At 38.6% G+C, this 288,358-nt stretch overlaps 1 protein-coding gene across 2 annotated transcripts; it reads right to left on the bottom strand.

Moving 5' to 3' along the window:
- Positions 1–90,081: 90,081 nt before the first annotated feature.
- On the bottom strand, positions 90,082–203,682 carry LOC149238498 (putative UDP-N-acetylglucosamine--peptide N-acetylglucosaminyltransferase SEC). 2 transcript variants are annotated; one of them, XM_089373051.1, is made up of 28 exons: positions 203,004–203,682; positions 175,493–175,638; positions 175,039–175,137; positions 174,763–174,813; positions 166,452–166,568; positions 166,306–166,362; positions 98,389–98,508; positions 96,240–96,302; positions 96,059–96,137; positions 95,608–95,717; positions 95,279–95,332; positions 94,988–95,055; positions 94,715–94,817; positions 94,375–94,577; positions 94,183–94,279; positions 93,596–93,667; positions 93,416–93,492; positions 92,978–93,094; positions 92,757–92,841; positions 92,479–92,646; positions 92,238–92,348; positions 92,036–92,122; positions 91,823–91,950; positions 91,412–91,494; positions 91,172–91,277; positions 90,895–91,041; positions 90,653–90,773; positions 90,082–90,540 (listed from the first exon to the last, which is right to left on the bottom strand). In XM_089373051.1, exons 1-28 carry the CDS (start codon positions 203,215–203,217, stop codon positions 90,427–90,429), a joined length of 2,997 nt encoding a protein of 998 aa, XP_089229177.1. In that variant the 5' UTR covers positions 203,218–203,682; the 3' UTR covers positions 90,082–90,426. The 2 variants fall into 2 exon arrangements, with proteins under 2 accessions (XP_089229177.1, XP_089229178.1); XM_089373052.1 differs by having other exon boundaries at positions 175,493–175,635.
- Between the last annotated feature and the right edge of the window lie 84,676 nt (positions 203,683–288,358).

Here is a 288,358-nt window from a genome sequence, read left to right as displayed (position 1 = left end):
ATTTGGCACATTTTGACCAGTCTTGGGGGATTTGATTTTTTATAGGGAAAATAAACTCCAAATTGAAACATTCTAGTTTTTTTGAAAATTAGACTCAAATACCTTTCCAACGAGCTATCCTGCGCCCAATTTGGACACCGGGAAGGCTTCCAAAACGCATCTGAAAGTCGCGCTACGCGTAGGGCTTAGGTGCGCTACGCGTTCAACGCGTAGCGCGCCGCGCGCTACCCTGAAGATGGGCAAGTCCATTCCTAAAAAACTCAGCATTTTTGGATTTTTCATGACAAATTACACTTGCTCAGCAATTACCAAGACATTTCATCAGGTTTTGAGCCCTTAGAAGGTCAAAAAACATGCAAAAAATGACTTTCTGCCACTTTTTGGACACACAGGGAGCAGTCTTGGGAGATTGCAATTTTGGAGGGGCAAATGGACACCAAATTGAGAAATTCCACTTGGGCTGGAAAGTAGACATCCAGACCTTTCCAAAAAGCCTACTTTTTCCTAATTGGGATGCCAGGAAGTGCCTCAAAAGTTGGCTCAAAGCGCGCTACGCGTTGAGGATTGGGGCGCTACGCATCAGGGAAGTTTGCCAGATTTGCACCTTCAGCTCAGGAATTCGCCCAGCTTTGACCAGTTTTGACTTGTGATGGGATTTTTCACCCTCATTGATGTAATTGATGTAATTTCATGTTGAAATGACACTTATTTACCTATTCTAGAAGATTCATTCATAAAATAGCAAACATTTAATGAATGAATTGGTTTCCTAGCTTATAGAGGCAAGTTGTTTTGACTTCCTAGATTTTAGTGCTCAGTTTAGAATTGGTTGAAACAGCTCCTAGGATGATGAGCTCGACCCCTAGAGGTAAGGAAAGGTGTTATCTTGCCTATATTATGTATTTTCTTAATCATTTTCATGGTTGGACTCTTGAGGGATAAGCTTAGACTGTTTTATACTTTGTATCTCTGCAATTTTGGCAAAGGAAAGACCAGGGTTTTGCAGCACTATTTGGGATTCCTGTGGTTATTTGTGTTGATGGTGTGTTTCTCTCATGTACTTGTAAGTTTGTTATGTGCATCATTTTCCTACTTTTCTCTTCTGAAAATTAAGTAAATGAAGTGTTAAGGTAGAATTCATGGTTTCTATGCTCTGCCTTTAAGTTTGCTTAATATCAATGTTTTCATCTGTTTAAGGAGAACTCTCAATGGTTTCTTGCTCTCCTTGACTCCTCACCAGTCATATCTATTCATTCAATTATTTCAAAGGCATCAAGACAATCTCCTACCTTGCCCCAAAAAGACCTCTGCAAAAACTGTGTCTCATCCCCACACCCAAAATTGTCGTGCTCAATTTTCCAACAAAACCCTAAAAATTTAAAATCAAACTTTCCCTATCAGTTTACTAGCCTAAAATTAGTGTTCTTTATTGGTCATCTCAGCCCTTTGAAGACCTTTTGCCGAGATAGATCTGGAGAGAGCCCTCTCCTGTCCCCGTAGGGCTAGCTACGAGGCTAAGTGGTTTGATGTTGCCTTGAGTTTTTGCCTTTTTCAGCTTGAGGTCAAATTCAAGCACTAACAGATTGCATAGTGGATTCAACCACCAGATACTGGTTAAGCCTCTTGGCTACCTAATTCACCTCCACCCATTGATTGTTCCATTTAGGCTTTAATCGAATTAGGGTAATATCAATCATCGAGCAAGAATTCAATTTGTATGGAAAATAGTCAGATAGTGTATCTCGCTCCGCCCGCAAACCCCATAAATTTGCATCCGCTAATGAGAATTTTAAGTCCCCACCCAAAGTAGGTGGGAATATAGCAGAAGGGAGATCCAAAACAAAGAGTCTTAGAAATCAACATGGCCATGATAAGGTCCATATATATTAAAAAAAGGTGAACACTGGATCCAAATCTGATGAGTAACCCACCATCCCTAGGCCTGATTAGATACTCTAAATATTTTGGAATCAGACCTTCTGACCATCCCACCCCAGAGAAAGGCCCCCTGAATGTCCTCACACATCACCATCAATAAATTGTCAGGAGGGAAATAAGGGCTTGAGTAGGTGAACGACATCATGCCCCGATCCCAAAGTTTCTTGAAGAAAAATAACAGCAGGCTAGTCCAAAGAGATAAGCTACTTAATCGCCAGTTTTTTAGGCACACTGTGAACCCACGACAATTTAGAGAAACAATTTTCATAAGGGAACCCCTTGAAGGCCTTCATTTCTCTAAGTTCCCCATATAATGATGATTGGAAACCTTCCTCCACTTCAATGCAAGCCTTTTCCTTTTCCAAGGAAATATGAGATTTTCGCCCACACCCTTTAGTAGAAGACCTCAACAAGGAGATGACACTCAGAAAAATGGGAGGACCCTTCGAACCCAAAATCACCAGTTTGGATCAAATTTTATGTAAAATTTCACCCTCACCCTGTTGATTTTTTGTAGCTTGGGAGGTAGTCCAAGCCTTGAGGATCAAGGGTTTGGAGGTTGGAGCGCCACAAAAACATTTGTGGGCATGAAATCCAAGTCTGTGAGATTTGCACCCAAGATGGTGGGTGTGAATCTATGATGATTTTTGGAAATTTGATGATTTGAGGTGATAGAGGATCCTAAGGGTAACCGGGAGCATCGAAAATCACTCAAATCCGAGGTCTAGAACTTGAGATATTTTTTTTTAGTGAAGTTGTGGGTCAATGTGGCACCAAATGGAGATCAAATTTACATTTTTGAAGTGTCACAAGTTATGTCCTAACACCACATGATATTTTATATATATGAGTGACGTTTGAGGTCATTCCTGCACATCCCAAGTGCATTCAAAATCAATATTGGCTCTAAAATCGACAGCGAAGGAAACAACAAGGATGGAAGGATGGAAGCTCGAGTTCTTGGGAGGATACCTTTGTTTTCAGGTGAGAGTTTATTTGTGAGAAAGACAGCAGCCCTGAGGAACCTTGTTTGAAGGCAAGGAGATGGTTTAGGATAGTTTAACCCTTTAATGGACTGTGAGTTTCCTTGATAGTGTAGCTGCAAATCAGAGGTAAGGATTGGGGTTTGTTTTGTAGTGTTTTGTTGCGCAATGGTATTCTGTTATTGGGTCATAGGGAGGGCTGCTACAATAGTAGCTTGGAGGCACATAAAGGAGGGCCAAGAGGCCTAGTTTAGGTCTCCCATATCAACGGAAGCCAACCAGATGAGGCCACAATCAAAATATAGGGTACAACCTTGTATTTAAGAACCGTTTCCCTTGTTGTAGCTAAATGTGGATTGCAGTGGGTGAGTTTCTCTAGCCCTAAAATGATTCGTGGAGGAGGATTGAAGGAGCAGTAAATGAAGCGACTTAGTGGAACAAGGAGGTACAAAAATTTGATAATTGGTTTATGGTTGTTAGTGTGCCCTAATCAATGCTCCAGGTTTTGTAAATCCCAAGGACAAGAGAACAACAGCAGGGAGTTGCAGATGGCCTCTTGGCAATGATTAAATGATAGGTGGATGGGTGTCCTAGGAGAATACAATTTGATGGAGTCTATTGGCAGCGAAGAGGAGGGTTTCCTAGGTGTGAAGATTCCCTCGCCAAAGGTAGATGCTATAGCGAGTATTGGTCACTCGTGGACTATTGGAGGGCAGCATAAGATTGGGCCAAGTATATACATTAGATTGTGAATTTACAGACTGTTGGATGACAATGTGATAGTGTCCAAGTTAGAGCCTAGTGTGCAACATATTTGTGGAATTATATGGTTACTAGAGTGGCACAAGAAGAGCTCAAGGGTATGATCAAACAGGAGCAGATTGAGAATCCCTAGACTTGTGTGTGGAGAATGACTTTAACAACAGATGATTGGTAGTCCTCCCAACTCATGTTCATTGTGGGAGATGGACATATAGTAGTGATAGGTTGCATCCCTTCATGCCCTATGTTGGTCTTCATTGGAGAAACGCAGGAAGACCATAGTAGGTTGAAGTCCCTGAGTAGTTGAGGAGCATTAGTGGGAAGATTGATAGTTTTTGACAAACAGAGTTGTGAACAACTTGACAAGAGTCTCGATGTGTTGTTCCCTTGATGGGCTAAGGCATAATGAGTAAGTAGATTGATAACCGAGATTCAGTGACCAGATGGACTTGGAGAATAGATAGAAGTAGGAGCTACAGATCGAGAGACGAAGGACTAGGCAAGTACAAGGTATGACCGAGAAGAGCTGAGAGATCTCACTACATTAGCCATATGGTTAGCCTATCTTGTATGGGAAGATTGGTTTTCGATGGACTGACACCAAACCCTAGTTTTATGTCTTGTATCAGTGGATGTATGAGTGCCATTATACGTAGTACGGGAGCCCTAGACTGTTGTATTATATGTTGATTAATATAACAAAGTTGGGTTGAAAATTATAAAAAGTTGTCTATATTTTGTGCACTAGTAGATTTACTGTTGTTTATATTCTGTTGTGCAAAAGTATTTTCATTCTGATCTTTGGTTTGGTAGTGTTAGTGATTTAAGATTCCATCCCATACAGCAATATTGTGGAAGAAAAACACACCTAACTCCCCAAAGCTACCCAATAGGACAAAGGCACATGAAGAGGAGTATCCTAGAGACCCAAAGGGCATAGTACAGGGGTCACTTTTTAAAGGTGGCATGATAGTAGAGATAGATTTTGTTTCAAATACCAAAACCAAATAGAAATGAGGATCGAGCTTATAGAATGCAAACAAGATCTAATGTGTAGATTTTGTAAAGAGAGGGGATTTGAATTAGCAAAGTCTGAAGAGACCATCTAAGGAGGTTCATCCAGAGCTACAACCAGTCATGGAGAAGCCATTGGTACAAGTTCTAAATTTGGTACTAGCACCAAACTAGGGATATCTGAAACATTTGTTACTAAATCCTGAGCCCAACCACTGCCCATAGAAGGATCAGTTTACATAACCCCCAATCATGTCTCCTACTTGCTCTCCTTTTTAGTAGATAAACCCTCATTCAATAAACCTATGAACAATAAATCACATGAGTCCACTAGGTGACCAATATTTGACACCTCCAACAATGAAAAGGTAAACCCTCATTGTACAAATCCTGAAGTTGAGGGACACCTTTACCGATGTCCATATTAGCATGTATCCTTTTGCGCACGTCCAGACAAACCAAGACCTGAGCAACAAATTTGTCCCACGTCGTCATAAAAGAGTAATCAACTTCTAGAAAACGCCCCAGAGAATTTCCCAGATTAGTGAAGCTTTGAGAATTTCACATGTTTGAGGGTAGACCTAGGAAGCATACCCACACCAAAACCTCATCCATCCTTTCCTTACGAGCATCAAAGAGAGGCATCCAAAATTTAAAAATCACCGACGTAGAATCGATGGATTATACCTTATTTACAACCCTACTCACATCCTCCTTTGAATTAAAGTACAATTGTAACCATCCCATTGATAGAATAAAAAGTTTTGAGGACCTCAAAGACCATAGGCGATTATATGCATCTGTTGTGCCAATTCATGATGATGCCCAAACCAAATTTCCACCTCTGAGCACGACCTATAAAAGAAAACTCAACTAGGATCACAACATCAACCATTTCCACATCATCCCCCACACATATACTGTATGGAACATGCTTTAGATCCCCTTTCATGGCCCAAAGCTTCTTCTTGACAGTGGGTGGCACACTAACAACCCCATCTACCTAAATCTTAGCACCAGAAAATTCGTGTGTAGAAGCATATGGACTAGAACTAGCAGAAGAATCCACAATAGGAGCATATTGATTTATGAAGGTATGAGGCATGAAACCCCCCCCCCCCCCCCCCCCCCCCGAATGTGCGATCAATTGGAGTATTTAATGCACCCGACACAATACCCTCAACATGACCGAAGTTTTTCACCCATTCGGGTATAAATAAAGTGGATGAGCTACCACTTGAACCTAGATATATGAAACTACCACCATTGAAACCCCCAAGAATCAGCCTAGACAGATCAAGAAAACCCTCACTTGAAAAATAGGGAAAGGGTTATGAGATGCCACCAACCATCTTGGGAAGAGGAAAATTTTTTGTGGTAGTAAAAACAACACACATTGTAACAAACATAATGAATGAAAAAGTGGCAACTATCTAGACAACCCCAAAAACAATGTGTTAAGGGATCCAAGATAACCCAAACACAGGGTTCAAACCCCAAAACCAAAACCCCAAAATTTTGATTGATGGATCACTTAATGGGGCTCACTGAGTCAAAATCCACAAATTCCACATAAGCCATAAGGCCCCCTATCTCCCTTTACAAAGCCACGACAAACTCTAGAAACAAAAAATAAGAGACCCAAAAAGATCGCAAGCCCAAAAAAACCCCAGGTAAAGCACCCCAGGGAAAACCTGACAATCATGGGAAACAAACCCTGAAAATGTGTATATTTTTACTTGTAGATTCAACAACTTATGTGATATGATAAAACATAAGACAAGAATCTACTCTACTCATCAGCGGAAACAAAAATTGATTGATGAAAATACTAAATAGAAAAGGAAGAATTTCAATCGCACATAACACAATATTTTTATGGGGAAAGCAAATGCTCAAAACCTCGACTATCTATATTTCATTAACCATAAGATCTGAGAAGAAAATACAATGCTTGTTCAACCCGAATAGGCAAGCCTTGGATGAATACAATATTCTCTGCTCAACCTACACAAGTATTTTCTATCCTCTTCTTGAATGACTGCCTTTGGCCAATACTTAGCCAAATTCCTAGCCTTCCAAGCCCCTACTTCCTTGCGCAATTCTTGAGAGAATTAGCCCACATTTAATTGGGAAAATCCCTCATCACAACTATGTAATCCATCATAGGCCTTCTACTGATGGCATGCACCATCTATACAACTGGGAAAATTATACAACCGATAGTACACTATCCCTGAACTCTAATTGCAACTGGGTCTTCATCTAAACTGACATGCATGAGTTATTTATGAGTGAATCTTCAGTTAAATGGTGGAGAAGTGAAGTTGCTCCCCACTACTAGACCTCCTACTAGTTCATCCAACTGTTTGAACTAGTTTAAATGACTATAACTCAGTTAGACTGAGTTAATTAATTACAACTCTAAAGAACTCAACCTGGACCCCTAAAATTTAGGAATCACTCTACATGACTCTAGATAGACTTCCAACTTGAATTTACTAAGCCAACTAAGTCAACTTAACTTAGTTAACTATTACAAGTTTCTACGAGAATAGAATTTAAATTTAATTCCTAATTTAATTCAAGGACAAATTAAATTAGAATGTCTAGATGCTATTTTTAAAATTTCTTGTTGCTATTTTCAACACTCCCTCTCAACAAGAAAGGAATTCAACTCTATCCCGATCCGGTACCTTTGGAATGGTATACATGCAACTCTTATCACTGTTAATGTTGTTGCTACTGCAACATATACAACCAAAAAACATCCAAATTGAATTAGTATGATGCATCTGTGTCACCAGAGTCTCTGACTGCTACTAGATACTACATTATCTACTGAAAACTATACGCCTGTACTGACTCTACACTGCTGCCAACTCTACTTTACGCTCCCCAGTATCTGACTGCTACTAGTCTCTGCCTCTATCACTCTGACATCTTACTGCATCAATTGCCACTGATCCATCTTGCTACTGTGTATTGTGGGCTCTTGTAGCAAGGTAATGATCCATGAGACAAAACATCTCAATGGAACCTACCCAAATTTCTGCACTCTTGAGACTATTACCTCAAATCGCCCCACCTCTCACCTAGAGGTATGGATGCATGTGCTCCCTCTACCCACTTGGCTCAAAATTCCCCCCTACTAGAGGTCTCTTCTTGAGTGGATGTCTCCACTCGGTCTCCTCTGTACTTCTCCAATTGTGGTTGCTCCACAACTTTCTAAGGTTGCATGTTGAGAGGTAATTCATGCTCCCTCTCAACCACCAAGTCTCTAACCTTTGCCTTGCTTCTCAAAGCTTTGCATGCATTTTGTACCTCAATTTCATACAAGTTCTTGACTCACACACCGATCCGTTTCACCTGTTCTATGGTGACATGTCTAAGGAAAACTTTTTCTTTGCTAAAAATCACATCGTAGCCACGGTCTTCCAATACCGCGACGAAAACAAGATTCTTCTTTAGTCTTGGAACATACATCACATATTTGATTCTAAGAGGGGAGCCAAACACCCTCTGAAAGGTAAATTTACCGATGTCGGTTGCGCTATACCTCCCATCATCTCCAAACTCTATGTTCTTCTTGAGGTCTTTCTCCTCCAAGTCACTAAAGAGATCTATATTCCCTGCCATATGGAACGAGGCACCATTGTCAAGATACGACATGATTCACATTACAGTGTTGTCCATGCATTCAATGAGAGTGAAATCAAGTTCAAATTTTGAATCTAGGCTTCACCTACTGCTGCTAATGCAGGCTCCTTATTGCTTGCTTTCTTCTGTGGGAAATTCATGGCATAGTGTTCGTACTCATGACAATGATAACACTTGATGTTTGGAAAGTCCTTTTTCTTTCCTCCCTCCTCACCTTGGGAATTCTTTCCCTTGGATTTATTTTCTTTTCTGACTAATGCAAATTTGTCTTCCACTTCTTTGGATGAGGTCCCATCTCTGTTGTTTCGCCGAAACTCTTCTTGTACCAAGTTGGGCCTCAACCACTCCCACTATTGTAGCTTCTCCCTCCCATTAACTGAGTCTTGGTAACTGTGCCAGATCTTGGGAAGTCCTAGAAATGCTAGGCTCACCAAATCATATTCGACAACAGTAATCCCAACACTTCCAAGCTCATCTCAACATTGAGTGAACTTGGTCAAGTACTTTGGAATAGAGTCTCCCTTCTCCATCTTGGTCTTTCTGAGTTTGTCCTTTAGTGCCAACTTCTTGTGGTCACTTCTATTTTGAAACAGGTCCTTCAATGCCTTCCACATTGCAAATGGAGCTTCCTTACCATGGAGATTCGAGACAATATGATGTCAAACTCCTTCTAGGATAATCCTTCTCGCTTTTGCTACACACTTTATCCATTCAGCCAGATATTATGTACCTATTTGAAATGATGCTCCTTGGTATCCCAAAGTGAAACCATGCTTGTCCAAAGAATAATTTTATTGCTTCTTTCCCACTGATGGTATTTTTACAGGGCATTAGGTTCACACATCTTAATGAACTTGTTAACTACCATGAACAGGTAGTTATGTCCCTTCCTGTTTTTTCGTAAACCTCCCACAAATTCCATGGAAATAATTTTCCAAGGACGAGTGTGTACAAGTAAGGGATGGTATGGACCATGTTTCCTTTTACTAGGCTTACTAGTTTAACAAAGCATGCATCCCCTTATGAAACTAGCTATCTTCTCTTGCATCTTGGGCCAATACACTATCTTTGCAAGTTGGCACAAAAATTCCTTGCAACCTTAAATGTGTGAGCCTCTATGATAAATTGCAACTACTCACCTTTAGAAACATGTAACTTATCATTTTCTAGGTAAATCCTCTCTATGGACAGAGATGATCCCTCTAGCCCAATGAGTGGGTCTAGAAATAAACGAGACAATCTATAAGACACTTTCCTAAATTACAATCAAAATGAGAGAAGAGGAAGGATACCTACCTCATTCTGATGCTATAATGCACTCCTTTGTTTAAGATCTTGATAACTTGATCCTCAGTCTCAGTCCTTACTTCTCACAACATTTGAATACCTACACAAGAGGCCAAAGACACAACAAAGCATAAAAGTGCAACAAGCATAATCGAATGTAATCCACTTGACAGATCAAGGAGCATTGAGATAAATGAAGCATTAGCACAAGAATTTATGGAAAGTGAACTGACAATTGTATATATTAATAAACAAAAGAGGAAGCATACAACCAAAGACTTGATTTTAGTAAGTCCCCCTTGAGTGAATGTCCAAGTCCAAGCTCAATCTCTCCAAGCACTCCTTCTCCAAGCCAAAGTGAATAGAATGTAAGCACTATCTCAACATAAGGGTGTAAATAATTAGAGACCAACCATTTGAGAATGGAAGAGGATGAATATATAGGTAGAGAGAGGGAGTTAGAATGTCACCAAAGATAGGGGAAGGTCTTCATCTCAAGGAGGAAGTTCATAGGGATAAGATCAAAGGATAATATTGGGATAATTCGACCACATCCACGATGAACAACATCCAACTCGTTGTTCTGGAAGCCTCTAGATCATGAAGGTTCTTGTCCTCTTTGGGAAAACTTTCCTTTTAGGGATCGACGTGATTATCCAAGTAAAAACTACACTGGAAGCGCGAGGCTAATATGGTGTAACCTGCCATCAGAACGAGTAGGCAGTTTCAAGGTTGCTCTGACCCCGAAATTAGGGTTTTGAACTCATTTCCTCAGGGAAGGCCCAAGGCATATTTCATTAGTTCTTCAGGGAGGATCTGGATTGCATATTAGGATGGGTACACTGCACAGTTGTCAAGTTTTGGGGACTCCAAGGTATGTCATAGGGAAGTGAAGGAGGTGTGACAAAATACTATGTAACACTAACCCAACCTTTAGAGTAATTTGTCTTGGAGATGGTAGTCAATGGTGTTGTCACCATCCCACACATGAATCTAGCTCTACAATTAATGAAACATCTCCTTAAAGTCCTCATCCTTTGAATATGCCTCTTTGTATTAATCATGGGTGAATGGATCCATATACTTAAGGAGTACATTTCGGTCCAATGGTGAGATACCCAACGTTATGTCCATCTTTCTAAATTGTGTGGTGTACTCTTGTACACTCTACCCCTTCTTTTGTGTGAAGTAGACTAGTAGTGCCACTAGATTCATTGATCCTCTACATACTCGATAAGATAAAATTGTGACATTATGATTGTTTTAAAGTCATACCACTTAGTCAATGGGGGATTTCCCTTCAACCTAAAGGTCTTTGTGTGGTTTCCCCAACAAGTTGGGATGACCCTCTAATTTCAGTCGCGCAAATGAAATATTTTATTCTTCCTCTATATGTTGAACACTAAAATAAATTTCTAATTGTTGCAACTAGTGATTTTGCTTCAGAAGAATTGATATCACTTTGGTACAAATTGATATTCACCTTCACTTCCATTTTGAGCAAGGACTATGAATGGTTCAAGGAACTCAAACTGGTTTGATTTTATTTTACTTCTTTCTTTGACTGTGTCTCTATTTCTTCCTGATATCCTGATCTCCCCTCTTATTGGACCTCTATGTTAGAACCCTCATCCTACCCAAATAAAAAAATCTTATTGGTCAGGTCTTCCATGAGGAGGTTCACATTATGGATTATATCTGCAACTTGTGCTTTAAGTTGTGGAAGCCTCTCCTCTGCGGGATGAAGATGGTTATTCATAAATTTATTGGTCATGACTAGGGTTTTATGACTTTTGGATTAGATGATCTATATCCCCTACAAATCTCCACAATATAACCTAAGAAACCTGCTATGATACCAATATAAACTATAAAATTCCATGGATGTTCCATTAGGTAGTTCGTCACAACAAATCTAATAAGATTATACTTCAAAATCCAAAATCTACACTATGAGTGTTTATTTCTCTTTAGATTTATGAATTTGTAAATTACTATTTATTGTGTATGCACGCAAATTTTAATTACTTAAAATAGAGTATAAAAAAATAAAAATAAAACTCATGAATGAAAATTGGCATAACATATAACAAGGCAAACCCTTTTGGGAGAAAATTGAGCTGGAAGGTGAGGCAATTATGCTCTCTTTCTCTGAATAGAAAATGACTACAAGTAAAAAGAGTTAAGGTTTGTGGCCCATGAGCTGATATATTGCACAAATTATCTCTATGCGCTCTCTCCCTCTCCCTCTCGGACACTCTACTCATCTATAGAAAAAAAAATGCACTTGAAAAAATGGAGCCTCTTTTTCTCCTAGTGGTGCATTTATGACATAGCTTGATATTTTACTTGTGGTTAGGTTTGACTCCTTAAATGCTTAACTAGAGTTACAAAATTGACTCTTGTAGAGACCTGACTTCATAATGATCACATGGCTAACCCATTTCCCATGAGTAATGGGGGCTGACATGGCATCCTATTGAATTATGTTGGTCAAAACTAGAAGGTCAAATTCTGAGTGGCATAACTTTTGCATACAAACTCCAATTAAAGTGATTCTTACTCTGTTGGAAAGGTATATGTGTTCAGAATAGCGAAAAATTGTGTTGCACTAGTTTTTTTTTTTACCACCCTCCCCCAAATGTGTTTGAATTCCTCAAACTTATCTCTAAGGTTTTAGAGTCAAATTTTCCAAACTGGGTCCCACCCGTAAAAATGGTCCCATGAGTTGACTCCTTCACTTTTTCCACTTTAAAAGCATAGAGATGGATGAAAACAATATAATAATCCAATACATATCAAAAAATATAATGGCACAATTGAGTGAATGTGGCATATATCCAAAATAAATTTCAAACAAAGACTTACCAGTAGAAGTGTGGACTACTTCGTTATAAGTGTGCTATATATATAACAAATTTTCATCCTAGGTATTTGGATGTTTTTTATTGTAACCCTTCAAAACTTGTACCAAAGTCCTATTGTCTACTTATATCTTCCCATATATTTGTAGATGGAATGTTGTATACCTTTTTAACTTCATGTCCATCTTCTCCCACAATGTAGTCCAAAATGATTGTTATCCCATAGTGCACCTAAACCTGTTCATTTTCTTCTTGTCAACCGATGGTATTTTTATAGGGCATCATAACACACATATTTCTAAACCTATCAACTACCATGAATAGGTAATCATGTCCATATCTGGTTTTTGGTAAACCTCCCACAAAGTCCATGGAAATGATTTCCCAAGGACTAGTGGGTATAGGTAAGGGGTGATATAGACCCTTTTTCATGTTTCTAGGATTGCCGGTACAACAAATTATGCATCCTCTTATGAAGCTAGATACCTTCTCTTGCTTATTGGGCCAATACACATACCTATGCAAGTTGGCCTCTATCTTCCCTACACCAAAGTGCTCTGCACTCCTTGAGGTGTTACCTTGTCTAATCAAGCCTATAGAGTAACCCATCCTAAATATGGTATTCAATAGTGTTGTTTCCATCGTGCACATGAATCTGGCTCTACAATTACTGAAACACCTATTTGAAGTCCTCTTCCTCTTAATATGCCTCTTTGTATGTGTCATGGGTGAAGGATTCCATGTGTGTCATGTTGAAAATGGTTTTTATTGATGTTAAAGGCTATCTAAATGAAATAGAAAGTTACATAGTCAAATGAAATATTTTGAGACCTTTCCAATAGTGTATGGCATACCTTCTCGAAAAGAAAAAGAAATTGGATTTTTGATGCCCCATTTAGATATCCTATATTTGAATGAACTTTTACTCCATTTATCTAGCTCAAATGGGAACAAAATATATATGGCTGGAAAGCATATTTTGATACCTCTGCAATGATATATGGATCTCCATCTAACTTCTTGTGGTTGAGGAGAAATGATTTTTTGAATATTCAGTATACATTATGCCAGTTGCACAAGTCAACCCACCCAATGTACAAGTTGACCTAGCTAGTGGAAAAGTCAGCATATTCTAGACCCCAAATGCATTATAAATAGGCATGATAAGGAGCATTTCTATCTACTTGCTCAAGCCAATTGAGGTTTATCTAAGCAAGTGAAGTATAATTTCTGAGGTTCATACATTATGAACCAAGTGAAGTGAAGTTGAGTTGGAGAGGGCTTCTATAAGTGTTTTTGGCACTCTTTGGTAAGGTTTTTGGTCTTGGTTATAAGGTTAGTTGTAGAGTCGTTCTAGAGGCTGAGTTTCAACCCTATTGAAGGTGATTTTCAGCCCTATTGTAGGTTAGTTTTAGCCCTATTGAAGGCACAAATTCAGTCTTGTTGAGAGTTTCAGGTTTGTTTTGGGAACCAAATTTTGGTGTTTGAAGGCCAAGTATTGGAGTTTTGAAGTCTGAATTTAGCTCTACTTTGAGGTCCAAGTTTTGGTGCATTGAAGGTCGAGTTCATGTCGGTTTGAAGGATGGTTTCTGGTGTTTCCAAGTTTGAGTTCAAGTTTGGTTTGTGGGTGAAGTTACAATCCTAGTATAGACCAAGTTCTTGTCTAATTTTTGAGGTGGTTGAGTTCTGTTGGACAACTGTTGCGGGGATCTTTGGAGATAAAGTCTAGTTGGATAAGGCTATGTTAAGGGAGTTGTTAGTTGAAGTAGTTGTGATTTTTATGGTGATAATAGGACCAATACCTATTGTGTACAAAGGTGCAATAAGAATAGGGCTATCATGGACAATTTTTGTGGTAGGTCTATAGGATGCATAAGAAATAAATCTACAATGCCAAATGCAAGCTGCGAAGTGGGCATACTTTCTCTTTGAACATATAATAAGCCTAAAAAATGACAATTGAACAATGAAAAACAATAGTTGAGGAATTTGAAGTGCTATATGGGAAACCCTCTTTTTGATCAAATATAGAGAACTGGCATGTAGGAGATTAATTATAAGAGCCTAGTCAAGAAGCCTAGTCAAAGAGCAGAATTTAAGGTGTACAGGTCAAGTGGTTGTGATCAAGATTGAATGCACAAACCTAATGGTTTCATATTTATATGATAACTCATTGAAAAAAAAATTGAGGACCAAAAGTTATTGGTGACGGATCCAAGAAACAACTTGAAGACGTAGGTTGGTTCCTATAGTTTGTTGAGTTGATTCTCAACTGGGGGGGATTGATGTTTCCTATAGGTTGGTGCCTACATCTGATGAGTTGGTACTCAACTAGGGGAATGGAATCTCTTGTAGGTCGGTGCCTACAAAATTTGTAAGTCGCTACTTACTTTGTACAAGGAATTTTACAAAATATTTACAAAGAAAAAAATATATATATATATGTGTGTGTGTGTGTGTGTGTGTGTGTGTGTGTGTGTGTGTATGTGTGTGTGTATGTTTCTTTTGTAAATATCTATGTTTCATTATTTATGTGCATCAAATGTTTTAAAAGATAAAAATAGTTAAAAATAATTAAATACTAATCCAATCCCCCTCTCAATATATCCAACCATTAGTATTAGAGCAGATTCCTTTAGACACAATCTAACAGCTGGAAGGTAGACCTCACAAACATAGATGGTAAAGTAAAAAAGGCGTGAATCCAAACCCATGAAAGAACTCTCCTTCATAGTCATGAATAAAAACATTTTAAATAAGATGAAGACAATTATAAGAGACAATAATATCTATAAGAAGGTTACAACATTGATTTTGAAGTATAATTTGCGGATGCTCATGAACAAATAGTGAGGCTCAAAAAAGAAAATATAAGGATTAAAGAGAAGTTTCAAATCCTTGAAGAGAAGAGTCATAACATTGGTGAAACAAAAGTTTTTCTCATAATATATCAAGAAAAGGAAGTATAAAAGAGATAAGATATTTTTTCAAGTCAGTTGAAGGAAAAGGTCAAGAATTATGAGAAGCTAGAAGTTGAAGTTGACAAAAATTTGGAAGGAAAGGTAATTTTTTTAAAGAAGTCATCTCCCTAAAAATTCAACTAGAAGAAGCGAATAACAAGAGAAGTGATGAAAAGTTAGCTGAAGGAAAAAGAAGATAATTGTGAGAAGCTTGAAGCATACATTGTTTCATTAAGGGATGAAGTAAACACACTTAATAAGAACTTGAAAAGTTCTCAAATGTTGGATGATATTCTCAACAATCAAAGATCACCATATGACAAAAAAGAGTCTTGGTTATGTGGGTGAGATTTCATACAAAGAGGATGAAAGCCTTAAGTCACCAAAATATGAAGTTGAAGAAAATATTGAAGGTCATGCTAATATTTTTCAAAGCCTCAATCGCAGTGGAAGCAATTAAAGCAATCATGATGAGTTTGGAAGAGCTAGCACACCTAGAATCTATGTTGATACCCTCTAGGGATCCCTACACAATATAAACAATAATGAAATAAGAGACAAGTATAAACAAAGAGTTGAATCTTCTCCAAAGGAGAAAAACTTCAGAAGAGATGGTTCATAAAGGCAATCTTTCTCAACCAGGTATCAAACTATATTTATTGGTTACTATTTTGCATGTAAAAAAATTGGACATAAAACAATGGATATTAGAGCCCATGTTAGGGATGGTTTTTTAGGCCCTTATCAAATCTCTAGAATCAAAATTATAATAAATCAAATGAAAGTTCCTAATGGCTATAGAAATATAAATCAAAATTCATTCCTCCCCTATACAAGTACAATACAAAAGGCTAAAAATGCCACAATTTTGGGTATATAACACGTGACTGCAAAAGAAACATGAGATGGTTTCCTAAAAAAACCAAAGAAGAATACATTTCTACCAATAATAAATAAAAATACACCAAGGTTTGGAGAAGAAAACAAGAAGAGCCAAAGATAGATTTAAATTCTCAAGGCACAAGTCTAAATTGTTGGTGAAAGCTTCTTCAAGTACATGCAAGGTTGAATGCTATGAGGCAGTTGAAGAAAGGTAAGTTTGGATAGTTTTAAATGGTTGAAGGTTAATGGAGTTCACCTATAGGGTTGGAAAATCAAATCACGTGACTCGTTTTGGTTTCTATTTTGAAACTGATGGTTGTAGAGATCTACTTCTTGTGGCTCCACTCAGCTTGGCTATTTGTCCAATGTCAGTACTACAAGATCCTTATTTAGGACTAGAACATGGAAAGCCATTTGAAGAAGGAGATGTTGATGATAAATATTTGGATATGCTACCCTCTACATTTGGAACTCCACTTTGGTTTACAAAATATGAGTTTTCACAACTCAAGGGTATTGCACTCTACCATGCAACAAAGCTACAACTAAAAATTCAAAAGAAATAACAATGAGGTAACATTCAATTAGAAAAGAAGGAAGTTACAACCATTGAGTTTGGAAATCCGATGTGCACATGTAAGTGAAGGTATTGTGTTATATAAATAGGGTTATGTGACTTGTACAAGAGGCAATGACTTGGGTGAATCTTATTGTTGCAACTCTAAAGAAGATGAATTTGTTAGTTCTATTAGTGAATTATATGCAATATAAGGTCCTGTTGTCAAGCAGAGAAGCTCAATACAATTCCCACAACAATGACAATGAAGTAGTGGGTGTGAAACACAACAATGAAGAATTATAACAAAAGGTTAGCTACTTGAAAGAACCCTCAAGTGTAATTCATTGCAAAGATAATTTCCAATATTGTTAATTGTGAAATTTATTTAGACAAATTTTCTATTCAAACACTCCATGATGCCTTTTACAGGAAATTTGGACTTTAAACTTTTGTTAAAGAGAATTAGAGGCTCAAGAATCATATTTTGATAGGATTGAATGACCCTCATTGTTGAAACATAATCTTTGGGATTAGGAAAATCCATGTAAATATTGTAAATAGGAAAATAAAGAGAATTGGAAGACAAAGAGACATTGGGAGATGAAACCCATTAGTATCCCTCTCCATAGATATATTCATGTTCCATCTTAATGTAAAATACAATTCATATTCGTGAAGTTACCTCCTGGCATAACATGGTATCAGAGCCAACCTCTAATTTTAGTTTTTTCTGCCCTATAACTCCTATTTTCTCCGCCATTCTCTACTACATACTGTCCTTCTATCCCAAATTTCTATGTGTTTGGACAAAACATTGAATTATCTCCGTGCTACATCCGCTCTCTTTGCCCTGAGTGTGTTATATATTTTTTGAAGTTTGTGTGGGTTGAGCTCTGGTGTGGTACCATGGAGTGTTCGGTCAGCTCTACAACACCATCGATCTACTCCATTTGTTTTGAGGTAATCTACATGCAAAACAAAGTGTTATACCCGATCTTATCCCCTCGACTCTAAGTGAAGCTTATGCCAATCCTCTATGATGTATTACAGCTAGAATTTCTTCCTTTACGTGAGTCAATTGTGGTAATATTCCAAGTGCTTTGGTAGAGAGGATCAAGTCACTTGACAACCACCCGAATTGAGATCTTTGAGTTGATTCATTTTCATAAAGGAGTCTGGTAGCATCCTCAAGTTCATAATGAAGTGAGTGCGATGATAAACGATGGTGCCTCCATGCAAGAATGAAGCACAACGGAACATGGTGCAACGTAACTATGGTGTAGCCTTGGTTCAGTCTTGTGGTCTTGTTGACCAGTGAGTGCGTTGTTTATTCTTGTGTTGACTGTGGAGAAAAATGTGATTTCATATTCAGAATTGGTTGCTGGGTTGGTAAATTCAATATTGCATTGAATAATTTTGTTGAAGGTTGAGGTATGTACATTGAGGCCGTATGACCATGTGTTCAATTTTATTGAGACATATTTAATACTCCATATGTATGGTATGAGTTGTGCGCATATTAAATGCCTATTTGAAAGTGGATTGGCCCTTTATACATACATTATTTTTTAAATAAGGCATATATGGTATGGCTCAAGAATTTTACAAAAGAATTATTTTTAAATAAGTATATGTTGTTGGTTAAGCTTCATATAATGAAATTACATATATTATCTATGGAAGGTATATGTTGGAAGTATATTGAGAGCCTATGTTGGCTTGTTGGGGCCTGACCGAGGTTCAGAGGTAATTTAGCCAAACAAATCCTGATACTACTAGCCCTTTCGAGAATAGTCCGTGGAGCGCAGACTGAGGTCTCACCCAAAGTAGTATGGGAGGGTGCTAGAACCAGGTTTCCGCACCCTGGAGATGTCTGATGAGTTCAAGTGGTTCGTGGTTCGACCTTGCGTGCACGTCACTATGTGCACTTACCCGTACCTCGTAGCTTGTGATGTTGCCTTCGCACAGCCCTACTCGGGGGCCGAACATTGTTATTACCCAAGTCCTTACTAGTATTCCACTGTTAGTTGATTAACTTAGCTTACTTGCATGTGTAAAGTATACTTAGCAACATAAATCATTCATACAAGTGCGCCCAGTAAATAAACAATATACTTGCAATTGATATCAAACATGTAATAACTCAAGAACAGATACACGGAATTTGGATAAAACTTCTTTTATTATTCTCTTCTCTGGTTATAGACTCAACTCCGCCCTGCACACTTAGTTGCAAGGGTCCGCACACTCAGCTGCGGACAACTAGGCCTCTGCACACTTAGCTGTAGAGCCTTTTCCTACTCTACGACTCAAAACACACTTCGCACTTTGACTTAATCTCTAATACCTTTTATGCCCATTCTCCATTAGATGTTTTTACAACTTGGAGCCTCGCTCGGTTGAAATTACATTCAAAACTTAGGGCGAACAACGCTATGACTCTAACATATATTTTGTGCCTGCAATTCGTGGAGCTTTACAACAATATCAACTCAAAACTTAGGCTTTAAGACCCAAAACATGTCGTGGGGGGATTCCATGCCCAACAAGCCCCAAACACAAACATCGTGACTTGCCCCCGAGTCACTCGGTCAACACAGCGATCTTGGCATGGAGTCCCTCCAACTGTTCTCGAACAGTACTGATGTCTATAGCACACTGGGCTGCTGTTTGTTGAACCTGCTGCATCCGTTCTTCTGAGACCTCTATGTCCAGCGTGCTTCCCTACATTTGCACGTGCATCCCCTGTATGTGAGTGAGTTTTCCTTCGACATTCATCGCGATTGTGAAGGCCTCGTCAATCCAGGGCTGAACACGTGCTTTGAGAACTGCTTCCTTATGTTGCGTTGCGTCCACTTGCTCCTTCAGCGCCTTAGCTTGTTGCATCCTCGCAGGCCATTGAGTGAGGACTACTGTCTATGCAGTTCCTCAGACATTGTCGTATTGCTGCTGAATTTCTCACGCTTCTGTCTCCAGGTGCTGGATATTGGGGTCCTCCTGCAAAGTCATGAGGACCTCAAGTGTTTGTTCCAACATGCCGGTACAGTCTCACACTGCACCTCCAATTTCTTCCAACCCTGTTGTGATAGCACTAGCGCACTGTTCTCTGACTTCCGGGGGAGTGGAAGGTTTCACCTTCAATCGCAGCTCAGAGATCTGAAGATTCAACTCCAGCTGAACATTTATCGTTTCTTCTCTGCCCTCACAGACTCGGTTACCAAGCTTTGGATCCGCACCTCTACCAGTAGATCTGTTGGGATGGCTAGCTCTAGGACACACCTGTAAGCGTCGTCTACCACCTGCTCCAACCATTGATTCTGTGACACCAATTCATTGTGCTGAAAGTTGAGTTGTTCTATGTTTATCTTCTGCTCGCTAAGATTTGGATCGTGTGGCTCTCCCTGGCGCACAACTCTGTCATTATCACGTCCTGTAGCTGATACAATGTTTCTCACAGAAGGGCAGCCAAATTAAGGCCAAGGCCTTTCAACATGCTAATCAAAAATCTATAAGTCACATTTGCTGCGACTAGGGCCCTTTCTGGCAACACTACCATGTTTTCCATCTGTGTGTGCAACATCTGCTCCGCTGCTGAGGATCCTGCTACGAGGTGGGTCAATAGGGTACCCACCTGAGGGGGTCGCACCTGTAACTCCTGCAGTTGCACTCTATGGGCCCCCAACACAGTCTGATGCTCCTGCATAAAATCTTGAAGCACTTCATTTGTGACATCGTGGACTGTCTATCCAATGTCATGGAGATCACCTTCAGTTAAGGTGATCGAGTCAATGGCCAACTTTCAGGCCTTGAACTTCTTCCTTGGTCCTGCTCGTTCTGTGATGTGTGGCCACTTTAACTGTGTGGACGTGGTCCCTGGGTCCACGCTCCCTTTTGTTGTTTCTGTTTCCTCTGCCTCCTACCCTTGCAAGGACGTTGCTTGGCCTTCATCTACCTTCGTGGTTGTTGCCTCTACCGCATGTGCTGATGTTGCTGCTTCTGCGGATTTATTCTGCTTAATGAATTTTTGTGCCACTTCGCGCGCTTCCTTTTCCTTCACTGAGATTGTTTCCTGCCACCTGTGATGTTGTTGCTGCTTCTGCAGCTTTCTTTTTCTCGGCGGCTTTCTATGTCACTTCACGCGCTGCCTTTTCCTTAGTTGTTGTTGTTTCATGCCGCCATTTCTCAGCCAATTGTGTGACGCGCAGCTTGGCATCATCATTTTTCTTCTGTACTGCCACCTTCTCCAATTCTGCTAGATCTGTGGCGCGCCATTCTGGAGGCCATGTCTCCAAGAAAATGAAGATAGTGTTGTCAGTGGCTATAAAAGGGAGCTTTGTCCACTGCTTCGTTGTATCCTTGCGTGCCCTGATGTATACATTATGCATGTCAGCTTTGAAATCTACAAAACTCTGTAGACTGTTGTACACCGTAGCTGATAGGTGCGGCCTCTAATTGATCCACATCCGGATGCTCATCTCAATGATCACCCAGAAAATTTTGGTATCGCGAATCCGTTTTGCGTCCTTTGTGGCCCAGAGCGAGGCGTACTTTGTGGCATTTGGTGATTCTTTGTCAATGTTGGGGAATTGACTGTCCTCCGACAGTTCCCCTGCCATGAGCATTATGGATAACAACAACCACACGTAATGAAACATTTTACCCTGCTCCTGGGCTTCACAATAGTTCAGCAAAAATTTCTTGCAGAGGAATTCAACCCAGTTGAACTAAACCCCCTTCGTGCACTACTTGGCCAGTGCAACTACTGGCGTCGGTACCTCATCAATGCGGCACTTCCTCATAACTTTTTCGGCCAGGAGTTGGGTTGCTACGCATACCCCTTTCTCCTTGATGTTGGAGATGGCGTAGCCCCTTTTCTTTTTCTCCATCTTGTATTTTGTCTTCATGGCTTCTACAAGGGCAAAATCACTGCCCTTTCCTTCGGCTAAGGTTGTGGGGTCCTTTCCTTTGCATGGGAGCCCATAAATATGGTGAATGAGGTCTGTCGTGATGGGGATAGGCTCCTCCAGCCATAGATACCCATCATGCACCAGGCAGAGTAGCTACCTGATGACGAAAATGGTGATTGGTGCGCAGTAGAAATGCAGTATCCATAGCAAGTGCAGCAACCTGGCATTTTCCACACCGCGCAGCCACTTTCGCGGCTCTAATGTTATCACTGCCCCCTCAGTGTTCTGCTTCATTAGGTTCCCAGTCTCTAGGTATGGGAACTTCTCATGGTCAACGAGGTCCCAGTCTTCAAATTTCATGGTTGGCACACGGCCTAGGTGCATACCCTCAAACACAATGCCATCTGGGAGAAGCGGGGTTTGGATTGAACTCTTCGTTTCATCTAGGTCCCTCGGCACTTTGGTTTTCCCTTTCTGTGGAGGCACATACATAGGTAGTTTTGCTGCAGAGCGTATAGGTTGAATATATTCCTCCATATCTACGTCTTCTTTTGTTGTGATGATAAGGCCCTGTAAATCTTCTTCTTCCTCATCTGTGTCGACCATGACAACTTTTCCTTTATCGGCCATTGATAACTTTCTGCGTAGTGGGTTCCTCGGGGACACGTGTACGGGGGCCATTGCTTGTTTATCTTTCTTAGGCCTCAGCATTCGCGGTGATTTGGGGATTTCTGCCACAACCCCGGCACCTTCTGGAACATCCTCCACCATTGGGGTCTACGCAGCTTCGCCAACAGTTACCTCTTCGCTTCCCAAACCATCCTTAGTTGTTGTCATAATATCTAGGTTATATTTTGTCGCTCGCGACCTTAGGGGCTCAATTATTGTTCGGCTCTCAATACTTAGTGCTCTGCTCAAGAACTCAATTCTCAAATGACCAAGTGTTGTTCGCTGGCCAGCCCTTTGTGTTTTATAGTGCCTTTTGAATTTGAATTCGACGGTTCCCCCCAATTTCAGGCCATCAATGCTTTCTTAGCGACAGATTTTCCCAAATCTTGCCCATAAATTGCGTCTTAAATGCCCGCCGCATGCTCCATTTGGCCCAAAATCGAGCATCCCATCGTGAATAGTGACTCCAATGGTCACTTTCCGGCCAATCCGCAGGGTAGAATATCCCTCCGTCTGTGGTCGTAGACCCTGTGATGCTCTGCTTCTGCGTGCATCCCCAATATCGAGCAGCTTCCAAGCATAATAGTTTATAGTATTGTGCTTCCTTTCAACTACTTGGAGCGCTAAGACTGTCCTTCCTGTAGCTAGTCAAGTGGTCGCACCATCCATGTGGGGCTCCATCCCGTCCTCCACCATGGTTCATGGAGAATCCCCACCTTCAAAGTTGTGGTCGGCCTCGCGCACCTTACTAGTTGCAACGCGCTACCCTAGTCACTACATTTGGCGATATGCGGTCCAAGCCAAGGCAGTAGACTAACTAATTCATGGTGATAGTGCTCAAACTTGTTGGTATGATCGTTCACACCTTGCCTTACCATCCTATATTCTTCGACGAAAAATGCTTCCTTTATCTCGTTCTCCAGTTTCTTGATCAAAGTGCTTTTCTCCCTTAGCCGTACCCAGTCTTTTTCAAATTTGTGAAGTTTAAGGTTTCCCAGTCGGATTTCTTCCTCGATTCTTATGTGTTCTGTTTCTCGTGGTTGTGTGATTACTTCGCTCCAGGCTTCACAGACCGTCGTATCCACGGGTGCTATTATGCGCGTACTAGGCTTGGTATGCTCCATAGGGATCATAGCCCCTGCTTCATACTTCAACTTCGGAAGTGCTTGCGCGGTCAAGGTTTTACACATGGTCCTATAAGCCCATAGAATCACTGGTAGGCACAGGTCCCAGTCAATGCGTCTCACATGGTGGACCGTGTTCAGCACTTCGCACACCTTGAAAAGGCTTCCCCATGTATAATATTCGGCGCGCTTAGTCTTATCATACTCGTCAATCACCCCCTCATCTTGTCCGCTTCTGCTTGTTGTTCTTGTTTCCTATCGTGAGGACGGTGTGCATTCGTGCAGGTTGTGTACCATACGCCTGTACCCATTTGGAGAGGTGGGCGCGCAGGCTGTTTCGTCCATCATACCCGGCTTCCATCCGTAGTTGAGGCTTTCCAAACCATATAAGCATCATCGTTTTGCATTCGCGCCAATTTTTAAAACTTCTTTGATGCGCACCCCACCATCTTGCGGGCGTAGCGTGCAGTGCCCATTTCAGAGTGTCAAAACGTTGTTGTTCTGGCACTTCTCTTTCAAATTTGTTTAAGAATTCATCCACCGCTGTCAACCCGTCATACATAGGCAGATCCCTTACCTCATTTGTCATGCAGCGCAATGATCTTACCATCATGTTGCAATTAAGTGTGGTTACCTCGTGTAACCGGTTTTGCCATCGTTCTATTTCCTCATCCAAATCTGATGTACAGGAGCTTTCGCGCTCCCACGAAATCCTGCCATCCACTTAGGATTAACCCAATCTTGTTCCTGAGTGGTTATCTTGTAGACACAGTCTAGATCATCATCGCTTTCGTCGTCACGCACTAGCTCTATGTAGCGAGATCCTTGCGCGGGGTCTAAATGTACCACTATGCACAGTGACTTTTTCTCAAAAATCATTTTGCGCTTCTTCAAATTTATCACCCTGTTCATATCAGTGGCCCAATCTATTCCCAGTAACACAGGATATGGATTGTTGTCATCGACAATCTCTATCAATTTGAAATTTGCAAGTGTGTTAGCACCTTCAATGTCTAATGTTATTCCCTGCAATATTCCCATCGATAGGATATTTTGCAAGTTCGCCATTCGCAATTTAATAGGGGACAATTGCAACACGGGCCTACCCATGCGCTCCCATGTCTGCTTTGGCAGTACGTTCGCATCCGATCCTAAATCCAGAATCACTTGATCCATTTCATATTCCCTGATTTTCACAGTCAATCTCATCTCCCTTCATGTTCGTATTGTGTGCTTCCCGAGCTTCTGGACTACGCACAGTTCTCCTGACCCAGCGCACCTAGTGATGAGTTCCTGCAATTCTTTCATAGCGTTGCTTTCACACAACAGCTTCATGCATGTCTCCAAAAAGGTAGTAAGCATTGACGAGTCCATCTCCGGTTCTAGTTGATCCTTACTACCTGAAGTGGAGGCCTCTGTGAAGCTCTTCTTAGCTTCCATGAATGTCTCCTTCACGTGCTCCAAATAAAATTTAGGTTCTTGCGAACCCCCGCACTTTCTTCAGGTTGCTTGCCCTTGTCATCTCCTATTGTGATACCACTTCTGAGCACGATGTTTACGTTCGGGTCCTCTTCGCGCGGCTCAGACCTCATCATTTGTAGGTTCTGATTTAGGGGAGGCTGGAGTATTCCTTTATCATGCAACCTCGCTATCAGTGTGCGGCAGTCCTCCGTCTCATGATCAAACTGGGTACAATATAAACAGGATGATCTCTTCGAATTTTTACAATCACAGGCATAATGCCTTGGCCCTCCGCAATTGTAACAAATCAGCTGTCTACAACCCCTTCCTGGTCCCATTCCACCTCAACCTCATCCGCGCCCCTGAAATCAGTGCGCACCATCCTTGTATTTTGATCAAGGGTTCGTATTTCATTCTGAACTCTGTAGACAGGAGTATGATCCATCATCAATTCATAACTTCTATAGGTGTGTTCATCATGGGCTACTAACCTGCAGAAATTACACAACAACTGTTGGGACGTCTACATATACTTTTGTAATAGGTGACAATTATCTATAGTGTGCTTCCCTCCTATCTGACAAATCATGCACCATAATGCAGGCTCCGCGTTCGTCCCTGCTTGTTCCTCTAGTCTCAATGGCATTCGCCCTCCTACCACTAGGTAGTTCATGAAGACTGGAAAATGGTCCTTGCCATGCCCCTGGCCTTTGCACTTTATGCACCATACCTCCTCGCGCGCTTCTGGGCGAGTTGTCATGTCCTGTTTGAAACTCTGCATTTCCAAACAAACAATTTTGAGTTGCGCATGGATTTGTTGGATTCCCAGGCCAGGATCTTTTATTAGGGTCTCGTGCAGTCTCATTGCAATCTCCAAAGCTTCATCCTAGGTGGATAACTTATGTTGCGACAACGCCGTCCTTAGATGCAGTGTTAGTGACGCCACAAACCATGCACGTTGTTTCCCATCTGTCAAGGTCATGTTGGCTTCTTGAATCAAGCTCTTCAGTCTCTGATCCAGTTCCCAGGGGGTCTCGCCTGGAAGCATCGTGATTTCCTTAAACCTGATAATCGACTGTGTCTCTGATTTTGGCCTGCTAAATTCCCTCTTCAGCACAGCTTGGATATCTGTGATCCCCACATTTGGATGGTCATTAGAATGCTTAATGTGCCATGTCAGTGCATGATCCTGCAACACACTTACCAGCGTTACCTTCTTTATATTGTCATCCACGACTCCTTGTGCTTCCCATACAGCCTTTACCACGAACCAAAATTGGTCTGAATCTTCGTTCCCTACTCCTTTGAACACCGCAATTTTATCGCACTCGCCATATTGAACTGTGGTGGTGGCAGAGGTGGTGTGGGCGGAGATGGGGGTGAAGATGGTGAGACTAGCGGTGGTGTAGGTGGAGGTGGTTTGCGCGGAATTCGCTGCCTTATTAGACTGATCGCACTTCTTAGTGAAAATTTTGTGATCTCTTCCTCGCTTTCTTGGCAAGGCGAAATCAAAGGTTTATTCTCTATCTCTGCGCTACCTTCGTTTCTATAGATCCTCCCACTTCGCATAGCCCCAAACATCAATTTATTCGCATAACCCACTTTTCACACAGTAGCATTTTAATCCAAGCGTTCAAAGATTTAATGTACTTACCTCGCGGTCCTTTAAGGAAGTGTTGTTCCACCTCGCTGTAGCTAACTGTCGTGTCCACCGTGAACTTGGTGATAAACCCTCCTATAATTCAATCGAGCCAATGGTCCACAGCGCATGCAATCTTATCTTTTGATTCTTCTAGTCTGCGCACCAATTCTGGAGCCCACACAATCGGTTTGTCGAGCCTACACCTTCCCTGACTGTCTGCTAGCTTCGCGACCCACCCATACAACTCAGAGGGGAATGATGCAAATAAAATTTCATGGATTTCTGTATATATGTAGTGCTCTAATCAATATTCCTTCAATACTCGCAGATTCCTATTTTCCTGCACCGCGAACCCGTGAATTTTTCTGTCCAGCCACCCTTCAATTTCTTTCTTTGTCGGATTCCAATGACATGACATCAAACATCCCTTATGCAAATCCTGGTCCCGACAACGGAACCATTTGTTGGCTTGTTGGGGCTTGACCTAGGTTCAGAGGTGATTTAGCCAAACAAATCATGGTACTACTGTCCCTTTCGGCAACAGTTCGCGGAGCACGGGCTGAGGTCTCACCTGAAGTAGTATGGGAGGGTGCTAGAACCAGGTTTCTGCACCCTAGAGATGTCTGATGAGTTCAAGTGGTTCGCGGTTTGACCCTGCGCGCACATCACTACACGCACTTACCCGTACCTCGCAGCCAGTGATGCTTCCTTCGTGCAACCCTACTCGGGGGCCGAACATTGTTATTCCTTAAGTCCTTACTAGTATTCCATCGTTAGTTGATTAACTTAGCTTACTTGCATGTGTAAAGTATACTTAGCAACATAAATCATTCATACAAGTGCGCACAGTAAATAAACAGTATATTTGCAATTGATATCAAACATGTAATAACTCAAGAACAGATAAACAGAATTTGGATAAAACTTCTTTTATTATTCTCTTCCCCAGTTACAGACTCAACTCTATCCTGCACACTCAGTTGTAGGGGTCCACGCACTCAGTTGCAAAGCCTCTTCCTACTGTACGACTAAAGACACACTTCGCACTTCGACTTAATCTCTAAGACCTTTTATGCCCATTCTCCATTAGATGTCTTTACAACTTAGTGCCTCGCTCTATTTATACAATTCCATGGTCCGTGGACCATGGGTAGGCCGACATTACATTAAAAACTTAGGGTGGATAGCTCTATTAATCTAACATATATTTCACTCCCGCAATTCACAAATCTTTACAACAATATCAACTCAAAACTCGGGCTTTGAGCCCCAAAACATGTCACGGGGGGATTCCATGCCCAACAGCCTACACTCTTAGTTGAATTTTTTTCTAAAGAAAACCAATTATTTTACAAAGGCTTGCAATTACCGTAATTATTTTGGGCACAAATCAATTTTTATGACACATTCACTAATTTCCATTGTGGGAGTGGTTCTCTCTGGCAAAGAGAACTATCCTGAGTGGTCCCGAAAGATAAAACACACCCTCATTTTTAATAAGTTGTGGAAAGGGGTTTGTGAAGGAGAAGGAGACAATGCTCCTGAAAAGCTCACTTCAAATAAGGAGCTTGTCATTTGGGAAAATAAGAAAAACAAGGCATATGCCTTGATTGCAATGTCAGTAAATGAAGAGGTGAGTCGACATATTTCGCCATTTTCAAATGCCTTTGAAGCTTTAAATAAATTGAAGGAATTGTATGAATCACACTCTGAACTTGAAGTTGTTCAATTGATGATTAACTTGTTCAGTCTTGAGTTGAAAAATGATGACCCTCTTGCTTTAGCATCAGAAGTAAGATCCATTATGCATGATATAAAATCCACTGGTGTTGAGATAGATATTCCTCTCATAGCTTATGTCAAGGCACTATATCCCACCTATTCACATTATCTTGAGTCATTTCAAGCAAGTGGAAACCTTAAGGAGATTACCTTTGATTCCATTGAGAATAAGTTTTCTGAGAGAGATAAGGATTTTGGGAAGAAGACAACTCCTCAGTCTACTAAAGAAGTTGTATGCCTTGCAAAAAAAGAGAATAATCTTGCACAAGATTCTCTAGAGGAAGAGGTGCTCGAAGAAGAAGAGGAAGGAGGAATTTTATTGGTAGGGGGGCAAACAGTTCCAAGGAGAAAAGTCTGATCTTCATTGCATACGATGCAATAGAGATGGAAATAATGCTTCCACTTGTAAGTTTCCTTGGGACCGAATTGAGCAGTGAAGAAATGACGGGAAAGGTAAAAAAACTAACAAAGGGAACAGTAGGGCACCCGAGTCTGCTCATTATGTTGTATCACATTGTAGCATTGGAGTAACTGAATACTTGTTCAATGTTTCACTTTCTTCATAGAAATATGATTGGTTTCTTAATATAGGAGCAACTTTGCACATGAATTTCATGAGATACTTCTTTGAATAATTCACTAACAATGTTGATGTAGTAGTATACTTTGAAGACAAGTCAAAACTCAAGCCATTAGGGCTTGGCACCATCACGCTCAAACTGCCTAGTCTTCTAGACTTTCTTCTGCATGATGTTCGACATCTCCTAAAGTTGAGGAGAAACTTGTTGTATTTGGTCCACATCCGCTAGCAAGGACACTCCATTCATATATTTGATGGAAAGGTTGAGATATAAAAAGGATTAGAGCACTCACTTGTCATGATGAGGATAGAAAAAGAAAGACTTATGAAGATGCAAGGAACCTCTGCTCATGCACAAAATTTTTCATACAAATCTCACTATGATGAAGGTACATTTCCATCAAGTCTTTATGGCATGCTCTATTTGGACACTTGAACTATGAAAACCTTCGTTGTTTGAAGAAAAATGGTGTTACTAGCTTACTTGCAATTCCTAGGAAACATAAGTAATGTGATTCTTGTATTCTAGGAAGCACAACAGTCCATAGAAAACTTAAACTCATTCATTCTGATTTATGTGGCCCAATGCCCTTTCCTTCTTCAAATGGTAATAAATATATGATGACATTTATTGATGAATACAACAGAATGTGTTGGGTTTATTTATTGAAGAACAAATCTGATGTTTTGAAACATTCAAGAAGTTTCATGCATGGATTGAAAATGATGCACAATCTCATATTAACTCTATTTGCACCAAAAATGGAAAAAAATACACTTCAAATGAATTTGAAAAATATCTTCGCCAGCATGGGATCAAACATCAAACAACCGTGCCTTATAATCCCCAACAGAATGGAGTAGCTGAAAGAATGAACAAGACAATATTAAATATGGTATGTTCCATGATGTTTTTCAAGAATGTTAAGCTGATGTTTTGGGCTAATGTAGTTCTATGTGCTACGTGTATAAAGAATAGGTGACCATCTAATTCTATCAAAAAAATGAATTCTGATGAAATGTGGTATGGCCACATTCCTTCGGTGACACATCTCAGGGTTTTTGGTTCCACCTGTTATGCCTTGATACCCAAGGAATAGAGAGAAACACTTGGTGCAAGGAGTCACAAATGTATCTTTTTGTGGTACTCAAATACCTCCATAGCATATTGTATATATGATGAAGTAAACAAGAATTTAATAATATCTAGAGATGTGATTTTTCTTGAATCCTCCAAGATTGAAAATGTTGTTGAGCGACAACTTGATTGCTTGGATAGATTTGGACATGCAAAGTATTTTCAAGAATTATTATAATGTGATTCCACGTCTTGAAGAGGGGATTCCTATACTAGATCAATCTGTGGAATCTTCTCTTGAAGCACTCTCTCCCCCGCATGAAGCTCCAACCACTGATGACACTTTGAGTGATGTGATTGATAAAATTGGGAGACGCAATCTTGATTTAGCCCCAAATCAGTCAACTGAGCAGTCTAAGCCATCTCAGAAAGGTCCTCCAAAATGGTTGAAAAATACACTTGAAAGTGTTCATCTTGATGAGGTTGGAAAGACACGAACAAGAAGCTCAACCAGACAAAATGGAGGTGATGTAGACAATCTTCATTCATCGGTTGATATGGATGTTTCTTATGATTGTGAACTTAATTTGTCTACAGATTACGAACCAACTTCCTTCAAAGAATTTATTTCTCATGATGAATGGAAAGAAGAGATGCAGAAAGAATATGATGCCTTGATAAATAATGACATCTGGAAGATGGTCGATCCTCCATTGGGAACCAAACCAATAGGTTGCAAGTGGGTCTTCAAGAACAAGTACAAAGCAGATGGCTCACTTGACAAGCATAAAGCCAAGCTTGTGGAAAAATGTTTTGCAGAGAAGGAAGGGGTTGAATATGAGGATACTTTTTCCCCCACAAAAAATGGGCTACCATCCAAACACTCTTTGCCTTGGAAGCACAAAGTGGTTGGAAATTCCATCAAATGGATGTAAAAACTGATTTTTTGAATGGATATTTGAAAGAGAATGTTTTTATGTCCCAACTAGAAGGATTTGTTGTGAAGGGTTAGGAATATAAAGTATGCAAGTTTGTAAAATCATTTTATGGCCTCAAGTAAGAATTATGAGCCTAGTACGAGAAGTTAATTGAGCATCTTCTGAAGCTCAAGTTCAACATTATGATCTTGATGTTGCAACTTTGTTTGTGAAGAAAGTTGGAAAACAATTGTACATCTTGTGGTGTATGTAGATGATCTTCTAATGACAACGAACAAAGAGAGCTACATTGCATCCACAAAGAAGGAATTGAGGAAAGGTTTTGAAATGACAGGTTTGGGCTATGTTCACTACTATCTTGGTATTGAAGTAACTCAAAATCGGAAGTTCATATTCCTCTCCCATAAGAAGTACATTGGATATATTGAACAAGTTTGGCATGACTGAGTGCAATCCTTTAACTACTACAATGGAACGGAACTTAAAGCTCACATCCACTGAAGGAAAATAATTTGAGGATGCAACAAAGTATAGATAGTTTGTAGGAAGTCTCAACTACATGACTATTACTAGACCATACATTTCATTTATTGTTGGAATCCTCTCCACCTTTATGCAAAATACTTGTGAGGGTCATTGGCCTGTTGCAAAAAGAGTTCTAAATTACTTCAAGGGAACTCCAGACTTTGGACTTAATTATACACAGGTGGGTGACTTCAGTTTCATTGGATACTCTGATTCAGACTTCGATGGAGATAAATAAACTGGGGTATCTAATTTAGGTTATGTTATGAGCCTTGGCTCAGGAGCTGTCTCCTAGATGTCACGTAAACAATCAGTTCAAGCAAATTCCACATCTGAGGAAAAATATGTGGCAGCATATGAAATAACAAAGGAAATTGTGTGGCTCAGGAAAATTCTGGAATATTTGTAGGAGAAACAAGTGCATTCAACTCATCTCTTGATTGAAAACACTTTTGCAATAAATTTGTCCAAGAACCCAAAGTTCCATGATCGAGCGTATCACTTCAATACAAAATACCATCTGATTCGACATCATGTTGAGGCCAAGACAATCCACCTATGCCATTGTACCACAAATGAGAAAACCGCAAACATCTTCACCAAAGCGCTTGGAAGAGAAAAGTTTGAAAGACTCAGAATGATGCTTGGACTCACCAACATCCCTTCAGATTAAGGAGGGAATGTTGACACCTAATCTTTGGGATTGGGAAAATCCATGTAAATATTGTAAATAAGAAAATAAGGAGACATTGGAAGACAAAGAGACATTGGGAGATGAAACCCAATAGTCTCCCTCTCCATATATATATTCATGTTCCATCTTAATGAAAAATATAATTCAAATTCGTGGAGTTACCTCCTGTCCTGACACTCATGATGTTGTATTTTAGGATATAAAGCATAGTATTGACATTCTATAAAAATACTTCGACATTGAGAGCAGGCATATTTTTGAGCAATCTATGAAGTCAGTTGCAACCATACAAACTATCAAGACTATAGTGGCATCTGGTAATATTTTTAAATAATTTGGGAGAAACCAGTCTCATGGGAAGATTGATTCAATTACCCCTTTCATGGAAGTAAAGAAAATAACAAATGGATTTAATAATCAATTCGTGGATCATGGGATGCGAGCATGAAAGATATCTTGTAGATGAAAATTAGAATTATATAGACTATGATGGAGATGATGTTGATATGAAGTATAGAATAAGGGTTCTATATAAATATGTTGAGGATTGAATTGAGGATAGCAACCAAAATGATGATAATATGCTACTACCAATTACGATTAATCCATTTTGATCCTCTTGACTATGATATGGAAGAAGATCAAGTTAATAAACTTATAAGAAAAATCAAGTTTTGTCTACTAGTCCATAAAGGAATATCTCAAAAATAAGACTCCCCTTTGTGAGCCTCATTCATATACATGTACATTAGATGAACCCAAAGAATGAGCTAGAAGAAATAAACTTAGAATGTTTTTCCATATATACTCACATATTATTTTGTCACTATGGTGTACATGACCAACCTATTTAGGTATTTTTAATCATTGGAGGGGGTCATCTAGTCTAGTTGGAAGTTAGAGAAGAATCACTAGTGCAAATGAAACATTTGGAAATCGAATTTGACATATCTTTCCTTTACTTAGATCTTGTTAGTGATAAACCTGATTGGAGTGAATATGTAGTTGTTGGACTATAGAAAGACTATAGTATTAGGATTTACTCACTTCCAAAGTTAAAAATTCTTATAAGGTTCCACTTTGTATAAAATGTTCCACCTCGGTCTATTTTTCTTTCTAGATTTGAAGGGTTTCCATACGTGTTATGTGGTGGAGTTAGGCCTCTCCAGCTTTGAAGACACTCTAAAGATACATATAATGGTAGAATAGATGGAGCACACATGTATTATATATATAATGTTCTGAGGTATGGAGCAAGAATTCCATATTTGAATATGGTTGAAAATTATTGATATGGAGATGAAGGTTGGAGAAAAAACTCAAAGGGAGCACCCTTTTCTATTGATGTCAAAGGGGGAGAGAATGCAGACAAGGGGAGCAACTAACAAGAAGTATGGAGAGGATGCAAATAAAGGGGAGTAGATGTCAAAAGAAGCATATATGAAAGCATTTCCATCAATAACAAAGGGGAATATTGTTAAAAATTATTGTTATTGATGTCAAAGGTTTTCCAAATGAAATAGAAAGTTACTTAGTCAAATAGCATGTTAGCACTCAAATTTGGCCTCAGGCTGAAGAAGGCGAAACTCAAGGTAACATCAAACCACTTAGCCTCATAGCTAGCCCTACGAGGACAGGAGAGGGCTCTCTCCGGTCTATCTCAGCAAAAAGTCTTCAAAGGGTCTGAGATGACTTTAAAAGAAACTGATTTTAGGCTAGTAAATTGATAAAAAGGGGTTTTTAGTAAAATGATGGGGTTTTTCTGGGCTGCATGGGGCAAAAGAATAGCTTGAACAGAGAAATGTAATCAAAAACACAGATTATCCCCTGAGGCAAGGTAGGCAAGAAAGTTTAACATCAAATTGAGATTAAATGGAATGGCAAGACTGCTGAGGAGCTGACAAGGGAATAGAAGATGAATCCTTGTCAAACAGAAGAAAACATTAAATATGAAAAAACTTAAAGGCAGAGCATATAAATTATGAATTCTACCTTAACACTTCATTTGTTCAAATGGAAATGATCATGAAATGACATGAACACATAACAGGCTACATATGAGACGTAGGAAAAGACAAATGTTAAATTTCATACCACAGGAATCTCAAAAGCCACAGCTGTGTATTTTCATTAAAATCTCTGTCAATCAGCTGCACAATGAAACTCTCTGTTCTCCACCAGCTCTCAGAACTCTCCCCTCTCTTTTTTGTACAAATGATTTTTTCATACATTAAATAAACTATACTAGGGGAAAAACAAATCGACCCCAAAACAGGGGCGTTGTTTCACCTGCAGTTACAAAAATAGAGATAGAGTCATTTCTTTATTCTAAAACAGGAGATCGTTCCCCTTAAAATCCTCTGATGGCTAATTAAGAGATAAATGCTGCAGCGCAGATCCCTTTGAATCATTAACTGAAGTCTTGAAATAGGAATCGAATCCTATGTCTTCTGTTGTTTTGGCTCCGTTTGAATAGCGCTCGTTTGTATGCCTTGATTCGGATAGAATACACAAAGCGTTCATTGGAGCAGTCTTGAAGCAACGTTATGGTACATGGAGCAGCAAATATAGCAGCCTCATATCTCCCAGCATCTTGTTCAGAGATTTTTTCAGAAGCACAATAGCAAGACCATTTCCAAAGTCGGCGCTGATAGCCAAGCCCACTTTCAAGTTCAATTGCTTGTAATGTTCTGTTCTTCCCCATTTTACGCAACGCCTCAATGGAAGGACAAGCATCAAAACCACTATTACCACACAAAGTGGCAGTTCTCCATGCCTGGCCAGCAGAGCGACAAAGATCACATGCTTCTTTCAACCTTCCTGCTCTAAGTAATACCCAGACATCCTCCAGGAGAGCTTGCTCTTGTTTCTGATCTTCTGGATGAATACGAGCTTGTTCCCGTGTTGGCGCATCAAAATCCAAATGGTGGACAAGCATTGAACTCCCAGACCTTTTCTTAATAGCCGCTGTGTTTGATGCCAGACACCTGACTTGTGAAGATAAGAACCAGTATACCATCCTTTTACCTTCTTGTCAAAATCAACTGCCTTAGATGCAAGATCTTCCAGCCACTGAACAATCCGAAGGCATAGCTGTGCCGTGTGATCTGTCATGACGAAGTCACAGGCCACTTGTTGCGAAGTTGATGGAGACACAAAAATATCCCCCAGGTTGTCTTCAGTATCTTTACCAAACAAATACCAAACAAGTGACCATGTCGCAGCTTCATCTAGTAACATCTGAGCCTTTTGTCTCATGAATTTATCTTCTATAACTCGATGCCTCCCAGTGGCTTCTTCCCTAAGTAGCTCAGAAACCTCTCGGCAAGTATTCTCAAACTGCAGGAAATGATATGAAGCTTTGCAAAGAAGAGTCGAGGATTGATGCAAAGCGTGCAAACGTTGTTTCTCCACTGTCTGAGATTTCATCTGCTTGAACAGCTGAGAAAATGATGAAATTATTTAATGTGTTCTCAATTTCCCTTCCGAGTTCCTTGCGTATTCCATCCTCTAGCAGTTGCCTAGGATCCAACTCAATAACCCCAATGAATGTTTTTGACATCGCTAGTATTCCCTGTGAGAAAACAGCTAATTTATGTGTCGCCTTTACTAATGTATATCGCTCATCCAACTGAGCAAAGTCACGAAAACTAGCTTTTTCAATACGACTCGGCAAGTCGTGTAACCTGTGGGTTTTCTTTGCAACAATATCATTGAGAATTTTGAAATTATCTCCAGTACTGTACGCACATAAGCTACAAGTTCTGATGAGTAATATTCAGAAACAGAAAACAGATCTGCACTGTTGCTTTGTGATATCCGTAGCAGTGGTATATCTAACATAGAACGTAATTTAAGAAACAAGCACTGTAGCTTTAATACTGTCAAAGGATCTTCTTCAGAATTTCAGAATCCTCTGTCATAACTGCAACTCACAGAAGTTTGAATCTTTGTCTAGGATAACAACCACCATTTTGGACCTCTTGCATAGGATAGAGTTCGGATCAATGCCACAGAAGAGTAGTCACATATTTCGGAATTTTTCCACAAGTACATGATTCAGTCTTTGATCTTCTTACTTAGATCACATATCACATAATTCATTTTTATGTTACAGACATGAATTATAGATTTCGGTCTACACCTCACGGTATGAATCACATAGAATTTTGTTTTCCTTGATCATCTGTCTCAGGCTCCCCATGATTGAAGCTCATCATCTGTTTTGCCATCACATTGAAAGTGAACTTCTTGGCTTCGAGCTGTGCAGAGAAGGGGCGCTGCTCCATCTTCTCCCATGACTCGAGTGTTAGAAGTGAGTGTTTCTCAATATCACCCAACAATTGGCTCATAATGTTGCCAATGCTTATGAAATTTACAGCTAATATTCGCATGCATTTATGCATTTTGTCTGACCAGAACGAGCATCTACCATTTTCCCAGAGGTGATTGTGGTTGGCAGAGAGTCTTCCATATTAGCTGCAATAGGAGGCAACAATTCGGACCCTTGTCCCAACAATTGCCTTGACATCTCCGCCATATGGAAAGAACAATGATCGCTTGAGAAATCATTTGAAGCATATTAAAAGGCCAATCTAGGATGTTTAAGTACTCATAGCTACTGAAACACTAGAAACAGTCGGCCAACAGAGTTGAGGATTTATGAACAGACAGCAACTTCTGTAGTATAAAACTGATTTGGCCTACCATCCCTTGAAGAAAGTTAGCATATAGAGAAAATTGAATCCGCGTTTCTTCGTTTGACCACCGCGTTTCCTTTCGATCAGCTATGTGACATGTGTGATAATCCTTGAAGATTGTGTGACTCTAACCACCAGTCTTCCGTCTCAATTATGAAGTGAAAAACTATGCAAATTGCTGAATTGCATAGCATCCTCACATAAGTGATATGCATGCTGGACATGGCCACAAATCTCCTTCTGTAGTTCTGCCTCTAATCATGCCCTCAATCTCCTAATAATTACACAGGTGTGCTGCACAATTCTAGTTCTATTCCAATTCTTACCCATACACCCATTTCAAACTCTGCAATCACTTCAAAGTTCAACTTCAATTTCTACCAGAAGTATTGCCTGCAAGTGCAAGCTGCGTAGCATGCTTGTGGTTGGTTCATGTAAATATTTCCTTGTGCCAACAGTTTTAAGTACCCACATGTATACATGCCACTTTCATGCATCTGTAAGCCCTTTATGTAAATGCCAACTTTTTGTTTCGTTTGAATGCAGAGATAGGAGCTGATATGCAAAGATAGGAGCTGATGAAACTGCTGCCATTTGAAGAGCTGGAGAATTTGATACATATTCTAAAAAACACATTTAATGATTTCTTCTTCAAAACAGGGTTTTGAAGAAGAATCAATCTCACATTTGACATACAAGACGGAGTCTAACATCAGCTCCACTTGGGATGGCAGCTGTCGCTTTTTGGAGGTGCCAAGAACCGCAGAACTTTGGTAGAGCAGACAGTGCCTCCATCCATTGGGCAACGGAGTCCATTATTTCAACAAATCAACACAACTGAAGACTCAACTTATTAACTGGAAACTGACTGAATTGATTGAAAGACTAATTCGGCAAACTTCAAACTAAACTGTAATGAAACTGGAACAAAATGTTGCCTTTTGGCTGCTTATTTATTTACAAAAGCTACCCTACTTTGCTGCAAAAATAGATCAGGTAATACTAAAATGCCAGATCAACCATTCAAGTAAACCTGAAAATGATGCCGCTTGAGAATGCTTCCACCAGGACAGAGATGTTATTGTTGGCAGCTCTTCATGCACGTAATGAGCCTGGTCACGTACAAGACAGCCTGATCTATCAATCAAACTGAAAAATGTGTCCATGTATGTTGCCATTGGATCGCGGAAGCCGGACTCTATTGGCTACCCCAACTCTGCAATACATACCTCCAGCTGCACACTGTCAATGTAAACATCTGTAGGAAATTCTATGATTTCTTGTTTCAATGGAGGAAGGATTTCCAAGAACTTTTTAGGGTCTTAGAAATCATATGACTGGATCTGCTCATCTAAATATTGAATATCCTTTTCGATTCTTTCAACAACTAACTCACAAAATCTAGTTTTGAAACAAGGGAACTTTGGAGATTTCAACAAATGAAGCAAGGCACTAAACAAATATGTTAGCGCTTGAATTTGGCCTCAGGCTGAAAAAGACAAAATCCAAGGCAACATCAAACCACTTAGCCTCGTAGCTAGCCCTACGGGGCAGGAGAGGGCTCTCTCCGGGTCTATCTCGGCAAAAGGTCTTCAAAGGGCGGAGATGACCAATAAAGAACACTGATTTTAGGCTAGTAAACTGATAGGGAAAGTTTGATTTTAAATTTTTTAGAGTTTTGTTGGAAAACTGAGCACAGCAATTTTGGGTGCGGGGATGAGACACAGTTTTTACAGAGGTCTTTTTGGGGCAAGGTAGGAGATTGTCTTGATGCCTTTGATTTAAGTGAATGGATAGGAATGACCGGTGAGGAGCTAAAGAGAGCAAGAAACCCTCGAGAGTTCTCTTTAGACAGAGGAAAACATAGATATTAAGCAAACTTAAAGGCAGAGCATATAAATTATGAATTCTACCTTAACACTTCATTTACTTAATGTGCATAAAAGAGAAGTAGGAAAATGATACACATAACACACTTACAAGTACATGAGAGAAGCACACCATCAACACAAAACACCACAGGAATCCCAAATAGTGCTGCAAAACCCTGGTCTTTGCTTTGCCAAAATTGCAGAGATACAAAGAGTAATACAGTCTAAGCTTATCCCTCAAGAATCCAACCATGAAAATAACTAAGAAAGTACATAATATAGGCAAGCTAACACACTTCCTTGCCTCTAGGGATCGATCTCATCATTCTAGGAGCTGTTTCAACCAATTCTAAACTGAGCACTACAATCTAGGCAATCAAAACAACTTGCCTGTATAAGCTAGGAAACCAATTCATTCATTAGTTATTTGCCATTTGATGAATGAATCTTATAGAATAGGTAAAAATTTTCATGTCAATCATGAAATTACATCAAATACATCAAGGGGGATGAAAAATCCAACCAAAAATTCAAAACTAGTCACTGTTGCGTTTTCCTGTGCTGAAGATGCAAAACTGGCCAATTTCCCCAACGCGTATCGCGCCTTTCAGGCCACTTTTGAGGCACTTCCCGGCATCAAAATGAGGCACACGTGGGCTTGCTGGAAAGTTCTGGATGTCTACTCTCCAGAACAAGTGGAATTTCTCAATTTGGTGGTCATTTTCCCCTCCAAAATTGCAATCTCCCAAGACTGCTTCCTGTGTGTCCAAAAAGTGGCAGAAGGTCATTTTTTGCTTGTTTTTTGACCTTTTGGGGGCTCAAATCTCCATGAAACTTCTTGGCAGTGGCTGAGAAAGTGTATTTTGCCATGATAAATCCAAAAATGCTGAGTTTTCCTGAAATGGACCTCCCCAACTTAAGGGTAGCGCACGGCGCGCTACGCGTTGAGGGCAAAAACCTGTGTTTGGCACAAAAAAGTCAAAATTGACCAAAATTGCTCAAAATTTCTTGAAATTTGAGCTGGAAGTGTGTCATTGAGCACCATGCTCCCTCAAGGTGGCTTTAGCCAAAATTTGAAGCGGATCGGACCGTTTCCTCCGTTTTAGTGCCTTGGCCAAGCGTGCTTTAAGTACCTTCATTTTTGCTTTGCATACATGCATGCGGGCCCAATAATGGTTCTTCATGTGGCGGAGCATGTCTTTGTCCCTGTTTTCCTTTGCTATCAACCTCTCTAAATGTCTGTTCACCTGAATGAGCAAAGAGCTTTGCTCCTTGGGTGACAAATCACCGGGTCTCTTGCGAGCCAAGTTCCGGTCTTCTCGGATCCTCCGCAACTCATCAAGAGAGTGTTCATCCTCTAATTGCTTGTTGCGCTGCTCTAAATAAGTAATTGTCCAATTTTCCATCTCCAACTTTTGCTGCAACAAGTCATTTTCAGCCCTTATTTGTTGGATGATCTCCTTTGACTCTAGGCTAGGAGAAATGATATCAAGGTCAACAACATCTATGCCTGCAACACCTGATGGCCCCTCATCAATCTTGGGCTGCTTGCCTCTCTCTTGTACCTGTGCTGCTGTCGAAAGCGAGGCTCCTTCCACCTGATGTGGAGATAATACTCGCCGTGCAGATGCAAATAAGACCCTGTGGCCTCTCTGATATGTAACATATGTTGGAGGAGTGCTGACATGTTCTGGCTCAGGAATATCAAACTGCTGTGAAGGCCCTCCCTCATCACAGACAACCTCGGGAGGTGGCTGTGGCACCATGAAGAAATCACAAGAAATGAAATCCTACCAAGCAATACCCTGCTGTGCCAACTGATGCATCACTATGATCTCGATCAGTGCATAATGATATATACTTTTGAGCTGATGTGCGGGATTCTTCCTTTGCACTACGGGCACCATCTTCTCTATATTTCGGCACATGAAAAATGGAATGTTCATAATTCGTACCCGGGTGAAATGAATCAACAAACGGATATGGTACGAATATAAACGTGAAAATCTGCCCTCACAAGTGAAATAGCGCATAATGAGCCTCATCAAGGGTGCATACTCATCCCTTAGGAATCTGAAAGGAAAAATAGCAGTAAGGTGCCTCATGCATCCAGGTTTGATGTATGGTTGATAATGAAATTTGTCTAGCAGCTTGCGCTTGGTCCATTCTTCCCCAACATTTGGTATCCCGGTGGCTTGAGCAATCATTTCAGGTGATAAGGTGAAATCTACTCCTGCAAGGTTAACATGGCCATTGTGCAAATGTAGGACAAACAAGCGGACCAGCTCTCTATGGTGTTGAATTTGTGAGATCCTCTCACAATATCCAAAGCATGATTGATATCGAAAACATGACATTGCAAGTGGACAAGCTTGCAAATGAGCCAATGAAGTGGGCTCCTCTCTAACATGCCGACCACCCTTACCACCCTTATGATGCCTCCTTGGCACTTCTACCTCTGGTGTTGAACCACTGTCATAGCTCTGCTCATAATCTGATTCGGTTTCTGACATGGTTATGAAGGCAAGATGACTGAAATATATTGCTGACTTGGCACCCAATTAACTGCTTTTTGACTTTTTCAAATGCTGTCACCAAGGGGACATAAATACAAGGGAATTGTTAGGGATAGGGGAACATGTGGGAATTAGGGAGAATAAACACAAAGAAGGAATTTAGGGAAAACAAACATGGGAAATTACCAAATTATGGGATTTTAAAGAGAAGTAGGGTTTTAGGAATTAAATATGCTTTTAGGAATTTTAAAGAGGAGAATGATGAAATTTCAAGGGAAAATTTGAGGGAGAAAAGTGATGAAAATGAGGGAAAAAGGAATTTACAAAGGGCAACCTTGGACAGCAAGAGAAATTCAAAACCCTAGTGCCATTGAAACTTTAAATTTTCCATAACAAGAGAGGGTTTTGATTTATCATTTACATAGCATTTGAACACATTAATTCTATTTTTCATTGTGCAAAACCAAATTTAGGCATAGAGGAGAAGCCTACCTGCACTTTGCCTGAGAGAAAAGTCGTTTTGATGACTTGCTGGCAGTTTTTTGAGTTGAATCCCCAACGCGTAGCGCGCCCTACCCAACACGTAGCGCGCCTCTGACGCGTAGCGCACTTGTAAATTAACACTGGAAAAGTCTGCCTGACGCGTAGCGCGCCCCTGACGTGTAGCGCACTTCTCCTGACGCGTAGCGCGCCCCTGAAACTGCTCGACTTGCTCAAGAACTCCTAACATCGCCTTTGCAAGGTTACACTTAGCTTGTGAGAGGCAAATGAGTTTGCAAATGAGGAGTGACCTGCTTTTATAGGCTTCCTTTTAATTTTTACTTGCCCAAAACCCACTTTGTAATGTTTTGAGTGTTGACACTTTTTGAATTAATTGGCTCTGACCTTTGATTTCATTTCTTTGAAAAATTGGTTGAAATGATGATTTCTTCTGAAAATTTTTGCAGGGATAGCTTCTATGATGCTTTGGCAAAGGAGACCAAGGCTGAACTTCGACATTTGAAGAATTTGAAATTTTGAGAATTTCTACCAAAATGAGATAATGACCTTTGTTTTCAAAAACAGAGTTTTTGGGAACAAAGTGAAAATTTAGCTGTACAATGATGAGAAATGTTTAATGAAGGACATCCCTCTGGCCTGCTGGTCCTTTATGACCTCTCAAGACAAAAATGGACTCAACCCTAGACCTAAGACCTTAAAACTTAAAGCAAGATGAATGACCCTTTGAGGACTTTATTTACTTGAACAAACCTGAACCAGCAGTGCCAAACAAGAGGGGAATAACGACACAAACTCCCTCCACCAGGATTATGGCATGCCTAACGGAATGCAACATGATCACACTGATGGGACACCTAATCATGAAATGCAAAGAGCTTTGATCTCTGGTGGAGGGCTACTAGACCGACTCTAACATTGGCTCCAATGGGGATGGTAGCTCCTTGGAGGTGCCAAGAACCGCAAACCTCTGGGAGAGCAGACCAGTGCTTTCAACCATTGGGCGATGGAGTCATTATTTACTCATTTGACACGAATTCTGACAGCTTTAATAACTGCAGATTTGACTGAAAATTGGACACAACTTTGACCCAAACTAACTCAATTGTGGACAGAAAATGGACTGATAAAAACACCTTGACAAACCTCAAACCAACCAATCTCCATCTTCAGAATTATAGCCTTCACCGCGGGCCCCAGACTGAGGATGAAAGATCAGCACACACATGCGATAAAACAGAAGTAAAACGGTATATACAATGATGGTGACAAGAACAGAAAGTGCTCAGACATGGTACCTCTTCAGCAGCCGACCATTGATCGACCCTCCGGGATAATCATCTTCGTTCATTTCCTTGAGAAGAAAAGCATTTTGGCCACGATATGCTGCGATCTTATAGGGACCCTTCCATAAATTATCAAATTTGTCGTGCTTCCCTTTGTCTTCATTCCGAGCATCCCACTTCAAAACCACATCATCTATTTGGAAGTCATCTGATTTTGCTTTCCGGTCATAAATCTTCTTTATGCGCTCTTGCAATTTGAGAGTATTGTGAAGAACCTCCTCCCATGTCTGTTGTAAATGAATCATTTGATTAATCCGCCTTTGCATTGGGTCTTCCTCACTATCAGCTTCTTGAAGCAACTTGACTACCGGAATAGCAAGCGAAGTAGGAAACACTGCATCTATCCCGTACACCAACTCAAAAGGAGACATGCCAATTGACTTTTTATGACTTACCCTATCAGCCCACAGTGCATTCACTAACTTTTTATGCCAGCTCTTCTTATTGATTTCCAGCAACTTTTTAATGATATTTACCAAGGACTTATTTGAAGATTCTGCCAACCCATTTCCTTGCGGATGGTAGGCGGTAGAATGCCCCAAGCTGATATTATACTTGTAGCAAAAATCAACCATTCTCTTTGATTTAAATGTTGCTGCATTATCTGTAATTAACTTACTTGGACAGCCAAAACGTGACAGTATATTATTTTCAAGGAAAGAAATAATTACCGCATCTGTGGCCTGCCGGGTGGGAATGGCTTCAATCCATTTTGTGAAGTAATCTGTAGCTGTCAATATCCATCTATGTTGTCCTGACGATGCCGGATGAATCTCACCGATAAAATCCAAGCCCCACTGCTGAAATGGTGCGCTGACTTCAATTGGTTTGAGAGGCAATGGCTGCAATTTCTGTTTCCCTTGAAAAATTTGGCACTCATGACAACTCTTAACAGCTTTATATACATCTGAAAACAATGAAGGCCAATAAAAACCTGCTCTTAGGATCTTATTTGCTATAGTCTTCCAAAACAAATGACCCCCACAGTCACCTTTATGAAAATCTTCCACCACTGTTTTGGCTTCCTCCTCAACCAAACAATTCAGCAATATTCCACCGGGGTCTTTCCAATATAGTGCAGATTTAAGGATGCAAAACTTGGCTGCTTTCAACTTCAATGTTCTACTTTTATTTCGAGGCATCCCGGGAGGTGAAGACAAATTTTGAAGTACATATACAATATCAGCATACCAAGGAGAAGAAATAAAGATGTCAGATACCTGTTGTACTGAATTCTCCTCATCTTCATCGGACATGGCAGCTATCAAATTGATGTCTAGGACATGTAGATTTGTTTCAGCCATCAATTTGGCAATACCTTGCCCTTTGATCAACTTAGTGGGTTTAATTTCCACATCATACTCTAATAATGCAACAATCCACTTTCCCCGCCTTCCTTCCGGTTCTGTCTATACCAACACATCCTTTACTGCCGCGTTAGGAACATAAGCTATAATGTGGGAATGCAATACATACACACGGAAATCCTTCAAGGCCTTCACAAGTGCAAGTGCTTGTTTTTCAATGATGTTATACTTTAATGCTCCATCTCTAATAATACGGCTGAAAAAAGCAATGGGCTTCTCAACTCCATCTCTTTTTTGCATTAATACAGCTGCCAATGTGTGCTCAGAAGCAAATGAAAACAAAATAAAATCTTGTGTGTAATCCGGACTGATTAGAGTAGGGGCTGAAGATAAAACCAACTTTACCAAATTGAAAGATTTTACCGCCTCTTCGGTCCACTTTAGCTGGCTGTCCTTTTTCAGCATGTTTGTGATTTCTCTAAGATGCTCAACAAGATTTGGAATGAAGCGACGCAGGAAATTCAGCTTACCATTAAAGGGTTGTATTTCTTTTTTGTTCCGGGGCTGCTCAAGTTGCTGAATAGCTTCAACACGTGCAGGATCTATACAGATACCATCTTTGGAAATGATGTGACCCAAGAGCTTGCCTTCACTCATGGCGAAAAGACTCTTCTTTGGATTCAGTGAAATACCATATTTTCTTCACTTTTGAAAAACAATTTGCAAGTGATATAAATGTTCTTCATCAGATTTTGAAAATACAGTCAAATCATCAAGGTAAACAACTAAAAATACATCTTTCTCATTGGCAAAGGCCATGTCCATCGCACGCTGAAAAGTGGCACTTGCATTTTTCAAACCAAATGGCATTTTTGCATAATGAAATGTACCCCATGGAGTAGTGAATGCGGTTTTATCACGATCATCCTCATGCACCAAAATCTGATTGTACCCAGAATAGCCATCGAGTAGCGACATCCTTGATGCTCCAACTACTCGCTGCAATATATGATCCATTTTGGGCAGCGGATAATTGTCCTTTAAAGACACCTTATTCAAATTTCTGAAGTCAATGCATAAACGGATCTCACCAGTCTTCTTTCTTACGGGTACCAAATTTGATATCCAATCGGAAAATCTGATAGGTACTATGATTCCAGACTTGTACAACCTATTCACTTCTTTTTCTATCAATGGCAGCGATTTAGGATTGATTCTCCTCAACTTTTGGCGGAAAGGCTTTTGATTTGGCTTTATAGGAATAGTATGTTGAATGATATTAGTATCATATGTTTTCAGATCTGAATAATCCCATGCAAAGACATTAGAAAATGAAGACAACAATCTGACATACTCCTTCTTTACCTTTGGTGACAATGACTTAGATAACTTTACCATCTTAGGATTCTCAGCTGCTCCAATGTTTACCTCCTCAACACCTTCTTCGGTTGGTCTCAATGTCGGCTTGCGGGCCACATCATCTTGATCAAACAGCTCTTCCAAAGGAATCAATCCTTTAGGAATAAAATTATCCTTAAGTTGCAGCACATCCATTTGATTTACCTCATCTGGTTCAGTATCTATGGAAATGTCTTTAAACTCACCTTCAATCTGCAGAAAATATTTGATTTCTTCATCATCCTGGAAGACTTGCCAACATCGTTGATTATCCGGAACTGTGGGGCGGTGTTTCACATAAATCTCAAATTTGTTGCTGGAATTCATTGGAATTTTTAAGTTACTTGCTGCCTTGGCCAATGCATCAGCAACACCATTTTGTATGCGGGGCACACATGTCAAAGTATGTTCAGAAAATAATTTCAAAATATCTAGGACAGCATTTCGATATGCTCTCATGCGAGGATGCTTGGCCTGAAACTCACCTTTAACTTGCTTTATCACCAACTCGGAGTCGCCATAGACTGCAATCTTCTTTGCTTTCAGCTTGCGAAGAATTTTAAGGCCAGCAATAAGAGCTTCATATTCTGCCTCATTGTTTGAACAATCAAATGCTAGTTTATAAGAGCACACTCTCACCTTGCTTGGGACTTTGTCTCGGGCAGAAAAGGGACTTCGAATCCACACACCAATACCAGCACCATCGCTGCCCACAGCGCCATCGAAATCCATGGTCCAAAGACCATCTTCATCTTCCTCCAACTGCTGAAACTGTTTCCTCTATTTTTTCTGTTTGCTGCCCCTTAGCTTCATCTGTTTGCCTCATGGCAGCTGGCTTTTCTTCTCTTTCCTTTTGTAAAATTTCTCTAAAATTTTCAGTAATTTCTGGTATATCTTCTGCCTAAACTAACTGACTATCTACCTCATTAAAATTATCAGCAAACAAAACAAACGACTCCAAATCTGTATGTACATAATTTACAAGATGATTTATTGGCTTTTCTTTGCTAGTTATCATGTATTTCATCTTTTGCTCCCGATATAACTTTCTCATTTGACCGAAGACTGGAATTGTAGCATAAGAAAAGTCTAGCTGAAGTGTACCTTTCAACTTAGCTCCCCAAGATCTTGAAAGCAACATACCAAAACACGCGGAGGAATATCCTCCACAACCACATCCATCAAAACATTCTTAGCTGGAATTTGATCTATGCTTACCACCAAGTCCTTGATCAATCCAATACACTTTACCCGGCTAGAATCAAATGAATACAAATCATGATATTTTCTTGTGATGTCCAATCCCAGCCTTTCCATGATTGCTTTCGGCATCAAATTGTGCGAAGCACCCGAGTCAAACATAGCATTATGTAAAATATACTCGTGCAACCTCAAACTGATATAGAAGGGAGGAACATCATTTTCAGGAGACTCACCATTCAAAGCAGGCCCAAAAATTAATTTGGGCTGATCATCTTCTACATTTACCGTGTCAAGCATTGGATCAATATTCAGAATTTTGGAAATTTGACCTCGGTAGGTGGTCTTTTTCATGATTTCAGTCAATGGAATAGACACTTTCAGCTTTGAAATTTCATTCTCCAAACTAAATGCTGAAACTTTTTCACCTTCTTTGGCCATAACTTCTCTTCTTTCAACTTTATCCTTCATTATTCTTGGTGGCTGATTTACCTTATCCCCTGAAGATGATTGACTTGCTGGGGGATCAATTATATCTTTTCCTTTTGTCTGTGGGGAAGCTTAATCATTTTTTGCTGAAGTATCTTTCTTTTTCTGAATGGGATTTATGGGAACAGCTCGATTTCTTAATTGTCTCTGCTGAGCGGACAAAGCATTGAGATATCCTCTTTGGTACTCCTCCGATTCTCCCTCAAGTGCTGCATCATTCGATAGGATATAATTCTCATCTTGATGTATGATGGAATTTCTCACAAATTCTTCTTCTTCTGTAATATAGGTAGGCAGATCATCAGGAGTGAAAAAGTGATTTTCCTCTCCTATAGTATCACCTTCATCCTCGGATTCTTGGCTAACAAAATTCTGCTGAAGCGGAGGTTTTACTTGCTGCTGAACTGATGTTTCTTGTGCCCTTGTTTCACGTTGCTTGATTCTGTATTGTGGCTGCTGTGGACCTCGGAAATTAGGATTACGGATCTGTGGTTCTGGCTTGCTGAGATGAGTATTTTCAAGCAACCTTTCTACCTTGCGAAGGAGCTGATCTGATGTAGAAGCTTCTTCTTTGATTGTCACTCGCTTTTTGGCTTTCATCCTCGCTCTCTTATCATTCAAATTCGCTTCAACACTAATAGCGATTTTCTGCATATCCTCCAAGGTAGGCGGATCTCTATCTCGTAATGAATAAGCCATCTCCGGATCAAAGCCATCCGGGAATTTAAGAAGTGCTGATTTTCTAGATGGTCTTAAATCATCTGGAATAGCATTATAAACTGTGTTAAATCTGATAATATAATCTTGGACAGACTCACCATGATTACGTTTGAGATTGTTGTACTCAGCATTGATCTGAAGTGGATCCTTTCTGATTTCCCATCGATCTAGAAACTGCTTCTGAAGTTCTTCCAATGTGGGTATGCTTCTAGCTGTCAAACCTCTGAACCATTTTCTTACTTCTCCATCGAATGTTTGTACAAACAAACGCATAGTTACATATTCTTCATCTATCTCATATAGATCAAAGAAAGTTGTCATCTTATCAATATGCTGCTGAGCAAAAACACCTTGAGGAGTGCCATCAAACATGGGAATTTTACTCTGATAATCAGCTGGCATATCATGCAGATTTTGAGGAAGAGCAAGTGGGGCAAACCAGGTAGCCATTGCTTTAGGTAGATTGGGTCTAGGAGTAGCAGGTGGAGTAGGTGTAGTTGTAGTATGAGGGGTATAGGGAGGTGTAGGCAGAGGAGAAGCGATATGTGACAAGGAAGGAGAATTGACTGTTGATTCAGGATGTGTGACTATAGGGGATATAGAAATAAAAGGAGGATTGGTCTGTTCGTGCGGAACTGAAGCCGTGATAGTAGATCCAATATTGCTAGATATAGTTTCGAGGAAATCAGCAAGATTAGTGACTTGGATATCTGTCTGAAGGTGTCTTAGGATGAAATTTTCAACCAATTTATTATGTCTCTCGATTTCAAGGGTAGCGGCAAAATCAGGGTTGGGAACTAGAGAACCAAGTGCACTTTCAAATTTGGTTTTGAACAAGGACAACTCAAAACTCTCGTCAAAATCAATGTCTTCAAGATACTCAAAAACAGCTGGACATGAATGAGATTTGAATATGTGTTTAGAATCTGAAGCCAGTTTGGATATCGAGGAACAAATACCCAATCAGCCTGTGAAAACTCTCAACTAATCATCCAAAAGTTCAGAGTTTACAAATGAACTGGGGTAAAATGAAATCGAAGTGGTCGTATTCACAAGCTCACGGAGATTGACTGAAGCAGCGTTTATCTACTTCCTCTTATGCAAAGCAAAGGCGTTTCGAAGGCTACTTGGCATAACTTCATGCTCCGTCTAAGACTTATGAAACAAACACATCAATCCACAAACAAGTTTGTTCTCCCCAGTATGGTCACCAATATGTTAGCGCTTGAATTTGGCCTCAGGCTGAAAAAGACAAAATCCAAGGCAACATCAAACCACTTAGCCTCGTAGCTAGCCCTACGGGGCAAGAGAGGGCTCTCTCCGGGTCTATCTCAGCAAAAGCTCTTCAGAGGGCGGAGATGACCAATAAAGAACACTGATTTTAGGCTAGTAAACTGATAGGGAAAGTTTGATTTTAAATTTTTTAGAGTTTTGTTGGAAAACTGTGCACAGCAATTTTGGGTGCGGGGATGAGACACAGTTTTTGCAGAGGTATTTTTGGGGCAAGGTAGGAGATTGTCTTGATGCCTTTGATTTAAGTGAATGGATAGGAATGACCGGTGAGGAGCTAAAGAGAGCAAGAAACCCTCGAGAGTTCTCTTTAGACAGAGGAAAACATAGATATTAAGCAAACTTAAAGGCAGAGCATATAAATTATGAATTCTACCTTAACACTTCATTTACTTAATGTGCAGAAAAGAGAAGTAGCAAAATGATACACATAACACACTTACAAGTACATGAGAGAAGCACACCATCAACACAAAACACCACAGGAATCCCAAATAGTGCTGCAAAACCCTGGTCTTCCTTTTGCCAAAATTGCAGAGATACAAAGAGTAATACAGTCTAAGCTTATCCCTCAAGAGTCCAACCATGAAAATAACTAAGAAAGTACATAATATAGGCAATCTAACACACTTCCTTGCCTCTAGGGGTCGAGCTCATCATTCTAGGAGCTGTTTCAACCAATTCTAAACTGAGCACTACAATCTAGGCAATCAAAACAACTTGCCTCTATAAGCTAGGAAACCAATTCATTCATTAATTATTTGCCATTTGATGAATGAATCTTATAAAATAGGTAAAAAGTGTCATGTCAATCATGAAATTACATCAAATACATCAAGGGGGATGGAAAATCCAACCAAAAAGTCAAAACCAGTCACTGCTGCGTTTTCCTGTGCTGAAGATGCAAAACTGGCCAATTTCCCCAACGCGTAGCACGTCTTTCAGGCCACTTTTGAGGCACTTCTCGGCATCAAAATGAGGCACAAGTGGGCTTTCTGGAAATTTCGGGATGTCTACCCTCCATCCCAAGTGGAATTTCTCAATTTGGTGGTCATTTGCCCCTCCAAAATTGCAATCTCCCAAGACTGCTTCCTGTGTGTCCAAAAAGTGGCAGAAGGTCATTTTTTGCTTGTTTTTTGACCTTTTGAGGGCTCAAATCTCCATGAAACTTCTTGGAAGTGGCTGAGAAAGTGTATTTTGCCATGAAAAATCCAAAAATGCTGAGTTTTCCTGAAATGGACCTCCCCAACTTAAGGGTAGCGCACGGCACGCTACTCGTTGAGGGCAAAAACCTGTGTTTGGCACAAAAAAGTCAAAATTGACCAAAATTGCTCAAAATTTCCTGAAATTTGAGCTGGAAGTGTGTCATTGAGCACCATGCTCCCTCAAGGTGGCTTCAGTCAAAATTTGAAGCGGATCGGACCGTTTCCTCCGTTTTAGTGCCTTGGCCAAGCGTGCTTTAAGTACCTTCATTTTTGCTTTGCATACATGCATGCGAGCCCGATAATGGTTCTTCATGTGGCGGAGCATGTCTTTGTCCCTGTTTTCCTTTGCTATCAACCTCTCTAAATGTGTGTTCACCTGAATGAGCATAGAGCTTTGCTCCTTAGGTGTCAAATCACCGAGTCTCTTGCGAGCCAAGTTCCGGTCTTCTCGGATCCTCCGCAACTCATCAAGAGAGTGTTCATCCTCTAATTGCTTGTTGCGCTGCTCTAAATAAGTAATTGTCCAATTTTCCATCTCCAACTTTTGCTGCAACAAGTCAATTTCAGCCATTAGTTGCTGGATGATCTCCTTTGACTCTAGGCTAGGAGAAATGATATCAAGGTCAACAACATCTATGCCTGGAACACCTGATGGCCCCTCATCAATCTTGGGTTGCTTGCCTCTCTCTTGTACCTGTGCTGCTGTCGAAAGCGAGGCCCCTTCCACCTGATGTGGAGATAACACTCGCTGTGCTGATGAAGAAGGCGAGACCCCTTCCACCTGATGTGGAGATAATACTCGTCGTGCAGATGCAAATAAGACCCTGTGGCCTCTCTGATATGTAACATATGTTGGAGGAGTGCTGACATGTTTTGGCTCAGGAATATCAAACTGTTGTGAAGGCCCTCCCTCATCACGGACAACCTCGGGAGGTGGCTGTGGCACCATGAAGAAATCACGAGAAATGAAATCCTCCCAAGCAATACCCTGTTGTGCCAACTGATGCATCACTATGATCTCGATCAGTGCATAATGATATATACTTTTGAGCTGCTGTGCGGGATTCTTCCTTTGCACTACGGGCACCATCTTCTCTATATTTCGGCACATGAAAAATGGAATGTTCATCATTCGTACCCGGGTGAAATGCATCAACAAACGGATATGGTATGAATATAAACGTGAAAATCTGCCCTCACAAGTGAAATAGCGCATAATGAGCCTCATCAAGGGTGCATACTCATCCCTTAGGAATCTGAAAGGAAAAACAGCAGTAAGGTGCCTCGTGCATCTAGGTTTGATGTATGGTTGATAATGAAATTTCTCTAGCAGCTTGCGCTTGGTCCATTCTTCCCCAACATTTGGTATCCCGGTGGCTTGAGCAATCATTTCAGGTGATAAGGTGAAATCTACTCCTGCAAGGTTAACATGGCCATTGTGTAAATGTAGGACAAACAAGCGGACCAGCTTTGTATGGTGTTGAATTTGTGAGATCCTCTCACAATATCCAAATCATGATTGATATCGAAAACATGACATTGCAAGTGGACAAGCTTGCAAATGAGCCAATGAAGTGGGCTCCTCTCCAACATGCCGACCACCCTTACCACCCTTATGATGCCTCCTTGTCACTTCTACCTCTGGTGTTGAACCACTGTCATAGCTCTGCTCATAATCTGATTCGGTTTCTGACATGGTTATGAAGGCAAGATGACTGAATATATTGTTGACTTGGCACCCAATTAACTGCTTTTTGACTTTTTCAAATGTTGTCACCAAGGGGACATAAATACAAGGGAATTGTTAGGGATAGGAGAACATGTGGGAATTAGGGAGAATAAACACAAAGAAGGAATTTAGGGAAAACAAACATGGGAAATTACCAAATTATGGGATTTTAAAGAGAAGTAGGGTTTTAGGAATTAAATATGCTTTTAGGAATTTTAAAGAGGAGAATGATGAAATTTCAAGGGAAAATTTGAGGGAGAAAAGTGATGAAAATGACGGAAAAAGGAATTTACAAAGGGAAACCTTGGACAGCAAGAGAAATTCAAAACCCTAGTGCCATTGAAACTTTAAATTTTCCATAACAAGAGAGGGTTTTGATTTATCATTTACATAGCGTTTGAACACATTAATTCTATTTTTCATTGTGCAAAACCAAATTTAGGCATAGAGGAGAAGCCTACCTGCACTTTGCCTGAGAGAAAAGTCGTTTTGATGACTTGCTGGCAGTTTTTTGAGCTGAATCCCCAACGTGTAGCGCGCCCTGCCCAACGCGTAGCGTGCCTCTGACGCGTAGCGCACTTGTAAATTAACACTAGAAAAGTCTGCCTGACGCGTAGCGCGCCTCTCTTGACGCATAGCACGCCCCTGAAACTGCTCGACTTTCTCAAGAACTCCTAAAATCACCTTTGCAAGGTTACACTTAGCTTGTGAGAGGAAAATGAGTTTGCAAATGAGGAGTGACATGCTTTTATAGGCTTCCTTTTAATTTTTACTTGCCCAAAACCCACTTTGTAATGTTTTGAGTGTTGACACTTTTTGAATTAATTGGCTCTGACCTTTGATTTCATTTCTTTGAAAAATTGGTTGAAATGATGATTTCTTCTGAAAAATTTTTCAGGGATAGCTTCTAGGATGCTTTGGCAAAGGAGACCAAGGCTGCACTTCGACATTTGAAGAATTTGAAATTTTGAGAATTTTTACAAAAATGAGATAATGACCTTTGTTTTCAAAAACAAAGTTTTTGGGAACAAAGTGAAAATTTAGCTGTACAATGATGAGAAATGTTTAATGAAGGACATTCCTCTGGCCTTCTGGTCCTTTATGACCTCTCAAGACAAAAATGGACTCAACCCTAGATCTAAGACCTTAAAACTTAAAGCAAGATGAATGACCCTTTGAGGACTTTATTTACTTGAACAAACCTGAACCAGCAGTGCCAAACAAGAGGGGAATAACGACACAAACTCCCTCCACCAGGATTATGGCATGCCTAACGGAATGCAACATGATCACACTGATGGGACACCTAATCATGAAATGCAAAGAGCTTTGATCTCTAGAGGAGGGCTACTAGACCGACTCTAACATAGCACATTTCGAGACCTTTCCAACAATATATGGCACACCGTCTAGAAATATTTCTTTTTGATTTTCGATGCCCCATTTATATACCCTATCTTTGAATGCATTTTTACTCCAATTATCTAGCTCAAATTTGAGCATACTAGATATGGTTGGAAATATTATTTTGAGACCTTTCCAATGGTACATGGAAACCCCTCCAACTATTCATGGTTGAGGAGAAATAATTTTTTGAATATTCATTATACATTCTGTCAATTGCACAATTCATCCCAACCAGGGGAAAATTCAGCCCAATATATGCCCAAAATGCACAATAAATAGGCTTAAGAAGGATAATTTCTTGCTACCCTCTCAATCCAATTCAGGTATGTCTAAGAAAGCAAAGGAGAAATTATGAGGTTCATACCTCTTGAACCAAGTGAAGTGAAGCCAATTTAGAGAGGTTATCTATGGGAAGGTTTTTTGGCACATTTTTGGAAATGTTTTGGCGTTCTTTGGGAAGGTTTTTTCTCGTGGTTAGAAGGAAAATTGCAAAGTTGTTCTATATGCCGAGTTTTAGCCTTGTTGAAGGAAATTTTTATCCTTATTGAATGTCGAACTTTAGTCCTATTGATGATGATTTTTAGTCTACTATGGGGGTCAAACAATGGTGTTTCAAGGCTGAGTTTAGGTCTAGTTTGAAGGTTGAATTGAATTCTAGTTTGAGTGCCAAGTTTCAGTGCGTTGAAGGTTGAGTTCAGGCCTAATTTGAAAGTTGATATCATGTCTAGTTTGAGGTCCAAGTTCTGGTGCATTGAAGGCCAAGTTTAGGCCTGGTTTGAAGGTTGAATCCAGGTCTCGTTTGAGGGCCAAGTTTTGGCGCATTGAAGGCCAAGTTTAGGTTTGGTTTGAAGGATGATTTTTTATGTTTTAAAGGTTATGTTCAAGTCTGACTTGTAGGTGAAGTTGCAATCTTGTTACAAGCCAAGTTCTGGTCTAATTTTTGAGGTGGTTGAGTTTTGTTGGAGAACTATCATGGGGAGATTTGGAGGTCGTCTCTAGTTGACTAAGGCAGTGTTAAGGGAAATGTTAGTTGAATTAGTTGTTATGTTAAGGTGATAATAAGACCAATCCCTATTGTGGATATAGGTGCAGTAAGAACATGGCTATCGTGGACAATTTTTATGGTAGGCTTGTGGGATACATAACAAAAAAATATATAGTGTTGAGTCTAAGTTGCTAGGTGGGAAAGCCTTCTCTTTTAACATATAATAAGAATAAGTAGTGACGGTTGTGTTATCACTTAGAACTATAAACATATGTATATAATCCTTTGTCCAAGTTAATTGTCAAAAAGTTGGTGTCAAATGGTTTTTGTCCTATGTGTCTTACTTAGGGTTGAAGTTTTAAAGGTGTTTGATGTAAATCATTCTCTAATCCTATCGGTCATCCTCCATCATGATTGTTAAAGCCATGTCTTGTCTTACCTATGTCACCGATCCTTTCCGTAATTTCGCAGCGCAGTCTCATTGGTCAGTTCTGCAGCGTAATCATTGTTTAGCCATTTCGTAGCGCGTCAGCATCAAGCCGTTTCGCAGCGCATTTTGCCAATTCATAACTAACTGCGCTACGAAATCGCAGATTCGTGCGTTTTGTAGCATATATTCCTCAAAGGGTCAAGTCTGTTGATGATTCATCACTTCTGTCCGTTCATGTCAGTGGACGTACTTCCCAAACACTCATTAACCATCACTCCACCAATAGATTTTTAGGCATGCACATAAATATTATTCAAATGGTTTTACCGTGCAAAGATTTTTTATGATGATCATAGATGATGCATAAATGACCAACCTGTGTGATGAGATATTTGATTTTGCAAGCGAGCCCGAGTTTTTCAAGTGAGCCTGTTTTCAAGCGAGCCTGCGTTAAAAAAAATTGAATTACCATTTGAGTTGAAGTTGTTGGCCATTCTCTGTGTGAAAATTTCAAAAGCGAGATGGAGGAGAAAGAGCATAGGTCTGGAAAATGTCAGAGAACAGAGCCTGAAGGTTTGGACCTTGCATTAAGAGATGAGGGCGTGAAGAAAGCCTTCAAGGATGCCGGCTGTTGGAATTTCTGTAAGAAGCTGCAGGGTGGCCATGCTCAGGTAACAAAGGATTTTGCCTTAAACTTCACGGGTTTGAATTCTAAAATAGCTATGTTAGAAGTTCAAGTGTCTCCAGAGGTAATTGCTACTGTAACTGAGATTCCAAGAGGGGGACAAGAGTGGTTTAAGAACTTTAAATTTGATATGAACCCCTGCAAAGAGTTTTTAAAAGAGGCATATGTGAATGAAGATCTAACAAAAGTTGTGCCTAGGAACTATGTTAAGGAGCACTATGCCCTTCTACTCACCTGTATTCAAAAGTACTTAACCTGTGAAGGAAGATATAATAAGGTCTACTCCTATCACTTTAAGTTGCTGTTGCATTTTACAGGTAAAGCATCTATAGATATTCCATTTTACTTGTTTCGCAGTCTCAGCAAAATGTGTGACAAAGTGCAATTAAGGAAGGATGATTGTGAAACATCATTATTTCACCATGGTTTGGTTAAACTGTTAGTGCTAGATGGTCTTCAGAAAATTGGTAGAGACTGGAACTCTTTCATCTTCATGGCTGGTTTCCAGAGTAAAACAGGTCTTACTCCACAGCCGGTTAGAGAAAAAGAAGAATCAGTTGAGGAACCCACGATAGCTGAGCTTCGAAAGGAGGCAAAGGATAAAAAGAAGGCCAAGTCACAGTTGAGAAAATCAGTGAAGCCCTTGGTTATTAAAGAGCAACCTCAACCATCATCAAAATAAGAAGCTAAGCATAAGAAAGATGCACCTGGACCAAGTGGATCTGAAACAGTGTCAAGAGTTAGGACAAGGAGTCAAATAAGCAAAGAAAAAGGCAAAGCATTAGCTGTTGAGGAAAGCCCAATATCTAAGGCCAGCTTGAGTGATTTGCTTGAGGCCATTGAGTTTGAGCAGGTTGAACCGGTGCATGTTGAACCAATGCACATTGATTTGACTCAATCATCACCAGAAAGCACTAAAAAATCTAAAGCTTCAAAAAGACTGAGGTTTGATGAACCAGGTGAGGAATTTATTTTCAAACCAAGAAGACCTGTTACAAGAAAACAAGTAAGGGAAGCTGAGAAACTGCCTAGAACAGAGGTAGCAGAAGAATTGTCCAGAACAGAGGAGGCAGAGAGAATTAAGCAAAAAGGCAAGAATAGAACAGTCATTATTTCCCAAGGAGGTAATATTATAGCCATAAAGAACCAGTTGGAGGCAGCAAAAAATGAAATTGCTAAGGTGACAAATGCCACTAGGGAGTTTGCAGTCAGGTATGCAAATTATCGAAGAGCTGTGTTAAAAGGAAGTAAAAACCCAGTAGGTCAGGTGGATTCAGTAGCTGATGTTTATACATGGACAGTTCCAGCTCTCAAACAAGCTAAATTCATCAGAAAAATAAACATGAATCTAAGAGCTGAAAACAAAGCCCTGAGGAGGGAGGTTGCAGACTTAAAAGCACAGCTAGGTCAATTAGCTGCTCATTGATGGTGAGAAAGGTCTTGTTCTAAGTTTTGTAAAATTTTGCTTAGTTTCATTATTTTGAGGACATATAGATCTCTGCCACATGTAAAGAAGGTTTAAAAATTTAAAGGTCCGAGCAGTGAAAATCTCAAGGAAAAGATAAATTGTTTAAACAGTTTCACAGTTTCGTAGCGCGCTACGAAACTGCAAAACTACTGTAGGTGTTGTTTTTAATACAGGCAAACAGTTCGATGGAATAATCAGAAATTTTCAAAGGAAACATCTGAGGGACATTTAGGAGACCGAATGAAGATAGCATAGCCATTCAAATGATGACAGGTGTACCTTTGTAAAAGTGTAATGTTTTGGTTCAAGTTCAAGTTTTGCTTGTAAAGGCACTTTATTATCGGTCATTAGGGTTTGGAAGAAGCTGCATACGGGGAGTTTTGGCTTGCACACCTGTTCATCAACGAAGCTTCCAGCACATTTGGAAATATGGTGATGCTCATCATTTTTGGGATATTAAAGAGCTGGAGACATGCTGCTACATTTTCGAAGAGGTAGTGGAAGACTGGAACCGGAAAAACAGGGGTTTTATCCTAATATTATTGAACCATCAACGCATCCAGCATCCAAAGCTAGCCTGGAACATTGAATCTTCTTCTCAGCTATCTCGGCCAAACTGAAAGGAGACAGGTGTCAAGGAGCAAGAAAGAATCATTCTACGAGGAGGATAGAATTAGAGTTTTAGTTTAATTAGGACTCTTTAAAATTCCAGTTTAGCACTTATTGTATTTAATGAGTCAGTTAAATAGCAGATAGGGGTAATTAGTAGCAGTCATCGAGCTCCCCTCATGCTGGAGGAGGAAGCTCAAAGTAGTTAAAGATATGTTTCTATATATAGATGAAACTTTGATGTAATGGGGGTTGGATATTTGAGAAAACAGAGTTTATTTTGGCTTGTGTAAAAACTTATTTTCAGTAATACAAATGACTGCTTTTCTTCTCAGGATTCACACAGTGTTTCAAATGCTCAAGATATATGTGGTTTTGTTTTATCCTTTATGTTTTACAACTGTATAGATACACAATCACTCAGAATTCACTTTGTTGCTCTGATTTCCTATGTGTATTTGTAAGTTGAGGTTTCTATGAGAGGTATTTTGAGTGTTTAAACATTACATGCCCTAACTTCTATGAATGAGTAGTTTTATAGTTTGCTGAAATGATGATTAACTCCATGAGCCCAATGGAAGTCTTTGTAATGTATGTCCAGCCAACATATGTGTTAAATTTACTTTGCAAGAGTTAGCCATCTCATCAATATTTAAAATCAATAACCCTTTGAGAGAGCCCTCTCAGGCTAAGGAGGCTAAGCCTTAGTCAAAAGTCTGGTTTGAAATAGTTACACAGAGTCTAACTGATCAGCAGCCTTTCAGTGCTTGATTTTGTGATAACAGGTTGAATAGTGAACAACAAGAGTTGAGGAAGTTGAAGTTCCAGACAAGTATTTTATTAAATTCGGAGAACCAACATGTAGGAGATCAAGTCTAAAGAGCCACGTCAAAAATACTAGTTGAAGAGAAGAAATTTAAGGTGTACAGGTCAAGTGGTTGTGATCAAGGTTGAAATTGCGAGAGAGAGCATTGCATAGTTATATAACAACTCACTAAAGAATTTTTTGAGGACCATAAGTTATTTATGATAGATCCAAGGAACAACTTGAAGACATTGGTTGGTGCCTCCTGTTTAGTGCCTCCTCTTTACTGACTTGTTTCTCAATTGGGGGCGATTGGTGTCTCCTATAGGTTGGTGCCTATATTTTTTGAGTTGGTCCTCAACTATGGGAATTAAATCTCCTATAGGTTGATGCCTACAAAATTTGTATGTTGTTGCTTACTTTGTACAAGGAAGTTTACAAAATATTTATAAAGAAAAAATGAGTTAGTTTTTCAATTGTGCTAAAAGATAAAAATAGTTTAAAAAATAATGAAATATTGATTCACTCCCCCTCTAAATATTTCCAACACATCAGAGTTCCCAAAGTTGTAATCTTTGATGTGGGTGGCCTTAAAATCATTTTGACCAATTTTTTTCTACTGATCACTAAATGAAACTAATGTAGAAACTCCATCCACTTGTAATGCCTAATTTGTTGTAGCTTACTTTAGGCTCGCAAGTACTATAATTGATGGTGATCTGTGTGGATTATTGTCTCCTTGGCCATTAAATAGTGTTTACACCTCTTCATTTCTTGCACCCGGGCATAGAAATCCTTGTCGTAGGTAGGTCTTTTCGTAATTGACCCATGAAGTAATTCAAAATGGTAACATATTAGGAATTCCTCCCTGCATAAGGACCGCTCCCATAACATACCCACTCACATTTTTCTGCACTTCGAAGGGTTGTTGCAAGTTCGGTAATGCTAGAACTGATGCTTGACTAATATATATTTTTTTAGCTCCTCAGATTCCCTCTACTAACCCTTTCCGCACTGGAAACTCATGCCACTTGTTGTTATGGCGTGGAGTGGTGTTGCTATCGTTGAAAATGTGGCTATGAATTCCCTCAAGTACTTTGTCACCCCAATGAGACTCCTAACCTTAGAAAAAAAAATTAGTAGGTAACGACCATTTCATGATGGCCTCCATTTTGGTAGGATCTATCTTCAACTCTCCTCCACCTATCATATACCCTAGATACACCAAATATTTTTGTGCAAACTTACACTTCTTGAAATTCATGAGAATCTGATGTTTCTTTAATGTCTCCAACACTTGCGTTGAATGTAAGATGTGCTCCTCCCTAGTAGCACTATATACCAATTTATCATCCAAATAGACGATAACAAATGAATCTATAAAAGGGCATTGTATATCATTCATTAACCTCATAAATTTATTTGGTGCATTGCATAGGCCATATGACATGACTAACCACTCATATAAACCTTGCCTGATTTTGAATGTGGTCTTCAAGGTATCTTCTTCTTTGACTTGAACCTACTAATGTCCATACTTTAAGTCAAAGTTGGTGAAGTATTTTGCTTGATGTAACTAATCTAACAAATCATCTATTCTGGGCAAGGGTAATTATTTTGAGCTTAATTTTGTTCAACGTCCTATAATCTATACACATTCACTTAGTCCCATCATTATTTGTCTCAATGATGATGGGTGACCCACATGGTGATGTATTTGATTGAATGATGCCATGTTCTAGTAGCGTTGCAACTATTTCTTCACCTCACTTGCTTCTATAACAAAATACCTATACAACCTAATGTTTAGCAATGGAGAGTCTAGAAATAGATGGATCTCATTCTCCACTTTCCTCTTGGGTGGTATCCCTTTAGGCTCTTATACCACATCCCTATGTTCTTGTAGTAATAGTTCTTCCAGTTGTTGTTTTTGTTTATTAGCACACCCCTTCAGGGATGTTGTTCTTCTCACTGACTCTACTATAAACTATTTTCTCTTAAAAACAATAAAACATACGTATTGTTATAACTAGTCAGTTTCTTGACTTAATTGGAACTTACCAGCGAAATTTTGGACTTGCTTTTATGTGCATTGATGGTGAAGACTTTCCATCTTTGATGAGATAGTACTAGTTGTATATATGCATGAAGATTTCATCTTGCATGTGGATGTAGGGAATTCCAAAAACCACTTCACATACATCAAGGGGAACTAAATCTAGTTTTACTTTATCAATAAAATCGACATTGATAAAAAAATCTAATTTTGCATTATTTTGTTACCTTTATCTTTACATCTTTATTTACCCATCCCAATGGATATGGGATTGGATGATCACGAACTTCCAATACCAATTTTTGACCAGCTCTGCTACAACGGGATTCACCTGTGATCCTAAGTCAAATTGAGTATCAATCTTTTTCTTCTTGACCTACATCTTTATGTGGAAGAGTTTAGTCATTTCCTTCTCTTCTTATTGTTGAAGGCTACTTAGATTCACCTCCTTCTACGCTGATGTACAAAAAATATTCTCATCCACATTTAAGTTTCTTTCAACCTGGTTTCTCAAATTAGTGGCCATGAGATTCTTCTTTTTTTCATCTTTCTTTTTGTTCTTCAGGTTAAGCTCTAGATACAACTTCCAACACTTATTCTCTATATGATTGTCAATGTTACAATGGTTGCAGTGGTTGCTTGGATATTTTCACTGGTATGTTGTGGATTTCATCCTTTTATCCCCCCCCTTCCTTAAAAGTCTTCCAATGCTCCTTCTATTTCAATCCACCTGTTTCCCCTTTCTTCTAGCCATGTTCTCCAGAAACTGTGCTTGTACACAAGCCTCATCCACCAATTTGTGCTTGAACAACATCACTTGCTTCTACAGATGACTGCGTTGACCTCCCATATACTTGAGGAGTACATCTAGGTTATTTGGGGAGATACCCAACATTATTGCCATCTTTCTAAATTTTGTGGTGTATTCTTGTACACTCTATCCCTGCTTCTGCCTGAAGTAATGCCACTGGATCCACTAGTCCTCTACATACCTGAAAGGGTAAATTTATGACTTTATGAGGGTTTTAAAGTCTTCCCACTTAGTAATTTTTGGATCTCCCTCTAACCTCAAGGTCTCTATGTGGATTTCCCACTAGGTCAGGGCATGACCCTCTAATTTCAGTTGTACAACTAAAATATTTTGTTCTTTCTCTATATGATGAACGCTAAAATAAAATTATAATTACTACAACCAATGATTTATCTTCAGATCATCAATATCACCTTGATACTACTTCATATCGACCTTTTCTTCCATTTTGAACATGGACTGTGAATGGTTCATGACACTCGAACTCGGTTAATGTTTTTTGGGTTCTTTCTTCAACTCCTTCTATGTTCCTTCCTAATATCATGATCTCCCCTCTAGTTAGAACTTTATGTTAGAACCCCCATCCTATCTGAATATCTCTATCTTATTAGTTAGGGCCCACCATGGGGAGGTTCATGTTATGATTTATATCAACAACTTATTCTTCCAGCCGTGAAAATATCTCCTCCACAGGATCAAGAGGGTTATGCTCAGATTCATTGGCCATGACAGGGGTTTTATGATTTTTGTATTAGCTAATATATATCCCCTGAAAAATATCCACAATATACCTAAATAAACCCAATTTGATACCAATTATATCTATAAACCACAATGGATATTCGACTAGACAATTCATCATAATAGATCTGATAAAATTATACTTCAAAATATGAAATATACACTGTGAGGGTTTATTTATCCTTAGCTTTTTGAATTTATAAATTACTTTTTATTTCTTATGAAAGAAAACTATAATTATGCAACAAATAAAGTACAAAAAAAAAAACTCACAAACCACAATTGACACAAGATATAGCCTAGGAAACCTTTTTGGGAGAAACCCTGGTTGGAAGGTGAGGCTACTTTTCTCTCTTTCTGTGAATAGAAAATGGTTGCAACTACAAATAAGTAAGCTTTGTGGCCTGTGGGATACTACAATGCACAAATCCTCTCTATGTGCTCTCTCCTTGTCCTTCTCGGCTAATATGCTCATATATAGAACAAAATGCACTTGAAAAGAATGGAACCCCTTTTCCTCATAGTGGCCAAGTTATAACACAACCTGATAGCCTACATAGTTATAACATTGACTTTTATAGAGTCCTCTTCATTATGATTATGTGGATATCCCATTTTCCATGTGTAATGGAGGTTAATATGGCATCATCTTAAATTATGGTGGTCAAAATAGGAAGGTCAACTTCTGAGTGGCCTAACTTTTGCATACATACATCGATTGAGGCGATTTTTGCAATGTTGGAAAGATATCTATGTGCTAAATAAGAAAAAAATTACCACATCAAAGCAACAAAATTTTACCTCCTAAAAATGTCGTTTAATGCCTCAAACTTCTCTCGGAAGATTCTAAACCTCAGTTTGCCAAACTGGGTCCTACTAGTAAAAATGGTATTGAGTTGATTCCTCCACCTTTTCCACTCTAAAAGCATCAAAATAGATGAAAAAAATATAATGATCCAATCCGAATAAAAAATAATCAATATATTTTTATATTGAAAAATCTTAATTTTAAAATAAATTAAAATTAATTAACAAATTTTATCTTTAAAAAATTAATTTCACATTCATCAATAACAACTAGATTGTGAATCCAAATCCAAAAAATTGATTGGAATTTATTATTTATTAGATTCTCATCCATTTTATTGATAGATTGATATGACAAGGACATGCTTTCAAATATTTCTCATCGGATGTATGTTCAAAATGAATTTTCTTATTCCAATGTTTCAAGTGTTCTTTTGTAAGTTTCACAACAATGAGGCTACATCATGGTCATGTCCAAGAATAACACTCGAATAGGGAAGAAAAATGAACTAGTGACTTAACTTCTAGGAGTGCCTTAACAAGGCACCCGATCACCGCCTATCCAAGACCCTGTTGACCAAGGTTTCAAGTTTTATTTTTATTTTTATTAAATATTTTTTTATTTTATTTAACAGGAATTGGTTTTTGGGAAAAATATAATTTATAAAAATAAATATAATTTAATTATTTTTTTATCAAGTAAAAGATTTATTTATTTTTAATTTTTGTATCCAAAGGAATCAACAACTGGATTGATCTCATACTCGCGTGATATGGGGTCGATTCCAACTGCTACCACTATAACCTATAGGTGCATATGTATGCCCCTTATGCAGGCACATGTGAATTAGGGGAATTTGAATCTTGAACCTCCTAACACATAATGCTTCATTTTCAAGGCCATTTCCAATTATGCTGCTCCCAAGGGATTTTAATAAATTATTTATTTTAAATTTTGATTCATCAAATTATTTGATAAATAGTTTTTTTAATTGTTTTCACAAAAGGGTTGGATGTGGTGATTAAAATCGATGAGCTTTGCATTGTTGGGTAAGGTTCAATTCCTGTGAGGGCCTAACCCTGAAGCCACAGGGTCACCTTGAGGTAGTGATCGAACATGTGGTTGAACCCAGAGAAACTATATCAAAAATGGTTTCATGACCCGCGCATACATAAGTAGATCAAATCCCACCCCATGTCCTTCATAATATACCCTATTGGGGGTGGATGAAAATGAAGAAATGGCTAGCATTGAGGAGCAACTTTGCAATAAACCAAATCATGCACCTCCAGTCAATCTAACCATTCCAAAAACTATTGATAATCTCATGTCTATAGCTTTTAATCCTATCACTCCCATACTGGGTTGTAGAATGCGCCTCTAGGTGCAATTAATTAAGGCTAGTTTTTTGTTTTGTTATCAAAAATTTTAAAGTATAAACATTTTAATCATTTAATCACCTTTTGAGGTTTATGATGAACTTAGACTATTTTTTTTACATGTTCTCTCTGTCTCTCTATCTCTCTCTCACATCACTCACACAAACAACACACACACAAACATTTTTCATGAAACAAAGCACCCCGCCCTTCAACCCGTAATGCAAGGGTAAGATATTCTTTAGGGTTCAATGTCATTATAATAATATGCTCAATATGAGTTCATCGTGTAACTTGGGCAAATTGAATTTGGGTAGGGAGAATAACAACCATTCCTCCCAACCACCCAACAAAAATCCAATTCAGAGAAATGTAAATTTTAGCTGTCAAAATTCTTAAAGGGTCCTTTCTCACAAAACAAGAAAGTCTAATTCATTAATTTGATGTTTATCTTGGCCATCACTTTAAAAATAAATTATTATTATGATGCATATAAAGTTATTTTTCTTTTTCTTTTATATATTTTTTATTAATTTATTTTTTGGCATGTTTCCATAACTACCTCTCCTTCATACTACACTCATTTTAGAGCATGTAGCTACTTCATAGTCATTATAATATTTTAGCTCTTTTATCACTTATTTGAAATGGTTTCTCTAATGACTATTAGTTCTTCAATTCTTCTTGTAGATGTTTAAATAACTACCATAATACCTTTAAAATTATTTTATTTAATATTTATAAATGATCCCCCATGTTCAATGAGAATTTTCAACGAGCCATAGGATGATGTGAGAGGGAACAAGTGGCCAAATCCACTTTCAAGTGGAAGTGAAAGGTGAAGGTGATTATGGCAAGAGGCTTGAGGTCTCATCAAACTTCATATATTTGTGTGGAACTTGGTTTACAACATAGGTTGTATGGCCCTTACCAACAACCAGTAGCCCAGTAATTAATATTTTTGATAGCGCCATCATGGGGGATGGCACCCTAGATACAACGTCATTTTAAGCTTAGTGATAGCAAGAGAGTTGGGGATATATTCATCATTATGAGGCTTTTCTCATTCATTAGGAATGGTCTATATGAAAATTTTCTTTAACAATGGAGGGATGGAAAGTTTCCAAGCAACGCTAGGCTCCATGTAGGTAACCTCTCCCATTTCTTTGGTTTCCTTCACTAGTTATTCCTTGTTTTTATAGGGGCATATACAATTTGGCACAATATTTATAAGCAGTGTCGGGGAACCCCTCTATCATTGTTACAATGGATGATTTCTAGTTATATATAATGCTTTGTTTATGGAATAACATAAACTTGATTATTTTTTAGAATTTTGGCTTCAGTTGGGAAGAATATTTTCTTCTTTGGGAAGGGCTTACCAGACTACTATTCTCCTTAGGGAAGTGAAGTGAGAGTCTTTAGTTTTTATAAGTGACCTTCATTGTGAGCTTACTATTCTATGCTTCATCCTAGTGAAAGTTTATTGCCTAGAGTGTCCTAAATTCTCCCCCATCTATCCTAGGTTTTCCCCCATCCATGCTGACTGAGCTCACTTTGTGTTTACTAATGGTGGCAAGGGCACCCAAACATAAGTCTGTGAGCTAGATCAACCTTGTCCTCTTCTCGTAGTATGAGGATATATTCATTTTGATTTAAATTATATTGTGGATTAGTTGACACCATGCTTTCTTGCATTGGATAGGAGATGACATGGTCAGAGCAGCTCTACTGCCAATTAAGGTGGTGGAGTGGGATGTGGCTCGTGGCATTGCACCAACCCTAGAATTCTATGCGTAAAATGCAGTGGATGAAGTTGTGGGTGGGTACCACTCCTATACCTCACTAGCTTTCCAATTAACTGAAGTTAAGGAGGAGTTGAGACTAAGGTGTAGGAATCTGCCAGATGTGGGCATGCTAGTTGAAATTGAGGATTGGGTGCTAGAAACTAGTTGCACTCATACTCGGTAGACTCGATACCTCCGTGCAACTGAAATTTATTAGAAAATGAAGATGGTTATGTGAAAGGTTATGTAAGAAAAAGGTGCAAGTTAACAAAACACTCTGGTCTATCTTGAGGATATTTAGAGGAAACTAAAAACAATTGACCAAAAACTCAATATCTTGGTCGAGCACATGGCTAACATTGTGTTTACAAAGATCAAGATGGAAGATGGACATCTAGAGACTCTTTGGGTGGATTCAACTAGTAATTAACTTTGTTCATGCATGACTTGATATATCTATTTGTTACTTATGCAATCTTTGGTTACATTGTCACTATTCATCTTATGTTTATATATGACATAGTAGAAGTAGGCTATCAGGGGACTGCCCCATTTTGTAATGTAACTATGTTTTGGATAAGTAGACATGGTATCTATTTGTCAAAATAATTTTTTTGTGTTATTGCTCTCATTTCCCTAGTAAAAATTTATTAACAACAACATGATAAATTAGAGAGGTAAATTTGATTTTATGAATTAATAAAAAAACCTAAAAAATAAATTAAAAATATAATAATAATAATAATTAATTAATTTTTACGAGCGGCGCCGAAGATGAACCCTACAACCGTCGTTGCCTCAGTGCCCTCAGCCGCCGCCTGGCCTCGGCTCTCTACCGATGAAAGGGAAGTTCGAATCCAGAACAGAAGGCCGGAGTATTCCTTAACACCTGATAAGCAGGCATTGAGCGAAGAATCGAAGCCGAAGCCGAACCCTAGCTGTGAAGCTGCTGCCGTCGTCGCCTCCTTATCCTCGGCCGCCGCTTGGCCTCTGCGCGGCCATGCCGCCAAAAGGGAAGTTCGATTTAGGGTCTATCCATTCGCTCCCCTGCTCCCTTTCCGACTCTCCTCAGCAGATCGACTGGACTTTCCTAGGCAAAATAACAAGGAGGAGGGCGAACCTGAGATGAAGCTCCATGTGGATGTTGAGCCGAAGAAAGCTGCGAACTTCCATGCGTTGTGCACAGGCGCGCATAGCCATGGCAGCTCAGGCCCCTCCACTGATCGGTGGCCTCTCTACAGATCTGTTGCCCTACCCTTTGCAGCGGATCTGAGCTGGAGCGAAAGCTACCTTATGCAGAAGATTTTTTCTCCCCTTCGGCCTCCTCTGCGTCAAGAGATGGGAGACCCAAAAGACTCTGGCCCTGTGCTGCTCCAGAAATCTCTTGAAAATTCCTCTGCCCCCTTTCAGGTCCAAATCGCACAGATCTCTGGCAAGACCATTCTGCAATGGGTATACCCTTCAGATCTGGTGCAGAACCTCAAAGTAAATCTGGAACACCGACTTGGGATCCCCTCTGCCCTACAGAGACTTATTTTCCAAGGTAAACAACTCGATGATCCTCTTCCTCTCTCTTTTTACTGCATAAAAAACAATAGCTCTTTAGTGTTTTCCTTTCGCTTGAGAGGTGGAGCTGCAGGTCAATCCTCTTCTGCTCCTCCATACTCCTACAAAGCTGCAGTCCGCTCTGAGATACCCATTTCCCCTGAACCTCCCAAACCCAAGCCTTTCTTGGTTGACAAGTTGGAGGAGGTTCCCTCTGTTGAGATCTCCCACTCTGACCTTGCAGACGACATTCAAAAATTCGCTGAAAGGGCCATCATTTGCAGATTCAATGGGCTCTGGCCTCGCTCAAAGGATCTTTATGACTGGATCAATGACAACTAGACTCACCGCTGCAAGGTTTATTTCTGTGCAAAGGGATATTTTATAGCTCTGTTCGACAATCCCAAGCACTACGAAAAGGCCTTAGAAGAAGGCCCTTGGTTCATGGGTTCAGCAGGACTCTTCTTAACTCCATGGTTCCCAGATTTTGACCCAGCTTCTGCAGTCATCACTAAAGCCCCTGTCTGGATCAGACTTCCAAATTTTCTAGTACACCTGTGGCACACAACAGTATACAGGCAAATAGGCAACACCTTGGGCAGTTTTTTAATGGGAGATTACGGGAGGGAACAGCAAGGTCTCTATACATATGCTAGAATATGTGTGGAGCTAGATTTAAGCAAGGGACTGCCAAAGCAAATCAATCTCAAGATCAATGACACTGTTTGGACCCAGATCCTAGATTACGAAAACACTTCCTTCTGATGCCGCCACTGTCACCTAACAGGGCACCTGCAGAACTCTTGCCCATCGCTGACTGCAAGAACGAAAAAAGGCAACTTCGCAAAAACCAAACCCAAGCGTTGGACCCCCTGTTCTCCGCCGCCAGCAGGGAGCTCTGACTCCCCAAGCTCGGAGGATGAGGAAAGCGATTCAGAACCGGACCAGGCGCCTCAGCCGATGGATCCGTCCACAGATACTCAGGGGCACACCTCTGTCACAGCAATCTCCCAGAAACGCGCCCATGAGACTTCCTCCTCTGAATCAGAAAAGGAGATCCCGAAGATAGAGAATTCCAGTCTTCAAGTTGTTTTAGCTCATACTCCCCATGATGGCTGGACAAAAGTCAATAAAAAGAAAGGGAAAAAACATTGTGTTGAAGTTTCTGCCCCTGTGGGGTAAAAGTCAGTTAGTCAGTTTTTGCTCTCAAGTTATTTGATGTAGCTCCGAGATTGAATCTCTTTTTCTCCGGGACCGAGGTTGATGGTTTCATCATTTCCGGTCTACCGGTCTCTTGTTTCTCTTGATTGTACTATATTTTACTCAATAGAATTAGTCTAAATTCAGAAGAAAAAAAAAAATAATTAATTAATTTTTATATATATAACATTTCAATTAAACTAATAAATAAATTTTAAAATTTTAATGATATTTTTAATAATATTCATATATGTATAACAAAAATATTATAATATAGATAGTTGACATTAATTTTATAATTAAAATGGATATTTTACTCTTAAATTTTACTCCATTATTAGCTTTGACAGTGTTATTTCTCATTTTCAAAATTTATAATTCTTAATTATTTTTAATTTAATCATTATTAAATTAAATTTTATTTTATTTTTTTAATATTTTATTATTTTTTTTTATTTTTTTTATTATATAATTACTTTGTTAAAATATTTTCTAATATCATTTTTTGTCATAAGCATATAAATATGCATGTTCATGGAGGATTGTAATGTATATTTATATTTATGCATATTGATACCATATATGATGATGATGTAATATATATTAGAGGCTTATTTTCTACTGAAAGTGAACAAGCATGTGTGTCTAATTTGGTAGTTTTATTTAGTCAATCACTTTTTTTAATTGAATTTATTTTGATGTATCTATAAAATGTAATTTCTTCATTACTAATGAAAATTTACGTCTTTTTTTCTACAGAGAAAAGTTATTTTAATAGACATGTCTATTGAAATAAAATTTCCAAAATTTTATTTTAATTAACAACAATTAATAAATAGATAGTAAGGATTTAATCTTTATATAATATTTTTAATAGTAGTTAGAATAAAAGGTTATTTATTTCAAATGTTTTTTTTTTAAGTTGTTGAAAGAATATTTATATTAATAAGAGAAAATATACATTGTAGTTACATCTAGATTAGCCAACCTTAGCAAAAAAAAACCACCAGCACATGATAGTAGCACATTTTCATAAGGAAAGAACAATCACACAGAGACTAAAATGACAATGACCAAACCATTATCCATAACAGCGAAAAGGCAAGGGTTGCACCAATACATGGAAAACCAACATTTACTAGGAAAAATGTAGCCACAAATTTTGATTTGACATTTACAAAATCAGAGTGAACCAAGTCAACAAAGAACGGAACTGCCAACAGCTAGTGAATCTGCCAGACAATTATGTACTAAAGAACTTGAGGAAGGAAATACCTACAACAAGGAGTCATTGGCCAAAGTGCAAGAGTACTTAATTCAATGATAAAGAAGGTGGTCCATGAACCACAAAAGACCACTACCGAATTTTTTGTTAATTCCACGGAAGAGAAAGGGTGCCATACCAGCCACACCCTTGCTACAATCAACAACACCTCCACTTCATAAACATCAAATTTGACTACCAGGTTCTAGAGATTGAGCTTGAAGCCAACATTTCCCATTCCCCCCCCCCCCTCATTCTCATCATTCTCTGGTGAGGAGGCATGAGGACCAGAGAAAGAAAGCAACCAAAGCAAGCACAAGAGCCACAACCAACAAACTAGAGAATGAATGAACAAATGACCCGTGAAACCTTGACCTAAGAACAAGCAAGTTGTCTCCCACTTGCAAGACCATAGGACCAACTCAAGAAAAATGCTTAATTCGTGACAACACAAAGACATAAAGCATGAAATTCCCCAAAACCAAGCTAAATTCTGAAAGAGCCCAATACCCAGATTCATAACTAGAAGGACACTGTAGCACATTGTGTTGTTTGCAAAGAGAAGACACATCTAATTGAAAGTAATAACACAAGTGAAATCTATAAAATAAAAAAAACCCTTCTATAGAGATTCCAAGGAATTTAAGGAGGGAGACCAAATACGACCCACCAAAACCCTTTTGACAAATAAAGAAAGAACATTACAAGATTGCAACAAATAATGAAATAGGCCTCGATTAACAATAAGCATAGTCAATTGTTGATAAAGGAGACAAGATTCTGCAACATAAACTGAAAACCCATTGAGCGAAGAGGAAAAGTCACAAGCTTGGCTAGGAACCAAACACAATGGCATGCAAATGAGAATACGAGAACACCAGGTGCGAACTGTACTAGGCAAAGGAGGATGAGGATAAAGCCTTACCTCCTCTCCCACAATGCATGCACTTCCGCCACCCTAATATAATTAATGTGCATTTAATTTAATTTTAAAATTGCTAAGCCATAGCATTGGCCTATGATATTTTAACAAAGCCTATTTACAAATTAAAATCTCCATGGTAAAGTGGGGGTGAATCTCCATGGTTAGGAACCTCCTTACATGAGATGTATCATGAGATGTATCATGAGATAATTGTTTCGATGCATATCATAGATTGATGCATATCAATGCTTGATAACCATTTAATTTATATGGTTCGCTAGTTTTAATTAACACCATCTCCACTAACTTGATTGAGTGATTTCCTTTTTCTTTGAATCATACTCATCAATATTTTTTTACCATTAAAGTTTTTATTTGTGAAATTATTTATTAAATCATATTTCAACTTTTATATGTTTTTAATAATTTGGGTGTATTTTATGATCGAATTTAATTGAAATTTGGAGGGGATTTTTGAGAATCATAAGTTTGAGTGGTGTAATTTGCACAATTTGAATTCTCTATGATTTTTTTGGAGTACCAAACCCATCAATGCATTCAAAAATGCATTTTAAACAATAAAAATTCACAATCTCACCAAAAATTCCATAACCTAATTCTAACCTAAATATCGAAAACATCAAATAGTTTGATTGTATCTTTTATTAATCACCATTTTTTACTTTCTAACACACTAATATTTGAAATTGAATTCATGATAAATGAGAAGCTCACTCAAAATATTATATGAATGAACTTTCAGTTAAAAACATGTTTAAATGTGGATGCTTAAGGACATGTTTAAATGTGTGTCTTTATATTATTCAATTTTAAAATAAAAATACATTGTATATACTGAAAGAATTTAGAGAGAAAGATTTTTTCATCATTTTATTATATAAATATCTAATTCTATAAAAGGAATATCATATATTGTTTATAAATGAAACAGTTCCTAAATATGTCTCCTAATTTAGGAATTCTAAGAAATTGTTAAAAAAATTCCAAACTTCTCATTCAATATGATTTTCATGTATGTTATCTATTTTTTATTATCATTCAATGCAAATATTTCATTTATACTATCTACCATTTATTGTTGTATCAACTAAAAAACATAGAAGATAGTGATTCATATTAAGTTTATTTGTATATGCTTCACACTAATTCGAATTCTAACTACTTTTCCTTCCTCCAATCTTAATGACATATAGAAGAGGTTTTCTTATCTATGCAAAAAGTTAATCATTGCTTCTAAAATTTTAAACATAGTTCCATCTCCCACCTCGGGATCTTTTGCAAACCTTACCCTTTCACCTTACCCAACTTCTATTATAACCATTTTCCTATCAAAGGGAATGCATGTACCATTGATTTCCATATAGTGGAACTATTGTTAATTGATTTGGATGAGCTTATGATCTAATCTTCTACAAAATTAGGTTCAATATATTTCTAAACTAATATATTCTTCCAATGCCCATCCTTGTAAATCAATATTCCCAATCTTGAATATGATTTTTAAAACTCACCCCTCTTGATCCTTTGAATTTTCTATTGCTTTCCATTTGCCGAGGGGAATAACGTACTTCTCTTTACTCCATGACCATACAAATCAAAAGCTTTCCCTCTCATTTTCTTCTAGAATACTTTTTGGAATCTATACTAAGGTATGATCACAAATAATGATTGACTCCAACAATGAGTTAACAAGAACTAGCCTTTTTCCCCTATATAAGCATATATTGCACCAATGATTTGTTCTCTTCTCCGGGTTTGATAGAAAATATTTTATGTAGTTTTTCCATAAATGTTTAGTTTTTTGAACAACCCTAAGTATTTTAAACCTTCTTGGAACTCAATGTAATTATAGGGGAGAATTTGTAGAATGGTTGAATTTAAAACATCTCCAAATGAAGAAAAAAAAATGAATTTTTTTTTTTCAATTTGACTATCGTACATGTAATAAGTTACTAAAGGTATGAAATTTCATTTAGTTTGTTGGCATCTCTTATTGTTCCATCACTAATAAGTGAAAAAACATCAAAAAAAAGGAGAAGGGTTAGACATATGATTCTACCAATTTGAATTCCTCTTAAATTCCTTGTTCCTTTTGCCTCAAATATGGTTTTGATAAGTCTTCCTATGATTAGGTAAGTAATGGAGCTAGAAGACAATCCCGCTTCAAACCTATGGTAGGTCTTAAGGAAGGAGAAGTTGATTCCTTGATTAGAATTCAAAAAAAAAGGGGAAAGAGAGTTCATAATCTAGTTCCCTAGATGTACACTAAACCCAATGTGGATAATGATACCTTCTTGTTCAACTCCAATTTCTAAGGGAATATTATTCCTAGTAAGAACCAAATCATTCAAGATATATGGCGCTATAGGGAAAACACCAATTGGTGGAGATTTTTGCAAAACCACTTCTCCCTTATTTGTTATTATTGGAGGCAACTAGGTGAAGGTTTTAGTGGTGTTTTTTTAGTGCACCTAAACCATTATGGTGCATTGGTGTGCTTTAATATTAAAGGCACCGACACTTCCTCACCACAAGTACATGGAAGAAAAACATGCCAAAATACATCAATGCACCAGTTTGGTCAAGGTGAATCGATGCTCCCCATTCATGTGGGGCCAACAATGCTTCTAAAATAAGCCACATCAAAGTGCCAACACACAAAAATATATTGATGCTCCTCTTAGGTCCAAGAGTGATACTGCTCCAGATTGGTTGAGGAGCACTAGTTCTTCATGGTCCATGAGTGCTCAAGTTCCAACAACCCAAAAGACAAATGCAATCCACTTTTGTCTAGGTGTACCAATACTCCCCACTGGTACATCAATGCTCCTAATATGTATGGAAACATTAGTTCTTCTCTTTAGTATGAATGTACTGATCCTCCTTTTTGGTATATGAGAATCATTGATGCTCCTAAAACACACAAGAATCTAAAAATAATTAGCATTTGTTTTAACTTATTAAAAGAGCCAGGAAAAGTCTTAATACAACTCTTCTAAAGAAGAAAAATAAATTGTTTGCTTCAATTCCTCATTTCACGTGGGAGAAGAGGAAGAAGAGGTGTTTCTTCAAGAGAATGCAATACAAATATCCATGAAAACAAGGAAAGAAAAAAAGTTATGTAACAAAGTAACCCTTTATTTTTCCTTCATTTTTTCATTCTTCCTGATGTGATTTTATTTATCTTTTTCTCTATTTCTCACTATTTTTCCGTGTTTCTTAGTTTTGTTTTGAACTTGAAGGTTCCTACATTTTGTAGGATAACAATAAATTTGTTTTAGGGTTCTGCATCAATGAATATGGTTATCAAATGAGGGGAAAGATTAAAGAAGAAAGGGGTATATTTGTGTATATCATGGTGTTGAGGGCACAACAAATCCCCTTAACTTCTGAAAAATAAAGGCCCCCCCATACGAAAATTTGAAAATGTTGTCTTAACTTTCATTTGATTTTGTTTAATTTTATGATTGATTCCTCAAGTTTCATAATTTCCCATTTTCTAGGTTTTCACCATCTTCTACTCTTCGAAAGCTTTCTGGTGATGTAAAATTTTCCTCATTTCGAGTTTTGGATGAAAAGTTATAGCCCGATGAAGATTTGCATTATTATCATGTTTTAATGGCATTGCATGCTAACCAAGAAGATGATGTGTCACCTAGATCCACATGTTTTTTTTTATTTTATTTTATTTTTATTTAATTCTAACTCACTCATTTCCCGGATTTTGTGGAGCTCACTCACTCATTTCCCCAATTCAACAATTAATTTTTTTGTTTTTTGTTTTTTATTTATTATTTTATCCCATTTACTAGGTTTTTTTATTTACCTCATTCGCCTCAGACTTGCTGGGCTTTGAATTAATCAATTGGATTGGACATCATCCATGAGATTAATGTACGAATTCACATCTAGATTTTTCCCAATCTAATTGACTTGCATTGATCCAATGGAATTTGGTTTTCATTTTATGTTTTGGTTCTCACATTGGTTCATGTATTATATTTTATTTTTACCATAAAAGACTTTACCTCATTCAATTTCCCATCAATCTTTGAGATTATTTATTTTTATTTTCATTATTATTTACCTATTTTTATCAGGCATTGACTTAGCTAATCGGATCAGCGTCTCTTCATCTTATAAACTCACTCATTCACCCAGTGATAAACCTTCAGACTCTCTTCATCTTACAAACTCACTCATTCACCAAGTGATGAACCTTACAAACTCACTCATTCACCCAATGATAAACCTTCAGACTCTCTTCATCTTACAAACTCACTCATTCACCCAGTGATAAACCTTCAGAATCTCTTCATCTTACAAACTCACTCATTACCAAGGGATAAACCTTACAAACTCACTCATTCACCCAGTGATAAACCTTCAGAGTCTCTTCATCTTACAAACTCACTCATTCACCAAGGGATAAACCTTCCAATCCGACTCATTCATTCACCAAGGGATAAAACTCACTCATTCACCCAGTGATAAACCTTCAGAGCCTCTTCATCTTACAAACTCACTCATTCACCCAATGATAAACCTTTAGAGTCTCTTCATCTTACAAAGTCACTCATTCACCAAGGGATAAACCTTCCAATCCGACTCACTCATTCACCAAGGGATAAACCTTCCAATCCGACTCACTCATTCACCAAGGGATAAACCTTCCAATCCGACTCACTCATTCACCAAGGGATAAACCTTCCAATCCGATTGACTGACATACATATGTAGTTGACTTTGGTTTTATACTATGTATTGTATTTTAATTTATTTACCAAGGGATAAAACTCACTCATTCACCCAGTGATAAACCTTCAGAGTCTCTTCATCTTACAAACTCACTCGTTCACCAAGGGATAAACTTTCCAATCCGATTAACTGACATACATATGTAGTTGACTTTGGTTTTACTCTATGTATTGTATTTTAATTTATTTTATATTTTACTTATACGTTACTATTTGTTTTTATATTTTTATTTGTTTTTGGTTTTATTTTGGGCTTTGATTTTCAATCAAATGGGTTCTTCTCACTATACCTTCCTCTTTATTTTAACACAAACTATTATAATTACAAAATACATTATAAACCCGCCAAGCTTTCCCTCCGTGATGCATGTGGGATATTGTTTTTCTTTTAATTTATTTAAATCAAGGGCCAATATTAACCCATGAGTTTGACCAATGGTGATTGAGCGTCAACTTCTTTAGGCTATATCTTGAGTTATACAACACCAAATTAGGCACAAGATAGCTCGTCGGAAAGCTAAAATTTTGGAGAAAAGTTTGAGAAGGATAATTTTTTTTTCAGATTAACAAGAGAAACACCTAAAAAATCAGTAGATTGTAGAACTAAGATCACTAGATTTATTTTTAGGAATACCATTGTTTGCCAAAACATTTTACTTTTCAAATTAAATCACACAACATCAAATCTCATTGAAATGCCATCATTTTTTCAAAAGTACAACAACGAGGGAAGGATGAAATACAAAAACATTGAATGTTGCCACTTGCCTATAACAATTTAGACCAAATTTATCTATATGATTTTTATTTTTATTTTTTATTTTTTTAGAATTGAATGCTTTTGGGGTTTGATTTTAATAATAGTTTATGGTTTTAATATGTGTTTTAATTGTTGAAGAATCTAGGGCAAAGTAGTGTACAATGATTCTTTGTTACTTGATAACAATTTGTGATGCACTTTGACAATTTATCTTCTTCTTCTTATTAGTGTGTGTGTTTCATCAAATTGCCACCAAAACAAAATAACAACACAATGTTTGGCTCTCTTCTAGGGATAAAACCTCCCCACTCTTGAGAGGAAAACCCTTGGTAAGTTTTCTCTTATTGAAGCTTCTTATTTGAACAACTGCGAAACCCTAGACCCTTAACTAGGATATCCTCCAAGCATAAGTCAAATCCTTCCTCTTTCTTCACTATAACTTACGGCACATGGAACTCTTCCTTCTGGTACTTTGCTCCTTAGTACTTTTTCCTTCTTTTGTTGCTTGTCCAAGTCAGACTTCTTTTCTTCTTAGGAGAAACCCTAGAACATTAGGGCTTCTTTTCTTCGCTTTAGGGAAAACCTTCTTTGCTTTCCTTAGAGACCTTGTAGACCTAGTTATACATCTGAATGAGGCCTCTCAATGTGTTGCCTTCATCTGTTGTCAAATCCGCAAAAGTTCATTTTTGAAATCTTCGTACGTGTGGACAGAAACCCTAAAAACAGTGTCCTTATCTTCGTAGTCTTTTCCTTCTTCACGGGATGGGGAGGCCTTATAGTCCTTGTTTATTTGCCCAAAACAAAGATACTTGTCACTGTGATTTACTACTATAATGACCGTAGGGAGCCTCTCTTATCCTCGCATGTTTGGTTGTTGATGCCCTAGAAAACATCTCTTTTTCTACGTTGTTCTTCCTCCTTGCTTGCTGCCCTTGTAACCCCTTTACCTTGGCTTTCTTCGTCCCTTTTAGTCTTCTTTCTTGTTTGTATATTTCAGAGCACAAGTGATATCAAATGAGGAGTGGACAACCTCTATAAATAGAGGTTTGTCCCTCCTCTTAAGGCCAACTTGACAAATTCATCTTTTATTCATTATTTGGTTGCTTGGAGACTTTGTTGAAGCTAGGAGAGGATTTGACTTGACGTGGAGGTGTTCCCATGACCTTGTACTTTGACATACATGATGTAACATGCCCTCAAAGGGTCTCATCATAATTACATTTTGACTTTGAATTTCTAGAGGCACTTTAAAATGTGCTTGACCTATTTTCAAGGAGCAAGAAACTCATTGATAAATAATATAAAAATAATTTCTCTTTTCAAATATCAAAATTACATTTATGAATACCTAGCCTAGTTACATTTCCTTCAACATTAATAATAGTTTTTGGTTAAGATTTTGCTGAGAATTTGGAGGCCCAAGGTCGGTAAAGAAAACAAAACCCCTTTTTGTTATAGAAGGAAGTAGAAGAACAAACAATGGGGATGGAGAAGAGGAGACTTTGGAATCCAGAGGTTGGTATAGGGGAATTATGGAGGATTCTGCAAGTGGAGAGACCGAGTTGAAGGCATAAAGAAACTTGTGTTATCACAATTTATTTTTTGAAATTATTTGTGTATGGAGTTTGAAACGACTAATCATAGTTTGGTGCACTATATTCAACTTTAGAGGACTAGTGGTAGAAGACTCATAAGTCTATTTGTTGTATTCATATTTGATACTAATATCTGGTTTGAGTATAATGATAAACTTCCCAGTCTATTGAAATTTTTTATTCCATATATATGAGTTTGTACATTGTGCACTATTGTCATGTATGCAAACTTGTGATTATTTAAAACTCATGATCAACTGTCTATCATGGTTGGATTGAATTTGTTATTAGTCTTTCAAAATTAGTATACTTTTAGTGAATTTTTAATAAATGCTTACTAGGTTGTTCACTAATATGTATTTCATTCAATCGTTATCAGGTTATGTGAACTATTTCTATAATTAGATAGCTTATTCTTATATCATGTTTAATTTGTATCAATCCTCCATGATGAACATGGCTATACATAGTTATGTTTTTCATTAGTACCTATTCACTGAGTTAAAACTGACATGTATTTGTTTTAACCATTATCGAGTTGCAAGAACTATTTCTGCAGCTTGACAATTCCTCTCAAAATATCATGCTCAATCCCCATCATCCCTTATGCTCTCAATTGAGATATTTAGATTTAGAATAGGAGGTAGAATAGTTAGTTTATTTATGTTATTAGATTAATTTTCATTTAGATTAGAATAACTTCAACAAAAATATCCTTTTGAGCGGAAAATCTACCTTAGTGGCAATCGTGGCCACATACCAGTGGACATCGCTTAACCAAACAAATAAAGGTCTTGTTGTAGCCACTACAACAAACCCAAATTTTCGACAATTCCAAAATTCGGAGGCCCCCCCTATTTAGCACTTTCTCCAACTTTTTCCTACGAATCCTTAAAACTTCACCTCTCCTTTGACTTGACTCTAATCGCATCACATCCTTGTTGGATTAGCTATAATCCTTGAAAGAATTGCGCCTCTATTCACTAGTCTCAAGTCGCAATCACAACTTGTTGTGATACCCTACATATATTCTAGAATTGTGACTTGCGACCAAGACCATGGAGCTAACTCCCCAAGTCGTAAATCACAAATATAGTGCCTAATGACCTATCCATTGGCTTCTAGAACTTTGACTTGCGACTAAGGCTATAAAATTACCTCCCAAGTTGCAAGTCGCACCTTTAGTTCCTAGTGACTTATGGCTATCTTTTAGACTTGTGACTTGTGACTTTTCTTTTCCCCTGTTGCAATTTTGAAACATGACCTAGACTCGTCACATGCACCTTAATCCAGTTGCAATTTTCCATTGCAACTTCCTCATGCGTGTGCTTGGTTATATAATGAAAACATCCTAATCCTCATTTCATTGTGCACATCAACCTTAGATGAGAAATCCATCCCTCCAGCTAACACTATGATTGCGACTTAGCCTGGTAATAACACATCTCTTGCTAATCATTTCATTTTGTCTCATTCTCAGGGCACCCAATTGATTCAACTACTCTTTGCCCTCGAATACTTAACACTCTTACACTTTCTCTTGTTCCTCTTTACATTAAGCCATGATACAGATCTGTCACTCTTTCCCTTAATCATCTAAAGTGAGCTCTTGCATAAACACTTTGATCTCTATTCAGATTTCAAAAATTGTATCCACTTTTCTCAAACCCTCACACGTTGCCTTTTTTGCGATGTATTGTCTGCAAAAACTCAAGGGTTTATGCCCTGAATTTGACCCTCATCTCATTGGCTAAGTATCATTTTGAACTAAAAATTTACTGGTTCTTTGATTCTCACATCATATGATCTAAGAGCATGTTCATAGGTTAAAATTGTGTTAGGAGTATTGCTGCTTAATTGCATAGTATGATTTGAGTTTTCACGCATTCCCTTTCATTCCTTGAATGTGTGACTTTTGACAACAAAGAATACACTTCCACCCTAAGTCGCAAATTGTGATTTCAGTGGGTACTCGAGTATTTGCGATCAAGAAATGTGATTTGTGACTCGTATGGTTTTCATCACTTATGAAGTCACAAGTTGCATTTGCAAACCTCATTGATACTAGAGTTTGGATATGTGACTAAACTATGATTTGAATATGCGACTAGGATATAATATTGATCTGTGAGTAGGCTAGAGTTTGGAATTGTGACAATAATATCTTTAGCCTTTGCCCATGTGATATGCAACTAACCCTGTCCTCTCAAAATGGCAACTTAAACCACTGTGTTTTTTCTTTGTGGATTCACAATAAGTAATTAACTTTGCATTAATCTAACATTTGGTTTCGCTAACGAATATTTTTTTAGATGTTAGGCACAATCAATTTGGATTGTCTCAACATATCCTACTCTTCTTGTGAAATGGCTCCACCCATTATAAGAGGATCCGAAAGAAGCTCTGAAAGAATAGAAAGAAGTATAGGAGGAGTTGTGGATAATCCTCCTAAACTACTTGTATACACTGACACCTCATGGTACATTGACAAGAAAACAAAGTTAAATTGGGGTGATATATATGCAAAGTTCTCTAGGAAAGATATTCCATAGGATGAAGAATACTTTCAGGTCTACATTAATGTGAAGAAGTCTTGGCTACATAAAGTTGCCACACACCCTCCAATCTTCCCTTTTGCAGAGACTATAGAATGGATTCTTCAATATATTGATGAGGAACAATTTACAATCAAAAGTGATCAGGGAGAACCAATGGCACCATTCAAAAAAACTGACATAAAAAATTATTACAAGTTTCCCAAACCTTAGGAGACTCTCAACTCCAAATGGATGGCTAACTTTGATGGATTAGCAAAAGACATTTTGAAGACCTGGTGGCAAGAACCAAGCAATTTTAAGCGGAGAGAAAATGAACTTTATAAGACCAAATCGCTTAGAAAGGTCTATCAAATGCTAGCTATTATGTTATGTAAGTTGTATGACAAATCAAATACAAAGACATTTCAAGTGAGTCAGGTTCCTTTGGTTCATGTATGTGCTAATAAAGGGACCAACTTCAATTGGGAAAACATGTTATCATCCTCCATCAAGTCTAATATCCAAGAAACAAAGAATCTATCAGAGGAAGAGCAATTGGAATTCTATATGGCGTCTTAACTATTGGATGTTGTGTGTGCAAAATGTGATTTTAAAGGACTAGGTTTGAAATGGAGTTTTGATCAAGACCTGTCTGTGCATGTCTATTTTAAGAGTTTGTGGAATACAAGATATAAGGGAATGTATGAGAAGATTTCTAAATACTTTCTCTCTCCTATATCACATAATCTTCGGCACAAAGCCTCCATTCATGTCCGATAGAGTCAGGGCTTCTCTACATGATATTATAGATTGGTTTCCCCTTGATGATTCTACTTACATAAGAGTGTATGGTGCCTATAAACCTCCACATGCTTTATCCACATTTATGAAGGACAAAGTAATGATGTAAGAGGTTATTTTCTAGTATTTCTATTTGAATGGCTAATGGTGGTTGCTCTTGGTACATATTGGTTTATTTATGTTAGAGATTATGTTGTTTTGTTTCATATAATGATTATATCTATTTTTCTTTCCTTGCAGAGCTTTTAATTAGTTCATTATTTAATTTTCTAGTTAATTTATGAGGTAAAGAGCAACCTACACAGGTCCAGTTATATATATGAGGAAATGGAGCCATTATCTTATGCAGGGTCATAATTTCATCATAGACCCTATCCATAACTTCTTCTAACCCTGGAAATACTCTATTGGGCTAACTAAAGGACATTGAAGTAATTGTTTCAAGCATAGAACATACCATTTTTAACGAAAATTAACACTTGCAAACAAAAGTAGAAGGGGTTCATGTCTCCCCTTCTTCACTTGAAGGTGGTTGTATTGTGCTAACTATCACTAGTGACCTCAACTCAACCCTCGAAGCTTCCCGCTCCTCATCCTTTACCACTAGGTCTCTCTTCTTAGACCTATCCTTCTTGCTTGTGAAAGAAAACCTTAGCATGTATGCTAAGCCTACACCCTCTACATATGCCATGTTGCTCAATATTGAATTCTGAAAGATGTATGACTATTGCTGAAAATTGGTAGCTATGGTCGGTATTTTCATTTGCAAAACAAAGGAGAAATTATAATTTTGAATGTTGACCAAGTCGGCCCCACACAATGAATGGGTTTGACCCCAAGGTCATCTCATTTGACATCTCATCTCATCCATCACATTGATCAGAAACAAGAAGAGTCATCCACACATGCAAAGGAGAAAAAGAGAGATTTTGATATGTGTTGACCAGCATTATTATCTTATGTTTGACTAGCATTGACTTTAGATCTATTGTTTCTATTTAACAGATATTTTGTCTATTTAAGGAGGTCGAAAATTGCAGTGGTTCGTTGACTTTGTTTCACTAAAGTTTTGCTCTTGTTTTGTCTCGTTGACCACAAGTCAACTCTATGTTTTCGCTGAGACTTTTGACTAGTTCGTTGACTGAGGCGTTAACTGAATTTCATCCCTCCTATTCAAAGCTAACTCTAGTCGAAATTCAACCCTTTTGTTGTAGACTTGATTTTGACCAAAGTTGACTATTTTCTCTCGTTGTTGACTACTTTGACTTGGCAATATTGAGGTCAAGAAAATTGGAATCTTGTTGGAATATTATGATGTACATTTTAATGAACTAAATTCTCTCTCATAAGGAAAGATTGTTGGGTTTTCCCCTTGTGGGTTTTGCCCCGACTATTAGCTTAAATATTGATGTCTCTTGTCTCTTGTTTTACAATTTACTGTGATCTCTATTTCTCTATTGAAGAAAGTGAAAGGTTGAAATGTTTCATGTAAAACTACTTAAAGATTGGAACGTTGTAAGAAGACTAATTATATCATTGGAAGTAGTTATCAATTTGAAAATTTGTACTAGTATTGGTTGCACTAGAAAATCAATATTTGAAAAAATATACTAGTCTTGATTGAACTCAGGAAGACCTATGACTATCTCCCTCAAAATCAGCAATGCCTTGTGAAGCAGTGCCCCATTCTCTTGTGCCACAACTTGCAAAAGTTGTCACCGTTATGCATTAAGGCTAGAACAAGTTCACCCTGCAAGTTGTAGAAATTACCTTCTACAACCCCTATTACGTGAGTTGTATCTCAGCTAAAAACCTTCGGCCTCGTGAAAACTTATTGGTTCTTGAACTCCAGTGCAACACCCTTATCCTCCTTAACTGAAACTAGAAGCAAATTCTTTATGAGACCCGAAACAAACAAGACATCATCAAAATTTAAAGTATTATCTAACTCTAGCAAGAAGGAAATAATACAAACTCCTTTTACTAGGATACTTAGCATATTCACCAAGCTCAACCTGAATTGTCGAGTCCTACTTATTTAGACTAGAAAATAATTGTTAAACTAATGTCATATGTTGAGATGCCCTATTATCCACATACCATTCATTCCTTGGAATCACATTGGTAAAAAGGGTAGATACCAATGAGGAATTCTTCTCGAACCTAGAAGCAAACTTGTCTAATTGAATTACTTTTGCTACTTAGTTTTGTTGTTGCTCCCCTTTTCCCTTCTTCTTCTTTAGACACTATAATACATAATAATTGCACTTATGACAAACAAAGCACTTGATATTATTCAAGTCTTTGTTCCCATAGTATAAGGTTGACTCCTTACCTTACCCTTGTTGGGTCCTTTACCTCTACTCTTTTTTTATCAAACAAACACAACTAGCTTCTTATCACAATCCTCCTTGTCAACCGTCAACTCCGTCCAAATCTCCTGCTCAAAACAGTGATCCCGAAGTTCTCTTAAAGTCAAAAAATATTTTCCCGAGTACAAATACCTTTGACAAATGGTTCCTATGAAACTCAGAAACCATCCAATGCCATGTCTACAAACTTATCCTTGTCTACTGCATGTTGATCATGAATATATGTATATTCATCGAGTAACTCATGATTGTATATAATCTCGGCGTCTCTATGGATCTGAGTTTGAATCGCAATATCATCTTCATGTTTATCTTCTAACTTGGAAAAGGCAGAGAATCAAACACCTCCTTCGTCAATTCTTCTCGAATACGAGGGGTCAAATGGTCCATTATGTCATACATGATCATCCACTTGACCTTCATTTCATTTTATTGTGAATTGTCAAGTCTGACAATGTCCTTGACAATATCCCAAAGTTCATTCTCTTTTAGTATAAGTAACTCTCACTTTCCATTCTACAATGTTTGAAGCACCATTCAATATCTTCAAACTATAAGTTTGTGGTTGCCATATTAGAGATCTGTTGTGCAAACTCCTAAATCAATAAAAAAAAAAATAACTTCAAAATTATCTTACCAGTGGTCCTTCCCTACAATAAAAGATTTCACTATTGCAAATCCCTAAAAATCTCAATTAGAGATTATACACTGATACCATATTAGAATATCAAGCTTCAGGTAACTAATATCTTTATGGTCTCAATCAAACAAATAGATTGTTTAATTTAAGTGACAGTGAAATTAAATTTCAGAAAATAGCATCAAACACACATAGCAAAAGCATTAAAAATTAATTTCTCACACACGAGGAATTACTCTTTCAAATCAGTTTTCATTCCTTTGAAATATTAACAAAGCAAAATGCACAAATACCAAAAATTTCCTAACCTGAACTTGCAGTGTACTAGACAACCCAAAACGATAAAAATTGCCCTATGGCCTACTTGGCAGCATGTATGGTATGTTTGTACGGCTATACAGTTATGTACAAATCGCTATCTCATACTACGTGCTGCCCGAGAATGCCTTTTCCTTGGCCGTTTATACTCTTTTATCTCATGTTCAATTGTTCAAGTATGTGTATAAAAGCCTCTACCTTGCCCTATAAAGATAGTTTTAATATAAAAATCTGTTTTTAACGTTTCTTCTAATCTAAGTAATACATGAATATAATTTTTCTAAGAGAGGTTTTGGTATTTTTCTAATCTAAGTAATACATGAATATAATTTTTCGAAGAGAGGTTTTGGTATTTTTCTTGATCAATTTTCCTCAAAAGCTAACAAAAAATTTGAGCAATCGTGAGTTTGAATTGTGTAATCTTTGAGTACTCTAAATGTTTTTTAGGATAATGAATCTATTTATGCATTCATAATTGTATTTTAAATAACAAAAAATCACAAACTCGATGAATTTCAACCAAAAAGAATTTTTCCTTTATCAATTTTGCTCAAAAGCTAACAAAAAATTTGAACAATAGTGAGTTTGAATTGTGTAATCTTTGAGTGTGCTCAAAAGCTAACAAAAAATTTGAACAATAGTGAGTTTGAATTGTGTAATCTTTGAGTGCCCTAAAAGTTTTTTAGGACAATGAATCTATTTAAGCATTCATAATTGTGTTTTAAACCACAACAAAAATTACAAACTCAATAAATTTCAACCAAACAACACATAAAACATCTATTAAATAGAACCAATATTAAAATCAACTACTAATTATAATACTTTCACTTTAACTTCGGTGAATTGAAAAATAATTACAAAATAAAATTATTTTTTTCCAAAAATAAAGTACTTTTGAAAAATTCTTTTTCAAAAATATCTTGAACTATTTTTCACATATTCACACTAAACATGTGCAGAAGTTCCTATCCAAGCTATAATTCTCAACCTTTAACCTTTAAGATAAAATATCTTTCTGAAGAGGATAAGACAGGCCAACTAGACTATTTAACATCCCAGCTGCCATAGCATTTGCTTATTGGATTTCGCAATGGCTATAATCTTCACCTCTTGATCCAGGAGGATCTCGTCAGATCAGTTGGACAGGTGTTTTGTGTCATCGTCAGTGTTCCGTGTCCTCGTCAGCATTCAGTGCAGTTTCGACATAGTTGATTATGGTTCAGGTTATCCAGGTGATGTTTATGGTTTCCATGGTAATGGGTTTGTATCTGGTTGTCGAATTGTGTTCATCGACACTTCCGCCAGGATTTGGTCGATGACATGTGTTTGTCGTTCGCCTCGCAGGATTTGGGTTTTGTCGTCCACTCGCAGGTTGATCATCGACATGGGTGTGTCGTTCGTTGCAGAGGTTCAATATGGTTCGTTGTCAGGTTGACGTCACAAATGTCACTTTGTCAACAACATGTATTTGGTGAATGTCACTTTGCAACATTTAGTTGTAAAAGGGTTTTCTCATGTAAAAACCCTAATGACTAAACCTAAACCTAGAACCTAAATGCAACATCAAAATACATTAAAAACCTAAAGCCTAAAACCCTAGTCCTAAATCTATACATGACAATGTATTAAAACCTATGCTAAAACCATCAAAACCTAAGTCCTACCTATCGCATTCAAACTATGTAATAAAACCCTAAGCCTAAGTCCTAACCCTAGCATAATACACTCTCGGCCTATGTTAACAAACATTACATTACAATACAAATAATAATACACAGCCCTAACCGCGGAGGCAAACTGTGTCGGAGAAGGCCACAAGTGAACGTTGCATCGACAGACCGTCACGGTCTTTGTAGCCGCAGTCCAAACCACAGAGGGTTAGCAGACCGCAGCGGAATTTATAGGCACATGTGAACGGAGGCAATGCTAGTTAGCGGAGAGTTCACCATCAATCACCAGAAACTGTTAACATGTGACAAGTTTGGAGTTCACCATCAACAAAATTGTCACCAAAACCGTCGGGGAAGACCGCAGAGGCGGCAGCGGCTGGTTAGGCCGTCGCCTGCCACATGTAACCGTTCCACACCTCCGCCCGGTTAACCTGACCGCCAACGGTTTCAACTTATCACAATGTTTATTTTTGGGTTTTATATGGTTTGTTTGTTCGAAACTAATCCCTCCACCATGTAATCTAATCCTAGGTGTTCTCTTACAACAAGACCGAGACAAACCACCCCTAAGGCAATGCTAGTTAGCGGAGAGTTCACCGCAGCATCAAACAATCACCGGAAACTGTTAACATGTGACAAGTTTGGAGTTCACCATCAGCAAAACTGTCACCGGAACCGTCGGGGAAGACCGCAGAGGTGGCAGCGGTTGGTTAGGCCGCCGCCAATCACATGTAACGGTTCCAAACCTCCGCCCATTTAACCTGACCACCAGCGGTTTCAACTTATCATAATGTTTATTTTTGGGTTTTATATGGTTTGTTTGTTCGAAACTAATCCCTCCACCATGTAATCTAATCCTAGGTGTCCTCTTACAACAAGACCGAGACAAACCACCCGAGTGCAGCAAATCCATGCCATGATTAGCCAAAGGAGGTTTTGATGCGCCTGCAGGCCTATAAGAGGCGGTTTTTCTTCATTGATCAGGAGGAGAGTGGTTTTGATTTTTGTTTGCAGATTCTGGAGGTCATAGGCAGTTTTGTTTTCAGTGTAACAGGGGCATCCGAAGTCGGAATTGGGAACCGTGATAGGTGTTGGAAACTTGGTTCAAGAGCTTCTTTTTGACAGTGATCAGAAGTGCCTGCGTGCAGATTCAATCTCCTCTATTCTTTGTGTAATCAAACTCCTTGGTTTCAATCCTAATAAAGCAGTCGCCCATCTTGAAAGCAGACCCGGAGACGTAGTCCATTAGGGACAAACTCCATAATCAACTTTGTTGTCTGGTATCATTGTGTTTTTATTGTTTTCACTTCTGTTGTGCATCTTTATTATGTTTAATCAGTTGTCGTAAAGTCTTATTCTCAAGTAGTTTTCCTCGTTTTCCAAACTTTCAGCAAACATTCAATTCATTAATGGCTAATCAATTCTACATCATTTTAATAAATGATCATTTCAGATCACCTCTATTTCGTTCGGTCAAGGTTCACCTGCTTGGGCCTACCCTCAACCCCTGGAAAGAAAACCCGATGACCAGCAAGACACTGGTTCTCTTCCCACTATCGAATGCAGACTTAGTGTGTGGATACGCTTCACGATGCTAATGTGAATACGCATCTCGTCGAAATACTCAATCGGGTCATGGAAGACCGTGTATGGCCTAAAAAAAATATCATAAAAGTGTGCTTCAAAATCTTGAAACTAAAAATTTTAAGCCATCGAATGCAATTTCTAATAAACTAGTCACGTCCTTAAACTGCTATAGGAGGGGAGCAGTAGCACAAGTACTATATCAGAACACAGCATCCAATCTTCTATATGCTATGGTGCACACTAGGTTAAATGTTGCATCAGTATAGCAAGTGCATGGTCCAACTAAAACTTTACAATGAAACAGATCCTGTAATATCTCAGGAGAACAGTGGACTATGGTATAGCTTTATCGAGTGCAAATGCCAAGCAACTATAATTCACAATGCAACAAAACAATGATTGGTTTGCCCATATCGACAGTAGGATGTATACTTCTACTTGGAAACTGGGAAATCTTGGAGTACCAAGAAGCAGTCAGCTGTAGCTCTATCGAGCACATAAGCAGACCACATATCAATCATACAAGCAGCAAAAGAATTGGTGTTGCCGAAGAGATTACTAGCAAATATTAGAGAAGAGACAAGTGGTTTTGCATTGTAATAATGAGAGCTGCATAAAACTGATGAAAAACAAAACAAAAGTTATGCATAAAGTCATCGAAAATCAAAACACAAACATCCTGCACGACTTTGTGAGAAGAGGTTGCCAAAAGAGAAATCGAGCTTCGCTTCTGTGTTTTACAAAACATAGTACCTGATATATTTACAAGACACTTATGCCAAGTTTCAGTAGAGTCAAATTGGAAGTAAAGGACTGCTTAGCAATAAATACAAGCTATAAGTATGAGCGTTAGGTGGAAAGCCTGCCTCTAACTTTGTGTATACATAGGGCTCCAACTGTCCATTAATGCCTGCATGGACAACTGTTAGAAACATTTTTAACGTTGCAACCATTCTCTTATATATTTATACTGGACCGTAAAAACCATTAAACACCAATACATCGATCCTTTTGAACTTTCAAGTGAAAAGTAATGGTTTTGCCTTAATCTGCTACTGTGCAGCCAAGGTATGGTGTGTATTTTTGAATGCAATGGGACCATAGCAGAAGTTCAGCTTTACAGGATAATAATAGAGGAGATTCACATTAAGCTATAACTTTGTCCATAATATAATAGGCACTATCTGCCATGATACTGCTCCTGCAACACCCACACAATATTGCCGGACAGTAGCTAATTACACCAAATGTCTGAACTTCCAAGTCATAACATCAAAGATTTTCAGTCTTCTTAAATCTGGTCTTACTAAAGCAGGTCATATCATTAGAAAAAGTTTCCAAATACCTTTTATGATGTCACGTTACAGCTGATAATCAACCTCCATATCTGTCTCAAAGAAGTAAATAAAAATGGCATAATTACAGCAGCAGCAGCAAACACTGTACACACTGATTAAGCCATTCATGTATATCTCAAGAGCATAGGGCAATTAATCTACATCTTCCAGCAAAACAAGAGAAACACACAGGGAAGATATAAACATAGAATGGTTTAGATGCTCATTGATCATGTGTAAAGTGAAACCCTTCATTCTCTTACCTCGATGTACATAAAGCTGTCATACCAAAAGTGTAACCATCAATAAGATGAACCTCGAATAATTCTAAACTCTAACCATGAACTTGAAAATTTAACTAGAACACCAATTGCACCATAGTGTCCATGCATTTGACATGTGGACAATTCCTCTGGCCTCTATCAACACCATAGCACTTAAAAGTGAAACTGTGTTTCACGCAGAGGCTGAAGTGCACCGTTAATAAATCCTTTCAAATACGGAATTTTAAATATTGTATACCCTTGTACGTACAAACATATGAATTATCGATCATAAGGAAAGTCACTGTCATTTTCAGTCACTTTGAAGGGCTGAGGATGTTTCTCTGTGCAGTATAAATTCCACATCTTAAAATAGGCCCTCTCAAGATTCCGTACCTGTCTCACAGCCGAAATAGGGAAAATATCATGAACAAATCACATTGAAGAGGATCTGAGAAGAGTCCGACTTTATTCCACATATAACTAATCATGGAAGGATAATACTCACCCAACGAACAGTGTCAAATAATGGACATGTCATCCGTGCTGATTTGATTTTAGCAGTCAAAGCTTGACATTTTGCAGGATTTTGGGCAAGACTAACAGCCTTCTCTTCATACTCTTGCATACTGTAACCAGAAAGTCAATGTTATATAAAACATGATCGTTCCATTTCAATAACCTAACAAACAAGTATTTACAGCAATATGTACTTCAGTGAACCCTACGAACAAGAATACAAGAAAATACCTGTTCACAACCATCTCTTCTCCGAAACCAGTAGCATAACAGAGAGAACCTGCCACTCGTGTGGCCATTTTCTCAAGTGGAAGAGTTATAATAGGAACACCAGCCCAGAGCACATCGGTGCCAGTGGTATGTGCATTACATAATGGCCTGTGGAGGAAATTTTTCCAGCAAAGTTTTATATTACCTTGCCCAGATTATAAGTTTAACAAGATTTAAGGGAAAAAAAACAGAGAGACGACATTGAATAATAAGAGCCTCTGAAAATATAATTACTTACGTATCAAGGCACACATCAGCCAATGAGCTACGGCGTATATGCTCACTCTTGGCTGCAACATCTGTGAATATAATCTGGTCAGGTCTGACACCCTGTGCAGCAGCAACTGGAAAAAAAAAAGAAAAAAAACACTTAAGATTACCTCCAATCACAGCCAACATTTAGATAACACAAAATATATATTTCTCTTTCTAGTTTGATTTAGCTTCCCAAGAATAGATTGTGAAAAGCTTCACCCACAGGCTTGCAATCTACTTTCTCCTGCAGCAGGAAATCTCAGAAGCCACAGAGCACTATTTGGTGCACGTTTCAGAATATTGCACCTGCATTAAGGAAAGTAGTTTAGTATATATGTATGCAGGAAGAGGAACAGGGTATAGGTAGGTCAATTGTGTTTATAAGACTGGCACAGCGGCAGATATCCATACCACCTAGAAATATAGAATCAAAAATTTTAAGGAAAACCGATCTTTGAGAAGTCCATAATAAGTCTCTCCAATGAAAAAAAAGTTACAGGCAACTTAACCTTTTTCCAAATACATTTTGTGCTGAATGTACTGACTCAGAATTCATCACGAAGAAACTACCATATCACCATGAAAAGCTCAGTATTCATCACGAAGAAACTACCATATCACCATGAAAACATACCATGTTATGAATATATCGGGATTTATTTTGTAAAGCTGATTAAAGCAGGCAAACAAAAATTTGTCTTCCGGTAGTCCATAATCTAAACGCTTTGGATGGCACGCAGGATCTAAAACATCTTGATTTTTCTGGAAAAAAGTTACAACAGAAATTAGGTTTGCCACTCATGCCATATTTCCATTCAAGACCAGGAAAACATTTAATTTCACTTACCTGCTTGTAATCATTCACAAAATAACAATGTGGCATATGTACAAGCTTCTCAGAATAGATATGTGATAAATGTGTAGGTGAAACAAACTGCATGCAACATGTGTGCTTCATTAAAACATAATATACTAAAACTCTCATTTGTTAACAAAAAACCATCTTATAGAAACCAACCATATAACTACTCACATCATTTAAATTTTACCTCGTCTGTCACTAAATAGTCAATATAATTGGCACCAGTGGTTCCAGGAAAGCCCATATATGAAACTTGAATGGGGGCTGGTTTCATTGCAAAAATTTCATTCCGAGCACCCTGCAAATTTGCTTGGAGTATAAGAGCATTATAGTTGGTATTGAGTCATGTATGGTCTCAGAAACAGAAAACGCATTAAAACCTGACATAAGCCTCAATATCAATAAAATAAATTCCAGACTATTTTTACCTTCGTATACCCATTCAAGTTGATAAGAATTTGAATATGAGCTTCAGATATCATCCGTGCAATCACATCAGATGAAAGGGAAGAAACATCAATGAAGTGTTCTACCTCTGATTGTATACGCTGTCTCCACTCACTGCCATCACTCTGACTCAATGCATAGCAAAATACCTGTGCACAATCAACACAATGATCTTAGATTGTAACATAGAATTAGATTATGCTCAAAGAGATAATGGTACACTTAATTACAATTAGTAAACCATAAAAAAGGTCCATACCTCAATGTGCTCTTGATTATGCATACCAAAAACAGAGCCCATGAGGTGTGAAAGTGGGTGGTTACCAAAATCACTGCTGACATACCTAAACAACAAAGAAACAAAATGAAAAAGAATTAGCATATACATAAAACCAGATAAGCAGTACAAATATAAAATCGAAAGGACTTAAAATTTTATAAAAATTATTAAAACAAAAAGACAAGAACATAAAAGCATACCCCACCCTAAGCCTGCCGCTGCCACCCTCACCTTTCACAGGCAAACAAGGAGGGTGTACAAAAGACTGAGGTCCAAAACGAGATGCAACAAGAAGACAATGCTCTGCATATTTCCGACTGTACAGATACAATATGCCTCAATGACAGATTTAAACATGTACGTGTTACTACGTGCTCCTAAAAAATAAGTACAAGATGATACTATGAAAAACCGTAAATTAATTAACTATATTATAGCAGTAATTTGTGGAGGCTAAACTTCAATTAACACAATAAAGACAACAAAGAGTTAGAGCATTTGCCCTTACTATCAAAAGTGATGCCAACAGCAAACCAGGTGAGCTGCTGCCAACATCACTTGGTTCTACAATCTATGCCTTGTACCGTAAAAAATGGACAAAAGCAAATCATGCCCAAAAACAAGTCCACAATATGCACCTGATTTCTAAAGTCAACACTGGTTCAAAGGGATAAGCGATTGCATGAAATGGCTGCACGCTTGGAAGAACTGACATCTACCATTAACAATAACACATGCATGCCTGGAAAGTTAGACAAAGCATCATAATAATTCTTAGCATACAGTAATAACTGGAAATAAAAAAACATGGTGCACACCTTTATCTGCCGCCTTACAATTGTCTCAACTTCAACAAACTTACTGTCACGGTCCTCCCAATCACATACACACTAAAAATGCAAATGTTTGAATCAGTAATTTAATAATTTCAAAAATCACAGCAGACAACTGTCATTCCCATTCAACAAATTTTCACAAACATGTAATTAATTATTAAATAGGCAGAAAGGTAAAGTAAGCTACATCATAATAAACAAACTGGACATTGTTCAGAAAGGTAGCATTTCTTCAGAGATCATTATCTATCTGGGAACAACAAAAATCAGTACATGTTATCACAAGTTACCATTAAATTCACACTAGTTTCTGAAACATACTAACGGCCTAGATCTGCAGCGCAGATAACCCTTTTTTTTCAACTTTGCAACCTCCATTACCTGCATTGCTGCTTTTCACCATGTTACAATTTTCTCACTTTTACATCCAACCATGGCTCTCTATTTGTCTCCACATTTATGTCAATCTTCTAATGATTATTAATATCGTGTTCTTTAAAAATCCGTATATTTACATTACTACATTTGGTGACAAGTACTAACTTCTAAGTTATAATCAAAGATTATACCTGCAAAGTGTGCAGCAGGTTGCAGATTGCTTCTGGAAAATCAGGACGCAGTAACAAAGCTTGCTTGTAACACTTAATAGCAGCTTCAACAAGACCACTGCAAAAGAAAGGTTTTTAATTTTACCCCAAATATTCAGTGGCAACTTCTCTAACAGAATAGAACTGTTTTGAATAGGATAATTTACACAGCACCTATCCTTGTAGGCTGAAGCAAGGTTGGCATGACCTTCTGCCATGGCAGGCCTGATTGTTACTGCACGTATATAATCTTGTATTGCTTCATTAACTCGGCCCATCTCTTTAAGTGTATTGCCCCTATTAACAAGACCATCAGCTGCCGTAGGATCTATACGGAGAACTTCATTGTAACAAGCAATTGCTTCCATGTAATGACCCTGCCAATATCAATTTGTTCACTTGGAGAGAGAACCAAGAACAACTTAATATGCCCACCCAAGTCTACTTGCATACTCCAAAAAATAAACTAAAATTGTACCAGGTAGAAATTTTCTATATTATGCATATAGTCTACCTGCTGTTTGTATATTGTTGCCAAATTGCTATATGGAGCAGACAAACCAGTTGTAACTGCTATCGTCGCTTTATAGAAGTTTGCAGCCATATTCATCATATTCCTGAAAGACAATGACAAAAAAAATTGCATTCTGACCAATATATAATACCGGGAACTCTCCTTCAAATTACACCAAGAGCCCCTTTCCATAGGTAATGTGATAGGAAACTTAAAAGGCTAAGCCAAAACTATCTAGACATCAATAATAAACTAATTGTTGTTTTATATTACCATTCCATATAAATATTCCCAAGGTTTGTAAGAGCCTGAGGATGGTTTGTCTGAAGTTGAAGGCAGGACTGCAAAAATGGACAGACATAAGGGAAATGCTGAGTGAAACAAGCACAAGGCAACACAACTATTTCATAACATTATCCTAATGCTATAAACGAGTATCCTTAGAGGTTTTATGAACTTAAAAAATAATCATTCACTGTTTACATTTTAAAAAACTGTACACCCATACACCCATACTTGTGGAAAACAATGCTTATTCTATAAAACAGTAGCACAAGTTGGAACCTGGTAACAAGAAATTGCTTCTTCCACTCTCCCAGCATCTTTCAGTGCATTGCCCTACATTTAGGGAACAATCTAGATAAGTCAAGGCAGCCACAAACCGCAAACCAGTATTGCCAGGCATAACACTTATTCATAGTCAACTAATTCATTAAATTGTGATAACCTTGAAATAGTATAGAGGCACAATCCAGATACGTCAAAGCAGTCACAAGCTGCAAATTAGAATTGCCAGGCATAACACCTATTTGTAGTCAATTCATAAACCGTGACAAACTTGAGATGTTATATCGACAAATTGCTTCAAATGCATAGAGGCAACATGAACTCACCAGGTTATTGTATGCCTCCAAAAAAGTGGAGTCCAGGATAATAGCTTGTTTGTAATGTGCTATTGCCAAATCCAATTGACCTTGTTCATAAAAAACACTGGCTAAATTCCCTACACAATCATAGCATAGACGGCAACTCCCTGTCAACTTTGATAACCATCACAAAATTTGTACCTCAATACAGTTGTCAGCACCAGTGTTTAATATCCCTTTATGCAAATATTATAAAATTAAATTTTGTATAAGTGCATGCTAATTACTATAAACCATCAGCCTGCACAAAAGAAACTTTTGAACTGCAACAATGGACTGTTTTCAAAAACTTAAGCCCTCAATACACAGCAGGTTCAATATCTGTATACCATGTGAATTAAAAACCCAAACCCAAATTGAAAAACACAAGCCAACATGTCAAAACATGAAATATCTAATGTTTGTTTAACAGCCTTACCAAAGGCAATTGCATAGTCAGGACGCAATTGGATTGCTCGTTGATAGCACAAAATTGCATCTTGAGGCCTTCCCACAGCCTAATAAAGAATAGAATTAAAACATTATTTACAATCCCATGGCAAAAGGATCCAAAGAAAATTTTGTTGTATACTCTAAATAAAATACAATAATGGGCTTACCTTCAATACATTTCCTTGGTTCAAATGAGCATCTGCAAAATTGGGCTTCAACCTGATTGCCTCCTGAAAAAGAAGCATGATAAATCATTTCAAGTCGACAATAAAAGTATATTTCTGAGGCTTCAGTGCACAACTGTAAAGACTCGAGAGTTGTACCTGTTGGAAAATGTAACTAGGTCCGGTCTTCATTTAATGTATTCGAGTCATCTTGTAATGTACTTGTCAATCGAATAAAGAAAAGAATTTTTATTATTATTTTTGTGACTTATTAAAGCATGGGTTTCATGCTTGGGTCACCATGTTTTAGGTCAAAATACCCATTGAGGACTTCTTGGATTTGTTCTAAGTCAATAAAGTCATTGTACTTTTAAAGAGACCCCTCTTGGGCTTTTGAATTATGTAAAAAGGTTAAGTATTGAGTCAAATGTAATTTATGTATCTTCCACATCAATTTGGCCTAAGGACATCAATTCAACCTCCCTTGAAGCCTATAAATAGAAGCAAGTCGAATTCATTTGATGCATCTCATCTCAAGCTAGTTTGATATCTCTAAGGAAGCCGGAGAAGTGTGAAGTGGGTCTAAAGAAGCCAAAAGAAGTGCAAGTTGGGTGGAGTCTAAGGAGAAGAAGAAAACACAATTTTGGTGCCTCTCTCTCTCTCTGTTTCGTGCCCTAGTTTGGGAGATCGAAGTCTTCCAAACTTCGCTGATGCCGAAAGCTACCTAGTGCTGGAAGCTGCTACATAGTCAAAGTTGCTGGTAAGGAGGTCGAAGATCTGGGACGCTGACTTGGTGTGGAGGGAAGGTTTGGTCTTTCTCTAGAGTGAAGAGTCTCAAAGAATACTATTGAAAGGAAGAGAGTTTTGACTAGGTTTTCCCTAGAGGGCGGTTTTGCCCTGGCATAGTGCCTACCTAAGTTGCAGGAAACGTTGGAGAAGGGTTCGTTTCTGGCTGGAAATGAAACGGAAACGAGGAAACTCGTACAGTACGACCTGGAAACTCGTTTCCAGCCGTACTGACCCATTTCTCGAGCAAGAAACGTGGCCAGTACGGCCTGAAACGTGTTTCCAGGCTGTACGGTGGAGTTTCCTATTCTAACTTGACTTTTTCTTTTTTCTTTTTTTTTCTTTTTTTAGCTTCTAATTTTTTATTGGGCGACTAAAATATCTTCTGGATGCTTCTAGATGCCTCTCAAGTTATAAAAAAGAGGATTTTTTGAGTGGGGCAGCCTAGTGTTCAAGCCTATGGCCCTAGTGTTGATATGAAATGACTCAGGATGTTTGAGAGTGGTTTCGCCCTCATTGGATTTCATATGGAGAAAGTAGAATTTTAGATCTCACTCAAAATCCAGCAGACTTATATGTTTTTCAGGATTTCATGACTGGGGGGATTGCAATGTTTCCATTGGATTTTGTCATGTACTAGGGTATGGAACTTGTATTTAATCAAGAGAACCAAGCCCTATGCAGTGGAGACTCCCAATAATTAAGAGCACGTAGGGTACTAGGGTATGGAACTTGTATTTAATCAAGAGCACTAAGGTCATTCGACTATGTAGGAGGAGACTCCCAATCATGCACGAGACAAGAAATTAGAAATTTCTTGTGGATGATTATGTATATTGTTATTTTCATTATGTGATCATTCATGAGTAATTATGATGTAAATTTAGAGACTTATAGTTTATGCATTCACAATTGACAATTTTATCATAATGTAATAAATTAGAATGTATCATATATGCTTTATGATTGCACATATTTCTTAAATGTCCTATATATATATATATATATATATATATATATATATATTGTGTTTCCCCGTTTCCAAAATTTGGGGGGTCACGTTTCGTACCCGTGCCCGTTTCGTGCAACTTAGGACTGCCTACATATAGTGTCCATTGTTTTATATGCTATTGCTTTGGTAATTGCTTGATGAACTAAAAGAAAGAAGATATAAAGAATCATAATAACAAATCAAAAACATCACAAGTAATTATCAAGAATAAGAAAATCTTTCTGCCTTTCTGATTTTCCAACAGTACCAGTGAACTCAAATCTTGCAAGCAGTAAACAGCTACAATGTGTGAAAATCATATGATACTCCAACAGCACAGCAAGTATACCTCCAAAAAAGTGAATGAAAGATTACCTTATAATATGCAAGGGCTTTCTGGAAATCCCCTGCTTCCATAAACAGGCCAGCCAAGTTTGACCATGCAATCGCAAAATTTGGTTGTATTCGCAATGCCTCCAAATAGCACAAGTATGCCTGCACGGATTTCAGTCATTATGCCACAAGACATGCACTTCTCACAAATGCAATCCCCTCAGTTCAGAGCATAGAATGAAATCTGTAGGCATTTAGAAACAATAAAAACAATCCTTTCACATGGAAAATAGAGTGCTTAAAAATTCAATTGCTTCTCTGTGGTGCTAGCTTACAAAGTTGGGAAAAAAACATATAATTTGTCGAGTCTGGTCTGTTCGTTTTGTTTAATTGAACTGCTGGATTGGAGAAGAAAAAGAACAGATATGTTGGTAGGATCAGTTGATTGAATGGTAGGAAAGCATTGGAGATTCAGTATTAAGCTCAGAACCTCCATCATTCAACGTCCACATGCGTAGGCTGGAACTAGACCGCATCCTAGAGGGCTTCATATAAGCTGCAGTTTACTCAGGGAAGAAAAGTATCATGGCTGGACATGCCCAAGGGGTTACACTTATTGATAACCATATAGTGAATTAGAAAACTTAAACATCTGTTTTGTGGAAACATAAGATGCAAGCAATGTTATGAAAATTTGTGGGAAGTTCTAACTAGAATATAAAAAAGACCAGTCCAGCAGGCAGAGGTAGAGCGAGCTTAGATAGCAGGTTCATTCCAGCAGATATCTTTTGTTGACAGCTCAGGTGCACCAATCATGGAAACGAGAGTGTTCTTAAAAAATGGATATGGCAAGTAAATACCACCACAAAGATTTTAGGAGAATGGGAAACAAGGTATTTGAAAAAATACAAGTAACATAAGTATTTCAAAAGATAGATTTAGCAAATTATCAGGAAAACCCAAATGAAATGATCAAGAAAATTAAAATCATATAAATGAAATTTAGTAAAAAAACTTGCGTCTGTTTAACTCCCATATATGATAACATAGTGCAAATCCATACATATTAGGTTACATGTGCCAAAATACAGTATGAGCTACACTGGGATCCCAAATTCATCAACCCAAACATCATCTGCATCAAGAAAAGTTTGAGGACTGAAAGAGAGCAGAGATTTTTTTTTATAGGAAATGAAGGGGACTTACGGTTCAAGAATCTTCCTTTTCAATCCAGTGAAAAATTGTTAACTAACAAATTACGAATGCTAATAAGCATTTTTTGCTATTTAATTTTTCTTTTTCTTTTTTTTGGAGTTGTATGGAGCCTACAAGGCTTGAATCATGCATTTTCAGTCTGAAACATTCAACTGCAGGCCTGGAATGTCATAGAAATGCCCTGAAACCTATTTTGGGAAATGCACCCAAAATGCTTCAAAGCATTTCCCATGCGTACATAACGCATTTCCAAATACAGAAACACTGGGTGTGGTAACTGGTTTGGGGGATGGGAAGGGGGTTGAGATAATGAAGCACTTACAACTTTTGCATTCTCAGTTGTAGATAACATACATTCAAGATATACAGCATGCCCATGAAGCTTGGAAAAACTTCAGAGTCTGTGTGAAACCCCTAATGGGACCAGAATTTTGTATTTAAAAGTGTTGCCAATATCACGATATTATTGTGTGTTGAAATATGTAACTAGGTTCAGTCTTCATAATGACATGTGTAATCATGATTTTATGTAATTAATGTAAAGAAGGAAAATAAAATTATTTTACGCTTGAGTCATGGGTTTCATGCTCAAGGAATTTTATTTTATAGATAAACCTCCCATTGTGAGCTATTAGGTTTGATCATTAAGTCATAAAGTCAATTGAGTCTTTTTCATGTATGAAAGACCCTTCTTGGGCATGTTACATATTTACTTAAGTCATTGTAAGAGTCAAAAAACCCTCCAAGACCAAGTCCAAGAGCATCAAACAAGTCGGCCTTCAAATAAAGCTTTAAGTCCACTCCAAGTTAACATGTCCGCCTAGGAACAAGTCAACTCTGCCTACAAGCATGAGGAAGAAGTCTATACATAGAGACTCGACCTCACTTGAAGATTCATTCATTCATTCATTTGAAATAGAAGATCAAGTGCGAGAAACACAAGAAGAGGAGCCTCTCATCAAATAAAGAATGGAGAAGAAGGAGCCGAAGTGATTTTGATCTATTTTGGGGCAAATACCTCTCACACATGTGAAGAAGATTAATACCATCTGCTGCAGAAGAAGCAGAGTTATCACGATCATCCTAGGAAGCCGAATCAAGGAAGAAACTAAGTCAATTATCAAGCCGAATTGCAGAAGAAGGAGATACTATCCAAGCGAGAAGGAAATCAAGGGATAAAATCATTGTTTGTCCCTCACACATGCTGCAACTAGGGTTTCTGAAGAGGCCGAGAATTGCAGGTCTGTGTCAATAGGCTGAAATCTGAAGAGAAGTTGAGATCCATGGTAACGCAATTAGTTTGCAACTAGGATTTCTGAAGAGGCCGAGAATTGCAGGTCTGTGTCAATAGGCCGAAATCTGAAAAGAAGTCGAGATCTATGGTAAAGCAATCAGTTTGACTAGTGTTGACTCAAGGAAGAAGAATTGTTTCAAGGAAGTCTTGTGACTTGGTCTTGGAGAGGTTGTTAGGTCAAGGGTCTTGGTCTTGGAATTCACTACTTGAAGATTCTATAAGAAGAATAATTCGTGTGGGTTTTCCTCTCAAGTTGGAGAGGTTTTGGCCCTCGCTCATCGCCTTCATCTTGTGTCCCTTATCTCATTTTTGTTCATGTTTTGATAGTTGTTTGATGAAAAGAACACTATAATAATCAAGCTAAAGGAGAACCTAATCAAGAGAAGTATAAAGTATTCACAATCAGTTATCATCTCTAGAGAAATCACTTCTTGTCTCTACCCTAGATTTCTCAACATGGTATCAGAGCTAAGGTGACAAATCAAGGAAGGCCAACTCAACAAAGGAAACTCAAGCACTCGAAGACCAAAGCTGTAAGGCATCAAGAATCAAGAAGATCCTCTCATCTCCAAAGCATTTTGAAGAAAAAGGCTACATCATCATCATGAAGAAGTGTCAAAACCCTAGATCAAACAAAGAAGTCCTCAGTTAAAGTATTATTGGGATCCTCGCTCAAATCATAATCTCAAGGAGACCTCAAAAGACCCTAATTGAAGAAATCATAAAATCAAAGCATCTTGAAGTATTTTCATCCGAGGGAAGCAAGAAGAAAGGAGTTGTTGGCATTATCAAAGAATTCAAGGTGAGCTCCCTCCCTTTGGAGTCAAAGATCACTTTTGAAAAAAACCATCTTCATCAAGGAGAAGTTTTCTATTATCTATATCATCATCAAATTCAAGAAGGTAGCAAGTTGAAGGAGAAATCTTCACAAATAAGTATATTTATGTCTACATTTGAATCTGTCAAAATGTCTTTTTGCAAGAGATGGAACAAATTGGTTGGGGCTTCAAATTTTCTTGCATGGAAAAAAAGGACAGATCTGAACCTCATAGAAAATGAGGTCATGGAACATGTTAAAGGCTCAATCACCAAACCTCCAAAAGAAGATGCTCAAGCATTTGCAAGGTATATGAAAGGGGAAGTAAGGGCTCAAAGGAATCTCATAGAATCCATCAAGGATCTCCTCATTCCCTATGTATCTAATCTTGAAACATCAAAAGAAATATATGACAAATTAGTAGAGTTGTTTCCCGTAAGCATTGCAAGAGAAGTAATCCCATTAAGACAAGAACTCTATAAGATGAAAATATCCAAAGAAGAAGGAATAACCTCACACTTTATGAGGATATCTGAAATAAGAGATCAACTACAAGATTTGGGAGAGATAATGTCTGACAAGGAGATGACTAGCATAGTACTAAATGCACTGCCAGAGGAATTGGGTAACTTTACATCAAGCATTTATGGGAAGAAGGAAGCCACTCCATTCAAGGATCTATTGTCATGATGCAAAATTGAAGAAACTAGCTTGAAGGCAAAATCTGATGTAGGATCAAATGAGAAAAATCAAGCATATGCTACTACGACAAAGAGAAAAGGGAAATTTGGAAAATTTGGTCCGCAAAAAAGAAAGAAGAATATGGCAAAAGTTCAATGCTATGGATGTCAAGAATATGAGCACTACAAGAGAGATTGTCCTAAACTCAAGAAGGACAACAACAAAAGAGGAAGGGAAGAAGCCCATATCACTGAAGAAGTAGAGGAAGTTGAAAAGAAGAAATCCAAGAAAGAGGAAGTAAAAGATCTCTACTATGATTGAGATAGTCTTCCTCACCTAGTTCTTTTCAAGTTTCTATTTTCAAAGTTTTCTGTTGTATAGCTATCATGGTAGGAATTACTAGGAAGCATGATAGGATGCATCGTGGCATCATAGAAGCATACGATTGAAAGCAAGAGCTCATAACATTATCTTAGAGAAGCATGAAAGATAGCTGAAATAAAGTCTATGGCAACCACCTATAGAAGGATGTAGCTCTTGTTAACCTCATTAGAAGCATAAGTAGTACTTATGGAAAGAGGAAAGCCATCTAGGATAAAGCTCATCATACATCATTCAAGAGAGGCATTTGCAAGATGAGGATGATCATGATCCTCTGCTAGAATCTTAATTAGAAGATTCACCAATTGAAAGAAGCAAGTGTTTCATCAAGAATTCCAACTTGTAGGGATTCATTGGATGATGGTACAATGTCAAAAGAAGTGAAGTAGGTCAAGGGATTGAAGTTCTTTCAATCAAGGAAGCCACCGAAGGAAGTCTAGATAACCAAAAGAAAAAGATGAGGTATGTATGCTTGTATTTCGATAAAACTGAATCATGTCATATAATTGCAGATAGCATGGATAAAAAAATCTCTACCTCATGAGCATGATCAAAAGAAAAGGATCTCCTCCTTTGGAAGAAGGCATGAAGCCATGGTTCACATATTGTCTAAGATGAAATCAATATAATAAGTCCTCATATGGAATATGAGCTGGTTGACAAAAATAAAGGAACTATGCATGGAAGTTCCTAGGATGTGAAGAAGGTAAGGAAACATCATGAAAAATGCAACTATGAAGGCAATCAACATCCAAGGACTAAGAGTTTTGACTATGATATCTCCATAGGAAAGATATGAAGAATCTGATGAAGTTTCAAAAAGAAAGAGATCCTCGACATCGTATATCTTGTTGGAGATGTGTCAATATGTATGCAGGATGTTGATGCAAACAAAGAGATGTCATGATGAATGACCATCACAAAAGGTAGTTTTGACTTAAATGTTCATTTTCTAATTTTGAACAATATCCGGATGGGCTAATGCAGGGTTATCAAGGGAGAAGTTGTAGATGTCATCTACAACAGAAATGGTAGGATGAAAGATCCTAAAGGAAACATGACATGAATAAGGTAGCAAGGCATGAAGGAAGGCGAGATATGGAATAATGGATCACTTTCCGTTGAAAAGAAGGATGATATGACTAACATGATTCAAGAATGAAAGTGATGGATGTTTTGTGTCCTACAAGAAGTCCCAAAAAGATGTAGGCTCCATAACATAGAAGAAATTAATGACATCAAACGAAGGAGGTCCTACAAGCAAATGTTAATCCCATGATCTCCACCTAAAAATTTGTTGGAAGCAAGTCCTTGATTAAGAGGGAGCCTAGGTACATTCCTTTTATAGGAATGGGTGCATTCCATCAATGGAATGGGTATATCCTCCCTAGTTGAGAGGGAGAGATAGACACATCATTCTTGTCTTCACCTGGGAAGATAGAATGGAGGATTGGGTAAGCATATGGTATCGGATACTCTTTGAGGATGTGTCAAGGCATCCAAGATAAGAGTAGTCGCAGAGGCCTGATATTCTTTGAGCACTGGGAATCCAAGATAAGAAGTCCTAGTGGAACATACTCTGAGAGAACCCGGGTGGGGTATGTTCCGAGAGAGACAATGATGAGGGTGTCTATAAATCATTGGTCTCGCCAGCATTGTGCTCTAATATTTTGGAGAGATAGAGCAGTTAGTCAAGGCCTTGCTATGGGCCAATGTTGTATGATATGATGCTAAACAAATGGGTTACCAATCCAACTCATCTTATACGAATTCTTCAGACTGAGAATGTCCAAGTACATTGTATGGATTACGAATACCTCCCTAGTTGAGAGGGAGTGTTGAAATATGTAACTAGTTCGTTCTTCATAATGACGTGTAATCATGATTTTATGTAATTAATGTAAAGGAAAATAAAATTATTTTATTCTTGAATCATGGGTTTCATGCTCAAGGAATTTTATTATATAGATAAATCTCCCATTGTAAGCTATTAGGTTTGGTCATTAAGTCATAAAGTCAATAGAGTCTTTGTCATGTATGAGAGAACCTTCTTGGGCATGTTACATATCTATTTAAGTCATTGTAAGAGTCAAAAGACTCTCCAAGACCAAGTCCAAGAGCATCAAAAAAGTCAGCCTTCATATGAAGCAATAAGTCCACTCCAAGTTAACACGTAGGCCTAGGATCAAGTCAAGTCGGCCTACAAGCATGATGAAGAAGTCTATATATAGGGACTCGACCTCACATGAAGATTCATTCATTCATTTATTCATTCATCTGAAATAGAAGATCAAGTGCGAGAAACACAAGAAGAGGAGCCTCTCATCAAGTGAAGAAGGGAGAAGAAGGAGCCGAAGTGATTTTGATCTGTTTTGGGGCAAATACCTCTCACACATGCGAAGAGGATTAGTACCATCTACTACAAAAGAAGTAGAGTTATCACAGTCATCCTAGGAAGCCGAATCAAGGAAGAAACTAAGTCACTTACCAAGCCGAATTGCAAAAGAAGGAGATACTATTCAAGCAAGAAGGAAATCAAGGGATAAAATCGTTGTTTATCCCTCACACGTGCTGCAACTAAGATTTTTTAAGAGGCCAAGAATTGATAGTCTCTAAGGCCAAAATCTGAAGATAAGCCGAGATCCATGGTAAAGCAATCAGTTTGGCTAGCATTGACTCAAGGAAGAAGAATTGTTTCAAGGAAGTCTTGTGACTTGGTCTTGGAGAGGTTATTAGGTCAAGGGTCTTCGTCTTGGAATTCTGTACTTGAAGATTCTATAAGAAGAAGAATTCATTTGGGTTTCCTCTCAAGTTGGAGAGGTTTTGGCCCTGGCTCATCGCCTTCATCTTATGTCCCGTGTCTCATTGTTGTTCATGTTTTGATAGTTGTTTGATGAAAAGAACGCTATAATAATCAAGCTAAAAAATAACCTAATCAAAAGAAGTAAAGTATTCACAACCAGTTATCATGTCTAGAGAAATCACTTATTGTCTCTGCCCTAGATTTCTCAACATTTTGGACATCACAATAAATAGCAAATTGCAATGTGTCTTAGCCAGTGATAATATTGCCTACAAAAGTCAATATTTCTGCGGCCAAAAATATCAAGAGTTCTAACTCAAGATGCACTAAGATACAATTCAGTGTTGACATGTGATGTATCAATAGACATCTTATAAGTCTTATATATCAATTTTCTTTTCATATTTATGTGGCAATTTGTTTATTTGAATTGTTGTTGCTTTAGATGTTTAAAAAAAAAGGAAAAAATTGAATATTTGCGTTGTGTTTGAAATATTGTTGTCATTAATGTCAAAGAAGGGGAGATTACAGATGTCCAAGATAAATATTGCAAGATGAAGATTGTTGGAAATATTGTTTGGATACCCAATTTTTTTATTCCCAGTTTGGATACCCTATCTTTTAAGGAATTTGTACTCTAAATACCTAGCTCAAATGGAAGCACAAGATATATAGCTGAAAAGCTTATTCCAAGACCTTTCCAACAGTATATGGCACTTTCTCTAACTCCATATGAGGAGATATAAACAATTTTGTCAGGTCATCCCAACCACTTTTACAAGTCAATCCTATAAGTGTAAGCATAAACACTATAAATAAAGGATAGATGAGAGCATTTAAAGATCATCCAAGCAAGAAAAAATCTCAGGTGCACAAGAGAAGTTGGTGAATACTCTTCGGGTTTTAAAGGTGGAGAAAATATGTGCTTTGTGGAGTGAATGAGTCAGTTTGGAATTTTTGATATAACTTCTATCTAGGATGTTTCAAACCATCAAATTTTGAGGAGATAGAGTCAAGATCTTTCTATACATGTGATCAATATTTCAAGCATTGGTTCGCTATACTTTCAAAGATACGGTCTGATGAAGTTAGGGTTAAGTATTGGGGGTTTTCGCAGTGCATTATATTAGATATCATTTTTGGGATTCAACTGCGTTAAGTAAGTCATTCATCTATGACCATTTCCATGAGAGGTAGTCGTCACTGACTAATTTCTCATGATTTTTTAATAGTCCACTAAGCACTCATTGCATCGGGTGATGCTCACATGGGTGAAGAAGTGGGATTGAAACTAGTGAAATGAATCACATAGCGTCAATCATCACTCCCAGGGCTTGCACCCAGTAACGAGGACTTCCCAGTAAGTTAGGGTTCCTGAATGCTCCTGAAATCTGCTTCAAACACATCAATTTGGCATTTTTGCTTTAGCCTTTCTTTTAGGATGCTTCAGATCATGATATTTTGAGGGGAAGGAATTCATATCTTCATGTACGTGGTAAAAAATTTAGGCATTGTTCACTATACTTTCATATATATGCTCTAAATAACTTAGGGTTCCTGAATGCTCTTGAAATCTACTTCAAACAAGCTAGCTTGGCATTTTTTCTTTAACTTATTTTCTGAGATGTTTCAAACTGTGAAATCTTGAGAAGACAGAGGGAGATCTCTAAACACATGCAGTAAAAAGTTCTGACTTCAATTCGCTATAATTTCGGAGATATGTCACGTGGAAGTTAATGTTTCTACATATTCTTGAAATAAAGTTCAAACAAGTCAATTTGGCATTTTCTCTATAACTTATTTTTTGAGATGTTTCAAACTATGAAATATTGAGGAGACATAGGCAAGATCTCTAAGTACTTGCAGTGAAAATTTCAGAGATATGTGTTGTCGAAGTTACGGTTTCTAAATGATCTTGAAATCAGTTTCAAACAGGTCAGCTTGTAATTTTCATTGTAACTTCTTTCCCAATACTTTTCAGACTGAAATTTTCAAAAATTTAAGAAGGAATATGTTGACGGTGCTGGACCCGCCAACATGTCAAGGGATCTCCCCGATAAGATGTTCCAACTAGACCACAGATCGTTTGGTGTAGGAGTCCCAGCAGTGGGTCGTGCAGTATCACCTTGAGCGCGATGATACGCAGAGGCAAGTAAGATGTCCCTGTCGGTAGCAAGGTTGTGAGATATGCAATAAGTCAAGGAAGGTGCATGAGTGGTTCTAACACACGAGTGGTGAGGTGAATGCGCCCCAGGGAAACCTATGAAAGCATGGAGTTAAGAAGGGAACACACGAGCAAAGATGCATCACAAACTGGAAAGCAAGTGAGCTAGCAATCCAAAGTGATGGTTAAACCAACAACACATTTCAGTAAGATTCATACATACTTATATAGGAAAGCCATAGATGCATGCGTAAGCAAACAGATACATATATTATTAGAGTAAACAAGTTAGCTGAAATACAATAACAACATATGCATGAAACATGTTGGCTCTGTTATATTAAGAAGTGAAAGTTCCAGTCATACAATACAACCATGACCAATTACTAGTTTCGACAACGGAATGTTACAGTCACTGTTGCCTGCTCCTCCAAAGAGATATACTAGCTCTGCACAGTGGAGAAGCCAAGGCTCGTTATAATACTGTCCAAGCTTTCTCTAAGATACTCAATGAGTTATGAGGGACTATTTATAGCAAAGGGTGGGGTGACCCTTGACATTCCCCTTTGTGATCGTTCATCTACCCTCATGACTCTTCAACTCCTCTATGACTGTTATATTCAACTATCGACACTTGAACTTTCATTGTACATGACGTTACATTACAATGCACATGTACCCATGTGGGATGGCATAGGCTTGAGCAAGCCATGCAAGACATCACTAAGACTCGGACATATGTGGGATGACCAACTCTTCGACATCCTCATGGTGGTCGACCGTGGCGGACTGATGCCAAGCTTGGTGGTCCGTGGTGGTGTCCGAGCGCTCAATGGTGACATCCTGCTGAAAGTGAACTCTTGCCTCTGTTGCATCCGGGTGCACTGATATGGCTCCTCTGTCCAACTCATCTGATAGCATGCGCATGGTCATCCTAGGTGTGGCCGAACCAGCAACATACTGATGTATAGTGTCTACACTGATCTCAAAGCATGCACTGGTGGTCGTGCGCATCAACTTGTCGAAATACATGTTCAGCTCCAGTCGGACTTGCTTCTTGCCTTCGCCTCGATGAGTGTGCCGAATGGGTGGGATCACATGCGTGCGCACAATGACATGCATGATGTTGAATTCTCTTGCATGCGATCAACAGCACTGCTCACCTTGTTTGTTCCATGCCAATTGCTGGGATGGATCTATAACTTGTACGGGCACAGTTTCATTCCTCTGTGCATGTTGCGCCCCCTATTGTACCTGTTCCTATTGTAACTCATTCTCTCATCGGTGCAGCTCCTGTTCTTCCTTGAGTTGTTGCGTCAGCACATGCAACTCCTCTGTTTCCCCCTCTACCTACTCGTGATTTTCGTGTCGTGCCATCACCTCATAGTCTCAATCTCCAACGTTGCTTTCGTCATGAGTGGATCTGCCTTAAACTTGCAGCTTTGTTCTGCCTCTTTGCTGTCAACAACCTTCCTCTTGCATTCGTCACGTGCAGGTGTGATGCCTTCTATTGTTGTTGATGGTGTTGCTCGTTGTGATGTCGTTGCCATTTATCTTGATATCCTTGTCCATGAACAACTTGATGTCTTCGCGGATAGGCAAGTTCATAGACACTTGATTCATTGCATCCCCAGTTGCACTCTTAATGATGTCTTTGACTTCGCTCTCCTGGAAGCCATTGTACCTGTGTTGTTGAGAGGTAGATGAACACCTGCGATACCTGGAGACACAGCAACACTCATGACAAGCAACCTGTCAGTCGAAAAACAAAACAAACTTGAGGACTGACTTGCAACATACTTGTGTGATTGATTGTGAAGGTTGTGCAATTTCCGCCAGGAGGTCGAGAGATTGACTGCCAAAACTGTGCAAGGCACAGTCCGGGCTGTCAGGAGGCTGACTGACTGCTAGAACTGCGCAATGCACAGTCCAGCCTAGCCTGTTGAGGACTGAAACTGCGCAATGCTCAATTTCAGTCAGCAGTGACATGCAACCAGCAAACTGCATTGCACAGTTTTTGGGGCCAGCAAGACACTGCCTCCAAGACTTGCACAATGCAAGCCTGGAGGTCAGAGTTGGGCCAGACTTGCACAATTTCCAAAGGGAAGGCAGCCTTCGCTTCCAGAAATGCATAGTGCTAGTCGGGCAAGGCATGGTCCAGGCCAAGGCAACCCGAACCGGCCGACAGACGACTGAAAACATGAGAACTCTAAATGCATGATGAGATGAGTGCAAAAAACACTGAGTAAGTGCAAGATTCAGAAAACAGGACAGCATGCATGTGAGTGAAGCGGGTCGCCGCGACGGTGACCGTCGGTGCAAAAACAGTCTCATGCATGCGACAACAGTGAGATGCAAACGAAAACTAAAACGACGCTTGTACGAGCTAACATGCATGCAAACGACAGCAAGCGTTCACAGAAATTGAGCAGATAGAACTCACACAAGCCGAAACACAAAAAGCGACAAAAACGCAGCGCAAGATATGCGAAGCAGGCTTACCCTGAAACAACTAAGTTGAATGTGCCAATGACTCCTAGATGCGATGTGGGATGTCAAAGCTGCAAGATCGATGCGATGAATGAGCTCTGCAACGTCCATAAAATGAGTTTTGATAAAATAGAGGTTATGGCGTGTATGCGACAAATCTAGGAAAAGCGACACTTGGCAAGAGGTTTCTAAAGTGATCCATGCATGTAACCTCCAGCTGCTAAAAATAGATCCCTAAATCTAGGGATGCCTTTTCATGTTGCCTTGGGAAAAGCAGTTCATGCATGCAAATCAGTTTTGCTCAGTCCCGGAGGGAACCGGTCAACCTGAAGGCACATGCATCGGTCTGCGAACCTGGGATGAAAATCTACGTTGTTCCTGGGTTGAGCAAAGCTGGTTGTCCCAGAGGGATTGGGCAATTTCTGGGAGGAACAGGTGACTGTCTCCCAAGATTGCGGAATTTCTGGGTTGAGCAGCGGTCTTGGGTCAGATTTTGCAATTTTCTCAAGGAAGCTTGTCTAACTGCATTGCGCAATTTTTGAGCCCAGCAAGCTGCCTAGCTGATTTGCGCAATTTCTGCTAGCTATTGGGCTGGCTGTCCCAGAGGGATTGCGCAATTTCTAGGAGCAGCAAGTGACAGCTGCCCATATTTGCACAATTTCTGGCCTGAGCAGCTGTCCTGGGATGAATTGCGCAATTTTTGAGAGGAAGACTGTCAGGAAGAATTACGCAATTTTGGAGCCAAGATGGGTTTGCGCAATTTCTACAGGGAAGGCTGGTTCCCCTCCAGAATTGCACAATTCCCAAAGGGAGCTGCTCAACCAGCAACTGACACTAAGTCTAGAAATCAGCCTGTAAAGGAGGTGGAACAAACTTGCATGCACATGGTAACAAGACTCTATGAAACAACTAAAGCTGATGTGCCTGACAGTGCAAGACACGCTGCTAAGGATGGTTGGTAGGGAGGCTCCAAAACGAAGCGAAGGCAAAATTTTGGAGGGTGGTTGTAGCCGCTACAACAGAATACAGAAGTCCCTCAGGTAAAAATTTTAGAAACGAATTTGCAAATTTGGATACGTAGCATGTTGTACAAGTTCGTTCTTGGAAAAAAAACAGCGAGCGAACGAACGAAGGCAGAAGCAACAAGCAGACCTGGTGATGATAGATGCAATGAGCAAACTTAGTGAAGTAGGTCGGTGCCTATGAATATTACAACAATGGGGATTGATGTCTCCAGTAGGTTGGTGCATACTGTTGAAATATGTAGCTAAGTTTCGCCTTCGTAATGACATGTAATCATGAATTTATATATTTAATGAAAATAGAAATAAAATTATTATTGCTATTTCTTGAGGCATGGGTTTCATGCTCATCGCTATTTGATTTATAGGTCAAGCACCCCATTGAGTGCTTCTAGGGCTTGTCATTGAGTCTACAAGTCAATTGAGTCATTGTCATGTATGGAAGACCCTTTGGGCATGTTACATATTGTAAAAGTAAATATTATTTGAGTCAAATACCCTCCAAGCCCTAGTCATGATGATACAACAAGTCGGCCTTCAAAGGATCACAAGTCAGTTTTCCAAGAGGGACAAGTTGGCCTATTAGGGCACTCGAGGAAGACCGTAAATAGGTGTACTCGGTCTCATTCAAGAGCAGATCAGATCATCATCAAGAAGTTCGATCATAAGACAAGAAGAAGTCTTCTACCAAGCGAAGAAGGGAAAGAAAGGAAGAGAAGAGAATCGAAGTATTTGAAGGATTGTTTTTGGGCTCTCTTTCCTCACATGTGTGAAGTTAGGGCATCATTTTTCTATAGCGTGTACCGAATTACAACCTCACAAGGATGTCGAGATTTATCTTTAAAGAAGTCTTCATTTGCAAGTTAAATTCCCTAGGAGAAGAAACTATCTCAAGCGAAGGAGAGGAAAAAGGAAAAGCACCACCTTCTCTCACACGTGCAAAAACTAGGGTTTCTGAGGTAGCCAAAAATTGCAGTCCCAATTGCAAGGCCGAAGTTGAGTTCGAAGCAAAGAGTTGCACAGTCGTGAAGTTGGTTTGACTTGGGTCGACCTTGCTAGAAGAATGTTCTTCAAAGGAGAAGTTTGACTTGGTCTTGGAGTGGTTTTGGTCAAGGGTCATAGGTCTTGGAATTCATCATTTGAAATTCTATAAGAGAAGAATTCTTGTGGGTTTTCCTCTCAAGAGAGGTTTTTTCCCTAGTTGATGGCCTATATCTTGTGTCCTCTTGTCTCATTGTTCTTTATGATTTGATAGTTGTTTGATGCTAAGAACACTAATTATAATCAAGTGAAAGAAAAAGCAAATTAAGTAAGAATACATCACAAGTAGTTATCAAAGTAAGAGAAATCATCTAATCTGTTGCCCCTAGATTTCTCAACATGGTATCAGAGCTAAGGTGAAAAGACAAGGAAAGGCAACTTGAAGAAGGACCATCAAAAGGAGTATCAAGAAAGGTCAAGACATCAAAGAGGACATCGAACCATCAAGAAGGGATTCATAAAGGCTGAGCAAACTAAGGAATATCATAGAAGACCTCAAAACCCTAGCTCATCCAAAGAAGGATTCCACACTTGAAGCATTCTTGGGAAGCTCACAATAATCATCTCAAGGAGAAGATCTCAAGGACCCCACCTCCACTCAAAGAAATAAGGACTACACATTGAAGTATCTTGAAGTCTCCATTTCAAGGAAGCAAGAAGAGATGTTGCTATCATCATCAAAGGAATCAAGGTATTCTCCCTCTATTTGAATCAAGAATCTCATCACAAGCATATTTAAAGAAGTACATCTCTAGAAGAAGCATTGTCATCTTCAAACATCATCATCAAAATCAAGAAGGCATCAAGTTGAAGATATCACCATCAAAGGAGCATCTTCACTTAACAAGTAAGCATCCTTATATCTATGACTAAATCTACTATCATAATGACTTTGTTTTGCAAGGAAAGCAATAAATTGGTTGGGTCATCAAATTTCCTTGCATGGAAGAAAAGGACGAAATTGATCCTCATAGAAAATGAAGTCATTGGACATGTTAATGGTTTAATTATCAAACCACCAAAGGAAGAAGCTCAAGTTCTAGCAAAGTATATGGAGGGGGAGATAAGGGCTCAAAGAATCCTTATAGAATCAATCAATGATTCTCTCATCCCTTGTGTAGCAAAATTAAAGAATTCAAAAGACATCTATGATAAGCTAATAGAATTATTCTCCATAAGCACTGCAGGAGAAGTAATATCTTTGAGAATCAAGTTATATAAGATGAAGGTATCAAAGGAAGAAGGAATAACCTCATATCTTATGAGGGTGTCACAAATACGAGACCAACTGCAAGAGTTGGGGGAAATAATGTCTGACAAAGAGATGACCACTGTGGTACTCAATGCACTACCTGATGAATGGGGCAACTTTGTATCAAGCATCTATGGAAAGAAGGAAGCCACCCCATTCAGTGAACTCTAGTCATTATGTAAGATTGAAGAAACAAGGTTGAAGTCAAAAAATGATGTAGGACCAAGCAAACAAGTTCAAGCATTTGCTGCCATGGCTAAGAGAAAAGGAAGCTTGGTCCATAGAAAAAGAAGAAGATCAATATCTCAGAAATCCAATCTTATCGCTACCACGAATATGGGAATTTCAAGAGAGATTGTCTGAAACTTAAGGAGGACAACAAGAAAAGGAAAGAAAGAATTGAAGCCCATATCATCAAAGAAGTAGCAGAACCTGATGAGAAGAAATCCAAGAAAGAAGGGATAAATCTTCACTATTAAGGTCTCTCAAATATATAGCAAGGAGAAGTAGGAGGTGAAAAGATCTCTACTATGACTGAGATAATCTCCTTCACTTAATTCTTTTCAGTTTTTGTGGAAGATAGTTATAATGGTAGAAAATATTGCAAGTATGATAGCATGCATCATATTAGGAGATGGCATCATATTAAAAGCACACAATTGAAGCAAGATCTCATGACATCATTATAGAAGCTTGAAAGGATAGCTAAAATAGAAGTCTACATGGATGTAGCAGTCATCATAAAAAGGAATTAGCTCTTAGTAACCTCATTGAAAGCATAAGTAGTATATATGGTTGAAAGAAAGTCATTTAGCATGATAGGAGATAAAAGGAATTCATCATACATCATCATCATTAGAAAGGAGCATTTGTAGGATGAGGATAATCAAGATCCTTTGTTGGAATCTTCTTTAGAAGGTTCACCTCTACTTGAAAAAAGCAAGTGTCTCGTTGATCATTCCACCTTGTGTGGGATCTATGATTTAGAAAGAAGAAGGTATGATGACGAATGAGTGTAGCATTTCAAAATGGTGAAAGAAATTTCAAGCAAGGAAAGGAAGTTGTCGAAGGAATTCTAGATGACCAAAAAGAGAAAAGAGGTATGTATATGTTTGATATATTAAGTCATGTCATCATATAGTTGCAGATAAGCATGGGTAAATGCTCTACCTCATAAGTATGATCAAAGAAGAAGGATCTCTTCCTTTGGAAAGATGCATGAAGGCATATGTTCACATATTGATAAGATGAAATCAACATAATATGTCCTCACATGGAATATGAGGTGGTTGACAAGATGAAGGAACTATGTATAGAAGTTCCTGGGAACAATATGTGAAGAAAGGAATAGGAGTTCGTAAGAAATGCAACTACAGTCACAGGAGATAAGAGAAAGTGCTCAACATTCGAAGACTAAAAGAATTGGCAAGGACATCTCCATGGAGAAGATATGAAGACTAATGAAGTCTGATGAACTCTGTAAAGAAAGGAGACCCTTAACAATGAATAAATTGGAAATGTGTCAATGAATGTGCAGGATGTTGATGTTGCAAGCAAGCAGATGTCATGATGAAAGGCCATCATAAAAGGTAACTTTGATTTGATGTTCATTTTGATTTTTGAACAACATTTGGTTGGGTTGAAACAGGGCTACCAAAAGAGAGTTGTAGATGTCACCTACAAACAAGAATGGATGGAAGATCCTGAAAGTAACATGACTTGGAAAAGGTAGATGGACGAATAAAATCCAGATGTGGACTAGGAGATCACTTTTTGATGAAGAGAAAGATGACATGATTGATATGATTCATGAAGGAAAGTGATGGATGGTCGATGCCCTACGAAGAAAACCTAGAAGATGAAGGCTCCATAATGATGAAGAAAAATTCATGACATCGAAAGGAGGAGCTCTACAAGCAGCTGAAGGTAACATGATCTCCACTAAAGAGCAGAGATTTGTTGGAAATAAGTCCCTAGTTAGGAGGGAGCTTGGAATCAAGTCCCTAGTTAAGAGGGAGCTTGGACAAGTCCTTGGATAAGAGGGAGCTTAGGTATATTCCTTTTATAGGAATGAATATATCTTCCCTAGTTGAGAGAGAGATAGACACATCATTCTTGTCTTCATATTGTGAAAAAAGAATTGAGGATTGGGTAAGCATCTAAGACTGAGTCCAATACTCTTTGAGGATGTGGTAGGGCATCCAAGATGTAAGAATAGTCAAAGAGGAAATTCCTTGAGGATGTGTTATTCCAAGATAGGAATTGTCCTAAAAGGACATACCTTGTGAACACTCGGGTGGTATATGTGCCTTGAGAGACAATGATGATGGTGTAAACAGTCATTGGTCCTGCCAGCGTTGTGCTCTGACCTTGTGGAGAGATCGAGTTGTTAGTCAAGGCCTTGCTATGTGATAATGCTGGTTGGTATGATGAGATGCTCTGGCATAAGTTAAAGAAGTAGCTTATGAGATGGCTTACAAATTTGACTCTTCTTATGAGATGGCTTACAAATTTGACTCTTCTTATGAGAATTCTTCAATATGAGAATGTCCAAGTACCATGTATGGATTATGAATACCTCCCTAGTTAACAAGGAGTGTTGAAATATGTAACTAGGTTCGGTCTTCATTATTACATGTGTAATCATAATTTTATATATTTAATTAAAAGAGAAATAATATTATTATTGCTATTTCTTAAGACATGGGTTTCATGCTCAAGGTTATTTGATTTATAGGTCAAGCACCCATTGAGTGCTTCTAGGGCTTGTCATTGAGTCCACAAGTCAATTGAGTCATTATCATGTATGGAAGCCCCTTTGGGCATGTTACATATTGTAAAAGTAAATATTATTTGATTCAAAGACCCTCCAAGGCCAATTCATGATGCTACAACAAGTCGGCCTATTAGGGCACTCGATGAAGACTATAAATAGGTGTACTCGACCTCATTAAAGAGGAGATCAGATCATCATCAAGAAGTTCGATCATAAGACAGGAAATCTTCTACCAAGCGAAGAAAGGAAAGACAAGAAGAGAAGAAGATCAAAGTATTTGAGGGACTATTTTTCGGCTCTCTTTCCTCACATCTACGAAGTTAGGGCATCACTTTTCTGCAGCAAGTACCAAATTGCAACCTCACAAGGAAGCTGAGATTTGTTTTTAAAGAAGTCTTCATTTGCAAGTCGAATTCCCTAAGAGAAGAAACTATCTCAAGCAAAGGAGAGGAAAATGGAAAAACACGACCTTCTCTCACACGTGCAGAAACTAGGGTTTCTACAGTCGCTGAAAATTGTAATCCCCTTTGGAGGGACGAAATTGGGGTTGAAGCAAAGAGTTGCAGCAATTTTGGAGTTGGTTTGACTTGGGTTGACCTTGCTAGAAAAAAGTTCTTCAAAGGAGAAGTTGGACTTGGTTTTGGAGGGGTTTTGGTCAACAGGCATAGGTCTTGGAATTTGTCATTTGAATTCCTATAAGAAGAGAAGAATTATCATGGGTTTTCCTCTCAAGAGGAGAGGTTTTGGCCCTGGCTGATTGCCTATATCTTGTGTCCTCTAGTCTCATTGTTCTTTATGATTTCGTAGTTGTTTGATGATAAGAACACTAATTATAATCAAGTGAAAGAAGAAGCTAATTAAATTAAGCAAAAATACATCACAAGCAATTATCGAAGTAAGAGAAACCATATAATCTATTGCCCCTAGATTTCCCAAAACCTACGACTATTTGCAATAGTAGGGATTGGTGACTCCCTACAAATATTTGCAACAATAAGTTGGTTCCTAGAAAGAACTATAAAAGAAGTTTTGTGGTTTTCTCCTGAAAGGGTTTCCATGTAAATCATGTGTTTCATATTCTGCAACTGATAGATTTCAAATGTGATTGTTTTCTTATGGTTCATGAATGATTGAATAAGCAAAAATTGTCATATACCATTTCACACCCCCCTTCTTAGTAAAAGTGTGCTCAACACATTTATGGTCATAAGCTTTTTTCAAAACCCTTTGGCAATATATTCATTGACACAATGTTTATGTTAAAATTGGCAACTAGGTCCAAATTCCACCTTGGGTCAGCTCATTTGATGGAGATGATGATTGCATTAAATTCCTCTTTTTGAGAGGACCAAAATTGATACAAGTATCATCCAATTTGGACAAGCAGAAGTGTGTTTTTGAATTTGTGCCCACATATGTGCAAATTGTTTAGGTCGACCACCTCATCATGTAGGCTCATGAAGCCCAATGGACATAACTCTTCACCCTCAATGACTTGTATAAATACAAGTGCCCTCTCAACTCATTTGGCATCATCATCACACACAGTCCTTCTCTCTCTTTCTCTCATTGGTTCGAACAACTATTGGGCAAATCTTCTCTCTCACACGTATGGCAGAAGGACGAATTTTCTGGGCAAATTGCAGGGCTGAATTTCAGGACCGTTGCAAGAATTTGACCAGCGTTGACCAAGCACTATGACTCATCCTTTGATTGTGATTTTTGTGGGAAATTTTCATTTTTTTGTAGGCCGCATAGTTTGGCACAAGCACTGGGAATTCTGGGCACTTTGATCGCAAGGTTGACCAGACCAAGTTTGACTGCAGTTTTCAAGACTGTTTTGGGCTGACTTTGACCAGCAAGGAAGGCTAAATTTGACTGGGTTTGATCAAGCTTCAAGTGGACTATTTGACTGTTGTGTTGACAATCTTTGACTTTCTGGTTAGGGTTGAGTTTGACTGCAGTTGACTACAGATTTGATAGGGTTGTTGTGACTTTGATTTGGCAAGTCAATTTTGACTTTTGTACTCTCTCTCTTTGTTGAACATTTGATATAATAATAGGAATAATTGATCAAACGGTTTTCCCCACATTGGGGGTTTTCCTTGGTATCCGCCAAATCTGGTAATCTCTCGTCTTGGCTTGTCTTCTGCATTTTTTATTTATGTTCTATCTACAGTTATTGTCAATGTGATTTATGCTTAATGTGATTGCTATTGGAAACTAATTTGGAAATTGTCATTGGGTTGCTTAAAAGTACTTTGAAGTAATTGTGCTAAGCATAGAACATACCATTGTTATCTAAATTTAACTTGGTATCAGAGCCCAGATGAAGAGAAAGCCCAAGCAAGCGAGAGAAAAGCAATAACCAAGAAAGGTTTATTGGACAAGTTTCAATGGCTTCTTCATCTTACTTCAAGACTAAGGACAAGCTCAATGACAAATTTGACTACCATGCTTGGAAAATGACTTTCGACCTGACTTTGGAAGAGCATAAAGTATTGGACTATGTGCAGGGAAAAGTGGTGGAGACTCCTTCAAATGCACCAGCTGCTGCTAAGACCAAGTACAAAAAGGGTAAGGTCAAAGCAAAGAAAATTTTAGTTGATTCTATTCAAAGCATTTGGTTGCCTATATTTCTGATTTGGGAACTTCTAAGGAAATATATGATAAGCTGGTTGGGATGTTCAAACTTCAAAGTGAATAATGCAAATCAAATCCTCTTTCTCAAAAACAAGTTGAAGGACATCAAGATGGATAAAGGGGAGTCCATCCAATCCTACTTCATGAGGATCACACAAATCAAGAATGACCTTTTATCTATTGGAGAAGTTATTGCTGATAGGGAGCTCACTCTCATTGCACTTGGGGGTCTTTCAAGAATATGGGAGGTGTTTAACACCACCATCCTCAACAATGCCAACATTCCTAGTTTCGATGAATTATTGGCTAGATGCACTCAAGAGGAGACAAGGATGATGGAGAGAGACAAGCCTTCAAATGGAAATGAACCCACTGCTTACTCCGCTCATGCAAAGAAGAAAAATAATGTTGGTCCAAGGAGACAGGGTCAAGGGTTCAAGCAGAGGGATTCAAAGAAGGAAGAAAAGGAAGGTCTTTCAAGTGTAACAAGTTTGGCCACTATGCTAGAGAGTGCGCTCACAAGAAGAACCCTTCAAGGGATGATGACAACAACAACAACAAAGGCAATGGAAATCAAATGAACAACGGATTCGACAATAAAGGAAAAAGGAATGCTCTTGTTGCTCGATATGGAAATGGTAGACATTAGAAAATATCAAGAAACTCCAGGTATGATGAAGGTATTGTTGTAGAAAAAAAAAAGAATTTTACTTTATTTCTGCTCTATCTACTACCTCCTCCGAAAACTTTGGATCATTGGTTGATTGATAATGGAGCCTCAAGGCACTTCACTAGGTACAAAGAAGCCCTCTCAAATTTGATTGAAAAGAAGGCTAATTTGGAGATCATACTTGGAGACAATGCCACCTACTCGGCAAAAGGGATGGGTATTATTACTCTTCACTTGAATCAAGGTCAAACCATTCATCTACAAGAAGTATTGTATGTACCCGATTTAAAGAAGAACTTGGTGTCTATTTCTGCGATGGAAGTTAAAGGCTTCAAGGTAGCATTCATTGATGGAAAGGTACGTATTTGGCAAAGAAACCCTAAAAATGCATTCAGACTTGGATTTAGGGTTGATGGTCTCTATCAAGTTGAAGGAAGTCCTTTGGGAGCCTTGACATGCGATGCTTCACTTCAATTTGAGTTATGGCACCGAAGGTTCACCCACTTACATTACAAAGCCTTGCCTTGGGTAAGGAAGATGGTCACAGGTATGCCTAATTTCAACATGAATCGTGAAGGAGTTTGTCGGGGTTGTGCAAGTCGGAAACTTACAAGGGGACCATTCCCTTCAAGTGAAAGCTAAACTACCGATATTCTTTAGTTGGTCCATTCTGACCTATCTAGTATGTTACCCATAACATCATTGTGAGGATACTTATACTATGCAATTTTTGTGGATGACTTCTCTCGTAAAACATCGATCTATTTCTTGAAGAAGAAGGATGAAGTGTTCAAATAGTTATGTTCTTTCAAATCCTTGGTGGAGAATCAAACAGGGAAGAAGATCAAGATATTGAGGACCGACTATGGAACCAAATATGAATCAAATGAATTCAATGACTTTTGCAGAGACGCTGACATTAAGAGGGAGACAATCTTTCCATACACTCTTGAGAAAAATGGAGTCGTTGAAAGGAAGAATCGAACAATCATGGAAGCCACTCGTGCCATGCTCCATGATCAAGGTCTACCAAAGTTCTTATGGGGAGAAGCTACCAACATTGCCGTGTATGTTCAAAATAGAAGCCCACATCAAGCACTAGATTTCAAGACACCCAAAAAAGTTTTCATTGGTAAGAAACATGATGTTTCTCATTTTAGAATATTTGGTTGTCCCGTGTATTTTCATGTGCCTAAAGAGAAATGAAACAAGTTGGAAGCATCTGGAAAGAAAGGTATATTTGTGCACTGTAGTGAAAATTCAAAGCCATATAGAATCTATGTGCTTGGTCAAAGACACGTGGAAATAAGCCATGATGTCACCTTCGATGAACACACTGCCCTTGCAAAAGCCAGAGATCTCCCCATTCCCAATAAAGATAATGATGATGCTGCAGAAAAACAAGATGAACCTATGCCCGATGTTGAAGGCCCAATGGATCCCATTGATCCACCTCCTGGTGATCCCTCTACCTCAAGGAAAAGACCTTTGTGGCTCAAAGATACTCTCAAAGATGTTGAAAGACATATTCCAAGAGGGGCATTTCACGAAAGTAAGAAGACGAACAAGTATCAAGGGTACTTAGCTGCTATGAATACTATTCTTCAAACTAAGCCATGTACATTTGAAGAAGCCATAAAACACCAAGTTTGGAAGGATGTGATGAACAAAGAGTATGAATCTATCATGAAAAATTATGTATGGGATGTGGTGCCTAGACCAAAGGACAAGTTCGTAGTCACCTCAAAATGGCTATACAAAATTAAACATGGATCAGATGGGAGTGCTGAGAAATACAAGACCAAATTCATTGCTCGAGGCTTCTCTCAAAAGGAAGGAGTGGACTATGACGAGCTATTTGCACCAGTTGCCCGATATACAACTATATGATCTATTATTGCTCTTCTTGCCACTCAAGCATGGAGCCTACACCAAATGGTTGTCGAGACTGCTTTCTTGCATGGCTCGCTTAAGGAGGAAGTCTACTTGGAACAACCTCAACGGTTCGAAGTACATGATCAAAGGACACATATACAGGTTGAAGAAAGCCCTTTATGGGTTGAAGCAAGCCCCCAAGGCCTGGTATGAGAGAATTGATAGCTATCTTATGAAGTTGGGGATTACGAGGAGCGATGTTGATCCTAATCTATACTTCAAGGTTGAAAAGGACATGCCTCTCATTTTGGTCCTTTATGTAGATAATCTCTTTCTAACATGTGTAGACCCTCTCATTTATCAATGCAAGAAGGAGTTGGCTTTTGAATTCGAAATGGACCTAGGTCTGATGCATTACTTCATAGGCCTGGAGGTCTGGCAAAAGCCAAGTCAGATTTTCCTTTCTCAGGGAAAAAACATTGTGAAGCTGCTCGAGAGATGTGGGATGGTGGATTGCAAGTTTGCATCTACTCCGATGGAACTCAACTTCAAGAAGCTATGTGGACGTGCTACTAGGCCCGAATTGGCAAACCCTTCCGAGTATCGACAACATGTGGGGGACCCTGATGTTCTTGGCAAACTCTCGTTCAGTCATATGCTTCGTTGTAAATACGTTGAGTCAATTTATGGTCGAGCCTCATCACATACATTGGATTGCTGCTAAGAATCTCTTGAGATATCTCCATGGCATAATCAACTATGGAGTGAGATACACAACCGGGAATTTGAGGCTACATGGGTATACTGATGTTGACTGGGCTAAAGTGTGGTGGATCGAAAGAGCACATCTGGATGTTGCTTCTAATTAGGGTCTGTGTCGATTTCTTGGATGAGCAGGAAGCAAAAATCGATTGCTCTAAGCACCGCTCAGGCCAAATACATTGCTGCTAGTATGGCCTGTTGTGAAGTTGTTTGGTTGAGGAAGATCTTTAGTGAGTTATTTGAGCATGTGTTGGATACCACCGTGATCCACTGTTATAACCAAAGTGGGATTCCCCTTTCAGAGAATTGCATGTTCCACAACCGCTCCAAGCACATTGATATTAGGTACCACTTTATCCGGGATATGGTACAACGGGGAGCAATAAGGATCCAACACATCAGGATTGATGAGCAGTCGCAAACATCCTCACAAAGCCCTTAGGGAAGGTCAAATTTGTAGCCTTCTGAGAGAGACTTGGATTCGTGGAAAGACCCTCCCATGAGGGTCTCGCCTGAGTTGGACATTGAGCTCTGGGAGCTCCTAGGGGCTTCTTGATGTTTACTCCACAACAGTAGGACCTCCACAAAATTAAAGTAAATCCGGACCAAGGACAGACATCAAAAGCATCTCAAAAAGAAAATGAAATAGTTTCAGCAGATGCCAAAGGAAAAAGTAAAATTGAGGAATCTACTTTTCAGGCCTTTCAAGACAGCTATCCAGATGCACAGGATCCGCATGATTTCAGTTGGGACAAAGAGTACGAAAAGTTGATGGAATATAACTATCTCATGAATCTTGAAAAGAAAGCATTCGAAAGACAATTGTCCTCTGATGATGATGAGTTTGATGACTACGATTCTGACCGAAGTCCAAAAGGATACTGGTAGAATCTTTGTACAATTAGCTAGCAATGTGATAATATGGTCACATGTTGTAGCTAATGAAATTATTGTACCAAAAAGGTTGAGTAGACACCGTCGGTGAAAGGAATACCGGCGGGACACTCAATTATTTCCCCTTTATTTCATGTCTTAGATAGATTTAGATTCCTTAAGGCAGTTATAAAAGAAAGATCAATCGGAAGAAGCCCACAAGGTTGGACAGAGTGCTTCTTGATTTTGATCTCGTATTGTAATCTCTCAAGCTCTGTAATTTTTCTCTTTGAAATTAATATCCAAGCCTTCTGGGCCGCCTGTCTGAGGACAGTTTCTGTCATCCGAAAGACCCTATAACTGTAAGGCGAGGGCGTTTGAAGACCCGAGGAGAGAGGTCATAGTGCGCGCGCATGTTCAGTTGAGGAGAAGAAAATTTGTGTTCAAATCTGTTGTTCAGTAATCTTCGAATTGATTTTGAAGTAAGTCTTATTCTGCTTGAGTTCCCCTATTTTGGTATCAGAGCCCTGTTCAGGTCCTAATTCTATAAACTACAAACAGAGCCTAAAGCCAGCCAGGAAGCCTTCGAAAAGCTTTTGTTATACAATTGCTGAGTAGATAAAAGCTACTTTAGTCAATCTCTGGTCTAGTTTATAAAGATGTCAAACTTTTTAAGATCATTCTCCAATATAGATAGAAAAATTGTTACTGAAGTAGATTCTCGTTCTATTGAAAATGATCTTAATGACCATGAAATAGTTGAAGATCCCGAGAACTGGAACCCACCTGTGTTAAGTTCTAAAGAAATCTATCAGGTTCCATCTCTGTTTAGTCTGTCAAAAAAGAGTTATCTGAAAGAGGTTGAATTGAAACTTAAGATTTCTGGTCCTTTTGTACAGATTGTTGGTTTGAGTTTGTTTTCTGAAGAAGAGATAAAAAAAGTTCAAAAAATATGTCTCAGAGAAAAAGTTTGCTTATTTACATTTTGGAGGGATAAGGATAGGATTAGCTCCACTATTTCGCCATGGCCTTAATACTCCATGTATATCTGAGGTGTTTGACACCCGACATCAGAACTATGACCATGCTCGTATCAGAACAATATTAGGAAATCTATCTTCTGGTTGTCAACATGGTACCATTTTCCCCGATTATTCTATCAATCTGTCTGATCCTCATCTAAAAGACTATTGGAAATTATTAGTTGGTGTCCAAAGTCTTGAAGTGGTAGAAGATCGTAAATTCCTTTCTGTGTTAGTCCAAACATCTTTCCAGCTTACAAATACTGTTCATCCCAAGCTAAAGCAACCTGTGCTAAAAGATTGTGTCACCGTTGGAGTCAGTAATGCTCAAGTAGAAGGAGTTCCTTATGATAAAGAATCTCTTCCCAATGACTGGTATATTCAGTACAAATCTTTGGCATCAACAGACACTCCAAGAAACAAAATAAAAAGAATGTTTGTAAGTGATGGTCGTGTCTGTATATTACCTGATCGATCTTCAATACCTCGACCAATCTTTATGCCCAAAAAACATGTTTTACCAGCCATCTCTGACACTGAGCAACCATCGACCAGCGGTCGCAAATCTGTGTCAAAAAATGTATATAGCCATCCATCCACAGAGTCCATTGTATCAATTCCATCAGACCAGTTGTATATTCCAGAAGAAAAGCCATTTCTTGCTATCAATAAGATGTTTAGAACCTATGTATCTAATTTCTCTCCTATAGAAGAATTTCAATATGCAAATCACAGATATGTCAAAGGTGGAAAATGGCCACCAAAGACAAAGTTTTGTACTTCTTCATCCCAATCCAGACAACCACCTACCAGAGCTGAGTGTGCACCACTCCTTGAACATAATTCCCAAAGTCCTACTGATCTTGATGAAGTCCATCAGATAGGCAACTATCTTACCACTTGGTGTGCACATGCAGAAGATGTCCTTGATGATTTGGGTAGGCAGTCAGAATTGATTAATGCAAATCTTAGACTACTCTATGAAGAACAACAGTCTGAGAAATCTGCAAAAGAGGAGAGAAGAAGAAGACAAAAGAAAAAAGCTCAAGAAATCCCAAAGTTTACCTTTGATATGAGCACTCCCAACTATTGGGATAGAGAAGAGGAGGATGAAGATACAGAAGGAGCCTTTACTGCCACCAGTGCAGAAGGGTCAACTTCAAAACCTTCTAGTAAATTGACTAGTGTAAAGAGGGAAGCCTATAAAGCTGATAAACAATTTTCTTCAAAGAAAGAAATCATGACTCTAGATCAGGCAGCCTCTAAATTTCCTTCTTTTATCCTCCCTTCGATAAACAATCAAAATAAAGCTCATGTCTTGAAAGAAGTCCCAAAATACCCGCGCATTGAAGAAGATTTATATGCTGCAAATACTAGTGGGTATATTCTTGATTTAGATAATTCTTCCAATCCTGAAGAATCAATCAGGATATGGATTGGTGCTCTGTATCAAATGCAGGTCACCACCAAATTGGATAATTTTTCTATCATGGTCCTAGCAGAGAAAAGAATGGCCGGAATTGTATATGATTGGTGGATAGGACCATCTGATGAAGAACGAAGAGTTGTCATGGAAGCAGGACTGGCCACTCTAGAACTTTTATTGAAAACTCAATTTGTACCTGAGCCAGTAGATGAGAAAAAAAATAGTTGCTCACAAACTTAAGCCGTATGGAATTGAAAGATTTGAAGTATCTTGATCAATTTGGTAAAGATTTTATGGCAAAAGTCTTCAAAGCAAATCTTTCCAATGACATTGCTCAAAAAGTTTCATTTTTATCTAAGCTTCCAGGTAATTTGGGAGATCTCATCATGAAAGATCTTGATGTCCAGAACAAACGAATAGATCAAATCTATTGGGTTGATCTTCTCTTTAGATGTACAGAAAAGGTTAAATATCTGTGCTGGCAGAAGAAAGCACATGATATTACACCTAGTTCAGAGGTCTGCAAAACAATGTTGCCCTAGACGCCCTTCAAAAAGAAGAAGAAATCAAAGAGATATGGCAAATTCAGACCCAAAAGAGTCTCCAACCCTCGGAAAGCACATGATATTACACCGAGTTCAGAGGTCTGCAAAACAATGCTACCCTGGACGCCCTTCAAAAAGAAGAAGAAATCAAAGAGATATGGCAAATTCAGACCCAAAAGAGTCTCCAACCCTCGGAAGCCTTTCTGAAAATTTAAATTTTTGAAAAAGAGAAAGAATCCTAGAAACAACAATTGTTGTTTCATCTGCAAGCAGGAAGGCCACTTTGCTAGAAAATGTCCTAACAATTCCTCCTCAAAGCTAAAAGCCTGTGTCGATATAGAGGAATTTCAAGATGATTGGTCTTTAGTTGCTTCAGACGATGAAGTTTCTGATGTATATATCTTAACAGAAGCTTCAGATGAAGAAGACATTAGTCCGCCTATTGTACAGAAAATGAATATTTGCCCTTCTTGTACAGATAGTGATTTTTCAGAAGAACTGCACTATAGTGATCAGACCAATAGTAGTGAAACAGAAGAAACCGAGGAAACAAAAGAAACTACAGATGTTTCTGAAGATGACTCTGATGCTAAATCTGTTGCTGAACGATTAACGCAAATAGGTAAGCAGCCAATTCAAAAATTGCCTGAACTTAATTCTTTTTGTCCATATAAAAAGAATACTGTTGCCTCTACCAGTTTTCCAGTTCCAGCATTTGATAGAGTAGAAGCTAAGTTGCACGAAACAGGGAAACGGGTACGAGTTTCCGAAACGGGAAGCGATACGGAACGCGACCTCCCCAAATTTTGGAAACGGGGAAACGCGAATATATATATATATATAGAAAATATTTAAATACATATATGTGTGTGTGTGTGTGTGCAATCATAAAGCATAAATGATACATTATAATTTATTACACTTAAACATTAAGATTTAATTTACATCACACTTACTCATGAATGATCACATAATGAAAATAAAAATATCGGAATATCCAAAAGCAACCTTTATTAGATATCCAAATCTCAAAATCAGCCTTTATTTATATTAATATATGAGGCTGCAAGTACAATAAAGACTATAAGGCTGCAAGAGAGAGATCCAAATCAGGATTTTCTACATCCACATCCCATTCTTTAGAAGGACCACTGTTGTATTAGGAGTCTCCTTCTACATAGTCGAACGACCTTAGTGCTCTTGATTAAATACACGTTTCATACCCTAGTACCCTAGATGCTTTCATTGACACTGGAGGATCTAATAATCTGGCTCGACCCTCTTTATTTAAATCTCTTTGGAAGCCACTCCAAAACATTCTAGTCTCTGAAACCATTGGAGGATCTGTTCAGTTAACACATTATGTGGATAATATTCCTTTGAAAGTTGGGGGGAGTATTGTTAAAATTTCTGCTATTCAGCATTTCGATCCATCTGCAAGTTTAATGCTTGGCATGCCTTTTATCAATTCTGTATTACCAGTTACTATCAGTGAAGATAAGCTGATAATCAATTTAAAAAAGAAAGCTATTGTTGTGCCTAGACTATCTATAGCAAATTCTGAGGCAAGAAATGAGAATAGCCAAAAGAAAGTCGGTGCACGCAAACCCCTTAAAGACTCCAACAATTGGCAAGAAGTTCTGCAATTATATGAGAAGCGAGTGGAGTCAAAACAAAAGGCCTGCATTGACCCAAAATGGTCAGAAGAGCAGATTGATATACATAAAAGATTGCTGGAAAGCTGTTCAAATAATCCCCAGCAATTTTGGACTGTTGAGAGTCCAAAACAAGAAATAGTGACTCTACACGACAATGGAGTCAAAGGAAAATTAATTCCATGTACCCCCCACCGATGAACAAGAAATCAGGAAACAAATAAGTGAGTTGCTCAGTATGAACCTCATTGAACCAAGTATGTCTCACTATTCTTGTTCAGCGTTTCTGGTTAGAAATCACTCAGAAATAGTCAGAGGTAAGCCAAGAATGGTAATTAACTATAAACCTCTGAATGCTATAACTCAGGGTTTTCATTACCCTCTACCAAGACCAGAAACAATCATGCAGAAAATTCAGCATAGCAAAGTATTCAGTAAGTTCGATATGAAATCTGGATACTACCAAATATAGATCCAAGAAGAGGATAGACACAAAACTGCCTTTACATGTCCTGCAGGTTTTTATCAGTGGAAGGTGGTTCCATTTGGCCTAAAAAATGCTCCCGCATTCTTTCAGAGACGAATGGATTTTATTTTTGGGAAGTATGATTTTATTGTAACATATATTGATGATATTCTTGTACATAGTCCAGATCTAGAGACACATTTCAAGCATTTAGAAATTTTTATGACTGAAGTTCAAAAGCATGGTATAGTCCTGTCTGAGAAGAAGATGGTTTTATTCCAAGACAGTATAGATTTCTTGGGGATTAATGTTGTTAATGGACAAATTCAAATGCAGCCCCATATTCTTACAAAACTGTCTCAGTTTCCAGATGAATTAAAAGACACTAAAACCATTCAGAGATTTTTAGGTGTCTTGAATTATGTGCACAGATATATTCCCAGATTATCAGAAAAAGCAGCTCCAATACGAAAGCATCTTCGAGAAGGATGGTCAACAGAAGCTACTGCAGCAGTTAAGGAACTCAAATCAGAATGTCAGCAGCGTCCCAACCTTCAACCACCAGGTAATGGCCTTCTGATTTTACAAACGGAGGCTTCTGATGAATTTTGGGCAGCTATTCTTTTTGAAAGGAGGAATGAAGATGGAAAGGAAGAAGAAATACTTTGTGCATATGCATCAGGTGAATTCTCTCCTAGCCAAAAGAATTATTATATTGCTGAAAAAGAAACTTTAGCAATATTTAATGGGATACAGAAATTTGAATTATATCTGGCACCGGTGAAGTTTCTCATAAGGACTGACTCTATGAATTTCAAATATTTCTTATCTGCCAAAATTTCGCGACAACTTGCTAGAGGAAGATTACTCTCCTGGCAGATTTGGTTTCAACAATTTGATTTTGATGTTGAGTGGATACCAGGCAACTCTAATTTTTTAGCAAATTCTCTAACCAGAGACATGAATAAAGCTTTTGTTTCAGCTCTACAAAGTTATTTTATTCTACCAGGGAAAGGTCCTCAGGATGATAATTTTAGCACATTTGTTGATAGGTTCAGAATTCTTGAAAATCATGCAAATCATTTGACAGAAGAAATCAAGAAAGTGGTAGGTCTGCGACTGAGAAGAAATCAGTGGATTAGAAGATGTCAAGCATGGACTTCAAAAAATGTTGGCATATCTTTGGGATTAGATACTGATTTGGTAAACGTATATCCTTTGCCCAACATGCAGGTGAAGATCTATTTTAAACATCTGTCTGATATGTGGTCATCTCAATTCACTACAAATATGATTTGGATCTTAAAAGTATTAAATTATTATCAGTTGATTGGAGGAGTGGATTTTGCTTTAAGCATATATACAGGAGCCCAAATGCTAGATTTAGAAGCCATTCCAATCAAAACAGCCTTAGAGAGTTATCTTAGGTCGTTAAGGATTCTTGATATTTTTGAAGAACTAGAAGCATCCTTTTTACAGAGAAATGATGAAAATTATGCCCCAAATGATACTTTCCCTCAATATGAAATTTTTGAAAATTTTGTTGATTGGGAGATCAAGGGAGGATTTTGTAGAAAAAATCCATCTATAAGAACATCCCAATGTGTTCAACGAACTCTACAATACCTAAGGACTTTCTCATCTCCTTGGGATTATCAGAGTTTAAGATTTCGAGAGCAAATTTCTCCAAATCCATTTTCACAGGTTTTCTGTCATGAAATTATAGGAGAAATTAAGACCAGTAATAATATTGAAAGGATTAAACAATTGGCTCTTTGGTTTAAAGATTTTGGGATGTTAAAACTAACAGAGAAAAGACAGGTGTTGCAACAATTGGATGAACTTCAAGGTGAACCAAAAGTTTTACGCTTTATGATTAACCAAACCGTGTTAATCACAATCAGTATTATTTCAGGGAACTGGAATAATAATGTAGTTCATCTTATCAGTTTATTGTTGTCAAACAAATTTGTACTTCAGTAATTTTTGATATGGGATGGCAATCTAAAGCATTCATTAATGAAAATTGTAGATTATGGGTGCAGCATGCAATAGAAACAGTTACTAATATGTTCCATATATTCAAATGGGAGCTTCTAGATGGTGTTGAGTTGGCAGTTCAGCCTTCTCCCTCGTTCCGATAAGTTTTTAAAGATTCCTTTCTGGATATTGATGTCAGCCCATTATCCTTTCTTAACAAGTTGGAGAAACAAGAAGTGATGTTTACTCCACAACGGTAGGACCTCCACAAAATTAAAGTAAATCCAGACCAAGGACAGACATCAAAAGCATCTCGAAAAGAAAATGAAATAGTTTTAGCAAATGCCAAAGGAAAAAGTAAAATTGAGGAATATACTTTTCAGGCCTTTCAAGACAGCTATCCAGATGCACAGGATCCGCATGATTTCAGTTGGGACAAAGAGTACGAAAAGTTGATGGAATATAACTATCTCATGAATCTTGAAAAGAAAGCATTCGAAAGACAATTGTCCTCTGATGATGATGAGTTTGATGACTACGATTCTAACCGAAGTCCCAAAGGATACTGGTAGAATCTTTGTACAATTTAGCTAGCAATGTGATAATATGGTCACATGTTGTGGCTAATGAAATTATTGTACTAAAAAGGTTGAGTAGACACCATCGGTGAAAGGAATACCGACAGGACCCTCAATTATTTCCCCTTTATTTCATGTCTTAGATAGATTTAGATTCCTTAGGGCAGTTATAAAAGAAAGATCAATCGAAAGAAGCCCACAAAGTTGGACAGAGTGCTTCTTGATTTTGATCTCGTATTGTAATCTCTCAAGCTCTGTAATTTTTCTCTTTGAAATTAATATTGAAGCCTTCTGGGCCTCCTGTCTGAGGGTAGTTTCTGTCATCCGAAAGAACCTGGAACTGTAAGGTGAGGGCGTTTGAAGACCCGAGGAGAGAGGTCATAGTGCGCGCGCATGTTCAGTTGAGGAGAAGAAAATGTGTGTTCAAATCTGTTGTTCAGTAATCTTCGAATCGATTTTGAAGTAAGTATTATTCTGCTTGAGTTCCCCTATTTTGGTATCAGAGCCTTGTTCAGGTCCTAATTCTATAAGCGACAGACATAGCCTAAAGCCAGCCAGGAAGCCTTCAAAAAGCTTTTGTTATACAATTGTTGAGTAGATAAAAGCTACTTTAGTCAATCTCTGGTCTAGTTTATAAAAATGTCAAAATCATTCTCCAATATAGATAGAAAAATTGTTACTGAAGTAGATTCTTGTTCTATTGAAAATGATCTTAATGACCATGAAATAGTTGAAGATCCCGAAAACTAGAACCCACTTGTGTTAAGTTCTAAAGAAATCTATCAGGTTCCATCTCTGTTTAGTTTTTCAAAAAAGAGGTATCTAAAAGAGGTTGAATTGAAACTTAAGATTTCTGGTTCTTCTGTACAGATTGTTGGTTTGGGGTACTTCTTGGAGCTATGAGCAACCATAGGGTGAGTGGTTCACCTTCCTCTATTGATGCGCTACGTACAGGGTGAGTGGTTCACCTTCCCCTGTGATACCCCATGATGGTTGACATGTGTGTAGGGTGAGTGATTCACCTTCCCCTACGATTGATAACACGTGTGTAGGTTGAGTCGTTCACCTTCTCCTGTTGATGCCCCAGTGTACATCCTACCCATGTAGTCCGGGATTCATGGGAAGTACCTCTCATTTGACCAATGAGTTAGGAAAAGTGGTTAGGGACCATAGTACTATTGATGCACGCATCGTGTACTGTCGTACTCCTTATGACTAGGATGCATGGTGTTCAACAACTTGATATGGGATCAAGTCTGATTGAGGTTCTAACTCTGCACTGACTTTTATCAGTGGAGAGTGGTAAAGTCTTGTGACTCACTCTCGATCGATTCTTCTTCATTATTTATATCAATGTTTAGTACAGCAGAGATGAGATGAGATACAGAGATGGAGCATGACGACAGGATGGCATGATGATTGATGATGATGGATGGATTGGCAGGTGGAATTCTACCTAGTTGAGAGGGAGTGTTAAAATTGGCAACTAGTGTTGATTTCTGTAGCATCAAATGTGCTCTAGCCTCGAGATTTTGCAAAGAGGTTAAGACACATGCATTCTCCAAAACCCAGAAATCATTTGGGAAAATTTCACCTAGAGATAGTTTAATTAAAAAAATTAATCATTTTTAATGTATTCCTAAGTTTAGACTTAGGAAATGTGACTAATTAAAGGTATTAATTAAATCTGGTGCAAATCTTCTAAAAAAAGACGAGGATCAACTCCCAGTTAATCTTAGCCTTTGATTATGTTTTAATCTTGGTCGTTGGTGCTCCAACGAGAGATTATAAGAAAGAGTTTGATGGGCACTTGGAGAACACACCGTGATAGTGAAATCTAGAGATCAAATTTCTCAAGAGTAGCAGCACTGAGTTGCGGGAGAGAGATCGAGTGATCTTCTCGCAGCGAGGGGTAGCGATAGTAGACCAAAAGGGATTTTTCTAGTTCCAGAGAGTGCAACACAAAGAAGGCAACGAGAGGTCCAGAGAGGCAGCGCAGTGCTTCAGAGGGAGTCCGTAATTTCATTGGGAGCAGTCAAGATCTAGTGTCGAAAGTCAGGGTGTGAGACCAGAGGGCCAGAGAGATGAGTTCTAGACAGCAAATCGATTAGCTGGAAGGGTAACGCAGAGACTGCAAAGAGGCAACGTGGGGCTAGCCATCCAGAGCCTGGATCAAAGTCGGATCGCCAGTGATAGTGTGAGAATATTTCTCACTACATATTTGCCAGTTTATTCTCTGTATCAGATTCCTAGTTTGGGCATCTAAAGATTTGTACTCAGATTTACTACTACATAATAATCAATCCCTCAGTTGCTGCACCGGTTTTCCCAAGTTGGGTTTTTCCAAGGACTTTAGTCCAAAATAATGGCATTATAATTTTGTGTGTGCCAGTATTTTATCAGTTTCCAATTTATCTTTCGCAGTATTTTTATTTCTATAGGTTGCAGTGTGATTGATTTAGTATTTGTTGTAACAAACAGTAAATAAATTGTTAAAATTAATTTAACAATTAGGAGAATTATTTCCAGTTACTGCTATAGAATTTCAGTAGTGAAATTTTCACAACTAGGGACAAATTCCACCTTAGGACAGCGCATTTGATGGAATTGATGATTGCATTAAATTCCTCTTTTCGAGAGGGCGAAAATTGATATAAAGATCATCCAATTTGGACAAGCAAAAGTGTGTTTTTGAATTTATGCTCACACATGTGCAAATTGTTCAGATCAGCCACATCATCATGTAGGCTCATGAAGCCCAATGGGCATGACTCTTCACCCTCAATGACTTGTATAAATACAAGTGCCCTCTCCCCGCATTTGGCATCATCAGCACACACATTTCTTCTCTCTCCTTCTCTCAGTGGTTTGTATAGCCAGTGTTATCGGAACTGGTCGGTCTCACTGGCTTGGGGGCAAAACTGGTCTGAACTGACCCTCTGAACCGGAAAAGACCGGTTCTATACTGAACCGGTCGGTTTCGTCATTGAACAGGTCAGTTCTGAGACTGGTTCCACCGGTTCACACGTTGCCTGGGCAAAACCGATTTGAACCAACCCTATGAACTGGAAAAGACCGGTTTTGTACCGAACCGGTCGGTTTCATCACTGAACAGGTCGGTTCGAGACTGTTCCACCGGTTCACACGCTGCCTGGGCATTAAAACAACAAAAAACAAAAAAAAAATAACACTACTCTAACCCCCCCCCCAAATCTATTTAAACACCCCCACCTCCTCTATTTCACTCACACTATTCATTCGAGTCCCTTGCAATTCTTGAGTTGAGTTCGGTGAGGAGACTTTAGAGAGTTTTTTGCAGGGTTGTTATGAGGGAGATTTTTTGTAGATTTGAAGCATTGATTGGAGTCTTGGAGAGTTGTTGGAGACCATGTTCAAGCGTATACACACTAAGAAGAGGAACCGTTTAGAGCAAAAGCAGTTAAATGACATGGTTTTTGTTCAGCACAACCTTAGGTTGAGGCGCAACCAATTGCTGAATAAAACCACTGAATCAAGCAACATCGTCTTAGGTGACTTTGATCCAACATCAAAATGGGTTGTGGAGAATCGAGCACCAACATTTGACAATGAAAGCCTTTCTTGGTTGGACTTGGACACATAGGATGCAAAGACAGATATATCAAAAGCACCAGTATTAGCTTCAGGGCCAATGGAATCAAGCCATAATCCCATTGCAGACTTGGATGCTACTCATTCTCCAAATGAGGATGAGGAGGATGATCAGGAACCAGATGATGATTCTAATGATGATTGATGATTTGACCATTGATTTGTTGTAGTTGTAGCTTGTAGTATTGTAAGTTGTAGTATAATATTATGATCTATCATGTTATTTTGGACTATAAAGGCCTTTTAGAGCCTGCTTCTTGATGTTTGTAACATTTTTGGTTCAGTGATGTTTTGCACCAAGTGTTATTTTGGTTATATGCACTATTACTTGCTATATAAATGAGAACTTTTGCATATTTGTGTATAAATGGTTTGGATTCATATGGATGCACATGAATATAGATGTTTTTTCTTTTAAATATCAATATTGTATGTGTGTTTGGTAAACCGATTGTTTTCTGGTTCCGACCGGTTCCCGGTCCAGAAGGTTTTCCAATTCGATGAACGGTTCGGTTCTGATAACATTGCTTACAACTATTGCGCAGATCTTCTCTCTCTCACACGTGGCAAAAGGATGAATTTTCTAGCAAATTGCAAGGCCGAATTTCAAAATTGTTGCAGAAGTTTGACCAACGTTGACCGAGCACTTTGAATCATCCTTTGACTGCGATTTTTGTGGGAAATTTTCATTTTTTTAAAGTTGTATAGTTTGGCACATGAACCAAGAATTTTTGGGCAATTTGACCTCTGACCTGACCGCAAAGTTGACAAAGTTTGACCACAGTTTTCAAGACTATTTTAGGCCAACTTCGACCAGCAAGGAAGGCCAAATTTGACTGGGTTTGATCAAACTTCAAGTGGATTGTTTGAGTGTTGTGTTGACCATCTTTGACTTTCTAGTTAGCGCTGAGTTTGACTGCAGTTGACTACAGATTTGACAGGGTTGTTTTGACTTTATGTGGCAAGTCAATTTTGACTTTTGTACTCTCTCTCTCTTTGTTGAACATTTGATATAATAATAAGAAGAATTGGTCAAAGGGTTTTCCTCGCATTGGGGTTTTGCCCTAGCATCTGCCAAATCTAGTGTCCCCTTGTCTTGGCTTGTCTTCTGCGTTTTTTATTTATGTTCTATCTACAGTTACTGTCAATGTGATTTATGGTTAATGCGGTTGCTATTGGAATTTGTCATTGGGATGCTTAAAAGTACATTGAAGTAATTGTGCTAAGCATAGAACATACCATTGTTATCTAAATTTAGCAATTTGCAACATTGATTTAAAAGAAGAACAAGTCAAATAGCATGAAAATGGGTGGAGAACCAATAACTTATCATTTACCAAAGCTTTAGGGCATTAGAGATCAATAAGTAGTACCTGGGGAAAGATTGAGGAAAGGAAGTTAGTTTCCATTATTTTGGATACTCCACCACAACCTTATATAGTTTTACTACAACCTTAAGTATCACAATAGCAACCACTGATTCCTTTTAAGGAGCTTACAAGCTTTTGCAAAATCAATGTAGTGAGCATTTTAAAGAAGATGACCAAAAGAGAGCTTGCAACCAAATGTTAAAAGAAATAAGAAGCAAGCAAATTTCTAGGGCGAAGGAAGGAAATCAAATTGCAAATACAAAGAAGACAAGAAATCTAATTCGAGGTAGAATGAGATGGAAAATTGATTTAATTTTGGTAAGCAAGAACATCTAGAAAAAGAGAGTGAAAAAAAGTAATTTGTTTAACATTTTTATGAAGTTTATAGGGCACAGGGAAACATGTCCAAGGGATAGGGAAAATCACCCTACAAATTCTATGGAATGTCATAAGGGGCATCAAGGTCTCTAACACAAGGGACCTTATAAGACATCAAAATTAGTAATATATGAAAATCAAAACATAAATTGTTGGGGCCTCCAACACAAGGGACCCCATCCAAAATACTGAAATATTAAAATTAAAAATATACAAAAACTAAAACATAAATCGTTGAGATCTTATACATAACAATTCACTAATAACATACATCGTTACATGTAACATAATAAATCATAAATGAAACATGTAATGACGCAGCATAACACAATAATCACAAATCATCTATCATCATTGCATTTTCATTATATTTAGAAAATTTGAAAGATGTAGATCTCTTAAGATAAATGAACTAATATCATGTCAAATGATAATTAAGAATCACTAATTAAGAGAATGTCTCACTAATCTCTACATCCATTGACAATACAAGCAAATAAGGACAACCCATGGGATGTTGCCATATAAATCAGAAGCATTTGCATTTTCAAAATTACTAAATGGCACACCAACAAACCCCAATTGTGCTTCATTAAGTCTCTCTTTATCGACCTGTTGCACCCATTTTTTCAACATTCCAAGGAAACAAGATCTGGGGGCTTGAAGAAATTTTTTCGAAGTCAGAATCGTCAGCGAGCTGTTTATTATGTCATTGTAAACCCATTCTGCAAATTTGTAATGTAAATAATGCTAGTAAGGTTGTGTATTTATGTAACAACCTAGGTAAACCTATTATTTTTGGCGACAAATTTCATGCTAAGAGGTTTTTTGTCTCACTGATTATGTGTTTCTAAATATGGATGGTCAACGGAGTTTTTCCCTCCAGCCTCACCCCAAAGCTAGGGTGGAATTTCTCATCCAGGTCTTAGGCGAGTCCTAGTGTTTTAGTCGAGTCGATTGTAAAAGTGAATTGGGAATAATTTAAGCTAATTGGCTAAATTATTTTATTACAGATCACTTGGTCTACTAGATAATATTGTGTCACAGAATTGGTTATGTATTTTGGGGGTCTATAACAAACAGGTATTCCCCCTTTGAGGGTTGAATTTGTAAAATCTTATGTAAAAACTATTTTTGTACATGGTCCCTCATACTTAGACACCATGGCTAAAATATTTCAAGGTGGAAAAATAATTGATCCCCTCGTGTCAAATAATTAATTTTTCAGGCATAATTAAAATTAAATCCTATATTAATTTGAGTCAAAAATTAAAATGTTAGAGAAATTAAATTCTCCAAGTGGAAAAATTCGTGGGTCTAAAAGAAATTAATTTTTCGAGGTCCCCCCCAAGTGAATATTGGATATTTCAAGAAAAATTGGACCCTTCGACTTTGATGGTTAACTCAAAGTCAATTTTTTGAGGAAATTAGCTCAAAATAATTATTTTTGACCTAATAAAAAAATGTTTTAATGAGAAATTCGAAAATTCCTCAAAAAAAAAAAAAAATCTGCGACAGAGACTAAAAGTTGATCAAGAATTTATCAATGGTCGAGATTATTTTGACAGGGATCAAGCCAACTAGTTGTTATTTTCCACTTGGAGGAATTTCTCTATAAATAGACGGTATTTTGCTTCTATTTTCATTTTGATCTTGACCTCTAATCAGATGTGACTTTGTAAAAGCTGGTGTAAAGCCACTGTTCTGCTAGGAACGTTTCGATCATCATAATAAAAGACTTTACAGTGTTGTTCATGGTGTCTTTGTCTCACTGATTTGTGTTATGTGTTGGGTATGTGCATTCCTATATTGTGATTCAAATATTAATTAAATCGTTATTTTTTTGTAGATTATAGGAACATTCTACTGGTAAGTTTTGGATTTATCTTAAGTGATCTAATGCATTGTATGTTTTAACGATTTCTTCTTGAGAAAATATATAGAGTTTGCAGGTTCCCACCCTTGGGCTCCAAGTTCACGAACTGTGGGCACAGGCTAACCATGTTTGGATTCTTAATATTTTATGTGATTTTCTAACTTCGCTAAGGCAGTCATTTAACACTTATCTTTCGAAATACATCCAGCCATTATCAAGGTCTATAAAATTTCTATTCTTCAAAAATATTTCTAAGCATTGTACACTTCTATATTTTGTAAATATATTTTTGTATAACAATATTTTGTAAATAAATTTTATTTTCTAACCCTTGTTTTGCAACTGGCGTTTTTGGGGTTTTGGCATTTTGAATTTTATGTATATATTGGGGTTTTGGGAACTTGTAAATTTATTTGTGCATGTGAGATTCAAGAAGATTTGTTGGATTAGAGCTAGATCTCGGCCCTTGAGGGTAAGATCTATTAAAATATGCAACTGCAGTAACTTTGGACAACTCACCTGATGGAGATAATGATTGCATTGAATTCCTCTTTTCGAGAGGACCAAAATCGACCTAAAGATCACTCAAAACGGATAAGGGAAAGTGTACTTATGAAGAAAAGCCCACATGTGCACATTTGACAAGGTCAACCCTAAAGCAAAGTGGACACCCTTGGAAGGCTATAAATATAAGTGACCTCTACCTCATTTGGACACCATCATGAGACACTCTTCTATCTTGGTTTTTGGCTCATATAGGTTTGGGGCTCGTTCGTTGAGGAACAAGTTTGATCTGAGGTGAAATTGCAAAGTCCGAAGCTCACATCTCAACTTTAAGGTTTTGGGCCATAGTCGCATGCACAACACATGAAAAAATCGACCACAGTCGCTCACATAGAAGCTCATCCGTGTTGATTTGAGGTAGCATCAAATATGCTCTAAGCCTCAAAATTTGCAGGGAGGCTAGGACACATGCATTCTCAATACCCAGAAATCATTTTAGGAAATTCCACCCGGAGACAGTTTTATTAAAATAATTAATTATTTTTTATGGGTGCCTAAGTCTAAACTTAGGAAATTAAAATAATTAAAGGGTATTAATCTAACTGTGGGTGAAACTTCTAGAAGAAGACGGAGATCGAGTCCAAATGATCTGAGCCATTGATTATAATCTAATCTGGGTCATTGGTTCTCAACTGAAGGATTATAAGAAGGACATCGATGGGCACTTGGAGAACACATCAAGTTGAGATCAAAAGATCAAATTTTTGAAGCACAACAGTTGTCGGGAAGAGAATTTGAAGTGATCTTTTGCAATGAGGGGCAAGGATAGTTCTGATTGGAGATTTCTCCTAATTCAAGAATACTCAATGGAGGAGGCAGAGAGAGATCCAGGAGAGGCAATGCAGAGACTAAGCTAGCCAGCGTAAGCTGACGCAAAGGTAGCGCAGAGCCTTGAGGAGGTCTGTATTTTTGCTAGAGGAATCGATTCCTGAAGCCGAAAGCCAAAATGTGAGACTGGGAGGTGGAAATCTGAAGTTCCTGGGAGGCAAATCGATCAGCAAAGGGAGTGACGTTGTCCCTAGACATTGTACGTTGGGCTAACGCAGTGACTACGCAGAGGTAGCAAGGGGCAAGCCATTCTGTGGCTGGATCAGTCAGGATCGCCTGTGATGGTGTGAGGTACTTCTCACAATTCTTTTGTTAGTGATATTCTCTATACTGGATAGCCAGCAAGGCATCCAGAGATTGTATTCAGAAACTATTGCATAATAATAAAACCCTTAGCTGCTGCATCGGTTTTCCCGCATTGGGTTTTTCCGAGGACATTTTTCCAAAAACAACGGTGTAATGTGTTGTGCATTTCTTTCTTGCTCAGTTTCTTGTTTCCGCTTATAATTTAATTGGTGAAGACTGCAGTGTATTAGTTTTGGTGTTTACTATAGGAAACAGTAAATAATTTGTTCAGTAATTAACAAATAGAAGGAACTTAATCAGTTGTTGCAGTGGTGATTCGGGTAATCGAATTTTCACATGGTATCAGAGTTGCAGGTGAAACAAGAGAGCAAAGTCAGAAGAGTCCAGAGCTAAAGAGAAGGGTCAACGTGTTGCGTACGCAGCAAATCGAATCCCCAGAGGGATTGTGCAGTCCGGGCCAGGAGGGAAAAGATTTTCGAGGAAAGTCTCTCTCTGAGTGAGTTGACAAAGAGATAAGACTTCCAGATCGAAGTTTGCCAGTGTGAGAGGGGGCAACACAGCAGCTTCAGCGAACAGTTAATTTTCTGGTGTGACGCAGTTTTCTATAGCAGTTGCCGAGGCAGAAAATCGTCAGAAGGAAGAAAGGAGACACTGTTGAGGGAATTTCTTCCTCAAAGAATTCCTAGCCAGGGAATTTGATTTCTCTATTGCTGACCAGCAGCAGAGAGGAGCATATCTACTAACTCCAGCAGGGAGTGCTTAGGCCAGCCCAGTGCTGCGCAGAGGATAGAGGAAGCAATTCGACACTTTTGAATGGTAGAGATGGCAACTAGTGGGTTACGAGATCAAGATCGGTTGGATGGTGCATCCAACTATGTGATCTGGAAGGCGAGGATGTCATGCCTTCTGGATGAACATTTTCTCAAGATCTACGTCGACAGTGTGGTAGTTGAGCCCGCAGATCCAGATCCGCTCAAAAAGTACAAGGGAGAGATGGCAAAGGCCAAGCGGATGATCCTCGACGGAGTGAAGGATCATGTAGTATGTCACATCTCAGGCAAAGGGATTGCCAAGGAGATGTGGGATGCCTTGTCCACGCTATATCAAGGATCTTCCGAGCAACGGAAGATTTACTTGGAGCAGAAGATGAGATCCACGCAGATGCAGAAGGGGGAACACATTGATCCGTTCCTTGCAAAGCTTCAGGAGACCCAAGACAAGTTGGCAGCTGTGGGGTCAACACCTCAACCTACCGAGATGGTGAGGCTGGCTCTAAATTCAGTCTCAAAAGAATGGAAAGTGTTTGTCCAGAGCATCCTGGGCAGAGAGAGATTGCCAGACTGGGAAGGGATCTAGGCCGCTCTTCAGCAGGAATAGATGAGGAGAGACTTAGTCAAGTGCAAACTTGCCAGTAGCAGAAGCAGCAGTGGGACGAAGCCGAAGAAGGAGGATGAAAATGCAACCCTCGCATCTAATGAACAAAAGGAGCAGCGGAAGAAAAAGAAATATGTTTCGAAGATCAAGTGCTTCCGGTGTGGCGAACTTGGTCACTACACTACACAGTGTCCTCTCAAGAAGGAGGGCAAGGACAAGAAGCACGATCCGAAGGCTACATCGGCAGAAATCGAGGAGGAGATTGTCATGATTGCCCAGAGGTGGGATGATATAGAACTGTAGTTCGAAAGAACGGCAATTGGGCAGGATCCTTGAGAAGTCCACCTCTCGGGTCAATACCTTGCTACGGGAGCCCAGATCAATAGTAGCAGGATGGACCGGGTCAATTGGTGCAAAGGAGTGTCGGAGTGACAGTTGCAGTGGCTAGGAGCCCTAGACACTGAGCAGCGCAAAGCTAGAGTTGGCAACAGTGCAATCGACACAAAGCAGAGGTCAGCAGCAACGTAGAGGCTTCAGAGGGTCAGCGCAAAGACTAGCAACAATCAAAACTCCAACAGCTAGATGCATCATGTTGAACACCAGTTCAGTCATTTTGGATGTCTTTTCGTCGCTGATGAAGTAGCAGCAACTGTTGGAGAAGGTTGCAATGCAAATGCAGTGTTAGCAGTGGCACTACCAGCAGCAACACGAATGCAGAATTTGAGGAAGTTACAATACAGATGCAGAGTTGGCAATCGCAGTGTCAACAGCAGTACAGATGCAACATTTGCGCAATATTTGGTGGGTAACGATGTCAGACATCAGCAATGCAGAGGGAGATGTTACAGAGAAGGATGATGCTTCAGCAGGTTGCATTACTAGAGCACATTCCTCGCTAAGAGGGAGTGTTGATTTCCAGTAGCATCAGATGTTCTCTAAGCCTCAAAACTTGCAGGGAGGCTAGGACACGTGCATTCTCCAATACCTAGAAATCGTTTTGGGAAATTACACCCGGAGACAGTTTTATTAAAAAAATTAATTATTTTTAATGGGTGGCTAAGTCTAAACATAGGAAATTAAAATAATTAAAGGGTATTAATCTAACTATGGGTGAAACTTCTAGAAGAAGACAGAGATTGAGTCCAAATGATTTGAGCCATTGATTAGGATCTAATTTGGGTCGTTGGTTCTCAATTGAAGGATTATAAGAAGGACATCGATGGGCACTTGGAGAACACATCAAGTGGAGATCAAAAGATCGAATTTCTGAAGCACAGCAGTTGTCGGGAAGAGAATTCAAAGTGATCTTCTGCAGTAAGGGGCAAGAATAGTTCTAGTTGGAGATTTCCCCTGATCCGAGAATACTCAACAGAGGAGGCAAAGAGAGATCCGAGAGAGGCAGCGCAGAGACTTGGCTAGCTAGCGTTGGCTAACGCAGAGACAGCGCATAGCCTTGAGGAGGTTTGTATTTTTGCTGAAGGAACCGATTTCCGAAGCTGGAAGTCAGGGTGTTAGACCCGAAGGTGGAAATCGAAGTTCTTGGGAGGCAAATCGATCAACAAAGGGAGTGACGTTGTGACGCTAGGCAAACGCAGTCACTGTGCAGAGGCAGTGTAGAGGCAGCAAGGGGCAAGCCATTCTGTGACTAGATCAATCGGGATCGCCTGTGATGGTGTGAGATACTTCTCATTATTCTTCTATCAATGATATTCTCTGTACTGGATAGCCAACAAGGCATCCAGAGATTGTATTCAGAAACTACTGCATAATAATAAAACCCTCAGTTGTTGCACCAGTTTTCCCGCATTGGGGTTTTCTGAGGACGTTTGTCCAAAAACAACGGTGTAATGTGTTGTGCGTTTCTTTTTGGATCAATTTCTTGTTTCCGCTTATAATTTAATTGGTGAAGATTGCAGTGTATTCGTTTCAGTGTTTACTATAGGAAACAGTAAATATTTTGTTCAAGTAATTAACAAATAGAAGCAACTTAATCAGTTGTTGCAGTGGTGATTCGGGTAATTGAATTTTCACAATCCGTGCGCCTGGAGCGTTCCAGTCGCATGGACAACCCTCCATCCATGTGACTAGGAGTTAGGATACTGAAACACGTTCTTTTCCTCAATTAACTCGCACTAGAAGACTAATAATTCGACCTTCCACTTTAACACATCAGTTAACTGCTTCATAACTTCTAAATTTTAGGAACAAATCCTAAATTACAGGAATTCGTCCTAACTTATAGGGAACTCGAGCATGCTAAGGAGAAACTCGTTGTGGTTCTTTTGATTAAGGCACAAATCAAGGAATCCTTTCTCGCTAACATTTTCAGCACTCCCTCTTAGCAAGGAAGGCGTTCCTGGAAGAACTTCATCCACTTGGATTTGTCTCCAACACTACCATGTTCTTCGTTGTTGCAAAGTTGTTGACCCCACTCCCTCGCATGTCAGGCTTAAGGGTGTGACTAGGTTGCAACAATCGCTCGCACGATTCCTCCTTTGTGACACCAGGACCCAAATGACAGAGTTGAAAAGGCAAGAGGAGGAGTGACGCAGAGGCTCACACATAGCCTGCATCAGCATTTTGACCCACAAGAAGGGCCAACACAGAGACAGAGGGGGCCAGAAGAGGCTCACGCAGAACCACATCATCCTTCTCAGCCAGGTAGGATTGACGCAATTGGTCGGAGGAGCAAATTTAGCCCAAGTCGTGATTGCACAGAGCCTGAAGGGCTCAAATTCTTCAATTGTCGGGGCTAAGGGAGTTGTGCAGATTGTGATTTGAGGAGCTGGTGGGACGTTGTTTCTGTCAGTGCAAAACAGTGTCTAAGGAGACTGAACCAAGGTAGAGGGAAGCACTACCTTGACGGATTTCTACCCAAGAAATCCAGATTTGGGTTGCAGCAGCGAAAGGGGATTGGAGAGGAGTGATTCGACAGTTGGCGGGAGGATTTCCAGGAGGGAAGAAAAGACTTAGAGAGAGTCTAGAAGAGGAGTAGAGATGGCAGTGAACGGATTGAAGGATCAGGATAGATTGGACGGGGCTTCCAATTTTTTCATCTAGAAGGCCAGGATCCTAGCAATCCTGGATGAACATCGCATCAAGGACTATGCCTTGAACACCGTAGTTGTTCCAATTGACTCTGATGCAAATGAGAAGTATGAGGAGGCCATGGCGAAGGCGAAATGCATGATCCTAGACAAGATCAAGGATCATGTCATACCACATATTGCTGAGAACACAACAAATGAGATGTGGCAAATGCTGACCACCTTATACCCAGGGCTCTTCCGAGCAACAGAAGATGTTATTGGAGTATCAGCTGAGGTCATATCAAATGAAGAAAGGAGAGGAGATAGATCACTTCCTCCTCGAGCTGCAAGGAATTCGTGACCAACTTACTTCTGTGGGGTCTACACCGGATCCAAAGTTTATGGTCAGGACTGCTCTGAATGCAATCTCTGAGGACTGGGAGACGTTTGTCCCAAGCATTTTGGGCAGAGCGACTCTCCCCAGTTGGGAAGAGGTGTGGGCAGCTCTTCGACAGCAAGAGATTAGTTGGTTGACCAAGGCGGGGAGTAATGGTAAGGGAGTTCGAGTCAAGAAAGAGGAAGAGGAGGATGCGTCTCTAGCATTTGCAGGACAGCAAGGGAAGAGGAAGAAGAAGGATATTTCCAAGGTCAAGTGCTTCAACTATGGGGAACTGGGACATTATGCCTCTCAATGCCCCAAGAAGAAAGGCAAGGGAGAAGCTTTTGACTCTAAGGCAGCTCGAGCAAAGGCGGAGAAGGATGTTGAGACTGATGACGATTATGCCATGAGTGCTCATGCACCTCTAGAGAAGAAGTGGGAAGACATCGAGTTGTAGTTGGGACGACTACATGCTGGAGCAAGATCCTTAGGGTGCCCAAACTCTTGGATCACATCTAGCTACGAGAGCCCTTAACGACAGTAGCATGATGACAGGTGTTGGGTGGAGCAAAGTGTGATGGAGCAGCAAAGCAGGGCTAGAGTGCAAAAACCTAAGGCAGCGTAGTGGAGGTTGCAACAGTGCAAGAGACACAGAGTTGTTTGCAGTAACGCAGTGGCAACAGAGTGTGCACAGGATAGCAGCAAAGGTAGCTTCAGCATCACGAGGCTTTCAGACTGACCAGGATGTCATTGTTTGGGTGAAGTCAGTTACTTACTTCTCGGTAACCGAGTTGCAATGCAACAGTTAGCAGTGGCAGTGCTATGGGCAGCATGATGCAGTGTGTTGAGAGGGACCTGCAGTACAGATGTAGCAGTGTCAGTGGCAGTGTCATGGGCAGCAGTACAGGAAGCAACAGTGTAGTGGATGTGAGGCAACAGGTTTAGCATCAGCACAGAGGACCGGTGCAGAGGATCAGTGTGATGCTTCTATGGTGAAGCATTACTAGAGCACATTCCTCGCTAAGAGGGAGTGTTGATTTCAGGTAGCATCGAATGTGCTCTAGCCATGAAAATTGGTGGAAAGGCTAAAGCACATGAGATCTCCAAGACCCAGAAATCGTTTAGAGAAATTCCACCCGGATGAAGAGATATTAAAATAATTAATATTTTTTAATGGGGTTCCTAAGTCTAAACTTGGGAAAATTAAAATATTAATGTGTATTAATATAAAATGGGTGAGAAAGTTCTAAGAGTCGAGGATCAAGCCAGATCTAATCTTAGTCGTTGATTAGGGACTTAATCTCGACCGTTGAATCGTCAACAGGAAAAGTATAAGAGGAGGATTGAGGGTCAGTTGGAGATACACCAAGAGAGATCAGTTATTTCAATTTTCTGGGGCGAGGTTTGCCGAGGAAATCAAACAAGTGATCAGTTGCAGTGAGGAGCAATTCGGCAGGAGGCCGAAGAATACATATCAAAGAGGCAACAAAGAGCCGAAAGAGGCAGCGCAAAGCCTAGGAGGGTTGAAGAAGAGGCTAAGGAGGCTAGTGCAGAGGACGCAGAAGTCACAGAGGATGACGCAGAAAGCCGCAGAGGCTAACGCAGAAAGCCGCAGAGGCTGACGCAGAAAGCCGCAAAGGTTGACGCAGAAAGCCGCAAAGGCTGACGCAGACAGCGTAGAGGTTGTAGAGGTTGACGTTGGGCTGAAGGGGTTGCATTGAGGAAGTCTGTGGGGCAAACTGAGAGAAGATTAGCTAGGAGAGGGTGATGCAGTTCCAGAGGAGTGCATGGAGCAGCTTTTGCTTTCCAGCACAAGGAACAGTCGGAGTCACTGTGGAAATGTTCATTCGGTTGTTGATCAGCCGAACATCTGTCTCCCAATAGAAATATTGCTACCAAGGATATTCTCTGAAGGGTCAGCCATTTCTGGCAACCTAGTTGTATTCAAAAATCTTCTTAATAATAAAACCCTCATATATGCTGCACCGGTTTTCCCGCATTGGGTTTTTCCAGGGACTATTATCCAAAAAAAATGATGTCCCTTGTGTTGTCTCAGTTTATTTCAGTTGTTGATGTGTATATTTGTAAAGGCTGCAATTGTGTTTATTTCAATCTTTATATTATTAAATAACTTGTTAATGTAAAGAACAAGTAGGAGATAATAAACCAGATATTGCAGTAGGGGTTTCTGATGTGTTAGATTCAGAAATTTTCACAAAGATCACCCCTATGACAACACCATCGATGGAAGCAAGGAGAGGATGGTGGAGACCTAAAAGAATTCTAGCGTTTGAAGAAAACCTTAGGCAATTTGTGCGTTAGGGTTTGGTGGATATTATGAGGTTAGTATTTGGGAGAAACCCTGGTTGTTGGCAAAGATTTGAGATATGAAATCGAGAAACTGTAGCATGGTCAATATGAATATGCTCAAGCAATTGTGACAGATTTGATGAAGCCCTACATGGGATAATCTCTACTAGGCCTGGTTGCTTATAGATTTGGTTGAAATATTGAAGGCAACATTGTTATATGGAAAATAGACAATGATGGCTCTTTAAGGTTGGTTCAAGAGGGACAGGATCACCTCTCATTGAAGATAAGTTCTTTCTGATTTATGATGCTTCTTTATGTCTTTAATTTTGTTTAGACTTATGGATCTAATGATTCTTATGATTATTACTTATGCTTCCTACATATATATTTGAGTATTTGGATGCTCCTAACTTCTTGATGAGATATGACAAGTGGATCCTTCCCGAGGATCATGGCTAGTGCAGGAAGAGGCATCTGATAAAAAGGTGACAAAGTGCTACAAGTTGCCTATGTCAAATGAAAGATGCCCAAGTATTTGAATACTACAAGGTATGCATGGTATATTGTTTCAATGTTATGTTTTAGCTGTAATGTTGGATGCTAAGGTAAGCCCTAAGGTTCAATGAGAATGTCTCCTTCTCAAATGACTCATGCATGCATATGAAAGTGATTTAGATTCATGGTTCTTATGATAAAATGGTGCACTTGATATTGACCAAGTATCTTACCTTCTATGTTGAGAAATCTAAGGCATCATTAGCTAGGTGATTTCTCTTAATTAGTAACTACTTGTGAGTACCTTTTACTTCATTGGATTAGGATCTTCTTGTTGCTTCAGTTGTTAGTGTTCTTCTTCATCAAACAACTACTAATGCATGAACATAAATAGACAAGAGACACAAAATGTAAGCTATCATCCAGGGCCAAAACCTCTTACTCTTTGAGAGGAAAACCCGCACAAATTCTTCTTATAGAGATTCCAATTGACGAATACCAAGACCAAGACCCTTGAGCTATTAGCCACTCCAAGACCAAGACACTAGTTCTCTATCTTCTGCTATTTTCTTCTCCTCTTCTTTATCAACCTTCTTAACACTGAGATCATCTCCTCAACGAACTATGTCTTCTTTATGAAACCACACAGTAGCCTCCATGATAGCAACGAGACTCTTATCTCATGAAATCTAAACTGTTAAACCTACAGAGAACTTCATTGTCCCTTCATCACTCCTCGTTGTTCCTTTATTACTTCTCACTGTCCCATCCGAACTATTTTCCTTTTCCTGTGATCCGAATCTCAGAGGGATCTGAATTCCCTTGACTGTGAGACAGCACCGAATTGTAGTCTCCTTTCCTTTACTTGTCACTGTAGTCTCCACAAAGATATCCAAACTAGGTCACCTGAATTCAGAGAAAACGAACTTGATTACTACCACTGTCCATCCGAAAATCTCAGAGATACATCTAAATTGTTGATTGTGATTGTCCTCTGAAATCACAGAGAGATATGGGAGCTTATTCACTGTACTCCTATCCGAACTTCAGGGATATGCGAATTTCTGACTATGATAATACGAAAACCCTTCCCACATATTTATAGTGGTTTGTCCTGTTAAGAAATCTAGGGCATTATTATTAGGTGATTTCTCTTCAATTAGTGACTACTTGTGAATGCTTTTACTTCTTTCGATTACGATCTTCTTTACTTACATTATTATTTTCTTCTTCATCAAACAGTTACCAATACATGAACATAAATAGACAAGAGACACATAATGTAGGCTATCAGCCACGACCAAAACCTCTCACTCTTTGAGAGTAAAACCCGCACAAATTCTTCTTATAGAAATTCCAATTGACGAATACCAAGACCAAGACCCTTGACCTAGTAGTCTCTCAAAGATCAAGACACAAGTCATCTTGACAATCACTCTTCTTTCGTTTTGACCTTGCCATCACTGAGATCTTCATCATTGCCTTTGATAACGAGATCTTCATTGCTCTCTTGACTTCACTGATTCCTTCACCAAGCTCTTATTTCTGAGATGGAAACTCAACACAGTAGTATCATCAACGAACTATGTTTGCAACGAACTATTATATCATCAATACTGTCTTTCTGCACTTGATGTGCCATCGAGATAGGGAGACACCGAGCTTATCTTCTGTCAACTTGTACACTTGACCAAATCCTTTTTACTGAGACAGTCTTCTGCATTTCATCTGAATTGTTGATAAAGTAGATCAAAACTCGTCATTGTGCTCATCTTCCTAAAATCAAGAGGGCTCTGAATGTGAAAATTCCTAGACTCGAAGGAACCCCTACTGTAGCAAATCTAAATCTACTTCACCTAGTTGATTTTTTAAATTAAATTCATCAAGTTATTCCTCTGAATATTGAAGCAAATTACTTATGCAGCCTACACTAATTAAATATTTGATTTCATGAAACAGAAAACAGAGCAAAAAAAAAGATACATAGGACACACTTATTTTTGGACACAATAGTCCTCGGAAAAACCCAATGCGGGAAAACCGGTGCAGCAATTCTGAGGGTTTATTATTATGCAGGAGAAATATTTGAATACAAATCTAGGATGCTCATCTAGCAATCCTTTACAGAGAAAAATATTGGCGGAAAATCTGAGTTAGTTTTTACCTCATTTCACCCGGCACAAAACTGGCTACCCCGGCTATTTTTGTGTTGGCTCTACGTCTGCCCTGCATCACCTTCTTTGCCCTCTACATTAACTCTCTCTGTTGTTCCAACAGTTCCCGGCAATTCCCGACAATTCTAACAGCTATGGATTTTGTGTGACAGGCAGCTTTTCTGTGTCAACTCTCCAGGCTACTACGTTGCCTCTGCGTCAGCTTTCCCAGTTGTTCCGACAGTTCTGGATTCTGCGTGACACGCAGCTTTTCTGCGTCAACTCAGTCAACTATTGCGTTGCTTCTCTACAAGATCTCTTCGCCTCTCTATTATGTATTTTCCGGAAAGTCCTCTCGGATTCTCTCTGCCCCTCAGCTGCAAGATCTCCCCAATCAATTTTCCTCCTGAGAACTTCTCACCTCAGAAAATTGATTTCCTCAATCTCTCTATGTGTGTTTCCAAATGAACCCCAAGCCTCCATTTTATACTTTTCCTGCTAAGTCTTCAATGGTCAAGATTAAGTCTCTAATCCGGCTAAGATTAAAACATGACTTGATCTGTCTTCTAGATATTTTCACCCATATTTTGATTAATACCCATTAATATTTTAATTTCCCTACGTTTAGACTTAGGAACTCCATCAAAAATATTAATTATTTTAATAAAATACAATCCGAGTGGAATTTCACCAAACGTTTATGGGTTCTTTAGAACTCATGTACCTTAGCCTCTTCAACAATTTTCAAGGCTAGAGCACTTCCGATGCTACCAAAAACTAACACTCCCTCTTAGCGAGGAAATTGCTCAAGCAACAATGTCCACCTGCATGTTGCTCTGTTTCTAAAGCACCTCCTTTCTGCACTGTTGCTACCACCAACATCGTGCTACTGTTGCTACTGTACTACTGCCCATGACACTGCCACTGCCACTACTGCATATGTACTACAACTCCCTCTCAAACGCTGCATCTGCTATGCTGCTAGCACTGCCACTGCTAACATTGCATTTGTACTACAACTTAGTTGCTAAGAGAAGCAACTGAAAAACATCCAAAATTCGTTGAACTTAATTGTGTTCAGCGTAATACAATGAATGTTGGAGTCTGATTGTTGCTTACCCTCTGAATCTTTTGTGTTGCTGCTGACTTTTGCACTACTGCTAATCTTACTCTGCGTTGATCAGTCTTTGGTCCCACGCCACTGCATCTATCCTCCAAACACTCCACTGCACCATCTGACACTAAGTCCATCTCGCTACTACTAAATCTTGGGCTCCCATAGCAAGGAATTGATCCAAGAGGTGGACGACTCAAGGATCCTACCCACATGTAGTGCTCCCAACTATAGCTCAATATCGCCCCATCTCCCTCCTGGAGATGTGTGGGCACTCATGGCAAACTCATCCTCGTCAATCTTTGCTGAAACAGCCTTAGGATCATGTTTCTCATCCTTATCCTTTTTCTTCAAAGGACATTGGGATGCATAGTGGCCCATCTCGCCACAATTGAAACATTTCACCTTTGAAATGTCCTTTCGCTTCGGCTTCTGTTGTCCCTTCGATGCTAGAGCTGCGGTTTCCTCCTCATCCTTCGTCTTTGTGCCACTCCCATTGCTACGACTAAGGTTGACCTTGACTAGGTCCCTCCTTAACTCCTCTTGTTGAAGAGTTGCCCACATCTCTCCCATGAAGGTAGATTTTCTCTGCCCAATATGCTTTGGACGAAAACTTGTCATTCATCTGAGACTCCATTCAGGGCTATCCTCACCATCGCGGTTGGTTGATGAGTGGACCCCACTGCAGCACGCTGGTCTTTAGTGTCCTAAAGATGCTGAAGATAGAGGTTCACCCCTTCTCCTTTCTGCATCAAAGTCTGTTGCAACTTCTGCTCTAAATACATCTTTCGTTGTTCGGAAGAGCCTTCATACAAAGAAGACAAGGCTTCCCACATCTCTCAAGTTGTATCCTTGCCTTGCAAGTGTGAGACCACATGATCTCAAACTCCGCGATATCTCAAGAGATTCTTAGCAACAATCCAATGTATGTGATGAGGCTTGACCATAAATTGACTCAACGTATTCATAGCGAAGCATATGTTTGGATGGGAGTTTACCAAGAACATCAAGGCCCCCACAAGTTGTCTATATTCAGAAGGGTTTGCCAATTCAAGCACAGCAGCACTTCCACATAGCTTCTTGAAGTTGAATTCCATTGGAGACACAGACTTGCAATCCATCGTCCCACATCTCTCGAACAACTTCACAACGTATTTTCCTTGAGAAAGGAAAATCTCATATGGCTTTTACCAGACCTCCAATCCTAGGAAGTAGTGCATCAGACTTAGGTCCTTAATCTTGAACTCGGAAGCCAACTCCCTCTTACATTGATAAATGAGAGGGTCTGCACCTGTCAGAAAGAGATCATCTACATAAAGGACCAAAATGGGAGTCATGTCCTTTTCAACCTTGTCCTTTCCATATCGAGCAGCGAGAGCATTCCTCTTTCCTTTATTGTTGAACTCGTTCTTCCTTTAATTTCAATTGCCTTTGAAATTGTTGTTGTTGTTATTGTCATCCCTTGGAGAATCCTTCTTGTGAGGACACACTCTAGCATAGTGGTCGAACCTGTTATAATTGTAGCACCTTCCTTTTCTTGCTTCTTTGAATCCTTGACCCTGTCTCCTTGTACCAGCATTATTTATCCTTTTAGCTTGAGCGGAGAAAGCAGCAAGTTCATTTCCATTTGAAAGCTTGTCTCTCTCCATCATCCTCGTCTCCTCTTAAGTGCATCTAGCCAATAATTCATCGAAACTAGGAACTGTATCATTGTTGAGAATGGTGGTGTTAAACACGTCCCATGCTCTTGAAAGACATCCAAGTACAATGAGAGTGAGCTCCCTGCCAGCAATAACTTCTCTAATAGATATTAGGTCATTCTTGATTTGTGTTATTCTCATAAAGTAGGATTAGATAGACTCCCCTTTATCCATCTTGATGTCATTCAACTTGTTCTTGAGAAAAAGGATTTCATTTACATTGTTTACTTTGAACATCCCAACCAGCTAATCATGCATCTCCTTAGATGTTCCCAAATCAGAAATATAGGCAACCAAATGCTTTGAATGGAGTTTATGATAATTCTCTTAGCCTTGACCTCACCTTTCTTATACTTCGTCTTAGCAGCGGCAAGTGCATTTGAAGTAGGCTCCACCACTCTTCCCTGCACATAGTCCATGGCATCATGCTCTTCCAAAGTCAAGTCCAAAATCATCTTCCATGCATGATAGTCAAATTTGTCCTTGAGCTTATCCTCAGATTTGAAATAAGATGTAACCATTGAGGCTAGTCCAACGATCTTGTCTAACAAATCTCCCTTAGTGATTGCTTTTCTCTCTCTTCCATGGGCTTTGTCTTCACCTGTGCTCTGATTCCATGTTAATTTTAGTTAACAATGGTAACTTCTATGCTTAGCACAATTACTTCAATGTTCCTTTAGTAGACCAATGACAATTTCCAATTTAGTTTTTTCCAATAGCAATCACATTAACCATAAATCACATTAACAGTAATTGTAGATAGAACATAAAACAAAATGTAGAAGACAAGCCAAAACAAGAGGACACCAGATTTGGCAGATGCCAAAACAAAAACCCCAAGATGGGGAAAACCCTTTGATCAATTCTTCTTATTATTATATCAAATGTTAAATAGAGGGAGTGTACAAAATGTTAAAGTTGACTTGCCAAATCAAAGCCAAAACAGCGAAGTCAAATCTGCAGTCAATTGCAGTCAAATTCAGCCCTAACCAAAAAGTAAGAAATGGTCAACACAGCAGTAAAACATCCGCAAAGTAGCTAGGTCATACCCAGTCAAACTCAGCCTGAATAGATGGTCAAAATCAGCCCAAAACAATCTCAAATTCAGCGGTCAAACTTGGTCAAATTCTGCCCTTAAATCTGCGGCCAACCTGCAATTATCTCTGCAGTCAAAGTGTTCAAATCACCTCCATTTTTGTGCCAAATTGTACAGCCTGCCAGAAACGAAAATTTCCCACAAAAAGCGCAGTCAAAGGATGAGTCAAAGTGTCTGGTTAAAGCTGGTCAAACCCTGCAACAGCTCTGAAATTTTGGCCCTACAATCTGCCCAGAAAAAATCGTCCTCCTTGCCACAAGTGTGAAAGAAAAGATTTGCCCAATAGTTGTACGAACCAGCAAGAGGAGAGAAAAGAATGTGTGAGTGATGACGATGTCAAATGAGGTGAGAAGTCACTTATATTTATACAAGTCGTTGAGGGTGAACTGACACGTCCATTGGGCTCCCTGAGCCTACATGATGATGTGGCCGACCTTGTCAATTTGCATAAATTCAAAAACACATTTCTGCTTGTCCAAATTGGATAATCTTTAGGTCGATTTTGGTCCTCTCGAAAAGAGGAATTTAATGCAATCATTATCTCCATCAAATGAGCTGTCTAAATTGGAATTTGGCCCTAGTTGCCAATTTTAACAATCTCAAAAGGTTTAATTGTTGTATGCAAATGTTCTATGATTCTCGACGTTATAAAGAAGTCGGGATGCAACTCTTCGTCCTTTCTTTGGAAGGTGATACTAGAAATTGGTTTTGTGATTTACCTAACAATTCTTTTGATTCTTTACGAGTCATCATCACTGCTTTTGAAGAGAGATATGGAGATCAAAAGGATTCACCTTCCGCCAATCACAGTATAAAGAAGGATGAAAGTGATCCTGTAAGGAACTTAACCGACATAGAAAATGTTCAAGAGAATGCTCCGTGTCAATCTTTGCCATATTGTAGATATTGTAACCATTCCCATGATGAATCCACTTGTGTCGTTGCAAGAAGAATCTTCGATAGTGAAGAAGTAGGGACAAGTGATCAAATTGATATTGACGATGAAAAGGAAAATGATAAGCATATTATCGAGGAGCTAAAGCAAATGATTAAAGACATGCAATACAGTCAACCACAATTGATGAAAAAATGGAACTTAATCAAAAGAGATTAATAGCAGATCACGCCAAGGAAATGGAATATATGCACACCAAATTGCTGGCCATGGAAGAAAATCGTGTTGAGGAGCTGAGCACCATAAAGGAAAATAATAAGAAAGAAAAAAGCTCCATGCAACACAGGGAAGTCAATTTTCAAAACAAGTTATTAGCTAAGTCGCCTGACACAAGGACACGGAACACGCAAGGCACAAAAATTCAAGTGTCCAACACGGGCACATTGACCCCCTGGAATAGGACACGTTAAGACATGTTATATATTATTTATATATATATATATATATATATATATATTATAAATTAATACTAAGTAGATATTTCTTACACAAATTCTAATTCATGATACAAATTGAGACATTGTAAATTTAAAATTTGCAAGTTTTACAAAGTAACATTATGCATACAAATACAATTGTGACAGATTCATCAATGATCCCCATAGGACAAAGACAAGAAACTGCAATTTTCTCATTAAGTCATCAAAATCAATATGTGTTACATAGGTAGTAGCAATGCCAATGGCAAATAGAAATAGCAAATACAAAACAACTATAAGCCTCAAGGTAGTAGGTAGCTTATGACTCATGAGTCATCAATCATCATCATCAAAATCAACATCACTATCATGGCCACCATTGCTCTCCTCTGTTGCATCCTCCTCCTATGTATCTAATGTCATCTCTGCATCTATTGGTGTAGAGGATGACCCCTCAATAGTATCACCATCATCAAGAGTGACAGGCTCTAGCACTGGGTGATTAAGATCCAAGTTGGCCAATGCTAACTCAACACTGTTGTCCAAACCTATATCATCAAGAAAGACATCCCACATCTTTGTATTTCCCTTCAACCACTCATCTCTCTGCCTGTAAATAAGGTGAAGGTTGGTATGCACATACACCATTGTCTTTGCCCTAGACTACTCAAGCCTGCTTTTCTTGACACTATACAAATTCCCATATGTGCTACAATTCCTCTTGCAAGACGCAACAAGAGGATGAAGTCACCTGAGAGAGGAGCCCCATGGCTAACTATTGTAGAGGAGGGATTGTTACCCCATGAGTTGCCCACCAAGAATAGGGCTTCTTAGCCCCCCTGTCTTTAATCAAATCATAGCCTGCAAATTGCCCAATGCCACTGGAAAACTCTGCAAAGGCATCCTGCACCTCATTAAGGGATGCTCTATCCTGAAAAATCTGCCTCAATGCATCCTTCCTCCCTAATGAAATTTCACCATCCATGTCAGGGAGTCTGCGGGAAGGTCCACCATTCAGCCACTCATGACTGTAGTATTTTGGGTTCAATGAGTGAGCCAAATAATGCAAAGTTGTGTAATTCTTGTCCCATATGCTGACAAGAATATCTTGTATGGTGATGAAGAAGGCCTAGAAAAATATTTAAAAACCGTTATTTTTAATTTAATTTTTTTATAGAGTTGATACGAGGATCTAGATAAGAATTAGGGAATTATAATCATTATATGGAACCTAATAATATGGACCCTAGATTTCTCAAGATTCCGGACGCGAGTGGGGGGGATGACGAATCTGGTTTCTTAGGTTATTAGCCATGGAAGAGCAACATGCAGAGGAAATGAAAACCATGGAAATTAATCATTATAATCAAATGAGAACCATGCAAGATCATTTAATCACTATGGAAGAAAACAATGCCAAGGAAATCAATGTTATAAAGGTTGAGCATTCTAAGCAAATGGATGCCATGAAAATGGAAAAATACAGGTTCAAGAACTTCAGCTTATCACAAGCCTCCCAAAGCAAGTTTCATCTCATTGCATTCGAGACAAGTCAGCTGGAAGTACCATAGTTGAAAAAGAAATTGAGAATGATCAGACTTATGTCACCTTTGACAAAGTACGTTCAGAATAAGATTGGGCATATTTCAGATTCCTCAAATCCTTCATCTGGGCATTCTCAGGATCAAGATAGAAAATATACAGTTTGTTAGAGTAAATTTTTATATTCCAATAAATAATCTATGTATGCATGATGATTAAAATTTTGATGGACTTTTGTTTTCCTGGATACACGACTCTGGGATTCTCACGTTACTTCATGGAAGTAATGTGTCCCCATATGGAGCCAAATGTTGCACCCACTTTTTAAACATTCCAAGGAAGCAAGATCCAGGAGCTTGAAGAATTTTTTTCGAAGTCAGAATCGTCAGCGAGTGGTTTTTTATGTCATTGTAAACCCATTCTACAAATTTGTAATCTAAATGATGCTAGTAGGACCATGTATTTATGTAACAACCTAGGTAAGTCTATTGAGCTTGAAGAATTTTTTTCGAAGTCAGAATCGTCGGCCAGTGGTTTTTTATGTCATTGTAAACCCATTCTACAAATTTGTAAACTAAATGATGCTAGTAGGACCATGTATTTATGTAACCTAGGTAAGTCTATTATTCTGGCAACGAATTTCATCCTAGGAGGTTTTTCATCTCACTAATGATCTGTGTTTCTAAACACGGTTGGTCAGCAGAGTTTTTCCCTCTAACCTCACCAATCAAGCATGACATTAATGATCGGGACCATAATGGGGATGATATGCCTGAGGTTAATATCCATCGAAAGTTTATGAGCTTGATTGTTGATATCTCTATCTTTTGGTTGGAAGAAAGATCTTGTGTAATTGATTACATCCTGTTCCTCTCTCTTCCCCAATGATACTCCATGAGTAATTACTTCATTTTCCTACCTCCCACCCTTGTCATCTTCCATGTTGTCATTCCTACCCTTGCTTATGGATTTGTTGCATGAGCAAGCAAAAGGGTAGTTGTTTTCATACTGAATGGATGATATGTTGGTTGCATTAGATCAATGATTATACTTAGTATTTCAGTGATGTAACATGCATGTTAGGGTAGGATGCATTGCGAGTTGATTTTCTCATTATAACTAACATCATATGATATTATCATGATAGATTTGTTGCATTTAAATTTAAATTGCATGAAAATGATTTTATTTTCTTGTTGATTTTATGGCCTAATACTAAGCATGGGTGATCATAAGGCACCACAAAAACGTGATGCCCCGTGTGCTTGGTCTTTGATATGTGCAAGTAATAGGTCTACGGTACCAAGAGATTGTCAGTGTTCTCATGACCTCTCGTCGGAGTAGCTTTGCGCACCACTCTGAGATCTCATGTCCCAGTTGGAGCCAGATGTTATCCACCATTTGTGGGTATTGTATATAAGGGAAAAAAATTCTCCTAGATGGTCCTCAACCGGCAACCAGCAGCCTCTTGCAGCCACCAGATAGCTCGATGTGCCATTATCTCCGCCACATGATCTATTCGTGTGGTCCCTCACCCACTTGTTATGATTGTATGTTTGAAGGTGGGCCTCTCGAACCCAAGGTTTGGCTTTTCATTAGTATAATTGAGTAATTTTCCTTACTTGTCATGGGCATTTTGGGGCATGGATTAGTAGGGGAATTCGGCGGAAAGAGTGGGTTAGGTCTGTACTCTTGTCTCCACTGCTCGATTTCATGGTTAGCCTTGTATCCTAGTCATGTAGGATCTTCTTTACTCGCCATTAGCTTTAGGGTTGACACTACACGGGGAATCTCGATTTTGGTTGTGTGGTCTTGCTTCCCAACACCACCATATACATCACCCCCTTCCACTCATTTTAACCCCACTCATCTTTTTTTCCCATCTGGGTCCACATGTGTCTATTGGGTCCACATAGTGGTTAGCCTCCCCCTACCCTTGTCCACACATTGGGTCAGGCCTAAAACAATGCCCGGAGGTTTGATGCAGCTAAAAGAAAAGAAAAAGCATAATTTGGCCACTCGCAACAGGAAATGTACCACAAAATGCAAAAGATGGTCGGGCCATACAAATTCAGCACGTGGGAAAAAGCCAAACATGAGATCTACCCCTTATCCATGGCCATCATCCTGTTTCCTATGGGCCCTAAATGAGCCCCCTCCATCATTAACGAACCCACGATTGTCCCAACCCCTGGTGGGCAATGAACTGCCCCACCTGAAGGGGGAATCCATTGCTATATATCACACAACATGCTCTCATTCCCTAGAGCCTTGAGCAGTTATGAAGAAAAATCAATCAAAGGCATAAGGCATATGAAGAAGGGTGGAAAAACAAAGGCAGGAGTAACTCATGTACCACAATTTGCTCCATCCTTCACTCACATACCCAGGTGTGGGCTTCCCTTATTATAGCTACCCTTGTACCATGACATGTGATCTAGATGAACCCCTAATCCCCACTCTGATCCATTACTATATTATTTAACACCTACCACTTAACGGATGTACCATGGACATGTCACGCCCTTAATGGTTGAAACCACCTAATAGAGTCCTTGATTAACCCCTTATTGAGCTTGGAGACACTTGTATATGACAAAGCCCACTAAGGAAGGGCATGCCACCATGAATTGCCCCACTGATTCCATGACTTGTAAGCTCATTTCCTTGATTATTCTAATAATTTGTTGTATTGGAGGGCAAGTGGACAGATTGGATCTTATGCAGGATTGCAGGTGGGTCTGCATTTTGGACTTGGTCACCCTATACGGGGTCCTAGCCCTCCAGAGGGCCACATGTGCACTTGTAGGGTGAGTGTTAAGAGCCATGGGCCTCCACCATAAAAGAGACTACTTCATGGATCCCCGGTACCACTCATTGATTGCTCATGTTCCACCTTTTGGATGAGGATGATGCACCTAGTTCACCATGCCCAGTCGGCTCCACACATGCACCATACACTTAGCAGATGTCCCAAGGTTCAGAGGATGTCACTGTTGCAGAGGGAGGGATTATGTCATCATCCTAGCCCTTTCAAAAGGTTTACAAGCATTTCTGTTCCAATTGGAGACCCATGAGGATGTCCTTGTGCCCCCACACCCACTTGGGAGCACCACATGTTCTTGCATAGAAAACAAGGGGCCAACCCCTTGTCAACTATGTTTGGAGTCCAGCTTTAGATCATGGCACCCCTAGGACTTTATTAGGCCTCCTCAAAGGCCCAACGACTCACTTTATTGATCATTCGACCCTCTTGAGAGGCTTATTCTTGTGTTATTGAGCTATTTGGTGGGCTTGTCACCAAAAGTATTGTTATTATGCACATTATTTTATTTTAGGGGCATTTTTAGTCCAAATTAGGCCATTTGAATCCCTTAGAGGATGGTATAAATAGAAGAGAGGCATTCTTTCTCATTGATCATCACTTGGATTGGGTTCTTATCTCTTGGTAGATTTTCACTATTCCTTTTGGAGGAGGATTTTGGATGTAATGGATGAATTTTGATGTTTGGATATCTCTCTCTTTTCTTAGAGCTTCATTATTGGCATAATTTGGTGATTGGATATACTCTTTACACATGTGAGTAATATTTTTCATGTCCATTTCTGTTATTTGCTTTAATACATTAATGTTGTTGGGATTTTCGCTATACTCTATCTAAAATTTACCGCTTCTCTCATGCGAAATTGTAGAAATTTAATCTTTTGTAGCGTTGTGTCATCTCATGTATCATGTGTGAAAGGGTGAATGTTCCTAGAGATTGTTTCTATTGAACATATCTTGATAAGTCATCAATTATTGCAAATTGAAGTATGTTGCTCCCATGCCCTAATTGCCATGTGAATTTGTCTAAAAGACTCCTTGATTGGGTGTAGTTCTTCTAAATCACAAATCTTATCTTGACTCCATCTTCCCCAAAGGATAAGGCATTGATCCTTCCATAGGTGATCATTTTCAAAGAGAATTCCTCTCACCTTCCCCTCTTTTTCTAGGCCTAGCCTCCATAGCTAGGCCATCACTTTTCTCGCAATTTAGCCATCAAAAGGATTTGATCTCTTGCCCACAATTGCATTGGTGTGTCCTCAAGGAGCGATCCAAATTTCACGAAATTCCGTCGGTGGGAACTTGAGATATTTCGAGCCCTAGCTCGAAGATCAATTCTTGCCCTTGGTTTCCCATTGGCTAGTGACCTCATTGGGATCATAGCATCAAATCATCAAAAGAAGATTCCTTCTCTGATCCCCTTCCTTTCCCTAATTAGGTCTATTGCATCCTCGTTTGATCAACTCGATATCCTTGACCTAATTTCGAGTCCACTTGGTCCTTTATGGTCCCACAACTTGTTGACTCCAATTCTATAAAGATCACTTAAAAGCCAAGCATCCATAAGGCCTTCTGAGGCTAGGGCCTTCCTTAACAAGGCATACTCTCAAACCCTATTCTCAAAGGCCCTCTTAGCCCTTCCTAGAGAGCCCATCACCATGCTTCTAAAGGAAGCAACCCATTTAATTGAGTCTCTCTTGCGAATAGGCTTAGGAATCACTTCCTTAACTTATCATTGACTTCTCGTGATTCCTCATATATCGGGACTCCTCCCATCGGTGAAAGTTCGTAAAGAGCAAGGAACCTTAGCTAAGGTGACAGTGGGTGATCGCTCCATTGTTGCCCTCGACCTAGTAGTTGCTCTATAGGATCCCCTACTAGTTTAAGCAGTAACAATATCAAGATCCTTTGATGATTCCTTCAAAGATGTCTTCCAATGATCCTTTGAATATATCTCCTCCTAAGAGAGATCAACAACCTTCTTGTAATCTTCCTCTTCAGGCTCTCCTTTGATGAGGGCTTGATATAGTCTTCTACAAGTGATTCCCTTTAGCAAACCCTTCTTGTGTCCACAAAATGATCCTTCCAACTGCCTTCTTGTTCACCTTAGCTCTAATACCATGTTGGAAAATTGCAATGTGGCAGCTTATTAGTTCAGATTTTCCTTTTTCCTTAATACTTGCTTGTGAATCTTATTCATCTTCTTGTGTTTCTTTATTAGATATTTTCATCAAACAAATAAAGACAATGCACACAAATATTAGGCTCCAAGCCAAGGCAAAACCCCTGTAAGGGGAAAACCCAGAAAATATATTCCCTTCCTAAAAAATTTGCTTCAAATGAGACAACAAAGACCCAAACCCTAGACCAAGGCCTCCTCCAAGTACCAAGTTAGCCCTCCAAGAAATCCTAAACTAGCTTCCAATTTCAACTTCGGCCACATAACTACTGCAGAAACCATAATCCAGCTTTTCAAGAGATCCTTCTTTGAGCAAGACAAATCCTTCCAAGGTCAATTAGGTCAACATAGAATATATGCTCTTCTAGCAACTTGATACCACAACTTGCTCTCCTGCAATTCAGACTTGCAATTTCGACTTTTTTGGAAGCTGCAAAAACCCTAAATCTTTGCACGTGTGAGAGAGATAGAGCCCAAAAATAAATCTTCCTTCTTCTTGCCTTCTAGACCTTCGCTCTCCTTTTCTTCTTGCTTCCCAGCTATAGATCAAACTTCTTTTTGAGATATCGAACTTGTGAGTGACTGAGTGTCAAATGAGGTCGAATTTGCTTCTTTATATAGCCTTTCAAAGGGGTCGAATTCCCTCTTTAGGCTGACTCGTAGTTGCCAAGGCAAAATTGTACTTTGGAGATTTCTAGGACTTTCAAGACACAATAAATTCTTTTACAAGTTACATCTTGCCCGGAAGGGTCTTATAAACATGATGTTGACTCTCTTGATTGATGACAATAAATCCTATGACATAACAAACCCTAGAAGCATGAAGAACATGCTTTTACCTTGAAGACCATCAATAAGGAGCATGAAACCCACACTTTAAAATAGTAACTTTTCTTTCTTCTTTTTGTTTGTTACATAAGTTACATATTGAAATGACTACAATAACAATTATGAAGACCGAAACTAGTGACATTTCCAACATATTCAACCCATCAAGAAGGCTATAAATAAGGACTTCGACTCATTTGGCACACTCACTCAAGCAAGTTCAATCTGCAATAGTGAAGAAGAAAGAAGAGCGAGAAAGACAAGAAGAGGAAGAAGTTGAAGGAAGAAAGATCTCTTCGGAAAACACTCTTTTCTATCCACACGTGCGAAGTTGTATAGCGTTTTTGTGCGAGTTGCAAGCGCTGAAATTGAAGACCTTGTTGCAGGACCAAAACTCTAAATTGAAGCTGCTTTGACCTTCGTTGACTTTGGAAGAATTTGGTTCGTTTGGAAGAGATCTTGTTGTTGGGCTGGCTTGGTGCTTGGGAGGAATTTTGGCTTTCGTCTTGGGTCTTGGAAGTTTCATCTTGAATTGATTCTATAAGAAGAGAAGTATTCTTCCAAGTTTTCCCCTTGGAGGGATTTTGCCCTGGCTTGGAGCTGATATCTTGTGTACTTTGTCTCTTTGTGATCTTCATTATTTTGGTAATTGCTTGATGAACAAGAAATAAAAGATAATAAAAGGCCAACCAACATCACAAGTAATTATTGGATCTAGAACGGAGGGAATAAAAATGGTGCTCTTGTGCGAAGCTAGGGTTTCGAACAATGGCGCCCAAAACCTGAACGTCGACAATGAAGAGCTCCAGCGACACCATAGCCGCCGCAGGTATGGAATCCGAGCTTGGGCGAAGGCAGCATCCAGCCTGTCATATCCAGATCGATTCTATGCAGTGGCTGCTTATGCCAGATTCGGTGAATCCGCTAAGCCTGCTAAGAGTTTTTTGAATGAAACAACTTTGCATCTTTACGCCCTTTATCAGCAGGCAACAGTTGGACCTTGCAATGCCCCGAAGCTTCGAGCCTATAACCTCATGGAGCAGAGCAAGTGGTCCAGGGTTTCTGAAGCTACCCTCTGCAATGCTGCCGCACACTAGACCAGAGGTAGAGGGAGCACAGGGGTAAACAGGAAGGGAGTCTGGGTTTCCAGCGCAGCAGCAGTCAGGTTCTTCCACAAACTGAAATCCGCTTCCCTTGTGGCAGACTGACCACTCTCCAGGACATGGCTGAACCTGCCCCTCCAGATCCGATTTGATATATCCAGAGAGGGACAAGGGATCACTGGAACGGATTTTTTGCAGAGAGTTAAGCACCTGCTTCGATCAAATCAACCAGCCGGCAAAGAATTAGAGGATGCCATTTGGAAGGGATGGGAAGCGCAGAATGGGTGTTGGGGCAACAGTCTGGGCGAAGTTATCGTAGATCTGACCCTGACAGATCTCAGGGCGAACCCAACCATCTATGCCAAGGTCAAAACACTGCATGCGTTCGATCTGCAGGAAATGACACAGGCACCAGAGCCGAAGGTTGCTGTAGCAGGACATCAGAGCCGAAGCGGTGAAAATAGGATCCCATCTCTGGCATCAGGGACTATTTACGAAGGCAATCACCTGAGGGATAGGATCTATGGCGACGAGAAACCCAACAAGGAAAGATCCGATCCGTTGCCCTCCACAGCAAACCCATTTCGATTCTAGGCGAAAGTGATGTACTGGACAAGGGTTTCAAGCAGGAACAAGAAAAGAATAGGGGAATACGAGACTGCAGAGGACGGATCTGAGGCCAGCAAGGATGATCACTCCAAGGGAAGCAGCGGTCACAACGTAGGGAACGCAGAGCACTCTCTACGGCGAGGAGAATTTGTAGATCCATGGACAAACCAATTTCAGCTGGCAACAAGATCTAGATCCCCGGTAAGTACCCACAGCTTCCAAGTTTTTGTCAAAACCCCTGCCGAAAAAACACAATTACTTTGGGTAAAAGAGACCGACTCTGTAAAGCAACTGCAGAATCTTATATTGCAACAATTTGGATATCCCACCAGATCACAAAATCTGATACATGGGGGCAGAGTACTCCAGGACACAAAGTACCTCAGGGAATACAAAATCGCACCCTTGTCAACAATAATTCTCAATCTGAGAATAAGAGGGGGTGTGACAGACAATAGCAGAAATCCTTATAGGGGTGAGGGAAGTGGGACCGGTACAAAAATTACAAGAACACATCAGGGGAAAAAACATGGAGTATTTCCTTCAAAACCATTCTTCAAGGGAAAAACACAGCCGAAGCAGCACCAAATCAAACAGGTATGGACGCAAAGCCATACATTGTGGAACAGCTGAATCATACCCCAGAATACAGCATAGATATACCAGAAACAGATGAGCACTGCACTATATATGAAATACAAGCAATAATATGTAGATTCAATTGTTTTTGGCCCAAACCGGTTGTGATCCATTTCATTGGATATTCACAAACTGGGCTACACAATGTGAAATACATCTCTGTTCCAAGGGGTTCTTCATAGTGAACTTTCCTACAGCAAAGGCTAGAGACTCTATAATACAAGAAGGACCTTGGTTCTGGGGATCCACAGGACTCTTCATCACACCATGGTTCCCAGATTCAATGGTTGTCTCTAAGATGCCAGTTTGGATGCGACCGCACAATCTCACATTACACCTCTAGAGTCAACAAGTACTTGCAGGAATGAGTAATACTATCGGGCATTACATCAAAATGGACACCCAAAGACTAGAGGAAAGAATCTACACTTATGCACGAATATGTGTGGAAGTAGACCTTAGCAAAGGCTTGCCAGACCAAATTCAACTGAAGCATAGACAGAGGTGCTGGTCACAGATTTTAGATTATGAAAATACAACATTCAGATGCAGAACCTGCCGACAAACAGGACACCTACAAAGCACGTGTCCAACAGCCAAAAAAGACACTCGTAGGAAGAAGAAAACGGGGAAACAAGCCAAGGGATGGCAATTTCCTCCACCACTCTCGGATGACGAGGAGGAAGAAGAGGTGGAACATGTAACCCCCAATGAGACCAATCAGATGAACAAAGAACCAGAAGTAGAAGACATAAATCCACAAGAACCTATAGACGTACAGTCGGCAAGGATACCAGAAACAATGGATATGAGCAGATCCAAACGTCAACACATATCAGACACATCAGATTCTGATAAAGACAATCCCCAACCTGTGGCTGATACAGCGCTAGCACTTATAACTCCAACAAAGTCTCAGGGGGGGTGGAGAAAGGTTGAGAAGAAAAAAGGGCGAAAAGCTTGACTTTTCCCCCAATCTGTACATTATTACTTTGTTTCTTGTTTTCTGAAAACCGAACACCCTGCGTGGTGATGGATGATATATGCATCTTTTTGACAAAAACTGAGCACCATTTTTTTGTGGCTCACAGAGATCGCTAAGGGCCAGCGCAGCATATGCTGAAAGGCATCTACAACATGTAATTTTTCAATTATAATGAAAGATTACGATTTTTCCAATGGAAAAAAAAAACATCACAAGTAATTATCAAGTAAGGAAAGTCAAACGCAATATATAAGATTCTTGATTTCCCAACATGGTGTACGTGGGATAGGTTATCCTAAAGGGCTAAAGCCTAAAACTTATCTAAGTTGTTTAGTATCTTTCTCCTTCGATTGCCTAAGAGTTTAAATTGTTTGGGACTGAAATATTGTGTTCTTTCCACCGCTGTTTTATACTTTATACACAATTTGACAACAACCGCAAGGCTGAAAATTCACAGGGTTAAGATCCAGGCAACCTCTAGTTAAGAGGTGAAATTTATGTTTTGCATTGAAACATGAGATAGCAATCTCCAGGGCATAAATTTTACAAAGCACACTTTAAATGCCACTGATCGCACTTGGCCAATGTAATGTCTTAGAGTTTCATGTTTTTTCTGCAGAGGGATATTGTATGAATTTTGAAAAGACTGTATCCTGATCGATTAAATTTTTTCCTAAGAAAAACAATGGCTGAAGATGCAAATAGTAGAAACATATCTAGGACAGCCACCAGGGAAAACAGACTGTATGGTGCTCAAATATGAATTGTCCCTACATGTGTAGCCTTTGCTAGAATGTGCTAAATGAATCTGAAAGGCCTACCAGGAAGCAAAGCACTCACATGTTGAGTTAATCCTTGTGCCTTGAGAAGATTACCAAGGTTGCTGTAAGCATCAACCTGCATAGAGACACCCAGTTTAGCTTAACATTTCAATGTAAGTAATATTATCAAAGGATATAGACCTAATATATAACCACCATTCTTACCAAACGAGGGTTAATCTGCAGCGCCTGACGGCAGCAGTCAGCTGCTTCTGATAACCTTCCTTTCCGCATGTAAGCACTAGCGAGATTAGACCATGCATCACAGAAATTAGGTCTTAACTGCCAAAATACAAGGAGAGATGAGAACCCTGAATCATATCTCGATTCACAACTTCAGAGAACATAATATTCATAATTGAAGAGGATATAAAAGCAATAGCAGCCAGTATATTGAATCCCTCTAACATTGTGCATTCCAAATAATCTTTGTGTGCATATCTCTTTTGAGTTAGCCAAATAGCTTCTAATTACAATTTAAATTGATCATCAAATTCAACACAGAGGTCAAGTCCAAAGTATCAAACAATTTTGGTAGCATCTCAGAAATGTATACCACTGCCAATTGTCAATCCCTACATAATTTGAACAAAAAAAATGACTGACACTGTCAACTAGCTCCCATAGGGTTGCAGTGTGCAAGGAGCAATTTGAAGAACTTACTATTTCCAATTTCTCAAACAGGATAACTCCCGATTTCATAAAAATTAATAAGAGTATTTCTGGCATATCATAAGATTGTACTTGTCTAAGGCATTAGAGTGTGAAGCTTCCCAAATGGCTATGTGCACTTAAGAGTTATACCCACAACTCAGGGCAGAACATGTTCATGTTGAGGGATACCAATGGAAAGTTGCATTTTACGCATAGTATTGAAAACTTGCTACCTCTTGCAAGGCAGACCCTCCCGAAGAATACTGAGAGCATGTGATGCCAGGTTGATACCTACTGAGAGGTATTGTCCTCTTGCACAAGACAGCACCTTACTTTTTCGCACAACAATAAACTTTATGTGCAATGCAAATCAGGTTGCAGGAAGCAGAATTCTTAGGCTAAATAATCACTTCAGAACACTCCTTAGCAAAACTGCTTTCTCAATGTGACCTACAGGCAATTAGGAAGCATGTGGGTCCTGCGGATTTAGAAGCATACCAGTATCCAAAAAACAGAGGAAATACAAAAGAAAGAACACAGGAGGAGGAGAACTGCAAAGAGAGGAATCATATATGCAATTCCCCAATTTTAAGATATGTGCCTCCACATAAATGGAAACAATGTAATTCTCACATTATAAAAGGCATCCCAATTATGTACAATGGATACTACATATACACCCTGTGAAGCATGGAATGTGTACAAGTTCAGTGTAGGCATTTAAATGTTCTGTGGCAAAAAAAAACTGAACCCATGATTTCTGTAGTAGATAGATGCCATTTAAAAAAAGCAAACAGCAAGATTGCTCAAGGATTATAAGATTGATATACGGACATGGCTGTTAATCTACGTTGTCAGTGATGTCAATATGGCAATATTCTGGACAGTAAACAATGATGTGAAGCCAAGTAAAGCAGATCCATGAAGCAACAGGGGTATGTCAATATGGCAATATTCTAGGATACTAAATGATGATATGAAGCCAAAGAGAAATAGAGCAGATCCATGAAGAAACAGGAGCAAGAAGCCATGAGGAGAAACCAGAGGAAAGCCAAGACAGTCAAGCCATTGGAGAGAATATCGGAAGTCATAGGAGCTATCAGAGCAGAGCTATTAAAGCAGAGAAGAGGTATTGAAGCGATATCAGAAGCCACAGGAAAGCCAAGTTAGTGTAAGAGCGGGAGATTGAGGAGGAGCCATATCGGGAGTATTGCATGTAATATATGCCAAAGAAGAACTGCAGAGTATCAGAGGAGTTAACAGAGGAGCCATATCAGACCAAAGAAGAGCGGAAAGTCAAGGGAGTTGAGATGATTAGGTTTTGAGTGAGAAGCGAGAGGTTGAGTGTTAGAGGGGGTTTGAGACAGAGGTCAATTTATTGCTATAATTGAGCCAAGAGGGCAAGACTCGTGCCTGGTGTGGACTCTCGTTACTCTGTGTATCCGCGTTCAACAGTTAACCGGGTATTTCTTTGTATTCCCACTGAATGGATCGATGGCGATCCAATATTAAGTGAATGAATCGATATATGAATGTCATGTGTTAAACGGAGTGTGGCAGAAACCGTGGTTTTAACCATAGTCCATCAAAAGCAAGCGAGATTAAGTTAAGGAGGAAACAGATGGAGAGTGCACAGGATCTGTTGGATCTCATAGATCAACGGTCATCGCATGGTGGAAGAGCGCTGAAGATAATCAACGAAGAGGTGGTTTCTCAAAACCATAAGTGGTATTTTAGGCGGACAAAAAGTTGTAAGTTGTATTGAAAAGTAGTCACCCAATTTCATTAACCGTTCGACACGTAGCAGCCGAGGAGAGAGAAAAACCGCTTTATCCGACGGGTATTCTCTGTGCTTGTGTCTCACCCGAAATCATTTTGGATCGTCAGATCAAGCGGATCGAGATCAACAGTCACAAAGTGTCGTGCAAGTTGATTGATCAGGAAAAGGCATCAGTCGTTGATCTGATGGAAGGAGATCAACGGTGGAGATCAAACGGACTGGTTGAGGCTAAGCGACAACCATCGAATCGAGCGGTAGATCGACGGTCGCGATTTAATTGCTAATTGCAGAGGTGAAGGGTTGATCGGAGATCGGAAAGCGCTGTGGAGATGTCTTTGATGTGCGGACCTGACGATTTATGAACGCGGACCCGATAGCTCCATAAGATATACCTTTATGTAATATCGCATACGGGAATCGGGGAAGTCACGCAAATCATAAGGGTCGCTATTGGACTGCTGATTGCAATTGAGATAGTGACATGGCATGTGGGACCTCCCTGTTGGTACAGCCTCTCCTATGAAATCCTCCGTAAATAATGAAGCCTATCGTATGAATATTAAAAAGGGATGAATATTAAAAAGGGCCTCTTTGATATTTTTTAATATGTAACTCTATTGTAATTCGGCCTCTCTTCTGAATTAACGTGTCATGTGAGCGTTGGTGAACACGAAGAGACAGAGGAAGCCAAAAGGTCGAGCGAGCATAGAGGAAGCGAAAGTTCAAGCGAGCGAAAGGGAAGCCAAAGGTCAGGCATATCAGTGTAAGAAAACAGATAATTGCCTTTATGAGTGGTTGTTGGTGAAATGGAAGAAAGAAGAAAGCCGATGGTCTAGCAAGATAGAAAGAGGCCGAAGGTCTAGCAGGACAGGAGGCAGTAGAAGGATGAGCAACTCTGTTGATCGTGTTACCCTGTGAAAGACTCAGATGTGATGAATTAATCAAGTACATAATGCATTCTGAAGAACAATTTTGTGATATAATAAATAAAGTTTTATCTAACATCATTTGAAGGGAGCAGTAGCCAACGCTGGCATTGAAGCATATGTGATTTTGTTTCTGGGAAGCAAACAGTGAGAAGCAGTCACGCCTAAAGCATTTACTGTCACTGGTAGAACAGAGGCTTGAAACAGAGAGTTGGTTCGCGTGCAGAGCTTAGTACAGCTAATAGTAGACTCACTAAAGCTGTGTGGAGACATTATCAGAGATTATGATGGCTATTTGATATCATCATGAGATAACTTTTGCAGACTCTGTGTGGACAGTATGGAGAGTTGTAAAGACTTCTTCATATGAAGATTGGTTGCCATTGATGCTGTAGCATGGAGACTACAGTGAAGCTGTAAATAGACAGAATTCAGTCAAGAAGAGTTTTGGGAGCAGAGAGTCACTATCAAACATCCCTTGACAAGATTGGGTCGGAGCCCTTGGGGTTGGAGCCTCAGAAGTGGAAGGATTGGTGTCCTTAGAGTTGGTACTCCTATATCCAAGGTTGGTGCCTTGACAGCAGAGGGTTGGAGCCCTTGAGGTTGGTACCTCAGAACTGGAAGGATTGGTGTCTTGGGATTTGGTGCTCCTAAGTCCAAGGTTGATACTGTTGAAATTTGGTACCGGAGGACAGGTGGTTCCCTTAGGCTTTGATCTTTGGCCTAGGGAAAAGTGTCCAAAAGAATTTAATTTTTCTCCTAAGGTGACTTTATAATTTTATAAAGTTAAATCTAATTTAAAAGTGACTTTAAGTGATAAAGTTACTAAGTCTAATTTTAAAGTGACTTTTATAAAGTCAATGAAAAATTAGAAAGGAAAAGTGACTTTGGAAATAAATGACTAAGTGGGTCTTTATTAAAGTGGGGTGAATTAAAAAATAAAAAGTGAGATTTAAATGAGCATTTAATCTCAGCCATTGATCTAAATCTATTTCAACCATTGGATTTAGAGATCACCCAAAAGTCACTTGGGTCACCCAAAAGTCATTTGGAGTTATATTAAGGGAGGAAAAGGAGGAAAAGATCACATTCGATTCAATTCTTTCATGAGCAGATTGGGAGAAGGAGAGCAAGAGAGATTTCTGAGCAGGGAGGAGAAGGAGACAGCAGCTTGGCACACATTCCAAGGCAGCAGTTGAGCAGATTTGTACAGTTGATTCAGCACACAGTGAAAGGCAGACTTTGGCACGATTTTCGAGGAGAGGTTTGCACAAAAATCGAGGAGCAGTTTGTGATTTTTCTGCACGCAAAACAAGGGCCATACAGCAGCATTTAATGCTGAAAGTGGGCACGAAAATCGAGACCGCACAGCATTTATTGCTGTCATGTTTGCTGTAATTACCAGTTTTCTGTGAAGCATGGGAAAAGAGATAAGTTGTAAATTTGCTTGCTGATTTTTTGCTGAAAATTTCTCACTGTAAAAGGCAATTTTCAGAAATAAAGAAGAGCTCCCAAACTAGTTTTCCCCAAGAGTTGTAGGGGGTTTTTCCAGGGTCACATTGACCAAAAATCTCAGTGTTTAAATGTGTTTTAATGGCTGTTTAAGACTGCTGATTTTTATTTCTGCAATTTCCAACATTCTGTAAAATTTCCAGAATTTGTGTTTTCAGCAAATTTATTTTTTTCAGCTTGTTAAATGTATGGTTATGGGAAAGGGCATTTAACTATATGGGAGAAATAAGGAGAAACTGAAAACCGGGATGGGAAAACAGAAATTTCTACAAGTACATTGACAAAACAAAGTTGGTGCTCTAGAGGTTGGAGCCTCACAAAAGTCCAAGTTGGTGCTTGGCAACAGGTTGGAACCATATATATTGTATCTATTTTATTGCAAAGATTATATTAGTAAAAGCATTTATTCTTGTTGTTCATCTTGTGTTCTGAATATAAATGTTTTAACTGGTAAAATAACAGTTGAAAAGAAACATTGATTCACCCCCCCAGTGTTTCCAACAATGGCACCCAAAAATGGAGCTTACGCTTTAGACATTGGCAGAAAGGAATTAGTTATTTTCTCTGTTCTCTTCTTTCTTACTTTGTGGGGAGAGAACCTTCATCCACTCTTCATCATTTACTCCTCTCACAAACCCTTTGACCCACTTACATCTTTATAAATTCTTCCATCTCACTTTCCTTACATTTACTTTTTGCAATGTTTTAATTGTGATGGTTGCAATAGAATATATTTCGATATTTGTCGGAAGAATATTGTGGATAACTTATTTTTGAGGTAATAAGTAGAAGAAATAATATTAATCATTGCAGCAAGATTTCTATTTAGAAATTTCCACACGCACCAAATTGGTTCGTGACGTATGGAGTTCATATATTGATTGCATGCAGGGACCTGAGACGTGGTACAGGTTGGTTCCATCCGCTGTCAAGACTATGCCACAGTGTTTTTGGCTGTGGGATTCAGGGATTGGACACTCTGCTTCGTGGTGAGTGGGAACGAGACGGGGGATGACCCAACTCACCCTTGGTTTGACATGTGGGAGAGCGTTGAGGCCTTGATCGCGTGGCAAGGTTGGTTTTCCTTGTTATCACTACGGATCAGGGTGAGTGTTGGATGAGTAGGAGGTGACATCATGGCGGTGCTTGGTCCAGATGCATTGGGACTCCATAAATGTTTTGCCATCAAGTCCCGGGAAAGGTGGATACAACTTGAGCATGAGGGGCAGACTGTCATGATCAGAGTCGCGTAGCGAGAGAATAGTGGCACCCTTTTTAGACTAGCGTGGGATCTGGGCATCATAGGACTTGGTAGTACAACTACCCTTGGGGATGAGTTGATTCCTACACGGTAAGATCATTCATATCTTCCATTAGGCTTTGGTGACTCGCTGATGGCATGGGGGGCTTCATTAGCATGGCAGGTGGGCCAGCAGGATGATATCAGGAGAAGCTCACGTGAGCAAGACGCTATCTTTGCAGGGATTGGGTGGCATCTTCGAGAGTATACTCCTGGAGTGCATGGGATGGCCTACATGGTAGGATAGCTTCATGAGGAGTTGGGCATAGTGCCACATTATCATGATCCCCTACTCATTGATGGTATATATAAGGGACTTTTGGTACTTATACCGGGCAGGATAGTGAGTGGAGCAAGGGGAGCTTCTGGTGGGACAACATGGCTTGGGATCCTAGTATTGGGGGATTCTTTCACGTCAGGACAGTGCAGAGGTCAGGGACGAATCAGTGGTGCATCTGGGACCCTGACACATTTTTTCAGTGACAATGAGGAGCAACAACTAGAGAGAGCGTTGTTCAACAATTGCTTGAGGACTAGCAACGTTTTGGCGAGGACTGTGATATTTCCACTTAGCAATATTACTAAGGGAAATATCAATCTTGCCCAATTTTGTCTTATTTCATGTTCGCACTTAAGAGATGTGGGTTCAGAGGTCCCACATGAATTTGGTGGTTAAGTGGGGGCCCAAACGTTAGGAAGGAAGGGAAATATTGCGGCTCTAATGGAGCGTGGGGGCCACCCCATGGAAAATTACGGCCCACATGTGGAAAACGCTCTCATTGGAGTGAAGTTGATAGGGAAAATCGAGTTGGGCCCACAAGGGCATCTTGGAGGCTCTTTGATAAATAGAGCAAGAGGCACTCATTTTGGTCATTCAATCATCTATTCGGAAATTGTGTCTTTGACATAGCACGCTTGAGCTGAAGCCAAGTCTACAATATTGTTTAGCACAAGAGTGTCTCCGAGCGGAGATCTCAACCCTTGCTTCAACCCTTGCTTCGGTGGACTTCGAGTGCCAGCCCAAGGAGGGAGTCCTACCTATACCAGTTTGTACCAGCAGCAGGGGGTGCGAATTTGTGGAGAGGATTGGCAGCAACAACACAGGGACTGCACAGTTCTTGGAGGAGGCACGCTTGGAGGTTGAGGAGTGAAGGGAATTATGGGCTGAAACTTGAGGTGGAGTCCGGGGAAGTGTTGTGGGGGTTTTTCCAACATTTTTGCTGGAGCAACAAACGCAGCATTTGCTACAGGTTACATCTTCTACTTGTGGAAGAGGGCCAAGCATTTGGGAGTCAATTTTGGACAAACCCTTTCTGGGTTTATTGAGGAGAGGCCAAAATTAATTTGACAGAATTTTCTAAGCAGATTTGAGGGGTCTAACAAGAGCCCCAACTCAGCGAGTAGCTAGAGGAGCTAGGGGAAAATTGGGCCAAAATTCCAAGATCAACATTTGGCCAATTCCCTCGTGTGTTTTTGTGGTTTATTGGTGGAGAGCCCGGAGTTAATTTCCCAGAATTTTATGAGCATCTAAGGAGGCCCTAGCAGCAGTTCTTTGCAGCAAGCAGCATATTTTCTGGGTAGTTTCAACGCAAAGCCAGGAGAGAGCAGCAAAAGATTTGAGAGGGTTTTTTTATTGTTCATTTGGTCTTAGCTAGCTTGCCTTGAGCAAGTCTACGTGCATTCTTTCCAACACCACATTGTACCCTCTTATTTATTAATAAAATGGCTCAGATCAGTTCAGTTCATGGAGTTTTCTAGTTATTAAACATGCTATAAATTTTTGTATGTGTTTTTGCCATGTTTGCTTTGTTTAACATTGTATATTTCCATTAGAAATATTACATTAACCAATTGGATTAGTGATTGTCTGCTCTGCTCAATTTTGGAGTTTGTGTCTTTTGTCACGTGCAAACCTCATTCATTTATGTAGTCAATGTACAACAGAAGCAGTTGTATAAGTATAGACTAGGAAGAATTAGAAAGAAAAATTATGGTCAGTTTATATATTAGATCCCTCTGTTGGATGAGGCTAGCCATATTTAGGCCAAATTTCTAATTTTTTGTAAATGTTGCTTATACAAAATTACAGCTGTCCTTCCACTAAGCACCCACATTATGAGGTGCAATTCCTGGGTGACTTTGATGGCTTAAGGCCAAAGTTTGACTTATACAATGATTTAATTGTGAACATAACAACACTATAGTCATGCTGTTTCTCGAAAAAAAAAAACAATTATTCATTTCTTCGATGGAATGCAGAGAAAAGATTTTAGACAATAAGACTGCAAAAAATAAGAAAAATACCTTAATAGCAATTGAGTAGAATTGAATTGCCAAATCAATGTTTCCTTTTTCCTGAATGCAAACAAATTAACAGAGAGGAATTGGTAACAAATTCTTTATATTAGAAACTGCTATGCAAGGCTACAGCTTATCTCTATATCTGATTAAATAATATAAATTACATAAATAAATCGTTTAGTACTCTATCAATATTGTATTTTATTCAGTAAAGACAACATTATAACTGCAATTGTATAGCAAAATAATGGATAAATTTTACACAGTACTATGCCACACCTTCCAGGCATTAGCCATATTGCCATAACACTCTGCGAATTGAGAATCAATAGTTAAAGCCTCTTCATTCTTGGCAATGCACATGTCAAAGTCATGTAGCTGCAAGACAGAACATGAAATTGCAAACTATCCAAATCATTAAAAATTCTTAACTTTATCAATGAAGTAACTAACGCTCTTAAACCATCGGGGCTACCGTAACTTCATGAGGTTGTAGTTCATTACTACACCTCACGAAGCCATTTCCCAAACCCATTATACACGACTCTGGCATCATTGAATATTCTTTCAAGATTTCCAAGAAGTTCAAATAGAAACCTGTGTTTGAAATGAATTTCAACCAAGAATGCAGGTAAGACCATTTGGATCAAGCTATAGTGGCAACAGCAGTTGCATATTCACAGTAAACACAGCATTGAAGCCTTGAAGGTAGTTTTGCAAGATAACAGTTTACCTGGTAGTATACAGCACCTAATAGAAGAAGGTTATCAGTGCGTCCAGAGTTTTTTTCATAAATAGTGTTACAGTGTTCCAATGCTCGGTTATAGTTGCCTGCCTTGTACTCTTGGTGTGCAAGTGCCAATAGTGTATCTTCGTCTACTGCAGCATAAGTATGATAACTTTAGGAGAGAGGATCAACTGATAAATTATTAACGCCAGTCTCATAACTTGAGGAGAGAAGCTCAACTGACAGATTATTAATGGCATTCACAATTTGTTACAGATAGTAGAACTTGCAGCAAACAAGCTAAGCAATCACCGTGCACAACTAGCCGCACACTTGCTTCACTTCTCCAATAAGTTTCAGCAATGAGTTTTAAAAAATTGCATCAGATATCCAATCATACTTTTGAGCTGAAAAAATTTTGAGTGAACTGTGTTTGATTCAGCACAAGATTCACATCTTTATTGGTATATTTGAAAAAACATGTTTTACAGAGAGACACCCTAATATGCAGCTCACAAAACAGTGTTAACAGTGCCTTAAATGGGGATTGAATGCAAAGAAATGATTACAAGCAGTTGCATGGAAGATTAGTCCTATGTGGTGAGAAAACACAAGGACATAATAGAAAGGAAGACTCAGTTTGCCCATTCCTGCAGCAAGATAAAATATCTACTAAATATTGTAAGTGTAATGATTTAACACCACAACAACATGAAGATGACCTTTTTAACATGCACTTCGAAGTTTAATTAATGTTGCACAAGTTCCTGGAATATGGGAATGCATAACATGGGTACAGATATCTGGAATGTCTAGAAGTTTCACTCAAATTTCCAAGAGACTACAGGTTGCGAACGCCAATAATCTATATTAGAGATACAAAAAATAAGAGAAAATGCAGGAACTACATGCATTTGGGAGCTCTCTAATGCTCTGTAATACATGTATGGCCATTAACACCTACTAATATCGGAACGACATGTTCCCTCAAAATCTAGCAGGTCCTGTGAGAGGCCTCACAAGAAAAGGACTAGATCAAGTGACAAAGCCATGAAGTGTGACCCACTGTCACCACAGCCACCACCTCCTGCTCTTTAGTGGATTTTCACCACAACAGAGACTACCCTATATAGGTCACCTAATGGATATCCAAGTTTAAGGCTTGGAGGTGACAAGGATAGGCTTAGGAGAGGCACTTAACTTAAGGACAGGCCCCAAACTAGCACAAACAAGGCAATGCGTACCCTCCAAAGGACTATCTATGGCACAAGTGACATAGAGTTTTGTGAATAAGCAATGTTAGCAAGCTTACCTAGGTACACAAGGCCAAGAAAAGGCTTGAAAAGATTAATATGATCAATTTTGGGGACAAAAAGCCTTCAATAAGCCCCAAGTTAAAGCCTAGGGCTAGATTAGGGTTTGCCTAGGGCAAAATTGCCTAGGGTTGGTGGCATCAGCCCTAAAACGAAAGAATTCACCACAAGAAAAGGGTGATTTTGAGAGAATGAGTTACCAACCACGTATAAAACCCCTCCACAAGCCAACGCACATAACCTAGTTGAATTTCAGCCCTAGCCCTAGCCTTAGCCTAGCAGCCTACCTTAAAGAGCCGAAAATTTAGATAAGAGAGAGAAATTTATGCTTTGGGAAAAAATTAAGGTGTGATTACCTATGTTGAAAGCCCAGAGCTTGATCTTAGGTAATGGAGTCTAGAGGGAGATCTACTTATGAAAAATCAAACCCTAGAATGGAGTAAATGATGATGAAAAACCCTAACTATCATTTTATGAGGGAATAAAGTCATTGAGGAGAGCTTAACATGAAGGATCACTCAAGGGATTGTCACACAAAATCTTGAAGGGTAATGCACACAATACTTTTCCAAGATTTCATAAAAAATTATTCAGTAAAAACTAGAACATAGAAACCCTAACAATATCCATTCCATGCAATAGCCATAAAGATATTCAACAACATAGAATACTTACAAGAAAATGCATGAACCAATCCTTTATTATTCCAAAATGATGTCTCCAAAGCAAGAGAATGTCTCCATAAGAAAATACTCCACAAAAGATCACATCTCCACAAGAAACAAGTCTATTTCAGCTAGGTCGAAATCTCTTAGAGAAGTCGAATTGATCCACGAGTGATGATGAAAATACAAACAAAGTGACTTCTATTTATATGAGGTATACAGCTATTAATTTTTTACTAATGAATCCCCTAAGACAAGTTTGACATAAGAAAACCTTGGGTTATAAGCCAACCCACTAGCTAAGTGACAAAATAAGCAATAAATGCCCACATGTGTGAGTCATAGCCTCAAATAATGATGATGGCATGCCCTATAGGGCTCCAAATGCCATGCCAAGGTGTGATGAGGTATGAAAAAGTGTCATAGTGCCTAGATCATCCAAAATTTGAGGAGACGCCCTCAAATCCTCCTTTGGGGTCCCGAGTCCAGTGGGGTTGACACCATGTCATCACCATTGGTATCCAACTATCAAAATGAGGCCTCCTCTCCATGGCAATAAGGCTTCTCCAAGTGCAACAAGCACTCCCAAGTCTTCCAATGGGCGACCATCCTCATCTAAGCTTTGAATCAAGTCCCACCCATCAAGTTGTGTCAAGGCCAACCTAGGGGCATGTTGGGTCCAGTGGTGTCATCATACAGAATCCTCTATGTTAGGTCAAAGTAGACCAACGCCCTGGGTCCTGAGGGTGCTCTATGACATGTAACATTGGCTCGTGCTATTAGGAAGCTGAACTCTCTCAATGTTGCATCTGTTGAGCCCAGTGTTTTAAAAATCGGTCGGTCTGAACCGGTAACCGGTCAAACCGACTAGTTAGCTAGCCCACCGGGTCAAACCGGCAGAAAATCCCGGTTTGACCCTCCATTTCGCCAAAAAAGTGGACAAACCGGTCCTAATCGGACGTTAGGACGGAACTGCCCAGTTTATGGTCAAATCGGCCGGTTCCGTCCTAAACCGGTCGATTAGCTGCCATGGTCGTGGAGGACCCATGCAGTAATTTTTCCAAGTGTTTAGGCTGTTTTGGAGGGAAATTAAGGGTTCTTTCCCTCCAAAAACACCCTCTCCAAGCCTTTAAAAGGCCCTTCTCCCTCTCATTTGTCTCACACATCTCATTTGGAGTATTTGTGAATTTGATTGGGAGCTTGGAGAGAGTGGAGTTTTTGCTGGAGTAGTCATCTTGGAGGCTTGGAGTTGGAGTTGGAGTTGGAGCTATTTTGGAGATAATTTGGAGCTGTCAGTGGAGTTTGCATCTTCAAGAGGAGGCTAAGGAAGCTAGTTTGCATTTCCAGGTAAGGATTTTCACTTGAAAATTCCTCATTTCACTGTTGTCCATGTATTAAATTTTTTTATGTGTTCTAAACTTCTAACTTCTATCATCTATGCTATCAAATCTCTAGTTATATGCTATCAAATTTTGTAGGCTACACGTGCATTTGTTTTCCTAAATGTAGCTTTGGTTTTCCATGTTTCTTAGCTGCAATTTTTTTTTAAATGGCAGATTTCTTTGCAAATTTTAATTATTTCAAGCAAACATGGCTCCAAAAGGCAAGGACAGTGCATGAGCTCATTATGATGTGATTGATAGAAAAATGATATGCAAATTATGCCATAAACCTATTGGAAGTGGAGGTATTCCCAAATTGAAACAACACTTGGCTAGGTTAAGAGGCCAAGTAAGCCATGTGGTGCACCAAATGAAGTGTTAGGTCCTATTAGGGCATAATACCTTTCCAAGCTTGAAAAGTTTCAAGAGGATAAGGCTAGGGATAAGGCCATGCAATATGACATTGCAAGGAAGAGGGAATTATTAGAAGCCATGAAAGAGAGTGGGTGTGATGATTATGAGATTCAGGACTCCTCTTCTATCCCTTCCACCAATGAACCTTTTCACTATGTTCATCCTTGTTTTGGCCAACTGTCAAAAGGAACAAAGAGAACAAACATCCAAAGTTATTTCGCATCCTCTGCCAACATTGCCTCTTCTAATACCACTTCCTCCCAGCGAAATCGACAACCCATTTTGGATCAACATTGGAAAAAACAATGCAAAAAACTTATCATCAAAACATTGCTAGATGGTAGTATGATGCAGATATCCCATTTAATATTGCTCTCACCTTACTACCAAGCTATGTGGGACTCTGTTATAGCTGCAGGAAAGGGCTTCAAAGGCCCTAGTATGCATGACTTGAGGGGAGCTCTTTTGCAAAAAGAGATTTCTTCCATTGATGAGTATTTGGCTAAGTATAAAGATTCATGGCTCAAAACCGGTTGTTCCATCATGTCAAATGGATGGACTAATGGACAGAACCGCACTATCATTAATTTCCTTATTTCTTTCCCTCAAGGAACCATGTTTTTGAGATAAGTTGATGCATCTGATAAGGTGAAGGATGCAACCCTTCTATTTGAGCTTTTGGATGACATTATTCAGGAAAATGGGGAGCAAAACATTGTGCAGGTCATCATCGATAATGCCTCAAACTATGTTCTTGCTAGAAAGATGCTTCAATCCAAATATAGGACCATATTTTGGACTCCATGTGTTGCACATTGCATAGACCTCATGCCTGAGGACATAGGCAGAGTGGAGTGGGTAAAAAACATTGTAGATCATGCCAAGTGCATTATAAAATACATTTACAACCACTCATGGGTATTGAACCTAATAAGGAAAAACATTGGGGGCAAAGAGCTTGTTAGGCCTGCAATTACGATATTTGCAACTCACTTCCTCACATTGCAATGTCCCAATGCTCAACATAAAAACCTGTAGAAAATATTTTCTTCTGATGATTGGACTGAATCTCATTGATAACAGATGGAACAATCAACTCCATCGTCCTATACATGCAGCTAGGTATTTTTTGAACCCAAAGTATCATTATAAAGCTCGATTAGGAGATCCGCAGGATGGAGAGGTCAGAGATGGATTGATTGACTGCTTGGAGTGCATGGTCCTTAGCCATGCAGACTAGCTAGAAATACATAAACAACGTGCTCTTTTCAGTATGGCAGTTGGTGCCTTTGGCAAAAACTTGGCAAAGATGGCAAGAGATGTAGATCAACCAGGTAAGCAATTCCAATTTCCAATTTATTTTTCTTTTCAAGTTAAATTCTTTACAAATTTACAATTCAAAATATCTATAAATACTTGTAATTTGTAAATATGTAATGAAATAAACTAAGTTACTAATTAATGTCTTTTTCTTTGCAACACATTGGTGGGAGTCATTTGGCGGCCAGTGTCCTCAATTGCAAAAGTTTGCAATTAGAGTCCTCAGCCAAACTTGCAGTGCTTCAGGTTGTGAACGCAATTGGTCTATTTTTGAGCGCATACACATGAAGAAGAGAAATCGTTTGGAACAAAAACGGTTAGATGATCTTGTCTTCGTGCAATACAACCTTCAACTAAGGAGGAACCAAATGATGAACAAAACACTTGATCTAGATCCCATTGCGTTGGACAATATTGACCCAATAACAAAATGGGTGGAGGAGACTGAAGATCTTGTGTTTGATGTTGATTTTGATATCGAAATGGCATTAGCGGGGGATGAGGCAGATTTGGTGGCACCATCAAAACCAAGATCAGTAGAAGCATCAAGGAAAGGCAAACAACAAATGGAAGGCACTAGTCGTGCAGCTCGACCAACTCGTGATTCCATTAGGTCTACTTCTATTGTTATTAGTGGCATTGCTACTGAGGTTGCAGATGAGGCTGAGGCATCCTCAGACTCTAAACCAGATGATGTCTATGTAGCTCCTGATGATGATCCTGTGTCTAGTAGTGGTGATGAGTTTTATGATTGATCATGTGTAGACTCGTAGTAAGCCAATGGCCTCATAGCTTAAAAAATTGTTTTTGGACTTTATAATCCATTTAGAGCCTCATTACTTATGTATTTTGTCGATGATATATATTGCACTCGGTGCCATTTTGATATATTCACCTTCACATGGTATATAAATGAGCAAACTTTGCATATTTTGTCTCTATTGGCTTGGAATCATGGTTTTAAATCTTAAAAATAGTTTTTTCATTAAAAAATGATTATTTAATGTATTTTTTTTAAACAGGTTCGTTTAGACCTGACCAATCTCGATTCGACCAACTCTAGTTCGAAACCCAGTTCATTAGGTGGATCAGTCCAATCAAAAGTTTCCATTTTTAAAACATTGGTTTAGCCACATCTCCTGAGAGGCCTCGGTACCTATGGAGCCAGTGCCCTCAAGGCCTAGGATGTGATGGACCACCTAACACAACATGAACACAAGTGCAAGCAACCATCCATCAGAGAGTAAGATCATATATGCTTCTAAGTGGACTAAACTTGAAACTTAAAGGCATATTAATACTTCAAACAAGGATCACCTTCTGATATCTAACTAGACCAAGTCCCGTAAAGGTGTTCCCTACCTTGATAGAGGTGGCTAATGGTCAACCCTATTAAGTGTTTCCAACCCTCAAAGGGAAGTGTCAGTTCCAAGGCCAACAACTCAATCAATAGGTGTTAGTGTAAATATGTGATAATGGAGGGGGAAAGGCTTCATGGCCAAGTGCCATGGTCAAAGGGACCAACTGATGGGGGTGTCCACATCCTGAGTGTATGAATGTAAAGGAGGGGCAACCGTGAAGGCATAAGTTACCTTGCTCGCCCTGCTTTTTCCACCCCTCTTGTGCACCTTTTACTTCTTCTTGATGATGGTTTGCATTACCGCATATAGCTCAAGTGTTAGAGCTTGTTCTTCATGATGTAGCATTTTTATTAGCCCCTACGATGAGACAATGCATTGCCCAACAGCGTTGGGACATGCAAGTGTTCCTTTTGATGTGAGGAGCATCACATGCTCAAGAACCAGGTGATGAGTAATGAGGAGGATAGAGCCCATGCTAGGCTTTTGCCTATGCGCTAATTTATTTCATTGGCCATCTTTTTCATTTTGATTTCTTCTTTTTCTTTTATTGTGGCCATGATATGATTTTTCTTTCTTTTAGCCACATCAACCCCCAGGGCAATAGTTTTCTGACCCTACTCAAGTAGTGTGAAGATGTGGGTGCCAAATCCAAAATAACCAATGACAAGTTAGACTCGAAGAATGGATGTGGAATATGGGGCTCGTAATGTGTGATGGAAAGTGCCAAGTATGGCATAGGGGACAATGAACACGCTATCTCAATCTAGATTAGTAGTGCCCCTCTTATAACCCTAAGGCCTTAAGGGAGGTCCCACCAAACCTCTTTGTAATGTGAGACAACAAATTTACAATCAAGATCGGCCAATCTTCCAGACCACCCCTTTATCCATACTAAACACCCAAAACAAGCAAGCATAAGCACCCAATTGCAAAATGATCAAAGTACCTTTTGAATAATAGCTCACCTTCATCCAAGTGTAAATTCCAGATGGTGAGAGGCACATGCTTGATACAAATGGTGGAGGGATATGGCATATCACAATCAAAAAGTGGCTATTAGCAGTTGTTGGTTGGTTGGTTGTCCGACTAGTCATCAAATGTAGGAGAAAAGTTTTCTCCTATGGGGTTACCCATTTCGGTGTTTAAAGGACCTACACATAAAACTATTATTAATATGAAGTTGTATATATAATAATTAAATTTAATATACAACATAAAATCTCACCAATATAGTATAACAGTCCTTTTCGATTTTCTCCTTTACTTATAATAGCTATCAATACATTTTATTATAAGGGTTTGACCTTTGACTGGATTAACCAAGTACCTAGATGAATTTCAAAACCACATTGGACTCTTTTAAAACATAAACTAACATGGGGCCATTAACATCTAATCAAATTGAAAAGATGAATAACAAAGGCATTCACTAGACATAAGGTGTGACAACCATTAAAACAGAAGACTTCTTACACCTCTGGAAAATAAAACAACATCGATTAAACATGCAAATCAATGACCCAAGCTTTATGAAACACATATAATCATAGAATGTCATGGGAATGACATTGGAAGTCGCACACCCTCCCAATCTAGTGTTGCAGGAAGTGTTGCTCCCCCCCTTTGATTCAGGGTATGATCTATGTTTCCAAGCAAAGCATCCCCAAAGCTCACCCTCGAAGCGTGAGTCGATTTTCTAAAGCGTGCTTCTTCTTGCAAAAATACGCTTACTGGAAAATCGAAAGCGAGAAGCTTCCAAATTTGCGAAGCATGCATGGAACCTCAATGCCACGCCACTTAAAATATGCTTCAAAAAGTTTCACAACTACTTCTACTGAGAACACATTCACTTTTGTGGGGCGACTTATTTTTTGGCTAATATGTGGGTGGGACCCACGATAAAGGAAGGTGTTATGTAAAAATAATCCATAGCTATTAGCTAATTAGGCAAAAGGGCATGATCAAATATCATGCCCATTCACTAAGAGGCACCTGGGGTTGTATTTAAGCCAGGGCCTCCCACAATGTAAATCATCATTGAGAATTTATTAATAAAGTATATATATTATGTCTAATGTTGAGTTCCTCTGTTCCATCTGGTATCAGATTAGGGCAATTGTTAGGTCCCTATAATACTAGTGTATTCCCTTATTATTATTGTCATTGTACCCCTTATTGTTATTGTTGTACCCATATTGTTATTATTGTGCCGCATAGAAGCCCACTATTGTTATTGTTGTGCCCTTACATTATTATTGTTATATCAGCTTTGATTATTTTGTGACCCCTTAGACTCTTATATATAGGAAGGAGGACTTGTCATTTATATCATTCAAGAATTGTTCATTTGTGTAATGTAAAGGAGGTTACGTTTTAAGTCGTTGATCTAACTCTTTCTTTTATTTTGTGAGCTAGTTGCATAACAATTGGTATCGAAGCTTTGGATTCTAGGGTTTCGCTGCTTCAAACAAGTCATAGTGGCATTTTTGTTATAACTTTTTTCTATGAAGTTTCAGAAGCTGAAACTAAAACCCATTTGAGACAAATCGTAACGAACCTCGTCACTGAATTTCAGATCTTGTCTCGCTATATTTTCAGAGATATGAACTGAAGAAATTAGGGTTTTTGCAGGATCCTGAATTCAATCTCAAACAGGTCACCTTAGGAAAATCGTAATAACTTTCTCTCTAAGCATCTGATTCAAATTTCGTAAGAAGTGACAAAAAGCGAATGGACTGTAGTTTGTTGGGTATCGTTTTCAGAACCTAAGGTCGAAACAGTGACATGTGGCACATCGTACAACTTCGCTCTATTGAACCAGTCTATAATAAGGTCATCACGGGAGATTGGGCATAACTCTTTCTTCGGGAATCCAATTGCGAACAGACTTGCGGGTTGGAAAGAAGACTTGGAGGACTATCATAGGCCGAAATTTCAGATCTTGGAGATCTTAAATTACAAAGTTACAGTCATTTCAAGATCGAGCTCATACAAAGCGGAAAAAAAAAAGGTGTGCAATTTTTTTAAATTTGTGGAAGTCTTGTTTGAGAAAGTAGTTTGAAGTGATTCAAAGGGCATTGTGAAGCATAATTATCATTCATTGAAGACCCTGTTAGTGTCAGTCTTCCCAGCCTTCCTCCAGTGATCAAACATGCTCTTACAAAGTGATTTTGAAGTGTCAAGGTCAAATTTTGTCATTTCAGTGAGTCTTCAAGCAAAATTTGGTCACTAGGCATTAGGTCTAGGGTTTGCTTTAACTCCTTCTAAAGTTGTCCAAATGTCGGTCCATGTCACCATTCAGCTGAGTTTATCATCATTCATAAGGTTGTCACTATCATGTCAGTGTCTAATGAGTCATTTTACACCTTGTTCATGCTTCAGTTGTGCCTTGGCAAGGTCATTTCCCTCTCCTAGGGTTTTGAAAACCAATTTCTCTTGGACGGTCAAGTCATCGGCAAAACTTGTATCCAGATGTTCATACACCTTCCCCTATCCTTAAAATACCCTATCAAATGCTTCCCATCCCTTAGATCCCCCAAATTCCTCATTTTCGCACAAACCCTAGTTTCTAGCTACAACCTGGCAATTTTCTAGGTTTGGCCTGTGTTTTGCCCTTTTGGACCCCTTCCCCTCACTCAATCTCTGAGATTCCACTTTCCCCTGCTTCCTAACATCCCTCCCCACTCCCAAAAATTTCCTCAAGAATTTAGAAGCCCCCTATCCCCTTCATTTCGCTTCATTTCGACAAAATTCCTTGTTTCACACATCGGGACAAGTTTCACTCAAAAGATGTTTTAGAGAAATCAAAGATGAATTTTGGGAAACTGAGAGAGGTTTTTGTCCACAACATGCCAAAGAAGAAAAACCTCCTTCACTTTTTGCACAGGTGTCATGGTTTGAGAGAAATGTCAAGAATACCGTTGCCTCGGGAGAATCAAAGACACCTCTGAAGTGACCTTGGGAAAATCAAGTTTTCTCCCAGCTTGGTTGGCCAAATGATTTGCTTGATGGATAAAATGATAACTAGACACAAAGAGCTTTCCAATGAGCTATCATGAGTTAAATTTGGGGTTGAGGAAGGCATTCAAAAGTTGACTGCAACAGCACTCTTCCTTGAAGCAGCCTCATTTGGCACATTTTGACCAGTCTTGGGAGATTTGATTTTTGACAGGGCAAATGAACTCCAAATTGAAAAATTCCAGTTGGGTTGGAAAGTAGACTCAAAGACCTTTCCAACGAGCTATCATGCGCCTGATTTCGACACCGGGAAGGCCTCCAAAAGCCTCCTGCAAAAGCACGCGACCCGTTGAAGGCGCGCGACCCATCAGGACACATTTGCCAATGCAAAAATTACACTGGCGCGACCCGTTGAGGGCGCGCGACCCATTGGGGATTTCTCCACAGAAATTTTCCAGTGAGCCACAAATCAACTTCTTTCTCCTAAATTTCTTTAGGTAGGCTTCTAAATCATGGTGATTTTGCTTGGTAAAGAAAAAATGAGCATGGAAGATGTGTCAAATGCCATCAAGATGAAATGGGAAATTCATGTGTATTGTGTTTAAAAAGGTCAAAGTGCAAGTAAAGCTAGGGTTTTGTTTTGCTGTGCTCAAGGTCATCCTTTTCATCCCCACTTTTTCCCCACATCCCATTACCACCTCCCTTATCATTTTTACCCAATCTCCCTACCAAAAATACTAAAAGCCCTAAAACCCTACCCCTACCCCTAAAAATCAATAACATAACCCTAAACCCTACTTCCCATAAAACCCTTGCATATTATGATTATGTGATGTTGTATATGTCATAATTTCTTCCCTAAATTCCCTCTTACATACATTTTCCCTAAGTCCCCTCAAAAGTCCCCCTCCCTAACATTTCCCTTGTGCTATTTGTCCCCTTGAAACAGCATCTCAAACAGTCAAAACAGCAGGGCATCCCATGGGAGGAGTTTATCTCTCGTGAGTTTTTCACAGCGCCATCATCACCCCCTGAGGTTGTTCATGAGGAGGGAGGACCATCACAGCAGCATGACATCCCCGTCACTAGACATGTCAGCTCCTCACCTTTGGTTACTTATCAGAGAGGCCAGAGGGCCTTATTTGCAGCAGCTCGGCGAGTACTTTCTCCACAGCATGTGGAAGGGGTCTCGCCTTCTTCATCAGCTCAGCGAGTGTTATCTCCACATCAGGTGGAAGGGGCCTCGCTTTCTTCAGCAGCACATGTACCAGGGAGGGGCAAACAGCCCAAGATTGATGAGGGACGATCAGGTGTTCCGGATATAGAGTTTATTGATCTTGATGTCAGTTCTCCTAGCCGAGAGTCAAAGGAGATCATTCAGCACCTCAGAGCTGAAAATGATGCCTTGCAGAGGAGATTAGAGGGGGCACAATGGACCATCACATACCTCGAGCAGCGCAACAAACAGTTGGAGGATGAGCAAGCACTTGATGAGCTGTGGAGGATTCGTAGTGACCGCATTTTGAACCGGAGAAGACCCGGTGATCTATTGCCCGCTGACCGAGAGTCCATGCTCATCCGGGTAAATGCACACTTGGAGAGGCTGTTGGCTAAGGCCAACCAAGAGAAGAAATTGCTGAGGAACATGAAGAACCATTATTGGGCAAGAATGCATGTGTGCAAGGCAAAGATGAAAATGTTCCAAAGGCGGTTGGCCAAGGCACAAAAAAGGAGAAAGAGGCCCGATCCCCTCCATATCTTGGCTGAGGCCTCACTGAAGGACCAAGGCACTAAATAGCCCAGCCACAGCACAAATCCCAAGAAATTTTGAAAATTTTGGGTCAATTTTGATTTTTCAGGCAATTTACAGGTTTTTGCTCATTAACGGGTCTCACCCCCCGCGCGACCCTACATCATGGCAACTCCATTTTGCAAAAACTCAGCATTTCCAGACTTGTCATGAGAAGTTACATATGCTCATCAATGGACTTGAGATTTTATGAAGTTTTGGGCCTCCAGAAAGTCAAAAAAAAGCAAAAAATGACTTTCTGCCACATTTTTGAGTTGCAGAAAGCAGTCTTGGGAGATTGCAATTTTGGAGGGGCAAATGACCACCAAATTCAGAAATTTCAGTTGGGTTGGAAAGTAGACTCACAGACCTTTCCAACAAGCCTACTCTTGCTCAATTTGGACACCGGGAAGTGCCCCAAATGTGGTCCCAAAGGCGCGCGACCCGTCAGGCAAACTTCTCCAAATTTCAATGTACAGCTCAAAAAAACGCAGTTTGACCTTGTTTGACTTTTTGGGGTGGATTATTAGGCTCTTTGATGTAATTATTGTACTTTTATGATACTTACTCTTATGTACCTCTTCTAGAAGATTCATTCATGAAAAGGGTGAAAATTAAATGAATGAATTGGTTTCCAAGTTTATAGAGGCAAGTTGTTTTGACTGCCTAATTTGTAGTGCTTAGTTTAGAAGTGGTTGAAACAGCTCCTAGGATAGTGAGCTCGACCCATGGAGGCAGGGAAAGAGGTTAGATCATCTATATTATGTACTTTCTTGCTCATTTTCATGGTTGGACTCTTGAGGGAGAAGCTATCATTGTATTATTCACTGTATCTCTGTAATTTTTGGCTAAGGAAGACCAGGGTTTTGCAGTCCTTTTTGGGATTCTTGTGGTTACATGTATTGATGGTGTGTTTCTCTATGTACCTGTAAGTGTGTTATGTGAATCATTTCCTTTCTTTTCCTTCTGCACATTAAACAAACGAAGTGTTAAAGTAAGAATTCATGACTGTCATGCTCTGCTTTTAAGTTTGTTTAATTTCAATGTTTTCTACTGTTTAAGGAGAATTCAAAGTTATTGTTTGCTCTCCTTAGCTCCTCACCTGTCTTCCCTGACCATCCACCTCAATCAAAGGCATCAATACTGTCTCCTACCTCGCCCCAAAGAACCCCCTGCAGAAACTGTGTCCAATCCCCGCACCCAAAATTGCCATCCCCTCAATTTGCCACCAAAAACCCTAAAAACCCCAAATCAACCTTTTTGATCAGTTTACTAGCCTAAAATCAGTGTTACCCTATTGGTCATCTCATCCATTGAAGATTTCACCGAGATAGACGGAGAAAGCCCTCTCCAGCCCCGTAGGGCTAGCTACGAGGCTAAGTGGTTTGATGTTGCCTTGAGATTTACCTTTCTCAGCCTGAGGTGAAATTTCAAGCGTTAACAGACCCGAAGAAAGAAAATGGAAATACCTAGTAAGCAACCTGAAATCTCTACTATGACGCATGAAGAAGAGGAAGAAATGCAACATGATATATCAAAATTACAAGACCAAGTGCAACAAATTTTGCTCTCACAAAAAGTAACTAAAGCTAAGATGGATGGTTTAAAGAATGGAATGGAAGCGAAGATGGATGGTCTAGAAGCAAAACTTAAAGGCAACATGGAAGACTTGAAGATAGATTTGACAAAGTTGCTACAAGAAATGCTTACTACTGGCGAAAGGGTAGTAAAGGAAACTCATGATGAGAACAAAAGAAATGTTAGTCATGATTTCATAGACTCTAACGTAAGATTGAAGATCCACCATGTTCCAAAGATCGATATGAGGAAGTTTGATGGCAAAGATCCCATAAAATGGATACTACCGATGGAGCAATATTTCGATCTCCATAATGTGCAACACACGCAAAAGGTATGCATTGCAACTTTATATTCGGAACCCAATCAGTTTGTATGGTATCAATGGCTTTGTTCACTTAAACAAATTGTCACTTGGGCAATTTTTATGGAAGAAATGATAGCACATTATGAGAATACAAAAAGCAACACCTCTTTTATCCAATTGATAAATCTCAAACAAAAATGTTCAATGGTGGAGCACATTGAGGACTTCCAAAAATTGAATATAAGGATAAAAGATATTCCAGAGGAGCATAGGATTGATGTGTTCATAGAGACTTTAAAGGATAACATCCAACATGAAGTTCGCCTTTGGGAACCTGATTCATTGGAGAAGGCAGTCACATTGGTAAGAAAAATGGAAAGCAAAATTATGGCAACAAGGAAGGCTACCACTCACAACCATAAAGATAGAAGTGTTGTTGCCCCTAACCTTCCACAACCTACAAGGTTGACACCACAACAATTGGAAGAAAAAAGAGCAAAAGGGCTTTGTTATAGTTGTGATAGCAAATACACTAAAGGTCATAAATGTGCTGAGAATAAATTATTTTATATAGTTTGTGAAGAGGAAGAAGAAAAGGAACAAGAAACTTCAAAAGGAGAGGATACACACCAAGAACAAACCCTAGAGAAAAAAGAAATGAATCCGACCATATCTTGTAATGCTTTGGCCAAAATTACCACTCCTCAAACTATCAAGATAGAAGGACATATCAAGAAGAAAAAGGTAATAGTGTTGATTGATTCGGGCAATACCCATAATTTTATTCATTATAAAACAGCCAAGGAATTGAATTGCTTCTTATATCTAGCACCAGAGTGTCAAGTGATGGTTGCAAATGGAGGAACCATAAATTGCTCTGGAAAGTGTCATAATATCAAGCTATCCATGGGGGGATATGTGTTGAATAGTCCAATGGTTTCCATCCCAATGGGTGGTGTTGATGTTGTACTAGAAATTCAATGGCTACAATCTTTGGGTACGATAGCTTTTAATTTTCAAGAACTTTTCTTGAAATTTTTTTCGGAAGGAAAAGAAGTTGAATTAAGGGGTATCATAGGGAAACCGGGAAAGATAATCAGCTCTAATGGCATGACAAAGCTTCTAAAGAAAGAACAACAAGGCGTAATTGCACAATTATGTTCGCTTGAAGTTCCCACATTGGAATCATCTATTTCTCCAGATCTCCAAAAAGCCTTGAACAATCATTCCAGGGTATTTGAGACTCCCAAAGGCCTCCCACCTATTCTTGATCATGATCATGCTATTCATTTGATTCTAGGAAGTGTTTCTCCAAACATTAGGCCTTACAGGTATTCCTATGCCCAAAAGAGTGAAATTGAATGTATGGTTGCAGAAATGTTAGAGGTTGGTATAATTCAACCTAGTCAGAGTTCTTTCTCTGCTCCAGGATTTTTGGTGCACAAGAAGGATGGATCATGGTGCATGTGTCTGGATTATAGGGAGCTCAACAAGCTCACTATTAAAGATAAATTTCCCATTCCTGTCATTGATGAATTGTTGGATGAATTGCATGGAGCAATTTACTTCACCAAGTTGGACCTTCGTTCAAGATATCATCAAATCAAAGTGAAGACTGAAGACATTCCGAAAACAACATTTAGAACTCATGAGGGTCATTATGAATTTTTGGTCATGCCTTTTGGCCTTACCAATGCACATTCTACATTTCCAGGTTTGATGAATTCCATTTTCAAATCCTTCCTTAGAAAATTTGTGTTAGTATTTTTTTATGATATCCTAATTTATAGCAAGTCTTGGAAGGATCATGTTCAACATGTTGACAGAGTGCGCAAACTATTGGAGGAGAAACAATTATATGCAAAAACCTCCAAATGTTTCTTTGGAGTACAAGAGGTGGAATATTTGGGTCATATTGTATCTCATGAAGGTGTTAAGGTAGACCCTAGCAAAATTAAAGCCATTAAGGAATGGAAAATCCCCACTTCCATAAAGCATCTACGAGGATTTCTTGGGTTCACAGGGTATTATCGTAAGTTTGTTAAGAATTATGGGAAAATAGCGGCACCTCTAACAACATTACTAAAGAAAGATGCATTTCCTTGGACTCCTGAAGCAACGAAGGCCTTTGAACATCTTAAAGAGGCAATGTGCCACGCACCGGTCTTAGCTACGCCAAACTTCACAAAAACCTTTATTGTGGAATATGATGCCTCAGGAAATGGAATTGGTGTTGTTTTAATGCAAGAAGAAAGACCCATTGCTTTCAAAACTCGTCCAATCAAAGGAAAATATTTACACAAAGCTATTTATGATAAGGAAATGTTGGCAATACTACATGCACTTAAGAAATGGCGACCGACCTTAATGGGAAGACACTTCAAGGTAGAAACATATCATGATAGTCTTAAATACTTTTTAGAACAAAGATTATCCTCAGAAGAGCAGCAAAAATGGGTCACAACAATGTTGGGTTATGACTTTGAAATCATCTACAAAAAAAGGGAAATAAAATGTTGTTGCAGATGCACTCTCAAGAAAGGATAAGGATGTGGAAGCATTGCTTTGTGTCATTTCTATTATCCAGCCAGATTGGATAAATGAAGCAAGGGATGAATGGAAGAATGACGAAAAAGCATGGGCACTCATTCAAAAGTTGCAGCAGGATCCCAGTACATCTTATACAACTAGCTGGGAAAATGATTCGTTATGGTACAAAGATCGCCTATACCTCTGTAAGAATTCCCAACTCAAAAAAAAGATTCTTCTAGAATTGCACACACCTCTCCAAGTCTATTACAACCTTTATCCATTCCAAGTCAACGTTGGGAGGAGGTTTCAATGGATTTTATCACAGGTCTACCCAAGTCCAAAGGAAAGAGTGTCATCATGGTGGTAGTGGATAGGCTTACCAAGCATGCACACTTTTGTGCATTATCTCATCCATTTAAAGCCAGTACAGTTGCTACTGCATTTATGGAAACAATTCAAAAACTACACAGAAACCCAAAAGATTATTGTAAGTGACAGAGATCTTATTTTCACTAGAAATTTTTTGACATAATTATTTTCTTGTCTAGGTACTTAATTAGCTCATAGCTCATCTTATCATCCTCAATCTGATGGGCAAACTGAGATAGTGAACAAACGTTTGGAAGGATATCTTCGTTGCTTGGTATCTAATAAACAAACTCAATGAGTCAAATGATAGCCTCTTGCTGAATGGTGGTATAACATTTCCTTCCATACTGCAGCAAAAATGACCCCATTTATAGCGCTTTATGGATATCATCCACCGTCCATCACATCATATTTAAGAGAAAATTCTAAAGTTCAAGCAATGGAAGATCACCTCGAGCATCAACAAAAAGTTCTCCAACTCTTAAAGGATAACCTCACTTTGGCACAGAATAGGTTGAAACAACACGCAGATCAACATTGCTGCGAAAGAAGTTTTGATGTAGGTGACTAGGTATTTCTACTGCTATAACCATACAAACAAATGTCCCTCAAGCAAGCTAAGAAGGATAATAAATTATCACCAAAGTATTATGGTCCGTACAAGGTGTTGCAAAAGATTGGTACTATGGCATACAAATTGGAACTCCCTGCATCTTCCCGAGTGCACCCAGTTTTCCATGTTTCATGCTTAAAGAAGGTTATAGGTGACAAGCTCCCGGTTCAAACAATATTGCCAGAACTTGACAAGTAAGGAAATCATATTGGAACCTGAAGCAGTCACAGAAACATGAATCCGACAACTATGAAATTGATCAATTTCAGAGTATCTCATCAAGTGGAAGAACTTACCTGCTGAAGATTCCACACGGGAGGATGAGAGTTTTATACAAAATTTGAGGACAACACCTTTTTGAAGGAGAGGGGCATGTTAGGTCCCTATAATACTAGTGTATTCATTATTATTGTCATTGTACCCCTTATTGTTATTGTTGTGCCCATGTTGTCCCCATATTGTTATTATTGTGCCCCATAGAAGCCCACTATTGTTATTGTTGTGCCCTTACGTTATTATTGTTATGTCGGCTCTGATTATATTGTGACCCCTTGGACTCCTATATATAGAAAGGAGGCCTTTTCATTTGTATCATTCAAGGATTATTCATTTGTGTAATGTAAAAGAGGTTTCCCCCTCGAAGAGGATACGTTTTAAGTCATTGATCTATCTCTTTCTTCTATTTTGTGAGTTGGTTGCATAACAGCAATTCTCTGCCTGCAAACACACAAATCTTCGTGTTCCATTCGTGTTCCTGCCATCCACATCCGCGACGCTGCCAGCCACCAACCACGCCATTGTTCCAGGCCCGGTCTACGATTCATCCATTGATCGTAACCACCATTGTTTCTGTTGGTCCTCTACCATCATTGTAACCCTTGTCATATTGTTGTCTGCGTTGTTCCTCTACCATCGTTGTGTTCTCCCTGATGACCATTTGTCATTCCTACCCGAGTTGTCGTTAACTTAATTGCTAAGCCGCTTCTGACGTGTCCATTCCGTCGCTCTTCACCATACTCCATCCACTGTCGTCCAGCACTGTTATCCCACTTACCATGTCCTCTCTGCCTATCCGTTATCTGCATTCAGTTCAGACCTTGCCCCCGCATATTTGCTCTATCGTCGAGCCACCAATTCATTCACTTACAAAACATCACGTCATTCGATTCCACCAACTCATAATTCATTGTTATCCACATTATTCTTATGTTATATATAAGTTATAAAATCATATATATATATATATATATATATATATATATAATATATATATTGAATTAAAATATATATATAGTTAAAAAAAAAAAATAGGATCAAGTTAAGAAAAAGAGTTAAGTTGGATAAGTATTCTCCACCTCATAGACGCTCGATGGTTGCATCAATGTCTATAGTCAATTTCAATAAAAAATTGATAGACCTTGAGGCTAAGGTGACCGAACATTGCGAAAAAATCGCACTCCAAGACACAACAAAGAGTATTAATAGAGAGTCAGCTCGAGTAGAATAAAAATGAATTTAACAAGGATCAGACAGACCTTGCAAGTAAGGTAGATCAAGCAATGGTGATGTTGACCTATATTTGTGACAAGATGAAGATTACACCCGATCAAATACCCCAGAATAATGAGGCTACTTAACATCTCAATTCTCTAGATTCGTCAAACTCGTCAGACTCACATGAAAAGCCTGAGTCTCCAAAGACATCCTCCACACCTAATCAAGAAAATAGTAACACAAATTTTCAAAATAGGCAGAGCAAAACGATAGCGACCGATCAACGAAGAGCAAAACTTGAGCTATCGAAATTTGACGGTAACAAAAAATGCATAAAGCAGAAGAATATATCAAGATTTATGGTATTGACAATGATGACGAAAAGATCAGACATGCTTCCATGCAAATGGAAGGCAAAGCATATAATTGGTATATGTGGTGGAAAAAGACGACACTTGCCATCATTTGGAGGAAATTCAAGAATGCGTTCTTTAAAAGGTTCCAAGGTGTCAAGGAAGAAGAATTCTTCACAGCTCTCACCAGATTGAAACAAAAAGGAGATATGGACAAATACACTCGAGAATGGGAAACCTTAGCTACGCAAGTACCTGGATTATCAGAAACTCGTCTCATTCAGTCATACACCACGGGACTTAAACCCCATCTGCAGACTAAACTCGAGCTTCATGACATCACTTCTATAGAGGTAGCCAAAGTCCAGACAAAAGGCAAAAGCAGCTGAAAAAAAAAATCATGAAAAATGCAGTGGCCGAAGGTTGAAAGAGTATATTCAAGACGAAGATTTCCCCAAGCCACGAATACAGATAACACAAAATATATTCCACCACATCTTCATGAAGGAGAAAAGACTAACTTGGAAATGCAAAGAATGAAAGAGGCCAAGTGCAAAAGTTGTGGCGAAAAATGGGACCCTAAACATAGGTGTGCTAAAGGAAAAGAAACCAAGAACTTGTATAAATGTGAAGCAACTAATGATTCAGACAGTGATGAATCAGACGTAGAAGAAATCGAAGATTCCCCACAATTTTCTCCAAAACCAGATGATGAGAGCATTCCACAAGTATCATTATCAGTTATAACAGATATCTCACAACCCCAGACATTAAAATTAAAAGGACATGTCAAGAAGAACAATGTAATGGTTCTGATCAATACCGGTACCACCCACAATTTTTTGGACTCAACCATGGCAAAGAGACTCAACATTTTCACATTTCCCATGCCCAACATGAAGGTTATGGTAGCTGACAGTAAGAAAATTGAAAAGGTAGGGAAATGCCATAAAGTCAAATTGCAAATTCAAGACTTTAATCTAGAATCTTCGTTCTACACTGTAACATTAGGAGGAGTTGATGTGGTATTAGCTATCCAATGGCTACAAACCCTAAGCACTTACTCTATCAATCATCAAAAACAATTTATAAAATTTAAATGGGAAGTGCAGGAACACAAGTTATATGGGTTCCAACCACGTGAGAACCAAATTGTATCATCATCCCAAATGATGAAAATGATTCAAGAGCACCAACTTATGTAGTATAGTACTACAGTGTCACCAATTAGAAATGTTAACTTCGAGTCAGGTCAACGAAGAAGCACTAGAAGTCCAAGAGCTAATTCAAAAGCACGAAAAAGTATTCCAAGACCTTCTGATGAAGATGCCTCCTAAAAGAGAAATCAAGCATACAATAGAGGTCAAAACAAGATCAAATCCCATCAACATCAAACTGTATCAATATCCACATCATCAAAAAACTGAAATTGAGAGATTAGTCCAAGATCTTTTAAAGTGTGGCATCATCACAAAAAGTAAAAGTCTGTATGTTGCTCCAGTTGTATTAGTTCAAAAGAAAGATGGATCGTTCAAATTATGCATTGATTATCGAGGACTAGACAGAATAACAGTTAAAAACAAGTTTCTAATTCCTTTTATCGATGAAATGTTGGATGAACTACATGCCGCTAAATACTTCTCAAAATTGGACCTAAGGTCAAAATATTATCAAATCAGGATAAGGTTGGAAGACGTAGCAAAAACCGCATTCCGAACACATGAAGGTCATTACGAGTTTAAAGTAATGCCTTTTGGTTTAACCAATGCACCAACAACATTCCAAGCTACTATGAACGAGTTATTCCGTCCATATCTAAGGAAGTTTGTGTTAGTATTCTTTGATGACATTCTAATTTATAGTAAAACATGGAAGGAGCACCTACAACATTTGGAACAAGTTCTTACTGTATTAGAAAACATCAGTTCTATGCCAAGAAGTCCAAATGCACTTTTGGGAAGGAAGAAGTAGAATATCTCGGGCATATAATATCTAAGGAAGGAGTAAAAGTAGATCCTAATAAGATCAAGGCTATAAGGGAATGGCCCAAACCAGTTAATATCTCCAAGATAAGAGGATTCTTAGGATTGATCGGGTATTATCGAAGATTTATTAAAAACTATGCCCATATAACCGCACCCCTATCAAACCTTCTAAAAAAGAACTCATTTCGATGGAATGATGAAGCATAAAAGTGTTTTGAAGACTTGAAGGAAGTTATGTCTAATGCCCCTGTATTGGCAAATCCAGACTTCTCAAAACTATTTGTAATTGACTGTGACGCTTCAGGTTTTGGCATAGGAGCAGTACTAATACAGGATGGGCACCCAATCGCGTTTGAAAGCAAGAAGCTCAATCAGCAAGAACGTCTCAAGTCCACATACAACAAGGAAATGATTGTTATTATGCACGCATTAGCCAAATGGAGACAATATCTCTTGGGAAGTAAGTTCTTAATACAAACAGATCATAATAGTCTTCAGCATCTCCTCCAGCAAAAAACGTTATCTATAAAACAACAAAAATGGATAGAAAAGATCACTACCTTCAACATGGATATATTACATAAGAAAGGGAAAGATAACGTAGTAGTACTTGCAGTTTCAATCATTGTCCCTGAATGGCTTAATGAGATTCGAAGTGAATATGCAAAAGACCCAGAAACAAGTGCTATAATCAATAATCTTCCTCATAATTCAATATTTGAATGGAAGAGCGATATTCTATGGGACAAGGGAAGAATTTATCTGAATGCAGATTCCAAAATTAAAGTCAAGATTCTCAAAGAATCACATGATTCACTGTCAGCCGGACATGTAGAATTCTTTAAAACCTACCATAACGCACGCCAGTCATTATTTTGGAACAGAATGAGTAATGATATTCAAAAATATGTAGCAGAATGCGATAAATGTCAGAGGAATATAAAAAAAATATTATGACACCTGGACTACTTCATCCCTTAAACATCCTGAATCAAAAATTGGAGGAAATATCAATGGACTTTATTGAAGGTTTACCTGTGTCTGATGGTAAGGATAAAATTCTTGTAGTAGTCGACAGACTCACCAAGTATGCTCACTTTATTGCAATGAAGAAATCAGACTCAGCAAAACAAATCGCTGAGATATTTTGCAAAAATGTTTACAAATTAAATGGATTTCCCAAGGTCATTGTGAGCGATAGAGATGACAAATTTAAGGGTAATTTTTGGAAGGAATTCTTCAGACATATAAGAACCTACCAGTTCAGGCTTACCATCCTCAAACAGATGGCCAAAGTTCAGACAGAGGTTATCAATAAATGTTTAGAAGCCTACTTACATTGTTATGCCTCAGACAAACAAAATAAGTGGGTTCAATGGTTACATCTCGCTGAATGGTGGTACAATTCCACTTACCACACGCCAGCGAAAATGACTCCATTTCAAGCTTTATACGATTACGAACCTCTGAAATGGAAGGACTTTGATATCATCGAGACTGAACTTCCAACTATCAAAAACCAGTTAGAAGAAACTCAAAAAGTCATCCAAACTCTTAAAGAAAATCTACATAATGCAAGAAATCGTATGAAGTAGCAAGGTGACCGAAATATAATGGAGAGGGAATTTGAAGTTAGAGAATGGGTATTTGTTAAACTTCAACCTTACGAGCAATTATCCTTAAAACATAAGGTTAAAAACAAATTGGCACCAAAGTTTTATGGACCATACCATATCGACAAAAAGATCAGCCAAGTAGCACATTGTTTAAGCCTTCCTGATAAAAGTCATGTTCACAACGTTTTCAATGTATCTTGCCTTAAAAAAGCAAACAACACTTCCGACTTTAGATGATGAAGGAAGGGTTATTCTAGAGCCAGAAGGTATCATCTCCATCAGAGAAAAGAAGTTGTGATCACAAGTAATCAAAGAATCCCTTATCAAGTGGAAGGACTTACCAGAAGAAGAAGCTTCTTGGGAAACAGAAACGTTTCGTCGACAGCACTCATCGTTACGTATGCTTTGAGGGCAAAGCATCTTTTAAAGAGGGAGGCAATGTTATGTAAAAATAATCCATATCTATTAGTTAATTAGGCAAAAGGGTATGATCAAAGATCATTCTCATTCACTAAGAGGCTCCTAGGGTTGTATTTAAGCCAGGGCCTCCCACGGTGTAAATCATCATTCAAAATTTATTAATAAATATATATATTTTGTCTAATGTTGAGTACCTTTGTTCCAAAAGGTGCAGTAAGTAATTTTAGGGATCAGAAGGGAGGGGAAGTGAGGTTAAAAGGCCTCCTCTCCCTCTTTTTTTCATTCTAATCATCCCATCTTGAGCTTAGAGGAGGAGAAGAGAGAAAAGAAGAGCCAATTCGTGAGAGCTTAGGGGAGAGGGCAAAGAAGAGCTTGGAGGAGAAGAGAAAGAGGAGAATGGAGGATTAGTGTCATCTACCTCAACTTCTCAAGAGTTGAAGAGGTAAGAGCAAACCCCAACTTGCTCATTTTCTTGTATTTTTTCATGTTGTTTTTTTCTTCTTTCTTCTCCTACACTTTCCCTTAATCTATTTCAAGTTGTGCATTTAATCAGGGGGAGAAATGGTGTTCTTTTGGGTGCTCATTCCATTTATGGTCTTCATAATGTTGGTTGGGGGTAGGCATCAAAGGGAAGAAATGGAAGAGAATAGTGGTCACATTGTTGACCCAATGTATGAAGGTGAGGAAAGGTCTCGAGGGGATGAGGATGAAGTGTTGTCTCAAATGAAAGGGGCAAATCCAAAAGATGAACTAACACCCTTGTGGCCTTTTGTGACAATAGTTGAGCGGGGGAAGGTGGTGGAAGTGTCAAATTTATTTGCCCTCATGATTGTCATAATGGAAAACCTTATAGTGGCTCATATACCCATCTAAGGAGCCATCTTTGAGGGAAATTGTCATTTGATGAAAAGAAAGAGGCTGTAGGGATCAACATTCGCAAAAATGTATCAATGGTACGAAAAAAATGCATCCAAATAGAGGAGGTTGCACAAAGAAAACATGTTGCACTTGCTGCCAAGAAAACAAAACTTCAATAGGATGCAAGTACAAGTGCATCCTCTAAATTTGGCGGCCACCCATCTTCATCGCTCATGGAACTTATGGAACATCTGAATCTAGAAGAACAATAGCGGATTTTCTTAATATTGGTGGGAGTGTGTGATTACTTTCTGCTTGTCATGTGCCATTCAATGTGCTCCACTCCCCATATTGGCATGACATGGTAAAAGGCATCAATGATGCCCCTAAAAGATACAAGAGCCCCAACTATGAGAAAGCTAGAACTATTTTATTAGAGAGATAAAGATCAAAAGTTCATAGAGCTTTGACATGGTTTACAAATGAGTGAACAGATTTTGGAGCATCCATTGTATTAGGGGGTTAGACAAATGTTAGAAACCAACATTTGATAAATGTTTTTGGTGTTTTTGCGAGCGATGCAGTATTTCTTACAGCCTATGACTCCTCCTCAATCACTTAAAATCTTTTCAAAATATTGGAGATCTCTTACTGAAATCAATTGATGATGTTGGTGCTCATAATGTGGTTCAAGTAATCACTGATAATTGCAACAAACTGTAAGGGAAAAGGAAAAATCATTGAACAGACATATCCACAAATGTTTTGGTCTAGTGCTTGGTGCACACATTGAACCTTTGACGCATGATATATTGAAGCATGGAGAATGTGGATGGATTAATTAGCTACACAAGAGAGGGAAGCATCTCATTAAATTTATCAATAGGCATACAAAGGCGAATTACTTTTATGGCACTTACCCCAAATTGCAAATGCTTAAGCTTGCAAAAACTAGATTTGCAACATATTACCTCACCTTTAGGCACCTATTGAAAGTGAGACAAGCTTTGGGAAGGCATAAGCATTGATAGAGATGGTGCTAATGTAGTGAAGGTCATTGTTCTTGACAATCAGTTTTGGTCAATGGTTAAATATGTTTTGCAATGGACCAGGCCAATTTATTACATGATTAGGTTTGCACATACGAATCTGACAATAACTGGGGAGGTGTATGAGCAGATGGATAGCATGTTGGGGTAGATTAAAGACATTGTTCAGCCTAGAGATATCAACTTGTATAACCATACTTGTACAGAGGTAGAAAAATGATGTGAAATGCTAAACCAGTGTTACCAGACACGACGAGCAATCACGAGTACTTGTTGTGTCCAAGTCGGCTCGACATTCAAAAGACTCGATTCAAATGTGGGGTGATCAACACAAGTTTGGCTCGCGATCTTGGCTCAGCGATTCATGTGATTTTTAGGTTAATGGTTATGGAAGGGTTAGCGCTAACATTTCTTTGTGATTTGTCACTTGTCATCACGCAGATCTAGAGTCGGGACAAAGAATCGAGGATCATGTTGCATGTCAACTTAAGCATTGTGCATCCACCGTCGAGCAACCCCCGGGCCACAAGCGTTGCGCAATGAGGGACCAGGGTGCAATGTGTGTCTGTCGTCAAGCTACCCACACATAGTGTGCGTCCGTCGTCGATGACTCGATCCACCCACGAACAATGAGCACCGGCTGGAACCCACTTTGTTTGCACAATGAGGAGTTAGGACCCATAAGTCACCTCTTTAACCAATTTGTCACCTCTTTCATCACGGTTTTGGAAGCACTGAAGCAGGGCCACCGCTGCAACTCGATCCATGAGAATCGAGAATTGAGATATTGCTTCTAGTTATGGTATCGAGCAGCACTAAATATTTTAAGATAAATCCAATATTGCTTAAGCTAGATTCAATCCCGTAATAATAACTAAGTTTGCTTGATGTCGACTCTAGCATTTAATTTTTCAGATTTCTAGCATACTTTTGGATCATTTTTTATTTTAATTTTTTTATTGTCTTTCACAAGAGCCACAAATTAAACACAAGTCCAAAATAGCAACAATGTTGAGAAAGAGGGACTTTGTTTAGGGTTATTGCAACAAGGTTCTCGAAGACTTCCAAAGGGAAATATATTGGAGGCATTTATAGATTCAAGTACCACATTGCACAGATATCCGGCCATGACATAGGTATCTACAAAAATGTTGACCAAGATGTCAAACACCAAGAAATCTTGGCCCTTGATATGTTGAATGAGCAAAATGCCAAGCAAGCAAACCAAAGTGTAGAAGTAAGAACCCGGAGCTGTCATTCTTCTTCCAATACCCCCTTGTCACCTCCCTCTGTTGAATCCTCAATGTTGGGCCCAAGGTTCCCACACATGGCTCGAAGTCCAAGTCAAACTCAAGGCCAAATGACTCCTGCATTCAACACTAGAGGTGGAAACATAGATACTTTTTTTGCTCCCGCACAAAACCCAATTCCCAAACTACCTTGGATGCCACTGGTTGGAAAAACCACCCATAGTGAGGCAAGGAAGACCATTGCTAACTTTTGGTACTATTTCGACATACCTTTCCACTGTGCCCCATGACAGGTACCAGGTTGACAAGTTCAATTCCCATAACATGGACATCAATTCCCCACAAAGACCAACCCAATTCCCAAACTACCTTGGATGCCACTGGTTGGAAAAACCACCCATAGTCAGGCAAGGAAGACCATTGCTAACTTTTGGTACTATTTCGACATAACTTTCCACTGTGCCCCATGACAGGTACCAGGTTGACAAGTTCAATTCCCATAACATGAACATCAATTCCCCACAAAGACCACTATCGCAGCTCGAATGCAACAACTGATAAGATTCCACTTCCACGGGGAACGTCACCAAGAACATGATGCTGGAAGATGGAAACAAGATGCGACAAAATGCTACCTCCGCTTTAATTATAGAGCGGCAATAGCTAAAGGAAAGTCACGAGTTCAATCCCCACAGAGTCACAAGTTCAAACTTCAGACATCACAGGCACTAAAGAAAGAATAAATAAAGCCATGAACCCTAAGGCAGCAGCGAAAATAAATACACGTGACTTCAAATTCCGCAGAGCTAAATTCGTTTTATTCCACATCTATTTTCACGTCCGAAAAAGAAAAGTGAAAATATAAAGTGACCAAAGCTTCGCGCTCGCCTACCTTCTCTGGTCTCTGTGGTCTGTGTTTGATTCTGCGGCTGGTGATTCAGAATCGACTCCGGCTGAGTACCTGGCAAACAAAAAGAAGATCGTTCTCCTCCTCCTTTGCTGTCGAATTTGATGTATTCCCTAGCATAGCCAGCAGCCAAACCCTGGCCCTGCCCCTGGGCCTTCTGATGCTGCCTAGTGGTGTTGTTCTGGGCGGATATCATCATCTCTGCAGACTCAGGGGGAGACTAAACCCCAATGTCACCACCTCCTTCTCGATCAAAAATGCAGAAACAAAGGACGAAGCAATGCGAGCATGGCAACAGGCGGAAGATTTCCCGCCCGACAAAATTGCAGGGCAGCGGATCGATTCCCTGGCACCTGCTGTTTCTCTCCTGCCGTTTTCCCGCACCAGATTAATTAACTGCAATGCAGACCATGTTCACGTCCGGGAATGAAGGCCTGGGTAAGGGATCTAATTATGTATTTTTATAAGCGATAAAATTCAATGCCGTACACCTGCGCGATGGAATCGGATGATTGCGTGCATCTTCTGGTATCTGCGTTGGATGGACAAGTACCGTTGGATTGTAAGGCTTAGAAATCTTGACCGCTGATATATATACGTACAGCGTACGTGGACGCATAGACTTGTCGCGGTAAATCTGGCAGGCAGACCAAGAATTTACGGCGCCTGTCACCCACTACTGGACTGACTGGGGTCGCCCTGCGTTTTTCTAATTAATAATCGTCCTTTTTTGAGTGGCATCTTTGTTTCATTATTGCGGCAAGGCATTCGTTTTCAATGAAATTTTGCGTTACGGTGCATTTAATGTATAGCCGAGGGATTCGTTTGTAGGCATCGCAAAATTTTCGGGTATCTTTATATTTTATTATTATTATAATATGGTTTGAGTGGATTTAATGATTAAGAGAATGTGTTTCTGAAGTTACAGGTTCAAAATTAAAAATGGGGAGAGTATGTATGTTTTCTTAGACTTAGTAGTCAAATTGTTATGTTTATATTTTTTTATTATTATATTATATAGTTTGAGTGGTTAAATACCATTTGGAGCCTTAAAAATGAAGATGGAAGAGATGTCAAGTCTTTTTCTGATCTTTCAGGCCTAGGGATCCGTCATTTTTATAAATTATTCTCCGAGCAGAGAGAACCACTATTGTGGAAGTTCTCAATACTGTGCAAGGTTTTCCCAGATTTATAGAGGAAGAAGACTCCGACAATCTCTCAATCCCGGTCTCGAAGGCGGAGACAGAAGCAGCTATGAAGCTTTTAGGCAAAGACAAAAGCCCAGGCCCTGATGGCTGGACTATTGAATTTTTTCTTCATTTTTTTGACCAAATTGGAGATGAAATAACTGAAGTTGTAGAGGAATCCAGAATAAAAGGAGATATTTATAGACCTTTTAATTCAACATTTATTGCTCTCATTCCTAAAAAGAATGAGCCTGAGAGCTTCGAAGATTTTAGACCTATTTCATTGTGCAATTGTATTTATAAGATTATTTCAAAGGTTATTGCTCTCAGATTAGCTCCAATACTTTCAAGGAATATCTCCATGGAACAATTTGGCTTCCTTGATGGGAGACAAATTCATGAAGCAATTGGGGTCGCTCAGGAGGCAATTCATAGCATCAAGGTAAAGAAAAAAAAAGGAGCTGTTCTCAAAATCGACCTCTCCAAAGCTTTTGATAGGGTAAATTGGCTCTATCTTCGAATGCTCCTTACTCATGTGGGATTCAGCTACCCTTTTGTAAGTTGGATCATGGGATGCATATCAAATGTCAGCTTTGCCGTTTTGGTCAATGGAGCTGCTTCTCCATTTTTCTCCAGTCAGAGGGGCCTCAGACAAGGGTGTCCATTATCTCCACTTCTGTTTCTCCTTGTGGCGGAAGGTCTTAGCAGGCTGATCCATAAAGCCAGAAGTGCGGACAAGGTAAAAGGTATAGAGGTAGCTACAAATCTCTTTATCACACATCTTCTTTTCGTGGATGACATTTTAATATTCACAAATGGAAATTACAGCGAAATAAAGGAGTTAAAAAGTATCTTTGATCTTTTTCTTAAAGCAACGGGAATGCAGATAAACGCTATGAAATCTCAAGTTTGTATTGCTGAAATGGACAGAAGGGAAAGAAGCATTATAGCTGATCTGTTTCCGTTTCCTAGTCAATCTTTGGAGGTTCCTTTCAAATATTTGGGGTTTTGGCTAAAACCTGTGGCCTACAGAAAAGCAGATTGGAACTGGATTATAGCAAAAATTGAAGCTAGAATATCACACTGGAGTTATAAATGGCTCTCCAGAGCGGCAGACTAACTCTCATTAAGTCGGTCTTGCTAGCTATTCCGGTCTATTGGGCAGCTCTCACCTGGATCCCCAAAGGTGTAATGGAAAAAATCAGAAGAATCTGCTGCAGATTTCTTTGGGCTGGTTCAAAGGATCTCACGGTGTTACCATGGGTGGCATGGGATAAAGTGGCCAGATCAAAAGAATGGGGAGGCTGGGGGATCAAAAGGCTTCCTGATTTCAGCACTTCCTTGGCTGCAAAGTCGGGCTGGAGGCTCATCACCATAGAAAATCTATGGACAAGGGTGATTAAAAGAAAATATATCGACCCTATGCCTTTGGAAGATTGGATTCGGAGCCAGAATAAGAAGACAAAAAACTCTTCTGTCATTTGGAAGGCCACAGTGGATGCCTTCTCAGTGATTGAACAAGGATTAGCATGGAAAGTGGGAGATGGCAGACAAATCAAGATTGGCAGAGATCCTTGGATTGGATGCAATGAAGCCTTCGCCTTATCGCCCGGGTTTATTCGCCATCTTGAGTCCAAAAATATTACAACACTAAATCAGGTGGCAAGAGATGGACAGTTCTCCATTTGGGGTCAGGTATGGAAGAGTGATGAAGAATTAGGGATAAAAATTAGATGGAAGAACGAATGGACAGGTTTCACAAAAGAACTTAAACGATCCAATGTTAGGATAAGGGAGGAACCTGACAGGCTAATGTGGGCTCACAGTAAATCGGGGGGTTATACACCAAAGGAGGGCTACTCTTTCCTCTTGGGCAAAAAAGGATGGGGAGAGCCGGATTGGTGGTCCAAAGCACTATGGAAACTTAAGAGCCCAGCTAAAGCAAAGCTCTTCATATGGTGTATTCTTAAAAAGAAGGCTCCAACATGGGAAATCCTTCAATCCAGGTTTCTCTTTGGTCCAGGACGTTGCCCCCTGTGCAAGGATGATGAGGAAACCTCAAATCATCTCTTCATCTCCTGCCTTTTCTCTCGGCAGATTTGGGGGGAGGTCTCGGGGCTTCTCAAGATTACTGCACAATGGGGAAATGAGCCGCTCGCCGCGTCCTGGAGGAAATGGTGGCACACATACACAGAAGGGAATTTAAGGAACCTGCCTATCATTTTTTGCTGGGGAGTATGGCTTGCGAGAAATAAAAGTTTGTTCCAAGACCTTATGACTCCGCCCTCAGCTATAGCCTCTAACATCGCAGCCATCTATCTTTCTCTACCTCCCCCTGAACCTAAGAAATCCAGATCTGCTCAAAACAATCTCATAATCCAGGAGGATATTCCTTGTGGTTTTTTTGATGGAGCCTCTCAAAATAATCGGGCTGGTGCAGGCATAAGCATTCACATCAACTCAGAAAACATTCTAAAAGCCTCTGTTGGGCTTGGATCGGGAACAAACAATTATGCAGAACTCTCCTCTTTGCGCCTCCTTCTCTGTTGGCTCCTTCACAAACATATCAATTCAATTCAGTTATTTGGAGACTCTCTAAATGTTATTAATTGGATCAATGGTTTAGCTGCTTGCCAGAATCAAATTTTAATGACTATTGTTGAAGAGATATTACACCTGAAGACTCTCTTTAACAGGTTCTCACTATGTCATATTTACAGGGAAAGAAACGAAGAAGCCGATCAGCTATCTAAGGCAGGTTTACTACAGGATCAGGACAGCTGGGAGATAGAAGAAATTTTACAGGGGCAGTCTGTCAGATCAAACCAGCCTCCATATGTTCAGTAGCTCTATCATCAGTCAGCTTTTTCCGCCCTTTTTTGTCGGCATTTCTCCAGTTTTACAAAATTTTTTGCTGTTCACACTCATGTTCTTTTTTCTTATATACTGTCTCTCGGCAAATATTTCTCGGGGTCAGCTCTGATCTCTCGGCATATACTCTCGGCTATCTCACTCGGCATTTACTCTCGGAACATATTTCAGTTTTCTCCACTTTTGATTATCAAATTTTGTATATGTAACACAGTGATGGAGGACTATTTCTCACTGCTTTCACAGGATTTATGTCTTTCCATGTTGGAGACTCCAAATTTTTTTGAAATTTCCTGTATAAATTTGTTTTTATATCCTCCTCTTGGAGGATGAATGTATCAGGTATCAACTCGAAAAATAGCTCCCCGCGGGTTGAGCTGTATCTGCACATTTAAGCCCTGTGCGGCTTATGAACTACTGGAACAAAACTTTTATTTCACTAATAAAAAGTTGCTTTTTTCCCCGGAAAAAAAAAAAAATATAGTTTGAGTGGTTTTAATGGTTAAGAGAATGTGTTTTTGAAGTTACAAGTTCAAAACTAGAGGTGGGTAGAGTATGTATGTCTTCGTAGACTTAGTAGTCAAATCGTTACGAAGAGGTTATTATTATTATTATCCAATTTTGGGGAGGTTATTATTATTAGGAGTTGTCTATAATGCGACTTTTTGAAGATTCCGGTGACGGAATCCGGCGGAAGAATTGAGGTCAAATCTTGATTTCTTGCAGTTAAAATGGTTTTTTAACTGCATATTTGGATTCAGCACCCTGAAAAACCCCTGGGACGCTTTCATTGTGCAGAAACTAGCTATCAAACTTGCGATTCCAATAATTCCTGCCGGATTTCGACCGGAAAAATCCGCCGGAAAGACTTTCAAAAAGTCGCGTTATAGACAACTGCTTATTACTATTATCCAATTTTAAGGGGCATATTATGTATGTCTTTGTAGACTTAGTAGTCAAATCGGAGAGGTTATTATTATTATTATCCAATTTTGGGAGGTTATTATTATTATTATCCAATTTTAAGGGGCATAGTATGTATGTCTTTGTAGACTTAGTAGTCAAATCGTCGCGGGGAGGTTATTATTATTACTATCCAATTTTAAGGTCACAACCAAGCCAAACACCAAATTGGTGTATGATAACCCTTGTTAGTGGTGTATGAGAACCCCTTGTTTGTGGGACAAGGGACCCACCTCCGCGGAGCGATTTAACTACTAAGTCTACAAAGGCATACATACTCTACCCCCCTCTGGTTTTGAATTTGACTGCTAAGTCTACAAAGGCATACATACTCTACCCTCTATGGTTTTGAATTTGACTGCTAAATCTACAAAGGCATACATACTCTATCCCTTTTGAATATGTGACTTCTCGGGAGGAAACACATGCTCTTAACCATGGTTTAGATATGTGTTTTCAGTGAATTTAAATGTAAAAAATTCAGTGTATTTAAATTTTAATTTTTACTTAAATTATATGTATATTATAGATATGTTTTGTATTATGAATTAAGTTTTAGTTGTGTTATAGTTTACGATGTTTATTTTGATTTAAAATTAATTATATATTTGATAATTTATTAAGATTTAGAGTTGATAATAAAAGGAGATATTTTCTTAATCTAATTTAGTAATCTTTTTTAAAATAGATCCAACATTTTGAAGATTGAATTATGTATTTTAAATACTCAAATGGTTTAAATTTCATAAAAAATCAATTTATTATAATTAATTGAGAAAATCTACATGTTAATATTAGTCTACTAAATGTCAAGAGGCGTAAGTGTCTCAAAATGTAAAATTCTAAGAGATCAAGATCTAAAACTCTAAAAAAATTGCATCCCTGCATTTAATAGATCCAAAATTAAGATGGGTCTATGCTAATTCTCGTGACTAGACGAGCTAACCCAAACAAACAATACCAAAGAAAAAACTCAAGACCAAACAAATAACAAGTTGATCTACAAAAGACAATGCAACATCACACAGTGGACAAATCAATACCATCAAATAGAAAAAAAATGCACAAGTTATTCCCCATATTAGTACGAGGACATCCAAAACCAAACTCAAACCCAAAATTTGTTCACAGTATTTCTATATATAAAATATTCTTATTTTTTAATTTATGTTAGGTCCATATAATACTAATGTATTCCCTTATTATTATTGTCATTGTAGCCCGTTACTATTATTGTTGTGTCCATGTTGTCCCCACACTATTATTATTGTGCCACATAGAAGCTCACTATTGTTATTGTTGTGCCATTACATTATTATTGTTATGTTGGTTCTGATTATATTGTGACCATTTAGACTCCTATATATAGAAAGGAGGTATTGTCATTTGTATCATTCAAGAATTGTTCATTTGTGTAATGTAAAGGAGGTTTCCCCCTTGAAGAGGCTACATTTTAAGTCGTTGATCTATCTCTTTCTTCTATTTTATGAGCTGGTTGCATAACAATTGGTATCAGAGCTTTGGATTTTAGGGTTTTGTTGCTTCAAACAGGTCATCGTGGAATTTTCGCTATAACTTTTTTTATACGAGGTTTCAGAAGCTGAAATTAAAACCCATTTGAGCAGAAATCGCGATGAACCTAGTGACCCAATTTCAGATGTTGTCTCACTATATTTTTGGAGATATGAACTAAGGAAGTTAGGGCTTTTGCAGGCTCCTGAATTCGATCTCAAACAGGTCACCTTGGGAAAATCGTCATAACTTTCTCTTTGAGCATAAGATTCAAATTTCGTAAAAAGTGACAGAAATAGGACGGATTTAGTTTCTTGGGTATCTTTTTTAGAGCCGAAGATTGAAACAGTGACATGTGGCAGGTCGTACAAGTTCACTCTACTAAATAATTCTATAATTAGGTCATCACGGGAGGTTGGGCATAACTCTTTCTTGGAGAATCCAATCACGATCAAACTTGTGGGGTTGGAAAGAGGACTCAAATAGTTATCACAGACCGAAATTTCAGAACTTGGAGATCCGAAATTACAGAGTTACAAGCGTTTCAAGATCAAGCTCATACAACAACAACAAAATGTGTAGTTTTTTTTTGTTTTTTTTTGCATAAGTTTTGTTTGAGAAAGTAGTTTCCAGAGATTACAAGGGCATTGTGAAGAATAATTATCATTCATTGATGACCCGAAGAAAGAAAATGGAAACACCTAGTGAGCAACTTGAAATCTCTACTATGACACATGAAGAAGAGGAAGAAATGCAACATGATATATCAAAATTACAAGACCAAGTGCAACAAATTTCGCTCTCACAAAAAGTAACTGAAGCCAAGATGGATGGTTTAAAGAATGACATGGAAGCTAAGATGGATGGTATAGAAGCAAAACTTAAAGGCAACCTCGAAGATTTGAAGATGGATTTGACAAAGAAGTTGCTACAAGAAATGCTTACTAGTGGCGAAAGGGTAGCAAAGAAAACTCATGATGAGAAAAAAATAAATGTTAGTCATGATTTCATAGACTCTAACATTGGATTGAAGACCCACCATGTTCCAAAGATCAATATGAGGAAGTTTTATGGCAAGGATACGGTAACATAGATATTACAAATGGAGCAATATTTTGATCTCCATAATGTGCAACACACACAAAAAGTACACATTGCAACTTTATATTTAGAACCCAATCAGTTTGTATGGTATAGATGGCTTTGTTCTCGTAAACCACTTGTCACTTGGGCAATTTTTACAGAGGAAATGATAGCACATTATGAGGATACAAATAGAAACACCTTATTTAGTCAATTGATAAATCTCAAACAAAAGGGTTCAATGGCGGAGCACATTGAGGACTTACAAAAATTGAATATAAGGGTAAATGATATTCTAGGAGCATAGGATTGATGTGTTCATGGGGACTTTAAACGATAGCATCCAACATGAAGTTCGCCTTTGGGAACCTGATTCATTGGAGAAGGCATTCAGGTTGACAAAAAAAATTGAAAGCAAAATTATGGCAACAAGGAAGCCTATCACTCACAACTATAAAGATGGAAGCATTGTTGCCCCTAGCCTTCCACAACCTACAAGGTTGACACCACAACAATTGGAAGAAAAAGGAACAAAAGGGCTTTGTTACAGTTGTGATAGCAAATACACTAAAGGTCATAAGTGTGCTGAGAATAAATTATTTTACATAGATTGTGAAGAGGAGGAAGAAAAGGAACAAGAAATGTCAGAAGAAAAAGATACACACCAGGAACAAACCCTAGAGAAAGAAGAAATAAACCTGACCATATCTTGTCATGCATTGGCCGGAATTACCACTCCTCAAACTATCAAAATATAATGACCCATCACGAAGAAAAAAGTAGTAACACTGATTGATTCGGGTAGTAACCATAATTTTATTCATTATAAGATAGCCAACGAATTGAATTGTTTCCTTTATCCAGCACCAAAATGTCAAGCGATGGTTACAAATGGAGGAACCATAAATTTCTCTGGAAAGTTCCATAATATCAAGCTATCCATGGGATAATATGTGTTGAATAGTCTAATGCTTTCCATTCCAATGGGTGATGCTGATGTTGTACTAGGAGTCCAATGGCTACAATCTTTGGGTACGATAGCTTTTAATTTTCTAGAACTTTTTCTTGAATTTATTTTCAGAAGGAAATGAAGTTGAATTAAGGGGTATCACATGAAAACTAGGAAACATAATTAGCTCTAACGGCATGACAAAGCTTCTAAAGAAAAACAATGAGGCATAATTGCACAATTATGTTCGCTAGAGGTTCCCACATCGAAATCATCTATTTCTCGAAATCTCCAAAAAGTCTTGGACAATCATTCCAAGGTATTTGAGAATCCCAAAGGCCTCCCACCTATTCGTTATCATGATCATATTATTCATTTGATTCCAGAAAGTGTTCCTCCAAACATCAGGTCTTACAAATATCCATATGCCCAAAAGAGTGAAATTGATGTATGGTTGCAGAAATGCTAAAGGCTGGTATAATTCAACCTAGTCAAAGTTCATTCTCTGCTCCAGTAGTATTGGTGCACAAGAAGGATGGATCATGGAGCATCTGTCCAAATTATAGGGAGCTCAATAAGCTCACTATTAAAGATAAATTTCTCATTCCTGTCATTGATGAATTATTGGATGAATGGCATGGAGCAATTTACTTCACCAAGTTGGACCTTCGTTCAAGATATCATCAAATCAGAATGAAGACTGAAGACATTCCAAAAACAACATTTAGAACACATGAAGGTCATTATGAATTTTTGGTCATGCCTTTTGGCCTTACCAATGCACCTTCTACATTTCAAGGTTTGATGAATTCCATTTTCAAACCCTTCCTTAGAAAATTTGTGTTAGTATTTTTTTATTATATACTAATCTACAACAAGTCTTGGAAGGATCATGTTCAACATGTTGATAGAGTGCTCAAACTATTGGAGAAGAAACAATTATATGCAAAAACCTCCAAATGTTTCTTTGTAGTACAAGAGGTGGAATATTTGGGTTATATTGTATCTCACGAAGGTGTTAAGGTAGACCCTAGCAAAATTAAATCCATTAAGGAATGGAAAATCCCCACATCCATAAAGCATCTGCGAGGATTTCTCGGTTGATAGGGTATTATTGCAAGTTTGTTAAGAATTATGGGAGAATAACATCACCTCTAACAACAATACTGAATAAAGATGCATTTTCTTGGACTCCTGAAGCAATAAAGACCTTTGAACATCTTAAAGAGGTAATGTGCCAAGCACAGGTCTTAGCTACGCCAGACTTGACAAAAACCTTTATTGTGGAATGTGATGCCTCAGGAAATGGAATTGGTGTTGTTCTAATGAAGGTTTGATGAATTCCATTTTCAAACCCTTCCTTAGAAAATTTGTGTTAGTATTTTTTTATTATATACTAATATACAACAAGTCTTGGAAGGATCATGTTTAACATGTTGACAGAGTGCTCAAACTATTGGAGGAGAAACAATTATATGCAAAAACCTCCAAATGTTTTTTTGGAGTACAAGAGGTGGAATATTTGGGTTATATTGTATCTCATGAAGGTGTTAAGGTAGACCCTAGCAAAATTAAATCCATTAAGGAATGGAAAATCCCCACATCCATAAAGCATCTACGAGGATTTCTCGGTTGACAGGGTATTATCGTAAGTTTGTTAAGAATTATGGGAGAATAACATCACCTCTAACAACAATACTGAAGAAAGATGCATTTTTTTGGACTCGAGAAGCAATAAAGGCATTTGAATATCTTAAAGAGGTAATGTGCCAAACACAGGTCTTAGCTATGCCATACTTCACAAAAACCTTTATTGTGGAATGTGATGCCTCAAGAAATGGAATTGGTATTGTTTTAATGCAAGAAGAAAGACCCAATGTTTTCAAAAGTCGTCCAATCAAAGGAAAGTATTTACACAATGTTATTTATGAGAAGGAAATGTTGGCAATACTACATGCACTTAAGAAATGGCGACCTTACCTAATGGGAAGACACTTCAAGGTAAAAAAGGATCATGATAGTCTTAAATACTTTATAGAACAAAGATTATCTTCAAAAAAGCAGTAAACATGGGTCACAAAGATGTTGGGTTATGACTTTGAAATCATCTACAAAAAAAGGAAGAAAAATGTCGTTGCAGATATACTCCCAAGAAAGGATGAGGATGTGGAAGAATTGCTTCGTGCCATTTCTATTATCCAACCAGATTAGATAAATGAAGCAAGGGATGAATGGAAGAATGACGAAGAAGTGTGGGGACTCATTCAAAAGTTGCAGCAAGATCCAAGTACATCTGAAACATTTAGCTGGAAAAATGATTCGTTATGGTACAAAGATCACTTATACCTTTGTAAGAATTCCCAACTCAAACAAAACATTATTCTGGAATTGCACACCTCTCCCTTAGGAGGGCATTCAGGATTTTTAAAAACTTACCACAATGTTAAGAAGGAATTTTTTTGGGATGGCCTTAAATCTGATATTCAAAAGTTTGTGGCGGAATGTTTGGTTTGCCAACAAAATAAAGTTGAGACAATTAAGACCCCAAGTCTATTACAACCTTTATCCATTCCAATTCAATGTTGGGAAAAGGTTTCAATGGGTTTTATCACAAGTTTACCCATTTCCAATTGAAAGAGTGTCATCATGGTGGTAGTTGATAGACTTACCAAGTATGCACACTTTTGTGCATTATCTCACCCATTTGAAGGCAGTATAGTTGCTACTGCATTTATGGAAACAATTCAAAAGCTACATGGAAACCCAAAGATTATTGTAAGCGATAGAGATCCTATTTTCACTAGAAATTTTTGGACAAAATTATTTTCTTGTCTTGGTACTCAGTTAGCTCATAGCTCATCCTATCATCCTCAATCTGATGGGAAAACTGAGATAGTGAACAAATGTTTGGAAGGATATCTTCGTTTCTTTGTATCTGATAAACAAACACAATGGATCAAATGGTTACCTCTAGCTGAATGATGGTATAACACTTCCTTCCACATTACAACAAAAATGACCCCATTTATTGCACTTTATGGATATCATCCACCATCCATCACATCATATTTAAGAGAAAATTCTAAGGTTCAAGCAGTGGAAGATCACATCGAGCATCAACAAAAAGTTCTCCAACTCTTAAAGGATAACCTCACTTTGGCGCAAAATAGAATGAAACAACAAGCAGATCAACATCACAACAAAAGAAGTTTTGATGTAGCTGACTGGGTATTTCTACGACTACAACCATACAAACAAATGTCCCTCAAGCAAGCTAAGAAGGATAATAAATTATCACCAAAGTGTTATGGTCCGTACAAGGTGTTGCAAAAGATTGGTACTATGGCATACAAATTGGAACTTCTTGTATCTTCCCGAGTGCACCTAGTTTTCCATGTTTTATGCTTAAAGAAGGTTATGGGTGACAAGCTCCCAGTTCAAACAATATTGCCAGAACTTGACAAGGAAGGAAAAATCATATTGTAACCTGAAGCAGTCACAGAAACAAGAACTTGACAGCTACGAAATCGATCAATTTCAGAGTATCTCTTCAAGTGGAAGAACTTACCTGCTGAAGGTTCCACATGGGAGGATGAGAATTTTATACAGAAGCATCCAAAACTACTCAAGCATTGAGGACAACACTTTTTTGAAGGAGAGGGACATGTTAGGTCCCTATAATACTAGTGTATTCTCTTATTATTATTGTCATTATAGCCCCTTATTATTATTGTTGTGCCCATGTTGTCCCCATATTGTTATTATTTTACCCCATAGAAGCCCACTATTGTTATTGTTGTGCCCTTAAATTATTATTGTTATGCTCTGATATTATTGTGACCCCTTAGACTCCTATATATAGAAATGAGGTCTTGTCATTTGTATCATTCAAGAATTGTTCATTTGTGTAATGCAAAGGAGGTTGCCCCCTCGAATAGGCTACGTTTTAATTCATTGATCTATCTCTTTCTTCTGTTTTGTGAGCTCGTTGCATAGCATTTTATTAAAACTCTCATAATATATATAACCTTATATATCTATGCATTAAAGCATTTTGCTTTGAACATTTTTTATAACTTTTTATTTGATTTTTTAATGTAATATGCATATAGCATAGATTCTCTCTCTCTCTCTCTCTCTCTCTCGATATATATATAAGATTTAAGCAAATTTAAACATTAAGTTCTAAAATATCATACTTATTAATGTGAATCATCATTATTTTAATTATATAATAAAATGAATTTATTATTTAGAACTACTATTTATATTTTATATGTATTTCACATCTCTGTATATAGAAATGTTCTTATTCTAATTCTGTAATGACCAAGATTCTGTTATGTAGCAGAAATATTCAGAATATCTAGAATATGGTATTATCCATTATAAGGCATTGATATTTATATATAATATTATTAAATGTACATAAAATATGATATATGATGTTACAAATGAGGGCCCTCCTTATATACTAAGCAAAGTGCCCGTTCATGAATAATCATGTCCTTAGAGACATGCATCTTTAGTATATTAATCATTATTGACCATCAATTCTTAATTAATTATATTCATACAATTGTCTTCCTCTTTAGAAAAAGCTTTGTCCTCAAAGTTCATTGGTGGAAATGGTTGATCTTTTTTTGACTTGGCAATGCTTTATCTTTTTTTGTCTTGTAATGTCTTCTTGTCTTTCTCAATTCTCGAAACTGACATTTTCGACAATACAAGACGATATGAACTTCTGAGTGGGGTACATAATTGTTGTACTGTGAAATGATCTAACTATCCCAAATTAATCTTTTATGGAATCTTGTGAGCGTTGGAAACTTGGGATGAATTGTTATCATAGACTAGATTATGGTGACATAAATATTATTTGGAATATAAGTCACTTGTTTATAGTATGAGTGATATGGATTTGCAGTCTAGTTGAGATGTTTATTTTTATGATTTGGGTGTCGATAAGGAGTTCTTGTGATTTTATTTCTCCTTATCATGTTCGTGGTGATTTCTTGATTTACTTGAGGTATCTGATTTCTTTCACATATGGATGGTGCTTGGTTGATCGATGGATGTTCACTTGAAATCTTTGTCATTTGAACTACAACATCTGGGTATGTCTTGACTACAATTCGGTTAGGATCTTTCTAAATCGTGATACCATCTAAATCAATGTTTGTTCCTTTTTGTTCAGTTTATGATAAACTTCCAGTGAGTTTCTTCTCGAGAATTTCATTTGCTTGTTCTAATTTGTGCTTTGTAGATTTACACTTTTGACTTGTGTAGTTAGCTTTTGACTATGATCCTTTAAACGATAAATTTATTTGTTTTTATTGAGATAACTTCTTCAAGATCTTTCTGCTTCTTTGATATTGTTTTTTAATTCTCTTGAAACATCAGTTTCGAAATATCTTTAAAGTCTTCCAATGAAGGTATTATCAATTCTGACTTCATTGCCATGTCCTAGAATGTTATCATCTTCTTCTTATAGGGAAGCACCAAATTTGTTTCCTCTATATTTAAAATTAATGTACCAAGTTCTTTAAACCAATGTACACCAAAAATTATGTGAATTTGTTTGTTATACATAGTTATGATGTTGAATTGAGATATATATTCATAACGATAATTTGTCACTTGTAAATCATTAATTTCATACTCTTTCTTGCCAAAATATTTTCTATTCACCAATCATTGGCTCTGGAATTGATAGTTGATTCGCTAAATTAATATTAATGTAATTTTCCTTATCGCTTTCACTGATAACGATATTAATCTCTTTCCCTTGGATACTCCCTTTTAAAGTAAATAATCTGCAATTGAAAGATTGTTATGGGAAAATCCCCCTTCCTTAGTTTATGAAGTATAATACATTCTCGATCACTTTATTAACTTGATCACCTTTAATTGCTTCGATTATTTATTATTATTTAGTTTTAACACCCCCTTTTTTTCTTTTTTTAAATGTGATACCATCCTTTTTTTTTCATATTTTTCCCTTTTAAATTTATAAAATTCCACCCCCCACACACACACACACACACATATATATATATTTTGATAATAGTTTTCTTTTTGTATAGCTTGTCATAAGAAGTTTCTTTTTTTCTCAATATGATGTTTTTTTTAAGTAATTAATACTCAATATTTTTTTATCCTTGTTGATTTCTTAGAATGAAAACTAATCCCACATAACGATGTTTAATTTGACCAATAAAGGGGCACAATACTTGAGATTTTGGTGACACCCTCCAAGGCATCGAATCTATTAGATCCTTTGTGAATTTTAGCGCAATTCATGGGACAAATTGATATGGTGGCAACAAAAGCCTGCAATGGGGTTAGCAGTGGCAACGAACATATTCCATGCGACAGTTGTGGCTACTAAATTTGTCATATGGTACTGCGATAGATGTGGTGGCATCTATTTTAGTCAACCAGGAGGTGCGATGAACTTGATATGTAGGTCTCAATGTGATTATACATCGAATTTGAAATGTATGTATATTGAAACACCGAAAGCAACGAGGGAGATACAAAAAAATGTCCACTTGGTTGTCTATGAGGAAAACATAACTGAAGGAAAGGAGTGGAAGTGCCTGGTCATTGGGTCGTTGTGGCAGTTCGTGGCTAGTCGCATGGGTGACAACAAGGACCGACGACAGTGGTTGTTGGCCCAAGTAATACTTGTGTGGCTAACAGCCTTAATTGCAACGACAACAAACTTGAGGAAAGGTTGATGGCCAAAGGCTGAATTAAACTGGCTAATGGTTGGAATTAGAGAATGAGGCCATGATACCAATGTAACAAACAAGGTTTGTATATGCAACGAAAATATTCTAAATATCTAGAATGTGGTAATATCCATTATAGGACATTAATATTTATATATAAGATTATTGGATGTATAGAAGATATGATATATGATGTTACAAATGAGAGTCATGCTTATATACTAGGCAAGGTGCCTCTTCACGAATAGTCATGTCCCTAGAGACATGCCTCTTCAATATGCTAATCATTATTAACCATTATTTTTTAATTATTTATATTCATAATAAATTCTATTAAAACACTCGTACTACATATAGCTATATACATATATGGCATTTTTCCTTGACATTATACATATATATGGCATTTTTCTTTGACATTATATATATGTGTGTGTGTGTGTGAGAGAGAGAGAGAGAGAGAGATACATATAATATAAAAAAAATTATACATATGATGATGAAGGTTATTAACATCCTCTAAGATTGATGTGGTATATTGGACCTTCAGAAGGTGAGAGATTCCTCAGGATTCTTTAGCATTTTATTTCTATGCTAAAAAGCATTAAGAGAAGTGTTCCAAGATCACCATAATTTCGTTGGATTTAAGAGATCAAGAAGGCTAGTAGTGTGACAAATATTTCAAAATTTTGATTGAACATGAGTATAAGATGGACAATCTAAAAGAGTGTGTTTCATCTTCCACCCTCTTAGTGTCCCAAACGTGGCAAATTGTTTCATCTTCCACCCTCTTAGTGTCCCAAACGTGGCAAATTGTTTCATCTTCCACCCTCTTAGTGTCCCAAACGTGGCAAATTGTTTCATCCTGTGGTGTTTTGGGAATTCACCAATGCCCAGTTTCACTACGAAGATCATGAGAATTTATTCTTGCTTTCACAATGATCATTTTCTTCTTAACATTAGTTAAGCCAGAGAGATACTTTTGATTTTCGAGATTGGGGCTAATTACCTTCTTACAATATCTTAGTTTCCTTTTTACCTTTAACTCTTTATCACCCCACAATATTATCCTTTGTGCAAAATGATCTCCTCCATTATTCTCCAATGGTTAAGCCAAGACTGGTCATATTTATGTTATCCCCACTTAAGTCGAAGATGGGGGTTTTGGCTAGAGTTAGAAGCGATTTTAGGGAACCTTTTAGCTTCCATGTTGTTTAATTTCTTCTTGTGCATAAGGTACCTAGTCATAGTCATGCTTTCAATGGGGGAAGGCTTGCTTCAATCGGGAGGATGGGACAGGGAGTATTTCCTTTAATATTGAGATTATAGGTTATAAAATGTTTTTGGATATACTTTATCTTCCTCTACGACTCTTTGGAGATACATAAACCCCAAACCTCACATCCATATAAAATAACACGAGTGACGATTGTCTCAAAGAGGTGTTTCTTTTTATCCCACACGTAAAGATTATTATTTGCGATTATTTTCATACCAATAGTAACCTTGTTGTTCTACATTTATCCTTTTCTCATTGCTATAATACTAATTGAACTTGTGATGGATATCTATTCCAATATATTCATTCGAATGAACTTCCTCCAAGTAGTTGTTTTCGTATATAAAAGTTTCATATGTGATCTTTTTGGATTTAATTATCAAGGCTTTAGTTTTGTCAGTATTAATAGTCATATCCATATTGGAGCAAAAACTTTGGAGGATTCTTAGTCACTTGCGAAGATCATAATTGTAACAGCCCTCATGAAAAGTTCATGTAATTAATGTTAATAAAGGCAAAATAAGACCACATTTAAGGGACACTTATTCCAAGCTGAATGTTGGGCAAAGATATCCTAGTGGGCATCATTGGATGTGTGTTTTGGCTAAGGAAAATTGGCGAAGGCTAAGGCAAAAAGGTTTTTTTGGCACATTTATTTATGAAAATAAAGGAAATTAGGAGAAAAGTAAGGTGAAAGGTCACAAGTTGCATGTGAAGAGGAATTTGAAGTAAAATAATGGAAAATTAAGAAAATAAAGGCCTCACTCATAAAAAGGCTTATAAGGGTCAGTGGGCAAGCTTTTGCTAACCTTTTTTCAGTTCAAGTTTTAAGCTCTCTCATTATTCTCTCTCTCTCACTCACTCTTGGTTACTTAGAGTTTTCTTGGAGCACTCTAGCTTTGGAGCAAGGAAGGAAAAGCAAGCAAAGGGAAAGCAAGGAAAGCAAGGATCAAGGAAGGAAAATCATGATCAAGTAGATTTAGCAGGAATACTTGCAGGTAACCTTTTGCATGTGTGATTTCCTAGTTGATTGGGAGATGCATGGCTTTGCATGTTGTTGTATGGTTCTCTTTTTGTCGGTGGCATGGTTTTTTTGGGTTATGATAGTGGTTTTCAGCCTAGCCTTGCCTTTTTCTGGATGCCATGGCGTTGGGATGTTTATTTTGGTTTTTCGGATGGATTTCAGAATACGGGGCGGAAGTGGTCTCAAATTTCATTCCTAAAGGCCTAGGAATCCCTTGACTGGTTTTGGCAAGATACACGGTAAATCCCGAGGGAGGAATCTCAGTTTAGGCCTTAGTGATCCGGGTTTGGACTGTAGTAAAGCTTGAGAGACAGGTCTCGGTTTAGGGCTTAGTGATCCGGGATTGGATTGCGGTAAAGCTTGAGAGACAAGGAGATGGAAAAATCCTCAAGGATAGTGATGGATTTCGGATGGCATTCCAACTTCGGTTCAGTTGTGATCGGAGCACCAGTTTTGGTGTGATCACGGTTTGATGAGGGTGGAGGTGGTTTAACCTCTGGATTCCATGGGTTGTTCTTGGATTGGTTGTTTTATGAGATACCACATTCATGCTTGGAATATGGCACGGGGGTGACTGGCTGAAAGAAAGATTTGGTTTAGCCATGTCTATGGTCGGGTGGTACGTGGAAGTCCCAAACCTGGTCAGATTTGCCTATGATTAATAAAAATTAAGTTCTCTTACTCTTGCACTTATTTATATGTGGATTAATGGTTGTCATATCCGTGATATTTATATGGTTTTATGCTGGTTGTAAGCATGGTCATATGACTGGTTCATGTCATGGTTATTTCATGTATTTACTTGTAATTGTTAACATTATGGATGCAAGACCTAACTGAGGTTATAACAGTTCAATGGAGAAGGTGGTGATCCTTCTTGTTATGTTTCATAAGTACTTTAATTCATTCATGCTCTATCTTGTATCTTAGACCTGCAGTTTGCATTGATGCCAAGTGTTTGAAAGAATGTCAGTCCTGGTTGGGGATGCTCGGGCCTAATCCAGAGGTTGATTTTGAGTTATTAGTATTATCATCATGTCCTTGATGGATTTTCGAGGTTGTAACAAGTTTTAGGCAGAGGCAGAGATTCTGGGCTAGAAAAGTGGCTCAAATTCCGAGGACGTTGGCACAGGTCTGCTGAGAAGAATCCATGGACGCTAGCACATAGGCCTGTGAAAGCGACTTTGGGTTTCTGGACATTGTCATGCCTATAGCATGGGAGCGACCAGGGGTTAAAAGTCTTAAAACATTAGTGGGATTCAAGGACAAGATGTCTGAGTGGATGAAATGTCTCCTCAGGGTGTTGTTACTGATGTGGATGGGTTTGGTTGATGTGTTCCATTGATTCCATTTCCTTAAGGTCACCAAGGAGGTTGAATCCCTTATAGTGGCCTCTCTCGTCGCATGTTTACTCCAACTGGCTGGTTGCTTAGGTAGACCTGGGAGGAGGGGGCGTTACAGATTGGTATCAAAGCGTGGTTGCACTCTCCTTGGGTGAATGTGTTGGTCATGCATGCATGTCAGTTGCATGTGTGTCCTATTATCACTTAAGAAAAATTTCAAAATTCTGAGCATCAGTTTGATTTCAAAGATTGGTGTCAGTCTTGGTTTGGTATTTCCATAGTTGTTTTAGAGTTTAAGATTTTGAATAGAGTCTTGTTGGTATGGTCAAATAGGGTCAATACTCTGTTCTTGCCTATCACTGGTCTCGCATCACGCATAAATTCCATCTGTCATACTTGTTTCAAGGTTCTATTGCACTACGAAACTGTCTAGGAGTTTTTGTAGCGCAAAACCCAGTCTAGGAGTTTTTGTAGTGCAAAACCCAAAATTTGCACTGGCTGCGCTACGAAATCAGGGATTCATGCAGATCCATGGCAAATCTCATCCAGCTGTCAAATCCATTAAAATCCGTTATTTTTACATCATCAGTTGTCAACCCATACACTTTGCCTATCACATTAAACCACTTATTCTCATCATTAGGGTAGTTAGGCGTCTTGGTATGCTTAGGTTGTGTCAGGACAAGAGTAACTCCAGACTTGGCAGAAAAACTAATTCATTTATTTCATTAGGTAGCTATTGTTATATACATGAATGTGACTGATCAGTTCATCTTATTGATGACTATTCACATTCCAAATTCACCCAATCGACGAGGATTAGGTGTCAACATTCCCCCCCTTAATCTGAAGGAATGTTGGTGAGTCCAAGCATCGTTCTGAATCTTTCAAGATTTTCTCTTCCAAGTGCTTTGGTGAAGATGTCTGCAATTTGCTCATTTGTGGAACAATGACGGAGATGGATTGTTTTGGCCTCAACATGATGTCGAATCAGATGATATTTAGTATTGATGTGATTTGTACGATCATGGAACTTTGGGTTCTTGGCCAACTTTATTGCAGAGGTGTTGTCAATCATGAGTGGAGTTGATTGTACTTGTTTTACCTACAAATCTTCAAGAATTTTCCTGAGCCACACAATTTCATTCGTTGCTTCAGCTGCTGCCACGTATTCTGCTTCTGTTGTGGAATCTGCTGGAACTGATTGTTTGCGTGATCTCTAAGAAACAGCTCCTAATCCAAGACTCATAGCATATCCTGAAGTAGATACTCCGGTTTCTTTGTCTCCATCGAAGTTTGAATCAGAGTATCCAATCAAGCTGAAGTCGTCCACCTGTGTATACTTGATTCCAAGGTCTTGAGTTCCCTTCAAGTACCTTAGAACTCTTTTTGCAGCAGACCAATGTCCCTCACAAGGCTTTTGCATGAACCTGGAGAGGATTCCAACAGTAAATGAAATGTCTGGTCTGGTAGTAGTGAGGTAGATGAGACTTCCTACAAGCTGTCTATACTTTGTTGCATCCTCAAATTCCTTTCCTTCAATAGATGTGAGCTTTAAGTTTTGTTCCATGGAGTAGAAAGAGGATTGCACTCTGTCATGCCAAATCTGTTTAACAAATCTCCAATGTATTTCTTTTGAGAAAGAAATATGGATTTTGGATGTTGGGTTACTTCAATGCCAAGATAGTAATGAACATAGCCCAAATCAGTCATTTCAAAACTTTTTCCTAATTCTTTCTTTATGGATGCAATATAGCTTTCATTGTTCCCTATCATTAAAAGATCATCTACATATACCACAAGATATACAACTGTTTTGCCAACTTTCTTGACAAATAAAGTTGCATCATCAAGATCAAAATGATTGAAGTTGAGTTTCAGAAGATGCTCAGTTAGTTTTTCATACCAGGCTCGTGGTGCTTGTTTGAGGCCATACAAGGACTTCACAAGTTTGCATACTTTATGTTCATGTCCTTTCACAGCAAATCCTTCAGGCTGGGACATAAAAACATTTTCTTTTAGATCTCCATTCAAGAAGGCAGTTTTTACATCCATTTGATGGACTTTCCAATCGTTCTGAGCTGCTAGTGCAAAGAGTGTCCGGATGGTGGCCCATTTTGCTGTGGGGGCAAAAGTTTCCTCATAATCGACCCCTTCCTTTTGTGCAAAACCTTTTGCCACAAGCCTAGCTTTGTGCTTGTCAAGTGAGCCATCAGCTTTGTACTTGTTCTTGTAGACCCACTTGCAGCCAATTGGTTTGGTTCCAAATGGAGGATCAACCATCTTCCAAGTGCCATTCTTTATGAGGGCATCATACTCCTTTTTCATCGCTTCTTTCCATTCATCATGAGAAGCAGCTTCTTTGAAGGAAGTTGGTTCAAAATCTGTAGACAAGTTTAATTCACAATCATAAGTAACATCCATATCAACAGGTGAATTAGAGTCATCTACATCACCTCCATTTTGTCGGTTTGAATTTCTGGTTCCTGTTTTTCCAATTTCATCAGGATGAACACTTTCAAGTGTCTTTGTCAGCCACTTTGGGGGACCTTTCTGAGATGGTCCAGGCAGCTCTGTTGATTGAGTTGGGACTGAATCAAGATTGAGTCTCCCAATTCTATCAATTACATCACTTAAAGCATCATCCGTTGTTGGAGTTTCATGCAGGGGAGATTGTTCTTCAGAAGAAGATTCCACATGTTGATCTAGTATAGGAATCCCCCCTTCAAGATGTGGAATCTGATTATCAAATTCTTGAAATGATTTTGTTTTTGCGAATCTATCCAAGCGATCAAGTTGCCGCTCAACAACATTGTCAGATTTGGATGATTCCAGAAAAATGACATCTCTAGATACAACAAACTTTTTATTTACTTCATCATAGAGGCGGTATGCTTTAGAGGTGTTTGAATACCCCAAGAAGATACACTTATGACTTGTTTCTATGTACCTTTGGTATCAAAGCATAACAGGTGGAACCAAATATCCTGAGATGTTTTACCGAAGGAACATGTCCATACCACAATTCATAAGGAGTCTTGTTTCTTATAGCATTAGATGGACATCTATTCTTTATATATGCAGCACATAGAACAGCATCAGCCCAAAACATTATCTTTACATTTTTGAATAAAAGCATGGATCGTACCATATTCAAGATTGTTCTATTCATTCTTTCAGCTACACCATTCTGTTGGGGACAAGGCACAGTTGTTTGATGTTTGATCCCATGTTGGCGAAGATAGTGTTCAAATTCATTTGATGTATATTCTTTTCCATTATGAGTGCGAATATACCCAATATGAGATTGTGCATAATTTTCAATCCATTTATGAAAATTCTTGAATGTTTGAAAAGCATCAGATTTGTTCTTCAATAAATAAACCCAACACATTCTGGTGTAATCATCAATAAATGTCATGATATATTTATTTCCATTTGCAGAAGGAACAGGCATTGGACCACATAAATCTGATTGAATGAGTTCAAGCTTCCTATGTGCTCTTGAATGTGAATCATGAAAAGACTGTTTGCTATGCTTTCCTAGAATGCAAGCATCACATTGCTTATGTTTCCTAGGAATTGAAGGCAAACCAGCAACACCATTTTTCTTCAATAAGCGGAGACTGTCATAGTTTAAATGTCCAAATCTAGCATGCCATAATAAACTTGATGGAAGTGTACTTTCTTCATGATGAGAAATATATGAGAAATGTTGTGCATGAGCAGAGATTCCTTGTAGTTTGAGAAGCCTTTCTTCTTCTATTCCCCTCATGAAAAGTGAGTGGTCAGAAGATTTTCTTACCTCAAGCTTGCCATCAAACATATGAATGGAGTGACCTTGCTGGCGGATGTGGACCAAGGACAACAAGTTTCTCTTGAGCTGTGGGAGATATAGAACATGATCCAGAAGAAAGTCTGGAAGACCAAGCAGTTTAAGCCTGATTGTGCCAAGCCCTGATGGCTTGATTTTTGACTGATCTGCAAAGTATACTGCTCCATCAACATTGTCAGTGAAATCTTCAAAAAAATCTTTCCTATGAGTCATATGACAGGTTTCTCCTGAATCAAGTAACCAATCATTTTTCGAAGAAGCAAGTGAAGCATTAAACAAATCTTCATTTACTCCAATGTTACATTGTGCCTCAATATAGTGAGCGGATTCAGGTGCTTTACCTTTGTTTGTATCATCAATTTTACCTTTCTGCTGGTTTCTTTCTGCTCAATTTTGTCCCATGGTAGCTTACATGTAGAAGCATCATGTGATCCATTTCGTTTGCAGCGAATGCAATGCAGATCTGCTTTTTCTCCTTGAGAATGTCTACCCCCCCTGCCTCTGAAGTATCTTCCTCTTCCTCTTCGTCCACCTCTTCCTCTTGTAGAATCTTGAGCAGGATGCTTTTCTTTATGAGCAAGGCAAACAGTCTCTTCAGAAGATTCAAGGATTGTCTTCTTTCCAAAGGCTTTCTCTCTTTCAGCAAACTTTTTCACAAGAGAGTCAAAGGTTATATCTTTAAGATTTCCATTTGCTTGTAAAGACTCAAGATAATTGGAGTAAGTAGGATAGAGTGCCTTGAGAAAAGCAATAAGAGGGATATCCAACTCAACCTTAGTGGATTTGATATCATGCATTATGGATTTTACTTCAGATGCAAGAGCAAGAGGATCATTATTTTTCAGTTCAAGAGTGAAGAGTTTAATCATGAGCTGAACAACTTCAAGTGCAGAATGTGAGTCATAGAGTTCTTTGATCTTTTGTAAAGCTTCAAAGGTAGTTGAATATGATGAAATATGGTGACTTACTTCTTCATTTACAGATGCTGCGATTAATGCTTATGCTTTGTTGTTCTTGTTATCCCAAATGACGAGCTCTTTGTCTGATGTAGGTTGTACTGGGTCATTGTCTCCTTCTCCGACACACACTCCTTTCCACAACTCATTGAAGATGAGGGTGTGTTTTATCATCCGGGACCATTCAGGATAGTTCTCCTTGCCAGTGAGAACTATTCCTACCATAGAGATGATTGAATGCATTCTGTAAAAAAGAATACTTCTGCTGATAAAAAAAAATTCTGCCAATATACAGTAGAAATGTACTCAAAAGGGCATTCTCAAAGGGTATTATCATCCACTAAAATTTCTAACATAAGATTTTCATATACCCGTTGAATCACTGTCATCACAACTTCAATACACAGACAGAAAATGACTTTCAAAAATGTACACAGCTACCAATAAAAATCATTCCATGCATGCGCAACAGTAAACAACATGGGATGCTCAATCTTTTCACACGAGTTTAAAATTCAACAAAAGATCTGTGGTGCTCAAATATCTCAGTGGTCTTCCCAATCGCCGACTCCACAATTTTAAACTGTAAGAGACTCCATATCTTTCTCATGGGCTAGTGACTGCACAAACCAATATCTATGCCGTAGGCAATACCATGTCAGACCATGGATTAAGGTTCGTTTGGTGACAAAATAACATATCGTTTGAGTTTAGACCCCACAGCCTCCAAAGCCTGACGACCGAATCAGTGAACGTTAACATTTAATGCATCCTCTCTTGCATATAACTACATGCATCGAATATTTTGCACAGAATTAATATATTGTCATTAAAGGAATTTTAACTATAACATAATGGAGGACAAACTTCAAAACACGCAATTCGGTAGCAGCAGTTTGCTTGTATTGAATGTCGGACAGAACTAGTATCATCGACCTCGGGCCTGGTTTAGTCGTTGCCATTCCAGGTAGTAAGTCGTTGCCATTCTTGGTAATTCATATCGTGTTGGTAAGGAATCAATCCCTTCGGTAAATCCCTGATGCCCGAGCTGCAGCAGATTGGAGAAGATTCGGTGGCGCTTGAGGAAATGACTGCAATTGAGAGCAGGCTAAATATCACTGCCACAAATTATCCTACAGAGGAAGGATCGATGAGGGGTAGGGAGGAGATGAAGCAACCTTGGCAAGCGTGGGCGGAATCATTGTGGATTTGCACGACAACGTGGTATCTCGTTTTAGTCACATAGTTCCGCCTAAATATATCACAAACAGGATCCTCGTGTGCTTTATCAGAGCCATCAAGCATGCCGCGAAAGAAGCTGTTACTCTAAATCTTATCGTCTATGGGATTCCAGCTTCATAACAACTATCACGGCAGGGCTGACTTGTATACGGCGCCATAAGGGTATACAACGTTTCAATGGATTGAAAAAGGGTAGCACAGCGTTTCAATAATGTCAAAACAACGTTCAATAATGAGGTGTAGTAATTGAGTTTGCAGTGCGTTTCATGAACCAAAAAATGATGCCAGAGCACTAGAGCATTGGCAGAGAGGACAGAGAGAGATAATGTAGCAGAAAATCATGTCACATAGAACGTTAGGGTACAGAGAGCGTTAACATAGCAGAGAACTTTTGGACTGCAAAAACGTTTGAAAAAGAAGCCAAGTATTCACAGTCATGATTATGTTTGGGTTCATGCATAAGGAGAAAATTGATAGGCGTTCAATTAGAATTCTTTGAAGATCAAGCGAGGCAGTTTTCCTTATCCAGTTCAAGCGAGGTAGTGATCGAGATTAAGACGGTGAGGGTTTTTCTCAATCTTTACTTCCCAGGAATTCCATGGAGGAGTCTACAGAAAGGAAAGATCATAGGTCAGGCAGGTGTCTGAGAAATGAACCAGAAGGTTTAGATATTATCCTAAAGAACCATGAAGTTGAACGAGCCTTCAAACAGGTTGGTTTTTGGAGATTTTGTGAAAAACTTCAAGGAGGCCATATGCAAGTTACCAGAGAATTTGCTTTAAATTTCACAGGATTGAATTCAAAAGTTGGGGTGCTCGAATTACCAATCTCTCCAGAGGTTATATCTGTAGTCACTAAAATTCCAAGGGGACAGGAAAGATGGTTTAAAAACTTCAAATTTGATATGACTCCCTGCAAGGAATTTTTGAAGCCAGAGTTCATTGATTCAGACTTAAACAAGTCAGTGCCTACGAATTTTGTCAAAGATTCATATGCCAACCTACTTTCCTGCATACAGAGATATTTCACCTGTGAGGGGAGGTATCATAAGGTGTATTCTTATCACTTCAATCTTTTGCTTCGTTTCACTGGAAAAATATCTCTCGATTTGTATTTCTATTTGTTTCGGAGCCTAGGAAAAATGTGTGACAAGGTTCAGTTGAAGAAGGAAGCATGTGAGACCTCGTTGTTTCATCACGGCTTAGTCAAACTGATCGTTTTGCATGAGCTCCAGAAAATAGATAAGGAATGGTCCATGTTCGTGTTTATGTCTGGTTTTAAGAATGAAACTGGTCTCAGTCCTTAGGCTACGAAGAGTTCTCCACCAGTAGTTAGTCATCGTGCAGAAACAAGATCAAGGAGATTTGTGAAATTGAAGGCTAAGAAACAGGTAAAGGAGCCCACAAGACCACTAGTAATCCAAGGCACACCTCAACAGTCACAAAAAGGGAAAGGTCAGATCACAGAGGGGGTACAAGAGCAATCTACATGTGAAACGGTCCAAAGAAGAGTAACGAGGAGCCAGTTAGCTAAATAAAAGGGCAAGACAGTGGTTACTAAGGCAAGCTCGGTTTCAAAAGGAAGTCTGAATGATTTGCTTCAAGCAATTGACATTGAAGAATCTCCTCTGGTTCGAGCAGACTTTTTTTTTTACAAAGTTCGGTTGCTATTCATTAACTGAAAAAAGATGAGGCTAAAGCCTTACATAGGTTGCTTCTGGAGCAATGATGATCCAAGGAGTTACAAAAAGGAATTTTTCCTTGGTCCTTATCTTAACTAGATTACTACTAGTGCTACTTAAGCTGCTGTAGATATTAACAAACTGCTGTCCCCAAAATTTGCACTTACAAAGCATGATCAGTCGATCTCAATGTGACTCCTTTTTCTGGCTGTTGTTCCTTCTGGATCCATATCGACATCAATGGGTTTGGCATTTGAGGAGGAGGTTGCCTCTTTCTTTTCCAACATTTTCTTGAGTGCATCAATCTTCTCTTCAGCATGTTTGCATTTTTCTTCTGCATGAATACATCTGTTGTGCAGCGCACTGTATTGCTCGTGGAGGGAGTGAACCCTATGCAGAAAGAGCTCCATTTCTGCTCTATATTGTTATGGAGGATCTTGACTTGTTCCTCCAGCCTGTTTTCCAGAATGCGGATTTTATCTTCAAGTTGATTCTCCATACTGCGAACCAAATCTTCCAACGCTCCTTGCTGGGCTCGAAGCTCATTGAACTCCTTGTTCAAATCTCGGCAGTGGAAGCAGTCCTCTGGGCGCTCCATATTTTCTTTTGACTGAATGTTTGCTGCGTTCTCTGGCTTTGTCTGTTGGCTGTGCCGATTCCTTTGATTGCTGATATGGCTTCTGCTGAGACTCTCTACTTCAGTGGGATCCCTTACAAGACCGCACAGAGGATGTCTGAAACTGTCACTTATACCCTTTATGATCTGATGACTCTCAACGGTGCTCCCACTGTGTAACAGGGTGAGAGCAGAGCTTCTGAAACACTTACTGATCTTACTAGTATTCCTATTGCTTGGATGACCTCCGCAACCTACTTTGCTCTCGATTTCGCAATGTGATTTTCCAAGAGTGAGTTGGAGCGAATGTGTTGGAGGGGTACTTATGGAGTTTCTCCGGATACACTGGCGGGAGAGGCTTCTCCTCATCCCGATACTTAAGATATTCCTCTGTCTATACTGACGGGAGATAGGACTGCTCTTCCCAACGCGATTTTGATTTCTGCTACGCATATCTTGGTTGGGATCGTCATCTCTAAAACCAGGACGATTTTCTGCGCTGTAAATCTTGACTCCTTCGATTTGAGTTGAGCTCCCTTGCTGTTTGCACATACCTGGGCTGTCATACTTATCCTCTCTGACCTGAGATCCTTTGGATTGACTGCTGCGGTAAGTTCTGTAGGGTATGAGACCACACGTTTCAAATGGATAATCGAAACTCATGGAAGCGATTGAGTGGAGACATGATCATTGCAGCGTAGCTGCCCTTTTGGGTGGTGACATGCTTGATTAGCATGATGGTCCGCCTTTTTATTTAGACCCCTTAGAATGTGAAAATAGTTGGCTTCCTCTATCAGTTTATGTAGATTTTGATTTCTTGTATTAATTTGCTGCAGTAGAGTGTTAGGAGTATTTTGATTTTGCTCCATAAGTCGAATGATAATTGCTGAGTCGCCGAGGACATTAACTTTCTTGATTCCCAGATTGATGACCTGGGTTAGTCCTTGATATAGAGCCAACCCTTCAGCCCGATTGTTGGTCAGGTCTCCCAGTCCCCATTCAAAATACAAGATTGTTGTGCCATTTGCGTTGCATATAATACCTCCGGCGCCTGCTTGACCCGGGTTAGATTTTGAAGCTCCATCAAAAAATAGACAGTATTTGTTGCAGTTACTCAACCAGAGGGCGAATTCCTCCTCCTTGGGTCTCAGTTTCCATGCTGTGGCTGTCTCTTTTGTTTTTAACTTATCCTTTTCTGATTCATAGCTACTGATTACGTTGCCATAGTTGATCAAGTCCCTTTCTTCAACACTGAGGCTGCTGAGGTTGATTTTGCTGTGTGGTCGAATGGTCACAGTCTCAACAGCTAAGCTTATAGCTTTGTGGCATATTTTTCTTGTGTTGTGGTTTTTGTCTTGGAACACTTTCTTATTTCTTGCTATCCAGATGCTCCATAGCATTGTTAAGGGTAAAGCATTCCAGATTCTTTGAGATAATTTGATTTTCTTGCTCTTCCATGGGCAAAGCTTCTTCCAATTTTTGATTGCCTCTACTATACTTGGATTGGGATTCCACTCTGTTCCTCCTACAGTAGCTAGATCTTTCCAGCAGTTAGCAATCACTTGACAGTTGATAAACAGATGCTGTATTGTCTCTTCTGCTTGTAGACATATTGGACATCTGGAGGGGCCTATGATGCCTCTCTTTTTGAGATTTTCAGCTGTTAAAATTTTCCCCTTCAGTAGGAGCCAGCAAAAAAAATTGACTTTAGGGGGGACCTCTGCTTTCCAAACTAGCTTCCAATGGTTCCATATGTCCTGTGGAAAGGTATTGGCGCAGAGGTGGTGATATCCTGCTTTGGTCGTGTACTCCGTGCCTGATGGGTCCCATTGAAAGCTGTCTCTGGCGCCCTTCTGAATCGGGGCTTTGCTGTGTAACTGATCTTGGAGAGCGGTGAAATTTGGTTGCAGATCCCTTGGGTAGTTTGGCAGTTCCCAGCCAATCCATTCTTGGAAGGAATCTCCCCACTTGGAAATTTGGGCTAGGTTCCAAATTCCTTTGCTATGTAACCAATTTAGAGCTGGAAGAACATCTTCTTTGGATTCCATTGGATTTTGGCCAAGGATTCTATCTTTAGATATGCTTATGCTGCTTCCCTCTCCTGGGACTTTGGAAACATGCTGGGCCATGATAGGGATAATTTTCTTGCATAACTTCTAGATGCTGGAGCTGTCTCTGTTGGGTATGTTTACCTCTAGGAGCTTGTGCCTGGAAGCGCTGAGATATTTGGCTTCTAAAACTGATTTCCACCATGCAGGGTTCCCTGTGATTAATCTCCAAACTATTTTTGCCCCGAGAGCTAGATTCAAAAGATAAGGAGACCTTATTCCGAGACCTCCTTTTTCTTGGGGCTGGATGACACTTTTCCAACCTACCAAATTGAATTTTCTTTTCTCTGATTTCCCTCCTTGCCAGAGAAAAAAGCGAAGGGCCTTTTCCAATTTGTGGTGAAAATTCATAGGTGCTTGTAGCAAAGTAAAACGATAGATAGGGAGAGAGATCAAACCTGATTTGAGAAGAACAAGACGGCCTGCTGGGTTTAACCACATGGTTCCCCATTGCTGGATTTTCCTTTTGATTTTGTCAAGAATTGTGTTCCAAGCTTCTATCTTCAGAGGGCCTTTGCTCACTAGCATACCTAGGTAGGTGAAGTGGTTCCATTCGACCTTGTAAGAGACCTCTAAGATATTTGCGATACTTTGAATGTTGTGGGCCGAAGTATTCCATCCATATATGCAGCTTTTGTCTTGGCTTATTTTTCCTCCTGAACATTCCATAAACTGGTCCAGGATCCTTTTGAATCGCCTAGCAATGATAGTCGAAGCACCTCCCATTAGAAGGGTGTCATCAGCAAATTGAGAGTGATTGATGTTTTTTGTGCCCTGCTCGAATTTGATCCCTGTTATTAGTCCTGCCCTTCTATTGTAGTCCAGCGCTTTGCTTAGAGATTCCGCCATTAGAATAAAAAGGTAGGGGGAGAGGGGGCAGCCTTGCCTTAGGCCTCGGGAGGATTGAAAGGCTGTGCAAGGTCGTCCATTCACAAGAGGTGATATCCAGGGGTTGGAGATACAAGCTTTGATAATGCTAATGAAGGTGTCATTGAATCCTAGTTTGCTTAGGACAGCATAAAGAAAGGAATGATTGACTCTATCGAAAGCATTTGCTAGATCAAGTTTAAGAATAAAACCTTTTTCCTTTCGACTGAGGCTTGAGTGAATAGCTTCTTGAACCAGAAGGATAGAGTCAGAAATATGTCTGTTGGATAAGAACCCACCCTGGTTTTCAGAGATCAATGAAGGAAGGAGAGGCTTAAGCCTTGAGGATAGGATTTTAGTTATTATTTTATAGGCAGAGTTGCAAAGGGATATTGGACGGAATCTGGAAAAGGAGATTGGCCGGTTCTCTTTAGGAATGAGGGCTAAATAGGTTGAATTTGTATAGCCTCCTATTTTGCCTTTTCTTAAAACCCAACGAATCATTTTGAGGATGTCCTTTTTAATCAAAGACCAAAATTCTCTATAGAAACTAATTGGAAATCCGTCTGGACCTGGGGCTTTGTCCGGATGGAGGCTCCATATCGCCTTTTTGATTTCCTCCTCATTGACTTCTTTTGTGAGGCTGTTATTCATTTCTGGAGTGACTTCTCTGCTCATGTGCTGGAGAAAGTTTGCATAGTCCACCTCATTGTGGTCCTTGGTTAAGAGAATTTTGAAGTGGGCTGTTGCTGCTTCCTTGATAGCGCCTTGAGATTCGTGTATGTTCCCTTCTCCATCTCGGATTGTGTTCACTGTGTTACTTGTTTTTCTTATTGTGGCTTGTTTGTGAAAATAAGAGGTGTTTTTATCACCTTCACGTAACCAAGTTTGCCGAGATTTTAATCTCCATTTGCTCTCTTCTTCTCTAACAGTTTGAGTTAATGCTGCATACAATCTGATTTCATTTTGCCTGGCTTGCTGTGTGAGTCCTTCCACTTCAATATTTTGCTGTATTTTTTCAAGCTGCTGTTTGATTTCTTTTTTTGCTGCCTCGGGTTCCTTGTAGTTGATTTTTTCCCATACCTTTAATGCCTGTCTTGTTTGCTTGATTTTCGATTCCCAAATGAAAATAGGGGAGCCTTCCACGTGATGCAACCATGCTTGCTTAATTATGTCTCGGGCTGTTGGGATTTGATTCCAAAGAGAGGTATATCTGAAAGGAATGGCGCCAAGATGGCTTTGACTTTGTAGAGTAAGGGTGATGGGGCAATGATCTGAAGCGGAGGAGTTGAGGATTTCAGATTGTCCGATAGAGAAAGAAGAAAGGAAGGCAATATTGACTAGAAAACGGTCAAGCCGCTCCATTATATTACCTGCTCCCAATCGCCTATTAGTCCAAGTATACTTGCGGTTCTTGGGCTTTAGATCCACTAGATCTTTATCTTGCATAATGCGTTCCAGCCTGTTTCGACATTGGTCAGCAGTAAAGTTCCCTCCTCTTTTTTCATTTGAGTGTAAGATCAGATTTAGGTCCCCTGCTAGGATGAGATTGTTATCATTATCTCCATCTAACTCTTCTTCTAAGGTGGTCCAGCAGATCTCTTTTTCCCTAAAATGGTTGGGAGAATAGATGTTGTAGATTTTTACCTCTTTGCCGTTGCCTTTGTCTTCCAGCTTAGTGCTTACCCAATGCTGTTGTGTTTTGGTCATATTACAGCTCCATTTGTTTACATTCCACATTGTTAAAATACCCCCTGAAGCTCCCCTAGCTTCGCTGGTACAGCCTTCATACTGCTTTTGCTGATCGATGAGTTTGCTGATTTCGATCTGACTTAGTTTCGTTTCTTGAACAAGTAGGATATCTGGCTTTTCACTACGGATTAACTCCATGAGGGCAGCTTTCTTGGAGGGGTGCCCTAGTCCCCTGCTGTTCCAGTACAGCACTTTCATCATTATTTACCTGTATTGTGCAGAGGTGCTCGCCTCTCTTTGCCTTTGAGGTTGTTTTCCTTATCCGAGATTCCTAGTATGAAGGTTTCGATTGGCGTCTGTGATCCCATTGCAATGTCCTTTTGCGCACTTTCCTCTCTATGCTGTTTTGCCGATTTCCTTCATGGTCCATGTTTTTTCTGAGTCTCATTGGAAACAACTAGATCCTTTGAAAGGCTTCTTGTGATTCTAGTTGAGGTATTATCCGGTGAAGGCTGAGAGATATGGGGGGGTGAAGGAGAATGATGCTCAGGTTCTTGAGAGGGGTCTTCCTCTGAGAGGGATGCAAAGGGGTTTGAAGACGGGGGAATGGGAGGGTCAGATGGTCGTGGAGGGGAAGGTGGAGAGGGAGAAGTTACTTGCTGAGAGGAGGGGGGTGGAGGCCCTGAGCTGGACGGATGCATGGAGGAGGGGGGATTTTTCGATGAGGGTTCAGCTGTATCTTGCAGAGGGTTTGATTTTTTTTTATTTTTTTTTCCGGACTATTTCCCATGCTTCCTCGGGAGCTTCTTTGCTACTATTATCCTCTGATCTAAATTTGGTGCATCTGTTAGCAAAATGACCATATTCATGGCATACCTTACATTTGAAGGGGAGCTGCTCGTAATCCACTTGCTGAATGTGCGTCCAATGGTCGACTTTGAGTTTGACTGCTTCTGGTAAGCCTTTACCTAGGTCCACTTCTACGCATATCCTCGCACAAGCATACATATTCTCCTTTGGTTCCGATCTGTCCACATATTTCCCCACAGCATTTCCAATAGCACGAACAGATTCATCTCCCCAGCAGTGGAGTGGGAGATGTGGTAGTCGAACCCATACCGGGACCGCATTAGGGACATCCATTTCTGGATCAAAATCAGGAGTCCATCGGTTGAGATAAAGTCCTCTGGTGTCCATGAAGTAAGGTCCGTTTCTGAATATGAGGTTGCGATCTTCCACTGATTCAAAGAGGAAGGTGTAGAATCCCCTTCCACAAAATCTTATAGCGATTTTCCCTTGGACCATCGCATTCCAGTTCCTTTCCACCCATTTTTGTACTGTGCGAGGGGAAGGCCATAATCCTGTGAATTGTCCAACTAATCCACGGTCTGCTAGAGCTACAGCAGCCCTTCTAGGTAGCGCTGAGGGCAGAGGGATCTCCGGTATTTCATCCAGTTTCTTAATAAACTTTGAAGCTGTGGGACGGATTCGTTCCTTATTGGTCTCTGGAACGAGCGAGGCAAAAGCTTTCTCCATTTCAGAATGCTCCTGAGTCATGATTCCGATTAGAGGAGAATAGGGCAGCGGGGAGCAAGGAGGTCGATAGAGGAGAAGGCAGGAGCCTTAAGAAACGAGGGCAGAGGGCGCAACTACCACAGAGCAGCTGCAGGGAGGGCAGGAGGCCCGAGGAGAGAAACCCGAGCTCGGGAGAGCAGGAGGCTCCGGCCACGAGACCAGGTCAGGGCTGCGGCCCAGCAGCGGAGCTGCCAGGCGCGGCAAGCTCAGGCGGTTAAGGGCAAGACCAGAGGGGGCCGCTGTCCATCATCTCAGAGCGCGCGGTTTTCAATTAGCCATTCCTTTCATCTTCTCCACTCTTTCGAGCAGACTTGATAGAAACAAGTAAAGGCAAAACAAAAAAGGCCAAAACCTCTAAAAAGCTTAAATTTGATGATCAGGTTTCTAAATTTGGTTTTAAACCAAGAAGACCTGTGACAAGGCACTAAAGGAGATACAAGAGACGCTGCCAGAAGCAAGTGAAACAGGGAAGGTAACAAAATCTCATGAAGGACATGTGGCTTCATCAGAAACATCATCACAGCTGCATAAAAATGATAGAAGTAAGGCAATTATCTCTCAAGAGGAATGTAGTTTTGAAGATTTGAAAAAGAAATTGAAGTTCGCAAATCTTGAAATTGCCAAACTAAGGAAAATCTCAAGGAAACATGCAATCAAGGAAGCTTATTTTAATAAAATGGAGGCTCTGTGGGAAGACAAAACGATTTCAATACCTGAAGTGGTCAACTGTCATGCTCAATACTACACCTGGACAGTCCTTGCAATAAAGGAAGCAAGATACATTAGGAAAGTCAATACAAAACTGAGAGCTAGAATCATAATTATGAAGAGGCAAACCGAAGATCTAAAGATACAACCAAGCCAGCATGAAGGACGTCCTTAGCTAAAAGAAAACCCATAGCAAGTAAAGCTAAGTCCTAAATTTTGATAGATTACCTTTTGAAGTTTACCTTGAAGAATGGTGTCTATGTATTCAGTTTTGAACAGCTTCATGACAGATGGAAAAGCCATTTCAAGAAAAAGAAAGCTCAAGAAAGTCAAATTTTGGCCTTAAACTGTGTTTTTGAAATTACACAGCAGTTTCGTAGCGTGCTACGAAACTGCTGTAGGTGATGCCTAATGCACAACAGTTTCGTAGCGCGCTACAAAACTGTTGTAGCTGCATATTATGTTTCGGTTGACCAATTTTGAGAGACAAAGGGGAAATCTTTTTGAAGAGGAGTTTTGAAAAGGGTCATTTGCAAAGTGTAAGCATCCAGCAAAGGCAAATCAAGTAAAGGAAGGACATCTATGAACTCTAAGCTATATGTTATATGAGTGATCATTATTTCATAGCTAGTATTGTTCATAAGGCTTCAGGCAGCATTAAAGAAGTTTTGTTTTCTCACGTGTATATGGGCAAGGTCTACAGTACATGGAAAACAAGATAGTCCAATACATTTTTGTGTAATTAAGAAGAACAACAGGGATAATTGATTTCGAAGATCCTTGTGGAGACCAAAAGCAGAAAAACAGGAGTAGTTTCCTAGTTTCCAGGAGCAGTAAAGAGATGAGGCATCAAGGGCCAGCAAGGATTTTCAAATCTCCACCAAAGCTAAACTGAAGAGGGCCATTTGTCAGAGAACGAGTTTGGATTGTAATAAATGCTACTATCAACATGATGAGGAGTTATACTCCTAATTGTTTTAGGTCTCTAGAACTGCCAGTCAACAGTTAGTTACATTAAATAGTTAGTTTTGAGTATCAATAGGTGTCATAGTAGGAAGAATTCAAATTCCCCTCATGTTGGAGGAGGAATCTCAGTTATGTAAAGAGCTCTATATATAGGAGAAAATCCAATGTACCAGGGGTTGGAAAATTTCAGAGAAACTTGGTTATTGTGCTTTGTGTAAGACTCTGTCTTTAGTAATACAGTATTTGGCTTTACTTCTTAGGAATCAGAAGGAATTCAATGTTCAGAATGTCTTGTATTGTTCTCTTCTCATTATCTACAGTGGTATGAATGTATGTTTACTTAGAAATCACTGATTGTGCTCTAACTTCCTTCATACATTTATAGACTGTGTTGTCCTATATTTTTCTGATGTGTTCTCCATGTGTTGAATTCTAGATGCCCTGACTTCCATGTAAGGCTAACATTATTGTCATACTGAAACATGTTTGACTCCATAAGCCCAATGAATATTTTCTAATTGTGTTTCAACCATTTACACTTCTTCATTTGTTTCATAGAGTTAGCCATCTTATTCATTATCAAAATCTTTAGTCTTGTGAGAGAGCCCTCTCAGGTTGAGGAGGCTAAGCCTCAGCCAAAAGTAGGTTTGAAATAGTTACTCAAGGTCTACCTGATCAGCGGCCTTTCAAGGGGTTGATTTTGAGATAACATGTCCCTTACACTTGCATTCCATGTGCTTGTTGCACTGCATAATGATTGATCATGATTGAAGTAAGGTTGTCATGAGGAACTTGATGTTGATTTTGTGGAATGCATCGTCAGAAGCATATGACTAGTTATATGATTATATGCATCTTGATTACATCCTTGTATGTTAGGTTGCATTCTTGGTTATTTAATTACATGTATCAATATTGTAGGTTGGTTACAAGAATTAATCGCTTACACTCAACTACATGCATTCATACGTATGTGTAGTTGATTAGGCATTGCTTATGCACGTTGATAGTTGCATGTGGAAATGTGTACAATGGAGTAATGGTTGTTGTCATGCACGAGGTCATAACATGCATTGTTGATATGGCCTTGCATTGGTGACTGGAACCTAACTAGAATGATGTTTATGCATTGATGCACTTATTCGATATATGTCTATATGCTATAATGTTTATGGTATACATGTATCACACTGATTTGGTGATCTTGCAGACAAGGTATCCTCCCCCAATTATGCTAAGGTATGTTAGTTTATTGTGATTTGGTTTAGCTGACATAATATGCCTTGTAGGAAAGAGATCACATGGCTAGCAAGGTGGTAGACTAAGAATCTCCCTATGAATCATATGGCCAGCGTGGTGTGGGACACTCTTCTGATTTGGCAGACACATTGAGAAGCCTAAAGGAATAAATAAGGAGTTGCAAAGCAGACAATGAAAAAACCATGCAGGCACAAGAGAAACAAGTAAAGGTTAATGCGATACTACTTCAGAGTTTGTCAGAATTGCAGCGACAAGGGCCACTTTGGACCAGCCATGGCTAGGAGTACAGAACTAATGGGGCATTTGGTAGTCTGTCGCATAGTGGTCACTGGTCGGATAGATCTGACATGGTGAGAGATGGCAAGTTTTGGCACACTCCAAATAGAAGAGGTAATGGACAAGTACTATTCTAGTTATGGTTTTGACAGGCATCATGATTGTCATCATTATCATCCTTACAGGAGGAGTGATAGGGGATACTTGCCAGATGATTTTAAGAAGGAAAAGCCACCTACCTTTGATGGAGAGATGAAGAAATCACAAGATGCAGAGGCGTGGTTGCTTGGTATGAAGAAATTCTTCTAATTGCATGATTATTAAGAAAACATGAAAGCAAAGATAGCCACTTTCAGTCTCAAATTAAAACAGACATTTGGTTGTAAGACATGAAGAATGTCAAAGGGATACATGAGGAAGATTTGAATTGGCATGCGTTTGAAGGGCTCTTCAAGAAGAAGTACTTATCAGAGAGGTACAATGATGGCAGGGCTAAGGAGTTTATGAGTTGCAGATGGGTTCTATGACATATGAGGAGTATACTAGCAGGTTTTTGGAGCTGTTAAGATATGTGCCTTACCTCAGGGAGGAGAAGGTCAAGGTTCAGAGATTCATCAGTGGACTGCCAGTAGCATACAGAGACTGTATTGAGTTCGATGAGCCTAGATCGTTGGAGGAGGCCATCTGAAAGTTGAAACATTGTTATGAGCAGTCGAAGCGCAAAGTTGAGCCTAAGCATGACTTGAAAAGAAATGAGAAAGCTAAAGGAAAATGTCCACCAAAGAGAGGAAGGCCTCAAGATGCAAGTGAGAAAGGAAATGTAGTTTCATACAAAGATTCAATACAACTAAGAAGGGACATGGAGAGCAACAAGCTAGAGGCGGTGGTAGGGAACCATTGCAGTGTTGGATATGTGGTAAGGATCATCGTAAGAGGGATTGTCCGTAGTATCAGAGTGGTGGTAGACCCCAGATCTATAGTGCTCAGGAGGCGCACATAGTTGGTGATGTTGGTAATAGCATTCCTCAAATCTATATAGTTGTGGACAACATGCAGGCGGATCATCAGGTATCAATCATTGAGATGGACGGTAAGCTTTGTGATCAAGCTGTTTCTATTTTGATTGATCCTGGATCTAACTATAGTTGTATTAATCCTGACCTGGTGGACAAGTGTGGTTTGAGAAAAGAAGTGCATGCAGAATCTTAGTTGGTACAGTTAGCTACAGGTACAAAGAAGCGAGTTCACCATTGGGTAAGAGCTTGTGCATTTGAGTTAAATGGTATGCCTACAATAGCACACTTGAATGTATTGTCATTGGGCTCATAGTATGTGTTTGGGTATGGATTGTTTATACCTTCATAGAACCAAAGTGGATTGATTCGACAAGGCCATTGAGTGTGTGGATGATAGTGGGGAAAAGAGGACTTTGCAGGGGAAGAAGAAGCCTACATCAGTGAGGATGGTTGCCACTATGTAGGCTAAGCGTAGTTACAAAAAGGGTTGTGTGATGTTTGCAGTGCACATTTATAGTGATAAAGGTAAGGATGTTGAGGATGCAGATGTGTTGAGTAGGTACCCAGTTCTGCAGCAGTTTCAGGATGTATTCCCTTAGGACATTATAGAGTTTCCACCTCACAGGGAGGTAGACTTTTCTATTGAGTTGGTGCCATGGGGCAACTCCAGCATCAAAAGTACCTTATAAGATAAGCACACTTGATTTGGTAGAGTTAAAGTTGCAGTTGAAGGAAATGTTGGACAAAGGATACATCAGACCCAGTGTATCACCTTGGGGCGCACCAGTGTTGTTCGTGAAGAAGAAATATGGTACTCTTAGATTGTGCATTGATTACAAATAGATGAACAAGGTAAAGATCAAGAACTGGAATACATTACCGAGGATTGATGATTTGTTTGATCAATTGAAGGGAGCAACAATGTTCTATAAGATCGACTTGAGATCGAGATACCATCAGGTATGCATCAAGGAAGAGGATATCTTCAAGATTGCGTTCAGGACCCGATATGGGCATTATGATTTTGTTGTTGTTCCTTTCAGTTTGACTAATGCTCCAACTACATTTATGTGTTTGATGAATAGTGTGTTGCGTCCTTATCTGGACAAGTTTGTTATTGTATTCATTGATGACATATTGGTATATTCTAAGAATGAGGAAGAACATGTCGAGCATTTAGCAACAGTGTTGAGATTTCTAAGAGAGCATTAGTTATATACTAAACTTAGTAAGTGAAACTTCTTTTAGGCTAAGGTGCATTACTTGGGACATTTTGTCTCCAAGGATGACATAACAGTGGATCTAGATAATATAAGGGCTATCATGGAGTGAGAATCTCCTAAGAATGTGGATGAGGTGAGATCATTTACAGGATTGGCAGTTTACTGTAGGAGGTACATCAGGAGCTTCTCACACATTTCATATCTTATCACATCACTGCAGAGGAAAGATAAGAAGTTTGAATGGACAAAAGAATGTGAGGCTAGTTTTGAGCAGCTTAAGCAATTTTTGACACATGCACCAATGCTAATGATTATGGATTCGGACAAGGAGTTTGTAGTATGTACAAATGCTTGCAAGAGAGGACTTGGTGGGGTTCTCATGCAAGAAGGATAGGTAGTGTGCTATGAGTCATGGAAGCCGAATGAGCACGAGCAGAACTACTCAATGCATGATCTTGAGATAGCAACAATCATACATGCATTGAAAATGTGAAGACACTATCTTATGGGTAGGAGGTTTACATTGATGAGCGATCACAGTGGGTTGAGGTATTTATTTGACTAGCTGAATCTAAATGGCAGGCAAGCTAGATGGTTGGATACCCTTAGTGAGTTCGACTTTGAGATCATATACATCAAAGGGAAGGAGAATAGGGTTGCAAATGCTCTTAGCAGGAAGGTACATGTAAATCATATAGCATCTATGAGCTCTTATGGGACAGAGTTACAAGATAGGATCTTGCAGGCAGGATAGCGGGATGACAAATACATGGAGATCATGCATAGGTTACAACAAAGTACAAGTACATGTGATCAGGATGCAAATTATCATCTCACAATAGATGGTTTGGTGAGATTTAGAGATAGGATCTATATGTCGAATTGTAGTGAACTCAAGAAGCTTATCCTGAGGGAGTTTCACGCCAAGCCATACTCGGGTCATCCAAGATATCAAAAGACATTGATGGTGGTGAATAAGTTCTACTATTGGTTGAATCTGAAGAAGGAAGTGGCAGAGTTCATGGCTAGATGTTTAGATTGTCAGCAGGTAAAGGAAGAATGTAAGCATCCAGGTGGTTTACTATAACCTATAGTGATTCCAAAATGGAAATGGGAGGTCATTTCCATGGATTTCATCATAGGTATTTTGAGGACAGTGAGGCAACATGACTCTATTATGGTCGTGGTTGACAGGTTGAGCAAGGTAGTACACTTCATTCCAATAAAGACTACATATTCAGTCAGTGAGGTAGCACAGGTGTTCATTAGGGAGATAGTGAGACTGCATGGTGTTCCGAAGAAGAATGTGCCAGACAGGGATGCAAAGTTCACTTCCAATATTTGGAAGGAGCAATTTGTAAGCTTGGGCACAGAGTTGGCCTTTAGTACAATATATCATCCGCAAACAAATGGACAGATAGAGAGGGTCAACAGGATCTTGGAGGATATGTTGAGGATGTACGTGATGCACCAACAGAGGAAATGGGAGGAGTATCTTGCATTGGTTGAGTTCATATACAACAATGGTTATCAGGAGTCATTGAGGATGAGTCATTTCGAGGCATTGTATGGACGAAGTGTAACACTCCCATCAACTAGAGTGATCTAGTGAACAAGGTACTTATTGGACCAGATATGTTGGAAGACATGGAGCAGGAAATGCATGTTATAAAGAAGAATCTAAAGGTAGCACAAGATATACATAAGAGTTATGTGGATCAACATAGGGTATTCAAGGAGTTTCAGGTTATGGAGCATGTGTATTTACACATCAAGCCCAATAAAAGCTCTTTGAGGATTGGATCATGTGCCAAGTTGGCACCACGATATTGTGGGCCTTTTGAGATCCTTGAGAGGATTGGACCAATGGCCTATCGACTTGCACTGCCTCCAATAGTGAAAGTCCATGATGTTTTACATATTTCATTGCTCAAGAAGTATATAAAGGACATTGATCATGTTATTGATTGGTCTGTATTGCAAGTGGAGCAAGAAGGAGAGTTCTAGTCTGAGCCTCAGTGCATATTGCAGCGGAAGCATCTCATGCTTAGGAACAGAGCCACAGAGCAACTTAAAGTGTAGTGGAAGCACTTTGGGCCTGAAGAAGCTACATGGGAGATGGCAGATCAGATGCGAGACTTGTATCCTTCATTGTTTGCTGGTTGAGGCAAGGGAATTTAGTTTAAGGTTTGGTATATGTTTGGCATATTTTATTTTTTTTTCTGATGTTTTGGTATATGTATGTATATGTATATGGATGTAAATACCACCATGATCTAAGTTTTAAAGCTCTAATAAGCGGTATGGTTGCTACCCTGTCATGATGTTTTGCTTTTGAGCAAGTCTTTCTTTGTAAATACTGTAACGAGCTAAGTTATAAAGATCCATGGACAATATGTTTCTTTTCAGTGGTTTTTCTGAGGTCATGGTGTGGTTTAACACCGAGTATGGTGTTCCCCAAGGAGGGAGGGTTCTGTAACTTTCGTGGTGAAAATTTCATGTAATAACAATTAATAAAGGCAAAATAAGACGACGGTTAAGGGACACTTATTCCAAGCTGAATGTTGGGAAAATATATCCTAGTGGGCATCGTTGGATGCATGTTTTGGCAAAGGCTAAGGTAAAGGCATTAAAAGGCATTTTTGGAACATTTATTTATGAAAATAAAGGAAATTAGGAGAAAAGTAAGGTGAAAGGCCACAGGTTGCAAGTGAGGAGGAAATTGAAGGAAAATAATGGAAAATGAAGAAAATATAGGCCTCACTCATAAAAAGGCTTCTAAGGATCAGTCGGCAAGCTTTTGCTAACCTTTTTTCAGTTCAAGTTTTGAGCTCTCTCATTATTCTCTCTCTCACTCACTCTTGGTTACTTAGATTTTTCCTAGAGCACTCTAGCTTTGGAGCAAGGAAGGAAAGGCAATCAAAGGGAAAGGAAGGAAAGCAAGGATCAAGGAAGGAAAAGCAGGATCAAGTAGCTTTAACAATAATACTTGTAGGTAACCTTTTTCATGTATGATTTCCTAGCTGGTTGGGACATGCATGGCTTTGCATGTTGGTGTATGGTTCTCTTGTTGGTGGTGGCATGGTTTTGCCGGGTTATGATAGTGGTTTTCAACCTAACCTTGCCTTTTTTACGGATTCCATGGTGTTGGGATGTTTATTTTTGTTTTTGAGCTTTGGTTTGTCGAGTAGATTTCAGAATCTGAGGCGGAGGTGGTCTCAAGTTTCATTCCCAAAGGCCTAGGAATCCCTTGATTGTTTTTGGCCTGAGGGAGTAGTCTCAGTTTAGGGCCTAGTGATCCATGTTTGGATTGCGGAAAATCCTAAGAGACTAGTCTTGGTTTAGGGCCTAGTGATTTGGGATTGGATTGGGTAAAGCCTGAGAGACAAGGAGACGAAAAATTCCTCGAGGATAGTGATGGATTCCGGATGGCATTCCAAATTCGGTTCGGTTGTGATTGGAGCACCAATTTTGTTATGATCACGATTTGATGAGGGTGGAGGTGGTTTAGCCTCTGGATTCCCTTGGTTGTTATTGGATTGGTTGTTCTATGAGATCCCACATTCATGCTTGGAATATGGCACGGGGGTGACTGGCTGAAAGAAATATTTGGTTCAGCCATGTCTATGGACGGGTGGTACATGGAAGTCCCGAACCTGGTCGGATTGGCCTATAATTAGTAAAAGCTAAGTTCTCTTAGTCTTGCACTTGCTTATATGTGGAATTGATGGTTGTCATATCCCTGTTATTTATATGGTTTTATGTTGCATGTAAACATGGTTATATGATTGGTTCATGTCATGGTTATTTCATATATTTACTTGTAATTGTTAACATGATGGATGCAAGACCTAATTGAGGTTATAACATTTCAATGGAGATGGTGGTGGTCCTTCTTGTTATGTTTCATAAGTGCTTTCAGTCATTCATGCTTTGTCTTGTATCCTAGACCTGGAGGTTGCATTGATGCCAAGTGTTTGATAGAATATCAGTCTCGGTTGGGGATGCTCAGGCCTAATCCTGAGGTTTGTTTTGACTTATTAGTATTTTCATCATGTCCTTGATAGATTCTGGAGGTTGTAACAAGTTTTAGGCAAAGGTAGGGATTCTGGGCTTGAAAAGTGGCTCAAATTCTGGGGACAATGGCACAAGTCTGTTGAGAAGAGTCCATGGATGCTGGCACATAGGCATGTGAAAGCAACTTGGTTTTTGGATGTTGTCATGCCTATAACATGAGAGCGACTATGGGTTAAAAGGCTTAAAACATCATTGGGACTCAGGGACAAGATGTCTGAGTGGCTGACATTTTTCCTGAGGGTGTTCTTGCTGATGAGGATGGGTTTGGTTGATGTGTTCTGTCGATTCCATTTCCTTAAGGTCACTAAGGAGGTTGAATCCCTTATAGTGGCCTCTCTCGCCGCATGTTTACCCCGGCTGGTTGTTTGCTTGGGTAGACCTGGGAGGAGGGGGTGTTACAATAATGGGTCTTCACCAAGAGAACAACATCGTCAACATAAAGGAAAATAATTATGACTATACCAGTGAGCGTGGGGCCAACACAACTTGCATCTTCCAAACGTTCTTCTAGCTTATCAATATATACCAAAAAGGATTGGGGTTAAGAGGCACCCTGGCTTGACTCCAATATTGCATTTAATTTCTTCTAACCAACTGTAAGTGGACCTAAACTTGGAAATAATATTCTCGTATAACTTTGTCACGATAACCCTCAACTCAAGAGGAACCATTATCTCTTTTATCCTCTACCATAGATTTGTCCTTGGAATTGTGTCAAAAGATTTTCTAAAGTCAATGAAACAACATAAGTGGTCGTTTTTATTATTGTCACATTCCTTTTCAACAATACTAAGAGTAACAACGGGGTCCACATTTGAATGATATCTCATAAACCTAATTTAGTCTTTAGCTCTTTTACCATAGCTTTCTAGCCACATGTTAACCTTTTTATAAAAAGATTCCGTAGAGCTGGGCTAAAGTGTAACAAATCATAATGGTCATATAATTAGAGGGAATTTGTTGTAAGTATTACCACATGTTTAATTCACCTTTTTTTGATGAAATTGTGTGTTATCCATAAAGACAAAAGGAGTTTATTATAAGCATAAAGTATTTAATCATTATTAACTTAAATGTAAATTTCTAAAATATCATGGTTATGAATATGGCTTGCCATTATTTATATTTCCATTACTATGATATGCGTAATATGGTTTTTTTAATAGAAGAATCGGTTTATAATTTTATTAATAAAAATAAAATTGTAATATAACTCATTAGTTGTATTACTTTTTACTTGTCATTACATTTTTTTTTAAAGTCTAGCCATTCTACTAATCCATCAAAAATGAATTACATCACATCATTGTACATCAATCTTCCCCTAATCATGCAACACAACATTACATTTTTTCTTCTTGGACTTAGGCTCCAATATTATACATTGGCTCGTATTTCTTGCATTTCCTCTTCTGAACGTTTATCGAACACAAGGGATTGTCTGAGACAACCACTTCCTTTCCTTCAGATGTTTTCATTGTCGAGTGCTATGACATATTTGTACTTTTTCATTATATTTTCAATTGAATTGACATTATGTTTTTTTTAATCTAACACTTCACTGCAACTTTTAATTATTTTTAGCTTCACTACAACATTTTCCCCTCACTGGATTGTAAAGTGTCTATTGACGCAATTACCTTATATTTAATTTACATTTTTATATAAAATTGTGTGTTATATTCTTTCATAAAATATTTGAGGTGTTAGGATTTGAATATCAAAACCTTGGACGAGTTGTATACAATCAACATCCTATACTTTCATCCACAAATACAAAGAATATGATTGAATATGTTTAAAAATACAATGAAAATCATCGTAGAGTTTTGATGACAAAAATCTAGGTTTATTTGGGTAAGTTGGCCACAGTAAAAAAATTATGTTTTTAACCCATAAACACAAAAAATATGATGAAAAGTCGATGTAGTGATTTTTTATGTAATTGTGTGTTGTAGCACACTAAATATATAGTGAAGGTATTCATTTATTTATTTTTATTTTTTAACTATGTTGAATCAATAATACATTAGAATAATCTAGTTGAGGCCTAGGATCAAATCTTTTAGATGTCACAATAACACCAAGAGGATATCCAATAACTTGCAAGCTAGATATACCAATAACTTATGACTTAGCTAGAGGCAAGACATCACGTGGGTGGGGGTTCTTACTCCTAAAGCCTTATCACAACAGGCCAAAGATGTCCCTTCGAATTGAACCCCGAGTAGATAGGAGAACAAACCATGCTCCCAACCACTCGAGTTACCAACTAAAACAACAAAGGTATTCATTTTTAGCAATAACCCAAAGCAAATTTTTTGGATATACTTAGATTTATATTATGAGTTAAGTTTTATCTATGTTATAAGTTTGTTTTCTACTATGAAATAAGTATTTTTTTTAGATACTTGATTCTATATTAAATTAATTTATATACTAAAAATTAATTAAAATTAGAAATTGAATAAAAAGGGGGGAAATTATTAATTCAATATAAAGTTTTTGTATAATAAAAAATGTTATATGAAGCTCGAACTTTTTAGAGATTGAATTATGCATTTCAAAAACTCACATGCACTTTAATTTCCAAGAAGTCGAAGCTTTGTTGTGATCAATTAAGAAAACATACTTATTAATATTATTCTATGTTTAGTCAACCTTTTTAATGAAATTGTGTGTTATATTTTTTTCATGGAATATTTCGAGGTGTTGGAACTTGACTATCAAAATCTTTGTTATTTGATAGGTTGATTATACTCCCAAATCTATGTTTTTATTCAAAAATACAAACAATGAGATATAATGTGTTTATAAATATATTGAAAATCATCAAAATCATGAGTTTGATGACAAAATTCTCTATTTGTTGGGTAGTTTGCCACAATCACAAATTTGTGTTTTTATCCATAAACATAAAGAATACAAGCAAATAGGTTTAAATATACAATAAATAAGTGTCAAAATGACATTTAAAAGTGGTCAAAATAGTCATAAGCTAGAGAATTTCACACACGACAATCACACATTAAAGGTCAACAAGCACCCTTTGCATTGGAAGAAAGAGTTCAAAATGACAATGATCATCCTCAAAGGTATTTAATTTTAATAGTCAATCACTATAAACGGTCTCACTAACCTTGTGGAACATATCTTAACCCACCTTAATATTCCCCCTACCCGTTGCTCCAATGAAGACTCTAATGCCTTCATTGAATTCACTCTCTCTAAAACCTTTATTGGCCCTTCTCACAATGAAAGTAGCAACCTAAGTGCTTGGTCATCACCTTGTGAGGACACCCTTAATGCATCATGATTTTTTTTTGTCCTTATGTTTTGTCAAATACTTTTATTATTACAACAATGGGTTAAATTTTACCTATGCACCTTGTTAAGTAAGATAGGGTTATTAGATTTTCTCTATATGCTAGAGGATGTCCTTCTATTATCTTTGGAAACAGAGAATTTTATCTAATGCTTTTTTTAAGAATGTTGAAAATAATTTCCACAACAATTTTGATAATATAATTTAGTTGTTAATTTTCAAACAAAATAGAGAAAAGTGGCTTTCAAATTTCAACATTTCACCCATAATCTAAGGATAATCACATTGAAAACATTACTAAACTACTTGTGATATTTTTGTTCCCGACATTTAGGTGAGCACTTTGCTTGTCATCTAGGAAGAATCACATTGAGAGTTGTTACCAACAAGAGCACTTCACTCATCATTAAAGGAGAACCATGTTGAGAGCATTTGTTTGGTTTATATTTGTGTTGTATTTTTTAACTTACTATTTAGATGAACATTTCACCCAACATCATAGGAGAAACATATATTGGGTTTATTTATTTGGGCTAAATTTCTTCTTCATAACTTAATGATGGTTGACGTGTTCATGTGAAATGTTAGGACCAAAAGTATGCATGTAGTGTCATCATCCCAAAGGTTGATTTTGGGGATTTTACCAATTCACAGCAAAAAAATGGCATAAATAAATTTAAGGCATGTGAAATGGTAATGTTTGCATTATAGTGGGTGAGAGTTAGTGTCATTCAAATTAATTAGTGTCCACTCTCATCTTGTTGCATTTCCTATCCTTTGTGAAACTATGACACACATTTTTCCACTATTAAATCAAGTAGATGCCTTTCAAATTGATCACTTTGTCTATTCTCATCTTAATGCATTTCTTGTCTACCATGAAACTATGACATGTATTTTCTCACTACGAAATAATTGCAAAAAAAAAATACGTTGACAAGTAAGGATTCTCACCAAATTCTATTCCTCCTTAAATATTTTGTTTTCATGAATGAGGGAGAATTCAAGGTATTTGTTAGTAAATGGACAAGTGTTAGAATCCCTCCTTGCATATGTCTATTAGTTTCTCCCAGGAGAATAGGACAATGTGCCTTTATTTTTTGAACCTTGCGCCTTATAAATAATAAGAAACCAATCATTACAATCCACTCGAGGGGGAAGCCCCCGTTTACAATGAATATAATGTACAATATAAGATTTTATAATACTAAGACTAGATATCCTTAGTATATATATATATATATATATATATATATAAGAATAGAAATGTAACAACTCGATATCTATGGCTCAAAGAGAGGTTTTAGGGTTAACAACAAACATATACATGGCTTAACATCCCCCTCCCCTCCAAACAAGGATTGTTCTCAACCCTTGACTACTTGTAGGTGTTTCTACATTAACAACTCATTTTCCTATGTCGCCTCTTGCAATAGTAGGTTCTTCCATTTGATGACCTACTCAGTAATTGCTTGATTTCTCAACTACTTGATCCTTGTTTTCAATATTGTTTCTTGTTCTAGTATCATTTCCCCTTCTTCACTAATCTTTGGTAAAATAGTTTGGATAGGGATCTTATCGTTGATTACCTTCTTCAAGGAAAAAACATGGAAGGCTCGATGTATTCATAAAGATGGAGACAAATCCAAATTGTGAGCCATACTTTCAATCCTCTACAACATCTTATAGGGGCCATACTAACTTGGGGCTAATTTATTATCATTCTTTTGTTGCTTTAGGTACATCTGTTTATTTGGTTGTATTCTCCCAAATACCCAATCCCCCACTCCAAATTTCATTCCACTATAATACTGGTATGCTTGTTGTTTCATCTTATTTTCTGTTATAATCAAGTTGTCATTCACTACTTTAAGAACCTCTTATTGGTGCTCCATATGGTCCTCCATTGCTTGATTCCTTACAATTCCTTTCAATGGTGGCATGGTGGATGAAGGATGATCTCCACAAAGTGCCATAAATGGGAACATTTTTTATGAAGTGTGGGAGGATGTGATATACTGTCGTTTTTCCAAGGGAAACCACTTAACCCATTGTGTGTGTTTATCAAATGCAAAGCAACGTATATATCCTTCTAAACATTCATTCACAATCTCAATTTTCTCATTGGATTGAGGATGGTAAGATGATTTGTGAGCCAATTGAGTACCCAAAGAAGAAAACAATTCAGTTAAAACAATTAGAGCGAAAATTGGATCTCTATCACTTATAAAAATACTCAATATTCCATGTAGCTTTTGGACAATTTCCATGAATGATTCTACCATTGTACTTGCTTTAAAAAAAGAAGAAAGAAAAATAAAAGGGCATATAATGTCATTTGATCTACAACTACCATAATGATATTTTTTCCTTCAGATTTGAGTATACGTATAATAAAATCCATCGAAACTTCTTCCCAACTTTGGCTTGGTATGGCTAATGGTTGTAGGAGCCTCGAGGTCTTGATTTCCTCTCCCTTATTTTGTTGGCATGCCATACATTCACCCACAAACTTTTGCACATGTGCTTTCATACCTTCCCAAAAGAATCTTTCTTAATCCTATGGTATGTTTTCAAGAACCTTGAATGTCCTCCTACAAGAGAAGTGTGTAATTCCACAATACCATATGTTTGAGTTGAGAATTCTTACATAAGTATATGAAATCTTGATGCCAAAAACAAGTCATTCTTCCACATATTTTTTTCTAATGCATTTGGGTCTTCCTACAGTTGATGAATTATCTCATGTACCTTCTCATCTTGCTTCCATTTTATTCTAACTTTTCCACCCAATCAAAATGTGGAATGGAAATAACACATATCAAAACCTTTGAGTCTTCCTCTTTCCTTGGGAGTGTGCCCACCACAATATTTTGTTTTCCCTTTTTGTATATAATTTCAAATACATAACCTAACATCTTTGTATCCCATTTTTGTTTCTCTTTTGGAAATATTCTTTGCTCCAAGACATACTTCAAACTATCACAACATGTTTTTACTTTGAAGTGTCTTCTTATTAGGTATGGACGCCATTTCTTAATTGCATATAATATATCCAACAAGTATTTTTCATAGACGGGTATGAGTAAGTTATTTCCTTTAAGTTGTCTACTTTCAAAGGCAAGGGACCTTCCTTCTTGCATTAAAATTGCACCAAGGCCAGGGCCTAAGGCATCACACTCCATAATGAAGGTTTCTGTGAAGTTAGGTGTGGCCATTTTAGGAGTTGTACACACAACATGTTTAAGTTTTTCAAAATCTTTGGTTAGTTCCTTAGTCCAAGAAAATGCTTCCTTCTTCTGTAATTACATTAGAGTTGATGCTATTTGATTTTATATATATATACATATTTTAATTGTAGTAATATCTTATCAATCAAAAGATTGTCTAACCTTCTTCAAGGTTTTGGGATTGGGCATTCCTTCGTAGCTTTAATTTGGTTAAGGCCCACTTTGACACCTTCATGGGATACAATATGACTCAAATATTCCACTTCTCGAACCCTAACAACACACTTGGAAGGCTTTGGATATAGTTGTGTCTCTTCCAATAGTGTTAAACCCTATCAATATGTTGTACATGTCCTTCTTAAGATTTGTTGTAAATTAATATATCATTAAAAAATACTAACACGATTTTTGTAAGTGTGGGTTTGAAAATAGAATTCATCAAGCTTTGAAATGTTGAAGGTGAATTAGTAAGTCCAAAAAACATACGCAAAAACTCACACTGACCTTCATGCGTCCTAAAGGTTGTTTTGGAAATGCCTTACTCTCTCATTATAATTTTATGATATATAGAATGGAGAACCAACTTAGTAAAGAAAATTATTCCATGCAATTCATCTAATAATTCATCAATGATAGGAATAGGAAACTTATCTTTAACTGTCATTTTGTTGAGTGGTTTATAATCAGGATACATATGCCATGAACCATATGTTTTTTCATAACAATCACCATTGGTGAAGAGAAAGCACTTTGACTAGGTTAAATGATGCTAGCTTTTAACATTTCTTGAACCACATGCTCAATGTCGTTGTTCTGTGCATATGGATAATTGTAAGGCCCAAGGCTAGGTGGTATACTTCCAGGTTACAAATGAATAGCATGGCCACGATCTCAAGTAGCTAGAAGACCGTCATACATCTCTCCAAATACCTTGGAATGATTGATAACCTTTTGGAGATCCAGAGGAGCAAAACATATAGATGTTTGAATATATAGCGAACACAATTGTGAAAATTTTGAAGGTTTCATGCAAAACTTTTGCAAGATAGTTTATGTCTTATGGGAAATGGATCAAAATTGCAAAAGCACATAAACTAAGTTAATTTTTGCAGAATTTAAGAGTGAAAAATAGATAGGCAGCATCACAAAACAACAATTTGATGAAAGAGTTCACCCCTCCTAGGCTACGTCTATGGGTCTAACTTCCAATGTTGACCCTTATATCCTCAAATGTGTAATTACATCAACATGAAATGCTCAAATTGCAAAATTAACACTGCCATTGTGTCCAAAACACCCAAAAACCCCTGTGTAGGTTCTTTTTGGGATCAAACAGGCTGAAAAATGGTCAATTTAGGCATCCTTCCTCATTTCCCTGCTAATTGTTCTGCAAAATCGACCTTCTATCAAAACTGGCAACGAAACTAGACTTTATCGGCCTCACACAATGAAAATTTCCTGTAGGTCCAATCACAAATCCTTCGGTTATGGTGCAAATTTTCAAGCAAGGTGGACACCGCGCCCCTTTTTGTTTGCCCCCGGGTTGGTCATATGGTGTTAATACGATTGGGGAGTGTGAGCCAAAAGCCACACACCTCATCGGCCCGCTCCTGGTCAGTCATATGGCTATGGGTTGGGCATGGGCAGGGTGCCATGCACCTGCCCCTCCTATTTATTCGTCGGTAGTTACGTGATGTCCATAGAGCCTAGGGCTAGGGCCATGCCCCGCCCCTCCCATTTATTCGTCGATGGTTACGTGATGTCCATAGAGCTTGGGGCTAGGGCTCGGGCCATGCCACACCCCTCTCCGATTTGTGCTCAGTCGCACGATATACCATATAACTTGGGGCTGAGTTGGTCGGGTGAGCTCGCTAGCCTGCACCTCCCCCCTAACGACGCCAACACAACACAATAAATAAAACTATGCCATATAGTTATAACAAGTGGTACCATGGCATAATGGTAGGGCGTTCAATTGTGTGTTGTGAGGTCGAACCCCACAGAGGTCTGTCAGTCCAACAAATAAAATTTTGGCTAATGAACCAGAGCCACATGGTGCCTTTCTACAGGGCCACATGGTGGCTTGTAATTGGCCAAATCACAAACTCATCTACCAATAGTAACATGCCACTTGTCCTCACGGGATTGGCTCATTAAACCAATTTACTTCCCAATCATCCTGTTGATGTCAGCACCATGTCAACGTTCGGTCTGCTCAGTCATTTGCCTAGTCAACCCTGCAAGTTGACTTCTTAATTGTTTGTCAAAAACTTCATAACGCGATAAATTTCTCATACGGTGTCAGATTGAGGCGATTCAAGCATCGTTGGAATCAAAATGACGAGATCTACGATTTGGCATTAATTTCAGGAGATTTTGAGCACTTTTATTTTTGAGCATATTTTTGATCCCTTGGATCATTCCTCCCCACTAGAAGATTTTAGACCACCAATGATCGAAAATGAATTCAATTTTTCCTCCAAATCAAAAGTCTTCAAATGCAGGTGAAAGTAGGCTCAAGTCAAACTGCTCGTTAATACGAATCCAACGGTGCAAACTACGTGTAAATTTGAGTCTAGATGAAGAAAATAGAGGCAATTAAAGATTTAGGTCAAAAGTCAATGCCTACGTCAACATGACATGTGGCAACCTGGGAATGAGTCACAAGTTCTGGATGATGTCAGCGCAGAAGGTGACGTGGCAATCTATGATTGGCTCATACCATAGGCGATTGGATTAGCGAACGAGAGCGGAGATCGTCGCATATCGCGTCGAGACATGTAAGCAGGTTATCCTTGAAAATGGACATGATGAGGTTATTCAAAAGAAGTTAAACTTCTTTGAGTTCCGGCAAGGAAGCGGTAAACGGTTTCTCGTGCACCTCAAAGGTTGGAAATGGTTTTTCAGAAATCTATGCGATTCCACTCAGCAGTCGACACATAGCATCCCAAAACAACTTTTCTCGCGTGCTTTCGGAGAATTAACTGACGTGTTAGTTGGAGCATGATATTGCGCAACAGCAGTCAGATCGAGCAGGACAGATCAACGGTGGAGATCGTTTGAGAGCGGAGGATGTGATAGCCGTCGGATCGTATGGTATCGGGATCTGCACCGGGAAAAGGCCAGACGGTCGGGGTCAACTCCACACCTGTCGATCCTTTGGTTTATCCTCTGTTTTTAATGTAATCATATTATTCCGAGTTTATTGTAGTTTGTAACTAAACATGGTATATTAATACCATATCACCAAAAAAAAGTTGACAGAGTATGGTTTTGAACTGTTCTAGGGGTTCTGAAGGTCATAGTGGCCAAGTACAGTCGAGTGTATACTCGTTTTGACTCGAAAACTCGAGCTAAACACAGGGGTGAGATCCATTTTCGTGTTTGAGACTCTGTTTCTGGGCTCACACCTGTAGCAACAATTTGAAGACATAATAGAGAGGTCAGCACTGGAAGCGAAAGGACCAAGAGACGTAGCCAGGAACTCTGGTGAACTCCTTTATTAAATTTGGTTGTGTTGATGTGTTTGAATGTGTTTTCTAATTGTTTAAGTGTTTACGTTATTCACAATATTTTCGATCTGTTGCATTAAGTAACATAGGCAACTTCAAACATAGTCTATAATACCTTTTTCATTAACAGATCAAGTGGTATCAGAGCTCGAGGTTTTCAAGGTTTGACGAGGTGAAGGTGAACTTGTTGATGCGAATCCAGAGATTGGAAGGATATTTTCACAAAGAAGGATGGCAGATGAAACTCCACTTGGGTCAGAATCCCAATTCTTGGATAGTTTCATGACGATACGTGCAATGGTGGAAGAGATGTATAATGAGTTTAAAAAGGGTAAAGGTGAAGAAGACACTTCATCACCTAAACCAGACAAAGGAGAAAATAAACCTTTTCTTTTTGTTCCTCCAGATAAAGAAGATAAAGGAAAAGGAGGAATGCTTCCTCCACCATCTCCTCCATCATCACCATCATCGTCTTCATCATCTTCTTCTTCTAATAAAACTAGTTCTTCTAAGAAGAAGAAAAAGAAATCCTCTTTGATCAAATTAGATGTAAAATTTGATTTGCCAATTTATGATGGAGAACTTAATGCTGAAAAGCTTGATAATTGGTTAAGGCATATTGATGTATCTTGCAGGGTGCATAAAGTTGATTCAGAAAGGAAGAAGATCCAGCTTGCTATCCTTTGACTTGGAGGAACCGCACTTGTATGGTGGGAAGGCAAGACACAAGCAGATCTCCAAAGGCATGGTAAAATCATTTCAACTTGGAATGAATTTTTTTCTGGTATTAAAAAGAAATTTTATCCTTTGGCCTATATGCAAAAAACAATGATGAGTTGGCAAACACTATGTCAATTAAAAGGTCAAAGTGTTGAAAGTTGTACTCAGGAATTTCGTAAGAGAGCTTTAACATTAGGCATACCATTGGACTCACCAGAGACATTGTTAAAATACATAGGTCGTCTTCATATTTATTTGAGGCATACTATACTTATGTTTAATCCAACTAGCTTAGATGATGTATCAGTTCAAGCAACTCATCTAGAAGCCAGAGGTAAAAATGTAACCCCAGATGTTGGGAAACCATCCAAACCTATTGAAAGCAAGAATAAAGGCAAGAAGAAACTGAAATGGAAGAAGAGGAAAACAAACGCTGTGAAGAAGGATAAACCTTCATGCAATCATTGTAAGAAGGAAGAAAACGATGAGGCACACTGCTGGTCTTTGCATCCAGAATTGAAGGCTAAGAAGTTTGAGAGTAAAGAGTGAAAGAATGTTGGTGCTGTTCAAAAGGACTTGGGATTAGATTCGGGTGACAAGACAACGGTTACAACTACAGGTATAAAAGGTAAAGATTCTAAAGCATCTACAAGTAATTCTTCACATTCTGTTGATAATGATAATGATGAGAGGAAAAGGAATGAGCTATTTCATATTAGAGTCATTTCCAAGCATACTAAAATTGATACTTTATTTGATAGTGGGTCACAAGTTAATTTGATTTCTGAACCAATTGTAAAGAAGTTGGGTATAGAAACAAAACCTCATAAAAGCCATATCCATTAGGTTGGGTGTGTGATAAAACTAAGCTACAAGTTACGAAACAATGTAAACTCAATTTTGCTATTGGGTCAAAGTTTGTAGATGAGGTTAAGTTAGACATAGTCCCATTGGACATATGTGGAATTGTATTAGGAAGTCCATACTTGTACGATAGAAATGCTATCTTCTATTGAACTGAAAATAAGTATCAACTCACCAAGGATGGAATTGAATATATTGTAAAGGTTCATAAACTCAAAGATAATTTCTCTCTCATAAATTTAGGACATAGGAAAAGAATTGTAAGTCCAAGTAAGCAATTTTTACTTTTGATTGTAAAAGCAAAGGATATTGATAAATCCGATGCATTCCAAGGCTGTAATCCTAAACAGAAAGTAGATCTAGTTAAAGTTGTTTCTGATTATGATATTTTGTTTCAAGAGCCTAAAGGGCTTCCACCCAAGTGAGAGATAGAACATGAGATTTATTTGTAGCAACATGCTCCACTACCTAACATTGGAATGTATAGGTTATCAGCTTGAGAGAATGCAGAGATAAAGAAGCAGGTACAAGAGTTGCTCGATCAAGGGTTTATTCGACCAAGCACATCACCGTGCGGATCACCTGTTGTGTTAGTGCGAAATAAAGACGGTTCGTGGAGAATGTGCATTGATTTTAGAGCATTAAATAAAATCACAATAAAGAAACGTTATCCTCTTCCTCGTATTGATGATTTGTTAGATCAGTTAAAAGATGCAGTTTACTTCTCTAAATTGGACTTGCGAAGCGACTACCGTCAAATCAGAGTTGCAGAATAGGATGTATGGAAGACTGCTTTCAAAATGAAGCAAGGACTTTATGAATGGTTGGTTATGCCTTTTGGCTTAACTAACACTCTAGCTACATTCATGCAAGTCCTGGATGATGTATTTAGACCATTTATTGATGATTTTGTAATAGTTTATTTAGATGATATTCTTGTTTTTAGTAGAACATGGGATGAACATGTAAAACATATAAATCAAATTTTAGATGTATTGAAAAGAGAAAATCTCTATGTAAAACTGTCAAAATGTGAATTTGGCAGAACATCTTTGAATTATTTGGGTTATATTGTAGGGGGTGGTGAATTGAAGATAGATCCCTCTAAGGTAGAAGTCATTGTAAATTGGCCTAAGCCCAATACTGCTACAGAAGTCAGAAGTTTCTTAGGGGCAGCGCAATATTGAAGAAAGTTTATTGCTAAATTTTCTTTGATTGCAACTCCTTTACATGCTTTCACAAGTGTGAAACAGGTGTTTCAGTGGGGAGGCAAACGACAAAAATCCTTTGACACATTGAAAGAAAGGATCAGTACGACGCTAGTACTAGTACTGCCAGATCTTCAGTATCCATTTGAAATCGAGATAGATGCAAGTGAATATGCCATGGGGGAAGTGTTGATGCAACACATAAAGCCTATATGCTTTAATTCTGAGACATTCACATCAACAATAGTTAACTATCCTACATATGATAAAGAATTGTGTGCATTAGTTAAGAGTGTTAAAAATTGGAAACATTATAAAATGGGTAAAGAAATAATCATATGCACAGATCATCAACCACTTCAATATTTACACTCACAAACTGAATTGCAACAATCAAGACAATACAGGTGGATGGGTTTTCTACAACAATTTCATCTTGTTATCAGATATAAGAAGGGCATACATAATAAGGTTGCAGACATGTTATCAAGACCAATTATAAATGCATCCACAATACTTAAGCATAATTCAGTAATTCATGAAAGTTACATTGAACAATATGCTGAAGACATAGATTTTAAGGATGTATATGCAACTTTAAGTCATGGCAAGCAGGTAGAAGAATTGGATTATTTCATAAAGGAAAAACTCTTATATCATTTGGGAAAGTTATGCATTCCACAAACTGAAACAGTTAATATAATTCGAGAAGCACATACTTCTCTCATATCAGGTCATTTTGGCGTAAGTAAAATAGTTGCACAATTACAAAGATTCTTCTATTGGCCACGAATGAATGAGACAATTTCTAGATATATTAAAGGATGTACTATGTGTGCTACAAGCAAGCCAAGTAATAGAAAATTAGGCTTGTATACTCCACTTCCAATTCCTTTTTGTCCTTGGGAAAGTGTTTCCATGGATTTTGTTGGGGGTTGCCAAATTCTAGAAAGGGTCATGATTATTTGTATGTAGTTGTGGCTAGGTTCAGTAAGATGTGTATTTTGACACCATGTAATAAACAGGTTACATCTGAACAAACTGCAAAGTTGTTCTTTCAATGTATGGGTTAATTTTGGGTTACCCACTTCTATTGTATCTGAGCAAGATTCTCGATTTGTTGGGAAATTTTGGTCAAGTCTATGGGAGTTAATGGACACAAAGTTAAAGAAAAGCACGACATTCCATCCGCAAACAGATGGTCAGACAGAAGTGATCAACAGGACAATGATACAGTTGCTTCGAGGATATTGCAGCAAGCATCCAAAACTTTGGGATGAGCATTTCTGTTATTTGCAGCATGCTTACAACCATGCAAAACATTCTTCTACTCAGGGATCTCCTTTTGAGACTTGTTTTGGTTTTATACCAAAGTCTCCCTTCGATTTTGTATTTGGTAAAGACATAGCTGTTGATGGACACAGTGATGTGGACAAAGAAAACAAGTTCATTGAAAAAATCCAGGAAATTCACCAGGCAGTACAAGAACAGCTGGAAATAAGCCAAGCAAAGTATAAGGCGCAACATGACAAGCATCGAGTTGAGCATAGTTTTCAAGTTGGTGATCAAGTCTAGTTGTATATCAGTAAAGAAAGACTGCAAGGGGAAGGTAAAAAGTTGAAACCAATTAGATATGGTCCTTCCAAAATACTTGATAAAACTGGTGAAAATTCTTTCCGCCTAGATCTACCAGCCTACATGCAAATCTACTTTGTCGTAAATGTTGAAAACTTGCGATCATATGAACCTTAATTAATTGAAGATCCCAAAGAGCAAGGTCAATGACCTTCCATTGAAGATCTATTGCCTGAGTATCTCAATGAGTTACAGGAGGACATAGTTCTTGACAGGAGGATAAGAACTTCGTGAAGGGGAAATGTTGAGTATCTTTGAGTTGGCCTCAAAGGTACAAATCCAAGTAAAGCATGATGGATAGAGATTGGAAAAGTGAGGGAACTTTATCCTCACTTACTCGATAGCTAAAACCAACTTTTGGTGGACCAAAAGATTCTAGTGGGGAGGAGTGATCCAAAATGGATTCAGTTTTGCCTCCAGATCAAAAATCTTCAAATGTAGGTGAAAGTAGGCTCAAGTCAAAGTTCTCGTTAATACGAATCCAATGGTGCAAACAGTGTGTAAATCCGAGTCCGAATGAAGAAATTAGAGCCAATTAAAGATTTAGGTCAAAAGTCAATGCCTACGTCAGTAGGACACGTGGCAACCTGGGAATGAGTCACGGGTTTTGGATGATGTCAGCACAGAAGGTGACGTGGCAATATGTGATTGGTTCATACCACAGGCGATTGGATCAGCGAATGAGAGCGGAGATCGTTCGATCAAAGGAGATCGATGCATATTGCATCAAGACATGCAAGCAGGTTATCCTTGAAAATGGACGCGATGAGGTTATTCAAAAGAAGTTAAACTTATTTGAGTTCCGACAGGGAAGTGGTAAACGGTTTCTCACACGCCTCAAAGGTTGGAAATGGTTTTTCAGAAATCTACACGATTCCACTTAGCGTTTGACACATAACATCCTGAAACAACTTTTCTCGCGTGCTTTCGGAGAATTAATCGACGTGCTAGTTGGAGCGCGATATTGCGCGATAACCCTCAGATTGTATCGTATCAAGATCTGCACTGGGAAAAGGCCTGATGGTCGGGGTCAACTCCACACCCGCCAGTCCTTTGGTTTATCCTCTGTTTTTAATGTAATCATATTATTCCGCGTTTATTGCAGTTTGTAACTAAACATGGTATATTAATACCATATCACCAAAAAAAGTTTATAGAGTATGGTTTTGAACCGTTCTAGGGGGTTTGGAGGTCATATTGGCCAAGTACAGTCGAGTGTATACTCATTTTCACTTGAAAACTCGAGCTGAACACAGGGGTGAGATCCATTTTCATTTTTGAGACTCTGTTTCTGAGCTCACACATGTAACAACAATTTGAAGACATAATAGAGAGGTCAGCACTGGAAGCGAAAGGACCAGGAGATGTAGCCAGGAAGTCTGGTGAACTTATTTATTAAATTTGGTTGTGTTGATGTGTTTGAATGTGTTTTCTAATTGTTTAAGTGTTTATGTTATTCACAATCTTTTTGATCCGTTGCACTAAGTAACATAGGCAACTTCACACATAGTCTCTGATACCTTTTTCATTAACGGATCAACCAAACGTCTGTTTTTACTCAGCAAGTAAGAGAGGGTACAAATCCCTCACTTTATTGATCTCAATCCACATTAATTTACTTGGATTGGTACCTTTGAGCCCCACTCAAAGATACTCCATATTACCTCTACGTGAAGTCCTGATCCTCCTATCAAGGATTGAGTCTTCCTGCAACTCATTTAAATATTTAGGAGCAAAATCTTGTATATATGGAATATGATCATTCTCTTATTGATCATAAATCATTGGAGGCTCATACAATCTCAAGTTTTCCACATTCATAACAGAATAAATTTGCATATAAGGTGGAAAATCTAATAGGAAAGTGTTGTTACCAAAATTTTGAAAGGACCAAATCTAATTGGCTCGATATTTTTACCTTCACCTTATAGTCTTTCCTTGCCGATATACAACGAAACTTGATCTCCCACTTGCAAATCATGATCAACCCGATGCTTGTCATTTCTTGCTTTCTAGTTGGCCTTGCTTTTCTCTAATTGTTTTTGTACCCTTTGATGCGGTAGATGAATTTGTTCAATGAAATGCTTGCCTTTGTCCACAACACTATGTACATCTATTGCAATGTCTTTACCAAAGATTAAATCCATAGGAGAATTTGGCAAGTATCCCAAATAAGCTTCAAATGGAGATACTTGTGTGGATGAATTCTTGTAACGATTGTAGTTATGCTGGATGTAATGAAAATGGTCATCCCAAAGTTTAGGTTGCTTACCACAATATCCTCGAAGGAGATGCACTATTGTTCTGTTCACTACTTCTGTATGGCCGTTAGTTTGTGGATGAAATGTGGTGCTCTTCTTCAACTTTGTGTCCATGAGTTCCCATAAACTTGACCAAAACTTCTTGACAAATCGAGAATCTCGACTAGAAATAATAGAAGTGGGTAACCCAAAGTGAACCCATACATTTTCAAGAACATCTCTGTGGTCTGTTCAACTGTAACCTATTTCTCACATGGCATCAACACACATTTTTCTGAAACGATCTACAACAACATATATATAATCATTACTTTTCCTAGACATTAGTAGTCCCCCAACAAAATCCATATAAATAATTTCCCAAGGACTAGAAGGAATAGGAAGTGGGGTGTACAAACCCAATTTCATATTGCTTGGCTTGCTAGTAGCACACATGGAACATCCTCTCACATATCTTGAAAAAATTTCATTCATGTGAGGCCAATAACAATACCTATGTATTTGAGCAACTATTTTGCCTACACCAAAGTGGCTAGCTATAGAAAAAGTGTGGGCTTCCCTTATGACATTTATTCTTTCATCTTGTGGAACACATAAGTTTCCAAGATGATACAACAACTTGTTGTGAACATGATAATATAACCCTTCAACATGATTTCCTTGACTCAAAGTTGCATAAACATCTTTAAAATATTCATCTTGAGCATACTATTCAATATAACTTTCATGCATGGTTGAGTTATGCTTAAGAATGACAGATGCATGAATAATAGGCCTTGATAACATGTCTACAACTTTGTTGTATATACCTTTCTTATACCCGATTACCAATTGAAATTGCTATAGGAATCCCATCCACCTGAAATGTCTAGCTTGTTGTAGCTTGGTTTGTGTTTGTAAATATTGAAAAGGTTAATGGTTAGTATGAATAATCGTTTCTTTACCCATTAAATAATGCTTCCATTTCTTCACGATTTGTACCAAAGCATACAACTCTTTATCATAAGTTGGATAGTTAATTACTGCATTGGTAAATGTTTCAGAATGTTAATACATTGGCTTACCATGCTGCATCAAAACTACTCCCGTAACATATTCACTTACATCGGTTTGAATTTAAAATGGTTGTTTAAGATTTGGAAGTGCTAGAACTGGTGTTGTACTGATTTTCTCTTTTAAAGTGTCGAAAGGTTTCTGCTGATTTCCTCCCCACTAAAATACATGTTTCACACTTGTCAAAGCATTTAATGGTGCTGCAATGAGTGATAAGTTAGCGACACATTTTCTGTAGTATTGGGATGCTCCCAAAAATTTCCTAACTTCTGTTACATTGTTGGGTTTAGGCTAATTCACAATAACATCAACTTTTGAGGGATCAATCTTCAATTCACCCCCTCCTACAATATGACCCAAATAAACCAAAGAGGTTTTCACAAATTCACATCTAGACATCTTAAAATTCAACTTATCTTTTTTCAAGACATCTAAAACTTCTTTCACATGCTTGACATGTTCTTCACGAGTCTTACTAAAAATTAGAATATCATCTAAGTAGACTATGACAAAATCATAAAGGAATGATCACAACACATCATTCATAACTCTCATGAATGTTGAAGGTGCATTTCAAAGCCCAAACGATACAACTAACCATTCAAGCAAACCTTTCTTTGTCTTGAAAGAAATTTTCCCAATATCATCTTCAACAATCCTTATTTGATGATAATCGATTCTCAAATCTAACTTAGTAAATTAAACAACTTACTTTAACTGATCTAGCAAATCATCAAGGCGAGGAAGAAGATAATGATTCTTTACCGTGATCTTGTTCAAAGCTCGGAAATCCACACACATGCGCCATGTACATCTTTTTTTGGAACCAAGACAATAGGATACCCACAAGGAGATGTGTTAGGCCCGATAACCCCTTTTTGAAGCAACTTTTGAATTTGGTTTTTGATCTTTGCATTCTCCAAAACTGACATTCTATACATGCCAATATTTGGAAGTGTTGCATCCTGCTGCAAGTGAATCTCATGTTGGATTCCTCTTTTAGGAGGAAACCATTCAAGTTCTTGAAACATCTTGTAATAAGTGTTAACAACTTCAACGAATTCATGGTTGAGTTTAGAATCACATCCTGTGAAAGCTTCAGATTTGACAATATCTTTAGCTTTAATCATCAACAACACAAAATTCTTCCTAACATTCACAAGCCTTTTTATCTGACCAACACTAATAAGAGATAAGTTCATCTTATTGCGATGTGCTCTAAAAATATACTCAACTCCAACTTTAAAAAGATGATATTTGTTCTCATGAAGATATAATATGGCTTTTCAGTCATACAAATAGGGACTCCTTAAAACAATCCTGCAAATATCAAGTGGTACAACATCAAGCTCTACCTCATCTATAAAATTAGCAGTGATGGCAAATTTAAGTTTACACTTTCTTGTCACTTGTAATTTGGAATCATTACATACCCAACCCAAAAGGGTAAGGTTTAGTATGAGGTGTAGTTTCTAGATTAAGTTTCTTGACAATTGCTTCAGAGATAAGATTGGCTTGGGATCCACTATCAAACAATGTATCAACTTTTGTATGTTTTGTAATGACCCTAATATGAAAAATCTCACTTCTTTCTTTATTATTTTGAGATTCTATAGGCTTACTAGAAGAACTAGTACTTGCATTATAAGTTATACCTTTCATTCCCATGGTTGTGATTTTGGTTTCATCACCTGAATTAGATCCTAGATATTGTTGAGTTGTAGCAACAATATTTTGTTTCCCCTTGTTATTGAACTTCTTTGGTCTATTTTATGGATGTAATTTCCAATAATAGTATTCATCATGGCCTTCTTTTTAACAATGTTTACTAGTAAGTTTATCTCCCTCTTTCTTGATTGTAGCATCATTTTTGCCTTTGCCTTAAACTTCCCCTTTCCTTTGTCTGTAGATTTTGAAGGTTTCTTGCTAGTCTCTTGAGGAACATTCTTACCTCTTGATTCTAAATGAGTTGCTTGAACACATATTTCATCTAGATTGGTGGGATTAAACATAAGTATAGTATGTCTCAAATAACTAGTTTATGTCTTATGGGTAGGAGGTTTACATTGATGAACGATCACAGTGGGTTGAGGTATTTGTTTAACTAGCTGAATCTAAATGGCAGACAAGCTAGTATAGTATGTCTCATGTAAAGTTTTGCAAGATAGTTTATGTCTTATGGGCAATGGATTGAAATCACAAAAACACATAAACTAAGTTAATGTTTGTAGAATTTAATAGCGAAAATGGACAATAAGCAGCATCACAAAACAACAATTTGATGACATAGTTCACCCCTCCTGGGCTACATCTCTGGGTCCAGTGTTGGCACTTTAAATTATATGCTCAAATGTGTAATTACATCAACATAAAATGCTCAAATTGAAAAAATAACAATGCCATTGTGTCCAGAACACCAAAAAACCCCAATCTAGGCTATTCTTGGGCTCAAAAAGGCTGAAAAATGGCCAAGTTAGGCCTCCTTCCTCATTTCCCTGCTAACCGTTCTACAAAATCAATCTTCTATATAAACTGGCAATGAAATTAGAGTTTCGTGGCCTCATATGGAAATAATTTCGTGCAGGTTCAACCACAAATTCGTTGGTTATGATGCAATCTTTCAGACCATTAGGGAGATAACACGCCCCTTTTTGTCTGCCCCGGGTTGGTCATATGGCGTCAATATGATCGGGGAGAATGGGCTAGAGGCCACACACCTCTCCCCTCTTCGCTTTGCGCTTGGTCACATGATATACCATATAACTCGGGGCTGGGTTGGTCAGGCGAGCCCGCCGGTCCACCCCTCCCCCCCCAATGGCACCATCGCAACACAGTAAATATAACCATGACATATAGTTATAACAAGTGGTATCGTGGCATAATGGTAGGGTGTTCAATTGTGCGTTGTGAGGTCACAGGGTCGAACCCTGCGAAGGTCCATTGGTCCAACAAACTAAATTTTAACCAATGAACTAGAGTCACTCGGTGCCTTTGTATAGGGCCACGTGGTGGCATGTAATTGGCCCAACGACAAACTCAAATACCAATAACAACTTACCACTTGTCTTGACGGGATTGGCACAGGATTGGCTCGTCTGACTACCGTACCTACCAATCATCCTGCTGACATTAGTTACACGTCAATGTATGGTCTGCCCAATCAACCCTGCAAGTTGAATTTTTAGTTGTTTGTCAAAAACTTCAGAACACGATAAATTTCTCATATGGTGTCGGATTGAGGCGATTCAAGCGTCGTTGGAATCAAAACGACGAGATCTACGATTTGGCATTGAGTTCAAGAGATTTTGAGCACTTTCATTTTTAAGAATATTTTTGATCCCTTGGATCAGGTATTTCCTTTTTGTCTTTTTTCATCATGTTATTGGAGTTTACCACTTTAGAGGGTTTCCCATGGATACCTCTAAGTTTAATTCTCTTTCCTTTCTTTTCGAGGAAATTATCATGAAAAGATATTGAAAATTAAGGGTCAGTTTTCCCAATGATTGTAGCCACTAGACCCCTGATACAACATCAACACCACCCATTTGCATTAGAATCATGGGACTATCCAATAAATACTCCCCCATATTTAGCTGAATATTATGGCACTTCCCTGAACAATTTATGGTACCTCCATCTACACTCGTTACTTAAAATCCTATTGCTCGAAAAACAAAGAAGTTGAGAAGTTTTCCCAATTTGAATTGATGTAGTTATGGATACTACCTGAATCAATCAATAATGTTACTTTTTCCTTTTTTACATATCCTTCAATATTAAGTGTTTGTGGAGTACTAATTCTAGCTAACGCATGACAAAATATTGTTGGAATAGTCTCTTCTAGTTGGAGATCTTGTGACGGTTCCACTTCTTGATCTCATTCATCTTCATAGTCTATATAAATATTTTTTTACCATTGCATTTATGCCATTTACTATACATGCTGTCACAGTTGGAACATAGTCCCTTTGCTCTTCTTTTAACCATTTGTTGAGGTGTCAACTTTGCTTATTCAAGTGAGGGAGCATGATTTTCTCTATAGTTATTAGTGACCAATTTTTAGCTTAGCCTAAACAGGTGACAATTTCAGATAGAAAAGAACGATTGTTTCAAGCATGATTTTAACGAAATCCAATAGAAATTTTTGGAAATTCAGGTTACAACTATCAAATTTATGAATTTAAGGCGCTCTAAGGGTTCTTGAGGGTGTTGAATCCATTTCCACCATTAAAAAAAAGATTTAAAGACTCTTGGTTTCAAATTTTTTTGAAAAAAAACTCATAATTCCAATCAGAAAACCATCGTTGGGGAAAAATTATCACCTGCCTAGACAAGTCCCCAAGTTTCTAGTAGCCATATTTTTAATTTCAACTTTCCTTGCTAGAATGAAAGCATGCTCCTGTGATTTAGGTTTAAAGAGACACACATATATTGGGCGTTTTCCTTTAAAGTTCCCATGAATAGGTTGAACAAATTATCCCATGAAATGTTCTTTACCGTGAGACTCGACTTTGGAATTGTTAAATGTGTTCTATAACTAGATCTTTTTGTCGAACATTTTCTAATTGACTACAAAATGTTTTGCTCTTAATATCCAAACAATGTGCTATTAATTCCTTTGTAAAAATGTACCAAGATACAACGAAATCATTTTTCCTTTCACAAAGCCATTACTACCATACATGTTGATCTTGTTGTAAAAGCATGGATGCAATATTTACCTTTTGTAAGTTTGCCACTTGGTGTAGATCAAAGTATTGCTCTATTTGTAATATCCATGTTATAGGATCATTGCCATCAAAGTTCCTTATATCAATCTTTAAAATGTAGTAGATCCTTTGTGCTAAATTGAAGCTCCAATGATGTGTATCTTGGATTGAAAAGTCACAATTATGGTTATGTGATTCAATCTTTGTGCTCTCCAATTATGATAAAATACTCTCCGTATGTGATTGAGTCTCAACACCATGCTCCTGCTTATGTCCATGATTTCCTTGGATCTCCATATCCCTTTCAAGAAGATTTTGTAATAGCATGGTTTTTATTTTTTAATTTCTTTCTTATTTCCAATCATGGATTTTTGTATTTCTATCTTGTTTTCATCAACTGATCCCATAAACAACGACGATTCAACCCTCATATTATCATTTATTTTCTTAACCTAACCTTTCAATGTGATAATTAGTACTTGAAATCTTATATTTCTTCATGAGTCATGAATTATCCTTCTAAAGGTTTAATCAGTGTAGGGGATTTTCAATCTTTCTTTGGAGCCATGTGAGAAAATAATAATAATACTCCTCTTTTTCGCAAATTCCAATCACTCAAAAAAATGGTTCTTTTAATTAAAAGTTATGCCACTTGTAAGTTGTGTACCTTTAAAATCTTAATTTAGATATTATCTAGATGGATGACCTTTGCCTTGATATATATATGATATTTGAGCCCTTCTAAATTTGACAATTTGTCATGTAATACTATGGTATGTCTTCTCTAAACTCCTTAACTTGGACCAAAATTTGATATGCCAAGTGAAAGTTATGGTAACTTTCCCAAAGGTTATTGATTTTTTGGCTTCTTACCAAGATCAAACCTGTATAGCATGCCACATGTCCAATAATTTGTATATGATTATGAAATTTTTACTTGATTCACTTCAATATGTCTCCTCATATTTCTAAAAGTTTATGTTGAAAATAGCAACAAGAAATGTTAAAAATAACATCAAGAAAAATCCTAATTTAATTGGTCCTTGAATTAAATTGTAATTCTAATTCTCATAGCAACTTGTAAAAGTTAACTAAGTTAATTTGACTTAGTTTTCTCAATTAATTCGAGTCGGGAGCCTATCTAGAGTCATGTAGAATGGTTCCTAAATTTTAGGGTTCCGGGTTGAGTTCTTTTGAGTTGTAATTATTTAATTCAGTTTAACTAAGTTAAATTCAGTTAAACTAGTTCCAAATGATGGAGGAATTAGTGGGAGATCCAGTAGTGAGGTGTAACCAACACTGCTCAACCAGTAAACTTGATATTTACTCAAAATAAACTCATGCATGTCAGATCAAAGAAAGACCCAGTTGAGATTGGAGTTCAGGGACAACGTACTATCAGTTGTAAAATCATCTAAATTAAACAGATGGTGCATGCAGTTAGAAGAAGGCCTAAAATAAATCATTATGTTAGGTCCCTATAATACTAGTGATTCCCCCATTACTATTGTCATTGTAGCCCTTATTGTTATTGTTGTGCCCCTGTTGTCCCCATATTTTTATTATTGTGCCCTTATATTATTATTGTTATGTCGGCTTTGATTATATTGTGACCCCTTAGACTCCTATATATAGAAAGGAGGTTTCATCATTTGTATCATCAAATAATTGTTCATTTGTGTATTGTAAAGGAGGTTTCCCCCTCGAAGAGGTTGATTTTGAAGTCATTGATCTTTCCTTTCTTCTATTTTGTAAGTTGGTTACATAACATTTGGTATCAGAGGCTTGAATTCTAGGGTTTCGCTGCTCCAAATAGGTCATCATGGAATTTTCGCTATAAATTTGTTTCTACTACGTTTTAGAAGCTGAAATTAAAACCCATTTGAGCCAAAATCTTGATGAACGTCAGGTCCTAATTTCATATATTTTATATCTATATTTGCGGAGATAGGATCCAAAGAAGTCAGGGTTTTTTCAGGCTCCTGAATTATATCTCAAACAGGTGACCCAGGGAAAATCGACATAAATTTCTCTCTGAGCATCACAATGAAATTTCGTAAGAATTTACAGAAAGAGGATGGCCTATTGTTTTATGTGTATAAGTTTTAGGTCCTAAGTTCGAAACAGTGACACATGGAACTTTGTACAATTTTGCTCTACCGAACCAATCTATTATTAGGTCATTGTGGGAGATTTGGCATAACTCTTCCTTGGAGAATCCAATATTGATCGGACTGGTGGGGTTGGAAAGAGGACTCAGATTTCTATCGCAGGACACAATTTCAGACCTTGGAGATTCAAAATTATAGAGTTACAATAGATTCAATATTGAGATCCTACAAAGTGAAAAAGGGTGTGTAGCTTTTTTAAAATTTTGCATAAGTTTGGTTTGAAAAAATAGTTTAAAGGAATTCAAAGGGAATAGTGAAGCATAATTATCATTAATTGATGCCGTGAAGAAATAAAATGGAAACACCTAGAAAGCAACCTGAAAGCTCTAGCATGACTCATGAAAAAAAAGAAGAAATGCAACATGATATATCAAAATTATGAGACTGAGTGCAACAAAATTCACTCTCACAAAAAGTAACAGAAGCTAAGATGTATGGTTTAAATAAAGGCATGGAAGCTAAGATGGATGGCATGGAAGATAAGATGGATGGTTTAAATAAAGGTGTGGACGCTAAAATGAATAGTTTAAAGAAAGACGCGGAATCTAAGATGAATGACGTGGAAGCTAAGATGAATGATGTGGAAGCTAAGATGGATGGCATGGAAGATAAGATGGATGGTTTAAATAAAGGTGTGGACGCTAAAATGAATAGTTTAAAGAAAGACACGGAATCTAAGATGAATGACGTGGAAGCTAAGATGAATGATGTGGAAGCTAAGATGGATGGTATAGAAGAAAAATTTTAACGCAACAAGGAAGATTTGAAGACAGATTTGACAAAGTTCTTACAAGAAATGTTTACTAATGATGAAAGGGTAGTAAAGGAAACTCATGAAGAGAATAAAAGAAATGTTAATCATGATTTCATAGACTTTAACATTGGATTGAAGACCCACCATGTTCCAAAGATCGATCTGAGGAAGTTTGATGGCAAGGATCCTGTAACATGGATACTATAGATGGAGCAATATTTCGATCTCCATAATGTGCAAAACACACAAATGGTATGCATTGCAACTTTATATTTGGAACCAAATCAGTTTGTATGGTATTGATGGCTTTTCTCTCGTAAACAAATTGTCACTTGGGAAATTTTTACGAAAGAAATGATAGCACATTATGAGGATACGAAAAACAACATTTTTTTTAGCCAATTGATAAATCTCAAGCAAAAGGGTTCAATGATGAAGCACATTGAGGACTTCCAAAAATTGAATATAAGGGTAAAAGATATTCCAGAGGAGCATAGGATTGATGTGTTCATAGGGACTTTAAAGGATAACATCCAACATGAGGTTCGCCTTTGGGAACCTGATTCATTGGAGAAGGAATTCTGGTTGACAAGAAAAATGGAAAGCAAAATTATGGCAACAAGGAAGCCTACCACTCACAACTATAAAGATGGAAGTTTTGTTGCCCCTAGTCTTCCACAACCTACAAGGTTGACACCAAAACAATTGGAAGAAAAAAGAGAAAAAGGGCTTTGTTATAGTTGTGCTAGAAAATACACTAAAGGTCATAAGTGTACTTATAAGAAATTATTTTACATAGATTGTGAAGAGGAGGATTAGAAGGAAGAAGAAACATCAAAAGAAGAGGATATACACCAGGAAGAAACCCTAGAGAAAGAAGAAATGAACCCGACCATATCTTGTAGGAATCTACAGGGTAAGTTCCTCAGACAGAACACCAAAGGACACCGCTTACAAACAGATCACAGATCAATACACCAGTATTTTTGACGTGGTTAAAACCCTCAAAGAGGGAAACAGTCCACGGCCTGAGCCAACACGGCCACTTCAGGCAATTTATTAATAAAAGAATGAAAATTTACATAAGCTTCTCTCATGGACGGTTAACCTACAAATGACCCTCCATGCTCTTTAAATAGAGATCATGGACCAATCGGGTGTTAAGCCATGGATCAAGTGTCGGTAATACCGAGGAGAGAATGAACCGTCGGATCACTACATATCGTGACTGTCGGATTGTAAGTTACAAAATGTACATAGTAAAGAAACACACTTTACCTAACTCTATACTAGACCAAGTTATACTCAACTATTTCCTATGTGTCGGAATATCCTAACATCCCCCCTTAAGAACAACTTGGGATAGGATTGCAGGATTTACAAATATGACACAATAGGAGAAGGAAGGAGGCACTAGAACCTATCTCCCCTTAGTGACAACTTCCTGAAATCCAACCATAAATCGAAGTTTAGTGAACTTCGCCTCTGTGAGAGCCTTTGTAAAGATGTTTGCAACTTGATCATCTGTTGAACAATATTGCACTTCAAGAACATGGTCGTGGATGAGCTTTCTAATGAAGTGCATGTGCAGTTCAATGTGTTTGCTGCGCTGATGTTGGACTGGATCTTTGCATAGTTGATTGGAACTTTGATTATCACACCAAAGTGTAGTCGGATGTTGCTGCTGAAAGCCAAAATCTGACAGGATCTGACGAAGCCACAAGGCTTCCTTACTAGCTTCTACGACACCACGATACTCTGCTTCTGCTGAAGAAAGAGAAATGGCACCTTGTTTCTTGCAAGCCCATGTAATAGGTCCTGAACCAAGAGTGAACACATAACCTACAGTAGACTTCCGATCATCAGGGTCACTAGCCCAATCGGAATTAGTGAAACCAACCAATCGAGGAGCTGCTTCGGCACTGTAATGAATCCCAAACTGAACTGTACCTCGAACATAACGAAATATTCTTTTAGCTGCTTTCCAATGACTTTCATGTGGGTTTTCATAAACCGAGCAACAAGGCCAACAACAAAGGAAAGGTCAGGACGAGTATGGGTTAGATACAAAAGTTTTCCTACAAGTTGACGGTATAAGGTAGCATCAACTTCAGGAGAAGTACAAGTGACTGAAAGTTTGACTCCAAACTGAAAGGGAGAAGGGGCTGGCTTATAGTCTTCCATGTGAAAATGGCATAGAATATCACAGGCATACTTGGACTGGGAAAGGGAAATACCTTCCTTGGATTGCAAGACTTGAAGACCAAGAAAATAATGTAAGTGTCCTAAGTCCGTCATTTCAAACTTCCTTTTAAGGCTAGACTTCGCATGGTTTATAAGGTTGGGATCACTACCAGTCAGGATAAGATCATCAACATAAAGAACAAGGATGATAAGAGACTTGCCAACTTTCTTGGTGTAGAAAGTATTGTCAGAATGACACCTAGAAAAGCCATTTTCTAAAAGAAAGTTATCCATTTTGGCATACCAAGCTCGAGGAGCTTGCTTGAGACCATAAAGGGATTTCTTAAGCTGACATACAAGGCTGGAGTCTGTTTGTATAACACCAATAGGTTGTTCCATATAGATTTCTTCATGCAAGAAGGCAGATTTAACATCCATCTGATGGACTTCCCATTTGAAAGAGGCAGCAAAGGGAAAGAACAAGGCGGATAGAGTTCATTTTGGCAACAGGGGATAAGGTTTCAGTGTAGTCAATGCCTTCAACTTGTGAAAAACCCTTAGCAATAAGACGAGCTTTATGTTTATCAACTTTCCCATCTGGTCCATACTTGGTTCTGTAAACCCATTTGCATCTAACAAGTTTTCATCCCTTTGGTAGAGGAACAAGATCCCATGTATCATTTGCCAATAATGAATGATATTCTTCATTTGTAGCTGCTTCCCAATCTGGATGGCCTGAAGCTTCTACAAAGGTGTCAGGATCATAATTCACTGAAGCTTGAGCCAGTAAAGAAGAGGCTCTATCAAACTGAGAACGTGTACGTCGCTGATCTGTAGGATCACCGGCAAGATCACCTGTTACATCCCGAGTAGCACAGACCCATTTTGGAAGCTGAGGAGCTGAAGGAGGATCCTGAGAAGGTGTTTTCATCCTCGCTTTCATCATCTGAAGAAGAAATATTTCCAAAAGTAGAAGAGATAGGGAGAGGTGGCACATCCGCCGAACTAGGCTTGTAGGCCGATATATTTTCAGCAAACTTTACATCTCTTCTAATGATAACATTTTTGGACTTAAGTGGAATAAGTCTATATCCTTTGACATCTTCAGAATATCCAACAAAAATACATTTTTCACTCTTAGGTTCTAAAGCTTTATGTTTCTCATCTGGAATATGGGCCCATGCTTCACTTCCAAAAACACGAAAGTGACTTACATCTGGTTTAATTAAGCTCCATGCCTCTTTTGGAGTGATATTCTTTAAAACCTTAGTAGGAGTGCGATTTATTATGTAATTTGCATAGTCAATTGCTTCTGCCCAATAATTAAGACTAAGTCCTTTAGATTGAAGCATACAATTAGCCATTTCCTTTAAGGTGTGATTCTTCCTTTCAGCTACACCATTTTGTTGTGGAGTATATGGAACAGTATGTTGGATTTGAATTCCATTCTCAGTGCAAAAGTTGATGAATTTGTTGTTAACATATTCTCCGCCATTATCAGATCTTAGCTTAAGAATTTGATGTCAAGATTGTTTTTCAACAAAGACCTTAAAGGCCAAGGACATGTTAAATACTTCACTCTTGAGTTTTAAGAAGTATACGCAAGTGCGTCTGGAGAAATCATCAATGAAAGTTAAGAAATACTTGTAGCCAGAGAATGAAACAACTGGAAGTGGACCACATAAATCACTATGCACGAGCTGTAAAGGGGCTGAGGCGTGCCAAGAGGCACGTTTTTCAAAACTATCCCAATGATGTTTTCCGAGTACACATCCGAAAGAAGCATCATCTCTGCAAGATACCATTGGATGACCTGTCACCATATTTTCTTTACATAGATTCTGAAGGGAGCGATAGTTTAAGTGACCAAATCGCTCATGCCAAATTTTGCTCACTTCATCGTTATGAGCAATAAATACTGAGGGAAGATTTGATGACCCAAAGTTGTGAAACTTATACAACCTTGTAGAATCATCAGCAATGCCAGTAGCTAAAATCTATCTAGGATATCTTAGGTCCTTAATTACAACATTGTGAGGTGAAAATTCAACGATTTTACCTTCACCTGAATGAGTTATCTGATATACAGATAGAAGGTTGCAGGATAAGGTTGGAACACATAATACATCATTAAATTGACCATTGTCTATATGAACAGTTCCAGTCCCTACAACACTAAGAGATCTATCATCACCAACATATATATTTTTGGTGTTACAATCATTTAAAGAAGAAAACATGGCTTTGTTTTTGGCCATGTGATAAGAAGCTCCAGAATCAATGAGCCACTCATGAGAATGAGAAGAAGAAGATACATTTAGTGCATAGCCAGACCGAGATGCTTGACAACCCCATGCAAAAAGTGCCATTCCTGAAGATGAAGTTGAAGTTGAAGAGTGATCCAAATGGATATTATGCTTCTTCATTGCTGCTTCCAAGGCTTCCATCTTCTTAAAGCATTTGGATTCTAAGTGGCCATCTCGATTACAAAAGTTGCAATGTCTATCAGTCTTCTTCCCTTTGTTTTTATTTGTCTTATCATTTTGTTGAAATCATTTTTCATTTTGAGGCTGAAATTGCTTAGGACCCTTGTTTGGTTTAGGACCATTCCTTTTAGGATACAACTTCTTAGGATTCTTTGAATTTGGTTGCTACTGGGCAGCTAACGCTTTCTTAGAAGAGTTTCCAAGATTAAGAAGACCAAGGTGTAAGAGTTTTTCTTGTTCTCTTATTAAAGAATCACAAAAGGAATCAAAGGAAGGGAACTTGTAGGCTTGTCCTTGAGAAATGAAGGCTTCTCTTGTAGAATGGAAGGTGGAAACAAACACAGAATAGGCTGGTCCCAACTTAGTAAGAATGGAATAGATAAGGCTACTATCTTCTTTCTTAACCTTAACACCTTCCAAGAGAAGTCTAAGGGTCTTGAACTTGGACAAAAATTCTTCAATGCAAGAAAAATTATTGGGGTCCAATGTAAGCAACTCATTTTCGAGTTGATAGGCTTTAAGTTCATTTTTAATTCCAAAAACTTTAGTGACCTGTTTCATTGCTTCCTCAGGAGTATCAAGTTTTGCAATATGGAATCTAAGATATGGAGAAATAGACATCCCTATCAACCCTCGTGCTTGATCTTGCCTATTTTCCCATTTAGCTGCCTTATCTTCATCTTTCAGTTTGGTTTCTTGGCCTGAGGCTATCCTGTAGAGACCTTTACTTCTAAGTAAATCCACAATGTAGGACCACCATTGGAAGTAGTTTGTGCTGTCAAGAATAACTTGGCATGGAATTTCCATTTTAACAAAAACTAAAGCTATAGATGTTGAAACTAAGTGTTCCAATGGAAAGATCTTGAAAAATTAGGCTGGTTAAAAAAAAAACGGCTTCCGGATGAAGAAGTTATGGATTTTTGAAGAAAATTTGATGAAGATGCCGACGAAGTGTGGAAATGAAAAATCCGCCCCCACAAAATGAAGACTTGAACTCAAGACCTCTACTCTCATAAATTAGCTTTGGACCAAGTGAGCTAAACTAAAAGTTTGAGAGAGCGAGAGAGAGAGAGAGGGGGGGGGGGGTGGTTTTTTTTTTTAAGTCACTGAAGCTTTGGGTTGCGTGCTTGCTTTGAGAAAGCTCTTTTTCCCTAAAAAAAAAACACAAAACCCAACACGGACATACAAAAAAAACGAACCTTACAGCTCAAAGTTAGCTTTAGTTGGAAACTAAATATTTTCCTCAATGTTTATGATTTTCCGAGATCACACTAAGGCACAACAGAAAAGAGCATACGCATGAGAAAAATCCTTCCTTTCTGTTTCTCATTTTCCCAGATCGCACAGAGTCGTGAGGCAAAGAGCATACGCAGAAATGAAAGGTACAAATCCGGTAATAAAAAAAACAAAAAGCTAAATAAACCGAAACTGAAATAAACAGAGAGAAAATAACTGTAAACTGCAAATAAACACTGTATACCTCCAGATCTTAAAAATGGCGTAGCTAGGGCTACCGAAAACCTTTTCACGTGAAACGAAAGGGGTTCCTCACTGGAACAGATGCTTCCAACACAATAGAGCAGTCATCTCGGCCCGAAAGTAGTCAGAAACAGTAGATCTAGGAAATGACAGTCGGATGCAGTTCTACCGGCTTCAGATTTGGATCACCAACGGACGTAGCCCTCAAATAGCTCTGATACCATGTAGGAATCTATAGGGTAAGTTCCTCAGACAGAACACCAAAGGACACCACTCACAAATAGATCACAGATCAATACACCAGTGTTTTTGACGTGGTTAAAACCCTCAAAGAGGGAAACAGTCCACGGCCTGAGCCAACACAGCCACTTCAGGAAATTTATTAATAAAAGAATGAAAATTTACATAAGCTTCTCTCATGGATGGTTAACCTACAAATGACCCTCCATGCTCTTTAAATAGAGATCATTGACCAATCGGGTGTTAAGCCACGGGTCAAGTGTCGGTAATACCGAGGAGAGAATGAACTGTCGGATCACTACATATCATGACCGTCGGATTGTAAGTTACAAAATGTACATAGTAAAGAAACACACTTTACCTAACTCTATACTAGACCAAGTTATACTTAACTATTTCCTATGTGTCGGAATATCCTAACATATCTTGTAATGCATTGGCCGGAATTACCACTCCTCAAACTACCAAGATAAGAGGACATATCAAGAAGAAAAATGTAATAGTGTTGATTGATTCTGGTAGTACCCATAATTTTATTCAATGTAAGATAGCCAAGGAATTGAATTGCTTCCTATATCCAGCACCATAGTGTCAAGTGATGGTTGCAAGTGGAGGAACCATAAATTTCTCTAGAAAGTGCCATAATATCAAGCTATCCATGGGAGAATATGTATTGAATAGCCCAATGCTTTCCATTCCAATGGGAGTCCAATGGCTATAATCCTTGGGTACAATAGATTTTAATTTTCAAGAAATTTTCATGAATTTTTGTTCGGAAGGAAAGGAAGTTGAATTAAGGGGTATCACAAGGAAACCAGGAAAGTTAATCAGCTCTAATGGAATGACATGGCTTCTAAATAAAGAACAACAAGGCGTAATTGCACAATTATGTTCGCTAGAGGTTCCCACATCGAAATCATCTATTTCTCTAGATCTCCAAAAAGTCTTGGACAATCATTCTAAAGTATTTGAGACTCTCAAAGGCCTCCCACCTATTCATTATCATAAACATGCTATTCATTTGATTCCAGGAAGTGTTCCTCAAAACATCATGCCTTATAGATATCCCTATGCCAAAAAGAGTGAAATTGAACGTATGGTTGCAGAAATGCCGGAGGCTGGTATAATTCAATCTAGTCAAAGTTCTTTCTCTGCTCTAGTAGTATTACTGCACAAGAATGATGGATCATGGCGCATGTGTCCGGATTATAGGGAGCTCAACAAGATCACTATTACAGATAAATTTAGCATTCCTGTAATTAATGAATTATTAGATGAATTGCATGGATCAATTTACTTCACCAAGCTAGATCTTCGTTCAGGATATCATGAAATTAGAATGAAGATTGAAGACATTCCGAAAACAACAGTTAGAACTCATGAGGGTCATTATGAATTTTTGGTCATGCCTTTTGGCCTTACCAATGCACCTTCTACATTTCAAGGTTTGATGAATTCCATTTTCAAACCCTTCCATAGAAAATCTGTGCTAGCATTTTTTGATGATCTCCTAATGTACAACAAGTCTTGGAAGGATCATGTTCAACATGTTGACAGGGTGCTCTAACTATTGGAGGAGAAACAATTATATGAAAAAAGCTCCAAATGTTTCTTTGGAGTACAAGAGGTGGAATATCTGGGTCATATTGTATCTCATGAAGGTGTTAAGGTAGACTCTAGTTAAATTAAAGCCATTAAGGAATGGAAAATCCCCACATCCATAAAGCATCTGCGAGGATTTCTCGGGTTGACAGGGTATTATTGCAAGTTTGTTAAGAATGATGGGAGAATAACAACACCTCTAACAACATTATTGAAGAAATATGCATTTTCATGGACTCCAGAAGCAATGAAGGCCTTTGAACATCTTAAAGAGGCACCGTGCCAAGCACCAGTCTTAACTACGACGAACTTCACAAAAATCTTTATTGTGGAATGTGATTCCTCAGGAAATGGAATTGGTGTTGTTTTAATGCAAGAAGAAAGACCCATTGCTTTCAAAAGTTGTCCAATGAAAGGAAAGTATTTACAAAAAGCTATTTATGAGAAGGAAATGTTGGCAATATTACATGCACTTAAGAAATGACGACCCTACCTAATGGGAAGACACTTCAAGGTAAAAATAGATCATGATAGTCTTAAATACTTTTTAGAACAAATATTATCTTTAGAAGAGCAGAAAAAATGGGTCACAAAGATGTTGGGTTATGACTTTGAAATCATCTACAAAAAAGGGAAGCAAAATGTTGTGGCAGATGCACTCTCAAGAAAGGATGAGGATGTGGAAGCATTGCTTTGCGCCATTTCTATTATCCAACCAGATTGGATAAACGAAGCAAGGGGTGAATGAAAGAATGACGAAGAAGTGTGGGCACTCATTCAAAAGTTACAACAAGATCCCAGTACATCTAATAAATTTAGTTGGAAAAATGATTCGTTATGGTACAAAGATTGCTTATACATATGTAAGAATTCCCAACTCAAACAAAATATTCTTATGGAATTGCATACCTCTCCCTTAGGAGGGCACTCAGGATTTTAAAAACTTACCACATGGTTAATAAGGAATTTTTTTGGGATGGACTTAAATCGGATATTCAAAATTTTGTGGCGGAATGTTTGGTTTTCTTACAAAATAAAGTTGAAAAAATTAATACCCCAGGTCTATTACAACCTTTATCCATTCCAAGCCAAAGTTGGGAAGATGTTTCAATGGATTTTATCACAGGTTTACCCAAGTCAGAAGGAAAGAGCGTCATCATGGTGGTAGTTGACAGACTTACCAGTATGCACACTTTTGTGCATTATCTCGTTGATTTAAATCCAGTGCAATTTCTACTGCATTTATGGAAACAATTGAAAAGCTACATGGAAAACCAAATATTATTGTAAGTGACAGAGATCCCATTTTCACTGGAAATTTTTGGACAAAATTATTTTCTTGTCTTGGTACTCAGTTAGTTCTTAACTCATCTTATCATCCTCAATCTGATGGGAAAACTAAGAGAGTAAACAAATGTTTAGAAGGATAACTTCGTTGCTTTGTATCTGATAAACAAACACAAGGGGTCATATAGTTGCCTCTGGCTGAATGGTGGTATAACACTTCCTTCCATACTGCAACAAAAATGACCCCATTTATGGCACTTTATGGATATCATCCACGATCCATCACATCATATTTACAAGAAAATTCTAAGGTTCACGCAGTGGAAGATCACATCGAGCATCAACAACAAGTTCTCCAACTCTTAAAGAATAACCTCACTTTGGCACAGAATAGAATGAAACAACAGGTAGATCAACATCGCAGCGAAATAAGTTTTGATGTAGGTGACTTGTAATAGTTAACTAAGTTAATTTGGGTTAGTTGGTTTATTTAATTCGAGTTGAGAGTCTATATAGAGTCATGTAGAATGGTTCCTAAATTTTAGGGGCCCACGTTGAGTTCTTTTGAGTTGCAATTATTTAATTTAGTTAAACTAGTTCCAACTGATGGACAAATTAGTGGGAGATCTAGTAGTGGGGTGTAACCAGCACTGCTCAACCAGTAAACTGGAGATTCACTCACAATTAACTCATGCATGTCAGATCAGAGAAAGATCCAGTTGAGATTGGAGTTCAGGGACAATGTACTATTAGTTGTAAGATCATCTAAATTAAACATATGGTGCATGTAGTTAGAAGAAGGCCTAAAATAAATCATTCCTTAATTAGAGAACTCACTAATTTTAACCATTCGAATTGCCTTTAAAGGAGGAATGAAGGCACAAGTTTAGTCATTGTTTTGGTGAGCACAAGTTGGCGAGACCAAGCAATAGGAAGCACAAGTTTGTGCGTGGAGCTTGTGAGCGCAATGAAGTAGGAACTTGGCAGGCATCATATTTGGCTAAGTATTGGCTTGAGATGATTTGTGAAGCAGTGGGTGAGACTGTACTTGTGCAGAGATTGTTCACGTTGAACAAACATTGTATTTTCTTCTCATATCTTCTGATTAATTCAATATAGAGATAACATGGGTTTTTAGTTGTGGCTTTCCCTAGATAATTATTGTGTTATGTGTGATTGAATTCTTTCTCTTACATGCTTCGTGATTTCATCGTTTGTTTATTGTTTTTTCTGATGAGTAGAATAAATTCAAGTCTATTGTTTTAGCATATTATAATTAGTAGTTTGAATCTACAAGGAATTTTTACAGTTTCACAGTTTGAAATGTCCTAGAAAAAAATATAGCAAAAATTATAGGATTACTCTTTTGAAATTGATTATGGGACAATTCACAATTCCTAACTTCAATAAGGTATATCTTGGAAATTATAGCGAACCATGATATGGAATTTTTACCGAACGTACTTTGAGGCGTTTTCTCAATATGTTTATAGTTTCATGATCTAAGTCTTCACAGAAAGCAAATTATATCAAAAGTTCCAAGTTTATTCGTTTAAAATTAATTTCAGAAATATTCCCAAATCCTAAATTCAATAGGGTATATCTTCAAAATTACAATGAATGAGGATCTAAAATTTTAACTATACATATGTTGAGATGTCTTCTCGATTTGATTCAATTTTCATAGTTTGAAACATCCCAGAAAAATTTATAGCGAAAATTTTGAGATAACTCATTTGAAACAAATTTCAAGACCAATAAAAAACCCTAACTTCCACAACATATATCTCCAAAAGTATAGCAAACCAAAATCTAAAGTTTTAACTAGATGCCCCATGAGTTCTCTCCTCAATGTGCTTAATATTTCATTGTTTGAAGTGTCCAAATAAAAGTTACAATGCAAATGCCAAGATGACTCATTTGAAGCAACAAAACCCTATGATCATAAGTCTAATATCAAATGTTATAAATCCTATGCCTAATAAATGATAAGAAACCAATAATTACAATCCACTTCAAGGGGGGAACCTCCTTTTACAATGGATAAAATGTATAAGACAAGATTTTATTATCCCAAGGCTAGGTCTCCTTAGTATATATACATGAGCCAAATGATAAAATTTTAATGAAATGGTATGATGACATGTTCTAACCAACATAACGTTATAACAATAGAAATGTGACAACTCAATATCTAGGGTTTAATAAATGGTTTTAGGGTTAACAGGGGGGCTTATATAGGACTTAACACTCCATGCCTAGCTTTGTTATATAGCTTCCATGTTAAATTCCATTATCATAGTCCCAACTACAAAGTGACAAATGTACTAGGAATATTGTGTCCTCACAAAATAAGGAATGCAATGGAGTTCGTGCCATGCACCCCAATTACAATAAAAATAAAACCAAATTTGAAATTTAAAACAAATTAAGAAGATTAAAATTATGTGTGCTTGGAGAAACTAAGGCACTAAATTTCTTGGTCTTGATTGGAGGGAACTTTGGTTAGAACTTGGAGGATTTCAAACAAAATAGATTTCTATTGCAAAACAAATCATTTTCAAGGAATTTTTATAGATTTATATTGCAAAACAAATCATTTTCAAGGAATTTTATAACTTTTGGAAGCGAATTTCATACTAATTACCAACAACTTACTTTTAATGTGAAAAAATTCTTTAGAAATTTGTTCAAAATTCATGATTTCATTAAAGTACCACTAAATGCATCTAACCATGAAAATGTAGATAGATTTAGTGCCTTCATTCAATATTTATATCATTTTGCAAACAAGTTTCACTATATACTTATAAAAAGTATATACTTTTATCGTATCATTTTACAAATAAGTTTCCTTACATATTTTCTTTTTTCTTTTTGTAAGCTTAGGTGGGACCTTCTCATTTTCGAGTTTTTACATGTCCGTTATTCATCCCATTTCCAGGGAGGGTAGCACAAGAATCGAACCCGAGATCTCCGGTTCGGTGAGACTTCATTTCCACGGCCATTGCCACTTGAGCTACCCCATGCGGACAGTTTCCTTACATATTTTCAATACAACATTATAAATAAAATAAAATGTAATATTCTTTCAAAATTAACTCATTACTGAGACATTTTCAAGTAAGCAAAGGCACTTTCATTTATGAGATGGATATTTGATCTTTATATCATTCTATGGTCCTATTATAGAAAGAAAGAAAGAAAACTATTTTAACGTTCATGAGGCTAAAAATAGCCTACGGAATAGATTGCTTCTTCATCTGGTTGATGTACCCTTTTTTTTTTAAGCCTCACAATAAACGCTTCCAATTTCTCGATAAACCCCTCACTAAATAGATTATCCCAAGAGCTAGCTGCCAAAATGACTGCACAACTTTCCTTGTTGTCTTCGAAGGCCTTGTTAGTGTTAGTGTCTTCACACTACAATCAATGATCAAAATTTACTCTTTTGCATTTCATACTAGGAGTCCCATTCTGATGAGTTGCATTCCATTAGGTCATGGATCTACTGATGGTAGGGTTCATTTCATTTTTTTCCCTCATGACATATATCCGTTGACCTCCTTTTTCAGTCAATGATTTATACTTATTTTTAGTTTATTTGATCAATTAGGTCTTAGGTCTAAGGGTTCCATTTTCATTAGGTATTAGGGTTTTACCATGGTCAAATTTCAGTGACTATTGATTAATAATGGTCAGCAAACACATGAGGATGATAATAACGATAAAAAGTACTAATTTCTTAATTTGTAAGCCTAATAAAGTTCTCACGTCAAAAACTAGTTTTCAGGTGAAAACAGAGCATTTGTGTTTTATTGTTAAATTTCATGTAATTTTATTGATTTCATATGTAATAAATGGTTCCATGATTCTCCTGGTCACCTGGTGATATCGCCAAGTACGTGCCACTGCAAAAAGTCAAAGAAATTGAGCATCAGTTCACCTATCCAAGCAAAAGATCAAGCATCCAAAAAATAGAGTATTTGAAAAAGCACATAGACATTACAAAAGTGGGTTTTCACCATCAAATATTAAAAAATGAAAGTCATATAAAGCCATATCTCTTTGGATCATTTCATTATACTAATGTTGAGATTCAAATGCTAAAGGAGAGCAAAAAATGCGATTTCTAAGTGTCATTGAGCAAAGGTGTGCAATTGTTGCGTTTTTGGAGAAAATCAGACCAATGCTACACACCAGAGGCCGGCGCTACGCACCTGGGAGGTGTTGTGCACCTGGCAGCCATTCCCAGTGTAAATTTACACGGGTGCTACACACTTGGGAAGCGCTACACACCTTGGTGAGGCGCTACGCACCTGGCAGCCAAGCCTCCAAATCGCTTCAAATCGCTCCAAATTGCTAAATTCATCCAAGTTTACCTCTTTGCAAGTAAGTACCTCACTGTTTCTTGTTGAAAAAGGGTTTTTATAGCAAGTCTTGCTGATTTTCTCACTCATAAAGTCAAACCCTAGTGTTTTCACCAAACTGTCTCATAAAATTTAAAAGCTCACTCATTTATTGCTTTCCTATCTCATCCATTTGCTACTGTTCCCTAAACCCCATTCCCTCATATATTTTCCCCAAATACCATTCCTACATACATCCCTAAACCCTACAGTATCCCCAAACCCTACTCACTCCCATTTACTCTCACCTACTCATTCATAAAATCTCTTCATACTCATCTTTCATTCGTCCACTCTATCTCTTCATTCACGACAAGTGATCACAACAATAAAAACAATGGAAAGAGATAATGAATATGAGCTTGAAGAAGATACCCTTAGTGACAGTTTTAGGGAGAGAAACATATAGCATAGGAAGCCTCATAAAGGAGGAAGGGTTATCAGAGAGGAGCCCACTAGTTTGAGGGAGTTGCAAGCCTGCCCACTTGCCATTTCTTGCTTTAAACACCAGTCATGTTTTGGTTTTTGTGAAATGGTAGAAAGGGTTAAATTTCATCATGAGTTAGCAAGGTTGTTTGTGACACATTTGGACAACAATGAAGTATCCCTTGTTGGAATTACATTCACCTTATCACCAACTATCATTTCAGAGGCTACAGGTATTCCAAATGTGGGTGAAAAATGGAACAAAGGTCAAGATATTGACAGGGAGTACTATGAGCCTTACATCAAGGCTAGATAAAAAGACAAACTCAAGAGAGTGTTCCCCTTCAAGTTCTTGGAAGATAGGTTTGCTCCTTTGATGAAGATCATTATCAAGTACTTCACTTGTGAAGGTAGGTTCTCTCGATTGTATGCCTACCACATTAGACTGCTGATGCATTTCACTAGAGTAAGGATGATGAATATCCCTTACTTCATGTTCAGAAACATTGAGAAGATGGCACTTATTGTAAAGAAGAAACCATATCCCCAGCAGTTAACTAGCATCTACCACTACTCTTTGATTAAAATCATTGTTCTACATCAGTTGAACCTTCTTAACATGCCATGGGAGACTTTCATTTCTCATGAGATGTTCAAAGGCCCACAAATCTTTTCATCAGTGCATCATGAAGAAGGTGGACCTTCAGGACATGAAAAGGTCAAAGAGACTAAAACTGTTGGAGTGCTAGTGTTTGTGACATATGAGAGGGGCACTAGAAAATTTTTTGTAGCTGCTAGGCAAGTATTATCTCCACAGGGTGTGGAAGGGGTCTCGCCTTCATCATCAAGCTACAGGCAAATGCTATCTCCACAAGGAGTGGAAGGGGCTTTTCCTTCTTCTTCAACTAAACAGGTACAAGTTGAGTAGCAAAGCAAGGTCAAAGGTAAAGGCAAGAAAAATATGCATAAGAAGGATCTTAGTGATGGGCAGGAAAGAGATTTTGACCTTGTTGATCATGAGGAGACACAAGGAGTTGATGTCATTGACTTGGAAACTCAAGATCCAAAGACTGCCAAAGACATGATCACAAAAGAAGAAGAGGCTGAGACACAAGCTTTGTCAGACAACTTAGAGAGGGCTAAGTGGGTCATCAAATATTTAGAGGAAGAAAACAAACAATTGAGTGACAAGCAAGTCCTCACGGAGCTACAAATGATCAAATAAAACAGGAAAAAGGCCAAGAAGGAAAATGTCAAGTTGACTTCAATTGAACAAGAAATTGAGAATGATAGGGAAACTTGGCTTGAGAGGGTTAATATACACCTTGAGGGGCTGATTGAGAAGGCCAACAGAGACAAGAAGATACTTCGCCACATGGCCTACCACTACATGACTCGCAACAAGATCTGTAACATAAGAATGAGGAAGCTTAAAGCTAGGTTGAGGAAGGCCTTAAGGAGAAAAAAGGAGCAAGACAAGTTGAAAATATTGGTTGAAAGTCTCACTAGCTCATCAAAGCAACTAATGGTGGTGCCTTGTGCCAAATCTGGGCAAGTTTTGATAAATTTTTGCCATTTTCAAATTTTGAAATTTTGAACATAGAAAATTTCCCGCTTTTCACTGGATGACTTTTTGAAGAAATGGCTTATATATCTGGATTCAGAATGATGAGAACATCAAACCTAGAAAATCTCAACGATTTTGGAGCAAAACTAGGTCACCAAAAGGTAAAAAAACTACCAAAAAATGACATCTCTGCCTCTTTTTGGACACATAGAAGCAGCCTTGGGAGATTTCACTTTTGAAGGGGAAAATGACCTCCAAATGCAAAAATTCAAGATGTTCCAGAAACTATACAAGAAGACCTTTCTAATGAGATATCTTGGGCTCAATTTTTCCAAGGGGAAGGCCTCCAAAACCAGGTCTGAAGCGGCACTATGCACCAGGCCAGTGGCGCTGCGCAGAGAGCCAGTTTGCCCAAAAAATCTAGTTTTCGCCTAGTTTCTCTGCAAGTTGACTTTTTCTCTCTTCATGGATTTATTTATGATTGTAATTAATGCCATGGTATGTAAATGTAATTTTAAAATGATCTTAGGGGGTAGATTCATCAGTTTGAGTTGGTTTGGGGCTTAATGAATCAGTTTCCATGCTTACAGAGGCAAGCTGTTCCATTGCCTATATTCATTTTCCTTGTTTGGAAATGGTTGTAACAGTTCCGTATCTCTTGGATTCGACCTTTGATGGCTAGCATAAGTGGTTTTTATGTCTATATTATGTATTTTTTCAGTCATTAGCAAAGGTTGGACTCTCTTGGATGCTCTGAGCTACATTGTACACCTTTATCAGCAGTTTGGCAAGGAAATAAACCAGGATTTGCAGCTATTTTTATGGGATACTTGTGGAAAAGTGTTTTTGCATAGTTTCTTCTTCTATTATTAGTTTTTCTCATGTGTTATGTGTGCCACAATCTGATTCATTCTTCTAGCTAAATGATATCAAGATAGATAGGTAGAATACATTGGTTACAGTGCTTTGCCTTGGGAAATCATTTAGTTTTTAATGTTTTCTACTGTTTGAGAAGGACACATGATCTTTGAATGCCCTCCTCAGCTCCTCACCAGTCTTAGACCTACCATCTCACTCAATTTCAAGTGCTAAAACACCTACCTACCTCGCCCCATAGAACACCCTGCATTCCTGACTTGATTTCCCGGACCCAAAGCTGCCTGCTCCATTTG

The sequence above is a fragment of the Pinus tabuliformis genome, chromosome 8 (genome assembly GCF_031772625.1).
Source record: "Pinus tabuliformis cultivar Carrire ecotype Pingquan chromosome 8, CPIR1, whole genome shotgun sequence".
In the NCBI taxonomy this organism is placed as follows: domain Eukaryota; kingdom Viridiplantae; phylum Streptophyta; class Pinopsida; order Pinales; family Pinaceae; genus Pinus; species Pinus tabuliformis.
This window is presented reverse-complemented; position numbering and strand designations above follow the sequence as displayed.

Bases quoted from the DNA above. Each gene is read 5' to 3' on its own strand.
- LOC149238498 (XM_089373051.1), bottom strand. From the start codon at position 203,217: ATGATGATATCCGCCCAGAACAACACCACTAGGCAGCATCAGAAGGCC. The intron at 92,842-92,977 runs GTATGCTTTTAT...TTTGTTGTTTAG, and splicing joins AGCGGCAGGCTTAGGGTGGG to GTATGTCAGCAGTGATTTTG. The intron at 90,541-90,652 runs GTGAGTATTATC...GCTGTGAGACAG, and splicing joins TATTTGACACTGTTCGTTGG to GTACGGAATCTTGAGAGGGC.